Genomic DNA, 288,358 nt, shown 5'->3' on the forward strand with positions numbered 1-288,358 from the left:
AAATGTATCTCCATTTTTATCTATATATATGGGGCCCAGAAAATAAGGGTAAATATAGTGCCTGTAATGATTATTTGAAATATCCTTGAATGTTACAACTAAAGTAACATTTGGGGGAAACACAAGGATAGACGTGAAATACGTGGATTCTTGGTTGAAATAAAAGAATCATTGCTCTTATCTAAACTTATTTGGCCGAATTTTTGCATTTTATTTCTCTGTAATTCATAGGCCTTCCAGAGTTCCAGATCATAGTTTGGCAAACATTCCCTGCAAAAGGCAAATAGTAAGTATGTTAGGTAGGCTCGGTTGGTCACACGGTTGCTGTTGAAACTACAGGTGACCCTTGAACAACCTGAGGGTTAGGAGTGTCAACCCCCGAAAGTTGAAAATTTGTGTATAACTTTTGACTCCTTCAAAAATTAACTACTGTTGTCCCTGAGTATCGATGGGAAATCGAATACCAGAATCTGCAGATGCCTAAGTCCCCTACAGAGAGTGGCCTTGACCGTACACTTAGTCAGCCCTCTGGATCTGTGGACTCCCACCTGCAGAGAGAACATACTATTTTTCAATCCATAGTTGGTTGAATCTGTGAATGTTAAACCCAGAGATATGAAGAGCCAACTCTATATTTACTTTTAAAAAACTCACGTATAAATGGACCAGCATAATCCAAACCCATGTGTTCAAGGGTCAGCTGCCCTCAACTCTGCCATTGTAGTGTGTGTGAGTGTCACCATAGACAATATGTAAATGAAGGAGTGTGGCTGTGACCCAATGCAGTCTGTTTGTGGACCCGTCAGGGTGCATATAAGAGGCAACCAATCAATGTTTCTCTCTCACATTGATGTTTCTCTTTCTCTCTCCCTTCCTTCTCTCTGCAACTGTTCGAGGACATTTAAGTTTGAATCTCAGATAATTTTTATGTGTCATGAAATACATTTTTTATTTTTTTAATCATTAACAAATGTAAAATTCATTCTTAGCTTGTGAGCTTTAGATCTAATCATTTGTGGGGTTCTCTTCTCTGTATAGTAAAACGCTGCGGCCATGGGGGCTGCAAAGAGGAATTGACATGGAGTGGGTAAGCATCCGTTCCCCAGGATTCACGACTGTGGACATGGTCTCATGGAGGGCTTTGAAGTCTTCGTGGGCTCTAAAGAGTGAAACTCTAGAAACTACTCCCATTCTCATTTATTTTTACTGTCTAATTATAGAAACATCCCTATGAATGAAGCTATATTTCAGTGACTTGGAAATTTCATCAGCAGAGACAGAAATAATGAGGTCACAGATGTAGAAACTTGGGTTCTCTTTGCTCCAGCAGAGCTGGATTGGGGCACTTTGATTCGGGCCGCTTCTGAGGGGTTGGATGTAAAGAGGACTTCAAGGATGTTAGGCTCTATCTCCACTCACAAGGGCCCAGGTGAGTCCTGGAAGTGAGGTCCTGCTTGCCCTGAGACAACTGCCATTGTCGCCAGTACGTGACACAGATCTTTCAGCGGCTGAGTCAGCCTTTTATGCCTACCCCCCTACCCTTGCCCCAGTACCCCTCTGGCTCCTACTGAGCCCACGCCTCTGTTGTCTCCTTCCAGCCACCATCCAGATCATCTACCGGGACCTCATCAGCCATGATGAGATGCTCTCTATAGAGTTCTTCATGTATAAACAACTCTAATATATGTGGAGCCCACAGTGGAGAGGGGAGTAGTAGAGAAAGGTAGATGGGGACAAGATCATCGAAGATCTTCCCTATACCCTGTCAAGGAACGGATCCTGAAGCTGTGGAAAGCAGGCAGGATTTCAAGCAGGCAAGTGTGGGTTGTAATCAGAAGTGGAGGGCAGGACAGAATGGGGAGCTCTTGCATCAATTTTGGGAGGCTAATGAGGCCCAAACTACATTAGTGGCAGTGGAGGCTGAGAAGGGGGAACAGCAGAGCGACTGAGGAGGTAGACCCTGAAGAGTTTGCCTGTGAGTGGCTGAAGACAGTCTCCAATTTAGGAGCTTGGGTGCCTGGGAATCACAGTTGTGCTGATCACCGAGTTAATGATAATAAAAGAAATTAGCATTTGGGAGTTTTAGGGGGCAAAAGGTGGGCAGTGGGACCTTCGGTTAGACATGTTCACTGAGGGTTCCTGTGGGACACCCAAGTACAGATGTCTAATAATTAAAGTTTAGGAGGGTGGTCCAGGCTGGAGGCAGAGATATGAAAGGCAAGTGCAGACCAGTTGCTGCTCAAGTTGTGCTTGGAGTTAATGTCACCCAGAGAGAGGGTACAAAGAGAGGAGACTGGGGAAATGAGAACTCCCCGAAGACTATCTACAATAAGGACTCAGGGAGCCAAGAGAGATGCATATGCCTAATGTCAAGGATGGGATTTCCACAAGGAGAGAATGGGGAGAAAACCAAAGTGGATTTGTGTACAAATACGTGTCTATGGGGGCATTTATTCTGGAGTTGCATATAATATTAAAAAGTTGAAATAACTTAAATAGCCAAAGACTGGGACTAAATCATGATGTGACCCTATAATAGAATACCATGCAGCTGTTAAAATATGAACAATTTACATATATTAAAAATTGGCAGTAAATATATCAAAATATTCGAATAACAGAAAATACTATTTTGGTATCCATTAATTATTTATTTAGTCATCATTAAAATTTTTTTCCCCCTTCTTTTCCAAATTCTACGCAATGAACATGTATTACATTGGTAAGCAAACTCATCCAAGAAGCAGGACGATACTGGAGAAGTGCCTATTGGATTTGGTGACGTCATTAACCTGGTAGTGCCAAAGCTGCTTGAGACATGAATGAGAAGAGAGGTTGTTAGGAGCTGCAATTTTAGAGTCCTCTAAAAGGGGATGGCTCTAAAGGGAGACAAAAGAGGCCGTATCCAGAGTGGCTGAGGAGTTGAGGGAATTTTTTTCTCTGATGGGAGAGCCTTGACCACATTTATATGTTTAAGGAAAAAAAAAAATCCTTCTCTAGGGAGAGGGGATTATTAAAAAGGCAGGGGCTCAAGGAGAAGGAAGAGGGTCATGAACTCATTTTAGGGATGACTTGTGGGCAGGATATGGGAAAGAGGATGGGACGGAATGAAGAGAAATTCACTGATGTGTGGGGACGGGGAATGGGTCAAGGACAGGGCAAGGTGCCTATTGAAGAAGGAGTGGGGTTAGGTGAGAAAGATCAGCAGATTATTGAAGCTGGAAAATGGCGGTTCACTATATGATTCTGAATACTTTTGTCAACTTCCAAGGATTACCAAGATTTAATAAGAAAAGGCCCTGTTCTTACTTGAGGACACCACCTGAGTCTGACCTGCACCCTCTTGCCTGCAACTATGAACCCAGCTGCCTTCATTTACCTTCCCCCACACCCTAAACTAAGTAGGCAGGCTTTCCAGCTACTTTGTTCCTGCCCTAACCCCTCTCGGGAAGGGACTCAGACAAGTCCCTGCTATAAGTGGATGGCTGTTTCTGCAGCGAGGGGGTCAGTAACAAGGCTAGTCATCTAGGAAAAAAACCACATAATTTTGAAAGCAGAGCCCCTAAATAATCCTGGACCTACGGCATCAAAGTGTGCACCAGCCCTGGCTGGTGTGGCTTAGTGGATTGAGCACTGGCCCATGAACTGAGAGGTCGCCAGTTCAATTCCCATTCAGGGATCATGCCTGGATACTGGGCCGGGTCCCAGGTTAGGGGCAGATGAGAGGCAACCAGTTGCATATCAGTGATGTTTCCCTCTTTCTATTTATCCCTCCCTTCCCCTCTCTCTGAAAGTAAATACATAAAATCTTTAAAAATAAACATGCAACAGGCAGTGGTCCGTGGTGCTTCCGTCCCCTCCCCTGGCCGCTCTGTTGCCCAGAGGTTCTGTAGGCTGAGAGGTCCGTGGGCTTGAACTTGCGGTGGAACAATGATTTGAAAAGCAATATTTGAATTTGCAGGACACTCACGTGTCTGATTCTAAGCCCCAGGAGCTGGGCACCACGCTTACAGACTCTCATCTTCTCAGGTCATTCTGGTCCCCAGAATAAAAACTTTAGGTCATTTTTTTTGAGATGGCGCTTTTAAAGATTTTGGCACATGATGAACTTTCAGCAAATGCTAGATTATCACCATTGTCCCCGGACGGCCTAGGATAGAACTTTCAAACACCGTAAGTTCCAGGGCTGAAAGGACCTCAGGGCTCCTTCCCTCCATGTCACTCATTTTGTAGATGAAGAAGCTGGAGGGGCTCGAGTGACTTGTCCCAGGGCACACCGCTGTCAGTGGCAGGGTAGATGACAAACATTTCTCCTTGAACATTCCAGAGTGAGGATCTAAATCTGCCTGTAACCCTTTCAAAGCCTGGGCTCAAGCAGAGGGTGATATGGCAAAAGAAACATTGTCCAGGATCTAAAGGCGGCTTAAAAGCAGCTCAAGCCCATTGCTTAGGACAGCCGCGAGGACCCCATTCCATAAATCGCAGGACAACAATAAAACCTCTTGCCATCGCCACCACTTCCACTGTGCCTCCAACTGCCCTGGAACGTCCCTGTTCTCAGTTTGAGCTCTTTCCCAAAACTGCCTTTCCTTCCTTCCTCTCACCCATTCCTCCAGAAGAAAGGACTCCCCCGCCCCCGCCCTGTTTGGGAGGGGAGGCAGCAGGGACGTCACCTGGCAACCGCAGGCGTGGTTTGGGCAGACTGGCAGAGGAGGCGAGGCTGTGGACACTCCGTGATAATACCCTGTCACATCCTCAGAAAGGTAGCTGCGGGGCAAAAGGGTAGTAATGATGGATGGGCAACGTGCCTAAAGTGGGGCCTTTACAACAAACATTCGAGGAAGTGTATTGGCCTGAGTTCTGAGAAATGATGAAAAGATGTTGAGCGGGTGAGAGTCTGGGATACAGAGAAGATAATCAGATGGAGACGCCATGTAATTTGCTGGGCTCCTCAGCAAATGACAGATGGTCTGTGCATTTCCCACCCATGACTTAGGCCTGGGCTAAACCTCTGTACACCCTTCTAGATCCTTTTCCATCAGCTTTAGAGTCGAAGCTGCTAGATGAAGCTTTTTCCTTTCATGTGGGTGTATGGTTGGCATCTTGGCTACGCTTCCTTAGTTTCAGCTGTGGGGAGAGTCACCCTGGCGTCCTGGCTTACCTTTTTGTTGAGCTTGGGTGTTTAGTGGCCGAGGAAGGACAAATATTCAGGACATCACCTGTGGCTAATCAGGGCAGGCGCTGCCCTCCAGGGAGGTGCCTCTGGGCCCTGCAGAGGGGCGACTGACCGCGTGCTGGGCGCACGGAGTCCGCTGCAGCTCCGCCCTGACTTTCCGCAGGATCTGAATGGAGCTGGAGCCATTCAGCCTATATTCCTTTGACCCCATCTATGTGAAAGGGATATTAAAGATTAAATCATGTCTACCTTCCTAGGATATATACAAATAAATACAGAAATAAAATAAGGCCAACAAATTCTGTAGATAAATGAGCAAAACGCTTTTATCCAGTATTGTAATTAAGGATTAAAATGTTCTCTTCTCATACAAAACCTGCCATGTCTCATCAAGACTAATTATAAAGTTCATTTCCGTTATGACTAAGCTGTTGCTCCTTTTATCCGGGACAAGATGCTCACAAATCACAAGTCTCTATTCCACACAACAGGTGGGCGAGAGCAATGACTATCGCCTTACTATTTTCAGCAGGTAATCAACCTGGCATCTCACTGAGCTTGTGGTGGAGGTGACGACAGGTAGCGGGGAGGCCTTTTGTCCCCCACATGCACACACAATGAGGATGAGGCCAAGGCATGTGCAGCGAACTGAGATTGGAGCTATCATAAGGGTCCGTTGTGTGGACCATTTATGTCTTCATTCATTCAACACATATGTAATGAATTTCTGCTATGTATCAGAAATGGTTCAAGATACCCAGGATAGAGCTGGGAAGAAAACAAATTTCCTACTTCTATGGCGGGTATATTCTAATGGGAAGAGAGAGAACACAAACAAATAAGTGGCATGTTGTAGTGATAAATGATAAGGGCAAGGGAAGGAGGGAGAATGATGGAGAGATTGCTCATTTGGATGAGTGGTCCAGGAAGATCTTTCTAATGAGGTGGCAACTGAAGAGGGCAAAGAGAGGGATGAGAGCCAAGAGGTTACCTGTGGGGAGAGGCTCCAAGGGAGCACGGATGCCGCCTGAGGTGGGAGTGCATATGGTGTGTGAGCAAGCGCAAAGAGGAAGTGTGTCTGCAGCGCAGGGGTGTGGGGGAGAGAGGTGGGAGGTGGGCCCTTTAGGGCTCGACTTTGACTGAGTAAGATGGGAGCCATTCGAGGGTGTAGAGCAGAGAAGTGGCAGGATCTGACTTCAACCAGGATGGTCTGGTGGCAAATGGAGTAAGGGGGAAGCTGCGTGGCCCATAATATTCAGGTAAGAGGTGATGGTGGCCTGGACCGGGGTGGTTACGGTGGGGGCGGTGAGAAGTGGAGGAATTACGGGTAAGTTTTAAGTAGAGCTGACGGGATCTGTTCGCAGGTGGCATGTGAGGTGTGAGAGAAGGGAAGGGTGATCCTAAGACTGTTAGCTCAAACAACCGGAGGGATGGAGCTACCTCTGAGGCTCCCGGAAGGGAAAGGCCGAGGGATGACCAATGGGCTTGGCCACCGATGGCTCCTGGGAGCGAAGATAAACAACTGGAGTGTATTGGTGAATGTACCTGCTTGTGGTGGGCCCTGGGCTGAATCTGGTTTGGTTCTCACAGTATTTGTTAAACTGAATTAGTTGCATGGCATTTTATATAAAAATCTGTATTTCCTGCTTCTGTTAGAGCTGCAGATCTGGGAAGCCAGGTAGCGGCAGATGGTCCTGAACGTTGGCGTTTGAGCGGGGCGTGCCCTCTTCAGCGGACAGTCACACCCCTCCTTCCTATTGTCTCTGGGCTGCTGCTACCCTCCCTGTCCAGTCTCCTCATTTGAAAATAGGAATAACAGCAATGCCTCCTTCCTGAGGTTGTTAGGTAAAGGAACAGAAAATTTATGGGAAGTTACAAGAACAGAGTCCACTAACAACTCAAAAATATTCACTATTATTACTGTTGTTATTATCATCTGTCCATTGGTCTTGCAGGGCTTTGAGTTTGCAAGTCTTGAAATGTGGATTTCAGAAAGCTGGAAGATGATTCTTTCGAGGGCTGAGAGGTGAGTGAAGCTTCCCTTAATAAAGAATGGCACCAAACCAGAAACGATGAGGAAGGCGGCACAGCCCCCGCACACTTAGAAAATTGTGTCCGCCTGGGTAGTATCAGCGCCACAGATCAGGGTTCATTTCTCTTCTTCCGCAGAGCTGGGCACAGTGGCCTGGGTCACCCGGTGACTCATCTAATAGCCCCCCGTGTTTGCCCCAGCTTGCAGCACCGCAAATTACATTTGCAGCCTCCTTATCAGGCAAGCTAGGAAATTAAACCTAAACAGCTATGGTGTTGCTAAGTAATATGGCTGTGTACACAGACACCCGAGGCTGAGACCATCACGGCCTCATTAAAGCATCATTTCCCACTGTGGCTAATCAGGTTTGAAACCTTTAAAGGAAACCCACTGTTCTTTTTTAAGGTCAGAAAACTGTCTAACTTGGTTATAACAAGAGGTAGAATTTCCCTTCCTAAATGCTAGGGGAACGGGTGTGTATGTTTGTATGCAGGTCTACATCGGAAAGCTACGATCTCACTGCCAACATCAGCAGCAGCACAAAGTGCGGATCCCGCCCTCCTGGACCCCTCTGCTTCAGACCACGAGGGCCTGGTCAGATCCACTCTGTCCAGCACCTGGTCCCTCTTGCAGTGTTTGTTAAATGACTGTGGCTTCACTCTGCCTGGGGATGCTTCATAGGGATCGGTGGCTCTAGGTAATAGGGGCATTTCTGGGGATTTCTCTCTCAGGAAAGTTTTTTCTTCAGGGGGCTTTTCTCCTGGTACATCAGGGCCCTAGAGCCACGAGTGGGGCTCCTGACCCTGGAATGCTTGGGTAGCTGAGGTAGACTAGGAAGTGGACTTCCTTTTCCTGTTTCTCTCCAGCCACCATCACTTGCTTAGTTGAACTCGTGCATCTGGATCTATTCTGGGGTTTGGCTCCTCATGGGCCTGCCAAGCTTAGAGCGCGAGGCAAAGCTCCAGAGAGGAAGTCCATAGTTTACACAGGTAGGGACTTAGCATGTGCATCATCACCCAGTGTAGCTCTTCTGTAACCCACAGCTGTGCTGAGTGGTGAGGATAGTCACTGTGTTGGCCTTTTGTGGTCAGGGAGTGGGGCGTCTGGAGCCCAAGTATCCTCCCTAGCTCCCCTCTCTGAAAGGATTCCCCCCATCTTCCATCTTTTCTGATCTGGGCTCCTAGGAGGAGGGGTGTGTGTGGGAAGAGGGGACGCAGGAATCCCCCATCTTTAATTAGTATCTTTAATCACATATTTTCCACAATGCTGAGGATTATTTTCCAAGACTCAGTCAGTGAGGTTGTGTCTCATATCACTTCTGTCTGGTGAGAAGAGTGTGGGACAGGTAGGCCCCCTGGAGGGAGATGCCTGCAGCACGGTGGCTGTGTTTGTCCTGTGGTCAGACCTGATCTCTGTCTCTGGTAGCTCTAGACGATCAGGCCTGTCCAGTCCCGATCTTCATTAAACAAAAGAATGTGGAAGAGAATTCCTTCTGTCATTTGTTGTGTGGTATGTACCTAGAGGAGACAAAGGCTTTCAGTTTGGGGATGTTTTCAGGTCAAACTTTCCATTGAGAGTATATACTTTTCAATTTGTTGGCTCGCTGAAGGCATGGGCCCAACTCCCTGGACAAGAGCTGTGCTTCAGTAGAACCAGATTGACCTGTGGGGCCACTTGGGCTGGCCGTTGGTCTGACTATGTTTCTGAATCCCCATCTACCACCCTCACATACAGCACCAGAAAACACATGACCAAGCAAAGGTCAGGTTTTAGTCCAGCTTTTTGTTTGAACAGATAGTTGAGTTTAGATAATTGACATTTAGTCACTAACTATCAACACATCCCATTTTGAGGTGCTTTGCAAACCTTGTATAGCTGTGAGCTGTGATTTGTTTCATGTGAGCATGCCATGATTTCTGGGTCTTATTGGTTAAATATTAGGTTGGCCAAAAAATTCATTTGTTTTTTCCCCAGAAGATGGCTGTAGTAGTGCTTAGTTGTCTTTAACTTCATTTGAAACAGTTTGGTTAGATTGTATTGCGATAGCTGCCACTTCAGCATTTATTTTAAAAAACTTATCAAAATTGGTGAATTTTTGTGTAGCCATTTTAATATTGAAGTTGGAAGAAAATATACAACATTTTTGACATATTATGCTTTATTATTTCAAGGAAGGTAAAAATACAACTGAAATACAAAAAGATTTATGCAGTATATGAAGAAGATGCTGTGACTGATCGAATGTGTCAAAAGTGGCTTGGTTTGCAAAGTTGTGTGCTGGAGATTTCTCTCTGGGTGATGCTTCATGGTCGGATAGACGAGCTAAAGTTTATAGCAATCAAACCGAGTCATTAATTGAGAACAACGTTATACCAAGTGGGAGATAGTCAAAATATTCAAAACATCCAAATTGATAAAGTTATTGTTGAAAGTGAAAGATGTGTCTCTTTTTTATGGAAAAAAACTAAACAGATGTCTCTTTTTTTACAGAAAAAACTAAACAGACTTTTTGGCCAACTCAACAGAACTATGTTTGCTACGTGTTTTCACTAATTGGCTGCTTAGTAAGTTAAATCAAGAGCAGCATGATTTCTCTCCCCTCTCCCGCTTTTTCCTTTGAAGGAAATACTGGCAATATTTAAACAGTGCCCATTTCATTTCTCTGACAGGTCATCGCTTGCTTTGTTGAATATGTGCATTTTCTTGGATGGTTCCTTTATGATTCCTGTTGGTCCTGCTTCTGGAAAGGCTTCCAAAGCATGAGCTGGCACCACGCTGAGTGTCTTCATGGCCTTGCTGACCTTTGTCTGGATGACTAGTGAATGGCTAAGCACAATATCTGCATGTCTAGATACTTGCCCATTTCCAAGACTGCCAACTCCTGCTGAATTTCCTGGGCTGGTATAGGGACAAGGGAAGGGTAGGCAGAACCCTTCAGAACCGTGACATGTTAGTGGAGCAGCCTTGTGTTCTTGGGACAGTCGCACTTCATTCAGAATTGTTTCCATCTCTACCTCTGCTGAAATGTCCTGGCTGAGTCTAGGGTACCTACCCTTCTTTCCTTTCCTTCCAAGTATAGACTGGTAAGAACTCTAGAGATGGTGGTGCACCTTGAACAGTGATAGCCTTTTACAAAATTTTGATCATAAACTATTGCTGATTCATGGTGGAAAATGCTGAAAAAAGAGACAAACGCTATAAAGAAGATAAAAATCCCCCATAACCCACCATTAACCCATAGATAACCTTTGAAACATCTGTTTCAGGATTTATACACACATTTACATATTTATATATGTATAAATTTAAAAAATAAGATCATACTATTTTATTTTATTATTATTTTTTAAGATTTTATTTATTTATTTTTTAGACAGAAGGGAAGGAAGGGAGGAAGAAGGTGAGAAACATCAATGTGTAGTTGCCTCTCGCATGCCCCACCAGGGACCTGGCCCGCAACCCAGGCATGTGCCCTGATTGGGAATCGAACTGGTGACCTTTTGGTTCACAGCTGGCACTCAGTCCACTAAGCTACACCAGCCAGGGCAAGATCATAGTAATTTATAAGTTGCTTTTCCTATTTAACATGGTATTATAAACATGTTCATGTGTCATTAAATTATTCTACATCATCATTTGATTGTCTATCATTCATGAATGGACACATTCTGGTTCATTTAACCAATTCCCTATGATGTGCCCTTTAGATTGGTTCCAATATTCTCATTTTGCCATTATAATGTTCATCCTTGTAATGAACACCTATGGGGTTCCCTCTTTCTGTTAGAGTTTAGCACATTTCAAAAAGATTTGGATTGTGCCCTGGCTGGTGTGGCTCAGTGGCTTGAGCACTGGCCTGAGAACCAAAGGGTCTCTAGTTTGATTCCCAGTCCCCAGTAGGGGGCGTGCGACAGGCGACCACACATTAATGTTTCTCTCTGTCTTTTTCTCTCTCCCTTGTGTCTCTCTAAAAATGAATAAATAAAATCTTTAAAAAAATAAAAATAAAAAGACTTGGGTTGATATTGTCAAATGAGTCTCTTGATAGTTTGCACATATTTCTGACCAGCTGTATATGGATGCCTTTTATTATGATTTAAAATATATCTGTCAATTTGTTAGGTGAGAAATGAGCCTCTCTTGTTAATTTTAACACCTTGGATTATGGTTATACCTTCTCCTCGTGGCTAATTAGCTGGCAGGGCTACCTTGTGCCCCCTGCATCCAGGCAATGGAGTTTAATGTCGTTTGTTATAACTTAAGAAGATGAAATTGGGGCGTGCTGCCAGGGAGCGGAGGGGAGTTAAAGTAGTTGCTATTAGCCTTCAGAGCCTAAAGCCAATCTTCCTAAGTGTCTGTTTTCCATCATCCCTGAGTGCACATTCTAATCTGAGGGTATCTCGCTCCTCCAGGCCTCCTGCGGGGTTGAACTGGCAGGAGCAGCATCTGGGACACAAGAGGCCGCGGTGGCTTCATGCAAACAGGCGGCCTGGCTCACTCACGGACTGATATCCTCCATCTCCAGTCTTTCTCCTTTTTTTCCCCTCGTTCATGCAGATAGTCATGTATCTTTCGTTGGGTTTTGTGGTGTCTGTTCCCTTAAATGATGGGGTAACTAGAATGTTTGGTGCCAGTGTTGATACTTGGAGTCTGAGGTTGGTGGCTTATCTGCCGGGTAGGTAGTTTGGGACAGGCTGTGTCTAGGGGCCAGGCTTCCATTGTTTCCAGGCCTGCAGGCCTACAGGGCTAGGTGAGGGGAGTGGTCAGAGTTGGGGAGCCAGGTCTGGGAGGTGGTCTTTATAAGCATAAGATATGCTGCGAATTGGAATTGTACAATCTGTAATGTGTAACATGCAATGTGCTGGCAGAAGCAGCAATCCTGGGGTGCTGTGGCTGGGCTTTGAGGAAACGTTGATGATTTGTGCTCCTTTCACAATACAGAAATGACTTAGTGCAACTCATTCCAGTTCGAAGTTCTAGGGGTGGGTCTGGAAGACAAAATCCTGATGTGTTTTGCCAGTTTCAATAACTGAGTTTATGAGGCGAAAAACAATGGCCATGAAGAAGCCTGAGAGGACGCTGGCTTAAGCCACTCCTGGGAAGCCTGGGCTGGAACTGCTCCTCCATCACCCCAAACTGGCAGATGCTCCCACTAGAGCTGCCGAGGTATGAGAGAAATTGCATCGTTACCTGGGATGTGGTAAAGAGGGTAGAGGTTTAATGTATAACTTCTTGTCCTCAGAATCCAACATAGTCATAAATAAACTCAGAGAGACAACAGGCAGGAGAATTCAACATGAATGCCTATTGTTTTAGGTGTGGAAATTGAGAGGAATTCAAATTACATCTTTCACTTTGGGTTTTGACTCTGAAGAAACTTGGCCAAAGCTAACTGTAGTCAGTTGTGGGGGTCGGGGGGTGGGGCGCGGGAAAGGCCCTGCAAGGTGACATTATGCCACAGGGGTAAAGACCTTAACAATGAAAAAAGCAGTTTTGGCATAGGTAAGCTCCAAGCCCTTCTGAGGTGATAGTCCTGGACACTCCATAGCTCTTTGAGAGTTCGAGGCTAAGGTTATCAGAGCGTCGTGGCGGGGATGGACGTCAGCCCTCCTTGCTGGGAAGGGACTTGGGGTCTTTTGGTGTTGAGTGCACAGAGGTGAGGACTTGCGAGGGGTCAGTGACATGTACAGTTGGCTGCCATGGAGAGAGCGACCTCTTGAAAGAACCTGGAGACATTTATGTGGTTGAACCTAGCAGGGTACCAGCATTTATTATTAATCACAGTGAAACTGCTTTGTGTTTTTCATAGCACTTTCTTATAGACCTGATTTGATCTTCATAACATGAAATATTTTCCACAGGTTTCTTGAATTTCAATTTTTCAGTCAATATTTGAACAACGGCTCAACCTCCCAGAAGGGGCAGTTTTATAACAGGTGTGTAGAGGAAGCTAAGTTGGTTTACAAGCCACGGTAGACCATGTTTGAGGAGCTGGGTATGAAACGCAGTCCTGATGGGGGCGCAGCGTGAGCAATGGTGGGCTGCACACGGCAGAGTGAAGATCGGAGTCAGATCACAGTAGACCCCACTGGAGGCTCAGCTCCCACTCCACCTTGGAGCCATCAAGGCCTTGCTTTTTGTCCCAGGATCTAAGTGTAACTGTAGTTGGGAGTTAGATAGGCATGAGCAGAGCGGGAATCATGGACCAGGTGCAGAGGGTCACCAGGGCGGGAGAGCCCCAGGTGCCTGACTGCGGGCAAAACTGTAAGCCCTTGCATGACCGCTCCCTTAAGCATTAACCCCTGGAAGATAACATCTAGGCTTCAGCTGTGTTACAGCTCTAGGCCAGAGAAGCAGCAAGAGCAGACGGAGTGACGCCACGGCGGATATCAGGACCAGCTGCACTGACTAATGACCCTCTGGCGCCCACCAGTCAGTGGAGAGCACGAGGAGGCACACCTGAGACGCTGAGTATGTGATTGAGATCCGCCCCTGAGGCCTCAGATAAAAGCCTTCAGGACGCGGAAACCAGCTCTCTCTGTGGAAAGCACCCGCGTGTTTCCCTACTCCCTTCTTTCCCTTGGGTGCACTACGCCCTCCCACCCCCCGCCCCTGGCCCCAGCTTGCTCTCTCTCCTAAGCTCCAAAGGCCCTTCCTGGGCTATAACTTGTTTCCTGAGTCCATTTCTTCTACGGCTCACTTCTACCTCTATGACTTTCTAAAACAAGTTTCTCTTACAGTTTGAATCTTGATTCTAAATTCTTCCTTAACCAGAACTCAAGAACTGAGGTCGCTGAACCGAGGTTAACACCTCGTGCCAGTTCTCTGCTGCTGCCAATGTAACTAGAGTGGGAGACCCTTTTACTTGAGAGCTGTTGTCTTTGCTGCATGGTTTTTGGCAGGCCATTTAAGCTCTCCAGGCCTTTTCATTTGTAAAATGAAATAATAAGGGTATATATCTCAAAGAATTGTGTGAATAACTGAGTTTATACCTTTTTAAAAAGAGCATTTAGAGTAGGGAGTTAGCACTCAGTGCGTGTTAACTATTGTGATGACAACAGTAATAATGACCATGAATACTGAATCTCACAGATAGAGGCAGCCTAGGAGGATGGGACAGTTTCCCCGGCCTCCCAATAAGTTTTCAACAAATCCCCACTTTACGTCTTCATGGCTTTGCCAGAGACTTGGTCACGAGCATAAAGGGGAAGGGCTATTCTATCTACTTCTGAAAGGAGCTGATGAAAAGGTAGTCTCTGAGTTTATGAGGCAAGAGGTCAAAGTGGGGAACTTGACCTTCAGAATTTCATTACTCTCATTACACTGGAGGCTGCAGAGACGTGACTTCTCATGTGAGACCCCAAGTATTGAAAGAGTGAATGCTGTCCTCTAACTCTTGGCTTTGCCACTTATCAGCTGTGTAACATTGGGCCAGTTTCTTAACCTCTCTGAGCTTCAGTTTCTTTATTTGTAAAAAGATGTGGGGGAGGAAGAAACTTTCCTCTACCCTTAAGGTTCTTTTGCCTGGTCTAATAATCAAATAAAACATGCAGATTAGCAAGAGAAAATAACCTCATTTAATACATACATATGTATCAGAATCCCACATACAGGAGAGAGTCAGAGTCCCCACATACATGAGAGGTTCAGAGATAGAAACAGTAGGCCCAGGTATATAGAACATTCTGAGCTCAGGATGAGGTAGCACACCTTGGGGGCATCAAAGAGTCATGGCAGGATGATAAGAAGAGCAGATGTTTAGTAAATAGAAGTTTGTCTGCCCTATAGGTAGGTAAAAAAAAGTTATCTTTGATAATTTCTTATCATGGGCTAGGGCCCTGATTCAACTTCTAAGTAGTTAAAGGGAGGAGCAGAAGTTTCTCCTTAGCCTGTGGCCAAAATTGCCTTTAGCTGAAAGCAATCTGCATACTATCAAGGCACATCTTGGTGTGGCTCTTCCTGAACCCCCACAATGCGAATAATACGTTATAGGGTGGTTGGACTTACAAAATCAGGTGACCTGTAGCATTAAGTTCCTGGAACCTGGTGACGGTTCAGTAAAAACCTCTTACTCTGTCTCTTATTACGGTTATTATAAATGTTTATAATTACAAGCTACCTTACAGCTTACAATTTAAAACACAGGGAACAGATTACTTTCACAGCAGGGATTGTCCTGGGATGTTCCTCTCCCTCATTTTGAAAGTTGTTAACACTCATGGGAATCCCCCACTTTGGCTGGGCCCAACCCCCTGCGCAGGACGGTTGCCCACGTGAAGACAGGGGGTTGTCCATGTGAAGATGTTCTGGTTGCACAAGGGCTAGGTCCAGCTCATCTCCCCTCCGCATGTGTCTGCAGTCCCCGGAACAGGGAATGGCCCACGGCTCCTACTGGATGATTAGAAGGGGGTTTTTGAGGTGTCTGTACACAAATGTTCCTCATCATTGACTCCTTCCACTGGGCAAATTCCTAGGAGTAAAATGGCAGGATTATATGGTAGGTGTATGTTTAAATTTTTTAAAGAAACTACCCCCTGTTTTCCAACGTGGTTGTATTAGTTTACATTGTAACTGAGCAAAGAGTTTGTCCACGGGGCACTGCCGATAGCTGATGACGCTGACACCGGGGCACAGCGAAAGCAAGTGGCGATGTCACAAAATGGAGAGCCGGCAGCTCGTGCTGGAAAAACCCGAACTCCCGGAAGGAGTACAGACAAGAAGCTGTGTTGAGCAAAAATCGTAAGTCATCATGAGTAAGGAGTTTGAGGTCATGGATGGACCTGATGGGCTCGGATCGGGGCAGGGCAGTACATCATGATTGCCGGTCCTGAGGCCAGCTTCAGTGTCCCTCAGTCTGGTTTCCTGGCTACGTGACCAGGCGATCGTTCCACTGTAGGGCTTAGGAGCTGACACACAACTTAGGGCATGATGTTATCTTCAGCTTAACAAAACCCATACCTTGTGATCATTAGTCAGGGTCTGGTCTTGCTGCCTCCAGCAGCAACGGGATGTAAGGGAAAGGCCAGAGGCTCACAGGACAAGCTGTGAGGAAGCCAAACGGAGTGCTGGGGCTACGTGTCAAATCAAAACCACATATTAAGTCAGGACCCTCGGTTTCACCTTCTCACCAATTCCAATTGTACAATCTCCCCAGCTATATTTTTTATTCTCTGTATATCAAAGTCAGTGCCCTTCAAACTTTAAAAAATATATGTATTTTTAAAGAAGCAGAGCCTTAAAAAATAAAAATGGTCATACCTAAACCACTTCCCCTTCCTTTAAGTAAAGCATGTAGGGAGCTAGATGCTTTGGTTGAAAGGGTGGGGGAGTGTGCGGAGCCTGCAGCCTTGAGGCACTTCGGCCCACCACAGGTCCTGAGGAGTGCAGAGCGAAGTCCCTGCTCTAGATTACAGGCCTGAGTCAGGTTGAGTCAGATTTAATTTTCAGTTGACTTCTGAGCCTGCCCAAGGCGTAGTGACAGCGCCCAGGCCTAGGCCACCTGCTTTTCTGCCAGCCGCACTGACAGAATTCTGCAGGCCCATCCAATCTGACGCCAGGGTGAGCCCCTCAGAGGCCTGGCGGTGGGGACGATGTTTTTTGCTGGATGGAAAAGGTCTTTCGGGATCTGGATATTCTCTTTCTACCACTGCAGCGTGTCAGTCAAACTTACTCCATCCAAGACAAATATCAGAAGCTGTGTGACTCCAGATACCAGGAACAAAGAAACAAAGTGGGAACATTGTGCATGAAAAAGATTTTAATAAAGATTGAACTGGCTCTGTGCGGAGGTTCTGCCACTCTTCTTATTGTGATCTTGACAATGATGCAGGTCAAAAATGAAAAGGCTGAGTCTGAGGCCATTCGTATTCCTGGCGCTGATGGGCCGAGGGCAGTCTCTGTGGTAGCTGACGTCAGAAAGAGGTGCCTTTGATGCAGGGGCACCTCCCGCCCTCTGGGGGTCTCCCACCTCGCCCTCAGGGCCCTGATGCTGAGGGTTCTCAGTGAGCCTGTGGGAGCCTCCTGAAAGCAGATGCCCTAGGCCTTCCCTTCACTCAGCACCCCTGAGGGGCTGTGTTTTCACCAAGCTCCCTGGATGCTCCTTCCTCCTCCTGCCTCTGATTTTTATTATGGAAAAATTTAAACATGTACCAAGGTAGATGGAATAGTAACATGAACCTCTGTGTACCCACAGCCCAACTTCCACAGTTACCAATAGGCACAGGCTTGTTTCATCTTTACCCTCACTCACGCTCTCCATATTATTATTTTTTAAAAGGATTTTATTTATTTTTAAAGAGGGAGGAAGGGAGGGAGAGAAACAGCAATGTGAGAGAGACACAGAGATCGGTTGCCTCCTGCACCCCCCCAGCTGGGGAACCAGCCCGCACTCCGGGTGTGTGCCTCACTGGGAATCGAACAGGCGACTTTTTGGTTTGCAAGCTGGCACTGAATCCATTGAATCATACGAGCCAGGACACACCCTCCACATTATTTTGAATCAAATCTCAGACATCATATTTCCTCCATAGACAAGTCAGTGTGTATGGCTGAGATAAGGACTTTTTTATTTTAAAGACATAGCCACACTATCATGATGCCACCTAAAAAATGAGCAAAGGTTTCTGAGTGTTTCTTATGCAGAGTCAAGTGTGGGGACCACCATCTAAAGTCGTCTTGTCCAATTGGGAGGCCACTTCCCGTGGTGGCAGGAGCTACGCCTGACACGTTGGAGGAGGGTGTGCATTTTTTTATTTTTTCAATTACAGTTTACAGCCAATATTTTATATTGATTTCAGGTGCACAGCATAGTGGTTAGACAATCATATACTTTACTAAGTGTTCTTTCTGATATTTCCAGTACCCACCTGGTACCATATACAGTTATTACAATATTATTGGCAGGATTTCCTTTGCTGTATTTTATATTCCCATGACTATTTTGTAACTAACAATGTGTTTCTCAATCCCTTCACCTTTTTCACCCCTCCATCCTCCTCCCATCTGGCAATCATCAATCTGTTGACTGTATGTATGAGTCTGTTTGTTTTGTTTGTTTATATTGTTCATTAGGTTCCACATGTAAGTGAAGTCACATGATACTTGCCTTTCTCTGACTGACTTATAACTTTCTGAGAATGTGCATTTTCAAGGGAAGCTGGCAGCAGCTCTACTTTTGAAAACCCACACTCACAAGAGAAAACCAGCACAGTCTGGCTGATGAATTGTGTTGCAAAAGGGTCCCTGGGTTTAGGCCCAGGAACCTGGGAACCTGGGAATCTTGTAGCAGAAGCCTTGTATTTATTTTTCAAATGAATCTTGTATTTTAACCTAGAGGGCAGCAGGGAGCGCCGCCGCGTTCCCTAGGACCAGTCCCTGGGGCTCCCAGCATGTTGTGGGCCTGCGGGCTCCCTGCGGCTGCTCAGAACGAGTGTCCTAGTTCATTTTCTCACAAAAACAGTGTGAACCTGAATACTTTAAGTTTAAAGCTCAGGAAATCACTTGTTTTTTGAGCTTTGTATGTGTCCGTATTTTTACTGCTCCTGTTTTGCGTCCCTGTGTCAGGAAGCCCACATTCACCCACTTTTCTCACAGGTTTGTTTCCTTACGATACTGTCAGATGGACAGAAAAACAGGTGATAATGCTTTTCTGATCTAGTTATTTTTGCTGCAATAATAAACAATACTTGGTATTGGCTAATACGTGGAGACAGCATAATATTCCTTTGTAACATATAAAAAGTCTTACTTAAACTTTTCAATAAAACTCAGTAAGTCTCATAGGCTTGAAGGAAAAACCAACCAAACAACCATAGGTTTCCAATGTTCGGGAGAAAACTGGGATCCGGTTTGTGGCTCCACGGTTTAGGTGCTGTGTAGTGTCCTTGCCTGCGTTATCAAGATGACAGCCCTCGCCCCAGTCAGCTTGCAGGGTTTTGCCTGAAATGATGACAGTGGCCATGGAACCCGGAGCCCCGGGCCGGAGCCCTGAGGGGGGTGGGGATGCTGTCGCGCGCCTTCCCCACCTGGCCGTGCTCACGGCGCACCTGCGGCAGCTTTGCAGGCCCCACCGTCGCTTCCGGATCACCAGCCACGGTTTCTGCCGGGTGCTAAGCAGGAGCCAGCTGGGTGTCCCTGACGCCCAGAGCCCCGAGGCCGCTGGGCCGTGCCGGACCTGCTGGGGATCTTGTCCTACTTGCCCTTCTTCTGGGACCCTCGATGGGACATGGAGCGGGTCTCCCTGGCTGAGGGTCTTCTGTCCCTTGCTGGTAAAGGCGCGGTCGCTCACACAGGCCAGTCCCCTCAGAAGTGACACTGCTGTGGCCTTGGCTCCCCAGGTGCCCCTTGGTTCCACTGGGGGACAGGGAAGGAGGAAGGGAGCCCTGCTGGGGAGGAAGCTGCATGAGACGCAGTAAGACACCAGGCTTTTCTCTTGTTCTCTGTCTGTCGTCAGCGGTGAATGCTGCTCAGTAGTCAGTGACCAGCAAAAGGGGCTCATCCATGCAGCACCCGAGGGGCAAAGACTCAAAGGCCCCCTGAAAACAGTCTCTTCCTCTTAGGAGAGGCCAAATTGTGTTCCCCTCTCAAGGGCGGCTGGTGGCTTTGAAGGCCTGGGGACAGAGGTCCCTTCTCTGACTTCTTTTAGCTGCCTTGGGAGGCCACGGAGTGTCCCCCAAGGGCCTAGTCTGTCCAGAAGCAGCCGCTTACTGGCTGGCAGGGCCCTCTACCCCTACAGCGGGGAAGACCCCACTCCCCCACCCCGGGCCCTGTGCTCCCCCGGTGTTTGCTGGTGTGACTCCTGCAAAGGTGTTTGGTACCTGCCTGGTGACTCCTAGTCATGACTTTGGGGGTTTGCGGAGGAGGGGAAATGCCATGGGGATGATGGCCTTGGCTTTGACGTCATGAGGCCCCAGGTTCCATTCCCTGCCCATGTGGGGGTCGGGGGGTACAACCATAATAGATGGAAGTTTGATGACATCTCTCAAAACCATGAATGCCCATCCGTATCCTTTGCACAGGGGGAAGTTCTGGGTTAAAGGGGTATATGTACAAGGAGGTTCACTGCCGTGTATTTATAATAACAGGAGATTGGCAACAGCTCAGTGCCGATCAGTAGTGGGCAAGTTATTCTGTACAATACTCTTAAACAGAATGAGGCAGCTCTATGCATTCACTGCTACAGAATGATCTTCAGCGATACTGAGTGAAAAAGGCAAGATAAAGATATGTTACCTTTTGGTATGCTACTCTTTGTGCTTTTTAAAAGCCTCCTTTTATATGCATAGAATATGGATGAGCAAATTGCAAGAAACTAAAAACCAAGGGTGTCCCTGGAGTGGGGACGAGGGAGCTGGCGGTGGGAGGGAGATGTGGCTTTTCTGTAAAATCCTTTGTAAAACTTGAGTTTTGTACCCTCTGTTTTAAAAAAGTAAATTTAAATAAAGACTCTGGCATTTATGGGCTGTGTGATTTTGGGCAAGTCACCTGCTCTGAGTCTCATTTGTGAAATCAGAATCTGGATTTAAGTCAGTGTTGCAAGAAGGAGGAGAACGAATGGGTAAGAAGTGCTTTGCCCAGAATGTGGACTTAAAGGGGATTCAGCAAGAAAAGCTTCCGCGATTGTTTGTTTGTTACCCTCTGGACACCAGCAGGGAGAACAATCCGAGGCTAGAAGAGACAGTGGCTGGGGAGACCTTTAGTGATTCAAGGGCCATGATAGTTTCTTTCTCGTCTCCCCTCCAGCCATCTCCACGCCTCTCACCCCCACCCCCGCCCCAGACCTGGGCCCCCCACACACACCCCAGGCACAGCAAACTTGTGTTGATTTGAGTTGTGCTGCTCTGGACCTGCCTTCCCAGAACAATGTGCGAGTAGCTGAGATGACACTGTCCACCAGAGGGCGCCAGCTGCTGCGTTGCTTTGCCTCTCATTTCTGGAACCTCTTCTTGGGCTGACAGAAGGTGACAGGAGATTTGCCAGGGAAAATGTTTAAGGTGACCTTTTCCTCCTCACTACAGCCACTGAATACATTGTTAATGTAAAGCCTGGGGGATTCCTAGTCACCAAAGGTGCTGCAGAGGCTGGCGTAACAAGCCTGGAGATGGGTGTGTTGGTCTGTGCATATGTGCTTGCATGGGCTTGCGTGGTGGACATGTGTTCGTGTTCATGTGCTCATGCATGAGTGTGTGAGGGGGTGTGTATTCAGTGTGTGTGGCATGCATATGCATACATTAGCATTCGTGGTGTGCGTACATGTGAGTGTGTGCGGGGTCCATGTTTTGAGTTCCAGGCCAGTTAGCCTTCGCCTGGATGGTGACTCTGCCCGGAAAAGGACCGAGCTGCCCAGCCTTCTCTGTTCCCAGTGGTCAGGCTCCAGGCCCCTAACCTTTCATCTGCAGAGTGCTCTACATTCCCAAATCCTTCCATCCCACCCTGGACCACTGCCTCTCCCTGGTCTGATTTTGCCATCATTTCTCACCTCCCTGTGGCTTCATGAAGAACCTCTCCCCAGAGAAGAGCAAGAAGAAATCCCCAAGAGAATTCCATGTCCCAGGTTCAAATGCTCTCCCGGCAGGATGGCTCCCCAACCCCTCCTGGCCGGGGCACCTTGCAGATTGTGTCTGTGCCCTCTGCCTCCACCTCTCCACTCACAGCAGACACAGTGGGACCAGGGGACACTTTCTCTCAGCAGCCTCTCTGTGCCGTCATCCCAGGAGCTCACAGCTCCTGACTCCTAGATCCAGTCTTCAAGCCTAAGCATCGTCTGTGGATTCCCAGGGGGAAAGAAGAAATGACCTGTCTACAGGGCGCCTGGGCTTGCAGTGTTTCTAGGCTGGGGAGAGTGCTGGGAATTGCCCTGAGTTCTGACTTAGTAGCATATGGCTCCTGCCATTGGCTGATGAAATGAGGATGTCACTTGGGGTTTATAAAAATGATAACAGTCCTAGGTGTCAGGCGCCGTTCCAGGTGCTTTGTGTGCATCAACTCATTTAATCTTCTGGATACAGAGGATTAAATACCTCACTGGGCATTTAAGACCTCACTAAGTATTACTCCTATTTCACAGATGGGGAAACTGAGGCACAGAGAGGCAAAGTAATTTACCCAAGGACACGTAGCTGGTAAATGGCATAGCTGGCTACTGAATTCAGGAAATTGGGCTCTGAAATCTTAGGGGTTTAGAGCCTGTTTATTTAGGCTGGCACACTGCAAGGTACCTATTCGGGGAGAGACCCCGTTAAAAAAGGCAAAGGAAGCTGGATTCCAAAAATGGGCACAAAGCTTCAGACTTGACGGGCACTCTGGAGAAGACCCTAGCAAGGAAAACCCCAATCAGAATATCTGAAATGCAAAGCACCTTGACCATGTCCCCGAATTGGGATTGGGGGGCACATCTCGGGAGCAGAAGGCCTTTTCCTGCATAGGAGCCAGGGTTCCACGGGCAGTTTCTCTAAAGGTGCCTCTGAGACCACGGGGAGCAGAGGCCCCTTCGGTTCGCTGTCAGCAGGAGAGGGGCAGTAGCTCTCCCTACGGGGCCTCGCCTGGCTGCAGGGAGTGTTAGAGCTGAAGCTGCTTTGCTCAGGGGAGGTGGGTGGGAGGCCACTGCAGGCACTTCTGCTGCTCTAGCACCTGTTCCTTTTCATTTTATTGTTTGAGTTAGTCTCTCCACCGGTCAGGTTTGTAGGCTTCCTGCTGGCTCTCTACTGAACCCAGCCTTTGAATGGGAGACTGAGTCAGAGCAGTCTCAAATGTGCCCCGAAGGTGGGGACTGTTGTTCGTGAAAGTACCTTTCATGGCAGTAAATTGCCCTGCTTCTGAGGCTTTGAACCTGGAGTGATCCACAGGTTGCAGCTCAGCTGGAAATGAATGATAAAAGCAATTGGCCTGCTTAGCGTCCAGTGGGAGCTAACCGAGGAGCAGAGTCTGACAAGATGAGCCTGGGCCAGGTTCTCAGTCCCCAGCGATTCCACAGCGTGCCTGGGTAGGACGGGAAATCACCCAGCCATCCAGGATACCCCCTTGTCTGATGATGCCACTTTGAGCTCCTCCAAACTTCAAAAGTCCGAAGAGAGGCAGTGAACCCAGATAAAGTGACTAGAGCTTGTTTTGTCATGGGACAAGATTCCCCAACAGTCAGGGTGGACATTGGCCAGACAGGACCGTAGGACCTTACCCACCTGGGCACAGACAGGGTAGGGTTGCACTTCGCAGCTCCCTTTGAAGTTAGGTGTTGCTCTGTGACTTGCTCGGGCCAATGACATGTGAGATCCCTTGTGGAGGAGGCCACATCCTCACCTTCTTTCCCTGTAGTTGGTAGCAGCTGTGCCAGCCTGGGTCCCAGTGTTCTGTATGGAACAGAAGCCGTAGCTGGCCTGTGATGGACGTGCAGCCCAATGAGGAAAGAGTCTTTGTGGTTTTAAGCCAGTGAAATGTTGAGGGTGTCTCCCAATGCAGCACAGTCGAACTTATGCTGACAGACACGTGGACAATCAGATTGATGAACTCTGGCTAATGGATCACTCAGCTAATGCGTCAGGCATCCCAAGCAACAAAATTCATTAACCTAATTGAAGTACACAATTTCCAAAATGAAAGCCTTTGTGGTAGGTAATGCAAGCACCTTTGCAAGCCAGCAAGGGGAGACATTCAGGAAGTGGCTCTGAGCCTGCTGCAACCCATTGCTTATTCTGCCTGGCTTGGAGGATCCCAGGTGGTTGGTGACCCAAGGACTGTGATGGGTCAGGTGCTTGTCCTTCATTCTCTAGCGAGTTGATGGAAACAGCTGCCTGTTACCCTTGTCTGTCAAACAGGTAGAAGCGTGTCACATCAGAAACCACTTCAGTAGAAGAGAAGCAGGTCACCTTAATGTGTGGTTCTCATACTTAGATGCACATTAGAATCACCTGGGAGCTTAAAACTCCTCCCGCCCAGGCCACACCCCAGGCCATCCTGGTCAGTCTCTTGGGGTGGGGCAGCATCAGCCGCTCCTCAATCTTCCCACGTGCTCAGTGTGTAGCTGGGCTGAGAACCACAGCTATGAGGGCTCCACTAGGGACATATTTGAGCCAACATCTTGAGAAAAATTCTTTTTTTGTAGAATTCTACTGCTTGCATGTAACCTTCTTTCTCAGGCTGCAACAGATGTTGGAAAAAAAGGCCTGGAGATTCACCACAGTCCTTAGTGCAAGTGCTCATATGGGGGGTCTCAGAGCCTAAGACAGCCAGCCATGGTTGCCTCCTTGCAGGGTTTTGGGGTAGACAGACTTGGATTTGAGCCCCTGCTCCGCCCCTCCCTATAACAGTTGCTTGATATCTGTGAGCCTCAATTTCCCCATCTGCAAAGTGGGGATAATTTTAATACCAACCCTACTCGCTTAACACAGTAGTCTCTGCATCGCAGCTCTTTATTGTATTTCCCAGGTGACTTGTGTTGGATGATGATGCAGGTCAAGTAACATAATAAGCTCCATCTGTTGCCCCTACCCCTCGCCCACTCCTCCCCTGTGAATGGGACCCCAGCTCCCCTGGGAGGCATTCTGGACTCTTCAGTCTCTCCTTCATTCCCTGCATCCTATCCAACATTAATCATGATTATGTTGCTCCCTGTTCCTACTGTTACTCCCTTGAGCTGATGGATTGTCTGGACTAACGCAGTAGCCCCTGACATTTCCCCCCAGCTCCACTTTGCCTTACCCCTAATCTATTTCATGGAATGAGGACAGAGTGATCTTTCTAAAATATAAATCTCCCTGCCAGACATTAAAGCAAATTTTAAAGTTATAATAATTAAAATGGTAGGGGCGCTGGTGCACAAACAGATGAACATATCATTGGAAGGAAAGGTAGGAAGTCCAGTAATAAACCTAAATACATGGAGGAAGCTGGTATATTACAGAAATGGCATTTCAAATCAGTGGAGGAAAGATAGATTATTCAATAAATAGCATAGGCACAACTGGGTAGCCATCCTGCATAGAAATAAAATTGCATCCATACCTCACACAAGGAATATTTCAAAAATATAAAGGTAAAAAAAGAAATCCATAAAAGTATTAGAAAAACCCCTAGTGTATGTCAAAGTGAAGAGGGCTTTTTAAAATAGGATTCAAAATGCAGATGCCCAAAGAAAAGATCAGGAAATTTAATTACATTAAAAAAACAATTCTCTATGGCAAGCAACTATTACCACAGGCAAAAATCAAAAGACAAACTAGAATAAAATATTTGCAACTCATGTCACAGAACAAGAGTTAATTTCTACAATACACAAAAAGCTTCTATAAATTATCAGGAAAAGACCAACAATCCAATAGTAATATGGACAGAGTTCAAAGGAAACTATCAATGCCTATTAAGTATAAAAAATATGCTCAACTTCACTCTAATAAGGAAAAAGTAAATGAAAAGGACATGTATTATTTTTCAGTTATTAGACTGAAAAACATTTAAAGTCTTGGCCAGGTAGGTCAGTGGGTTAGAGCATTGTCCTGATATAGCAAGGTTGTGGGTCCAATCCCTAGTCAGGGCACATACAAGAATCAACCAATGAGTGTAATCAATGTTTCTTCCCACCCCCCTTTTCTCTCTAAATTCAATTAAAAAATTTAAAAAGAAGAAAAGCATTTAAAAAAATAGTGATATAGGAATTGCTGAGAGTGTAGGAAATAAACTGGTGCTGCTGGGAGCATGAATCTATGGAAGGTGACTTGGGAAATCTTGGCAAAATGACAAGTAATACTTGTGATGGTTAGTTTTCCTTGTCAACTTGCCAAGGTTGAGTACCCAGTTATTTAGCCAAACACTAATCTAAGTGTTGCTGTGAAGGTATTTGGTAGATGTGGTTAACATTTACAATCAAGTGACATTGAGTAAAACAAACCCTGGGCAATATAGGTGGGCCTCACTCAGTCAGTTGAATGGCATAAGAGCAAAACCTGAGGCTTCTGGGGGGAAGGGAGAATTCTGCCTCAAGATGGAAGCATCAACGTCTACCTGAGTTTCCAGCCTGCTGGCCTGTCCTACAGATTTCAGATTCACCAGCCCCCTCACTCCCAATAGAGTAATCCCTTAAAATATCTCGTTCACGTACAGGGGTGGGCAAAAGTAAATTGACCATCATGAGTATGTGGAACAGAGTATAGCAACTAGGCCACAAGAATATACAAATAATGAAGGTCAGCCATGTAAGCACTTATGAGATCTTACCCAAGTGCACTGCACTATTGTGATATTCTTTTGAGTTAATAACACTTATAACCACCATAACCTGCATTTTTTTAATATGAACAACTGTAAACCTCCTTTTGCCTACCCCTGCATGTGTACGTTTAACGGTGTTTCTCTGGAGAACACTACCTGTATAATACCCTTTAACCCAGCAAGCCCACCCTCCCACTGCGGACACCTTACATGCGTGTGAAGTGACCCACGTGCAGCTCATTTCATCGTAGCCTCGTTTGCGATAGAAAGAGGGCCGGTGGCCTGGTGTGTCCATCAGTACGGGGCTGTGGGAGAAGCTATGTTAAGCCACAGAGTGGAGCACTGCGTAGCTATCAAAAAAGTATGGGGCAACAACATAAAAAGTGGTCGAAAGGTGATTTAAGTGAAAAAAGAAATACCACACAATGAAGAACAATGTGCATACTATGCTCTTTTGTGGGTGAAAACACATTAGTGTTTGTAAATGTATATAATATGTCTCGATGGGAACACCAGAAACTAGCCCCGAGAGCCTCGGGGAGGGGCTCTGGGTGACTGGGGCATGGGAGAGGAGGGAGAAGACATTTCGCCCTGTGCCCTTTTGTTTCACAAAACGAAAACCACCTTACATCTGCTCACACTGCTTGCAGGCACGGGCAGCTAGAGCCCTTAAGGCAGAGCCCTTTAGGATTCCGCGGCTGCCTCCATCCATCCCCACCCCTGACCCCCACTGCTCCCCACTGTCTGCATTCTCCATTCCAGTCTTGCGATGACTCCAGCTCCTCAAAGTCACATGCTTTCTCAGGCCCCAAACCTGCAATGTCCCTGAGACCCTCTCCCGGAGCTCCTGCTTGTCTGCAGTGTTGCTCCCTATCTTCAGAGGGACTCGGGCCCCTAGGCTCTGCTGGCGAGGAGTGCAGCGGTCCCTATTCTCTTTCCCACCCTCTGTGGACACCCCGATCCCTGGGCTCCTGTCATTCAGGCTGAGCAGCTGAAAGGGTCCCGCCAGCATGTGTACTGGGGTGACTCAGTTTTCTCAGGTGGACATAGGGAAAGAGACCTCCTTGTAACTGGACTTCACCAGCCTTTTCCAGGAGAAATTCGGTTGACACTGCGTGTTGCAAGATGTCCTCTGTCTCAGACAGGGAGCGGGGCAGCATCTGGTTCTCGGGAAATCCTGTTGTATAAGGAAGACAGCGCGCCTGGGGCCTGCCCCTCGCGTCTTTTCTGGGGAGAGGGTCGGACATGGACACTTTAGAGGCACATGTGGATAAACGCAGTGAACTGCGGGTGAGTGAGAGCTTGGGTTCTGTCTTAGGAGAGTGAAGTGGAGCAGGTTAGGAGAGGAAGCAATGCGGACCCCAAGCACAGGAGTGGAGAAAGCAGGTAGGGCGTGTACTCTCTAATTTGGCAGTGGATGCAGGAAATGATGTGTCAAGCATGCATTGTATTTCTCTCATCCACAGTTTGCTGTCTTTGTACAGATTCTATCTCGGATGAGTAACAGGGTCATTGGTCAAGGCCAAAAGGGACATAGTCAGGCACAGATATGGGAAATCCATGTTTAACCTTTGCCCAGCGAACGTCAGATCTGGGAGAAGCACAAGAGAACGCAAAGTGGTGAGGTCCAGCTGGACGGACTTGATTTTGGGGGTTTGCAGATTCATCTGACTTCACTGGGAGCCTGTTAGAATTTTATGACATGGAAAACTGGAAGTCCCTCCCAAGGATATTGGTGCAAACAGGGACACCCAGGCCCCCCTGTGGTCCCCACAGCCGGGTTTAACTGGAACTTCTCAGCCGCCTCAAGTTCTAGCAGGTCTGGTTGGGGCCATTTCACTCACCAAAGCTCTGATTTTGTTTCTCCTGGATTGGACTTAAAAAAAAAAATAAAACCTCAGAAAACTGTGGAGCACACTATTTAAAAACATGCACTCTGAGTCAAGCGTAAACACAACGCTGTCTTTTTATAAAGGCTGAGCTTTATACGGTTGCCAAAATGTTTCTCGGTTGGTTTTCAAAATTGAAGTAGAAACCACTTAAGAGTGAAAAAAAAATGTTCCATGGAGGAAATTCTCAGACATTGAATTCCCAGGTTTACATCACAGAGAACTCAGTGTCTGTGCGGCAGAGCCCGGGGCCAAGGCTGGGCCAGGGAGCCGCGGAGCCAGGGTGCCGCCCGTGAGGACGCCGCGGGGGACCAGCCGCTCCCCTGCGTTCCTCAGCAGGAACCGAGATGTCAGGCTCCGGTTGTGCCGGTCTCCCGGTCACCCACATCTCCTGCTTCACGTACCTGTGTCCCGCAAGCGTAGACGGACACACACAAAGAACGCCCTCCATTCTCAGCCCCTCTGGGCTGGAAGCCGGGGGCGGGGAGCGTGAAGGCCCCGGGCCCAGGGGGGCTGTGGAAACACTGCTCTTTCGCTGGACCTGTTTCCGAAGACTTTTGGTTTGGGCTCTCCCAGGCCCATTACCCTCTGGCCCCTCTCTTCTTTCCCTTCCATCATGTCCCCTTCCTCAACTCTTCTCTTTTCATCTCTTAGGCGTGACATGTGAACAAAGCACTTGCCATTGCTGAGCCAACTTCTGGGCATCCCTCAGAGCGGCGGCCCCTTGGGCAGCACGCGGTGGGCGTTGTTGGCCTGTGAGGGGGACGAGGGCGTGAGGACTTCCACCACCTCACCCCGGGGCCCGGGGCCAGGCTGATTGTGCAGGCTGGCCCCCCACCGTAGGCAGCTGGAACTTGAGAGCAATTTGACAGAATACTTTTGTCTCTGGACTCTAAGGGGCTTCTCATTTTTTCCTTTTGTTGTGTTTTATAAAAGACCTGGACTCTGTGGATCGCCAATAAACAGCCACCGCCACAAGTGGGACTCATAGATGGTTTGGGAAGCACTGAGGGAGCTGGGGCTGCTGTTGAGGATCCAGAGGCGGGAGGGCCCAGACAAGGGGTGGTGCTCGAGGCCTGTGATGTGTGGGTGGAAAATAGAAAATGGAAGTGCTTGTGGGAGCCAGTGAACAGTACCTGAGAGAGCAGCGCTGGAGTGTGAGGTGCTAGCGCTGCCCAGCGGGGAAGGGGAAACAGACAAAGTATGGGCCACCCAGTGCTCCCGCGTGGCCCGGCCCCTCCCCGACGGCTCCCCGTCTTTCTAGGGGAGAATTAGGTTCTGGTTATGGGTGAGAGTTTCACTGTCCCCACACCTTCCTCTCAAACTCTGGGGACAATAGGTCTTGGGCTAATTGGGAGTCAGGGCCACCAGTGGATGCAGTGGTTGTGAGAGAGACCAAGCGAAAGTGCTGTCACGGGTCTGGATTCTCCTTTTTGTCATTTGGGTGGAGAGCGTGTGCGGAGGGAATCTATTGGGCTCCCTTCTGGGCTCCTGGTCAGGCCAATCGCAGCCTCTTCCAAGCCTGTAAGCCATACAGGTGCTAATCATCTCTCTTCAATGAATGGAATTCAGTCTCTTTTGGGGAGGAGGGGACTGTTCAGGCGAGTTTTAAAATCTTTACTGCATGACTCAAGTCTCTTCCCCAGGACTGAACATTCTGTTACAAAATCCGCTGGCCAAGTTACAGCTTTGCTGATAGAAATCACTGACCTACCCCCTTCCAGGCACTGTGCTGAGCCCGTTCTGTTACCTCTCCTTTACCATCATGATGTTCACATGTGCCCTCATTCCACACATTTCTCTTGTACGTCATCCCTCTTCCCCTTTAGAATAGTCCCAGTCATACGCTGAGATCTAGGTCACTTGGGTTATAAGCATTTAACGTTAGGAAGAATTTCATCTAACATCTCAGGTTGCAAGGCATTTCTTTGTGTTTCTAGGGACCGTTTTGAATTTCACATGTCTCTTCAGCAGCTCGGGCTCAGGAAGAAGGGAGCTGTCCTGTGGTCATTGTCACAATGTCCGGCTGTGACGGCCTCAGAGAATTCTCGGGTTACTAGGTTTTGATGGCAATAACCTCTATAGACTGTTTTCTTTTGCCTTTAGTTTTTTTTTTTTTTTTTTGATTAGAGGCTTAATTACATAAACCTGGAGTAAAAATAGGCCAAACAACAAACCAAACTCAAGGCTCAGAGAGGTTAAGTACCTTGTCCAACATCACGCAGCCAGAGAATGCCGAAGCCATTGTCCAAACCCAGGTTAGTCTCTCTAGCCATACGCTTAAATGACATTATTTAGAATTTATAGTGATACATCGTATATATCATACTGGGATTAGAAGTATTAAAATGAGATTCACACTCTATCTACTGTAGTTCAAACCCCAAGGTTCCTAGGAGTTGCTGTTTCTTTATGCTGTGGTTAAGGGGAGAAATATGATTTCAAAGGCATGAGGGTGGAGGGCAAGTTATAAACAGTATCATCTGCAGGGTTAGAGTTTGTATTCAGAAATGTGCCTACTCTGGGCACAGATCAAACTGTATAATCATTTTTATACCTCTCTCCTACCTTTTTGTTAAAAAAAAAAAAAGCTGTTCATAGCTGAAGACACAGTTTGTGTCGAATGGTCAGGTGGGAACATTAACAGGGATGTCATGCTTGGTCCTCCTTGCTGGCTTGTTTCTACGATTCAGTTCTCATTTTCTAATCGATCATATTGACAAAAAGAAAAACTGACACACACACACACACCAGTGTTACAAAACCTTGTATTAATCATTTCCCTTCACTTTCAATATAACGTTGATATGAAATATAGCCATGATTCTTAGTTACATGGGAGGAAATGAGTAATAAATACATTGTAGCAAGTTTAAACCACAAGGGTGTTTCACTGGTAACAACATTTGAAAACTGTACACTTGCAAAGAACAGCATCTTCAAACATTAGTATATCTGTATATCAGTAAAGCTTTTACATATAACAAACATGCTATTTCCATATATGACAAATTTAAAAAATATGCATTGCTTGGCAACATGAACTAGGCAAAAATAGTTCTTTGTTCACTAACTTTATACAGGAAAACAGGACAAAAGGCATGCATGTACAATAGGGACGCCTGCACGGGGCATGCAACAGAAGAAAGCTTTTTGAAAGTCAGCTTACATTAGGCATAAATACATGAGGGTTATATATTAATAAGGGAGGAAGTCTTCTGTTTGATGCTATTAACATTCCTGCTTTCTTCCTATTCCTCCCAGAGGAATACACATTCACCTTTAAGTAAAGATAAAGGAATTACAAAAAAATAAAACTCACTTTGCAAACATCTCAGATGACTTGTAAAAAAAAAAAAAATCAACATTAGTGTTATCACAGCCCCATGTGCAAATTATCCTTCTGCAGGTCCTTCTTGTAACAGGCACGCCCGAGCGCCTTGGCCGGGCTGCCTGCGGGCGCCCAGGTGGGGGCGGCCTGCTGCGGACACCTCCAGGAGGGCCAGGGCGCCTGGGCCCGCGCTTCCTCCCTCGCCGCCCTTCTGGTTGCTTGCCTCTGCGTTCGGCCCAGCTCAGCCCAGGCTCTGGGTGAGATCCTAGTTCTAGGTGGGAGTGCACATCTACAATCCTTGCCCCGGCAGTAGCTACAAGAGGTGCAGAAGAACAAAAGACCCAGAGAAGGCTCCCATTCTGTAAAAGGCAACCAATGACACCTCAAAAGAAAATCTTGTTTTCCTCAGTGTCTCTTCAAATGAATGGGAGGCGGCGGCCCAGCTGTCGCTCCAACCCTCAGCACCAAAACGGGATCATCAGTACCCAGGATCTGAGGGCTTGGTGCAAACAGCCGCCTTCTGCAGGCCGACCCAGCAATGTCTATTTTGCTTGCTGGCCCTCGGTTTAAAAGTGAAACTCAAAAAGCATGTGGAAAAAAAAAATCAGCAGCAATGTTTCATTTCTTGTACACAGTTCATGTGTATCTTCCTATTGTTTCCGGTAAGAAACCACTATGAATAAAAAAGCACCAATAAAACATCATACATGATAACAGTATCGTTGAATGTCACTGTCCCTGGGACAGTGTGGAGATGCCAAGTACACACTGCTTAAATCAGAACAAGGGGAGAAACGTATAGTGAAATAGATTTTACTCTGATACTTTTAATGTTTACTATTAATATAAAACAGTTGCATTGGGGGGGGGGTCCATGGGTAAATACAAAAAAAGGCACTGCTGCGTTATTACTAAATATCCAACTTCACAGCCTTATGCATGCAACTGTTTGATTCTTTTATAAATAAAGTTATTTTGCTTTAGGATTTTTAAATTGAGCTGTATACCTGCAGTCAACACAGGACTCAAAACAAGGTGGGGACAGGCTCCTAAAATTGATCAGAACACACTCAACTTAAAAAAAAATTTAAAACACTAAGAGCAAAACACAACTAAGTAGATAAATCTATACACAGTCAATGAAAAATAAGCTTTTCTTTTTTTTTTTAAAAAAAGAATTATGTTGTTATTAATAACAGACTTTATCATGGTTACCAGCCATAGCAAGTTAATAAGTAACATATCCAAAATAATATCTCTAATAATCAGATAACCATTGTTTCTATATTTCGTGAAGGAATAAATAGAAATTCAGATTTGCAAATATTTTAAGGTCTTCCTTTGAAAGGACTCATGCTAATGTGATTGTGTTCCCAATCTGTTTTCTGAACAACTGCAGTCTATGGATATTTGTGTTTTGCAGCAGATTTGAATGCTCCCTCCTTTCTCCACGAGGTGTGCACCATCGTTTTTCTCCTCTTTAACTTTCTTAGCATCCAAAAACCACTTTCACGAACCCTCTGGTCTTACCTTCAGCCTTCGACATTTTTGGCCTATTTTTCCTGCCCTACATGTGATCGTCCACCCCAACACATTCCCCCAGTAACGCGAAGCTTATTTAGAAAAGGGATGTGGAGGGTGAATGTTAATGGCACTTGGTTAAAAAAAAAAATCAGCTACGGAAATGTTGCCTCTTTCTGCACATGGATTTGCATCTTTAGAAGGTAGCCACCCAAGGAGAGCTCTTTTTCTTAATGTAATGTATGATTTTGTAGGTTCAAGCCTTCTTTTGCTTGCTAAAGGCTCTCTATGGTTAAGATGCCCTTACCCTTTTAGACCTTAAAGGGATTTTAAAAGCCTTATTACAACACCCAAGGTCACTCAAGGCCATGTTGGGAGACATTTTTAATCTTGAAAGTTAAACGAAGTTGTTTGGATTTCATTAAGGCCTTATAATCTGTATTTACTTCATTAACTATCTTTTTTAATAACCATAAGCAAATGCATTGATTTTCATGGTGTGAGCCTTTTCATTTTGACCCTGACTTCACTTAAAAAAAAAAAAAAAAAAAAAGGCACCAGATTCACCCATTTAATAAACAGGCCTCATACCATCTCCCCAGTCTCGCCTCTGGCTGAGCATTGATGCCATCGTTTACACAACCCAATTTCCCAGTGCGCAGCGCAACTCCCCTTTGATTCCCTCTCACACCCTCCCTCAAACTGATTACCGAAATGGAGTCTTTCTTGCCCTTAAGACACAGAGCTATTCCTTTGTGGTAGCATAGTGTGTTAATCTCTCATCTTGTACAGAGTGGCTTTGTCTCCCTCCTGTGTGGAGGGACAGATCAGCCAACAACACAGCAAACCCCTGATGAAGGCCATGTGAACAGAAGCGCGCTTCCACCATGCAGTTGACCTTGCCCACACCCTTCACTGCCCACCTGGGACGGTGGGGCCGGGCCGCGGCCGTACACTTCACCTCAGCTCCCTCTGCTACTTGCGGAGTGACCATTTCTACACTGTGGTTGAGCCTTGCTCTCCTCCTCCTCCTCAGTGGAGAACCAGCAAAGAGGATGCAGCCCTCAGGCTCAGGGTCCCGGGAGGAACACACTTTCTGGGACAGTTTCTGGGAGGAAGACTGTCAGTGGCATTTTTGAGCTCATTATCTGGGTATTAAGGCCTCTTGCAAGGAAAAAAATGTCCATCCTTGCCTTTTCTCCTCCAGTGGAACTGGAATCACCTGTGTGTGTGTGGCCAGTGACAGGGATGAAACCCCACGGTGGCGCGGGGAGACGTCTCTGGGTGAGAAGCAAATCCAGCACAGACGGGCTGCAGGATTCTTTCAGAACCTCCGGGTGACCTGCACACCCCAACGGATCACACGGTGCTGTCCTCCTGGCGCCCTTCCGAGTACTCTGCCTGTTCCAGCCACATCCTTGACCTTCAGACCCACCTACAGGCTCCCCCAGCCATCGGTGAGAGCCGGCCAACTCAGGCCTACGTGCCTGCAGCCGTCTCCCCGGGGAGCAGAGCGGGACAGCCATTGCAAAAGACAACCCTGCTGCTAGTACAAAAATAGAGGGGGAAAAATGAATCCATATCAACAAATCCTTTACAAAAACCATAGTATGAAGAGAAGTTCTATCCAAACTCTTTACACATTATGTACCCTTTAAAACGGTTATGTAAACAATACACAAATCAAAGTTTATCTGAAATTTTGTTGGAGGGGATCTCTCCCATCTGGCCCCGTTGCCACGTAGCCCTGTCCTGTGGCTCGATTCTAAGCAGGGACCTCAGGGGGAATCCAGCGGGCGAGGGGGACATGAAGCGCGAGCCACCATCTTGTTTTGGTCACACGTATCCATGACTTCCTCCGAGGGCCAGACTGTGACGGCAGGTGTTGCGAGAGGCTCTCGTGGTGGGACTTCTGCCTCCCTCCTGTGTCTCTTATTTCTTTCATGGCGGTGCTCTTTTTTTTTTTTTCCTCCCTTTCCATCCCCAAGCCACTTGCATTGTCTCCACCCCCCCCACCCCAGTCCCATCTTTCCCTAGAGACCACTCCCCACCCCACACACCAAGCCATCCCATGACAGAAACAAATGACAGAATAACCAATCCCAGGTCTACTGATACGTTTACAAGGATGACCTACGCTCTCACAAAATCAAAATGGGAGAGGGACCGGGGGAAAAAAGGCTGCAAAGTATCTTGGAGGATTCTGTGCAACCTGAAGATGGCTGACACTGGACCCGCAGCAGTCGATTTCATGGCCAGCGCGGTCACTCTCCTCCTCGGCTTTAGATTGTGGAGGTCCGGTCAACCCCGTCTGGAGAGGAAGTACACAATGGGCACCGGTGAGCAAAGCAGTTCCGTTCATGCCCGCCTTGTCCTGCATGGTGGGCCTCCCAGCCTCTGAGGACAGGTAAGGGCTGCATTCATTCACAGACCCACCCACTCAGCACCTGAGAAATACCTATTTTGCCAGTCACCACAGGGAGCTGGGAGCCAAGACATAAAGACCTGATTTTCACCCTCTAGGCGGTCACATCTTAGAATACCCACATGTAAACCCACAATGAGGTAGGAACGGTAGCTGCTATAATGGAGTATGTACCAGGCACAGCAGGAACATGGACGAAGGAGTGTTTAAGTCACCCTTGAAAACCAGGGACAGTTTCCCAGGGATAGCAAATGGCTTTTGTAGATGGTGCTGCAGGGGAAGAAAGGAGGAGGCAGGAGAGGATGAAGGTGGAGAGCGCATTCAGCTCACGTATAGGTGTGATGCTGGGTGGGGCTGGTGGCTGGCTGGAGGTTTAGGATGAAGGACAGGGAACAAAGGAGAGGCAGGAGAGGAGGCCAGAGAGTCAGGCAGGGGCTGCAACAGACGTGCAGGTGGACCTGGCTGACTCACATCCCTTTCTTTGGGAGCATCTTCTTCCCATCCTGAAGCTCTGCCAAATGACTGGGGATGGGGTGGTCACAGCTGAGCAGACCCATGGAGATGCATCTGACCCAAACTGATCCAGATTCTCTGTCTCAAAAATCTGACCGGGGTGGACACCATAGTTAGATGTGGTGGGCGCTGGGAACTGAAAAATCCTGTGGAAGTGGGAGAGGCTGAGGTGACACAGGAGAACTGGCAAAACTGGGCTATAGAGAAAGTGGGGGATGTGTACCCCGGAGCTGAGAAGCCATGAATGGGACTTATACATGGGATATAGGACAGTCCTCAGACTCAGATCGTAAAGGTCTTGTATACTGTGAACAGGAGCGTGGATGTCAGTGATTATGGAATCATAGGTAGTGGAGTTACCAAATCTGATTTTAGGATGGTTTTCTGGGCAAGGCTCATGGCAAGGAGATTGGTTAAGAGGCGCTGACAATGGTCCATACTAGAGCTGACAAGAGCTTATTAGTGAGTACAGAGAAAGGAGTGTTCCATGACCACTATGTTAAGGCCATAGGCGCGAGGCTAGATACCCGCCTGCCTTTGCATGTATCCAAATGTCAGCTGATGTATCCCAGTCTGAGCCGTGATATCACAAACCTGGTCTGCCAAATGGAGCATCGAGAGGCACTGGGCAGAACACAGGTGTGAGAGGGCAGTGTGCAGCTGGGACAGCTGGGGGACCTCAGCGATAGGGAGGAGTGCCGAGACCTCCTCAGGGGCGATGCCTGGCCGCGTCTCGCTAGCAGGGACTTGGAGGAGCAAGGTTTCTTAATTTGAAATTTTGATTGTGATCATTGTAAGCTCATATGCAGTTGTAAGAAATAGTACCAGGTTTCCCCTATGGTAACATTCTGCAAAACTTTAGTGTAATATCACCACCAAGATATTGACATTGACACGACTCACCCACCTTATTTAGATTTCCCCCACTTATTTGTATTTGTATTCGTGTGTGTGTGTGTGTGTGTGTGTGTGTGTGTGTGTGTGTAAAGCTCTATACAAATTTTGGAGCAATTTCTACGAAGGGAAGAAAATACCCCCTAAGGTATTGGTCATCTGTGGTATCACATCATCAATCCTAGAGGCCCCCAGATGTGAACTTATAATCAATACCCTCTCCCCACCCTCTGTGGGTGTCAGCCTCTTGCGGTGGCTCTGCGGTGGAGACTGGTCATGGGAAAACAGTAGGTGCGTGTATGTGTGCGCTTGCACGTGTGTGTTCAGGGTGGGGTGTAGCGGTCCCTCCCTTATCTGTAGAAGTGCAGTGCACACTCTTGCCAGGGCTCACTGGTCCACTCATCATTGCTAACCTGTTGAGTTGTGGAAGTGGGGAGCTGGAAACCTGAAAATCTCAACAAACTCAATCCCAGGTCACATTTTCACGGCGTTCCCATTGTAAATTGCATCTTCCAAAGGTGACTGTATTCATTGGCAGGGAAGTGACCCATAAGTCAGTCCGGACTCACCATTTACCGTTGTGCAAACTGTGCCTTGCACAACTCCAGAAGGTGCTATTCACATGCAACCATCATAGCTTTTAAGCAATTATGACAAGTTTCAAATAAAAGATAGAAGGGCATCTTGAGAAATTGGAGCCATTTTCTAACTTGCACAAAGTCGCCAAGCCCCGACAAGCGGGGCTGGAAGACCCGAGAGGGAGTAAGGAGAAACGGTGAGAAGGAACGGCAAGGGGGTCATGGGAAGCACGAACCCCAGAACATCAGAGCGAACCAGGCGTTCTTCTTTATAGCACAATTCACTATAGACTCACTCCATTCTGTTTGGAGGAGGCTGATTTTCAATATCCGTGAGTATTTCTGCCCACGTAACCCCTCCACAGGGAGAAAACAATGAGCAGGGCTGGCACTGAGACTTCCTGAATGCCATGGGCCACCAGTCAGGAACGGGCCCCACGGAGCCAGATTAAGCCTTAGAGACTCACAAACCAAGATGGCAGAATGGCCCCGCCCCAGGGTTTCTCATAGGCTCTGCGGGAGGGGCCACAGGGAGAGAAAAGAAGAGATGGAAAGGGAATGCCAGAGAGGAAAGGGGCTTAAAGACCGGCCCCAGGAGGGCAGCAGTTAGTGGCGGAGACTGAGAGAGCAGAGACATGAGCACAGGAGGGTGGGTTCCCAAGGCCTGTGGCCCACAGACCTGCCACAGGCTGGCGGCCACCCGGGGATGGGCTGTCCCAGGAACCTGGCCACCCCCGACTTCTCTGAGACAGAAGCAGAGGAACCTCTTTTAGTCTGCTTTCCTCTCCCTAGTTATTCATCTTCCTGTAAAATGACTTAAGTCATTGGAGTTCTGTCCCGAGCAAGGTCATCTCCCCTGGCACCTGGAAGGGGTCGGCCAGCAGGGAGTGCTGTCAGAGCGGGAGGGCACACCACCGCGCCCAGCCGGGCCACCCTGAGCTTAATTTGCATTCTCTGCTCAGGAAACTGCGTACAGGCTTCCCAACAGAGGATTACTGAGGGAAAAAAAAAAAAAAAGAACAGCAATAAAAAGGCTTAGGAGATTAATCCGATGAAAACATTAGCAAAAACACATCCGTTCAGAAAGGTTTCCTGTAAAAATAGAAGTATGGACTAGAAAATGAAGTCTTTTGAATAAAAGCCACCCTTTCGTAAGGAGCATGTGGCATTCTTGCTACTAATGATGATGATGTTAGTACTTAGTAGTTTGATAAGAACTTCCAACATGCCAATTATCTGAGAAATATCAAGCCCCGGGGGGATCAGGCCAGTCCTTGCCGCCTCAAAGGCAGGGAGAGTCCCCCACCAGGCCGGCTGCTGTCAGGCAGGGGGGTGGCAGGCGGCGCTCAGGCCACCTGCCCTGGGCTGAGCGTGGCCTGACGGCTCAGGGTCTGAGGGGCTTCCCTTTTTGAAAAAAATTGAGATATAATTCACATGCCACAAATGTCACCCTTTTAAAGCGTTCAGTTCAGTGGTTTTTAGTATATTGAGTTGTGCAACCATCACCGCTCTCTAATTCCAGAATATTTCTGTCACTCCTCCAAAGAGGTCTGGTGTCCATTAGCAGCCACTCCCCACTCCTACCTCCCTCTGGCCCCTGATAACCACTAGTCTACACTTTCTCTGTAGATTTGCCTATTCTGGGCATTTCATAAATTCATAAATGGAATCATATACTGTGTGGGCTTCTGTGTCTGGCTTCCTGTACTTTGCGTAACGTGCGCTGGGTTCATCCAGGTTGCAGCATGTATCAGTACTTCATTCCTTTTTAAGGCTGGACCGTATGGTTATACTACATGTTGTTCATCCATAGTCATCTGCTGATGGACCTTTGGGGTTGCTTCTCATTACTCATTAGGGGCTGTTGGTGTGCTGACCCAATCTCCTCAGTTAGCTGGGAACGGGGTACCTCATCCCAGGTGTGGACCAATGATGCTGTGAAGCGCCCAGGATCTGACTGGCTAAGGAAGAGAGCAGTGTTTGCACATGGAGTTCCTGGAACCCCGGGGAGGCCACAGAAGGCGCTGTGCCCTGAGAGGTGTTCGGCTAGCTCCCTCTGGCCCTGAGCTGAGGCTTCCTGCAGGCTGCGCACAGCCTCGTACAGGCCTCTGCTCTGCTCTACGCAAAGCATTTTTATCTGCCTTGTATTTGGTTTCAGGGTAAGACTGTGTTTGCAGAGCCTAAAAATATAAAAATCCCTGGTCAGAAGGACAGCGCGCTCAGGAGCGGTAGCTGATGGCGGCTTTTCTCCCCACCACTGCCAGGCAGCGCACATCTTGGCTCTAGGTGTGCTGCTGGCCCGTCTCCGGGGGCAGGGTGGGGGCCGGGGTGAGCGCGCCCAGAGAGAGGGCTATTGGGAAGGGTCACAGGAGGCTTCCCTGGATCTCCATGATTCAGAGCCACCCCAGACGCTGGTAGAAAGGAGTGGACATCCCTCCTCTGCCTGCCAAAGATCTCCAGGGCTGGCTGCGAGTGCGGGCTGGAGAACGGCACCCATTTAGTACCAGGAGGGCAGAGAAGGCCTCCTGGAGCTGTTGTGACAACACAGCGTTTCAGACCAAACAGGCGGTGGGTTGACCCGGCTGCTTCTAGGAGCTGTTCGCGGAGCCACAGCCCTGCACACACACCACAGGCACATCCAACTAACTAGATTGTCCCCATCACACTGCAAAGGACACCTCAAGACTGCCTGGAGCTCCAGGCATTGTGGAAGCCATTTGGAACAGGGAGATATAAAAACAAGCAGGGATTTTTGTTTCAAAAATTCTGTTTTTAGAGCAAGTTGGGATATGCTTGGACCAGACTGGGGGAATCTAGTGCTGAGAAGGAAAGACTCCAATGCTGCGGGGGATGTTCCCACTCAAAGCTGCGTCTTGTATTCCGGACTCCTCCAGCTCCCTGCATTTGGCTGGGGCCATGGCTGTGGTGAGACTCCAGTGTGCACAGCGGGGTGGAGTCCCTGGGAAAGGGGGACAGGCTCCGTCTTCAGGTCCCCCTGACTCACCTCCCAGAAGAGAAGGAGTGGGGCATTTGGGCCGCTGGGCGAGGTGTGGCTTGATGACAACCGAATAGCCCCGAGACCTCTCCCCCTCCCCTCCTCCGTCTCCTGCCTCCCCCCCCCCCACCCCGTGCTCTTCCCCATCGCCCCAGGCTGCAGCCGAGTGTAGACAGCAGATGGCCAGCAGTTCTCCCAGGCGGGCAGTGGCCTCAAGGAGGACAACACTCACCTCCCAGGGCGTGCTCGGTCATACTGAGGCACAAAGACTCCAGCCTGTTGTTGATGTCAGGTTCAGTCACGGGAAGCTGGAATTCTGCAGGGGACAAAGGGTTATGTTGGTGACAGGGATTCTAGGAACAAAGAGATAGGTTGCACAGTGCCACCTGGGGTGAGGGTCTGCTGTGCCTCCCTGGGAGGACTTGGGGGGACTGTCAGGGCGAGTGCGGAGGGCAAGTTACACTTGGGTTCAACCAACCTCTGAGGTCAGACTCACAAAGTCCACCGTGAACATGGGTGGCTGGAAGAAAGCCGGTGACTAAAAATAGCTGGTTACAGTCATAGTCTGTCAGTCCCCTGCTTAGAGCCGTCCAGAGCCTTCCCATCAAAGCCAACCCAACCGCTGCCATGGCCTGCAAGGCCCTACATGGTCTGGCTCCTTACTAGCTCCTGCCCTTGTACAGCCCTCGCCTCCTTCAGTCCACCCCAGGCCCTCCTCTGCACCAGGGCCTTTGCACTGCTGTTCCCTCTGCCCAGAATGTCGGGTCCTGGACATTCCCATGGCTCTCCCTCTCCCTGCCATGATGTCCCTGGGTCTACCATCTCCTTGGAAAGCACTTTCTGTTCATTGTGCGTGGACAGATCTTTCCTGCCATCAACCCTTTCTTCTGCTTTATTTTACTTCATAGCTGTCACAGTATCTGACATATGCATTTATTTGCTGCTTCCCTCAGTTGAAAGCTTCATTGTAACAGGACTTGGCTCTGCTCCCTGTGCCTAGACCAGGCTGGCACATTTCTATTGCATTACGAGGATCAGGAAACAGAAACCATAGCATGGAAAGCGCTTCCTCTGGGTCCAAGGCTGTGCCGACGCCCAATTCCCAAGTGGGGCTCAGAGAGGCTGCGTGACCCGTCCAGGTTAGCCAGCTGACCACGGAGCTGGGCCCAGAGCCCGCAGGGGTCTGACCCCAGAGCCGGTGCTCTCCCTGTCAACTCTCCACTTCAGGCTGGGATGTCTGCTCTGTGGGCTCCCACTGCCCAGGACAGCACTGTGTGCATTCTAACCACAAGGCCCCTCCACCATCCAGAGCCTCCCTGTCTCCCCAGGCTCCGGCCCCTCTTCCTTTGAGTGGGAGCCGCCCCCAGGGGGCTTCCTCCTCTGACCTACTAGGGCCTTCACTGGCAGCTTCTCCCTGGTCCCTTAGCCTACAGAGCTCTTGAATGTCCTTGACTAGTTTGCAAGTGCCTTGTAGACAGAGACAATGCTTTCGTAGGTCTTTGAATCTCCCATAATGCCCCAGCACGGCCTTCTGCGCACCTCGTGCATATCTACTGAGCAATGAGAAATGGAGCAAGAAAAAGAAAGCCTGACAGCGAAGAACAGAGATCCTATGGCGGGGAGGCAGAAAAAAATCAGCAGTAGGGTACAGTCTGAGTGCCCTGGAAGTCTCCACACTGTCACTGCCTCTACATGTGACCCTGGGAAGCTGTTCTCTTCTTTGGGCCTTGGCTCTTCTACCTGAGTGTCAAGGATCCCGTGTCCCAAACTTAAGGCCATGTCCCTGCTCCTTCACATCTCCACCAGGGGGCGCTCAGGGCCCGGGGCCAGGGATTACAAATGAGTTGGTGGTTTGGTGGGATAGGAAGTTGAAACCAATGGCTAAACCAAAGTATTTGTTTTCCTTGGTTAGCTGTACATTTAAATATTCTTTGCAATCTGGGTTCCCCATTACCAGCTCATTCAGAGGCAGATGTTGATTCTGTTATTTAAACTTCTCAAAGGGAAGGTTTGCAAAATGGATCAGTATAAAAAGTACTGGGGAGCAGATTGGGTTCTTTCTGACACAAGTTCCAGCATCAGTGGATGTGAAGGGCAACGGTGCCAGGTCGTGAGTGGACAGAGGCCAATCAGGCTTCCAGGGAAACTGAGAGGGAGAATGCAAGGTTCTCCCCCACCCCCACTCACTGGTTGCTCTCGGAGTGGGGTTGGGGCAATTAGGCAATCAAGAGGGAAGAGTATTTTAGTATTTTCATCCATTCATGTGAAAATCAAATGCATGCAAAAATTAGCAGCCTTCAGGGTGTGAAATCTATAAAGGAGAAACACAATTTTATATATAGCCAGTTAGCAAATATGAAAAAAAAAAAAACCCTCAGCAATTATAGCCATCCATATGCTCATTGTAAAATTTAGTTTACTCTCTAGCACTTCCCTTTAAACAAACACTGTGGAGAGATTTGGATAAATAAAGATGCTCGACATTTGGAGAGAAGTGTTTCAGCTGCAAGATGTCTTGCCAGCACGCAGCAAAATGCCATTTTCCAAGCCTGGGATCACGCGTTCCAAAAAGGGGGCTGAGAAATGTGGGGCTCTGCGCTCCAGAATCTCCAAACCTCAGTGGCTGCTCTTTTAGGCTGAAAGTGGGCGTGCTTGCTTTTTATCCTCCAGACCCCCCCCTCTGGTGCGCTGGGGAGTCCACGGCCCCGCCGCTTACAGTGGCTCTGGAAATTCTAAGTCTTGGGAGGAACACATATGTTCATACTCCTGAGTTTCCTAATAGTGTGACTTTTTAATTGCGTATTTGATAAAAACAGATCCATGGCATCTCCCCGCACATAACAAGATACAGAGAGACTGGCTAGAGGGATAGAATAGCTTCCGTCTCAAGCTGGGAGCCCTCAGCCATGGGTGGCTTGGTGGGCAGGGTTCTCAAAACCCCAGAGGGACATTTGGGCGGCTCCTGCTCCACCGGGGCACAGGAACCCCCGGGCCAAGCCTTGCCATGGCCCCTGCCATCCCTAAGGGCTCATCGCAGTTATCCTGGGCTCCCGGTTATAATGGACCAGGCAGACACAGTCTCTAGTCTTCTGGAAGGTAGAAGAGAAAGGCCCTTGGAAACCAAGTCTTCTCTGCTATTGCCCAAAGCAGGCCTGTTTCTTCAGCCCAGATGCCACCTCTGCGTACCAGGAATTCCTCTCCGCCCCATCAGATCATTCCAGTATTTAGTGAGGCTCCCCAGATCTAAGACACCCAAGGGCTAGGCTGACGGGGGATGTTTTACTTGTACTTTCTCAGAAGCCCCACAAGTACAGCGTCTAGTGCTCAGGCCCAGGGTCAAGAAGATTCTAGAAGGGAGTGGGGCTGCCCGTCTTAATGAAGTGCTGTTGCAGGGTCCACCAGGTGGAGGGGAGCAGGTGGCTTTTTCTTGACAGAAACGGGACATTCCCGCAGAGTTTCATGTCTGTGGCACCGAGGTGCAATTCTGCGTCTCTTTCAAAGCATTGAAGCTGAGATGGGAGGCCAATTTCTTTAGGGTTTTAGAATAAGGCAGGTCGGGCATTTTAGGAAAAAACCGTTAGAATCCCACTTTGCCAATGACAGCTGAGGCTGCTCTGTCGAATGACTAGGAAGGCTTTGAAAGTCTGGTTAAGTGAGAAGCAGGGTCACTGGAAGGAGAGAAATCAGGAAAGACAGGCTGAGGAGGAGGGGACAGGGGACAGCACGGGGGACCCAGACCGTTGTGATAGGTGGGGGTGGGTAAGGAAGAAAGGAAGACAAACCCAGGAACCAAGAAGAAAGGGGCAGGATGGTAATAAAGGCGAAGAGATCAGTGGGAACAGGAATTGCAGTTAGTGTGGTAATGACAGGGGGTCCTGGGGTGGCGGTGAAGGGGAACAGAGTAACAAATGAGTCGCACCCCTGAATCTGTTATGGGGACTGTGGGTTTTCTCTGGTGGCCTCATTCCTAAACCTGCAGAAGGAAGTGCTGTGCAAATCCCCTGGGACCTACAGTTTCACCAAATAATGATGAGCGGAATATGGTACAGGACCATATTGTGTCATCTTGCCTCAAGTTGGTCTCTTTGAATTTGACTCTAATGCAGGGGAGCACAGGCGCAGCTGGGTTCTTATCTGTGCTAGAACGGACTCATTTACCAACCTCCCTGAGCAGCGCTGTTGGCCTTGCTTACTAGAAGGCAGGGAACACGTATTTATTAAATGCTTGAAAGGCGTCCCTACTCTGGCCTCTGCCTCCGCATGGCAGCCCTTGCCTTCCCCTCACGGGCCCAGGGCTCTGGTGCACTCTCCTCCTCCCACTCTTTCCAAAGTCAGTTCTCTGAAAGGAACCGGGAGAACTCACAGGAAGGAGGAAGTGAATGGTAACAGCTCCCAGGTACGCAGAGCAGCATTCTAACGGGGGAAGAATCCCAAGCATAAGCTGGTGCCTAGGGGAGGGGCGCTGTGAACGGGAATATCACCCGTGAAATGCGGTTGTGGAGGGTGCTGCCTCACATCTGCGGGGTCCAGTACCAAGGGTTGTTTGCGCATGGTTTTGTGCAAGCGAAGAAATGCGCTCCCTGGAATGCAGCCCGGTGAGGGGGCTGGCCTACCCTTCCCCCTGCTTTCCCTTTGATGCCTGCTTCTGGTTCCTCTGCCCTTTCTCCCTCAGGCCGTCCAGGTGCTGAGGAGCCTCCAGCTTCCCGTGTTGTGTTCCAGGGCTGGACCCCTAGGGTGGCTGAGTCAGGTCAGCAGGAATTGCTTCCAAGATAAGATATCATCCTGCAAGCAGTTTCCAAACTGGTTTTTCAGTTGGGAAAACACCATGCTTCTCGGAGAAAGGTGACTCTCATCGGCGCCACACTTGTTCTGAGCTCAAGTCACCTCCATGGTGAGTCATCAGACCTTGTCGTCCTCACTTTGAGAGGACAAGTCCCTGGGGCCAGCAAGAGGTAGTAATCACCCGTTGTGCTCCTGGCTGGTCCTGGGAAACATCTAGAATATATCCATGTGGGAATAAAGTGAAAAACCACCCCTGATATGGCTTCCAAGGAGCTACAGACTCTAGATTCAGGAAAGAGGGACGCGTCTAGCAAATCCAAGTGAGGTGACTGATCAGCTGATACGCAGCTTGGGGATGGTTCTGTCCCCCAACCTTTACTACAGTTTTGGGAGATATTTAAAGTCTTCCATCACCTTAACAGAGTTATTTTAAATTAACAGAATAAGTAAAAGCTCCTTTAGAATGCACTGTGGTCTTCAAGGTTTGCCCAGAGGGTTTAAAGGGATGCTCTGAAGACCTCTCATTGCCAGGAAGAAACTACCACGTTGACCTGCAACACAGTTCTCTGAGTATTTGATTTTGGGTTGGTCGCATGTCTCCATTCCGTTTTCTGTTCACTCTCACTACTGCTGTGAAAACAGGGAAGTCACTTTATGCCCTCCTGATTCCCGCAGCTCTGATATGGTAGTTCTTGTAGTCTGTTTACCCCGGGCCACCACCCTTAGACGCCTGTTTAGCTACCCAGGATGTGATGCCTGGAGGAGAAAGCCCATCTGCTCAGGAGACCCAGTGCCGGGCTCAACTCTGAGATAACCGTCTCTCAGGGAGGAGGCTTTGTCCGGGCCTGGCTGTGGCTGGGAGAGGGGCGGCCCTGTGGAGGAGGAGGCCTCCTGGGGCAGAAGGAAGAGTCTGACAGTGACTTGTGGGCTGAAAACCAGCATCGGATCTGCAAAGGCAGGAATGCACTTGGGCCCTGGGCAGAGTCTGGGAGGAGCATCGCTGGGCCAGTGGCAGGAACTTTCTGCAGCCTCTGTTCGTTCCCTTCAGGGAGGAATCCCGGTCATGGCTGCGCCCTGCCTCGCCCTTCCTGACCCCGTCCTGTCCCTGTCTGTCTTTGGAAAAGCCAGGCAGCCTGGGCCAAGTGTGCTGGGCGGGATTTAGGAGCGGCCCCTGCTGAGCGCTTACCAATGTATTTGCAACGGGGAAATGCGGAGTAGTCCTGTCTGTCTGTGCGCCTTGGCCATTATCAGAAACTCTGTGGTTCCTGAGGGCCTTGCTGGAAGTGGGTTTGCAATGCTTGGGGGCAAGAGGCTAATTAAAAAAACAAAACAAAAACCCTCCAAGGGTTCCAGAATCTAAGTCCAGTATGCAAAGAACATTATTTAGGGACTTACAGGTAACTGTCAGGAAAACGGACAACAAACTGTTATCAGCAGCTGCCTCTGGGAAATGGGACTGTGGGCCGGGAGAGGGAGGTGCGGGAGACAGTTTTCCCTGCAAGCCCTTCCATATCATTTGACTCTTTAACTATTGGGAACGAGAGGCTTCATGGGAAGAGGGTGGAAAGGATCTCAGGGTCGCAGTTTCCCTGAGCATGAGTGCCAGCACCTCTGGGCAACAGGAGAGGCAAGCAAAGGTGCGCATGGAGGAGGGGCCATATCGATGGGCCTAAACGGTCCTCCTCCCAGGAAAGGCCAGCTCTTCCCAGGGTCCTGGTCGTCCCGGTTAAGCCAGGAACAAAGGGGAAAACTGAGGACTTGGAAGAGAGCTGCAGGGAAGGAGAAAGAGGTTACACACATAGAGAAGGCTTCGCGTGTACTGGGATTGGAGGAGAGCAGTCAGCTGTGCTAGGGCTCCCGTGGGGCAACCAGGTGGCTGGGCTGCAGTCCCGGGACTGAGGTCAGGGTGCGACAGCCATTCAAGGTCACAGACCTCCTCGTGCCCAGGATGCCTTCAAGTCTTGTCCAGAGTTTCTGTTATTGGGAATGGGTTAACCATAATTCTGCAGGATAACAGAGGCTGGGACTAAATAACCTAGAGAGAAGGCCATCACCACCCTTGAATTTTATCAAGTATTTCTGCCTGGGAAGAAAAATTGCTATAGGTATCAAAACAGAGAAATGGAGCTTTAAAACAAAAGTGCACAAATGGGAAGAGCTGTAGAAGTCAAGGAGCAACTTTAAATAAGCATCTGGGCCGTGTGGATGCCCCTTCCTTTCCTGACACACCTTAACCCATGGCGGCCCCACACCATCCGCATCCTCCTCCTCCTCCTCCTCCTATCACTGGGTCCCCTCTGCATCCTGCTTCCCCTTCACTCGTCCAGGCACGCTCTTGCCTGACCCCCTGCTCAACATTTTCCATAGAGTGTCCCCTGAGACCAGCCAGTCCCCGAGCTCTGTGGCCTTGGATTTAGAGTCCCCACCACTGGGCACCACCTTTCCAGCTGCCTTGGTCTACCCGCTGCTCCTTCAGCAAAGCAACTGCTTCCGGGACTCAGCGTGGCCCTCGGTACCACTGCAGTATCGCCCCTTCATTCCTTCTGCCTGCGATGACTCCCTCCTCTTTCCACCTCTCAACCTCTGTCCTCTGAAGCTCAGCTCCAATTCCAAGAAGCTTCCTTGTCTACCCAAGGCCACAGTGACATTTCCCCTCCTTAAACTGCCCTGGGACTTATTGCACTGAGTGCGTCTACTGCCCCAGGGTGGGCATTTCCTACAGGGGCATGTGTGTCCGGTTTGCCTGCCTACAGGGTCATCTAGGTAGGCACAGTGATTGCTTGTGTGGCTTTGTGTTATTCGTGGAGTCTGAGGTCACTGTCTGCATAGGGAAAGGGTGCAAGTACTGGTTGGCTGTGCATAACCCCGGCTACCGTCTTTCGGGGGCACGGTGAAAGGTGAAATGGGCTTGAATTGTACCACGTGGCTCTTTGACCAAGTAAAGGAAAGATGGCTGGTCCCACAGTTGTGTTTGCAAGGCACCCCCAAACCGGGGGTGGGTCCCTTAGCATCAACACTGCCAAGTTTTCTCTTTATCTGTCTTACTCTCTATACCGCCTGCCCCCATGACATGTGGGACCCCTTCCATACCCCCCAAAGCTCTCCAGTGGTATCTTTGGTTTAATCAACCTAGAAATATGACTACTATCAAAACTATCCCCGTCAGATTGCAATGACTCTGGGGCTCCTTGGGCTGGCATCTGGCCAACTAGCCGCTATTCATGCCGGCAAGGCACAGTTTAAAAAAGGAAAGACTGCTATAAGCTCATAAGAATGCGTGGTGACAGTCCAGGCTAAGCACTTTCCAGCTGGGTTCACCGGGGCATCTATTTTGGCGTCCTGGCCTCCTCTCTGTGTCAGGGGAGAGGAGAGTGAGCGCTCAAGCTCTGGGCCCTACCTGGCTGCTGGAACATCAGCATGTTCTGTGGCGAGGTGTGCACGGGCAGCGAGCGGGTCCTCTGGACGGAGCTGTGGGTGCGGCTTGGCATGCTGTTGCTGCCCCCGGGGTTGGCAAACCAGAGGTTCTAGTGAGAGATACAAAGGGGGAAGCGTTAGTCCAGACACCCGGGGGTGGGGAGCAGGGCCCCAGCCAGAATTCAGGAGACAAATACCCCGGGGAGAATTCTCTGCTAACTTCTGGAAAACGGCTTGCTTGCTTGCAGGCCAGCGTTGCCCATCTGCTTATTTATAGAGAGGGAATTGAGATGCCATTCATTTTATTCACACCCGCCCCCCCGCCCCCCGCCCCCAATCCCAGGCCCCTCTCTAAACCTCAGTTTAATCTGGACACCTTTCTCCCTCACTATCTCCAAACCCTTTTTTATCCCTTAAAGTTCGGGACAGCATGGATGGAACTAGAGAGCATTATGCTAAGTGAAATAAGCCAGGGGGCGAAAGGCAAATACCATATAATCTCACCTATAAGTGGAACCTAACCAACAATACAAAGATGCAAGGAAAATAAGACCTTTCATTACTTTCATTTTTCCTATCATTTATTCTTGGAAATGGTGGACAGCGGGGGGTGGGGGGTGGTCTACAAACATTTGCAATGAAGAGCACTACCTACTTCAGGGCTCTCATTTGATTTTTTTTTTTTTTTTTTTGAGATTCTTACAATTTACTACAAAACAAGGGGGAGGAAAAAAGAACCTCCCAGTTGGCAACGAACTGGCACAACTCAGCTTGTGTTAATTATTACACGGTGTCCTACCCATGACTTCCTCTTGAACTGACCTGGGGGTTGCCCACAGTGACCAGAAAGCGGGGCCTTCTCCGTCTCTGTGCTGCGCTCCCTGGGGAGTGAATCCCGCCTGTCTCGCCTGGAGCTCCCTCCCTGTTTTCAAACAGACCTGTCGCCCCTAAATTTCTCATGGCAACCAAGAACCGCAGACCCACGTGTGTCCTTCCAATCCCAGCCCCAACCTGCATGGCCTCGCAAGGCTGGGGCCAAACAGATGGCACCGGGCAGGGTGGGGGACAGGGAGAGAGGAGTGAGGAGCCGGGGACAGAGGCCGGCTCTAACCCACACACAGCAAGCGCCTGTGTGTAGCCTGGCCCTGACCGGCTAAGAGCGTCTCAGCCCTCCCTCTGACAGCTTCTCTCGGGCTCCCCTCTGCGGGCTCCCCTCTGCGGGCTCCCCATCGCAGCGGGGGCCACGACAAAGGAGCTACTTGCCCTGAACAGAAAGGCTAAGCAAGAGCCTTAGATGTTCGGGCTTCTCCGGAGCCTGCATTTGGGAGGTGGCGAGGCCTGCTGGGGCAAGCCAAGGGTCGAGGCAAATAATAAACAGGTCTTAAATTTCTTCCTTAGAGGCCACTGTGCGGGGCCCCTAAAGTTAAAGTGGTCCCAGGGGCGTCCGCAGCAGTCCTCCAGGAGGCCAGCTGTAGCCTGCGCCTCGATCTCCCTCCCAGATATCCAATGCAAACGACACTGGGTACTGCAGAGGACAGGGACAACTGTCTCTCAGTTTAGCCCTCTGTGTCCTCTCCCCTCACCTTGGGATCATCTGGGGAAACATCTCGAAGCCTCAGGCGCTGAGCATGGCTGTCCACCCTCCTCCCTGGGGCAGAACAAACCTGTCTTCCTTGTTTCATGATGGTGGGGTTGGCTGCAGTGTTGCGTTGGGTCGAGCTGACGAAGCCACTGGTGCTCAAGAGGCCAAGGCGGGCGGAAGGGACATTCCGAGACGGGATCTGGTACTGGCGGGGGTTGCGTCTGCCCATGCCGCCGCCCACAGAGCCGGCGGTCGGGAGGGAGTTGGACTGCCCAAAGCCACGACTGTGGGGGCGAACAGAGAAGAATGGAAGAAGCATGAGTCCCCCCTCAGCCCTTCTCCCCCCAAAAGCTGCCAGTGGGACACTTATGTCAAGCTAACACTTTGACAGTTAGGCGGCTTCTGGGGTACCCCGGGCTCTGAACCAGGAAAGGGCTATAATTAACATGACAGCTAACATCTGAGAGTAAATATTACGGGCATGTCATAGCACTTTTACACTGATCCTTCAAACCTCATGACAACCCTATGAAGTAGGTACTCTATCCACTTTTATTTGCAACTGGAGAAGTAGAACAGAACTTAACGGTTTCTCAAAGGCCACACAGCCAGTAGGGGGCAGTGCTGGCAGCCCAGACGTTGAACCACCACGTTCTTGGGCCTCCTTCCCAGCTGCGTCACAGGACCCAGAGCACTCATGCCTCTCTAGAGGCCACACAGCAAGAAAGTGACACAGCCGGGCTCAGGGATCCTCCCAGCATACCAGTCTTTCTGTCTGTGTGGCAGACTTGGAGAGAGTAGCCTGAGAGCCCCATAGGACGTCAGCTCCGGCAGGAAAAGGACGGTGTCTTTCCTCATCAGCATGCCCCACAACTGAATTGGCCCCTGGCACAGTAAACGCAGGCCGAATGAATGGAAGACTGAATGACCCTCTGCCATCATGATGCCTCTCCCGAGGGAGGAGCGGACCCCATGTCTGGGGCTCTGACTCCAGGTTTAGAGCAGGGATATGAGAATGGAGAAGGTCATGTCTGCAAGTGTTCTGGACCTAGGACCCTCAGGCCCTCCCCACAGAAAGACCCTGGCATCATCCTCGAACGCTGTGCTCCTGTTGCTCCTGTGACTTCATCACCAAAGAACGTGTCCTCTCTAACATGCCTCAGGTTCTGGGAGGGTGCGCAGCAGCCAGCAGGGTTTCAGGAACCAGTACATTCTTTCCAAGAAGAGTCAGCTTTAGTCATTCACTGATGTTTAGGTCGGAATGCTTTACCTCCAATGGCCACAAGATGGAACAGACTTGCTTTCCCAGCCGTGCAGGGGAGGTTTGTACCAAGCCTGCAAGGAGGAGACTCCGGGAGACAGAGCTGACGTAGTTTAACCAGTTGAGGGTAATGGGGTGGGAGTGGAGGTGGGGGGTCCTGCAAACAGTCATTTCCTGAGAGAGAGTTGTGTGTGCAAAGGAGGAGGGACATCTAAGTCCTCAGCACAGTTGATCTCAGAATATGTTTCTCTTCTCCCCAGAATTCCTATATTTTGTAGGGAGAGAAACAGAGCAGGGAAGAGAATTCCACCGGGAGCCGGCTGCAACTGACTTCTAGGCTTGTGTCTGTCCCCTTCTAGGCATTTTGGCCCAGGAAAGCATTCCAATTCTGTCACAGGCTCATTTACATGTGGGGAGGAAGGGAGTGCTCACAGGTTCTGGGTCTCTTTGTTTATCTCACCCTTTTCTTCCCTCGTTTCTTCTTTTACTAAGGTTTAAAATGTCAGATTTAAGAAAAGAAATTTGAGCTAGGGGAGGTAGGAGTAATTTCTTGTGATCCTGTGACCTCCTCTGGAGGAAGGACAATCTGACTGAGTGACAGGTGGGGAGCAAGCAGTGGTTGCTTTTTTTAAAAAAAAAACTATGAAAACTAGGCCTTTGGTTTTCGGAGTCGGAATTTTGGCCACCTGGTAGATGATTCAGTATTCTGTTAAGACTTTTCCTTTTCTAGTGCGAATGGCTTTTTTTTTTTTTTTGGCTCATCTTCCTTTCTGGTTGGATTTTTTAAAAGTTATTTCATATGCAAAATACAGTAGTCAATGAATGAGGCTAAAATAATTTGCGCTTTCGGGAAGGCGAGAATACATCTTAAGCAATATCGTGTGGGTAGAGGGTTCTGTTGTGGGACACTTAGTCACTGGAGAAATGAGGGCCAGGCACTCCTGAAGTTAGAACTCACTGGGCAGTATGTGGCCGTAAAGCCCAGAACATTTTGGGGATAGAATGGGTGGGGGAGGGGAGAGTTTGGTTAGGCCCGATTTTTACGGTGGGGCCCTACTGTGGCGTCCTTAATTGGTTATTACAAAGCCAGTCTCATTGAGGGTTGCCACTGCTGGCAACCAGAGTGAATGCTTAGGTTACTTAAGATCACTAGGCTCAATGAAATAATCATGCTTTCTGGGGAGAGAAAAAAGCGACAAAAGTAAATTTTCATTTTCCATTCTCCGGCTCTGCCCATCTGAGTCTCTTTCTCTGCCTTTCTAAATCTAACCAGCTGATTTCATTACCTTGAAATGCGTGAAAAGGCTGAATGAGAACCAATTAATCTGGGATTTGTGATAATTCACACAGGGGCTGGGCTGCAGTTACTTTAGTATTATTGGAGAAGCAGTTCTTCAAAGCAAATTAATAGCATAAAGAGATCCCAGAGGTTATACTTAGGAGAACAAATTACTTTCTAGAGCTTTAGCAACCTCCAATTGGACATCTGCAATCAATGATTGCATTCATTCTTATCTAATCAATAAAAAGAAGTCTACTTGGACTCCAATCTGGCAAACCTTGGGTTAGCCCAATACATGCTTTCCATAGTAACACTCTAGAGAGGTCACGGTTAATGGGAACTCGGATGCAAACCAAGGACAAGGCAGAGCAGACGGAGGCGGGGTATGGAAATTTTGGGAGGAGCAGCAAAGAACTTAAAAGCTCTATCTTCATCTTCCACCTCTAGATTCCTTCTTCCTTTTAGATCTCGTCTCCCAATGGGTTGGTGTTGCAAGGGGGGCCCGCAACCTCCTCCTCTTACTTGGGAGAAGTATGGCTGCCCTTACAAGAAGAGAGAGAGCCTGGGAAAGGGGCAGCCCCGGAGGAGGAGGCTGAAGAGCAGGCCCGGTCTTTCCTCTGGGCGCAGAGGTGATCCAGCCCAACCGACCAGGGAGGCCACCCCCAGGGCCCCACCAGGGCCAGGGTGTGAGAAATAGCTGCACAGGTGCCAAACGCCAGGCGGGCTGCCCGGCATCCAGAGCAGTTACCAGCACTGGCTCTGTAGCAGGCCTCGCTGGGCGGAATCCTGGACGGCACTGCCTACCAACCCCTCTGTGCAATGAGGTTAAGTAGTAGCTCCTATACCTCATATGGTTGTTGCAAGGATTCAATGTATTAATATTCTTAAAGTGCTTGGATACCATTTAGCCCATACTAAGTGCTAAGTGTTTGTTTGATAAATAGTGTTGGAATATGATAATTTAATTTTTACATAAATCTTTAATACTTTTCACAAGTCCAACTGGCCTTACCTCCTTTAAATAATAGAAAACGGTGATGTTTTAAGGCATACTTATGCAAATAAGTGTCAAAGATTTTAACAACACAGACTGAGCTTCCTATATGCACTGAGAAATGAATTCAGAACTTTTCAGGTGCAAGTGAAAAAATTATTTATTTGCTCATGTTTAAAAATATAAAAAAGGATGTTGATTTTTTTAGGATGTTTGCATCATCCTTCCCTTGCCTCTCCAAAACTCCCTGTCATTGTTCAAGGCTTAATCCACCAGACTGTCACTGTAATTCACCTTTAATATGAAATTGGATCCTTCAATTTAAAGCCAGATTAAGGTAATGGGGTCTAAAGTACAATGAGGCTTATTTTTAACTGCATCCAAGAAGCTGAAGTACTATGAAAAATCAAGAATGGTACTGCTCCACTCTTAGATTGCAGCTCAGACCAAAATAGACTAGCACTGGGCTCTTCACCCTGCCACCAACTATAATTAGCTTGTCTGCAGCTAGAAGAGAGAAAAAAATTATACTACCACTTAAGGTGCTGATAGAACAATCCATTTTTGTCCTTTCAGAGCCCCCTTTTGGGAATAAACTGCCAAGTATTCTGCTGGCATGCATTAAATCAGACCCACTCTCTGCATCTGGACTAATACTGTCATTTTGACAATGTATATTGAGTTACAAAAGATCACATTCAGCTCTTCCCCTGGGAATGCTTTCCCTCTACAGCCTTTCCCAACCCCACCTGTTTCAGGAATGCGATTTGGAACTCGCCCCAGGGCGCCCTGGTGAACAAGGAATGCCCTGCCTTGTCCTGCCCCAGGAACCCGGGCAGGCAACAAGGCACCTGGACCCACCATGCATTGCAAAGAATGAAATCCCAACATACTTTCTTTGCTGTCGATATCCTGATATGTCTAGAAGGGTTTTCCGAGGGAAAGACCGAAAGAGCTTCTGCACCTGCTGTTTCCATGACAACAATCTTTTTTTCTGCGTCTCTGTAAATGCCTGCAAAAACAAACAGGACTTTTTAATGGGTGACGCAGCCTGGCATTAGAGGAAGAAACATGCAATTAATAGGGGAAAACATTAGCGTCTCTGCAGTTGCCTTTTTCCCACCTGTTTCCAACCTGGTTCAAACTGCAGTCAGTTTTATTTGTGAGCTGCCTGTACTGAAAATTCAAATTACTTGGCATTGGAGGTGCTTGGTAAGGTACATGTATTAAGCTTTTGATAACCCTCAGTTTTGGTTGCATTTCTGGCAGATCCATACCCACCTTCCTTTTCCTCCGACTCCACCCTGGACTCAATTTATTAACCAAGAATAAATCGCAAAATTGATTGTTGATGGCGCTGGCTTTTGCAGGCCCCCTGCATTTTCATAATCAATGGAAATGCTAAACCACTCCAAAAATCAATTTGCTTGATGGTGTGTGGACACCCTGAGCGGTTAGCTGGGCTTTAGAAAATGGAGTCTATAGTCTCTGCATCTCAGGGCTTGGCTGAAACATAACCGGTTGTGGGACCCCGTGCCCTACCAAAACCCCAGTGCACTGGCCTGCCCTAAACTTTGTTTAAAGTTTAGAAAGATAGGGAGATCTGGTGATTTCTCATGTCTTTTCTAGTAAAATTGGTGTTTGGGGATGTTCTGCCTACTGCCCCGCGGTACACTGTCAGGTATGCCGTGTCTCCTGCTCTGCGCACCATGGCCCAGGAGAGGGCTTTCAGGGGTTACAGGTCTCCAAGGCAGAGACTCCCAAATCCCTGGTCTACAGACTTCCCCAAAGAGACGTTAAAATGCAGCTTCCTGGGCCCCTCCCACATACGCGGAGCCTGCCCTAACAGACCTGGAGGGGGGGTCAAGGGAGTTCGTGTTTGCAGCAAGTGTCCTGGTAATTATGCTGCAGGAAGAACTTGGACGCGGAGTGTTCTAGATGGTGAGGAACGCACATGCAATATGGGAATCCCCTGCCAAGTATCTAGAACTGTGGTCCACACGCTGTGGGAAATCCATCAGATTTGACAGATTAGCATTAACAATGATGGAGAGAACACGCCTAAGTAGTTTTGTCAATAAGGCATGAAATTTAAGTAGCAATAAACTATTACTTAGAATAACAGACTACATGACTATACTCCATGAAGGAAACATATTCCTGAAACAGAGAAAAAAAAAATGACAGCTTAATTTTCTCCCAATGACACTGCATCTTTAAGGACCTAAACACAGGAGAGCCTTGTGAACAAAAGCAAACAGATACTAGTTGTGTTGTAGAAAAGCTATTGACTTGCAAACCCTTTCCTCCTTGGTGGCCTTAGCCAGGCACCACTGAGGGTATTTATCAAGGAGGGCTACCAGCCAAGGGGCCTAGTGCAGAGCCTCCTCTAAGGTGCAGACCCCCCTCTAAGGGGAGTGGCAGATGGTCTCATGGTTAAAAGGTGAGGATGTGGCTCTCTTCCAGGGTCTCTCGCATTCGTTGGTAGTGCTTGGTGAGTGTCCGACTGCACCTGAGGACCTCTGAACCAGCAAAAGGTGAACCTTTCTGCTGGACTAATAAAGGGATGGATAGATGTTGCTTTTGATTGCCTTATTCAGCCAAATGTAAAGTGAGGACACAAGATGCAGACACTGTGGTCAAGGTGACTTGGGAAGGAGGGTCCGGCCCAGTGGGTCAGAGAAAGGCTCTGTATGCACATGGCAGGCATGAACCCCTACGCACCCTTATGCGAATCCCTCTACCCGAGACTCTGTTCCTTCCCAAAACCGAGGACATAACAACCCTCTCAAAGAGACACTGTAAGGATTAAGTGAGATAACACATGAAAAGCACTTAGATGACTTAGAACATGCCTGGCTCTTAGTAATGATTCAATACATGCTGCTCACAGATACTCTAGCCCCATCTTTTCGGTTGTACGGACCAGCCCTTCGGTGGTGGTATACGAGGGTTTGTTGCAGTTGGTATTCAACAGGCAACTTTAGCCCCAACAAATGCCTTCAAGGTCTCAAAACTCAAGTATGGGGCTGGTCTGCAGCCAGCCTGAACGACAGCCTGCGTTTCAAGGGACAAAGTTTCACTTTGTAGATGTGCATTTAAAGTGTTTCTGAGGACATCAGTTCATGCATGACATCTCCCGTGGTGGCAAAGAGCATCCTGAAAGATGGAAATGTAGACACGTCTGCAGAGAGGTCAGCTCACTCACTCAGCACCGGGGCATCAGGCTCACTCAGTTCCGGGCTGCAGACAGGAGCAAGCCCCTCAGCAGTGCTGAGTGAGTGTGGTGGCCGGTTCTTCTCCATCCTGGAAGCTGCAGCTGGGAGGCACACACAGGAGCCAGGTCATGACCAGCACAGAGGGGTCTCTGAACACTGGTTCCTGTGCATGCCTCCGCTATCACTATCAGCTGGGGTGGCCAATACTACACCTCGGCCCCTCCACCAGCAGCTCTGGGTTGGGCTGGAGGGGAAGGAAGATTCCACACTACAGATGGCCCAGACACAGCCAGTCAGCCACCACCGAATCTTCTGTCCCTGTCAGGCCCAGACCAATACATCTGTCTGGAGGAAGATGTGTCCTATGGCTTTTGTGGCTGGATTAAAAGCCTCATAAAGGGGACAAGAACTCATCTTCCTAGAACCTTCTCAAGGCGGCGAGGAGGCAAAACTCCTGGGATTATGATCCACGAGATGAAGTGATTGGTCTCAGATACAAAATTCAGGACTTTCCTGTCCTTCCTTTTACTACCCTGGGGAGTCAGCCCCTTCATCCCTGGGGAGGAAGGAAGGCACCTTGGAAGTGTCAACACGCTTTCCTTCCAGTTGGCTGTGAAAGGGAGCCCTGTCTCGCGAGCCCAGGCTAACCTCCAGCCAGGATGCAGACTGCGCCTCCACGGGCCTCACAGGGAGGGAGGGTGTGTTCTGCACACACAGAACAACCCGAGGCTGTGGAAAATGATTCAGACGTGTTTCCTCTTTCTCTCTAACTAAAATAATAAAAAGGCTTGAACAACATTTTCCCTTCCAAAGCAGAGTGTGGGCCCGTCTACTCTGACATGAGTTCAGCAAGCAGACACGGCCTGAGCCCCTTTCTGCCCGCGACTCTCATTACCGAGAGGCCCATCTATGGCAACGGGGCTTCTTGCTGACAGATGAGTCCACGCAGCACCATCTTTGCATTGAATCACTTGGGCAACTGGGGAGGAAAAGTGGGAAGAAGCAGAAAGAAGAGCCAGGATGCCAAGGGAGGGCACGGCGAGGGAGGACAGGGAGGAGACTCAGGCCACAGCTTCGGGACTGGTGCAGACCAACGAGGAAGCTGGGTGCTGTCTGGCAGAGGCAGCTGCAGGACTCACTACTTTGTCTCTTGGGGTCAGCAGACTGGAGGCGAGGGGGAGGTAACTTGCCCTCCTGTACCGTGAAAGCTCAGAGCTGAGCGTGAGTGCGGGAGAGGAAGTAGGGATCTTGTTTGCTTTTTCACAAGTTTAAAGATTCCTTTGGTCCTCCCTCTGGAAATCTACCTCGAAGGTCCTCCCCTAACAAGACACAGACTTCCCTCCCCCCCCCCCCCCACAAGTGCTGTCCTCTCTGCCTAGAGCACTCTACTGCCTCCTTCCTTAGTCTCTGCCACTAAGACTCAGTTTGCCTTTCAGGGCTACCTTAGAGGCAGTCCCTCTAGGAAAGGCTTGTTTCCGGCCCTGGTGGGTGCCCGCCACTCCTCATCTGGGCTCTAGGCACGCAAGGAGGGCCTCATCAGAGGCTTTCTCATAATGTATGTGATGACCTGTCGCACCGTAAGCTGCCTCTCCAGGGCCCAGGGACTTAATAAATATCTACGGAATGAATGAGCTCTACAGTTCGTCAATGGGCTCTTGCCTTCTCTTCTTCCTGTGGCTTTCTGCTGGTCAAAACAAGGGCAGGGTCAAGACTGGAAAGAGAAAAGGTTGAGTCGAGGGTCGGGGAGAGGCACACACAAGGAGTGACGCCACTGTGAGAGAAAATTGCCAAAAGGAAAGTGGAGGAGGTGGAAGCGGTGTGGCTGGAGTGGAAGCCCAGAGGGAGACTGGACACCTGCAGTGAGGATGGCGGGGCCAGACCTGGACGTGGGGGCCCTAGAAAACTGACCACAACAGCAGGAGGGTAGCGAGGGGCCAGTCCGCTGCATGGGGTGTCTCCCAAAACTGGGCCCACCGGACTCCCAGGGTTCTGGCTGCCACCATAGCAAAGGTGAGGAAACTTGGAGGTCTTTATCATCTTATCTTCATGTCAAAAGCCCACAGAAGGACCTCAATGCCCTAGATTTATCCAGTCCTAAGTTTCCTGAGGCCTAGACTTTGCCTCTGTAACTCACTGGAGGAGAATTGCCAAAGAAGCCATTGTGGTCATAGATTTGAGGCACAACCACCCGTCCCCAGAGGTGTCTCAGGGCAGCTGTGACCAGTACCTGCCTCGCTCGGCCGTGAAGGCTGCACTAGTTTTGCGAGTCTGGTAGGCAGGGCTCCAGCCTGCCTCAGCCATTCTTTAAGAGGACAAATGGATAAGTACAATTCCCATAAAACTTGCAAATCCCAACACAGAAGAATGGCCGTGAAACCACTCAACATAATGCACATTATTTCTTTTGCACACTCATTTTCCACCCCTCCCTCAAATTTCCTTGAGCCAAAAGACAAAATGTTTCAAAAAAACAAAAAACAAAAAAACTTTGGAAAGACTTGAAAACATTAAGGGCCAGGTGGCAGGACTGTGTTAACTGCCCCCAGGCTCGACCCCTCAGAGATTATTTCAGAGTCAGAAGTTTCTCTCAGGCATTCACCCTCACATCAGAGCTCAGTCTAGATGAATCTTTGGACACGCAAGTAATATACAAACTGTGTTTAGGTTTGAGAGCACCACTGCTGAGCTATGATGACAGCTACTCCACAGAAACAAGTTGTTGGAGACCCAAATGATCCCATCACAGAAACGCTGAGAGCCATGTCTAAGCAATGAGAAAAAACCTTTGTGAAATCTGTCACAACTCACCTCATGAATTAGACACTTGTCTATGAGCTGTAAGTAGGAACTTATATTTTCCTCATCAGGTCTGGAGACCAAGAGCTGTGTGCACACTGTGAATTAAAAAAAAAAAAGAAAAAGGAAGGTGAATTAGAAAAATGCACACCCATCCTAACCTGGCGATCTGCCTGATTTCCTTTCAGGACTAATATTTTGAGAGGTATGTGTGCCAGTGGCTTTAGGTAAGGTTCACAGAGAAGGCCAGGAGGCTCCTCATTCCACTGAAGTCAAAGGCTCGGTCACCACGGGAGCCCTCGCCTCGAGAAGCCCCTTTGATTAATTCCAGGCATACCATTCTATATTAAGCCTTCTGCAATCCTTCCTGAGACAGATACTCTGGGAGAGGAAGAACACAGCAGTGTCCTGAGCTCTATCTTTGAAAGAGGCTTCCTTTTGAGAGAGAGTTCAAAGGCATCAAAGACCATCAACGTTATCAGAGAGCAGTCTCCTTGGTTTTATGAATGAACTGCGCACCTCATTTGGAGGAATCAAGCTGGCCTGTCCATTAGGACATGAGGTGTGTGGGCACGCCCATGAGCAGGAAGCCTGCTACTCCATCATTGGAGGGTTATTTCTCAAAGTGATACACGCATTTATACATACACAGGCTCTCCTACACACTCAGGTGAGTGCTGATAGAGACAGAGCAGAGTTAGTCTGTGGGCAGGGTACACACACTGCTGGGTTCTTGTGGCCATGTTAGTTGGCCCAGTCTGCTCTCATCCTAGGTGTCTTGATGCTCTGATTTTGATGGGAATGTTTAGACGGCCACCATGGAGATGGTTGGACAAAAGACATCAATCAGATGCCTTGCACTCAGTAGCTCAAACTTGAAACCTGGGCATCATGATTTTTTTCTCTCCTGAGTTCTCTGAACCACTCTGTCCCAAGATCCCACTAACACCATGTCTTTGCATGGAGATCTTCAGTATAGTGTTGTCTGTAATAACAATGGAAACGACTTCCATGTTCATTCACTGGGGCCTTGTTAAATACGTGGTGGTTTATGCACACTGTGGAATAGTATGCAACCTTTAAAAAAGAGTGAGTTGGCATTGTTGTATTGATAGTAATAGTAAAGATATATAATATTAAAAAAGCTGCGGAAAAACAGGTAAGCAAGACCTGTTTGTACGTAAAGAGCACACTTGGGTGCTTGTATTTGATTATGAGTTACTGAGAGGATATTCCGAATCTGTTTATCGCAGTCACCTCTGGGGGGCAGCCAGCAGGGCTTGGCGGGGGAGGGCTATTTTTCACTGTCCACCACTTTGTTTAGTTCTGATTTTTTTTTATATTGAGCATAAAATTATTTTTTAATTTACTTAAAAGCATTTAAACTTTATAAAAAAAAAAAGCCATGCCCGAGGAGCGCAGGCCTCTGAAGGGCAGTGCCCCCTACAGGTCTCGCCGCAGGGAAGCGGGGTGAGGTGCTTCACACTCAGGTAACCACCCCCACATATCCCCTCATCCATGGTCGGCTCATCTACTCTGATTCCACACAGCTAAGCGCCCGCTATGGGGTGGGAAGGGCGAGAGGTGAGGGGAGGAGACCAAGGACCCACCCTTGCTATCAAGCTCCTGGCATTTCAGCTCCCAGGATGCTACAAGTATCTTCTGTGAACCAGATTTTTATGGATTTAAGTCTTTTTTTAGGACATGTACCAGGGCGAGTTTCTCAGTGCAACTATAAGACTCAGGTGTCCATATCTTTTGGTAAAAACTTAGTTCTTTAAAATGGTATGAAATATTGGACAATAAAGAAGAAAAAATAATTTGCCCTTCTCCAAAGTGAAGTACAGGCCTTCACCACATTTTTTAAATAATCGAGATTTCTTGGGACATACCCATTAAGCAGGAATTATTCTAGCATTGGACACAGAGAAGAATATGTGCGTAAGGACCTAAGCCACAGGGGAGGCGCAGGGCAGCCTGGGTAGGAAGGGTGCTCTTACCCAAAGGACCACGTGTACACTCTGTCCCGCCCTGCAGGCACGCACACGGCATGGCCGTGGTACCTGCGTGGGCCGTGGTAAGGGCTGACTTTAGCCCAGCAGTTTCCAACCAGTGGGTTGCAAGTGTTTTTAAAACATGCAACACCTGACTATTCTGTCGGGGCACTGACCTCTTTTCCCTTAGGTTGTCAAATAAAAAAGTGACAACAGCCATCATGATAATAGCCGTCTGGTGTGAATGAATCAAAATTATACCTATTGTTTTGTCGTATCAGCAAAAAACATTTTTCAGGTGTGCTACAGAATTTTAATTATTAGTTTATGTGTGTCATGAGAGGAAAAAGGTTGAAAGTTGCTTCTTTGGCCTGAGGGTCCAAGGCCCAATGAACATCCTCCCAGGAGGGCCCTGCAGCCCTGGTCTGGGGGAGGGGGAAGATCCGAGTTCATACACCTTAGCCCCTCAGAGCCACGCTTCCCTCACCTGTACGATGGGTTAATGACATGGACGGTGGCAGGCAGTTTATCCAGCACCCGGGGAAGCCCCTCGGGACTGGTTAGCACTGCTGAGAGAAGAGAAGGGGAGGTGGGGAATCAGGCTCTACCTTTCCCCATGACACGCGTGAACTGCCCGGGGAGATCCCCCTCCGGCAGGGGGGCGACAGCCATCTCTCCGTCACAGCTGCTCAGCTGGTGTGGCTGGAGCCCGCCGCTGGCTCCAGCGGAGGTGGTGGCAGTGGCCCCGCTGGCCCCAATACCGTCCTTGCAGTCGGGGCTCTGGCTCTCGGGGCCCATGAGCGAGGGCGGGTGCGGGACCTGGGGCTCCCGGTGGCGAGCCTCAGGGGTGGCGCTTGGGGAGCTGTAGGCCTTGATGGGGGTCAGGATCATCTGGTGCAGCTCCTGGAGTGGGATGCGCAGGTTGCCCCCCTCGATGATGTCCTGGAGGGTCAGAGGGAGAAGGTCTCCATTAGGGTCTAGGGCCCCCTGCCCCGAGCTATTCCCAGACGGGACTCACATCTGCTGGCCCCTTCGTCATAAAATTCTTTGGAAAAGCAACCATGTTAATTTGATCATTCTAATATTAGCCCAGGTAGAAAACCTGGAATATACAGATATGTACCCTGAGGAGAATATACCTCACCTGAAAACCCTGCTATCTAGCGATGATTACTAAAATGATTGTGGTCCATTTCCTTCCCTGGCTTCTTTTAGTGCCTTTTTATAAAATGCATTCCTATAGCGTACACTCACATATTTCAGAAGTTGTATAACAAAGTTGGGTCATATGGTGACTTCTTGTCCTGTGTATCATTAGTTTTAAATGAAGGAATCTGACCCTTCGTACCTTCGTTCAGCCCACAACACAGAAAACACAGGGCAGTGGCTAAAAGCACAGACTCTAGGGTGGATGTTGGGCTGCGAATTTTGACACTACTGTGTGACCTTGGGTAATTGACTTAACCTCTCCGTGACTCAGTTTCCCTGGGTATAAAATGAAGATATCGTACCTGCCTCACCGGATGGTTGTGATGCTATTAATATTTGTATAGTGCCGGTCAATGTCTGCTTTCATGTCATGTGCTTCTTTGTTACATTAATAAGTGTGCTCCTATGTGCCAGACACTGTGCTAGACATGGGGATATGGCGGGAACAGCCTTTAGGATTTCCTCAGAGAGTTTACATCCTACTGCTGTGCCAGAGACTGAGGTGCAGGCCCAGGATGTTGCTGCTGTGAGGGAGGCTCTCTGAGGGGAGAGCACAGGTGCGAGGATCCTGGGAAAACGTGCCCCAGGCAGAGGCCACAGTGAAGGCAAAGGCACTGAGGTGGGAGCCCGCCCAGAGTGGGAGGGAAACAGCGCGGAGGCCTGAGGCAAAGCAGGGTGGGTCGGGGAGAGGGGTGAGAAATGAGACCCAAGGAGCCGCGTGGGCCTCAGCGTGCAGGTCTGCAGGCAGAGGCAGGGATGCAAGAATTTCTTTTAAGTGAATAGGAAATCAGGGAATGTTTGTCACAGGGGCATGGCATGTTTTGGAAGGATCATTCTAGAGAGAAATACGTGTAAGATAGATGTATATTATGATGTATATAATTGCATATACTAGACACACCACTTTATAAATTGGATCCTTCTGCACATCTAATTTGATATGCTGGGCATTATTTATTAGGAAAAGGGATGAAAGTTGATTCTGACAGGTATTTACCTATGCGTCAGTTGCTCACAGGCGCAGAACAGGCTCAGACACTTGTGGGTGGAGGTTGGGGTCTGGGGGTCCTCCCTGGCATGGTGCGCGGGCCCAGCCCTCTGCCACGGTGCTGCCCAGTGCTTATGCAGCAGAGCTCGCCCTGGGGTCCCGGGAGGACACGGGCAATCAGGGCCCTCATTACTAATGAAGGTTTAATCTTCTGAGAGCCCAGAATAGAGAGGATATAATTTTTAAAAGCCTGAGTACCAATCCATTCTTGGGATCCTCTCTTACCAAGAAAAATTGCTTGATGATGTCAAGGAATACAAGCGTACGGAATGCGATCATTTCTGTACCCAGACTTTCTAATCAATCAATTAATAAGAGGAAACCTGAGGACAGCAGCCTTGCACAGATGTGTTTCAATTCTGGGCAGCAAAACACCAAGAGCCCTGCTCCCTCATTGGCGGGATCCTGCTTTGTTTAGGGAGTTGGAAACAGAGCCCGGGTTGTACCTTAGCCTACTTGGCACCCAGGGGTTCTGAGGGAAGGGAAATGCTAAGTAGCCACCAGAATTGTCTCAGTCCTGGCCAGGGTCACTGTCTGGCCATCATGAGGGGAGAAGGGTCCATTTTTCTTCATAGACCTGGCAGATATGGCCACGGGGAGACCACCGCAGCCTGCGCTGGCAAGTCTGATGCGCGAGGTGGGCGCTGCTGGCCATTCCCAGTTCCCCTGCTGCCCAGACTGCACTGGCCCTTTCCCAGAATCTGATACTGTCATGTGACTGATTCTTTGACTGTGGACTTGGTAGTCTGGTTCAGGACAGGGCACATGGAGGCAAGCTATCTGACCCATGCCAGGAGGGCACCTGCTGCCTTTTCTGACCCAACTATATGCCAACTGGACGCCTGCCTCGAGGTCCTCCAGTGACTGCCAACCTCCCAACCAGCACCTGGGGTGTGGAGGGTTCCGACCTCCTTGTCCCGCTCTGAACCAAGGGGGGAAAGGAGGAGAGAGAGAAGGGGTGACGCTTCCCCATGAGGCAGAAGGGCAGCCTATCTGGGGGACCACGTGCATCTTGCTCTGCCACCCCACACAGCACCTACCACAGAGGCGAGCAAATGAGTACTTCTAACACTGTCGACTGCCACAGTGGCAAGAAGGCTTCTGTAGTTACTCAGTGATGGGGGAGGAGATTGTGATTATACTAAGAGCCAAACTCCTTCAAACAAGAAACATATATTTACCCCAAGTTCAAATCTTATTTTATGCTACTGGGGACAACCACACCAAAAGGGAAACCATAAACATAATGAATAATGTTGAGACCTTATTAGAGACCACCAGGTCACGTTCCTGACTCTTCAAAAGGAGTTCCAGAACTCAACACCGAGTGCCCCAGCTGAGAAGAAAAGTAGGAAACCACCCAGTGAGACTCAATCCAGTGCCCCTGACTAGCTGTTGGAATTAATTCTCCATCCTGACAAAAACAGGGACTCAGCCCAAGACTCTACTGATCCTCATACTGTAAATATAATCCTATATATTAAACAAAAAGGCAAGAGTGAAGCTGAGTGTTCACTAATGTGCTGAGCTGAGGAGCTCATGTGAGAACAGGGTACAGGAAGGCTGGGCCACCACCGCATGGCCAGCAGTTGGGCAGGCACAGCTCAGGGCGGACAAGCAGGAAGAGAGCTCCTTTCGGACCGTTGCAGCCTTACATCGGGCATTTAACGAGATGCAAATCATCTGGCGGAGAACTTCAGCAGCCAGTGTAAAGTGTACATGCATATTTTATAAATATATATATTACTTATATTTATAATGCCCTGGCACTTAGGCAACCGTCCATGGCTCCATCCAGTCTCTGCATGAGAAGAACTGGACTTTCACACAATAGACAGGACTTCTGCATCTACTTAAACCCATTCTCTCTCCTTCCTTCATGCACCAAATGTCAGCTGAGCCCTACCGGGAGTCAAGTGCTGTTAGGCACTGGAGATCTAAAACCAAATACAACAGAATCCTTGCCCTAAGAAGCTTACAGTTAGTTGCTGGGACCCATAGGGTGTGAGTGCACTGCCAGGACTGGGAGCTGCGGGAACATGAAAGAGGGTGTGAGGGCGTGTGTGTGTCCTTTCTCCAGGCAGGGTTCTCAGGCTCAGAGTATGGTTCAGCTTCACAGTTTGGGAGTTAGCTGAAAAGGATGCTGAGTGAGTGAATAAAAGCACATGGAACATTTTTATTATTAAAGATAAATGTTGAAAAATCTGCCCCAGTGACCATTCTCATCTTTTTCCTTTTCCACCAAATATCTTGAGAAGTCCACACATCCTTACTCCATGGCTTCATCACCCATTCACACTCCCAGGTTCGTGGGTTCCCCTTCGGTCTCCTCCCAGCTCCTTGAAACCCTTCTCATCAATGGCTACTGGTGACCTCCCGATGGCTAGTTCCAGGGAGCAATGTTCAATCCTCATCATATGTGGCACATTCATGGCACCAGCTGAGATTCCCTCCTTCAAACTCTCTCAGACCCTCTCGGGGTCCGATATTTTATGGAGTTGTTATTTGGGTCTTCCAGGTCTCCTGCTGCTCCTCAGAGTCTGTCCTTCACTCTTAACACTCAACATGCTTCTGGGGGTACCAACTACCATTTACACCCTGATGACCCACACCTGAGTCTCTCAGATTCCTGTGAACTCTGGACTTGTTCTTCTGGCCACTGCCTTGCCATTCCTGTCTGGCTGTCCCACAGGTACCTCAGACTCAACTCATCAAACTGAACTCCACTTCTCCCACACGAGGAACTCCTCTATTTTTTGTTCCCAAATGACACGGCATCCAGGCTCAAGCCCCCTACCCATGCCTGGACTCCAGCTAAATGACCTTTCTGATCCTTCACCCTCACAGCCCCTGCCTTGGTTCAAGGGCCCACCAAGACTGGGCTCCTAATGTGCCTTCCAGCCAGCACGGGACCCTTCCTGGGCTGTCTCCTCACCACTGCAGCATGGTGTGTTCCAGTGCAGGAAGATGTCCCCACCAGCCTTGGTGATGACTGGGTCACACTAGGTTGTGAGAGTTCTGGGTACAGTCTATCTGACACAATGCAGTCCTGGGGGCCCGAGGCCAGGGACCACGTATTACTCACGATTAGCCTCCAGCGGATGGGGTAAATCTAGCCAAGGCAGCTGCCTAGCCAGAGTTCATTAACTGAGTGGAACAGCTCCGGAGGCAGAGCTCTGGACACAGAGCTTATCTACAGTGACTACTGATTGTGATCTCCTGAGAAATCTCCAGGTTCTCTGTGAGGTCAGAATGCAAAGGAGGCAAGGGCGGGGTGACAGCGTTCCCAGCAGCATCATCAGCTAAGGATGTCTGGAACGCCAGATAAATGGCTGATTTGTGTCTGCCACTGGTGGCCTAAGTGGTGAAAGGTTAAGGACAAGCCTCGCCCTTGAAGAGCTGGAGAAATCCAGGTCCCAGAGAAAAGAGAACAGAGCCAGGGGCTGAGTCCTTGGTGGGTGCTGAGGAGAGGGTCACCCCCACCCCCAGGCCATCAGCTCCTGAGGGGACGGACACACAGAAGTCTGAACCTGCGTATTCTGAAGCGAGCTCAACGTGGTGGCCTCATAGACACAAGCTTTCCTCCTTGTGGAAGTCAAACCAAACCAAATACACTATTTATTGTTTTCCTCCTCCTCACTGGCTACTCTTAGACTTTGTATTATACCTGCCATTTTTTCAACATTCCCATTCCAGTGAATCAGTGAGAAAGGGTTTTTGTGGAATCAATCTTATTGTTATAGGTGTGAAATCTGGGACACAGAAAATATCACTAACTTTATCAAACGTTAGATGGGAAGTAAGAGGCATGTCAGGGCCACCCGTGCTACTTTGGGGCTCTTGTGTGTCCACACACTGATTAGGCCCGAGACAGCAGGGAGTACAGCTTACAGCGGTTCCATCTTTCTGTCTCTTGGTTGGGGCGGGGGGGGGGGGGGGAGTGTTTTCTCAGTGACGGGATATGAATGACTTCCAGAAGGATATTCCAGAAATAAGGGGCAGGGGGTAAAATTATCCTTTCACCATAACACTTAGCAATCTAATCCTTACGCAAAATGTCTTCTGTGCTTCCTAATAGGTAAGGCGAAAACCGGCTTTTTAAATGTTCCCCACAAGAGAAGAGTTTCTTGTATTAAAAATGGCAACAATCACTCTGTTGAACAAGCTGCTTGGTGAAGCAGTTAGCGTACAATTATGAACAATAATAACCTTGAGTTCATTTGAACAGGTCACTGTCATTTGTGATAAACTAATTGTGAACAGGCCTTTCACCATGGATGTGCATGTGAGTGGCTTCTGTCTATCCATCCAGGGGTTTTAAAAGCAACTTTTCTTATAAAGTATATGTGCATATTTTAAAAATACATACTACTTTATATTTTATGTACTAGGCATTACATATAACTACATACAGCATGTAAAATTATATACGTATTTTTTAAATAAGTTAAAAAAAATCCTCCGACTGCATTAATATGTTTATGTGCTCACAAAACGTGTTTTAGCCCTACCTACCTCAACACTGTGCTCCCTTCCAAAGGCACCCTGGGGCAGCTCCAGAGGCTGCCAGTCTGGAGGCCGCAGGCAACCACAGACTCCCCGCCCCCCACTCCCACCGCCTCCCAGCAGCAGCGACCAGGGTTCCGTCTCTGGGACAGAGGCAGAACGGACTCGCTGTGTGTGGGACAAGGCTTGCACTCCTTTGGACCTTAGATGAAATCATAAAGTCACCAAGTCCTAAAAATGACATCGTTACCAGAGTGATGTCTGGATACAAAGATAGGAGGGGAATGTGTTTAGGCAGCAAACAAAGAGGGACAGTAGCAGCTGATAACTGCTTTTAACACTGGAATAAACTCTTTTTCAGCATTTGGCATTTTTGAGATGGTTCCTATCAGAGTCATGGGGACCCACTCTGTTGTTAAGTCAAAGTGTGAAATTACTCTCTGGAGAGCCAGCTATGCCCATCTGCCAAGCGATTTTGATCCCCTCTAGCGGAACCTGGAGCACACCTGTCGGTGCTAGCCTCTCTGGGGCAGCTTTTCCCAGAACCCAATCCTTCCCTGCGTGGTGAACAGGAGTGAAGTAGCTCTGCATATTCCCTGTGCTGTTTTGTCAGGATTTCAGCCTCTGATTGCGGGTTGAACCCTTCTCTAATCTCTGCATATGTACAAAAGGCAGAGAGGAGTGGACACAGAAAGAATTCATTTGCCAGCACTTCTGCAGCGCTCTGGGCTGGGCCCAGGGAATGAGGAGGTTTCACAGTCAGGTCACAGAGAAACACGAATAACCAGGGAACCTCACTTTAGAATCATTTCAGTTTTTTCTGACTTCGGTAAAGAAATAGCGTGGCACACTCCCGGGTCTGCCAATGGCACTTTTTCAGCTGTGAAGTGTCCCTGGTCCATTTTCCCATGATGAAGGCAGAAAGGTTCTCTCAGCTGGGAATAACTTACCCTTTCCAAAGACTTCAGGAGATTTTGTCTTTCTTTAAGCTTCTGAATACTGATGACAATTTTGTGTCTTGCACCTTTGGTAACATTCTGTAAGTAAATAAAAGTTATATTTAAAAATATTTTTAAGAATCAGCTTAGAGACTCTTGGAGGCTATTTAGTATTTTACTGCTTGCTTTGTTCCCACACATTTGCAGACTAAGAAATATCAGTTTGTCTCTCTCTTTAGTACCTATTGTTATAAACCTCTTCTTACTAAATAGTCTAACTCCATCTGGTTACACATGTGCCTGTGTCTTTTGCTATACACTTTAAGAGAGAGAGAGAAAGCTAGAACAGCCAATCAACCCACCCAGCATGAAATTTCTCCATTGTCTTAACAGATCATTATTTTTAAGTCATACACTTCTCTTCTTCAGGTTTTATTATCCCAGTCCCTCCCAGGCTCCCTGAAAGCTCCAACCGCATACAGATATTCACGGTTTTCCCAAATCTTTCCTATATTTCCCATCTCGAGATGCGGAATCCAGTACAGGTCTCACCTGGTGTCACAACACACAGGCAATTTTTGTCAGTTTACAGCTCCTCTTTGGTCTCCATAAAAAAAACAACACAACTTATACCTGCACTTCAGTTGTCACTTCACGTAAATGTTTAGGATTTACACACAGCACTGTCTAGCAATGATGAGCTTAAGGATTTACTTTAACACTTGTTAACTATACATACTGTAAATTTCCAAATAGAAGGGCCTTTCTGAAATCAGGTGTCTAATACAAACTTCTTGCAACTATTCATTGAATTCCTCTTAAAAAAGGAAAAGAGGAAAAGATAGCCCCAGCTTGTGTGACTCAGTGGATTGAGTGCTGGCCTGTGAACCAAAAGCTCATTGGTTCAATTCCCAGTTGGGGCACATGCCTGCATTGCAGGTCAGGTCCCTGGCTGGGGGTGTGCAAGAGGCAACCAATCAATGTATCTGTCACACATCGATGTTTCTCTCCCTCTTTCTTTCTCCCTTCTCCTCTCTCTAAAAATAAATTTTAAAAAAATATTTGTTTTAAAAAGGAAAAAATAGGAACACCAGGTACATTTCCTTTACTTAGAAAAATTAAGTCGTCAAGTGACAGCTGAACTCACTCTCAAGATGAATCACTGGGGGCATATTTCTGTTTCGCCTTGACTTTGGGTTAAAGTGAATGGAATTACTCTGAAAAGTTTGTGCTGGCCTCTGGCATTGCCCTCTGTGTCAATTATTTCTTGTTTTTTTCTCAAGTCGAACAACTGATGACTTAGACTTTTTTTCCTCAGCTATGACTCAAAGACAAAAATGCTCTCAGAATCAGTTCTCATCAGTTCCTGGAATCTCAAGGAGCAATCGAGATGAAAAAAGCAGTGGGAGAAGTGTTAGGAAGTTGACATTAGTGTGTTTCATTCTCTGAGAATGTGCAGTGACTTCGGGTTTTGTCTTGTATCTCAATGCTGGTATTCAGCCAGGCCAGCAGAGGCTAACTGAGGGTACTGAGTGTGCACTGGCAGCCCCACGATCTGCTGGGAGGTGTGTGTCCAGACCAGCTATGCCCCAAATGGTACAATATCCTCCTCTTCCTGCAGGGGAAATACTATTAGCCTGTTCAGACCATTAATTCTTTTAAATCACTGCTCAAAGGAAACCGAGGTCAATTTAAAACATGCAAATAGCATTTTAAACAAGGGCAACAAAGACATCAGTCAGATCTATTTACTCGAGCACAGCGTGGTAGGAAACATGCTTAGTTTGGGCGGATCTATTGACTGGCCTGGCCTTTGGCAGCCGCACTTGGGGCAAGGTGCCTTAGAAGGAAGGAGGAACTTTGTCTTTTATGGTACACAGAAGGGAAATGAAATCTGAGACCTGGGCTAATGCCATCTCAATAATTGTCCCGTGTTATTAAAGGTGGTTAGAGGAGAAAAAAAAATATTGTACAACTTACTCCAATCTCAACTAAGACCAGTCTGAACATGTTTTTGTACAAGTGTTGGGAAAGGTTTAAGGCCTGACCTAGTGCTTCTGCTCAGTAATCACTAGAACTGAGCTGATTTGTAACCAGACTGGGCAGCAGACAACCAATCATTCTGTCATTCCCTAAACAAGCGCTAGTCGGACAGAGGGAAGAAGGGGGAAAGGACTGCAAATACGTGACATCGGTTCTCTGAGACCTTGGTCAAATGTCCCACTTCTAGGAGATGCTGCTGATTCCTCCCATGCACCCTTGAACTTAGTGAGGGCACCTACGTTATACCTGTTTCGTAACACCCTCTCTCACTGCCATTTGCCCTGTGGTCACCTGCCTGTCTTCCATGTCCTACGGGGCCCTGAAGGCCAGAACCGAGCCTTACTCACCATGGAATGCTGGCCTGCCCCTGGCAATTCCTTAAAGCAGACAAGCAACCAGAAGGGCAGAGTATGAGTCCAAATAAGGTCTGTCTTGGACTTGAACATCAGATGCCACCTGGGGCACCTTTTCAGGGGACGATCCCATGACATACATACCTGAGCCTCCAGCTGGCACTCAGTGAGGGCCATCATCTCCTCATAGGTCATCTGGGAGAACAGGGCAGCGTACTTGTGCAGGCGGAGGCTTTTTAGCCAGGCTGGAACATCTGTGATGCAAGATGTGCAAGAGGTGGGGAAAGAAATTGAGAGGGCACGAGGAGAGATGACAACAGATGTGGGAATAGAGAAAGAAAAAGAGGATGATGGTCAGAGGGAAAAAAGAAAAAAAAAAGCTTTACGTTACTACTTGTTTGACTTTGGTAGCAAATTATGGGCTTAGAAGTCTGGGTCTAGCGCTGGCCCTCTTGGTCTGGCCCTCATTCCATTTTAGACCAGGGGGTTGTTGATGTGGGATCCATGGGCTTCAGGGCATATAGGAATTCCCTAAAATTATATCCCAATTTGTGACTATACTAGGTAGTTTTCTGGCAGAGAAACATCCATAGGTTCTGCGAGATTTCCAAAGTGGTTCATGACCCCACAAAGTGGCAAGGAACCACTGCTTTACCCAGACGACTTCATTACTGATTTGGAAAGAGTCTACGGCCATACCACCCTGAATGCCCCCGATCTCGTCTGATCTCGGAAGCTAAGCAGGGTCGGGCCTGGTTAGTACTTGGATGGAAAAGAAGTGGCTTCAAATGTTAAAACTACATATGATGAGTCTTTGTCCTCAAGATAATTTCTTTCTAGGTTCAGGACAGACCTCGACATGCTATTTCCGCCACTTCTCCAATGAAAGGGAAACCAGGCAGCTCTAGACATTCCCTTCCCAGACTCGGGTGGAATGACAGCCCAGACACAGGCTGTCATTCTTAGCCTGATCTTTCTCCTTTCTTCCTTTATTCCCGTGGAAATAGGGCATCCCGGACTCCAAAACCATCACTCCTCGGTGTGTGTCTGCTGACCATTTCTCCGAGCTATGGAATGTATCTGGATATGTCTCTGACATTTTCCTTTAATGTCAACCACATTTATATCAGGATCTGAAATGTCCAAAAATTGGCTAGATCATAGGATAATGGAAATTCCAAAATGCACTCGAAATAAGCCCCAACTTCAGGATTCTAGAGTTAGGAAAATTAAATAGTAACTGTATTGAAAATCCACAGGAGAATTATTACCTTGATAACTAAGTACAACCAAAACAAATTGAGAGGTCTCTAGACTCATCTTTGAGAAGTCTCTAGAATCATTTCCCCTACCCTTGACTTATTCTACGGACAGAAAAATTAAGTCATTAATTCTAGCTGACAAAGTATGTGGTGAAATGGGGAGTAGAACCAGGTTTCTTGAGCCCCAGCTTTTTCCTACACTGTCTCAGTGTTTTGCAAAATCAGGACCAAACAGCCCATCAGTAGGAGGGCTGAATAAACAGTGACCACAAAATACTCAGAAATATGGAAGTTTTGGTAAAGGGTATCCATGCTTCCTATAAAGTACTATCCACTACTAGCCAAGATCATTGCAAGATACTGTCTATTGCTAAATGCTTTATTCTGAGGCTCTGACAGAGACCACAAACACTCCAAAATAAGGGGAAACCTTCCAATTTTTAAAAATGTTTAAAGCAGTTAACTAGGGTTGAGTAGATAGCGGCCTGGTTACTCTGAAATCAGGCCCTGCTTCCCCTTAGGTGAGCCAAACCTAGGCTTAGGGAATGTGGGTGTGGGTTGATCTCCTGAAACTCAAAGATATAGGAGGAGACGGTGGTCTGGTGAGGTTACTTTGTGATTTCAGTAATGTGAAAGCCAAAGATGGAGCATTTCTGGAGAAACAGAATCAGATGTCCAATGGCATTTTGAGAACAGATTCAGTCATCTCCGGTGAGAAATCACTTGATTCTGTGCCTGGAACCCTTCATTCTACTGTGAAAAGTGAAGTCCCTCTGGGACCACCATTAACCACAAAGGGACAGGTCACATGGTACCAATCCCTTACATCCTCAACTCAAACTGTGCCTGGATCAAGAGTACAGGACAAGCCAGCCCAGAAGGTGCCTTCTCTCCTGCAATATCCTGGACTTATTTGACCAGACTTCATTTTCCACCCTGTTTTTGTTGCTGTTAAAGCAATGCTCACATTTCTGCAGACTGACCAGCAAATAAATACAGCTCCAGCTTTCAGGCCAATGACATGTTGCTGCTTTGTTACCATGCTTCATGTTTGCTATTTACATCATTGAAAAGCCCCAAGTCACTGCTCAGAAAACTCAATGATCATGATTCAGAGGCATCTGGGTGACCTGATGCCGCATTTGGCCACAATTTATCACAAATGAGTATGGAACAACTGCATGGGCCAAATTTTCAGCAGGTGCCCTATAGCTTAATCACGCAAAATCCACTGATGATTAAACAAACAGAATCCCAAGCTACTAAATAATGTTGCATACTGGGTGCTTTATAAGCCAAGGTGACAGGGTAGTGCTTTGAGTCAGGGAGAGTGGGGTATAAGGCTTGACTTGGCACGTCTCTGTTCAGTCCGTGCTAGTTCCTTTCTATAAAAGTATTTGACAGCCAGAATTCCCCTGGTTAGAGGAAAGGGAAAACCTGCTTCACTCATTTAGTCAACATGCAGGTCATTGGGAGTTGTCTTCCTAGAAAAGATCCCTATACAACTTCAGAGCATGGAGAATTAGGCCTTCCTGAAGCAGTATTTCATAGGTTCATGGGAAATGTAAGCTCTTCTTGGCTCTATAGTCTTGGAAGCAGGTACACATTGATTCTGCTTGGACAGCAAGCATCTCCATGCCTCATTCGGTGCTGTGTGCTTAAAGAGCTATCCCTTCCTGCAACGTGAACTGATGAACAAAGAGGAGGAAATCCCAGTTCTCAAGAACATAGCCTACTAACCTTCACGCCCTGGTTGGTGGTGAGGCACCTTCCTTTGCCAAGGATTAAAACAAAACACCATTAAAAAGGAAACAAACCAGAGAACTGAATGCCTTCCCTATTTGACTCCTCCCAAGCCAGGAATTCCAATGACTTGGATGCTAGATTCTGTAAGATGTTGGCCAGAAATGAATTCTAACTAAAAATCAGGTCCTTTCCCATGGTCCAAATGCCACATCGTTGGATGGAAAGCTGAGAATCACCTAACATAACATCCTTCCTTTTTCATTCTGCAAAGCTGTGGCTTTGCATAGACATGGCTGGTAGACACAGACAAGCAGGGGAGAAACCGAGGTGTTTCCTGGAGGAGCCGACGTGTGACTGAAGGCGCGCATGCTTCCAGGGCTCCCACGTCTGGCCGGCACACTGTCATTTAGCTTCATCTGGGCTGCCTCTGATGGACACGCCAGTGGAGATCCTAGACTAGAAAGTCACTCTCTTATGCAGTGTGAAAGATAAAGGTGTTTTGCTATATGCTGGGATGACTTCCTTGCCAGTTGTGGGCATCCTGATGTTTACTCACTCAACATTTATTGAATGCCTAGTATGGGGGCCAGGCTGTGAAGACATGGCCTTGCTCTCAAGGAAATTTTAAACTTGGAGATAAAATTATAGTATCTGCAGGACAAGTTCTAAGTCTACTCAAAGTTCTAGGGGGACATGGAACTTTGCTTGGGGAGTGAGTGATAGCTTCACAGTAGCAGAAAAACTGGAGTCACTGTGCAGACCGTACTAAGGAAGCCATTGCAAGAAATAGGAACAGCATATAAACAAAGCACACAGGCAAGGGAGCATTTGGGGTCAAGCAAACACTTGGGGGAATGGTAGAGAATGGCTAGACACAAAGTGGGGCAAATAGCCCGTGGTCAGATAACTGAGATATGTAATGCTGAAAAAAGGAGATAGACTTCATCTAGTGGATGATGAGAAGATGGTGAAATCTGAGCAGCGGAGGCTCAATCCGATGAGCCTGTTAGAAGGACGATGACTGTCATGGAAAGGCTGGCCTGGAGGATGGCGAGAGCGGAGGCAGGGGGTGAATCCAAGTCCTTGGAGGTGGCTTGGGAGGGCGGTGACAGAGGAGAAAGGATGGAAGGAAGCTGGCAGTGCTTGAAGAGCAGGGGAGAACACGGAGGAGGATGAGAGAGAGAAAAGGGCCCACCTGAGCAGGGTGGCTCCTCTGATTCAGGTTTGGAGAGAAAGAAAATACAGGGGAGACAGAACTCAGGGGAGCAGCTGGTGTGGGCTGAGAAGAGAGGACTGGTGAGCTCCACTTTAGATCAGCTGAGTGTCATTGCCTTTGGGTTATCCAGGTGGAGAAGTCACCTGCTCAAGATCTCGGAAGAGAGGTCGGTGTCACAGAACCATTTTTCTTGTCAGGAGCACAAGGCAGATATTTTAGCCATGAAAGCGGGTGAGACCACTAACGGAAAGAACATGAAGTGAGAATGGAGGGGAGCCGGGGGAGCCCTGGGGGTGCCGGTATTTAGGGGCAGGTGTGGGAAGAGGCGCCTGTGAAGGAAGCTGAGAAGGTAAGGTCAAAGGGCAGGAGGTTTCTGGGAGAAAGCACCGCCATTCATGTGCAGACACCCAGTCCCCATGCCTCAGTGTCGATCCTTTATGAAGCTTCTTCTAGATCTTTCCATAATGGTTTGCCTTCTCATGGCTATTTTTGGTAACTGCTATACTCATCTTTTATATGCTCTGCATTTACCTGCTGGTCTTTACCAATGGGATCAAGTTTCCAGTTATGCCAACTTCTATTTCTCTTTTCGAATTTGGTTCAATCAGCCACACAGAGGCTTTGTGGTGCATGTGAGAGCTCACTCAGAAGCTGGGCTCCAGTTAGAACTCGGGTTGCCTTCCTCACGTGCCTGCTGTGGGAGGGGCTGCAAATACCAACCAGGTCAACGGGCCACACAGCACCTGCCCGTCCAACAAGGAGGCCCCACAAGAGAGAAGGATGGGATGGGTATTGCTGAAAGGCCCAATATGGGGAGCAATGTAAAGGGCAAGGGGTAAGGCAACCCTGGAAGAGAGAAACATGAGTAGCCTTGTTTTCCGCAAGGAGCCTCACCTGTGGTGGCCCTGGCACCTGCAGACGGAAGAGAAACTCCCGTTAGCCAAAGAGAGCCAGGCTAGTCTTGGACAGCTCTCCTCCAAGGTAGGACTGCTGCAGCCTTGGCATTTGAGGGAGAGAAGAAGAGAGCCAAACTAAGGGATGAGAAAGGACTAACTCTTCAGTGTTGAAAACATTCCTTTCTAAAATGAACAGCAGAAGTCTGGCAACATCATCAAGGTTACTGAAGACTGTCTCTAGTTTTGGCCAGAGCAGAATGAGGAGCCCAATTCTGTCCCAGCCTCTGAGCAAAGGAAATGAGACGCCTTCATCTCTGGTCCCTGTGGGGTTGTGAGCATGCTCCTTGATCTTGGAACACGTCTCTGGGGCCTCCAGGAGGGGTTGCATGCTCGTGGCGAGCATGTGTAGGTCCTGGAAGGCACACAGATGGCCTATTTTGGAATAAAATACCCACTGACAGGGGTAGGTACAGACAGAGGGACTAAATCTCTCCTCGCAGCTTCCATGAACTATGACATTCATAAGTGATGTTCTATATGCGGCCTGCTTTGCATCGTTAAATTGAGGTTGGGTTCCACGTCAAAAGCTGCCCTCTGTGTACAAGCATGGTCCTTATAGCATGTCACATACCTAGTAAGGAATGCTGCCTAAGAGTCTCAGGACCTTCAGAATGTGGGGAAATCTTGGGGATTTGCGTTTCAAAGACGTCAGGGCTCTCAGCCTATCTGAGCAGAGGTAGCATAAGTCTGAGTCCATTAGGACCTATCCATGCAGGTCATATATTGGCATTTGAGAATAAAGAAAGCAAATTTACTAAATCTTGGTCTCTAAGTTACATGAATTCAAACCAGTGCCTACAAAGACAACATTCAGAAAATAGTGACTCGTTCCCATGACAGCCATGCTGAAATGTGTCCCAGCCGCATGCTGTGACACCCCTACTCCGTCACTCCCCTTTAGGACCCTCAGAAAAGATGTAATCACAACCTTCTCACAAAGGCTCCTGACGGTTTCCTTTTTCTTAAAAAAAGATCACACTTCTCAGTAACTTTCCTAATCTTATTCTGAGACAGGCAGAGGTTCAAAGGTCTACAACTGAGAAACAACTCAAAACCCCGAAATGGCTATTTCAGAATAGGCAATACATTTCCTTTGCTATGATGAAAACAAAGTTTACATAAGTTTCATCTCAAAAAGACTCCTTAGGAAAGGCAAACATATGAAAATATGAGCATTTTTTCAGTCACCGGTCCCTTTCACTCTTAATTGCTATGTTTCTATCCAGGTTACTGGAGCCAAAGGTTTCTTTTTCACTTTTACCATGTCTGAATACAAACCATGTGACAATTTCAGTTACACCTATATTTTTATACTAACATAATACGACACATCAAGGTACACCCAGCTAATATTAGTTTATAATGGTGAGGCTGAAGCTCTTATCAAGAGAAACAGACCACCCACCCCAGTCTCTACCCCTCTCATACTGACAACTGCAATGAGAAAGCCTCACTCTTCAGAGCCCAAAGTGATGGGCTTCACTAGCTGGAATCTGGAACGAAGCCCTCCCAGATTAAGTTCACCACAGATAAGCATAGCATTTAAACTGCGCAGGTGAGGAGAGAAGCCAGGGCTCTTAAAAAGGCTGGGCCAGCGAAGAGCTTGGTCCGCTGGGGTCCTGGCTGGTACCCCTCCCCTGGAATGTCCCACACTGTCCCCTCAAACTCTTTCTTTTCCTATATACTCTTTGCTATAGATGACACCATGGGCTATGCAGATGTCCCAGGCAGAAACCTGGGCATCATACTGGTTCCTCTCACTCCGTCACTGTCTATAGTCCATTTGTGAACATTCATTTCACCAAGATCCTGTGAACACACTCCTTTGTCTGCATTCTCCCTGCCAGTTGCCTGGGCACAATCTCATTTTCCTCCTCAGTTACTGAAATATCTGTCACCTTTCAGTTGGCCTCCAAATCCAGAATCCCCTGTCCCTTTCCATCTCACTTTGATTTATCCTCCACACGACTGCGAGGGTCCTGTTTCTAGCATGGAAATATAAGCACGTCATTCTGCCGCTGAGATTCCTTCAATAGCTTCTACCAACCTCAAGATACAAGCTAGAACCCTTCCTGAAGCCTGGCATCTGGCTCTTCCTTCTCCAGACCCTTTCCCCATGTGTCCTTACTGCTCAAGCCCTAAGACCTACACAGCCACACTGTCTCATGCTCTCAACACTTGCTGTTCCCTTTGCACAGAATGCCGTTTCCTCACCTTCTACATGTGGCTCACTTGTAATCATGCTCTGGGACTCAGCCCCAGGCCTCTCCTCCTCCAGGAACTTTCCTTGACTTCTTTCCACTTGACGTGGTGCCTACCGTGGTACCTGCCCAGACCCAGGGCAAATCTCCAAGACAAGACGTACCTGTTAGTTTCTCAAGTGACAGTAGATCCCTTGAGGCAGGAACAATCCCTTTCACCTCTGTCTTCCCAACATCTAGTACAAAACCTCTCTCAAGTGCTCAAAAAAAAAAATCAACTGACTTGAATGAGGACAACAATGAAACCTGTTAAGCTTCCTTCCCTTCTCTTTGTTCCCACATAACATGGCCACGTAGCTCATCAACAGTCCTGGCCCTTCGATAAATCTTTAGTTGTTGGGTTTCTATATTTCTAAGGACACAATGTTAATACAAGGGCAAACGTGTTCATTCTACCAATGGGCTTCTCTTTCATATTTTCCCTTCTTTCTAGGGAATTATGGAAATGTCTTTATTATCCCCTCTTGGCCATCTGAAGGCTTCGCACGAGAGAAGAGGTAAGAGAGAAGGCTCTACTCATCTGAGGCTGAGGGAAAGGAGACTATTATAATTGGGTACTGACTCAGAATCTAGAATTTGTTCCCCTGGGATAAGCCACAGTGAAGTTTTTGCAATGAACAAGGACAACTGAATTTAGAAACCACAGCCAGCATAGTTAGTCCAAACATGTATAAGCAGTAGCCTCCACAGGGAATGTTAAAGGGGGAAACTTTCATATTCCCATTCAGGACTTCACTTCTGTCCCTTAATTTCCAGTTAAGTAGCCGATCCCACTCTTCCCATGGCCTGAAATATTCGTCTGAGGTCCCTGCCCCAAGGGCCAGCTGATCTGTGCTTTGGAGCTGACTTAAAACTTTCAGGATGGCTATTTACTATAAAAGGAAAAACAAATCAAAGCAGGCAGATGATGTTAATCCTCTGAGAGCAGGAGTTGGTCTACTTGGGAGAGAACTTAGTGAGAATCCCTGGCAGGGAGTGCTGACGCGGAGACAAAAAAAGGGCAAGATCGATGTTTGCGAAAAAATAAAAAGAGCAAGAATGCTGGGCCGTGAGCTTTATTTCACACTTCTGACCCGAGAGGCACATTCCTGAGGGACAATTCATAGCCAAATCTAGCTACTCTGTCTAGATGAAAAGGAAGAAATGGATGAACACAGTGTTTTAGCAAGGTATGCACAGCTGTTGGCAAGAGCGATGAATTCACACTAAATTAAACTCAATTATGGTGACTTTTTATTCTTTTCCCAAGGTGCGGGGTGAGGGCTGACATGCATCCCCTGGAGATCTGGAACACCTCCAAATTCTACTATGGATTCCTTGTTGTTCTCGTAAACGGGGCGTTTATAAGTTAGAAAAATAGCAATCCGATGATGGCGTCCCGAGGTGCACCAGCACATCACGTAAAAGGGCTGCCACTGCTGCCAAAGGGCCTGGTCACGAGAAAGAAAGAGATGTGGATCCGAGAGGAAGTGCTGGCTCTTTTTAAAAGCACTTCCTTGGATTTCATATTTCATTTCTCAGAAAGTATGAATTAATTTGGAAATTCAAACCAGCATCTGCTCTTGGACATGGGACTCAAATGACACACTCCTGGGAGAGGCTTGTTAAGGCTGCTCCTCCAACACCCTCCTGGGGGGCTGTTGTGAGTGGTGGCCACCCCGTGAAGACAAACATGTCCAGGCAGGGTGGGGGGAGGGGTCCTCTGGCGTCACAAACACTGGTCCCTGACTCTGGAATGCTGCTGTTCCCAGGTGTGGATGTTTCTACTGCATGGCCTATCAGCTGAGCTGCAAGTATACTTCTCTCACAAATAGAATCCTTCATTGTCTCTCTCGTTCCTTCTTTCCAACATGTTTTGCCCTTTAGTTTGCTAAGGGCTTTATACTTTAAATCCCAGTCCCATTCTTTGGGAGGAGAAGAGTTCAGTGGGTCAGCAGAAGGTGGGCACACACAGAAGAGAGTCATCCAGTCACCAAACTGCCTGTTTTCTGGACACACCCCTCAGGCTGATGGATTGCGTATGTAAGATCTTGTCTGTGTCATTTTCTAATTGCATAAGCTCCGGGGAGACAGTTCTCAGCAATTCTAAAGAAAGGAATCAAAGAAGCTCATCCCATATACAGGATATTCCTTGAACTTTAGAATATTTTGGCTTGTATTCTAAAAGGGGGATGGGATATTTATTCAACTTTTCTTTCATTTATTTCTCTTTAAAACTGTGCTCTCTCTACTCATTTCTCACCTCAAAGTGCCAACACGCCATGTGCACACCTTTGCCTACTTGAGAGAATGTCTAAGATGTGTAGAGGCTTCAAAAAAAGAACAAGGAAGGAAAAACAAAAAAGAAGAGGAAGTAAAAGGAAGAAAGGAAAAGAAGAAAACAAACCTCCCACAGCCAGAGCAGCAGAACCAGCATTCCTCCCTGGGAGAGGTCTGGATCCTGGTGAACGGCCTTCTTGGTGGACCTTCCTTGCCCTCAATACAAAGGCCAAGGCCTCCTTCCCACAGTTACCAAGAGAACCACACATACGACTTCCTGGAAACATGCTACTCAAACACCCCACTTTGCCTGGAAAGGAGCCTGTCTGGAGCAGTAGCTGACTCTGCCTCCCTTGGTCCCTCAGGTACTTGCCTGCCCCAGGGACAGATGCCCTGCTGGCTTACCTAAAGCACGGCTGAGCCTCACCTGCTACCCGTCACCTGGGGCTCAGCTGCTTGAGCACATAACCATGTTGCATGAACTCAGAAATGGGTTTTGCTAAGTCTCCAAAATTATGACACATTTCCCCAAAAACTGTAGGAGAGAAAGAACACACACATCCCCTTCATGCCAAAACAAGCCATTGTTTTTGTTGCCTGTAAACACCTTTAAAGACCCATTGGTATCACCAGAGGAGAACATTGGGACACATCCCACTTGCTCTGGGCACCCAGAACAGGACCCACGGGGGATGGGGTGGGACGGGAAGGCCGCAGGCCTGAGCAGCTTGAGAGGGAAGCGGCTGCACGTCAGCTTCATTCCATTTTCAGCCTGGTGCTCTCTTACGACCGGCACCTTTCTGGGCAGTGTGGGTGTCCTTCTGTGCCAGGCTTCCGTGGCCGGGAGGGGACTTGGTACGGAGCCTCCTATGCAAACAGTGACCCTTTTCAAGGGAAAGATCAGAAACAGCAGGACCTCAGGACTATTAATGCCAGCAAAGAGTGCTGTCAGAGCCTCCCCCAGCATCGGAGTCCCAGAAACATGGCTAGTTATTGTTTTTTCCTCTCAAATTGTTATTAGTGTGTCTCTGATGAGCATCTTTCCCTAAGGACTTCCCAGCCTTTGAATAACTGGCGTCTAAAAATACAGAACACATGAATCCTCTTTGAATCTATCATGGGTAATTTGGAAATCTCTATCTCCTGATGAGTATCTTTAGAACAGGGTAGATTTACAGGGCGATGTAGGAACATTTATTTATGCGGCACAAAAGGCCTTTATCATCTGTATGCAAACCTGTTATCAGGCTTAAAACACTGTCAGATATTCCCAGTGGTATTTTCATATCCCTTCAACAGATGCAGAGAAAAGGGTTGAAAGGTTTCTTTGGATATCAAAGGAAAAGGGAGAGAGAGAGGAAGCACTACTACAGTTCTGCATTAAGAAAGGTTTAAAAAAAGATCCTGTGGTTTGTTTTGCTAAGTTATTGACGGTTCCCTGGCCACGGCAACACATGGCCAATGGGGTAGAAGGCTGGAGCCGCTCAGCATCTTACAAACAGGGCAGACTGCGGAGCATACGTGCAAACAGTAGAATCTGTCAGCGCTGGCTGTGACTCATTTGACTGTCTCAAGTCACTGCATTAAAAAAATAAATTAATTAAACAGGGCGCTGACCTCTCCTGCTCTGGTTCTTGCTTCCCAGGTTTTGGCAAGAAGCCCTGGAAGGGGAATCCAAGTCCCTTCCTCCGTGGTCAACCCGGGAGCTCCACAGCGGACAGGTCCAGCGCAGGGGCCTGGGGAGGGGCGTGGGCTCCTTCTCTCTTGCTGACTCCCTCTCTTTTTACCCTTCTGACTACAAATAAAGGGAGGGACTCTGTTCCCAGTGGTTTCTCATCCGGTCACTCACCTTTCATACCACTACCTTCTTCTTGGAATGTGTTACGAGCAGTGGTTTGATCTTCTAAGTGTTCACTCCCACCACTTCCTGAAGAGGCTACACTGCTTTGTGGAGACAGGGGGGCATGATCGGATGGGAGGCACTGGGGTCCTCTAGCTCGCAAGTCCTCATGAGACATCCATCCATGTCCTAGAGGCTGGTTTGGCACATTCATGGGTGGGGTAAGGGACACAGATCGTTTCAAAGGGCTGTGGTGTGCCTGGCCTGAGAGAACTGGAAAAAAAAAATAAAATGAAACAGGTTATTCCCCCCCCTTTAGCCTGGGCCACAGAAGAACCCACAATACCCGAGAGATGCCACTAGCTGTCTTGCAATTCCATCAGTGGTCACAGAGGGCGACTACAGGCCTGGACCGGTCCTTCCCTTTGGGGTGGATTAAAAGGGTCCTGTCTGGACCCTTTGGTGGGTTCGGTCTCTCCAAGGAGGCTACGCCTACAGCACCCACATACGTGACCTTAGCCTTTGTGGGTTGGGATCTGCTTTTAGTCCTAACGCTAGAAATCAGGATTCGTAGCAGCAGGCCCATAAATCAGGAGAGACTTGACAGCCTGGCAAAGTGGCCATCTGCCAAGGGTGAAAAAAACGTGCTGGGCAATTTTTTTAAACACACAAAAACTGCCATTACCCACATCATTAAGGTGGACTTCCTGACCAGTAGGGATCTCTGCTGGGCTGAACTGGCAGAGGCTGGACTAGTCCTTCCAACCAGGAATCGGGGGACTATCACCTCTGAAGGGGGTGCAGGCTCAGCGAGGGTCCCAACTCTAACACGGATCTTGGGGAATGGAACACTGGCAGCTGTGTGTGAAAGGGTCGATTCTTCCCCGTGGCTCTGCAGGTTAATGCCAAACTTTATATTGAAAACACTTCCAGGTAACAAGGCTTTCATTCAGAAGCCGGTGGGGTGCTCGCGGTAAGCTGGGAATGGTTTTCAGCAGCATGTTCAACCCTTCCGCACAGTGGGCAACATCTGCGTGGCCCCCTCTTTTAATTTCTTTTCCAGAAAACTAGGAAAAAAGCAACAAAACTCACATAACTAGCCAAATTAAATTGAGGTCATTCAAGGGAGGGATTTAACCAAAATCAACGCCGAGGGAGCCGATGTTACCCTTGGTTGGTTTTTCTGGGTGTGTAAAAGTGACAACTTTACAAAAGAAGTCTATTCATAATATTCTCTCAGCACTGGTTCCTGACAGCTCCAGTTTATTTTGACTGCTGCAGTACTAACATGGAATTGAGCCACATGCGTTTTTAAACATTTTTCAGGGAAGCCATTAAGTTCCATCTCAGGCTCTATCTGCTCCAATGAGGTGTTTGCTCTCCCAAGTCTGGACTAGCACCTCTGCACTGGTGGGAATCTTTCTGTGGTTTTTGGGAGGTAAACCTGACATTCCCATGTAGGAAGTTCTGCTTTTTGTTAAACTGCATTTCTGGTGGGGCAGTACCCCCACAAACAGATCACCTTGCCCCACTTAAAAAGATGAACACCAGAGCCAAAAAAAAGGCTGGGTGTTTTCAAAAAGTGTGTTTGGGGCAGTAGTGGTGTGGGTTGGCTGCTCGTGATCAGCTGACATTAACCAGGCCCTGCGAGCAATGGGCTCACACGTCCATTGTCAATGTTTCCATTTGGCTTCGTGTGGCCAGAAGGGCAGCCTTGTGTATGAAAGGGGCACGAGCAGAAGAGCTAGAAACTTCTTTATTAACAAAGAGAAAGGGGGAGGGGAAAAAAGGAGCTGCCAAGTTTAATGTCTGTAATCTGAAAAATTTCTAATTTGGGTAGAGTCTATCAAAGGCAGGGAATTATCATCTAACTTAAAAATATGCAAAGGGAACATTAAAAAAATTTTTTTTGACTCTAACAGGCTGAAACAGCTTGTATTTCCACTAAACAAACTAGGGAAGAAACCATTTTAAAAGGCTCCCTGGAAAATGCATTGCTACTTGGTTGGATCAGAATTAGCAAGAGAAAAAGCGCGGGGAAAGCAGGAAAAGAAAAAAAAAAAATAAAAAGGAAGCAGCAGCAAAAGTGAAGAGAGAAGCCAATAGGAAGAAAAGCCAGACATCCAGAAAATCCATTTCATGCCTGTCTAAGTATTTATATAAAGTCGGGTAGACTTTTTTAGGGCTACCCAAGTGCTGGAACATTTCAGCTGAGACGTCTTTGCTTTCTGCTACCCCTGCAGCCATTGAGAATTTCTGGTGAATGCTCCGGACGGTGCCAGCCAGGTGTGCCCCAAGCGGCCATGGGGGCTCCTCTTCACAGCCAGGACTGGAGTGAGCCCGAAGCCATCGAAATGGGCCTTGCCAGAGAGAGAGATGCAGCTGGGAGCTGGTGGAACCCTTCGCACTAGTCTGGTTAGAAGCGTGACTGAATCCTTAGCCGTGGGTGGCAACCCTGCTAAGATCCTTGGATGCTATGCACAATACCACATGTATGTAGTAACTGAATTCTATTATTGGATGGAGCGAATTTGCTTCTTTCCACCTAAAGTTTTATTAAGGTCCTTGTTGCCTCCCCACTGATGGACATCCTAGGGGAAGCTGTGAATATTCAAGGAATCCACTGACTTCTGAGAATTGGACTAAATAGTTACCTAACTTAATGGGACTTACAGGGGTTTATTCATTGAAATCTACACCCATTTCCTTATACACTCCCAAGCTTGACCAATGTCACCGCGGGTATGGTATGAACTTGGTCTCTGCCTCTAATAAAAGATCAATTATCCCTCAGGTGCCAGGGCCTTCCCCCAATCACTTTCTACTAAAGGTCCCCCTCCCTGTGTAAATCATAAAGACCCCCACAGCTTGCACCAAGCTCCGAAATGTCCCCTCAGGATCAACCTGCCATAGCAACCAAACAAACTGTCTCACACTAAACTTGTGATCTTCAGAGAGGGCCATGGATTTAAAGCCAGGCTGGACCCTGCACCTAAATCAAAGCATCATGCTGGGCAAATACCTGATCTGATTTCTTTAAAGAGAACTGAGGCCCTGAGGCAATCCAGGCTTGTCTACCTGTGGGAAGGAAACTGAAGCAGGTGACAGGTGACCTGCCAACAGGCCCACTTTGGGGTGAAGATAAATCTTCAGCTAGAGGTAACAGTGACCTCAAAGCCAATTTCAATGTGACTTTGCATGCTGGAGTACTTTGTTTGGCATAAAGTGGCAGAGAGGACACTAAATACCACGGCAGGAAGATTGCGAGAAAGCAGGCCACGCGGTTGTGGAATTACAGAGGTGGCCTTCGGCACAGGCTCGATGGTTACCCCATGGCTCCACATTTTTTTTTTTTTTTTAATGAAAGAACTCATCTGAAGGGCTGATAATAGAGGGCGAATTGATAGTCAGGCAAAAATAAATAAACAAATTCCCTTTCCTAAGAGAAGGGAGGAGGGAGAGTGAAGAGACCCTTCTGCGCAGCTTCTCAGCACAGGTCGGCTGGCTCAGAGTGACTCCAGCTGGGGGCGGGCCTTTCCAACGTTCTCGCTTGCTGACTGCCCTGCGGCTGACAACAGCGAAGCTCCATTACGATTTAAGCTGCCCCAAAGTCACAGTCCAACCAGCAGAATTAAGTCCACCTTGGGAAAAAAAAAATCTCAATGTAGACTAGTAATCGGCAAGTTCCAGCAGAACTGAGGTCCTAAGTTCACATTGCCTTTGGGACTTTACAGCGGTAAGAGTGAAGGGCCAGCGTGTTTTAGGGTAGATTCATCATATTGAAAACCATACTAAAAATCACTCTGGCAAACAAAATAAAATGCCTCTCTTGCTCTGGAGAAACTGAAGCTAAAACTTAATATTGTGTACAGTATAGATTCAGTATTGCTTGTAGCTTTTGAAATCTCTACAAGAAATTTCAGGTATGTGTAAATGCATGTACACATATGCATGTACATGTATATATGCCCGTAGAACATTGTAATTTTGGAGACACTTATAAATTCAAATGAACCAAAAATAAATAATAAACCTAAGTTAAATACGAAAAAGCAGCTAAAAATAACTTGTGATGTGAATACAGAGAGTCTTACAATCTGGCAATAAGGTCTGTCACACAGTCAGGGCCAGCCAACTTCTCTGGCCTCATCAAAACTCATGATTTCTCTTTTATCTTCAAGCATCTTTAATGTGACTTCTTTTAATGCCCTTTTAGGGGAAAATCTGATACCTGGCTCTGGGTTCTGTTCTTTTAAGTATTTTTCTCGAGAGCCTGGAAATCTATTTATTTCCCATTTTCTTTGACCAACTTTAACGTCTGTCTCAATTTGTAATTAGTGAAGTAAGATTTAGGAAACAGTTTTTCAGGATTTCTAGTGTCTTTTAAGGAAATTAGGCATTACTACATTTTTCTGCCTTCTAAGATGACAAATAACAGGGTTTGTGGAAAGAGAAAGGCTTGGGAAAGTGGCCCAACTATCTCCTTGGTTCACTATCAGGTTAAGTATTATACCTCACTGTCAAGGAGGGACGTGACCCTCATAAGCAAATAGTCCAGATAACTGACGCTTGACTCTTACACCAAGCTCTATCCTAACAAACTTTAATGGAGATATTTTAAAGACACGTTACATATTTTTCTGCTCTCTTTAAATCCCTACGTTGAATGCAACTTATGCCTTGATAATTACTGTTACGAGAATAGATTCATAACATTTTAGAGACAGAAGGCCCCTGAAAGACAACACCTCAGTCATGCCCAAGTTGTGAGCTGTGGGCCCTGGGGCTGTGAAAGAGCTGAGAACCCCTATGTCCACCCAGCCTCGTTAGGAGATAAAATACTGTGCTCTCAATGGTTTTTACATGTATGTAAAAACTATTAGCATTAATAAAATATAAACTTAAGGCTGCTAAATGTATACCTCTTTTTGTCATTTTTAACCAGCAGACTCAGAGTACAATCACTGTGTTATGAAGACTACAGTTGTTTTATTTGTTAAAAACTGAGTATTGAACTCAATAAACACATAGAGACTACTGCTGTTCTCTGCTGTCCCTGCTGAGTGAGGCTTCCATAGGCAACACTGGTGCTCCCAGGACCTTGCAGGCTTAAAGTTCTCTGTAGGCCTTTCATGGTTATTCTGTCTCCTCAAATGCAGCCAACCTTTACTTCTTATTGCTACCACTGTGTGTTTCCATCTATTTCCACATTTAACATTTTGTTCTAGAGTCTAGAACCCAGACTGTTGAAGCTGACTTTTTTCTTTTTTTTAAATAAGGACATTAAGTATTCCCATACTTCTAATTTCCTCCTCTGTCATCAAACCAAAATAACCTGCCTTCTCAACCCAAGCTTGGGCTCTGCACCCTCATGAGGACCTTATGAACTCAGCCTCATAGACATAATTCAAAATTTTAATCTTTTTCTTCCTCAACTAGTCTCCCCATTTCTAATTTGACAAGCTGTTCTTAGAGAAGAACTTGTGCTTTGTTAATTTTTTTCAAATTCTAGGTGTTCAGGCGATAGAAGTCAATCCAATTGCTAGCACAACTAACCTTTTCAAAAAGAAATTCTACTTTAGAGATTCTAGAACGTAGCAATGGTATATGATTTTAAAATATGACCTTAGAATTTCTTTCTGAATTAAAAGGTCCTGGCCAACTCCCTACTCCGGTGATATATGTTCTGTGTGTGCAAACATACTAAGAAAACACACAGGGAATATTCTATTTGTTTGTTGCTAATGGTGAATTTTAACAATATTTTGTAGACCTACTCCCTAAAGACATTCAGAAGTACCAGCAGGACCTTTGCTGAGTACACCAAACTGAGGGTTCACAACATCTAATTCGTAAGTTTTGCTGTGGGATATGGTTTGATACTTGTCACATGTAAAGGAGAAAAACCTCAATCCACTGCCAGCTGCAAAACAGCAGCTATTGTTTCGCGGTTACCGAGGGAGTGTTTCTGCTCTGTCCTTATGTTCGGGCCTGCTCATCAAGCACCTTTCAGGTGTCATCCCAAGAATTCTTCTGAGGGCACTGATGTCAGAGCATCGAAGGGACTGCTACTAAAGGCTTTGCATGTTCAAAGAGTGGAGTTCTGCTAACACCACTTGTATGAATATTCCAGGCATTTGCTTTAAAAAAAAAAAAAAGAAGCTGACATTTTAGCAAGGCTCAGTGGTGGAAGGACATTAGACCCTGATTCCTCTTCTTTAGTCGGTTTTGTGGTACCACAACCAGTAATCTGAGGCCCTGTGGTAGGAATCTTTGGGGAAGAAAAGATTAATAGGAGTGCAAGAATACATTTAAAAAGAAAACAAAACCAGAGTATTTGATCAGTGACATCATGCAATAAAAGACAAAATAACACCAGTCACATTTATGGCCAAGTACAGATTTGTGTAAGGGAGGGAAGAAGAGTATTAATTACTAAGGTTAAAATTAACATGCTCTGCCCTCATTGCTTCAGGGAATAGATTAAAAGCAAATCTGGAAGGTTATATGCCTCAACTCCACATGCTCGCTCTCTGCTTCTTGTCCAAAGGTTTGGAAAACCAGTGCTCACAACATCTGGACACCAGAAGATGATTTCCCCCACACAGCTTTAGACTCCACCTCATTCTGGGGGAAGAAGAGAGAACATGCTACAAAGCCAAGATGTGGTCGGTGGACTGGGTGTTCCCGACAAGCCCAAGAGGAAGCCACACACTCTCTGGGAAGAGAAAGTGTACACTTGCTTGTGCAACAAAGCAAAACAAATGAAGACTCTGGAAGAGAAGAAAGCTGCAAAGGACATCACAGCAAGGTTGACAAATACACAGAGCTTCCCCCATTACATCTCATCTCCATAAGTACTGAAGTGAAAGCCTTCTGGTGCCGGGAAAAGTACCCAAGAGGCTTTTCCAATAACCTGAATCCCTGTCACTGGTGTCAGCTCTTATTGCTCCACAGACAGCTCAGCCTTTGGGCAGAGCAAAGATGTATGCTTCTGACTTCACATTATCACTGAAACATTTGGGCTTTTAAGAAGCAAATTAGAATGTTTCTGGCAGACTTTTATAGCTGCATTAATCTTCGGTACATTTCATTTGTCCTCTCTTGTCAGTTTCTATAATGGCAAAACTGGGTGTCATCCTGTAGAAAACCTATTTTAGATAACTGCTGTTTAATGTCATTATTTATAAATAAGTTAGACAAGAAGCCAATATATATACATTTTATAGAAAATAGCAGAATTTAACTCACAGATTTAACTTCAAATCAAGCAGTCCTAAAAGGAAACTGCCCAAATCCTCTCATTCCATTCTATCAAAACCAATGACATCAACTATGGAAGTAATTTGACACCACTGAAGCAGATGTTTAAGCCAATCCAAGGAACTGGGGGATCAATCACGCCATTTCTACAGTTCCTGTATATTGGGTAAACCTCTACTTTCCTGCATCATGTTTCTTTTTGTGTGTATAGTTATATCTATACGTACTTAACTCTTAGGTTTGTCCATGGAATTTCTAGCCACATAGAGAGTGAACAGATATCCAGAAATGAGCTTAGACAAAGCTGCAGAATTGGAATCATTTTGGTTATAACACCAAGTCAAGAAAATAATTGAATTAAGCAAGTGGCCAGGAGTAGATTTAAGTGTACAGTTCCTTTGTTGTTTTCCAACTTATCTGTAAAAATGCTCCAGTCACTGTGTTTAAGGAAGAGAGCTGGTGGAGAAACTCAGTAAGACAGGCGTTTGATGACAAAACTTCCCTCCTACCCCTTTCTAAAAAGATAACTCTCAAATTGTTACTTGTGACCTTAGCTCACATGCTTGCCCAGGAAGTGCTTTTTAGGTTTACAAAATGCAATGCCCACCCTGCATTTAACAACACCCAGGCTGCTAACTGAGCATGCATACCAGCAAAGCAATCCAAGTATGCAACTGCACAAGAGTCAGGGTTTCATGACTGAGCAACCAAGCCCAGCCCAGAGCATCGGTCTCAAGACCACAGCTAGAGCCACTGAACAAATCATCAGTGCATTTCTTACATTTTGACACCACTAGAAACTCTTGTCCAGAGAAGTGGACCGACCAATCACTTGAAAGGGGCTAAAAAAGAATAGTTTAAAACTTTGTCTACTAACTCCCATCTTGAGCTGAAATCCAGGCCAAGTCTTCACAGACTCTGGGCCTTAAAGGTTCCCCGATAAGAGGGCAAAGTGGCTCTTAGAGGCAATGGCACTGAGTGGGCAAGAACCAGCATCATTAGAAGATGCATGAATCCTACCGCCATCAGAGTCTCAACTTAGCACCCGCCGAATGCATAACTGGTGCTGGGATTTCTCAGAGCGTGAAACTCTGAACCTTTGCTTTGATCAAGCAACATTCTTTTTTTCTTTCTAGTGTTAAGAAAGGGTTATAACTAATTGGAAATGTATTATGTCGTCCTGACTAATTCTTAACTTCGTTCCTTGATAGAAGAATGAGAACTGGAGATTCTCAGCACTGTGGCTAGCAGGCCAATTTACTGATTAGCGAATTGATTCTTGTTTTCATTAAAGCATTCGATCTAAATGTCAACTCTAACAATACACATTAATGACCATTCAAAAAAAAAAAAAAAAAAACAACCCATAACTTGAGCTTACATTGCTAATTAGATGATTTTTTTTTGTTGTTGTTAATTAAGAGATACTGGATGGTGTAGGGTCTCCCGGCTTTTTAATTATATTTGATTGAATCACTGTGTGATTCAAGACAAGCTATTGAGGCTTCACACACCCCAATTCCTGCTTTCACTTCAACTTCAGCCTCTTCTCAAATTCTAAACTGTCACAACCTGACCCCGTGGGTGTTGGAACACAGTGAGATTGGTCTGTGTTTGTAAAATTGATTTACTATGGTCTGTAATTACACATAACGATTTGAATGTTTGACTTGGCACTGTATTTTTCATTTAAACCATACTGTTCTTCTCTACCCCAGAGAAACAGCATTTACGTAATTGCTCTCAACTCATCTACTTGGGTATTATAAATCAGTCCTGGAATAAAATACTTCCAGAGACACTGCAAGCACGAGGTTCCTGGCACAATTCAGCCCCCAGGACGGGTCTAGTTTAAGAACAGGCTCAAACAGCATGAATTTCTTACTGGATTTGAGGTGGCAGGGCCATCAGGAGCCTTTGGATTCTAGCAGCAAAGAGAACAGGCTGTTGCACTATCAGGAAGGCTGGGCTGAGCTCACAAGGCCAGCTCCGATCCACAGGTCAGCACCCGCTGCTCTTCGTCTACTTCTGGACCCTGCTTCACATGTCATACAAGCTGTAGAGTGTGTGTGTGTTCCTCTGTCACACGTCTTACATACCCTTGATCCTCATTATTCACAGTCTGTATTTGCAAATTCTCCTCTTTGCTACAATGTATTTGTAACCTCAAAATCAATACTTGTAGCATTGTCACAGTCATTCATGGACATACTCAGAGTGACAAAAAATTTGAGTCCCTGATGCACATGTTCCTCGCCGAGGTCAAACAGACATTGGCCTGCCTTCCTGTTTTAGCTCTCACGCTATAAACAAGTGTCCTTTTTGAGGTCTTTTTAGTGCCCCGTATGTCTAACTTTAGTGTTTTTTGTTGGTGATTTGGCTGCTGGCATAGTGTTGCCCTGACCGGTGCAGCCTAATTGGTTGGGTGTCATTCCACAAAGTGCCGGTTTGATTCCTGATCAGGGCATGTGCGTGGGTTGCGGGTTCAGTCCCCAGTTGGGGTGGCAACTGATCGATGATTTCTCCAACATTGATGTTTCTCTCCTTCTCTTTATTCCTCCCTTCCCCTCTCTTTAAAAATAATAAATAAAATCTTTAAAAAAAAATGGCACAGTGCTGAGGTGCTGGCTAGCATTCCTAAGTGTAAGGAGGCTGTGATGTGCTTTACAGAGAAAATGGATGTGTGAGATTAGCTTTGTTCACGCATGAGTTATAGTGCCATTGGCTCTGAGTTCAATGTTGATGAATCCAACTATATATATGTGTATATATATAAAAATTATCTTTAAACAGAAACACACATAAAACAAAGTTATGTATTACTCAGTTGATGAAAACGTTGAGTCTTGCAGGAACCTAACCCTGTATTTCCCATTGAAGCAATGATTCAGTATTTGCAAATTTAGTGTTCAAAGTAACTTTATAGAACATAACTATTGCAAATAATGGGAACTGACCAGATAGATAGATACGAACTCTACATTCCGCGTCCTATTCTGTGACTTTTTTTTTTTCCACATTTGCCATATTTTTGTCTTAGGGTAGTGGTTCTTAAACTTGACTGTGTGTTCAACATCCTTGGAGGCTTTAAAAAATCCTGATGCCCAGGCTTCCTACTAGACCAAGTAATTGGAAATCCCTTAGTGGGGTTGAGCATCCATAATTTAAGCTGCACCTGGGTGGCTTTAATGGCTAGCCAGGGCTGAGAACCGTCTTAGGCTATCTTCTTGCCTCGGTGTTCCTCCAAACTCTGTCCCACATCCTGGACATCTCAAACCTCCCCAGGTTGGCAGCTGCTTCTTCCTGGTCTTAATAACATGCCCCCGAAGATTAGAGGCATCTTATTTACTTTTCAAGCAGGTTTTAATAGGCAACATGCAAACCGCTGCTTCTCCCACCAGTATGTAGTTTGCTTTGGGTTCACATGCAGAATTCTGCCCAGACTCTGCAGTCCAGGATTTTATCATTCTTGCCCTGATCTCCTGGGAAAAATAAATGATATTTTGGTCCCAGAATTCCAACCCACACAATACCTAGGCAGAAATTTCTAAAGATTCTCTTAGACAAATGTTTGGACTTCTGGGAAATGGTGTCTAACCTCTTGCTGCAGCTATTCACTCTTGCTAAGTGGGAAGAGTGAGTCAGGGGTCGGCCCAGGCCTGCCATCACCGTGAGTCAGCTTCAGAAAGCTCCGAGCACATTTTCTCTTAGTCTGGAGACTCAGTTGAAGAAAGCATAACCAATTTACAAACAGCAAAAACTTGGGCTCTAGATCCATGGACCAGCAGCATTGTCATCATCTGGGAACTTGTTTGAAAAGCTGGACTCTCAGTCCTCACGCCCAATCTACTGAGTCAGGATCTGCATTTTAAGATCCCAGGAAATTTGCATGCACATTCAAGGTTAAGAGCACCAGCCACACACTCAGCTCTGACTTGCTGGCTGGACACTTGTTCTCCTGATGTTGGGATAGGCATCAACCACAACAAAAGCAGCCTACTGAAGTGAGAAGAATTGGGATTTGGGTTGGAAGTCACATAACCTTTTAGTGCCTCAATTGCCCCCATTAGTAGATATCGAAGGCTACAGCATGCGCTTTGGGGAAAATATCAAATTCTTTAATGTACGTGAAAATGTCTTGTAAACTGTAAAGGGTTATAGAAATATTAGTCATTGGTTGTCAGAGTAAGAATAATAACCCCATATAAACCAATACTGCTAATGGAAAAATCAACTTGAAGTACTAGCCAATCTAAAGATATTCATGGAGCATTTTCAGCATATTATGTGTGGTGTGAAAAAAATCTCGGTTTACCTGATAGTGTATCCCAGATTTACAAGATATGAATTTTCCACTGTGGTCTGTCACACCAAGTCAGTGTCTTCCATGCTCTATCAGGGTCCTTATCCACACTGACTAACTTTCCTCTGCCCCATCAGAGTAATCTTCCTTCGATTCAGACTCAACATGGTCTTTCCTTCCCACTATTTTAAGTGCTCACATTGCATTTCTATTTTCTGAAGGGTCAGGGCATGCAAATTGTCTTCTTTTCCATTAAATTTCAGTGTTCAGGAACATCTCATGAGAACTTCTCTTTGTCCTGACATTGGTAGGCAATGCTGACAGCCCAAAGTCCTTACTAAAGATTCTAAGTACCTCCATTATAATTAGAAATTTAACTTAAGAACCAATTATGGGTGACATTGGGTTCTTCACATGGAAAGCAAGGAGTTGGAATAGATAAATTCATTCATTCATCCATCCATCCATTCATTCATTCATCAGACATTTGTTGAGTGCCCATCATGTGTCAAGCTCTAAAAGCTGAGGGCACAATGTTAAAAAAGCCATTACAGCCCAGTGGATGATCTCTCAGCCCCTCCTTGAGCCAATCTTCTGTAATATTATTTATTAGCATCTTTATGCAGTGCCATTCTCATTTGGACAAGATATTTCCCCACATTATTTATTTCTCCATATTTTTAAGAGTCTGCCTTGTAACACCAGTAGAACAGCCAGCCCGGGTGTCAGGGTGAAGGAGCTGCCAGCTGCTCACCGCAGGCACTAAAGGGAAGGCACTAAATTAGATCATTCCTCCCTCTTCCTGGCTCAGCCCAGTGCTCTCATTTCTCCTGCACATTTTAGGCTCTCATGAAAGTGTGACTGAATGACTGAATGCTCTGTCTCTTTATTCTGTTTCCTTCTTGAACTGCCTGGGGTTGGGGATACTATTCTGTCATTTCCCCAAATGCAACACAAAAGACCCATCCTTAAGGACCACCTTTCTTGGTCCTTCATCCTCTGAAGAGGAGGCCATATGAGACTAAGCACAACATCCCCAGCTACCATCTGCCAATATCAGGTACTAGGCCAAATATAAGTGCATGTTGCTCCATGTAATTCTCAGCTAGTGCCTTCTAAGGTAGAGTCTCTTGTTATTCTCCCCTCCCCGCAACATTTCACAGATAGGAGGCTGAGGTGCAGAGAGTAAGGGACTTGTCAAAGATCAGACAGCTAGGAAGGGACAAGAGAGAGCCAGGCTCAAAGTCTATGGTTCTTTGACTTTCAAGCCTGTGTTCTTACCCAAAATCACGTGGCTTTTTGTGACAGAAAGAACTCTGGGCCCTGATACTGAACTCTCAATATCCAAAACCCTGAGCAAGTCTATTGGCTACTCAGGGTCTCAGTGTACTTGTCTGGAAAACAGATAAAACAACAGTAGTACCTCTTTTGTCTACCGCTCAGGGTTGCTGTGGGTCACATGCTGCCTGCGTCATGCATCCATCCATCCAATTTTGCTAAGCATTGCCCTCTTCTGGGTATATTCTGGGCACTAGCAAAGTTATTGAAGGCTCACTAAGATGATGTATGAAAGATACTCTTGAAATGAAAAAATGTGAGTTGTTATCTTCATAGAGAAAGAGTTTAGGCTAACCTCTTTATTCATTCCCTCAGTCAACAATGAGCATTTCTATGCACAGGGCATTGTGCTAGTCACTAGGGCTACAGGTGCCAAAAAGAATATAATAAAAGACAGGACTGCGCAGATGTGAACAGTATCTCCCATCATTTATTAAGCCATCACCTTGTATCACTTAGAAACACACAGCAGCTGGGAGATGTAAGGCAGTGTTAAAATTCTAAGTAGCACTTTGCATGAAGGTGAAGAATTGCTGAAGGAAGTAAAAATTTTAGGTGATTTCAATTTCACAACTAATTTGCCACAGTATCTCAAGGACTAATAAGAGCTTTTGAGGAGGTGGTAATGCACCAGGACCAAGAGGTCTCTCTGAATCCTGGCCCTCCATGTTAGGATGACAGTATCAGGGGAAACACATGAAAATCTAAAAAGCTCTTCTCTCTTGCTTCTATGTTGAATACACATGTTGCTTCCTTGCAAGTTGGCTATGCCATGCAATAATTTAAATCCATGGCTCTGGGTAGCATGAAGATTCTCTATAACTGTATTTGAAATCACCTGCTCAACCACAACCACATGGAAAGCATCTCTTTTCCATTTGGGCTTCCCCCAGATGGCTCCCAAAGCTGATGGTTTCAGTCCTGTGTGGGTGTTCTGAGGGCAGAATCAGGCAAGCATCTGCATAAAAAGCCAAATCAGAATCTCTTCATTTTAAATTAAATGCTGGAGGAGCAGTAGACTTAAGAGAAACAATCAGCTTTTTTTTTTTCCCATCAAAAATGTAAGATAATCATTTGATGTTTCCCTAAATGAGAAGCTGTGCTTCAAGGATGGTTCCTCCTGAAATGAGCACTGACTCACCAGGTGCTCAGTGGGTTGGGCATTGAGCTTTACATTCCTGAGTTGACCCCTCAAGAGAATTGGCAGAGAGCAATGCCAATGTTTTTCTGAGAAGTACATGGATGTTGCTGTTGTGTAGGTGCCCACTAATGCTGGTCCTGATGGAATTTTAATGATGGTGCCACATTCTTGGGCTCTGCCTCCAAAAATATTATTTGCAGAAGACTGGAAGGTGTAACACTGCAATTTGTTTCCCTCATTTACTTACTCCCTAATTATCTCAGAGTTCCAGAATTTTAAAGCTGGAAGAGACTTTAAAAAAAATATGATTTAGGAATCAAACATCTAATCCTCGCACCTTGCCATTTTATCAGTTAAGGAATGAGAGACCTAGAGACATACAGCAATTGCCAAAGGTCACTCAGTGAAATTGATACTGAAGCTAAGACTACAACCTCAATGTTTCTGGTCTTCATAATTCATATTATATCAATGGTCACTAGTCTTCATATCAACATCATGGACAGAGAGGGGTAAAATTATAGATCTGTGATAATATAAAACTGATAAAACCATAAAATGAGATAATCCTTCATTTAACACCAGAATAATACACTGCAGGACCTAAATGTTGAGGCCTATAGGTTTGTACAACAGTGTGAACAGTGTGGCTGTCAGGGAAAGTCCCATCTTGAAGAGGGGTTTGTAGGGGAGGTAAAGATATTTCAGACACTTCCCATTCCAGATGTTAGTTTAAGAGACAGATTTATCCCCAGTTAACATCAATGGCTATCAGAGGCATAATGTTTCATTTCACTACCTAATCCTCAAAGATTGAAATAATTAAGATGAGATAGTTATTTATCAGGCTATAGACTTTGTACAAAGAGACCTACATTACATGTCATTCATTCATTTATTCACTCAACAAGTATTTATTCAACATCTAACAATACGCTAGGCAGCATTTTGGACAACAGGAAGATTGCAGTGAACAAAACTACATTCTTGACCTCTTGGAATTTATATTCAAGCGGGGAAGTAGATAATAAAAAAGCAAATAAAAAAAGACTTCCAATTTATGCATATGTTACTCTGTTCCTTCAAGAAACTCACTAAAATGACAGCAAAGACATAAACCCATAAGGAAAAGGATGCAGGGAAGAGATGACAGGAGGTGAGAGTGGGTATCAGCAGACCACTGAAATCAAAAAAATCTTGGAAACTGGGAAGCAGAAGGACAGAGGATAACTAAGTAGACCAAAGAAAGGTAACATATCTGTCCACAGCAAGGGAAATCATGACAGTCCGCAGTGCAGAATTCCCAAGAAGTTCAGGACCCAGAGACCAGGTACCTCTGAAGGCAGAAGTACAGAGTGACCCCAAAATAGGAGGCTAGGTAGGAAGTATGTCTAAGATACAGAGAGACCCTTAGATGCTCCCTCCTACTCCATAAAACCGGGTGAGTCTCATCTTATCACCTTTCTCATAAGCCCTTAGAACCCTGGCCTGTATCTTCCAGGAGGAGACAAGGATTCCTCTAGGGGAAATGAACAATCCATGAAAAAAGAATTAGAGCTAGTGATATGTGTGAGTCCCCAACCAAGAGCCAGGCCTGGTCCCTACCTAATCTCTCTGTGATGAAATTCACACACACAAGGTTCTAGTGCCTTTCTCTTAAATAAAAGAACTCTTGCTTGAAAGGGAGGGCCCAAAACAGGGGGGGAAAAAAAACCCCAAAGAAGGAAGCAGAAAAAGATTCCAAAAATCAACTGTAATGTCTTCAGAGACATTAGAAAAAATACTTCACCCATGAAACAAGAACAGAATGCACTATAAAAAGGATCATTCAAAGAATAAGAAAAAACTCTTGCAATTAGAAAATATCATAGCAGAGATTAAAAATTATATAGTAAGTTTGGAAGACAAAGTTATATAGAAATCACCCATGAAGTAGAATAAAGAGACTGAAAGGAGAGAAAAAATTAAGTAAATTAGAGGATCAATAGAGAAGAGTTATTATATAATTAAAAGGAGTTCCTGGAAGAGAAAAGACAGAAAACAAAATGTGTGGAAATTATGACTAAAATTTGAGAAAATCACCTAGAACTGAAGGAATACATGTTTTTGAATAGGAGGGCTAGCCTAAGGGTAACAGGAGCAAACAGAAGTAGAAAGATAGGATACAGGAAAATGTCTTCAAGAAAAGATCATACTTAGATCCAGAGAGGACTTTCACAGTCAATCATGGATGGTGATTATTACTCCCTTTTAATATGAGGAACTCAAGTTAGGGCATTTCTCCACACTCATACAGCTAGTAATCAGCGGGACTCAAACCTAGGTGGGTATAACTCCAGAGCATGTATTGTGAACGGCAATGTGGTGTTTACCTGAGACCCTTCTAGACTGATTCTGCCATCAACTGGATTAGTGACTCTGCCAGATCTGTGTTACCAGCACATGTTCTTGAATTAGCCAGAGCACAACAAGGGAGCGAGTGTCAGAGTGTGGGGTCAATCACACAACTCTCCCTTCAATCCAAGAAACCAGGCCACGCCCATTGCTAGATTTGAGAGGTGGATTGGAGTTGGTGTAATTCTGGGAAGTCAGACATATGTTTGGACTACAGAACTTAAGGAAAAGTAAACATCTCCAGCACCAAAGGCTCCAACTCCACTCTGATGGACTTAGAGACACCCAGCGGATTCCTCGTGACCATCACAGACTTGTTTGAGAAAGAAATTTCACTAAAGTTCCAACTGGATAGATTTGGCATGGGGACTCTGTAGAGTTGTTATATTGAAGATAAATCTAGGTATTAAGCAGGTTTCTTTGCCAGTGTGGATGATTCCGAAGGGCTGAGTCTAAGCTGATTGATTAAAAAGAGAGAGAGGCAGAGGGGAAAATACTCTTCAGCATCCTTCTTTCCCAAAGTTTGGATTCTTAAGTGAACTATACTATCAAATGCTTCCTTTCTCTCGGTCCATACGATTGAGGGTGGCACGGTGGTCTCACAGGGCCAACATCTCTGGAAGCAAACCATTTACACAGAAATGATAAAATGCCGGCAAAAGCAACCTCCGTGGGTCAAGGAATTTCAGCAGCCTTTTTTTGCGTGAGTCATGCTAGTTTGAGAGTTTGACCCCATGTGTAAAAACTTCTTGCTCCTAAGTCATTACAGGGGCAGCCAAAAGTGAAAAGCCTTGGTTGAGGACAGGAATATATCTTTTTTCTTGGCCACTTTGTGGCTACTTTTCAGTGTGAAGACCCAAGAAGTAAACATAAAATTTTCTACTTGCTCTGTCCTTTAAGAAAAAACACTTACTTCTTGTGTTGACCTTTCTAAAAAATTTGTTCATGCAACTGCAAAAGATTGGAAGGCAGCACGCGTGCAGATGCAGATGTGTAGACGTGAATGAGGAGGTGGCCACGAGTGTGACCCTGGCGCTGAGCGATCCCAGTCGAGCGTTAAAGAGCTTTTCTCTGAGCAACTGCTTCTCCAACACCCCATAATTAGCCTTCTCGCTGGACTGCATGCTGATGGAGTGGCTGGGGAAGCGGGGCAAGAGAATAACTCTAGAAGGAAAAATTATGCAGCTGTCTAGCAAAGAGAGGGAAGATCACCAACAGAAAATTAGGAAAAGAAATGGGACCATACGAGGCTTTAAATTCTTTTTCACAAATCTCATAGGGTTGAAGAGAAAGCCTCAAGCAACACATCATTTGCTTGCAAGACATCTGTCTTCTCTGAGTACTGGCAACACTCATTCCTGAACAGCAGTGAGCTATGCAGCAAGGCTTACCTTGAACTTAGGACCTGCAGCTCAAATCCAGATTTAGGGACTGGCTGGTCTCAATCACATTGCTGGCCTCAGAACTAAAGCAGAGGGACTCTTGGGAATCAAAAACTCTCAGACTTTGAAGTGAAGAAAACAATGCTTTGAGATTCCAGGTGAATTTGGGGCTCCATTGCCAAAAGTAAACAGAAATACAAATGTGTACATTTTCACCCAAAGATGCCATTATTGCACTTGTCAGTGAGTTCTGGCGTTTACAATAATAAACGCTGAGTTGCGATGTTAAGATTATCCTGTTAAACCCAGTAGAGTTAATAACAACATCACGGGCACAGAATAATTTCTTGGATAATGATGAACACTTGTGAATAACTCCCTTTCTCACAACCTATCTCCCTGAGGCTTAATGACTACTCCAAAATTCTTCCAAGTTTCCAAGCAGGCTGCAGTCTTGAGTGTTCTCCCAAAACACCCAGTGGATGCAGACTCAGGCGCTATTTTAGCCAAGCCCTCACGTCAACATCTCTTCTCAGCAAGCTCTCTCTCTAGCTCCTGAAAGTATCCAGGAAAACTCCCCTCTGTATTTACAAACTCAGCCTGAGGTGGGAATTAGAGCTACCACCTGCCTTGCCCATCCAAAGCCATGTAAATGTGACCTGTTAAAAACAGCAAACCAAAACCAAGGAAGTCACCTAAAGAATTCCAATTTCCCAATCAGAGAATTATTATACATATGGCAAAATAAAATCATCTGATGAAATCCTTTCAATATTTGCTATTTTAAAATACTTCATAGATTACCTTTGAGAGAGAATCTCAGGAGCTGAGGCCCTTAACCTGATTTTAAGAGTTACTGCCAATGAAGATTGTTTAAAAACCAAGACTATTTATACCCCAAATTATAGTTTCAGTCAATGGAAAAATTTGATTCAAAAAAGGTCATTTTATTTTTTCTTTAAAAAATTTTTTTCTATTTAATCTTTATTGTGTTTTTCCCCATTACCATTTAGCCCCCTTATGCCCCATCCCTCCAGCAATCGCCAGACTGTTTTCCACGCCCACGAGTAAAAAAGGAGGCTTGTATTAGTCTATGTTCTCTTCCAGATGCTCACAACTTGACCCTAGTGATAGAGTAGGAGAGTGTGCTCAGTCCTCAGTGCCTGCCCCGTCACCCCCTTTCCACTGAGAAAGCTGGGTGCATTCGCCCTCCACTGATGCCCCTCAGAGACCACCTCTCGGGAAACTGGGACTAACATACACATCTCACTTTATTTTAACTTGGGTATAGCAAGAGTCATCGTTGTTGTGGGTGTGTGTTTTTTAACCCAACATGGATAGTAACTTTTGAAACAGAACCCCAAAGCTGCAGGTCCAGGTTCCCACTGTGGACATGTTTGACTCAGTGATATGGAAAGAAGACCAGTAATATGCCGAATGTTTATTAGATCTCTTAAAACAAAGAACCTTCAGCCCTGGCTGGTGTTGCTCAGTTGGTTGGAGCATCATTTCATAGACTGAATGGTCGTGGGTTCAATTCCTGGTCAGGGCACATACCTAGGTTGTGAGTTCGATTCCCTGGTCATGGTGAGTAGAGGAAGCAACCGATCAATGTCTCTCCGCCCCCAACCCCGCAACTGCCACTTCCTCTCTCTCTAAAAGCAATGAAAAAATATCCCCAGGTGAGGATTAAAAAACAAACAAAGAACCTTCAAACAGCCCTCTTTTCTTCCAAAAGAATCCCATCATGCTGATGTGGCAATCACAGAGCAAGAGTGGCTTTCCAGGGGCCTGTGGTCTAGGCACCAGGCCACTGAACCTGGTGATCCCCCATTTTTTTCTATCTTTAAGCTCAGAAAGGATAAAAAATCCACATTTGGATTCCACATGCCCTGGAGTTTCAGCCTCATCAAGACCTTTACCTATAATATTTGCCAGTTTTCTTTTTTTCCTATATGGCACAGACCAAGGAACTCATGAGAGTACCCTTCCCATTGATGCTACTCTAGTCTATACCACCCTGTGTTTTCTTTTGGAATATTTTATCTCTTTTTCTTTGCTAACATCTTCCTATCTTTTTAATATATTATTTTTAATAGGTAATATATAGCACTAACATGGTACTCACTTGAAAAGAGAGAGTGGAAAGTAATTCCCCCCAATCTCTGCCTGCCAGACTTCCCAGATCCACGTTACTGGCATTTGCATTCTTTAAAAAATTGGGGGGACCAAAATCATATCATATTTTTACTGAGTGTGTGGTTAATGCTGGATATAGCAGGAGAATCTCCTGGCTTTGGCAGGTGCCAACTCTCTTAGACTAGCCTGGCACAAAATTCTTGGCATTTCATTTTCCCCCTCCCGCTCACCCCAATATAACAGCACTGAATACTCGTTACTAGCGCACGATGAGTTGGAGACTTTTCTACCTTGGAAGCATAGAATGAAAGGCCTGAAAAGGGTTCTTAGGGGTCCTGCAACGTCATGCTTCTGTAAACAAATAGCAGTCCTTGGGAGTGTAAGATCACACACTGAGTCAGAGGGAGGTGGGGTGACTTTCCTAATCCCCTGATCTTTTCACTGCAGCACCAACACTCGGCGCCCTTGGACTGGCCACATGTCCCTGGCCTGTATCCATGTCTCATTTCTCTGCATCAAATCCTGTTCTGTTACTTAAGGATCATTTTTATAAATTCAAATAAGATCCTTACATTTATTTCTAATTTAAAACATTATTCCTGTTAGCAATGGGTCCCAAAGAAGCAACATCAACAATTATCTTATCCTTTACTCTTTCTTTTTTTTTTCTTTCTGGTTCTTTTAAAGGTACTTAGTAAGATGTATCACTGAAACAATCCTTAAGGGGATACTGGTATTTGTGGAAGGCTGGTTTTTCAGCTCTTTGTAGAGCTGAGTAGAGTATCTTCATTTCAGAAGTTCAGTGTATTGGAAGACCTTTGTCAGAGGGCCGCCTCAGGGAGCCCATTACACCCTAGTTTACTACAGAGCCTGGGCCAATGGAAGAAGCACCCCTTGTTGTATCAGCATTAACAACCAGTGCAAAAATAATAATGAGGGCTATCAGTTGTTGAGCATCTTCCTCCTGGCAAGTGCTTCATACACATTTCTCATTTAATCATCACGATAACCCTTAGAATTAGCTTTCTTTACTCATCTTCATTTAAGCAACTTGCTGGACCAACCAGGACTCTCCATTCCCTTTAGACTACTTACTGGTGCCCACGGCTCATTGACTCTTCAAGGGCTGTAATTTACTTGTGTGCTTCTGCCCCCACCAGCTGACTTGTAGGTGTACCAAGAGTTAGTTGGATTTGTTTCCAAACCTGCTTATGCCAGTGCACTTATTATGGTGAATATGTAATATTAAAAAGGATAACAGCAACAATGACATATGAATTATAAAAAACTTAATTGCACAAAACTTCATTATATGCTTTAGAAATATTCATTGTTTTGCTTAAAAATTCACTGTTGAATTTAGTGTGATAGAACTATAAGCTAAACTATAAAAAGAAAAAGAAAAACAGGATCTAGAAAGATTCTGTACTCTGTTTTTTGCAAATGTCTTCAAATTGTGGCTCCATTTTAAAGAAATCACAGACAATGATGTATCGAGGATGTGATTTACACAGTAAAGACAAAGAACAGCCACAGTTAGGAGTCCAAAGAAAGGGTCATACTCAATACAGAGGACAGCACATTAAGGTGTATATTTATGCTTTAAATTAAAATAATATAAAGTCTTATGCCATTTTAATAATTCCCTTCTCGAAATGGCTGTTGTAATTAACACATCAACTACCCATCCTTATCAAGTCAATTAAGAGGTCTATGGAAATTAATTCTAATTTTATAGATGAAGAAAGGAGGTTTAGATGTCAAGCGATTTGTCCATCATCACACACCTAGGTATAGGTGAAGTTGGAATTTAAAACCAAGCCATGTTCTTGATCTTGACCAAGACTGCCTCATCATTTATACCTCAAACTTGAATATCTAAAATGCCACTTAGAGACTCAGAATTCCCTTTGCATTGCAGTGTCTTACTGTGCAAAGGAGAAAACTAAAGTACAAAATAATGTGTTATAAATCTTCGCTCCATATGGGTTTTGCTGGGCTTTTCAAAAAGGATGCATCTCAGCAAGGTTGGCTGTGAAACAAATCTCTAAAGCAAACCCTGTGCTCTCATGGCTCCACTCTCTAATTCTAGCCACGGAATTTGTCTATGGAAACAATCCAAATTTTTGGCAAAGAATGATTACCCCAGAGTATGTTGGGAATTTTAGCCTTTCTCCAATCCACAAAAATCCTTCATAGCATTTTCCAGATTTTGGAACCCCCTGCCTACCTTGCTTCCACAGCTCCGTATGCTTCTCTTCCTTGAATTATACCTGAGGTTTTCTAATACTGTATTTTACCTAACAGAATGTTGAGGACTGGGGTGGTGATAGGGGAACAGCAAAAATGATATTTCCAGTGCTTAGGTATGTCCGAAATTGGTAGTAATTGCTGCCACTAAGATTCACCCTCATCTGAAACCATGAAATTTAGGGTTTAATTTGCTTGCTATTAAAGAGATATATATATACCTATATATATCTATATATAAATATATATATCTATATATAGATATATATTATAGATATGCACTACATTCATAATACAACTTTTCTCAGTATAACCTGAGTTTGTCCCTGAAAATCTTAAAAGTGAGACAAGTAAAAAGGAAGTAAATGCAAGATTAAATGATTCCTTGTCTAGTTGTTTATGGAGCAGGCACTGCGGGAGTGACACTAAACTTATGAAATAACAGAAATCATTCAGTGTGGAGAGTGACACTAAATTTTATGAAATAGAAGAAATCATGAGACTACAGGGCTCAAAGCCTTGAAGAAGCCACCCTGCCCATCCCCTTGCTCTTCCCCTCCTCCAGGCTAGTCCAATTTAAGCATTTATTCCAGCCAGAATCTATTCAATTTTTGAAGTACAGTGGAGAATTGGAAACCCTACTGCCTTCCTCTGTAGATCATCTAGTGTTTAATAACCCTTGCTGTCATTAGAGTCTAAAAAAACACTCCTGGATCGGAGACGGATGGCGCAGCCTTGTGACCCAAAACGCACGCAGCTCATGCGGGCCTATGACTTTTCCCAAGCAGTTGGAATCTCCAACTCACGATAAACCAGCAGACTTCTTGCTTACTGGTGTGTTTTTTTGATCTTCCCTAAGTCCCAGAAAACAAACACTAGACATGGCGAGGAAAACCACAGTCCTGTAAAACCGCTGGACTCTTGGAAATGGGAGAAGGATTAGGCAGTGGCAATACTGGGTCCTCCAAGACACCACTGAGCCATCTTCACAATGTGGTGTCAGGAAGGCCAGCAGCAGACTTAAAAAAAGTTTACCCCAAAGGGGAAGGAAGCTGAAGCTAAAAATACATCATGCCAGCTGTTATAAATGCTTTTCAAAGGAAGCAAGGCAACTAGAGTTACCTCCTTGAAGAGCAAATGAGGGGTTAAGGAAATAATGGAATTTTTCGGTTACATGCCAGGTTGACTAGAATTTGGGGAGGAAGAAATTTTCCACTGAAAAGTCTGTTGGTAAAAGACAAAAATAATTCCATGAAAATGTAAAAGGACGGGGATGACCTGCAGCCTGCAAGACAGAATCAGAGTCTCAACACGTGCCCTTCCTGTTCAGTTTCCAAGAGGCCATTCGCAAAGACGTCTTTTCTTCTCGGGCCTGCCTAAAGCTGTATGGCCCCTCTCCTTCCCTTGAATCTGTGTTCTGGTGGGGTTTTTTTTTGTTATTGTCTGTTGTTGTTTTTTGTTTGTTTGTTTGTTTGTTTGCAGCCTGACTAGAACGAGTCTGAAGTGGCTGGTGGCCTTGAAAAAAATGTGAAGGGCAGAGAAAAAATGAAGGCCTTCTTGAGCCAAACAGGTATCTCTGAAAGAGTTGGCCCTGGCTGCCTAAGGGGATGATCGATGGACTTGGAGGGGCTTCTCCAGTTGCACATCAGGGGTTCCCAAAGGAGCCACTTTCCCTGAGATCCACGTGGCCCCCACTGCTCACCTTGCCTGCTGAAGGAGTATAGTTTCAGCTGTTGGCTCCCTGACGCTGAGCAGCCATCTTTCCCATAAATGGACAGACCTCCCAGCCCCGGAGAGGCCAAGAAACAAGGACCAAAGCTCAAGAGATAACCCCCAGGCTCTGGATGCCCCAGTAATTTTGTTTTATAACTTTTAAGTTTGAAAAGAATTATAGATTTATAAGGAATTGCAAAATACAACATAGAGAGGTCTCATGTACTCATCCCCCAGCCTCCCCCAAGGTGACATTTTACATAATTATAGTGTAAAAACCTGATATCAAAACCAGGACATTGAGCTTAACACAATATGATTAAGCAAGGTGATAGACCTTTCTCAGATCTCAGCAGTTTTTGTATCCATTAATTTTTTTAGTATGAATTCATGTATAACTTCATGGGCATTTTATCACACGTATAAATTCATGTAACTACCTCCACAATCAAGATCATAGTATGTATTTGTTAGTATTGAGATTGAGTTGGTAAAATAAGTCACAAAAGAGCAAGAATAACAATAAACGTCACTGTAAGGATTATGACAGAAGGCTAAATGACCGATTTTATCACTAAATATTTAGTAAATTCCAAAAGACATTTTTTCTCATTTATTTTGGAAATTCATTTACGTCATGAACATCTGCCTAGTGAGCTCTGGAATTTATTAAGTCCCTACCATTCAGCAAACATATATGGCAGGGTGGGCAGACGGGCTTTGGCTCACACACCATCTCTTATTGAATTACAGTGATTGCCTCAAGGGGCATATTAAAGAGGATTTGGAGGCCACATCTGGGCTTAGCAAGAGTCAGATGTTATCTACCAGAGACGCTCTACCACAGGAGAGTGGCAGCTGAATGCATGCCAGGCATTTGACATCTCCCAAATTTCTGTGACATTTTGAGCACACAGTGTTCTAGGTGATGGGGAGAAAGGAGACACATCCTGTCCCCTAAGGAATTTGTAATCAGGAAAGGGAGGTGAACATGTGGACCAAAAACTGTGACAAAGAAGGCTAAGGCCAGACACGGAGGTAGGTGGGTCAGTGCAGAGCGCCTCCTGTGGGAACAGCTCCTCTTCTTCAGGGAGCCGCACAGAGGCAGTCGTGGGGCCGGGTCTTAGATCTGTGTGCTGTGGAGAACACTGATGCTGGAGCGGGGCTGGCCTATATGGGGGCAAGTTTGGGGTCAGAGACAAACAAAGGTCTACTAGCAACTCATGGAATCAATCTCTAAGGATGGGTTTGGGAGGGAGGGGCACGAAACCTTGAATTCAGAGTCAGACCTGACTGCCTGGGTTCAAGCCCCAGTTCATCCACTTTGTTAATCTGTCAAGTTACTTTGCTGCTCTGTGCCTCAGTTTGCTCATCTGTCAAATGGGGTAACAATAATATCCATATCATGGGGTTATAAGGATTAAATGAGTCAATGTTTATGTAAAGGGTTTTGAACAGCACCCAGCATGTAGTAAACACTATGTAGTTGTATGCTATCACTGTTAATTTACTTTTTTATGATCTATGGTACCAATTAATTTAGTGTACCATTTTTATTGTCAGAAAAATCAACTGAGATTAATAAAAGAAGTACTACAGTTCCAAGATGTACCATAAGACTGTAGAAGGTAGCAGTTCAAATGGAGCATTTTGGAAATAATTTTGGTTACTCAAGGTTTCCGAGTTCTTGTTTCCCATTAGGCTAACAAAGGTCAGCATCCACATATTTTCAAATCCAGAGGTAAAGAATGCTAACCAAAAAAATCTAATATTGCAAGGATTTGAATAGAAACAAGTTTCTTTCCAGGTCTTAGTCTGCCAGCGAAGAGTAGAAGATGGTTAGAAAGGCAGTCTGGGACAAGGAAGGCGGCACTAACCTCCACGCCAGGGAATGCCGTGGGCCCTGAGGGAAACCAGGAGAGACTTGTTCTTTTCCTGAATGGTTTACTTTTTCAGTAGCAGACCAGACAGGAAGCAAATCTAGAGATGCTTAGCCAGGTTCTATGCACCTTATGTCTGGAATTGCTTGTGATGACTGAGACAAAGTTGACCAAGACTTGTGTTTGGTTTGTGACAGCCAGTATTTGGGTCCTTTCTGGTCTCACAGGCTTGTGTTGAGCAATCTGCACATTTTTGCTCTCAGTCATTAGACTCCTGAATAGCCTTACAAGAAGAACAAGGAACATACACTCTTCCCTCTCTTCTGATGCTATTCAATATGTTGTTTAATGGACTTCTCCATCTGTCCCAGACCATTCTTCTCTTATCTCATGGAAGAAATGTCCAGCTCGAAGGTCCTAATAGATCTCACTTGCTTTAACTTCTGTCTAAATAGATGAAAACAGGTTGATCCTTGTTATATTAGGGCTTAGTTTTTGCCCCTTACTCTTAACCTTATCCTAACCCCTTCCTTAAAAAGCTCTGTGTGGCTCCATCATCTCTTTCTAATGCCTTCTAATCATTTTTCTCCACCTCAATGTTCCAGCACATAGTAAACCCAGCATATCGTAAACATGTAGTTGTATGCTATCCCTGTTAATTTACTTTTTTACGATCTATGATACCAAGTGATTGAACATATTTTTATCATCAGAAAAATCAACTGAAATTAATAAAAGAAATACTATAATTTGATACCATCTCAAATGTACTAATGTTGTCAAGACCCAACCCTGAATGTGTAAGTCAGTAGAGACAGAAATGTGGTGACCCAAGGCTACTTCAAAGACACGTGATGTAAAACTCAACCCCTTAGAATACAAAAGACCAAGTTTTGAGAGGGCAAGTGGCTCAGAGCCTGAATCTCTCCCAGCTATCAACTAGTTCTATAGCAGTTACTAGATTCTGTCGCCGACTCAGGAAACTTGGGCCAAGAAGCCCGGTCACCCTAGCTTGCACTGTCTGCTCTAATCTCCCTGCCCTTATTCCTTATCACTCAGAGGTTGGTGGGACCATTCCCTGGATTACTAGTCTGTGAAAAAGACTGTCACCAGAACCTCTTACCTAATAAATTAATGATGCAATTATCACCCAGTTCTCAAAATGTGCAAGTTATTGATATCTAAATGTAAATATAAGAAAAAGAATTTTTTTTGAGAATTTTTATGAGTTTATTTGGGCCAAACTGATAACAATTGCTAGGAAGCAAAATCTCAACGTATTGGGAAAATGCTCTGGAAGAAGAATTTAAAATCTCACCTTGTAGCATTAGCAATGCAGTATCTTAAGTATTTCCTTGGTTATTCCACTACGGTCCCATTTCAATTAATGTAGTTATAATTCAACTCTCCTTCAGTGTTAGAGAAAGCCATTTTCAAAGGCCCATTAGCCAAAAGATCCAAGTGCAGGTAGAGACCAAGAAGCCGTCATTGCCGACTCTTAACACTCTCCTTTCTTTTCACTGGGGGTTTCTGCATGTTGACAGGCACATAGTCTAACCACAAAAAGCTTTCCCCTGAGAAAGTTATCTCAGCACTGACTCTGTATTGACAGACACATGCTAACTAGCATCAGAGAATTCTGTTTAATGATGGCCCACTCTCCCCAGCTGCTATTTTACAGAAGCACCAATGGCGTTTTGAGAAGACTCTAACCCTTGTCCCAGCTGCGGGCAGGGCACTTTGCTTTTGTGGTCAAAAGAGCAGGAGGCTGTCCTCTGCTCTCCCCTCCTGCAAAGCGGGTCCTGACCCGCGTCTCCTAAGGGGTTAGACTGAGCGAGAAAAGGACACCGCATCCACACCAAGCCACAGCACAGAGCAGCATTCTCAGTTAGCAAACCTGCTCCCCATCAGGAGGAAAAGTGCCCCCCAACAATTGGGGATAAAACCAGGAAATGCAAGGGAGGGAACATTCCAGGGTGAAATTTAAAAAAAAAATAGAAAAAGAAAGGAAAAAAAAAAAAACAAAAGAAAAAGGGGAAAAAAGAGAAAATGCACAAAGCCCATGAGGCTGTCTGGTTAACCATGGGTTAGAAGGAGGTTTGGAAAACCACATGTAACAGCATCTCTGCAGATCCAAAGACCCCAGGGCGAAAGACATGTGGGTGAAAGGCATTTCACCACTTATGCTCTCTTAGTTTTAATTTTTAAAAATCTATTGTAACCCAAATTTGGACCACCAATCATTTTCACCTGTCCAGCATTTTCATCTTTCCAGAGTCAAAAGAGCAACAAAGGTGTCCGAAGATCCCTTTCCCACAGCCAATTCCACTCAGCCCTCTATCCCTGGGTTATAGGTGCTCAGAGCAGACACTGCAGCGGGATATGCCACACACAGCCAGTCACCAAACCACACTGCACTAAAAGGGCTTCTGGGGGACTTACTTGTACTTGTGCTGGTTCCAATTGTATTGATTGTAGTAGGGACGGATGAGGAGGAGTAGAGGGGCACATGGCCATTCTCACACCCCAGACTTTTGTCCTGCCAGTTGGAGGCGTTGATGCAAATCCCAGAATCCCGAGAGTTCTGCCACCCATTGAGCTTGTCGTCGGAGTTCTGTCTTTGGTGATAGTAGTGTGTCTGCCCATAATCCACAGAGTCTGAGCGGCCCCGATTCTGGCCACCGAAGCTGGTTGACGTGCGGTCCTCCAAGTGATTCAGCCACATGGCTAAAGCACTGCGGTCTTCCAGCGAGGTGGCTGGGTGTATCAACGCGTAGGACAGCAGCTGCCTGCTCTCTTCGATGTGCTGGTTGTGTTCAATAGAGTGCGCCAGGATTTTGGGCAGCAGTTTCATATACTCTACTTTTGCGTCAAGGTTTCCTGGCTTCAGCAAAGGCAGGTGAGTTAACAGGAGGGAAATCACTTTATCCTTGGATTCCTGTTGCCATTGGTTAATGATTCCTGGAAAGGAAAATATACGGGGCAAATAAGTAAATACAGCCATAGCGATACAAAATTCCACACTGTAAAGAGAATGCTGGTGGATTAGCACCCCAATCTATGGACCCTGGCTAATTTTTCTCAAAACAGCCAATGCATTGGATTGGATAACTGACCTCAGGTTGCCAGGGGGCAGTGACTTCAGTGACATATGGAACCAATGTTCTTAGTCTCATTCTCATTTAGCTCTCCAAAGAGGCTACAAGTACTTTGGTACAACCAAACAGAATTACAACCATGTTTTTCGTTTTTCCTTAGAAAAGTCTAGCCAACCTCAGATAGGGGAGGAGGAGGTAAGGAATAAGAAAATCTCTATTAAAAAGCAAGTATAATCAAGGGTCCATATACCGGAGTCCTCGGGGATAAGGCTGCTTCCCACCCCCCACCCCCACCTCCAGGCATCTGTGGAAAAGTGGTTTAAACTCTGGTAAAGGCATTTGTGTGAAGTTGGTAAAACTTCTTAGATGGAGAAATCTGTCAAGAAAGAAAACAAAGGACACCCCTTGCCCTCATGAAGCAAACCTACACCTTGCTCACGGGAAGCTGACTCAGAAAACGTGAGTTCAAATCTCAAATGAGCAACAGACTCCAAGCTTCAGGAGCACCTCTGACCACAGAGATAAGCAAATTTTTCTCTATGAATATAGATCTATTTGGTTATTTTTATTGTGGTAAAATATATATAGCATCGTATTGCCCATTTTAACAATGTTTCAGCATACAGTTCAGTGGCATTAAGTCCCCTCACACTGTTGTGCAACCATGACCACCGTTCATGTCCAGATCTTTTTCATCTTCCCAAACCAAAACCCTGTGCGCATGAAACAGTAATGCCCCATTCCCTCCTCGCCCCCTCGCCTGCCAACCACCATTCCCCTTTCTGTCTCTGTGCCTTTGACTACTATAGGTATCTCATATAAGTGGAATCACAGAGTATCTATCCTTTTGTGACTGGTTTATTTCACTTTGCATAATGTTGTCATGATCCTCCATGTGAAGATCTGTTTTTAACTCATTCAGAGGGATCCCTCTTATCCTCTTCTGATCAAAACACAAACTGGTCACCTTTAGGTAACTATGGGTAAACAGTGCGCTTCGCCTTGATTGGCCTTTGAGAAGTAGCTTGTTCTAGGGACTGAACAATTGTCCACAGTTATCCACAGGACCTTGGGTCACAGGAAAGAAAGCTCCCTTCTAGCAAAGTCATTCCTGACTGCTGAAGACCTCAACTTTGGCCCACTGATGACCCTTCAAGGACAGGCAGTCCTGCTGACTTTCACACAGTACCTCCAGGGTTGAAAAAGAGTTTCTGGAATTTAGCAGAAGGTCTTTGCTATTCTGGCAGGACACAGACGTATCAGAATAAGCTCAAAAGGCTTCACTGACTGTAAGTTGCAAACGCATCAGCCATGTACTCTAAGGCCTCTCAGGACTACAGGGGTATATTCGAAGAAAAGGATCAGGCAAGGTATATAATGAAAAAATGTGGGCTTTGGAGTCAGGCAAATCTGGGCATGAATCCCAGATCTGCCACTTAATTTGCAGTGGAACTTTGGTCAATTACTTAACCTCTCTGAGCCTCAACCCCCTCATCAATCACGTGTTACCAAGAGCATCCGCCAAGAGCATCTGCCCTCCTTGTGTTATAGGATTAAATGAAGTAATATATCAAAAACCCATTCAAGTACTTGATGGTGGAAATAATTCCTTCTACTTGTCTCTGCATTAGTCGGGCCCACAGTAGAGCAATATTCGGTGGTTTTGTTTACCAAGGCTTAAAAATACTAGACCAGAGTTGACCCTGGGAAGGTCATTAAACATCATCAGAGCTGGAAAAGGGGACTAAAGTCAAAAGGTGAAAGAAAATGGGGTTATTGAGCTTCCAATTGAACAATATGAAAAGATGCTTGACTCCTTCCCAGTGGAGATCTAATAAGGAGATGAACAATCAACTATTTGAAGTGGACATCTTCAAATTGAAGCAAAAGCAGTTAAGATGAGATGTGGAGAAGAACCAAGTGCCAGAATGACAAAAGACCCAGAGGAGTCACCAAGAAAGGCTCTACAGTCTGTCCTGAGGGTACAAAAAATAGAACTGGATGGTCTACAGAAGCACATAGAAATATACATTTCATATAATGGACTATGGGATTTAACAAAGAATTTTAAATTTTCTAGGGTTAAAAGTGAAAAGAGGTGAAATTAATTTTAATCTCTTATTTAATCCAATATATTAAAATATCATTATTTCAGCTTAAAATTAACCTAAAATTACTAATGGAATATTTCCCATTCTTTGCTTTGTATTAAGTCTTTGAAATCCAGGGTACATTTTACTGTGGACAGCACATCTCAGTGTGGACAAGTCACAGCTGAAGTGCTCAGACGCCGCGTGTGGCCAGAGGCCCTGACTGGCCCGGCCAGCACAGGCCTAGAGACATTCAGACGGGGAGGCATGTGGGAGGGCACAGATGACCTCGGCAGGTCCCTCCCAGCTCCCTGCCTCTATATTTAGCTAACTGCCACCTGACACAAGACAACCCTCGTGCGTTCCACTAGGTATAACCTCCCTTTTTTCAAGAAGCTCCGGGGGATGAAAAAAGCACCAATTCTAACTTTCTCATCAATACGTTTTCAGCAAACACCCGGCCTGTTATAAATCATGAATATGCTTGGGATGAAGACAGGGATCTATTCATTAAGCCCGAGGAGCTCAAGAGGCACTGGCAAGAAGCAAAAGGGCCTGAGAGGAAGATGAATCCATGTCCGACGCCAACACCGATCAGATGTGGTTAGCGTACACCCTGGAAAAATGTATGTTTAAAAATAAAATTTGGGAACAACCTTGAATAAAGATTCACAAGGCAGAGGAACTCCCTGGATTTCTGCTAGGTCACTTCCCTGTTTGGATACTCTACCTTTCCTCAAAGGTCAGTCTAAAAAAAAAGTCAGGAACAAAAACAAAACGTAAATAGGACTCAGAGTACAAACTAAACAGGTTACCTCCGTGCAAGCCCTCTCTACCAGATAGTAACCAGGATTCCTGAGGAGGGGCAAACATAGCAAAGAGGAGAGGGAAACAAGAGGCCACTGGCCCAAGTCCCTCCCGGCCTGAAATGGTTCTTTCGCTAACCTCGGGGACAGGAACAGGGCTTGGACGGAGTGGGGCTCTGACATGGCCAGGAAGACAGCTATGACTTTTGTTTACTGCCACTGGGAACATGGGCACAAGGCTGCCTTCTGAGGGCTCGCTACCTCGACTGGTCAAACTGTTTCTGCCACTATACAGCTGCCAGGCTGACAGCGAGCGGCACTGAAAGTTTTCTGTGCCAGGCTCTCTTCTAAGTGCTGTTGTATAAGTTACTCATTTCATCCTCTCTAGAAGCGTATGAGGTAGGCCCTGTTACAGACTCATTTTACAGACGAGGACACACAGAGGCACAGAGAGGTCAAGTAACTTGTCCCAGGTCCCCAGGCTAGTGAGGTGGCAGGATAGGAGTATGAAAATAAACATAAAGATGCATAATCATTATCATGCTAGAAGAGCCTGGACATAAGCTAAATACATTAGTATTTATATTATATAATATATAATCATATAATACATGAGATATATAATTATATAAATATATAATTGCATATAAAATTAGTATATGTGTATTACACTTATACATATAATAAGTATATTAGTAAAGTACACGGATCAGAAGAGTTGGTCAGCTATGAAAGTGTAGAGAAAAACAAATTACAGAGACAATGTAGATGATACCTATTGTGGTTTTTATTTTATTTTACCCTCAAGCAAGGACATTTTTTCATTACTTATTTTAAAGAGAGGGGAAGGGAAAAGGGAGAGAGAAAAATACCTGTATCCTCCCTCTTGCATGTGCCCTTACCAGGGATCAAACCCACAGTGTAAGTATGTGCCCTGATCAGGAATTGAACCCGCAATCCTTTGACTACAGGATTACGCTCCAACAAACTGAGCCACACCAACCCGGGCCCCTATTGTGGTTTTAAAACTTGTCCACAATTTCCTTGACACCCCTTTCTGAAATGTGGAGCCTAATTAACACTCTTCCCTTTGAGTGGAGGCTGGACCTTGTGAGTCACTCCCAGCAAACAGAGAGTGGCATGACAGCGTGTGACTTCATGAACCAGGTAATAAAAGACAATGCAGCTCTTGCCTTGCTCTCTCTTGGGTCGCTCGCTTGGGGGAAGCCAGCTGCGATGTTGTGTGGACACTGAAACAACCCAACAGGGTGGGAGCTCTTGGTGGGGAGGAACGGAGATCTCCTGCCAGCCGCCAGCACCAATTGGCCTGCCACATGAGGGGACCACCTCAGAAGCAGAACCCGCGGCATGAGTTATGCTTCAGATGACTGCGTTCCAGACAACATATTGAAGGACACTGAGCCAGAACCACTCATACTCCCGATCCACGCATGCCTGTTGTTGTTAAGCTGCTAAGTTCTGGGTACTTTTTTATAGGGCCAAAGATAACAAATACACCTACCCCAAGTGCCCCTCAAGGAAAAAGAAAGTTTTAGGCATTTGGCTGGCTTAGAGTTGTTCAGTCTTTCAGGCCACGTCATTCCCACTCTGAGACGAACGCATGAAGCTAACCGGTTGCCACTTAGCCTCCCTCATCCTGATTAGCCACTCACCAAACAACTCTGGACTTTGATTTAGCTTCCCAGGTTCCTTCAGGGAGAAAATGAACTGATCATACAAGACTCGAGGTATTTCTAGATTCTGTGATGATGACTTTTCAGGGCAACTTACTAAATGGTTGCTGATTATGATTTGGCTTCCTGTGGTGGCCTTGCTGTGCTGATTATATGGACTTTGAGTACATCTGGTCCCTCTGATGATGATGACTCCCCCTGGCAAATTAATAAGCCAGCACTGCAGGCTCTTCTTCCTTGCTTCCTACTTGGTACTGAATCAGTTTCTCAGGGTGAGCATCCCCAGGGCACTAGTGAGAGGGAGCATCTCCATCTTCAAAGAGAATCCAGGCCCTACCGGCTGGTCCTCTTAGTGGCTCAGTCCTGCCCAGCTGCCCACTGGCCTCCTCTGTGGCGTCCATACCACCTTCCGGACAGGAAAGAGCTTTTACTGAGATGCGCACTCAAGGGATTCTCCCTACCGGAGAAGGCCAAGGAATCCTCAAAATTCTCAATTAATTGATCGCTTTTGTGAGGCAGTTTCTATTATTATTCACTGCAACATCTTTCTATTCAGTAGACAGTCTAGAAAAATGGAAGTCCAAGAACAGCAAGGTTCAGCGATGCCAACTCACCTCTATTACTTTCTCTGAATACTTGATTAATTCTCTGGATAAAGAACAGAGACGTAAGAGTTTGCTGGATGTCTTATAAGGGTAAAAGTTAGTGATTTATAGTTTATGAACCAGTGACATAGTAACTAAAAACATCTTAGTAAAAGAGCTCTAATTAAAGACCATGAAAGCTGTCTCAATGATTGTTGGTGTGACGAAGAGCGTCTTTAAATTCCAAGGCTGGTATTATTACTACACAATGGTACTACACAATGTATGTCAATGTTTCAGGGCTCCAGTTATTAGTAAATTACCCTTGAATTGCTATTTTATTATACCTTTGTTCTCAGTTTAATAACATTTACCATCTCACAAGTGTATTTAGGCAATATGCTCATGTGACAAATGTCTGGAAATTAAGTACACACACACAAGAAGTATATATTAAATAAATGTGCTTAAGAATACTAGTGGGCATTAAATGGTCAAGTTTTCCTTGGGAGAATTTATATTAAAACTCAATCCTAGACGTATCATGTAATAAAGGCTTCTAAACATAGAACAACTTTGCACAACTCAAGGACAGCCCGGCCAGTGGTAACATCTCATGCCATGTATTTATTGAACTGACAGGGCACCTGAAAAAAAAAAATCAGGGGGAAAATTGGCAAATAGTGGGAATCTTGTGTTGGCACCTGCACTTGCCTGTTGTCTCCCAAGGTACTCTCTTGAGCTAGAGATGACTAGAGAAACAGCCCCATAATTTGGTGGAACCCTGGAAGAGATGTGGATTAGGCCAGTTGTGATGGGGGACCCAGAAAATATGGCGGGACAGAGCTCCTACAGCTGCAAGTGGTGCTTAGAGCAGATACGGGTGATTGAGAAGATAGAAACCTTCTCTCTACTCTCAAGGTGGGTGATTGCTGGCTTCCACAGCAGCCCCCTGGTATTCATGCCCTTTTGTGTTCTCCTCCTACAATGAATCTGAGCAGGTCCGCACGATCAGTAGATCGTGGTGGTGGTGTTCTGAGATTAGGTCCTAAAAGGCACTGCAACTTCCACCTCACTCTCTTGGTTTGCTTGCTCTGGGGAAAGCTAGCCATAACAATTATGAAGACAGGCAGCCCTGGCAGAGGTCCTTGTGGGGAGGAACTCAGGCTTGCTAATAGCAGCCAATACCACCTCCTAGCCATGTGAGTGATTCACCCAGAAGTGGGTTCTCCAACTCTAGTCAATACTTCGTAAAAGACATTAAGCCAGAACTACCCAGCTGGGCTGTCCCACATTTTTGACCCTCAGGAAACTAAGATAAATGTTATTACGTGAAGCCATTAAGTTTTAGGGGTAACCTGTCACATAGCAATAGTTAATGTGGTAAAAAATCACTCAAAATGCTACTGCCCCTTGAATTCACTAGAGAAGACAGGGATCTATATGTAGTAGATTCCATGGCCTATTATAACCACTGGAGCTTTCTCTGAGAACATGAAGGTCATTAGGTTTTGGTCACTCACAGGCACCTGACCATCCTCAAGGGGCTTAAGAACCAGGCAACACTGCTCCCAACAGATACCTGTCACCCACTTACTGCTCCAGAGTGATCTGGTCATCTCTTCAATAAGGACTTCGCATCTCAGTCACTTTTTTTTCCTGGGTAGTACTGGCATGGCTGAGTGCTCAAAGTGGGGAGGCTGCTTTGCTCCTAAAGACCCCAGGCCAACAGTGAACTAGCCCTGAGATCTCAGCAAACAGCTCAAGTTAGGGTTGGGATTCACCTTCAGGCTTCTAACCTTCTCCTGGTTATGACCAGCTCTTACCTGTCTGAAGCTGCCCATCCCCAGCGGGCACATAAAACAGGCCAGCTTCTGAAAGCACATGTCTCAGTTCTGACCTGTGACCTTGCCTCCCACATTTGCACCTCTAGTCCAGATCTCCTTCTAAGCCTCAGACTCTCATATCCCAACTGCATCCTCTACATCTCTACTCAGGTGATCGCAAAGTTAACCTGTCCAAAACTGAACTCATGTTCTTATTCACTAGATCTGCCCCTTTGTTGTTGTTCCCTATCTAAGCAAATAACTTTTCTATCTCTTTAGTAGCTCAGGTCAAAACCTTGGAGTATCCTTGACAATCCTTTCTTTCACATCCCTTATTTAACCTGTCAGCAAATCCTGTCTGTCCAGTCTCCAAAATACATGCAGACTCTGTCTACCTCTCACCAAACTTCTGCATTCCACCCACCCCCGACAGTCTATTATCAATGTAACAACCAGATGATCTTTTCATACTAGAACAGAGATTTTTAACCAGTGTGCCATGGCATAGTTGCATGCCGCAACGGGCGTACTGGTGTGCTGTGAGAATTTTTAAAACATGCAACACCTGATTATTTAGTTGGGACACTGACCTCTTTTCCCTTAGATCGTTAAATAAAAAAAAAAAAAAAAAAAATGACAACAGCCAACATAACAATAACTGTCCAGAGGGAATGAATCAAAATTATACCTATTTTTTTCAGGTCAGCAAAAAACATATTTTTTGGTATACTGCAGAATTTTAGTAATTAGTTTATGTGCACCATGAGAGGAAAAAGGTTTAAAACTGCTGTACTAGAAGATGTCATGTCATTTCTCTGACCAAACATTCCAATGGTTTCCCATCTTACATCAAGTAGGAGCCATACAATGGCCTATCAGCCCCTCTTTGATGTAGGCCCCCTCCCTGCTATGTCCCTCATTCGCATCAGGCCATCGTGGCTTTCTCGATGTTCCTTTAACGTGCCAGACATGTGCCTACTTCCCAGCCTTTGCATTTGCTGTTTCCTCTGGCTGGGCTGCTTTTCCCCAAGACCCACAGTCAGCTCCCCTCAGTTCTGCCTGCACAAATGTTACCTTTCCGGTGAGACCTCCTCTCTCCACACTCCTTTAAATCGCCCACATCTTCCCTTCACCCTGCGCTCCTTTACCCCCCACCGCCCTGCTTTATTTTTCTCCATAGCATTCATCACAGGACCTGCTGTGGGTCATTTATTTTCTGTCTTTCTCTACTAGACTATAAACTCTACGAGGGTAGTGGAATTGTCTCCATTTTTCCATGCATTAACATTTCCTTATTAATCACATTTTTGACTACATAAAATTGTGTCGAGGCATTTTGTTTAACAGTGGACTTCTTACTTCGAATCGCAAGCACTTCCTAGAAATTTCCTTTACATAAAGACTGATGGACTGGGTGACCTGCTAACGACAGTGGGTACCAACTGTCACCTAAAACTGTTCAGTTACCCCTTTCTCATTTAACTCTGCAGAATTGACTACTTTTTGCTTTAATGTCAAATAAAAACAAGAACATATAAAGGAGGAAAATAAAGCGATTAGCTCAATTTTCAAAGTCTTTCCTATATTCCCCTTCTCAATATTCTATTTAGGATGGAAACTTTCCCTGCGTGCTAGAAAACAAAAGCATAATGGGCACTTATCCTGATTGTGACTGACACCAATTAAAGTAATCTACATGATAAAGATTTGAGAGGCTGAGACAGCAGAATTAAATGTACTTAATATACTCTTTTGCAAACATCTGTTGAAGAAAGGAAACCAATGCCAATAGGATTGTACATACAAGTGTTCTTAGCCATAAGTGATTATGTTCTAATAAAACCTCAGAGGAATAGGTCTTCTAAGGGTCATATAAATTAGAGATGAAGAGAAGGTTACATTACTCCTGACAAATGCAAGACAAATCCTTGCAAACCACATTCGGCTACTTTTTTTATATCAACAACCCCTCTGAGAAGAGGCTATAAACGTTCTAAAAGCAGGAAGCCTTCGCACTCGCTAATCTTCAGTGCCACTCCCGCACTCCCAGAACACCACCGACAAAACCCCGCAGACCACAAAATGACTCTCCAATAGCGTTTCAAAATAATGAATTAGCAATCCTCTTGCCAACCTTACAAAGGAGAAAAACATGCTTTGTATTCCTACAGTAAGTCCTCCTGTAACGTCATCGTCAGGTTCTTGGAAACTGCAATTTTAATTGAAACAAAGTATCATGAAACCAACTTTACCATAGGCTAATCGATATAAACAAAGGTTAAGTTTCTAGAGCATATTTCTGGTCACAAATATATCATGAAACTTCCAAATTAAGACCCAAAATGCTTGTCATATTACACACACGGCAATAAGTGTGAGCTATACATATGTTTAAGATGAATGAACACAAGATCATTCCTTTCCTAACTGCTTATTCCAGTTCAGGGTCACGGTTGGCTGGAACCTATCCCAGCAGCTCAGGGTGCAAAGCGAGCACTGACCCTGGCCAGGGTGCCCGTCCATCAGAGAGCCACTCACACTCATACCCACACTCACTCATACTGGGGCAATGCAGACACACCAGTTCACCTCACATGCACACCACTGGGACATGGAAGGAAACCGGAGTACCCAGAGCAAGCCCACGTGGTCATGCGGAGACTATGCAAACTCCACACACACAGCGACCCCAGCCAGGAATTGATTTTTTTTTTTTTTCTCAATAACATTCTAACGAAACAGTGTTGAACAAAGTGATGTTATTCGAGGACCTGTAGTACACTCCGATGCAGGCCTTGTTCCACGAGAAGCACTCAAAATGAGCGCCTTGAAAGAAGCCCACCAAGGTCCACGTGGCCCCATTGCAATGATATTTCTTAGCCAACTCCAAGACCAAAATCCTTGGCCGTGTCCAGACAGAGTCAACAAAGGAGTGTCTTGGGAGGAATTTAAACAGCTCAAATCACAAAAGAATAGTTTGTTGTCAATCCAATTGACCAAGAGGAACAACAGCCACTTCACACAATGGTATTACACACCTCCCAGAGTCTGGGAAGGGCCGTTGTGAACAAGTGTTACCTCTGACAACAGGGAGCCAGTCTATGTCTTTAAATGAGTCTAGGCTGTTAAGTCACTGAGTCCCACACTTTTGAAAACAATGAGGAAGTTGCTCAACAATGCACAGACAAGATTTCCCATCTTGAGGGATAAGCATCTAAGGTATAAATGTGACTGTAAGAGCCCTGTGATGTGTGTAACTAGGTAAGTATTGTCACAAAGGAACAGCACATAGATATTTCCAAAACATACATGTTAGAAAAGTTGATAGTATAATTCATGTATCACTCATTCATCTATGAAATCTGAAACCCGTGTACAAGTTATTCTACACAGGGGGAATGAACGGATCTGTGGAGGCAGGATATTCAAATTCAGGGTCACAAATGAACGGTTACTGTCTCTGAAAACAAGGCCCTAGTCCACTGTACAGGGACAGCGCTGGGTGACCTGCCCGAGGGACACGGCCAGTCCCGCTCTCCCCTCGCCCTCAGGGTCAGCCCTGCAGAGGGCGTCAGAGGCACACCTCCCTTTCTGGTTCTCCTGAGCCCCCAGCCAACTCCAGGAGCTTGTGCAAAGGGAAACAGAAAAGCAGCTTATTGTCACCTGTTACTTGTGCACTGAACTCATTTTCAGGTTAGTAGGTCTGTGAGCGCCATCAGAATGGGATTTTCCAGATTTTTTGAGAAGAGGAGCTACTTTTCAGTACCTGAAGTCCTCTGGGGCAGTGGGAGAAAAATGAGGAAAGTTAGAAAGGACGATGGTAAAGGATAAAGTTCTCTAATCTGGAACGAGAATGCCTGAGGTCATTTCCCTCCTTCTGGGCATCGCACCGTGAAATTAAATAGACCTCAAGGTCAGTGGCTGGACCAGAATCAGGGCTAAGCAGATGAGGACCCTCTGCTTCAGCAGACTTTGTGGGAATGTTGCAGGGGAAGACGAGAGCTTGCAGCTGTTAAGCCTCCCATGCATCTTTCCCAAGTCTCAAACACACCAGCTAGAATTCTAAGCCAAAGACAGACACAAAAGCAGCGTGAGGACTTAGGCCACACTGGTCCCGAGCTGGGAGTGGTGGCAGTGACCTGTTTGGTTTTAATCTAGCATTATACTGCCACCTTTGGAGGTGGATATATTCATTCGTCCGTTAGGTATTTATCCTTGGTCCTTTCTCAGTGCATATGGCTAGGACCTGTCCTTTTTGTTGGGGTGTGCTGAGTAAGAAATAGCCATGGGAAAGGTTTTGTGCCCCACAGAAGTGTCTGCCATACAAAGAATCTAGAGGTAATCAAACCAGAGGGATAGAGAAATACGAGTACTTTTAACAAGGTCTCCCCATTTGTACAACCAACAGGAAGTTCTGTAAGGAGCAGAATCTATTCTCTGAAGTAACCCCAGAACCTACAGGATATCTCCAGCCAGCAACCAACCCATTATATAAAAACCCCCCACAAAGAGCTGAATCGATTATCACTACATAAATGAAGACTTAACCTTCGGCTGCTTAAATCTTAAGAGAGATCATTATTTATCATTAAATATTCTCTGTGAGAGATATACCCCATATACACCTGAACCCTCTCTCCCCCACCCCGACCCCATTCCCCATGACGTGGTTTAGGAATCTACCTCCCTCCTAAGATCCTGTGGATCTACTCGGGCCCTCGTTGCCTTCTCTCTACCATACAGGTTAGCTCAGTGATGCGACACTTTTTCCCCAAGCAGACCCCACTTTAAGGGTAGGGACAGTGTCTGCACGCATGTGTGTCCCTGACTCACTTTCCCCACCACGTGCTAATGTTGGCCTGTCGGCAGCGGAAACTTTGGACCGAGGCAGAATGGGGAGGGGCACTGACAGAAAGCGGGCGCCAGCCTCTCTCCACAGGGAAATGCTCCCCAGTGCCTTCACCTCAGCCTCCCGCTCAGCCCTCCCAAGGCCGTCCGCTCACCTCCACTCATGCACACACAGGTGGGGAGCCCAGCTGCCTGGAGACTTGGACCCCAGCATGCAGGTTATAAGTACCTAAAATGGGCTCGGTTGTCTTGGGCCTCCTTTCTGAGATATTCACTTCCAAGAACCATAGGAGTATCAGGTGCTTTAAGTGATGTGAGGGAAAGGAAAAGAAATATAATAAAGCACTGTGACTGAGGGCGTTGATTCCAGCTGCACTGTCTGGGGTTGAACCCAATCCTCCATTTAGTTAGCTTTGTGTCCTTAGGCAATTCAGTTAACCATTCCATAGACTTCGGTTTCCTCACCTGGAAAATGAGATGCTTCCTAGGATTGCTGTGCTATTTGGATTATTTGATCTGTATAAAGCATGGGGACCACTGCCTCGTCCATGGTGAACACTAAAGAGTTTGTGGCAGGTACCATCTTCTCAGGGATTGGGATGACACTCCACGGGACCTCTCTTACAGGCAGAGGAAAGGGGAGGAACCGGAGAGCCACGAAGGCCTAAGGCACTGGTTCTCAAAGTAGAGGGGGTCATATACCTGGGAACCTGTTAGAAAAGCAAATCTGGGGAGCCCATCCTAGATTTCCTGAATCAGAAACTGTTTAGAACCCCTTCAGGTGATTCAGGTCCAGACTTAAATTTGAGAACCAGTGGTCCAAGGAACAGAGAAAATCATGGTCTCCAATTTCCAGCTTTTGAATGAACAGTAGGTTACGCCAGATGTGAAAAACAAGTGGGAAAAATGAATTTCTACCAAGAGAAGGGTTAAGAGAAGTTCATTCAATGAGTGGTAGGGATCTATTTTTAAGAGGAAGTTATTGCGTTTAAAAAAATAACCAACACAAAAGCAAGAAAATATCATAATATTTCTAGGACAGGACTGATCTGTCCAGTTTCCGAATAATAGGAATGTTAAAAGGAGGGAGAACACCTTCTAAGTCTAGATGGGGGCAGGGCCCCACAACTTGGCCGATGGGGTTTTAGGGGTCCATTAGGACAATTAAATCTGACCAAGCCGGAGGTAGCTGAGTAAAAAAGTGAAGGTGAGACTTTCCGTCTTAAAGCATCGTTACCGTAGAATCACACCCTCTCCCGCCACCGCTCCATGGGCCCTGGAGCACTCTGCTGCCCTGAGGAGGAGGGCGGAGATGGGTCTGCAGGAGGCCAAGAGGAGCCTGGACTACAGAGCCAGAGTATTACCTCTGAATGGGTGCTCTGGAGAGCCGTTCGCTGAAGTATCAACTCACGGGTCTGACGATGAACCACGGGGACAGGCAGCAAGAGGACCAAAATTCTCTCTATTGGAGGACCGTAATATTTTGCTGCGTTTAGTGGGGAGGTCACAGACGCTGAACAGGTTATATGGAGCTGAACACATTACAGTTGAACCAGATGTTAGGTGAAAAAGTTGTGAGTGGATGGAATTATCACATAAGGGATTGCTCCATCTCCTCCCTCTCCACTTTCTCCTCCTCTTCTTCCCTGCTCTGGTGTCCACTGGCCACGGCTCGTCATTATTGAGTGTCCATCTGGGTATTGTGATGTCAGAGGCATCACCCACAGTGGACAATGCCTGAGGAGAGACTAGCAACCCAGCCCAGTTTGGAGACACGTGGGGCCCTGGTTTGAATTTCCACAATACCACACTCCACTTACCTGGTAGCATCTCACATCTCATACATCTCTGGAGGCCCTTATCCTCCCCTCCCAAAACCAATATGATACTTCAGGGAAACTGAGGCACAGAGAAACTCACTGAAGGTCATATGGCAATACCTTGGTACGACCGTGAACAGTGCCAGAGCTTCCTGACCACTTGTCCACACCAGTCCAGGGGACCTGGCTGCCTTTTATAGAAAGTTTCCACACACCTTCTATTCCTAACCTCAATCACAAGCATCGCCGGCCCAGCAGAATTCTCTGTGCCACAGACTTAGTAACGTGCCCCATTTAGGCCATGAGTACAACTTGTTTGTACTGGACACTGAATTCTAGATATTCTTTTTGAGCTGTTTTGTTTTTATTTCAAACACAGCTACCGAATCAAGTCTTTATACATCAACAAAGCTGACGTTGATTCTCCAAGAAAAATCAGCAGCTTACCATACACAACCCTTCCCAAGTCCTCCCCAAGACGCCAAGAACGTCAAGAATCTGCAGTTTGGGGGTGGGAAGAAGACTTTGTTCCTGGTTGCCCATGGTGGGGCAGGACTGATCTCCTTTTGTTTTCATTTTGCAGGCTTACAGGAGCAGGGCTGAGATCATGAAAGATAACCTAATAAATTGAGATCATCACTTTCTAATATATACTTAGATATGTAATAGATATTTAGTTTGAAAGTAATCAGAATATCTTGACCTTGAGATCCAAAATGGGTAGAGCCTTTGGAGATAAAGGGAAGCAGCTCCTCAGAATAAGATCTGAAGGTGAAGGTGAAGAACAGATATATAACCTTTAGCACCTGGCTTGCTCCACCGATCACTGAACAGATTCCAGTACCTAAATAAAGCCCCGGAAAGCACACATCTCGGAAGAACTGGCTCATTTATAAAACAACCGATGGGTGAAGGCAGGGAGAGCTCACCAGCCAATAAGCTGCCTTGGTTTCTCAACACGACAGCCATACATTTCAACTGTGTAGTAAATAAGGTAAAACTTCATTGTAAAAGAGCCCCAACTGCCCCCCATGTGATCCGCCTTTGCTGCCTCCTCATGTGACTGGCCTCCCAATTTAGAGCGTAACCAACTCCCAATGACCTGTAATAACACCATTCCCAAATTAGAGCTCTCAATTTGACTTGGCCTCAGTCCCTCCCTCCAAGCAAAATAAAGCATCCGTTTTCTTTTTTTCACATTCATAATACTCTCCTTTTTGAGTTGCCAACTCAAACCCTGCTCCAGTCAGATCGAGCCCTTCCTCTTTTTTTTTTCTGGTTAGCCAAAGAGCCCGATGGAAAAACACCAAGAGACAAAAACAAAAACAAAATCAGACGAAAATTCCAAGTAAGTGACATTCAGCTGGAAAAGCTATGATTCACATGCAAATAAAAATCTCCCCGAATTCACTGTTACATGACGAAAGCCCCTGGCTTCGACATAAAAAGGGCAGAATGAAATCACCCACAATTAAACTCACCCTGGAATACTGGAATTCTCTGGCTAGGCCTCCCCAGCTCATGATAAGAAAACCCCCAACTGTAACAGAATGAAGCTAGTTGTGTTGGGTCCCAGGGCATCCCCGCCTCAGCCAGCCTTCACTCCTCAACACGCCCCACGCCAGCCTTCTCCACCTTCCTTCGCTCCTCACCTGGACTCGGCATGACTTATACCGACACGGGGCACACACAGTCCCCCAGACAGCAGCCCTCCTTTATGCGCAGACGTGAGGGGGCTGTGAGGGGGACCCTGGACCTCACTCCCACACCCCCACACCCCCATCACAGGATGCCGGTATGCAAGGAGGCTTTCTAAGGAACTCTGGGAAGATCCCCCCAAGACCAGATGGAGCTTTTGTATCAGCTTAACAGCATCATCGGCCTCTGATCTCAAGTCCAGGCCAGAGGTGGTTTAGCAAGTCGCCTCTCCTGACTGGTAGGTAATTTACCATCCCGCTTCTGCTTTTTCTGCTCAGGGGAAAGTTAATCAGACACCATTTTCTTTTTCTCCAGATGGTTCCCTTAGGAAGCACAATCCACCTGTCAGAGAATCACAGAATCTTGCAGGTGGAAGGGCCCTCAGAGGTGTGCTGGCCCCTCCTTCCAGTTGTGGGTCTCCCCCACACAATTCCCCCTCGATGGCCACCTGCGCCGCACTGCCCCCAGCCCGGGGAGCCCACTCCCACGGCCAAGGAGAGCGACGGTTACTGAAGGCGAAATCGGCCTCTCTGGAACTTCTTCCCATGCAATGACGATCGGCTTTTCTGAAACCACAAGGAACAAATCTACAAATACTTGCACACCCGCGTTCATAGCAACATCATTCACAAAAACCAAAAGGAACCCCAATGTCCATCGATGGATGAATGACTAAACAAAATGTGGTAAATACATACAATGAAATATTATTCAGCCCATTAAAAGGAATGAAATTCTGACACATGTCATAACATGAATGAACTGTGAAACATGCTAAGCGAAGGAAGCCAGACACAGAAAGACAAATATTATATAATTCCATATATATACATATTCATATTCATATTCATATTCTAGATGAGGCAAATTCATAGAGGCAGAAAGTAGATTAGAAGTTACCAGGGGCTGAGAGGATGGGGGAAGTTACTGTTTAACATATAAAGAGTTTCTGTTTGGGATAATTAAAAGGTTCTGAAAATCAAGAGGAAATACGGTAGCACAGCATTGACTGTAATTAATGTAAAAGAGCTGTACACTTAAAAATGATCAAAATGGCCAATTTTATGTATATTTTCCTACAATTAAAAATTACCAAAACATCTATTCCCTCTTTCACAAGATAGCTGTCCCCCTAATTTTTATTTTTAAGGCTAAAGATCTCCAGTTCCTTTGACTAATATTTAGATAGGATGACTTCTAGACCCCCACAGCTTCCTGGCCACCCTCCTCTGGGTCCGCTCTTTGAAAACCTGATGCCCAGAACTGAACAGCAGACCGCACTCGGCCACCTCCTCCCTGGTGCCTCCCTCTGTGGCCCCCAGCTGAGCCCCCCGCTCCGCCCCCATCGAAAGCCGCGCAGAGTGGGCCCACTGCCTGCCTGTTTTGACTACCAGGGCAAAAAGGTCCAGGTTCAAAAACATACCATATTCCACTCCCACCCCCCACTGCTGCTTCCTTGGGCCCAGATCCATTTCCCAGACAGCTGTGGGCAGCTGCAGCAGAGAAGTAAAACCAGCAGAGGCAACTGCGGAGGGGGGAGTGGGGAGGGGGGCAGCATCTCAGCTAAGCACCCTCAGGCCTGTCCACAGATTCCCCTGGTTTCTCGTGGGTGTTCGACAAACGCAAACGGAGCAGGCGTGGGATGCATCTCCCTATGGGCACGCGGGGATGCCTTTTATCAGTCACCCACCGCAGCCTGAGGCCACCATCACGGTGCTTGGTCAGGCAGGCTGGGCTGGCCTGGCTGGGCTTGACCCTCTCACTCACTCCTCTTGGTCCATCTGGAAAGGGTTTGAAAGTTTGAGGCAGGAAAGTTCCCTTTTGCATTTTAAAGTATGTTGAAACTGAGCAGCCTGGGTGTTGGTCTGATTCCACAAGTACGTAATCCATTTCCTGAAAGTAAACTGCTCACCCTTTGGAAGTGGACCAGCAATTTCGGGGTATCGTTTGAAGTGTCACTAACTTGGGTAAATATTTACTGGCACAAGCCATGGCGCTTTTCTAGGAATGTCAGTTAATTTGCTAAATTAGTGACCCTTAAGGTGGCACCCTAAAAACAATTAGTCTCTAACAGGTGGGCAATTTATGTCTCAGATGGGGTATTGGGGGAGAGGTGCTTCTCTTACTAGTTATAATAACCACATATAAATTAAAACCAGGAATGAATTTAACACCTCTACCATCTAACTTTTCTTGACTTCTGATTTTCTATTAATATCTGAGGCAATAATGGGTTGACATTGGAAAACTCCATTGTCTATGCCAATATTTTGCCTGGAATTTGAAATGACAAGATTTGAAAAACCCCTCCTCTGTGAGCCTCAGGGATTCCATACAGAAGATCTCATCTACCCGCCTCTTACTGAAAGACCATGCCCACTTGGATATACCTGAGGACATGCCTCCCGTTCTCCTGTGTGGAACGATTTAGACTTCAACCAGCTGGCTTGAAAAAGCCTTTTGTTTTGAAGAATAAAAAGGTGATTTCTTTTCAGCTCAAATGATCACTTAAACAATCCTCTCAAAAAGATTCCTGTGCCATCTTCTCCTCCTCCTTCATGAAATCGGCAATCTGCAGGAAGTAATCTAAATTTTCTGATTAAAAATATGTAGACAGATGAGTTTTCAGAGCTCTGGTGGGAGGAAAATAAGTGTGTGTGGCGGGCTCTGGTGTAGGAATAAATCAAGCTGAGAAGTGACTATCAGTAGAAGAATCGTAGAAGTGTCTGTATTTGATAGAGAAGAGATCCTTCTGGATTCCCAATCTCATGCGCAGCTTCCCTCCAACCCTCTTCTCAACCTCTCTAGGATAGAGAACTTGGGTGACGTTCACTTAGAGCACATGTGACTGCGTTGGGCTCAGGCATCACCACCACTCACGTGGGTCTTCTGAGACAGAAATGGGAGTTTCCTTAACTTTCCCTGCATGGTCGGTTCTGTGCCTCGGACTCTGTCCTACCTCCCAAACAGTAGTGCCTGGGTTGCAGGCTAACCCTGTGAACTATCCTGGAATCAGATGCCACCCACCGGCTAGACCATCCCCATCAGAGGTGTCCCAGAAGGAAGGTGACTCTGTCACTCGGAGAAATGACCGCCCTCTCACAGTGTCCTGGAGCCTGACCCTGTGAAGGCCAGAACATCCACACCACCTCCGTCCCTCGAGAACTGGGCGGAGTGCTCACTGGGTCCACAGCTTTTCTGGGGAGGGCTCACCTTTAATAGGACTGCACAGAGGCTAACAATGTAAGAAAACAATATGCTTGCTGCCAAGAACGCAAGGCTGGTTATCCAGGTAGCCAGCAACTTTGAAAACAGTGTTTTTCCTTCTTCATTTCCTTCCTTTCCAACAGACCTACATATAAGGCAGCATTGCTTAAGCAGAAGTCACCGAATGCCTGAAAAACAGGGCTGGCCTATGTTGTTAGTAGAGTGGGAGTTTTGTCTTGGTGTAATTCCTTTTATGCTTTAATTTGGCACGTGTTTATTCTCCACTGCATTATCTTTTCTGTTTATCATTTGAAGAATTCAGCCATAGTCAGAGTATAGGCCCAGAGCAAAACATCTAGGGAAGTTGATGATGTGCTGAGAGAGTGCATCTTAAATACTTTTTGGGATAAGAATAAATGCTTAGAATATAGCCAATGAGCAGTAAGCATTAATATGAACACGGTTGCCAGGAACTGGGAAGTGTCAGATTCACAAGATGAGCCTTCAATGGGATGTGTGCTGGGAGGGGTACAGTTGAGAGTTAGGGACCCAGATATGGGGTATATTTGTCCCTTGGCTATCATCGGTACCAGCACTCACCAGCCCCCTGGGAAACCACCTTATTTACTTTTCTGTGAGTCCTACTGGCCCAGGCCTGGCCTGGGGAGGTAGAGCAGCCATGGAGAACAGCAAATGGAATGAAAGAGTAGAGACAGGAGGCCAACATGGAACGGAGCAAGCCCCCGCTACTTCTGCTGTACAACTTACAGACATTTCCTGTACAAACTCACACCTCAAGATTCTTCTATGCATGCGGCAGACTCCCCGTGACTCTGGACGTTAAAGGCCATATTGTGGGATAACAGGGCTCCTTCTTCATGCAGGGCTTCCTGACCCACACAGCTCTCTAATGGGCTACTACCTCAGGGGCATTCATTGTCCTCCCCCCAGTGGTCCCTGTAAGGTCAGGCCTGTAACCCCACATTGAATGTTAGGACGGCTGTCTTCGCCAGCTCTGCATTTCTTCTTAAGGCAGGACATTGCATCAGCCATTAATCTTTCCATCATCTGGAGAGGTAGTCTGACCCAGCTTACTTCTACTGCTTGTCTTTTGGGAGAGTTCCAATTCTCACTTTGTTTAAACTCCACAAAACTGCTGAACTGGTCTCCCTGCATATTTTTCACTCGGGGCCCCATCAAGAAGGGACTAAAAGCTCTTCCAGGTGTCCCCTATACATAATGATGGATACATACATATAATTACCTTTACCTACTTAAGCTCTGGTTTGGTTTCTAACTTATTACTACTTAACATCTGTGAAGTACTTTTTTAAAAAGTTTGCAAAAATCTCTTGCTAAACATTACCACATCTCCTGTTGAAAACAGGCATGACTGGGCAGATGGTGAGGAAACTGAGGCTGGCGGAGGTGAAGGGCGTGCTCAGGCGCTCCGGGCAGCGCTTCCTCCCACTCCCCAGCCCGGCGCTGGGCCTGCAGGCCCCTCGCTGCGAGGCTAAGCTAAGGCCCCTGGAAGAAAATTCTGCATACCATGGTCTGACCGGTTCACTTATGTTTTCTTGGTTCTTCTTACGAATGAATTTAAACCTGGATGGACATTAGAAATTTAATAATAGTTTAGGAGCAAATCCCAGCATGTCTCTAAAGCAATAGAGAATCAAATTCTGAAAGCAAATAAGGCATTGCTTTATTCTTCTTTCTCTGGCCCTGCTGGCAGGGTGTGAGGGAGTTGGGTGTGTCGGGTGAGGGGAGAAGAGCCTCCAGAACATACCATTATGATTATCTAACAATAATAACACTCTTACTGGCAATGTCAACTGAAAAGATTAAAAGCATGAGGTTTCTTTACTCTTCATGGCAACAAGCTTCTAAAATAAAAAATTAAAAATATAAACTGCTTCATTAGGTTCTCAGCGATACTGGTTACTTTACATTTTCTTTAAACCATAACATTATAAACTGAAGAATGTGCTGAAATGGAGGTTTCTGGATCTTGTTTCAATTAAGTCATCTTTTCATCTTTCAATATTCCAGAAATAAAAATTTAACAAATGGGGCCAAATTTAAGTAACTTAAGTTTAGTTAACTTTCCCTTCAAATAACTACATCAAAAGGTAATCACACATAAAAAGGCCCCAATACCAACATTACAACCCTAAACATCATCTCTGCTCAAGCCCAGAGACATTCACAATCCTGGTCCCTCAGCCACAGATCTGAAAATCAGGCCCCTTCACAAGAACACAAAAAATAGGTGGCAATTATTTAATGCCCAATTTAATCGCCAGGCATTGCCTTATTTTTATTTCCTGAGAAATGAATTTTTTCTCAAACAGAAAACCTGGCGGTTGTGTTAAGACCAATACTATTAGTTTTCCCTTGCACAGTTCTTATTGCACAGCTACATGAAGCCTAGGAAAAGATTTCTGTAGCAAGAAATACATAGTGACCTCAGACATGCTTGCGAGATTTTTCAGCAGACACAGCACAGGAATGAATGATGGTGGAAGGCCGGGCATGAGCCACCCACATTAGGGAATGTGGCCCCAGTGGGACTTGGAACATACATTCTCTATCTTCTCTGGACACACACACACACACACACACACACACACACACACACACACACACACCCTGTTCCACCATCATTTTGCCTCCAAGTTCTCCAGGTCACTATCCCTTCCTGTCCTTTCTCTCTCAGGTCCAAGAAAAGATCCTCTCGTCTAATCGGGAAGGCTGTCAAACAGAAGTATTTCCCTTCACTGACTCTGAGAGGTTGGCTGGGAAGCATACGCATGGGGAATAGTTACCACATGGGAATGAACAATGCAAAAATGGGTTGGCTCAGAGCTGTCCCCCAACTACAAACAGGGCTTCAGAAGCACACCACTGGGTTCTCAGTATAGGAATGTAAGTCTCATGCCTCAGTTTCTCCATAAAAAATATAAACATGATACTTTCCCATGACCAGCCATTTCCAAAAAAGGACATGGAGAACAATGGTTTGCATATCTAAAGGCTCAGCACTAGTAAAACGATGAGGCTTCACTTTGAATGTCCTTGTCTAAAGATGTTTACTCCTATAAGCTAAAACCTCTACTCATGCCCAGACCTCAGGGTGTCTTCTGAAACCCAATCTTTGCCTCCAAGAATCTTGCATCATCTGAAAAGCAAAGAAAGTTTAAACATTCTTGGTTGCAGATTGGTATTTTTAGCACTTTTAGAAAAGATTAGACTGTTTTTCATGTAATTCATTTCTCAAAATATTAGCACTTGTGTTTTAAGAGCACGTAGCAGGGAGCTATTGTTACAGAAGACAGGATCAGAACAAAGTGGCTGAGTGATAAGGTATATTGCTTATTCTCTTCTTTTGCTGAAAATATCTTCTAAATTGTCAACTTTCCAATTGGCGGTTCAAAAATATCCCTGGGCCAATGGACTATAGAATAAGAATCACCAAAAACCAACTTTAAATATTTGGTCTTCTACCCCAATCTCCAAGAATGATGGGAAACAGAGTTTCCACAAAATCCTACCAGTCTGTCAGACAAAATTCAAACCCAAGTCAATAAAAAAAATAAGTGTTTGAAATATCTGTCGTCTTTGTTTCCCCAACTTCTTCCTGCTATTTCTTGGCTGTTTTCCTACAGCTCACATAGTACAAAGAAAAGGAAATGACACTTGAAAGAAGTTGGGGACAAGGTCAGGTCAAGCAGAAGGTGAAATAAAAGGTTGGGATTATCGTGTGTGTGTGTGTGTGTGTGTGTGTGTGTGTGTGTGTGTGTGGTGTGTACTCACATGCACACAATTATAGACAGGTAGGCAGGTAGAGAGGCAGAGAGAGAAAACAAATGAATGAGAATTGGCTGCAGGTCATTAGAGACTATTTAAAAAGCATTCAGATACTAGTATAAACCCCAGGAGACTAATTCAGTAGACAAAAATGCCCTTTTAACCAAACAGTTCCAACATATGCGAGAACTTCCTCCTTTCACTAAAGCCAAATATTTTACTGTGCTTTAAAAGACTAATTAAAACAATATTGTGGTATTCAAGCATGCGTGGGTTATGACTTCATAAGCAGACACTGGATCTATGGTGAGAGTTATGCAGGGCTGTGGAGACTGTGCTTTGTTTCATTAATATTCACATATCCACTTGGTAAGAACTGCAGCTTGGAGCTATGAGATTTCCATTACAAAGTCCCTGAAATGCCAGGAATGAGTCATGGCATTGTGCCTGGGCACTGCGCTGGTTTTCTCCATTAACCAGGCATCCACGCTGACAACTTCCAGGAGAAAAGCTGAATGAGTCAGTTTCAGGAATAAACCACATTAGAATACTATGTGCGTGGAGGAGGTAGAGTAATAGGAATTGGGGTTTTCCTTGTTATTGTTTTGTCCTCTTTAAATAGAAACAGTCATAAAATTCATTTCTCCAAAGATAGCAAAAAGCATAGATCCATCCAATTATAAAAGTTCTACCACCATGACCAAGTGTGTTACCCAAGCACTTCACAGTGTTGTGAAACTGCCAGGGTCAGAGTCGGCGTTTCAAGGACCGGTCCCCTATTAACCCCCAGACCACTTCCAGACACCTTTCCACATCCTGGCTCCTCCTCAGGTGTCCCCCACTGGCTGGCTTGCTCAGAGGAACGGGGAACCACCAGTAGGTAACAGAATGAGGTAAATGTGTGGCCAGCATGCAGGCAGAGCACGGCCAAGTTGACGATATAAATGGGTCTCTGGCTCCAGTGGGGAGCAAAATGCGCAACACGAAGGCTGTAGGCTGTGGGGACCTCCTTTGCTTCCTGCCGTGTCCCCTTTTGCCATTCTTGTTATGGAAATTGGAGTCCAAATCGCTTTAGCCCACTTCTAAACACAGAATTGCTTCCTATGTTTAAGAGATGAAGGCCTAGAACAGTGGCACCTTGGCCATTGATTTAAAAAATTTTATTTTAAGCCCATTTGGGGAACCCTGGCAAGGTGGAAATATTGAAAGTATTGGGATGGCAGAAAAAAAATCTATTTAGTATTTTTTTCTGTAAAATAAAAGACATATTTTTCATTTTCACCAATAACTTTATTGATTTGGATATTTTGAGGATGTCAGCCGTCTCCTGCTATGGGACTCTACTGAGTAGAGGCCAGGGGTGCTGCTAAACATCTTCCAATGCATAAGACAGCCCCGCAGCAAAGAGTTATTTGGCCAAAATGTCAATAAATACCAAGAAACTTTGCAAACCACTTTTGACATGTTGGAGTAGTCGTAGCACATTCTCTACACACTGCACAAATCTTTCTTTTGCATTTCAGTTGTGTTTTTACCTTTTTTAAAAATAATAAAGCACAGTACCCCCAAAATGTTGCTTATTTTCTTTCACCTTCAATATTAAAATGGCTACACAAAAATTCACCGAGTTTCGTTTTTTAAAAAGTGCACGCTGATATGACAGCTTTCACAATACAATATCATAAAATTGTTTCAAGTGGCATTAAAGACAACTAAGCACTACTAGAGCCATCATATGGAAAAAACTAAACAAACTTTTTGGCCAATCCAATACTAAAAAAAAAAAAAAAATCAATGGCTGATACCTTTTCAGAACTTCTGATCTTACCAGAAGTTTGGAACCTGGACCATAAGATGGTATGAACACTGAGAAGAATCACGACAAATGGAGAAATCTGAATATGCCAAAGACACTTGTAAAGCCAAAATATGATGTTAATTAATGAGAATGATTACGATGCGCCAGCATCTCTCTCTCCTACCAGGGACGTAAGCGGTTGTCAGTGGCTCCTCTGCCCAGACTTATACTCAGTTGTTCCACATCTTTCCTAGGGCTGAGCCACAGGCTTGCTTTGTCTTTTTTTGGATTTGGCTTCCAATATTTCGGCACGAGGCAGCACACACAGATGAATAGATTAACTGAGCTCATTTAAAGAAGCCCTGCCATGGAAGGGTTGTTTTTTAGCTCTCTATATTTAGGTTAAGGTTTGTACCCACACAAGATACTAAAGAACTGAGTTTTCTAAACCTTGCAACTGAGGAATTTCTACCATGAGATCTTGCCCCTAACAAGCTGCTTACTGGTTCACTGGGGCTCTGATGTCTGCATAGTGGCAGAGTATTAAAATAGGCCAATTAAGGTGACCTCATTTACATTACAGGGTGACTCCAGCCTCACTTGCATAAATGCAGCAAGCACACAGAGCACATTAGTTGGGAAGAAGGCTGGTGAATATCCCTATCAGACAAAACTTGATAAAATTTAATTTGATAAGACAACTCAATTGAATTGCTACCTGAAGCAATCACTTTGGTTAAATCACAGAGTTCCTAAAACTTACATTTAGTAACAAACGCTACTAAGCTCTCCACTGCTTGCTGAAACATTGATTCTCATGTTCTTACATTGTTGCTTAATCAGACCTAATATGTGGCTAAGGAATAAGTTTAAAGTTTTAGTCCTCAAGGAAAAATTTCAGAAAGATTCCATGGCTTCCTGGCTGTGAAATAAGCTGCTCTCCATGGTAGGTAGGGGATTCTCAGCTTTCTTTCAAAATCTCTCCCCATCCCATTGATAGGAGTATCACGTGGGACATGGCTACTTCGTTAGATTGACAAGAGTATCAGTGGATTTCCACCTCATGATTTTGACTTTTAAAGACAACTGCAGAAAGGTAGCTCCCATCTGTGTCCTGCTGGCAGGGACTAAGCACTTCTCTGGTAGAAAACAGCCAGGGTCCACTCATCAGGAGGGGCCTTTGGAGAACAGAATCAATCACCCATTGCGTTCTCCTTTGTTTCTCAAATTCTTGGGCACGCGGAAGAGGTCAAGCTGCTGTTTTGTTCTTGCATTAGAGACCTTCATGCAGAGATGTATATCCAAAAAGCAACTTAAAGGAGCAGCAAAACTCCTGCCCGTCTGTCCCTACAATTGGAATAAGTTTACTTGGCAAAAATCTTTACTGCCACTGAATATATTTGCTTCTTAAATGAGACAAACCTCTGGCCAGGCTGCTTGTCCGCTCTGCAGAAACCAGTCCTTCGTATAGCCTCTCTTCCCATTGAAAAGAACGAGAATGCCATGCTTTAATATTCTGGCACTTCTTGTTTGATGCAAGTGGGATACTAAAATGGGTTTACGTCCCAAGAGGAGAAGAAAATGGGTTTCCTTCACTCCCCACCCCCCTTAATTGTATGTGCCCAAGAATGGCTTTTTAAGACTCAGAAAGTAGGCTGCAGGCTCAGACAGAGGCATCAGAGGTTGCAGAAAGCAAAGAGTGGCCCCCCGAGTTAAGGTCTGAAGAAGAAACCAGTCCAGATCTGTGGGCTGAGGTTTGAAGTTTAAGACTAATGGCTGTGACTGTTTACACAGACAGAAGACAGTTATTTAAGGGTGAAATTTGATCTACCTTTCGCTCAGCCAAATGATGATCCGAGAGAAGTGTTATGCTATTTCTTCTGAGACTCAGCTGCTGAAGGGCTCTGCAGAGCAGTGGGGCTGCCAGTAGGGGCCCACTGCCCTCCTCCCCCACCCCTGCCCCAAGGGCTGCGGAGCCCCCACCCCCACCCCGGGGCCCCGGGCAGACCTTTTCCCCAAGGATGCCTGGGCATCCTGACAGCAGGTGGGGGATTCAGTGGGCTTCCAAATGGTTCCTTCTAAGCTGGCTGAGAGGGTGAAAGAAACCAGTCCAAACTTCAAGTGCTAAAAGCAGCCGGCTGCCTGCTGCCCTGACGCGGTCACAAAGCCCATGGAGGAGAACAAGGCGGCCATTATTTCTTCCCTGATCCCGAGAGAGCGTCCACTGCCTGTATTGTTTTCTAACTTTGGAAGCACCAAATAAGGACGACTTTTGGTTCAAGGTAGGAGCCATGACTGTTTATATGACCTCACTCTTTCTTACATAATCTATTAAACAGGCCCTTTAAGCCTAAGTTTGAAAGAGCCAAATTCTGCCTCTGGACAAACATGTGCTGCTCCCATTGAAGGTGGTGTGACTTGGCTGTCAGACAGATGGGGACCAACTCCACTCTCCAGCAAGGATGTAAAGGATAAGTAATAGTTTCCAAGACCAGTTATGATGCTCTGAGCAGAGCCACTGGAGAAGTATGGAAAAAGTGCCTCCGAAGCTGAAGTCGGCATGTACTTTCCATTATTTACAAATGTGCTTGTCTGCCCTCAGAGCCGGTAAGGTAGCCTTTGAGAAAGGGCCCCAGGCACCTGCCTGGGGATATTCAAGACGTCTTCAGGTGAGCCTCTGCTGCTGGCAAAATGCAGCCTGGGCCAGAAGATCCCTCTTCCAGTTGTTAATAAGGTGATATTTCACTCTCAGCCCCTCCATGGGAAGATGCATAGTAAGTTTCAGAGCAACAAATTACTTTATAGTTGCACTTGATCACTTCATTGTTCTCATGTTTCAGATAGACATTTTATGACAATTGGTCTTGATTCGGTGCATACTTAGATTTATTGTATACTACCTTGTTCCAAAACGGATTTTAAATGGCTAACATGAGATCTTAGGAACCACCCCCTCATCGCCGTAACACTTATACAACAATATTGTCCTCTCATAATAACTTGGATGATTTTTTTAAAATCAAAGGTAGCCTTCACACAGCTAGAGTTGAAAGCATATTAAGCCTAAGGCGTTCCAACCCTCCGATTTTTCTTATAAAAACCGAAGCCACGCTGATGGGTGTCCTCCCATCAGGGCCCTGTGACCTACGGGCAGCCCTTCCTGAGGTCCTGCTGAACCCAGCTGAGAGGTGTGGAGGGGAGGGGGCGCGAGCAGGGTCCACATACCAGCAAAGTGCCGTCTGCAGACGACAGTTCGCTGTGATGGGTTTTAGTCATCCCCACAGCCCCTCGAGGTTAGCGCAGACAGTAAAGATGACTAAATGCATTGCAAGGCTCAAGATAAATAAACCAAAACCCAAACCAAACAGCTGACTATACCCTAAGGGAAAAAAAAATCTGTCACCTGAAAAGGAAGCAGTAGATGGGTATAATTGCGCGATGTTCCCTCCCTCCCACCCCCCACCAAATCTCTGCACCTCCCCTCCCTTTACTCCCCCTGCCCCCCAGTTTAACTTCCTGCAAGGGCCCTGCTGTACATCTTCCCTGAGGTGTCAGCTCAGGCCTCTGTGTTGAGCCCTGATAATCCGAGCTTCGATTTCATGCCCGCGGGCATCTGGGTCATTGCCACGCCCACTGGGACTGAGACGCGGAGACCTGCAACAGATTCAGATTCCGGCTTCACACACCGGGAGTGGAGTCTGAGACTCCTGGCCTGACGCTGCAGACCCCCCGCAGTCTCATCAGGCACTGCCTTTCCCTCCTCTCTCACCCTCCCCAGCCCTGCGCCTCAGTGCAGATTCTGACTTGGCAGGCGCTACCCTCCACCTGGAAGGACACTGCCCGCCTTGCTCGATGGGGAAATCCACACCCGCAGTTGGGCAAATTCATCTAATACTCACACAACACTCACTGCGTGCCAGGCGCTTTTCTAAGCATTTACATGTCTTACTTAATCTTTACAACAACTCTGAGAGGTAGGCACAATTATTATCCCCATTTTAAGGATGAAGAAGCAGAGGCACAGGGATGGGACCCCACCTGCTCAAGGAGCCACATGTTAAGTAGCAAGGCCAAGGGTCACACTTGGTGGTCCAATCCCAGAATCTGTGCTCTGTTTTTAAAATCCTTGCCCCAAGGATACATTTACTGATTTGAGAGAAAGAGAGACATCGATTGGTAAACATCCCCCCACCCCAAGGCACCCCAACGTGCCCCAACCAGGGACTGAAACCTACCACCTAACTATGTGCCCTGACCAGGACTCAAACCTGCGACTTTTCAGTGCATGGGGCAATGCTTCTACCAACCAAGCCACACTGGCCAGGGCCAGATTCTGTACTCTTGATTATGCTGGGCTGGCTGTTTCATCAAACCTGCCTGTCCCAATTCCAGCTTAAATTCCTCCTAATTCCATAGTCCTTTAGTGGTCTCTCTCTTATGGTCCTATCATTTTATACCTAACTTCAAGATGTTTATGGGCATCTCCTCTTTGTTGGTAGATGGTAAGGTCCTTGAGGACAGAACCCACATCTCTTCACCCTTGGCCCTTATAACTCACCCCTGAACCCTGCATGTGCTCACTGGGTGCCTGTCAATATTTACAGGTAGAAGGAAGCAAACAAGGAAGGAAGAAGGAACCTACTCCACTAAGGGATCCCCTGCTGGAGTGAGGAAACTTCATTCTTTGTTTTTACCCCTATGTGGTTGCAATTTTTATGTTTACTTTTATTGTTTTAGGAGCAATTTCAGCTGCTATAGTAAGAAAGGCAGGTAGTCTTAAAGATTAAAGCTCTGTCCTATGGGCGTGGGGGGCCAACAGCAGCGAAGTTGCCCTTTGTTCTTCCCATATCCCAGAGCTACCTGGACAAGAAGTGGTAATGACAGTGACAATAACAGCAGTAACAACAACAACAACTAGTCTCAATTACTACATACCGGTGTTAGGCACTTTATACCCAGTGTTTGCAATCCTTACAGTAACCCTGCAAGGTAGGCCTTATCATCCTTATTTTACAGATGAGAACTGAGAGTCAGAAAGCCTAATTCATTTGGCCAAGCTCACAAGTTGGTAAAACGTGGCATGGCGGGGAGAAGCCGACGGTGCTTTGCCCAGCGCCTGTCTGGGCTCCATCCATCCACTACACTAGCAGAGCCTACAGTCCCGAAGGGTTAAGGAAAGCAAGTCACCTCAGCCATTCACTCCTTGCTTCCTGGGCTCTCTCTGTGGTTTAGTCTTTTACGTGAGAAGATACTCTCGTGCACGGTTCTTCCAAGAAACCAGATGAAGAGTAACCTATTTTCACATTGTTCAGAGTCCTTAATTCCTCGGAACACACGGGGCAGCGACACAAAAATGTACCATGAGATCTACAAGAGGGTGGTGCACTTGCGGGTGGAAGGCAAGGGATGGGGCGAGACAGATTTGTTTGGGTTCCAAGAGGCAGAGGCAGAGCTAAATGTTCCGTTTATTAGAAAGAATAAATCACTTTTCATTAATCTAGAGAGTTGTGTTAGTTGTGCCACAACAAACGCTCAATGCATTCACAATGTCACCACAAAGACATTTTAGTGGTTGGGGTGTAATCAATGGTTTTTCTTTGCACAGGAAGAGCAATGCAAAGCAATGAGACTCAGGTCACCAGTCAAGAAGCAGGGCGGGGCACAGAGGGAATCCCTCAAAATGCAGCACACACTTAAATATGATTCAGCTCTGATTCATCGAATCTGGAATCATATTCTATTTACTCTAGGATTCTTGGTGCAAAGTGTTCCCTAAATGCAGGCAAAATCAACTTTCCCTGCTCCTAAATGAGAGACCACTTCCTCTAACATGCTCTAAACTCACAATACGCTTAAGATAGGTTTTTTGCGTGGGAGAGAAAAGTGGCGCTAACATAAGCAGAAATACCAGTAGCTACTCTGGGCCAAGTTAAAAACCAACCACATTAACAGTAGACGAAATGAGAGTCGGGCTTCTAAAGAGAAATACGCCCATTAAATATTCTTTATCAGCTCGTTGCAGCCAAACCTGACACATTTGCTACTGCTTTCTAGACCTGCTGATTTCAAGTCCATGACTTTTTCCTTTAAGGCAGCAAGCAGTCCATAGAAAGCACATGTTCTAAGACAGGCTTCCAAGGGGAAAGCTACAACCTTCTCTTCTCTAGGGGACTCTGAGTTGGAGGCATGTGGACTCTTTAGCAGTCTCCTACAGTGAACAGAATATAAGGAAGGAAACGTGGGCACGGCATTCAGGAAGTTTCACGGTAATCAATGTCTGACAGTAATCCAGGCAGTCATCACAAACTCAGCAACCAGCTGCTGCTCCGGCTGATCAGTGGTACTTCTCCTCAATTTAAATTAAAAGAAGACAAAACATGGCAGCCTAAGCTAAATGTACTCTGCTCTGCCGCCTTGGGCACTGATTTGAGGTTCGTCCTTTTTCTTTATCTTTCCCTGTCTGTCCTTCCTTCCTGACCCTGCAGCAGGACATGGCAGAAGAAGAGCACAGACTAGGGAGCCAGACTGTCACTTACTGGCTCTGTGACCTTGGGCAAGTCACTTAACCTCTCTTGCCTCAGTCTCCACACCTGTAAAATGGGACTGAAAATCATAGTACGTATCTCATAGGGATGCCATAGGAAGCAAACTAGCAAGGGCATTAGGTTAAGACAGAAATGCCATAAAAGTGTTAGCTCTTAGTATTATTAACATTATTACTTACTCCTTCCTATATTTTTTGCTTTCTTTCAACAAATATTTGTAGAATATACCCACTAGACCCAAGGCTTTACACTGGATGCTTATGTGAACTTCAAATATAGACAGGATAGAGTCCTTGCCTTCCAAGGAAGGACAGAAAGTAAACAGCAATAGTAAATATGTACAAATATCAAATCATCACAGTGTACACCTGAACCTAATATACTGTTATGTCAATTTTTCCTCAACTTAAAAAAAATTTTGAGGAAAAAATAATAGAAGAATGGCGGTATGGGAAGGTACATCTGGTGGTGGCCTGCAGGAGGGATCAGGGCGGGGGAGAACAGTTGGGAGACAACTGCACAAGGAAGACACAGAGCAGGAGGGAGGGAGGCGGGCCCTCCACGGAGCAGCTGTCCAGTCCGGGTGCCCTCTCTCACCCGCCGCTCTCTCAAGCTAACAGGGGGATCACGCAGCAGAGTGGGAGCACAGTGCCTGACACACAGTAAGGACTCTAAGCAAACATCACCTAGAAAATAAAGTCACAGGAGTGAAAGCAACGTTGTGAATGAAGACTTACTACTCATCTGGGAGTCAGTTGGTGGTGAAACAAATATCAGGAGACAGGAAGAGCAAGGGGACATGGAGACTTCCGGCCCTTGGGGCAGGTTGTGAAATGAAGAAGTGTGAGTTCAGGGGAATTTCAGGATGTGGAGGAATGGCGTGCACCTCTCCTCGACTGCTCAGTCAGAATGACCTGGGGTAATGGGACAGCATAGTTGCTGGGTTTAACAGAGGTGTAAACCAGGGAGAGAATAAAGCCAGCGCCATCCCTGGATAGAGCCCCAAGGAAGACGGGTGAGGCTATTCCTTCAGAGTCTCAGCTCCAAGCTGCCAATGGTGCTGATTGTAGAAATCACTGCCTCCCACAAAGACAGTCAGCATTATCGTTTCCATTTTTAAGGTGAGGAAACTGGGCTGAGGTCACTCGGTGAGTTGGTAACAGCTGAACCCGGAGCCTGGGACTTTGTCTCACTCTTGAAAACCTGTTCCTCTCCCAGCTGTCTCTCAAGGCTGTTTTCACCCCAACCAGCCTTCACAAATGGATCTCAAACTGAGCTGCAAATACAAGAGCGTGAAATCGGAAATAAAATAGGTGCTTCTACATCTATTTTAATCCCATTTATTTTTAATAACTACTAAGGTTAGGCTTTACATGAAAGCTGAGAAGTTGGTTTAAATCTTGATTTAGCTCTTGGTTGATTAGTAAAATATTGTCATTCTGCTCAAGTGAAGAAAAGGGCCATTGAAAATGTCACATTTATTTAGCTTTTCTTTAAACTAAGTGTACACCTCCTGGGCACTTTCTTCCAGGGTCTTAAACACCTGTGATTTACCAGTTTTTGGTTTACTGGTATGCGCCATTCCTCCAACATGTGGCACATATGTGTCTGTGGGCCTATGGCAACTGGAAGGGTAATGCTCACTGTCAATAACACATAAATTCTCATCTTAAGTGGGAATCATTTGTCCTCTTGGTTGAGCGTCTCCCACAATATGTGCTATTTATAAGCCAAAGGCATCTGGCTCAGAATGTGGGGGGGGAGGGGCTAATACAATTACAGTAAATATATTAATAATATGAATTCGTTAGAGAAAGCATCTCTAGCATGAGCACAAACAGTTATGTCAATAAGCCTACCCTAACGTGGGAGTAAATGAGACTCTCAGGTCATCAGTCTAGAAGCACACGGGCATTGTTTTAATGAAAGCCACAAAGCATGGCTGTCCTCAGTTCTTCCCATGGGTCCCTCCTTTCATTGATTTCTGGCATCCCCTCTTCACCTCAGTGGCCTGGAATGATGCTTCTGGGTTTCCCACAATCATCTGCTGCTTCTTATGCCCCTAAGTGTCAGTCTTGCTTAGCCATGGTGGTTCTGAGTTCCCCCATCAGGCTTAATCTAAGAACCAAAGTCTCTTTTTTGCTAGGTTTTACCTGAACAACAACGGAAGCAATTTGTCTCTTATACTCACTCCTTGCACTTTAGAGTACACACCCTGCCCAGCTATGTCTCCTTATTACTAGGAAACGAAATCCATTATTACTAAGAGTAAGGAAAAGATCTCAGGTTGAGGCAGCTTATTTCTTTCGTAAGTCTGAAATTCCAGGCGAGTAGTTGTTTCGATCTGTTCAGAGTTCAGTTGGCACATTTTGGTTATTCTAGATTCAGAAAATCCTCAGACATCAGGATTCATTAAGAAGGGTCAGAGAGATGCACATGGATAATGACCAACGAAGAATTAATGAGGATTGAGGAAATCTAACCGATTTCATTGGGGAATCTCTGTGGTCATCCATCTTTCCTGCCATCAGCTCCAAATTTGGACCAAGACCCTGAGAAGCAAAAGACAAATCCATCCATCTTCAACGTCCACTCAGGTGAAATGCCATTATATTGTGTTATTGTCCAGAACTGCAGAGAGCAACATTTTTTTTCTAGTTAATCTGTCAGCCATCAGTTGTTCCCCATTAACTTGAGAGAAGCATCTGGTTTATGCTCTAGAATAAAATACCTTGCAATTTATCAAAATAAAACCCCTAAGAGCTATTATACTGAAATGAAGAATGGTTTGTTATTTGTTGGAGGTGGGTGGATTCATGCTTTCCCATGAAGTTCATGTTCTGGCATTCTTATCTTCAGGGTCTGCATTCTCTGGATGAATTGGAACCTAATAATCATACCTTTTTTATGATTTTAAGCATTCCCATTAGCACAAATTAAAGCACATTCATATGGCTTTTATTACTAAAGACAACAATCACCTCACTGTATAGTAAAATACTATTCTTCCTGAGAGTTCTCAAATCCATCTGTTAACATGTCCCAGTATCCATAGACATTCTCACGTTTTTCCTGCAGTTGTTTGTGCTCTCATATAGAGTCCAGACACAGCACAGAAGGAGAGAAAGATCTTTCCAGAATGTTTTTAAACCAAAGAGAATAGAAATATGATTTTAAGACACTTCAAGTAAGTTTCATTTCACTAAATCCTGATCTCACTTGATGAGAAATAGGTATGTTCCTAAATTACCTGATGTAAAGTCACATTTTAATAAATCAAAGCTCATTAAAGGGATATATATTCCCTCTCTCTCCCTCTTTCCCCCATCTCTCTCTCTCTCTCTGTCTCTCTCTTTCTCTCTCTCTCTCTGTTGGGGCTACATAAATAAACATATATTTCAAACATTTTAGAGCCAAAGATCATATCTTTCTTGGAACAAGTACCTTGAAATATACTGTTGTTAACTCCAAATGGTTTCTCCCTTATTTCAGAGTTCCCTGAACTAAGCAACATTGCTTAGGGAGTGAGAAGGAAGGAGAGGTAGAGAGAGAGGTGGGAGAGAGGGGAAGAGGAAGAGCGGGAGAAAGGATGAGAGGAAAACAACGTATGCTCTCAGGAGAGCTTGCGCACATGGTCTGCCCGCAGTGTCTCTGAACCAGCCTGTGTCCTTGATGAACACGATAAGGGACATGCGGGCCTGCTCTCTCTGCAGCCTGGCTCAGTTCTGTTGTAACTTGCATAGTGTAGGCGTCTTGTCATGCTCAGTAAACATGTATATTTTACACAACATGCTGTCACTACAAAACAAAACAACTCTAATTGAAGACGATTGCATTGACAGTTGGTTAATCTTAAAGGAAACAGGTTAAAGCATGAAGTCATTACAGTGGTACACTCATTATATATTAGTTGATATTTATTACATATATTCATAGATATTTAAATATATGAGTGTACACTTATTCACAAGCTTGGTACAGGACCCATGCCTTGTTTCTAAACAAGGATCCATAGTCTAGAATCCCTAACTGTCTTGCTTGTAAAACTAGAAATCTGCTATGATTTTCAGGGTCTGTTTTGTTAACGAAGAGGAAAAACCCCCCAAGTGGCTGAAAATCCATTTGACCATGGACTCTGCCTAGATTTTTATGAATTCCCCACACAATCTTTTAGCATTATCGTGTTTATACTTAACTTAGCCACAATTTTTGTTTAAGCAAATTTGTCATTGATAAGTCTTTCCAAGAAAACAGTGTAGTTTTCATAAAAACACGTTTCTTTTTCACACCCATATCAACTGCTTACATAATATTTAGTTACATGTCTTAAGTGAAAAAAGTACAAGTGGCATAAACAGGTTGGGAACAAACTCACAATTGGCTCCCAAATGAAGTGATTGGAGAAGTGGTGGGGGGGACAGGGGGTGGCACTAGGGAGCAGTACATCATAGACATCTGGTATGTTTGCCCAAGAGAACAGGGCCCCGCTTGATCAATCAGCAGATCCCATGAGCTCCTCAGCACCTCATCTGAGACTCAACCAAAGAAATTGCTAATGATCTATTCCAGTGCTGGAGGGGGAAAAACAACCAGGTTGGACCTAGTGAGGGACTATAGGTTGGTCTCTACCCTGACACCTTTCTGAGGCTTTGAAGGTTAATTTTGTCTGCTCAATTTTTACCTTACAGACTACTGGATATATCTCCTAGATGCAGTAAGTAGCACTGCTGTAGGCTAGACTGAAAGAAAAAGCAGTCATGCTTTTCGTTAAACAGAGTAAAAAACTAAAAGGCAGAATATAAGCATATATTATAAATGTGTTTGCACGAAATATATTCATTACATAAAATTAAATATATTGCACACTTATATATGTTTTATATAACATATTCTGCCTTTTAGTTATATGTGTGTATATACATGCACATATATATAAGTATATATACACGTGTCTATGGTCTATATATATGTGTGTACGTATACTTGGCTGATGGTGCTTCATGAGATGTGGAGGTTCACAATGTAGTTTAAGATTCTTTGACTAAAAATTTTATTCCCCAAAATTCCAGCTAGATTGAAAAATCGGCTTAGCTGCCTTGGTTCAGTACTTCAGAGCTCAGTCCATCATTTTACTCATCATGGCTAGTATATGGGGTTTAGATGAAAATATTTTGGATGAAAAGTATCTGAAGCTGAATACAGTCTTAGTGTCAAGGAGTGAATACCTATAATCATATGCACTGGCTGGTTCTACTTTGCGGTACCGGCAGCTGTGAGGGATGGTATATTTGAAGGGCCTTTATTTAGCTCTTGAGTGTTATTTATTTATGATTTATTATTTACACCCTGCCGACTTCCATGAAGGATTTGAGGCAGCTTAGCTCTTCAGTTAAGCCCATTTTTAATCAGGTTCAGTCACTTCTCCCTCTTCCTGCTACATCCAACTTCAATGAAGTCGTTTTCCCAGTGTGATCAATTAACGCGGACTCCTGTGGTCAGGCATTCCTGAGCAACAGGGGCGGTGCGTTTGCAGAGACTGTGACCTTTGGTTCGCTGTCCAGTGCAGGGAGCTACCCCAGCAGCACCGGAAATCCTGGCAGAACTTCCCAGGGCATCCCCTTTGGTGTCCAAGACCTCTCCAGGGGACGGCGTGGGTGTGGAGACCCACAGGGTCACCTGCAGTTGTGCACCCTGTGCCACGGGAGCTGAATTGTGAGTGTTCTCAAGGTCCTTCCCTGGTGACGATGTAGAGCATCCACAAGTGTCCCATCCAGTAGGGGTCTCCACCAATATGTTCAATAATCACATGCTCACTCTTCAGTGTGAAACAAGAGAAAGGGCAAAGCTTTGACCTCAGCGCCTATAGCTCTCCACACCTGACAAGTTGCTAACTAATGAAGCAAAGTATCCACTGGTGTGTTTTCAGGCTGCCATTGACCCCTCCGGGCCAAATAGATCACTGAACTTTACTATGTGTGGTTTTTCCATCTGTACCAGCGATTTTCAACCTGTTTCATTTCATGACACATGTAAACTAATTACTAAAATTCTGTGGCACACAAAAATATATTTTTTGCCAGTCTGACAAAAAATAGGTATAATTCGGATTCGTTCACGTCCGATGGCTATCATTGTATTGGCTGCTGTCATATTTTTATTAGACAATCTAAGGGGAAAGAGGTCAGTGCCTGTGACTAGTCAGGTATTGAATGTTTTATGAAATTTCCCGGCACCCTGGTCGAAAATCGCTGACCTACACCACAGCGATGAAAGCGCCTGTCAGAGGCAAGCTTGACGGACCTCAAGGTGAGGGCTGCCGCGTGTGGTTGCCGTAAAGCCCCTGAGGTCCTCGTGCCTCAGAGTCGAGTCGCTGCTATGGGCTGAATCTGACCGCCTTCCTGTGCTCCCAACCCCTTGCTCCTAGCTTTTCCCTGTGGGAATCATGGTCGCCTATCAATGACTCACAGAATGAGAAAGAACTTTCTCCTTTTCTTTGCAAACAGAGGACACTTACAGCAAAGCTTGTGCTGGGGAAAATGTACCTAGAGAGAAATGAATGAGCAAGCGAGCAAGTCGGGGCTTATGTCCCTGGCCCGTCACTTCTTGGAACAAGTTACCATCTTCTCAGAAGACTCTTCTTGCTCCATTAAAATATGGGGAAAACAAAAATGCTGTCTATTTCCTATGTTCCCATGAAGATTAAAGGAAATGAGGTGATTTGAGAACCACACAGCACTGTCCAAAGAAGAGTTTAGATATCAGTGAATTCAGGGAAATTAGATTCACCAAGATCCTGGGGCAAGGGGAGGGAGACTGACAGGGGACCTCTAGAGTGGGCCTGGCTCACTCCCCTGGTCCTTCCTCCCAGCCCCAGGCACAGCGGCGATGGCCCTAGCCCACCTAAGCTGCCCCCGTGTGCTCTGCTCTACAGGGCTCTAAGGTAGTCCAAAGCGTAGTCCCAGGCAGTGACACAGCCCAGGTTGTTTCCAAAGGAAATTGCCAGAGTCCAGAGTCAGCCAACACTCTAAAATCCAGGGTCCCTGGCTGTTGGTTTTGAGGTGTCATGTTCTGCCTCATGACCCCTAGATCCTGAGGTTTGGCAGGGCAGATGTCCATCCATCTTTCTTTCCCCAAAGCACCAAGTACAGCACCCCCAAGAACAAGGATAGTGATTAGTCATGGTCCAGATAAAGGGAGGGCTACAAAAGAGTAAATGTCCCCTCCTGATAAGAACAGACAACACCAGGGAAGATGGCAGGGCTCCTGTGAACTGTGAGACCGAGTTCCCAACCATGACACGTCCTGAATGTATCACAGGCCCGTGGAGATACTGATATCCTCGAGCAGCTGAGCATGAGCCAGGGTAGCTGGGTGACCCCACGGTGCTGAACAAATGTTAGTGCTTCCTCCATGCACCCAGGATGTAAGGGACAGAGAAAGAGCCGTAGAAATGTGGAACTGCAATCTGAACATCTCCTACATTATGGAGATCCAGAGATAAAACGGATACTTGGATCCCAAGTGTTATCTATTTCCTTGCCTGGTTCCTCATGCATGACAGCAAGCCCTCACCAGCATCCTGTGAGCAAGGCAGACAGGCAAGCAAAGTGAGCAGAGAACACCACACAGCTCTGACAGCAGGCCGTAACACTCTCAGCAGAAAACCTTGACTACGAAGTTAGAAATAGTCCTTCCACGCAGCCTCTCCTTTTCTTCTCCGAAAACCTAGCATCTCTCTGCTTTCTTGACTGGCAATGAACAAGCGAGTCTGATCATACTGTTAATTCTAGCTGCCTTGAAAAGTGAAAAGGAGTCAGGGATAAAAATCTGCACTTAAAAGAATGAGATTGCAACAGAGCAGCAAGGAAAAGTCTTTAATATATGAATGGATAGTGCTACTTACAGAAGGAAAGTTTTAGCTGATGATCCGTTTCAGTCCCTCATTACACCACAGATAGGCGACGGGTCAATTAATTTGCTTCAGTAGCCAATATACACAGAATATTTCATAGTAAAATATTATAATGGCCAATAGTAACTGTAATTCATCACTGTAACTTTAGTGAGGAAACTGAAAAAATGATCACCCTGCAGGTGTTGGACATGTCTATAGATTGGATGGAATGCATACTGTCCCCTGAAAGGCATCCTGAGCACCAATTCCGCATTGGCTCCCACTGGGACATTGTTGTTACGTTTCTCCAGGGGATGGAGAAATGGAAAAAATCAGGTTCTTGTTACTTGTCCTCTGGGCTTGGCAGCATAGGAGAAAGCACATAAAAAGCTAGTCAAAGAATCAGCTTTACTATTATATTAAAGGACACCTGTATAAGTATCCCAGCGTCTGTCTATATCTTAGTAGCCAGATTCATGTTTGGTATGTCAAGAGCTAGGGGACTTCTCTTACCTCCACCAAGTAAGTCAAGTCCAAGGTCAAAGGGGAAAAGTCCAAGAAGAGGTGACCTAGGGAAGAGGCCTTGACAGCATCCACCACAACAGAAACAGAAGCCCCTCCAAAGGTGCACATAAGAAAGAAAGCCTTTGACAGCCTTTCGCATCAAAGTATCTCTCCATATGTCAACAGGGAAGAGTCAACCAAAAGTGTAATCAATGGAAACAATCTAGACAGAGTGACATTATATGAAAATATACTGAGAGAAATGATGAGGAGTAAAAATAGAAACCAGAGTTTATGGAAAAGCTGAATTCTACAGTAAGGACAGTTAACCAATTCTTCCCATCTGATTTTTATTCATTTTTCATGTCTATAACAAAACTAGCTTCCTCCATAATATTTTGACTTTATTTTTCAATTACAGTTGACAGTCAATATTATTTTATATTAGTTCCAGATATATCTCCGTATTAATACTAGTAAATATTTGCTGATCATTTATTATATACCAAACTCTTGTAAGCACTTTACACATATCAACTCCTTCCCTTATTAAAACAAACCTCTGTGGCAAATTCTATTACTGTCTCCATTTTACAGATGATAGCAGTGAAACACAGAGAGGGCAAATAAATTGCCCAGGGTCACACACCTCGTAAAAGGTAGAGCCCGCATTCACACCTGGACATTGTCTCTAGAGCCTCTACTCTTAAGCACTAGGCTTTACTGTCTCAATAAAAAGGAAAGTCTGAAGAGAGAAAACAATGCCAGTGAAATGAAATGGGCTCTACCTTAAGCCTGCTGGAATAAATTCAGTCAATCAATCCCTAGTACTTTCATCCCGTGTTCCCCAAGCAAAGTGCACATCGTGATTGCTACCCCAGCCTCCATCCCACCTCTCCCCACTGTGGAGAGGACATGCTATTTGGGCAGACCGATCCATGGACATAGTCTCTGAAAAAGCCTATCTTCTCTCTGCATTAAAATGAACTGCATTTTTGTTAATGGTTAGCATCCTGTGAGCTTGGAAGTATAAGTACTTCCAGACCAAGCCTCAGATCTGCAAAGCTGAAGATCAGGTCCTAGTCTACAATGAAAAAAAGCCAAAGAAGAACAGTGTCCCTTGAAGTGCAACCTGGAACAGTCATCCAGCCTATTGACTCTTCCAAGAGAGAATAAAAATGAACATCATTTCCTGGACACTTCCTACGTATGCCCCAGGCTGCGGTGAGCTGCTTTCCTTGCCCTCTTCCTCATGCATCCTCCGTGCTCCCCTGGAGACAGGGGTGGGGGCTCACCAGCCATGGAGTGAGGGCCGGTAGTTCCCCAATGCCACAGATTGACACTGCTTCTGGGGCAAAATTTATGTTGGCCTGTGGCTACACAAGGAAAATCTGGACAAGACAATATGAGTTCTTCTGGAAGCAATAGGTGGTTCCCCAGAGTCACAGATCAACACACTGCTTTTGAGACAAAATTTATGTTGGTCCGTGGCTACATAAAGAAAATCTGGACAAGACAATGAGTTCTTCTGGAAGCAATATGTGTATGGTATAGAGGACTATGTTCTGAGATTACATTCTTCCTATTTTGGGTGTTGAAATGTCTTTTCTCTTATTGAAAGGATTGCAACATCACATGACAATTTTATTATTGCTGTTTTTAATATCTTTACGTCTCAAGATAAAAGCTAACAACTCTATGTTGAGCATCCTCAATTAAAAGAAAAAATGTTGTTACATCATAAAATCCCCAAGTGTAGAGTCACCGGCCCAGGGGGCTGATGTTCTGGGTTCTGCCTGACTCAACCATAAAGAGAATTTAGAAAGCAAAAAGTCAGTCTCATTGGCTGAAATATACCCTGTGCTGCTGGTATCTTCCTTGCTAAGCTCCTATCTGACTTCCAGTTACTCCCTTAGTCCCCAGTGGCTGCTACCAGTAGGAATTCCCTGTCCTTCCTGGCCAAGCTGACACGCTGGGCAGAGTTCAGGACACAGCTTTAAATGTGGTTTCCTGATTAACAGAGAGACTCCAGTTAGGCAGGAAGGAGTTTGCACTTGCATACTATATGTCATAGTCATCTACCGGTTCTTTGGAGTGAACACATCAACAGAAATGACCTAGGGCAACCTACCAATCCTGAGAAAACCCCCGACAACTTACCTGGAGACTCCTGTCGCTGTGCTTCAACCTCTGTGCTTTCAACCTCTGCACACTTAAGACTCAGTTATTCTAAAACACATTTAAACAAAACAACCTTTGAGAAGGCTAATGGTGATCGAGAGAAATGAGTGCTGAAAGGAACCAGACTCATCTCCATGACATCCTGGCTACGAAAGAGGGTGATGAGAAAAGAGCCCCAAAACAGGTGTCAGGAGATGGGGTAACTGACTTAGTTCTGGGGCAATTGTGCCTCGGGATCTTAGGAGAAATCATTCTCAAGCTTTCTACTTCCTCGCCTGCAAAATAAGAGGGCCGATCCCTCTAAATCTTAACATTCTCTGATTCTGATTTCTTGAAGAACGGACAAGATATCTTTATGTGCTAAGAAGAACAGTGAGAAATAATATTGCAAGAAAGCCTTGAAGGAAAAGTGGAAAGCCCCTCAGGGATCTCGAGGCCCTGATCAGATGCTGAGGAAGCATGAGCTGGGGAAGACGGCCCTAGGAACACCTCTGGGGCTCCTTCCCGGAGGGAGCGTCCAGCCTGAGTGACGGAGAAGTGGGCCTACCTTGCTGAGAGCAAGAAAGAGAGGTAAGGGAGAGAACAGTAGGGAAAGAATGCACAGAAAATGGAATCCTGTGAGAATCAAAATGAATGCGCACAGCTCTGTAAGATTGACAGCCTCCACGAGAGGGGCGGGGAGGAAAGAAGAGAAAGCTGAGAAGAGGGCAAGGGCAGAAGAGCAAAAAAAGGAGGGGGACAAAAGAGAATCAAGACCTTTAAAATACGTTTTAAATAGAAATAGAATTTCTTAATTCTCCCACCATCCATTCACCAAAAAAGTCACCAGATGTGAGGTCCCATGGCACCCTGCCAAATTAAACAGAGAAAAGCCGCACTCTTGGAGAGAACAATACAGTACCATTTTCTATAACATAGTGAACACAGACACCATCCATCTGTATGCAGATATGGAAGAAAAAAAAAAACACTCCACAAAGGGTCCATAACCTTTTTTTAAAAAAAGATTCTGGGCTAAGCCATCCAGAAATAGAACATTTTGATTACAAAATAAAAACTAGGTCAATAAGATAATGGACATGATTTAAATGAAAATCACAGTATTTGTAATGGGCTAAAAATGGTATCAATATTACTGCAGAGAAGGAATATAATTAAATGTATTTTTAAACAGCAGCTCCCCACCCCAGCCCTACAAATCCCAGCGCGGCCACCAGTATTCCTCCACCTCATCGGAGAGGAATGTGCTGGCATGCCACGAGCTGGTCTGAAGAATGCAGAGTTTCCGTACTACTTTAGAAGATCCCAAATGACACTGGTTAGCTACATTCTTTCACTTGTAGATCACTGTTATTCAATTATAAAGCAAAGAAATGGAAAGGTTTGGGATCTGACCACTTCATTCTTTTACCATTTGTACTATACGGCCAGGAAGCATGCAAACGGGGGTATAACGGCCACCGTTCTCTTCGGTCCATTGAAACAAGAATTCAGGACCGTCATATGAGGTGGATATAGACCCAAAGGTGTTTAGCACAGGCTACAAATTAAGATACAAGGCAGGAGTGCAAATTCCTGGTTTTCTTTCTACAACTTGTGGTGTGACCTTGTGGAGAAACTCTAACTCTTGGGTGTAATGTATCTTCTAAAGCCTCACAAAGAAAAGGGAGACAAAGAGGAACAAGATGAATTAGGTCTAAGAAATCATGTTCTGGATGGTGAATACAATTACCACAGTGAGCATGCAAAGGGTACTGCGGCATTTCCTTGGATGTCTATGTAAGAGCTAGGTCTGGGAGTCTATTTAAGAGGAAATATCAATGGCTCTCCCAAACGTGGGATGCCTTTAGGAGTCAAAGAAAGATTAAGCAGAATTACTCCATGGTAAATATATAACCACTTTAGAATACACACAAACACAGTATTCCTTATTAAAGGAGATTATACCCATATTTATATGCTGGAAATCTCAGAATAATATATCAGCATGACTACATATACGTATTAATCATTCAGAAGAGATGATTCTAAAAATTTTATTGTGGATAGTACACATTTACTAGTAAGTTTTTAAAAAATAACTCTTTAATATGTATGCTTGAATTCCAACATACTAGTTGCAAGGCATTCATTCATCCTTGGAAACCATAAGCTTACCTCCCATGAAGAAAATCTGCTAAATGACAACTGAACTTGTCAAAAGAATTATACTTAGTCATGTTATGTTACACTTCACATAATGCTGAACTCCCTAAGTGCACCTGTGTTTGTAAATTGTCATTACATTAGTACCCATTTTACCCCCTCTTTACTATAATAAAAGGTATTTCAATATGCAGCAAGTTGACAGACACCATAGCCATGAGTCCTTTCTGTAGTGACTAAAGGAGCTCCAAACCCCTGGTGTTCTGAGTCAAGTGAAATAAGTCACTATAATAGGTCTTGAGGAATTCTAAACCAAGAGAAAGGCCAAAAAGTTAAGGATCATCTGAGCTCATCTTATCACTCTCGGGGTTGTTCTTATTTATAGTTCCTTCCTATCACCAGGGCCTCTAAATCTTGAAATGAAAATAGAGAAGCAAAAGTGTGGCAAGGGTCAATGTGACCAGGGTAAAACTTCTGCAAATATCCAGAAAGCACGGTGTTCGGTTTTCCGCTGGAAAGTATTCACTCAATATTGCTTTTAACTCTGACCTTCCATGACCTCAGTTTGGAGACCCCGATAGGGATAAAAGAAAAGAACTGAAGGGTGAAGCAAGTGAAAAACACTGAAAGAATGCTCAGCACAGGCATATGACTGGGGCACGCCTCTGTTCTGTGAGTCTAGTGGGGGGAAAAATGGATTATTTATAGGAGAAGGGAAGCAAGATGACAAAATAAGCTCTTGACAAAGGAGATAAAAGCTTATGTTGGAAAAAGCTTGGGGGAAGGAAAAGGCATCAGAGTCATTTGCACTGTCACAGAATGAACTTGCTCTAGCAGTGACTTTGGCATATTTTGGCTTCTCAGCAGGGGGAAACCAGCTGGGGGCTGGGGAAACTGGTGTTTGGGGAGAAAGAGAAACAGCTGCTTGAACACGAGTGTCGTCGGAAGGAAGTCCTCTTCCCTGCTGCCAACCCACAAGACATTACTATAACATGGTCTCAGGAGCCACTATAATGAGACAAAGGGGGACAAGGCTGAGTCGCTGTCAATTAATGTCCCAAGTTCTTTTGACAATGGGACTATTCCAACAAATCCAAGAAGGGAAAAAGCACTAGCCTATAACATGGGGATCCTCCTCTATAAATAGGACTCGTGGAAGGAATTTCAACTTTATTTGTTTAAGTAACTATTAATTACTTACTCAGGTTCAGGAACAGGATGGACTGCTGAATCAATAAATGACGGAAAGGTTATCTATAAATAATATGTAAATCCTCTGTTCCGAGTCTTGTCTCTGATAAAATGTGTGAGTCTGATCAATTTAATTGATGTTCAATCCCCTTCTCTCTGTCCATTTGTCAGCTGAGGTAAGTGGAAAGACAAGAGGCTTCCCTCTGGAATAATCCCAAGAAAGAGTTCTCAATAACCTCTTCCATTGCCCTATCGGTATGTTACAATACAGTAGCTATAATAGAAACTCTTGTGGGGGGGTGGTTTTATAGTAAACACTCTAATGGCTGGAAGCCTAAACAGACTGGAAATGAATACTGAATATGTCAAGACTGGCCATTTAAATGGGAAAAAATATAAAACACTATTTTCATGTAAATGGAAATCCTATATTTGTAAAAGCAAGTAAGATGAGTATGTTGGACAGACACTCACAGGAAAATGAGAAAAAGAAGAAAAAAGATTCCCCTTCTAAAATAAACTAATTTTTTCTCAGCATACAATTCTCCTAAATCCTGACATACATGCTTGCTTAAAAAAAAAGATAATGATTTAAGTCAACACTTTCCACTCCGTTATCCAACCCAGAGGCATAAAAATTTGATTAAATACCTTAAAAGTACTTTTGCACGCAAGGAGCAGGCAACAGCTGACCTACCCTGACGAAGTCATGCTGTGGCTGGACTCCCACCCGGTTGCTGTGTTGGCCCCTACCACACCTCAGTCCACGCGTCCCACTCTTCCTCTCCCCGCCTTCTCCCTTCTGGGAGAGCTACACGATAGGCTCCCGGTGTGGGCTGTCCCGCAGTGATCACCACCACGCCACGTTAGCCTGCTCAGAAAACACCATTTCTGTTCCGATGACACCATAACCAGAAAGGCGTGTTCCTCCCCTGGGTCAATGCCTCCATTCCAAAACAGGATCCTGCGACTTCCCACTTCCCCAGGCCTCCGTCCCATTCTTCAATACTCTTGTCCCTCAGCTTCTCTTTCTCTTCTGGCTCTTCCCTGCCCCTAAAAACCTTAATAAACCACAACTCATCAAATCATGTCCAACTGCCTACTCGAGAGCTCCTGCAGGATGACAGCCTAATATGTCAGTAAACGATACCACTCAATCATCCCTGATTCCTCTCTACCTCTCATACCGCACATCTCGGCCAACAACCAATTCTGTTGGCTCTGCTGTGAAAATGTATCCCTGGGATCCAACCTCTTGTCTCTACAACCACCATTGCTGTGCTGGTCCAAGCCATCCCCATCCCTCACCTGGAATACTGAAGTAGCCTAACAGCTCTGGCTTCCACTCTTACTCTTTCACTAAAGTCTATTGTCTGTACTGCATTCGGAGTCGTTCTTTACAAAGTCCAGAGAAACTCCATTCTCTTTCCCAAACTTTCCAAAGGCCTCCCATCACACTTAAAGTATAAACCAAAGTTTTACATGGACTGTAGAGCTCCTGGTAGCCCCAGAGTCTACAAGGCTACCTCTCCAATGTCCTTTCCTACCACACTGTGTCTTGCTTACCCCACTTCAGTCACACTGACTTTGCTACTATTTTTTTAAACACACCATACCTGATTATCTACATACATGGATGAAATGTTTATGCAAATGTTAAATGTATTTATCTACCTACCAACCTGCTTCTCTGATACAGCCTCAGGATACACACTCTATCAATAAGGCATCTCAAGTTAGATGTCCCTATGCCAACACAAATTAGACATTGCACAAAAGAGCTGTTTTCCCATCACCAGGCTGGATGCCTTGAAGTAGCTGCCAACCTGCACTGTACTTCAACCCACAATCAGTGAGCTGCCAGCTCCTGCCACGTTCGCCACCACAGAGGTCTCCGATTGTCCTTTCCTCTTTTTCCCTCTATTCAGTCTTGTGTCTGTCCTGCCCATGTCATGTCTGAAATCCCATACCTCCTCCAGTTGTCCCCTAGCTTCCTCATGTTGCTGTGACAAGTGTCCTTCCAGAGGGCTGACAAGGGCTTCTTTCTACACTAAAGTTCAGGTCCACACATCAGCCAGCATTCCCGCCTCCTACTTCTTAGTCTTTCGACTGCCTTCAACTGTCCCTATGCTATCTAATATGATAGCCATTAGCCACGTGTGGCTATTTCAGTGTCAGTTAATTGAAACATAATAAAAATAAAAATTCCATTCCCCAAGCACACAAGCCATGTCTCAAGTACTCACTGGCCACATGTGATAGGGGGTGCCCTCCTGAAGAGCACAGCTCTAGAACAGTCCCATCATCACAGAAAGTTCTACTGGGTGGTGCTGGAACCTATCCTCTCCGGAAACTTTACTCAACTCTCACAACAAAATCTTCTGTTAGAATAAATTCTATACCCAAAAAGGCCTTCCATCCCAATCTTTACCAAGACCTCACAACTTAATATCAGGGCGCTCCTGAAACATCCTTTCCTGAGATCCACCCTCATTTTAAGGGGAAGAAAAATTTCATACTGTTCACCCTAACACACATAAACATATCTTCCTTTCATAAAACTTATTTTCTATTCAGAGTAAATATTTACACATTAATATTCAATTTATATCTTTTTCAATGCTTGCTCAGCTGTTAGGCCTTTACTATCTTGCTCAATAAGGTAAACTATTTTAGGCTGAATGCTCTTGGGGGTAGGGCCAATATCTAATGATGCCAAGCATAGAAAGCTATTTAGTAAATATGTTTTAATAAGGGAGATAGAATAGTGGGAAAGCATTACGTTTTGAAATTACCTTACATCTGAATCCAGTTCTGTTACTTTCTAGCCAGGGACCTTAAGCAAGTTATTTAATCCTTCATCATTCTCAGTTTAAGCATCTGTAAAACCAGGAAAATGATAACTGTCTTCCTCGTAAGGTTGTTGTGATAATTAAATGAGATCAAACCTGTAAATCTCTTAGCAATAATTGATACGTAATGGCCACTCATTAATGTCAGCTGATGATGATATATATTATTTTAAATAGTTGTCAACAACATAAATTTAAATAATACTTGAGGAAGTTACAAGCAGGACAAAAAAGAAATCCAGAACACAACTGCTTGTCTTACAGAGTCAGATGAATATCTTTAGATACGATGTGAGGATATTACTTAAATATCAAATTGTGGAAAATATGTATCAGAATAACATAAATTTGAACATTTCCATTCTGCTTCTTGTATAAAAGCTGCATAGAGTCTCCAATTCTTTGGAAAATTTACTTCAGGGACGGTGGAACCTTGCTTGGCAAGTTGAACAACTTTCCATTAGTTGAATGCAAGAAGGATGATTTCATTTAAAAGTGAAATGTGGAAAATGGTTAAATGGGTAAGATCTAACTAATCATACTAGTCGTTTTTGAAAAATCTGAAAAACAAAACAATTCAAAGCACATGTGGCCATTATTTTGCATTGAGTGCTTAAAGGTCCATCATCCTAGTGAACAAATAAGGCGGGGCACACACATTCCACACCTTCAGAGCATGAGCTCTCTCTCCCAGCCGTCAGGAGCTGAAATTCGGAGGTAGCTGTGTGTCCTCAGTAACCAAATTTTGCCAAACCAGTCATCCAGGCTTCTCTTGCAATGGCTTCTGAAGCTGATAGGCCAGTGATTTTTAAAGTGTGCCCCTGGGACCAGTAGCAGCAGCATCACCTGGGGCCTTGCAAATTCGCGGGCCCCATCCTGGACCTACTGCATCAGAAACGCTAGGGTTGGAGCCCACCCATGTGTGTCTGAACAAGCCCTCCAGATGTTCGTAGAGCCAAAGTCTGGTAAGTACACCTGGGCTGCACCTGGGCCCTCTGTTTGGAGTAGCTCCAGCAGAGAAGACATTAGGCCTCCTCTTGGACAGGTACTGTCGAAAATGTCTTTAACTGGCTCTCATGTCTCTGGACATATCATATTGATTCTGCCTCCCTCACTAAGACTTGGTTCCCCGATGTAAAAAGTAATGAATCGTTAATAACTTGCTAACCAGAGCCCAGGAAGAAGGGACCCCTGTGGCTCCAAGATACCAACAAGCGGGGTCATGTGGAACAAACTCACCCTGGAACCACTTATTTTTTCTATCATGTACAATGGAGTCCAGATCATATGGCCCAAAATCATACAGCTGAATTTACGGGGTCTTTAGAGGAGAGTCCCTGGTCTGCAATGAGCTATGGAGTAACAGCACAAAGGACAGAGCACTGCAGCGAGTTTAGGAAAGCCCCTAATGCTTCTTGTTTAAATTCATTTTGGAAAACAAAAGAATCACGGAATTATATAACAAAACCCCAGCAACTATATGAAAAACAAACAAAATGAAGGATACAGGAAACCCTCTCCAGAGGTTTTTCAAAACATAACACTTCTCAACAGTCCAAACTCATTTACAGGGAAATGAAGAAGTATTCTGGATCTCAAAACTTGAATCACCATGTGAAAGTACTTTTAAGCAACAATGCCTTAAATGGCTTTTGTTGTCATTTTTAAAAGATCTAAAGCAAAAAAATGAAAGCTTATTTCAGTGCTTTGATGCTTCCATAATGTTGACAGTTATATTTTCACAATGCAAATACATTCTCCGGCAGAGCACCTTACTCATTTTTCAGTGGCAGGAAATAAAATTCAATATGCATAAATTTAAAGTCTTGTGCATTTTTAAAAACCAGTTTTGTTTGAACATTTTTTACAAGATGTACCTAGCCACGTACTGTTTTTGTCATTAAGATAATTTAAAGAAACTAGCAGTCTTTCATAAGTCCATAGAAAAGATATATTGCATAGCTGTACATGTATAACCAGTTTCTAAAAAGAGAAACTTAACAGTAGTTCTGTCTGGGCAGTGGGACTGGGGGAGAGACAGAGCAACAAGACTTTTACTTTTTCCTTGATTCCTATTCAGATTTATTTTTGTACATATTTTGTATACATCTTTTAACTGTACTAGTTAGAAATATAATAAGTTAACTTAAAAATAATAAACCCATAATATTGGACCATTGACCTTTGGTACCCATTTCATTGAATGACCCTGAACAACTTAGATAGCAGTGTCAGTAACTTTCCCTACAATTGGAGTATACTATCACCAGGTGACAGTAGGTCAAACTGCACATGAAGAGGCTGAAGCCCAGGGATGGGAAAGAATCTGCCCATGCCGTCACACTTACTGATACTGAAGGCAAAGCTCACCTTCCGTTCTTGAGCTCCCTGGTTTATGCCTTTTCACAAAAGCAATCGTATCACATTGCCCATCAAATGTTCTACAACACCACTCATGTGTTACTATAAGATATGAACCATAATCAAGAAGTTACTACAGTGTTACAAAAACATAGCTCCCTTAGAACTAAAGTTGATCACTCTAGGTAAACCCCGTGCTTAACGATGGTTCTTGCAAAGGACCTACTAATATGGAAGCAGAACGATGGGAGGGCTTAAGATCAGGATCCAGCAGTTTTCTTTCTGAATTTGAGTCCTCCACTTACCACTGTGTGACTAATTGCATGTAATCTCTTTCCACAATACCTTCTTTTTCTCATCTGTAATATCACAATTAAAAGCAATATATCTACTTAATAGAACTGTGAGGGTTAAGTGAAATAATATGTGTCAAGTACATAGCCAAATGCCTACCTAGTACATAGTAAGTGGTCAATAAAAGCTAGCTACTATTGATCAAAATTTAAATTAAAAACTAGATACAATTCAAAACCTCCCTCACTCATTCCTGGCTGATTTTAATCTATTATAAGCATGGTCTCCTCTGCAAAATCTGATTATAAATGCTTGTTTTTGAGAAGATCTGATCTGCATTTACCACAAGTCAGTAACTTAAAAAAAAAACCCATCTCCTTGCTTCATTCCCCTCAGCAGTAAGGGCCAAAAAGCTGATTACATAAATGTGTGTGAAAACACTGTGGAATGGCAAAGTTTCCTAAACAAAAGATATACTTTGTTTTTAGCTTACCCTGAATCATGGCTAGTAGTCACTTGTCCTCAAATCTCCAATCACCTAAATGACCTTTGACTCTTTCCCCAGCCGGCTGCCCTCAGTGAGAACTTGTTCTCATGGGCCCCTGGGCCCGCCCACCTTCCCAGCCCAGGGGAAGCCCTTCCCCAGGCCGGCCCCTCCGCGGGAGCCCCTCTTCTCGCCTTTCCACCTATGGAGAGGCCTCTTCTCCAAACCAAGAGTAGAAAAACAAAACAAAAACAAAAACAAAATCAAAAACCTGTGACTAGTTTCTTTTCAAATCTGAAGAAGGTAGTTTTCCACTCTTCTCTTCAGCAAAGAAGTCAGTCAAATCCCTGTGACCTCCTTAACAAAAACATTCTTTGAAGGCACAACAGAATAAGCAATAACTGACAATTTAAACATACCTGAAATGCTTCCCCACACATATTTCTAGAGCGTCTTATGACACCACAAAGCTTCAAGCAGCATACCAACCCCTGCATACCGGCTTAAATGGAAATCAAGTGATCTAAGCCCATTGTCAAGGCATTTCGAGGATATTTTCAAATGCTTACTGGAAATGATAGCAACAATCTATTGAAAGCTCAGGCTGTAAAGCTTTGGACCTAGGAGACTTCGTAGCTCAAGGCTGGTACTTCCATAAAAGGGCAGACATTGGTCTGGTTTAGTGACAAAGTCAAAAGAACAGCTTTGGATTTTGAAACCAAATGATCAAAAGTGTGAGGCCTGCACTTGCTGTTCCCCACAATGGGATTGAGAAGGTTCGCAGTCAATTAATTTGCATGGAGTCAGACCCACAGTGAGCTTACTCGGTGAGTTTCACAACTAGGGCAAACAATTCTGAAGAGTATATTCCTTTTTTCCCTTTCCTATAGTTCTTCTTTTTCAAAATTGGATCTGCTGAAGGGGAGCAGAAGTAAAGTGAGAAGAATGGAGGATGGGGTTCTTTTTTTAAGAAACTGAGATATAATGGACATATAACATTTAAGTAGTTTTAGGTGTACAACATGATTTGATATACGTATATACTGTTATCACCACAATAGATTCAGTTAACATCCCTCACTACCACATACATTTTTTTTCTTGTTTTGAGAACTTTTAAGATCTATTCTTTTAGCGTCTTTCCAATACACAATACAGTTTTGTTAACTAAGTCACTGTGGCATACATTACATCCCCATTAAGTTTATAATAAAAACTTATTTATCTTCTAATAAAGTTTATACTTTTTGATCACCTTCACCCATTTCACCTACTTCCCTCCCCCCCCAACTCTGGCAACCACCAGTCTGTTCTCCGTGTCTATGTGTTCAGGTTTTTTTTAGGTTCCGCATATAACTGAGATCGTACAGTATTTGTCCGACTTATTTCACACAGCGTAAGGTCCTCAAGTTCCATCCATGTTGTCACAAAGGGCAGGATTTCCTTTCTTATGGCAGAAACACATTTATATCTACCACATCTTTAAGAGATGGAGTTTTTGGATTGGGGTTCTAACTCCCCTGTTCTTGTCTATTACCCTGATAATTTTTCCCAAGCTCCTTGCTGATTCATTGTTTTATTCTTCCTAAACATCTGCCTTCCTATTCAGATATTAAAGAAACTGAAGATGCAATTGAGTCAATTAATCACCTTGAGACCTTGGAAGAAAGGGAGTTATTTTCCTTTACAGTCCAGGGCTTTCCAACCACCTGTGGGGCTCACTGCTGGGCTCTCCATCATTCATAGGTTCTGGCAGGCCAGTGCCACTGTGCAATCCATCTCCTCACATCCATTAATGCTCACAGGCTTATGGCACCATGTTAAAAAACGCAGGGGTTGTAGGTTTGGTTAAAGCAGACTTGCTTCCCTTTGATTCAGAATGCTTTTCTCTTCATCTGACTCTCCTACTGTTGTCCATTTCTCTCCCTCCTCCCGCATCCCCCAACCAGGAACCAGGAAGCTGGAATCCACCAGGATCTTCCATCCGAGTTACTTCAGTGACTAACACAGCACCAGGGGCACAGTTGGTACTGAGTGTCTGCTGAAAGAATGAATGAATGGATGAATAAACAAACAAATGAGTGAACAAATCTGATGCCCATTGCTACTCCACCCAGGTAGATTGACTGGTTTTGGTTCCAGAGTCAGGGCCAGATGGAGCCAAAAGGATTCTTTTACAGACAGGCAGTGCTAGACTGATTTGCAGGCAGCAGTTTCATGTCAGGTTTGCAAAATTAGTTCTTGCTTTTATGCCTTCTCTACCCACCACAAATTCCCAAGGTACACCTGAGCCCCTTCGTGTTGTACTCCCTCGGGACTACTTTTCCGGCTTAGACAAAGCTGCATCCACGTTCTCGTGTCCTTAGTCCCCTGCCCTCAGTGAATGCCAGAAAAGAAACCTGGTAAATGAGATCAAGCCATAGTGCTGGGAGAAGATGAGATAGGTGCACTTAAGAGACAGACTTAGAACTAATGTCTATCCTCCAAGGACTTTAAACGTACTGACTTCTTGTTAAGAGCCTAGATAGAAAATTAAAAGTTGTTGCTCCTCCAGACACACACAAAAATGGCTCGACAGGGAAACTACACTGGACTTGGAGTCAGAAGACTTGGGTTTAAGTCCAGTCTGCCTCTTATTGGCTGGTTATCGTAAGCCAAACATATACTCTCTCTGATCTGAAAAGTTACCATCTGTAAAACAGAGAGCATAATGCCCCCGGTCTCATGCCGTTACAGGGATTAAATAAAATGACATTTGTAATTCTGCTTTGTCAATTCTAATGTAGTAAATGAAGGAATGTAGTGTAACAGTGCAGAAAAGAAGGGCCAAGAAGATTATTTCTTGAAAATCCAGAATATAAGATAGAAAGGGCAATTGGTACCACATGAAATAAGTTTAGAAGAGACTTGGGTAGTGATCTGTAGAATCTAACACATAATCATAGCATCAAAAGGAAAAGCGGTCTCTGCTAGCGGACTCAGTGTATTCCTCGAGTGCTGGCGATGAAGGAGATGATGATGACGATGATGTCTTTACTGAGTGATGACCATACACCTGACACTATTCTGAGCACTTTGTACGTTTTATCTTATTCAACCTGACAATAACCCGATGAGGTAAATACTACTACTCTCCTCGACAAACTAAGGTGCAGAGAGCTTAATTTATCATTAAGTACAATTCTCTCCCAATGCCTTCCTTTCAATAAACTGTTGAATAAGAGGATAAAAGCATCAGGAAGTAAAAGCCAAGCTTTTATTCCGCAGGACTAAAAGGGTGAAGCCAAAAGGGGTGAACCTCAAGCACAGGGGTGGGATGAAAGCATTGACACTGAGAAGAGACCTGCAAGAACCCTAGGGGGAAAGACCAAAAGGACAACACAATGGAGCACAAAACGCAGTCTGTGTGTATGGGGATGGCCAGCAGGAAGCAAGGAGAGTGTGATTGTTGGGAAATCAGCAGAGATCATCCCATGGCATTTTCCTCACAGCCTGCCCAGTGCATCAGCCACTCTAATCAGCAATGTTCTCGTTCTCAGAGGGACGACCTGCTGCTGTGACAATTGAGGGCTGGGGTGAGAGCGTGCCGATGAAGCTGCTGCCATCCCCAAAGCCTCGTGCCACCTCTGAGCATGCAGCACCATTCCTGCGAGCAATGACAGGAGGAAACAGCTAAAGCTAGCTGTCACCACCCGACTACTAATGAAAACCAGAAAGTCTGCGAACAAAACTGCCAGCTTCTTCACAATTAAACGACCACCCAGAATAGCGTAAGTTCAAAAAGGGAGCCCCTTCCACTGCAAGCAGGTTTCCTCGGTGGTGAGTCCCAGAAGAAGCTTGTTTTAGAGACGCTCACCCGAAATGAGATATATAAAACCTGACAATGTCTTTGCCGTTCTGTATTTTTCTTCTTCTAAATCAATAAATAATTGATTCTGAGTCCACGGGGACCTCTTGATAAGAGATTTCAGAGATTAGCTACAGATCTTTATGGTCATGAAACAAATTTACAAAACCAAAGGAAAACACAGAAATCCCATGGCACAAAAACTGCCAGGTACTGTTATAAAAAAGAGAGATGGAAAGACACCCAGAGAGGCACAGAGGTAGACAGAGAGGAATGGAGAAAGAGGCAGAGGGAAAGGGAAACATTTCCAAGTTAAAGGTAAAAGCAGTGGTATGTTTGTTTTGTTTAATTGGGGGAAAGGCCAACAGGAGTCACTCTCTTCCTCAACTTGCTTGGGTAACAGGTTTGTATATGGCGCTTTGAAGGCACATGGAAAACAGAACACCAAAGTTATTATTATTTTTTTTATCAAACACAAGTATTTTCCTTTTACTGGCCAATTCACGCAGATTTTTTTGGCCAAACGGATCCTATTAAAAATAAACAGAATTGCAAGGATTCGCCATTTTAAAAGAAAGCAGTTTGTCAATAGCAGAATTTTAGGCCTCTTTATATCCTCATCAATGAGCCATACATGTTAGAACTACCTAGTAACTGGTAGCATGGAAGTGTGTGTATGTGTGTGTTTTATTCAACACCAACTTGACCTTCAAAGCGTCTAGGCAAATAGCAGGCACCACTAGCATCCAGAGCAAATGGAAGCAGTGTGATATGATTGACCTGTTTGAAACCCGACACAAAAGGCAGAACCACCTGATAAGCCCTTAAACATGGGGAAGCATGTCTGCATTGAAGTGCTGAGACACTTTGGACACGAGAGGAGCTGTGGAGGGACGGGAAGCACAGATCCCACCCTAATGGCCACCATGGCGGCCCTGCTTCACACGGCCTGACTGGTGGTGGGCGTGAGGCATGGCTCCCGCAGGTGAGGCTGGGTACCCCCTGCCTCCTCGCCCCCAACTCTGGTGCCGCAGCTGAAACAGAAGGCAGGGTTAGATGAGGGCAAGATGTTTTAGATGTGTTGCAAGGGTGCAACACATAGTGAGAAGCAAAGATGCCCAGATATCTCACCAAGGCTCAAGTGCCATGTTTCTTTTCTTTTGTAATCCTCACTTGAAAGCATGTTTATTGATTTTTGGAGAGAGAGGATGGGGGGGAGAGAGAAAGAGAGAGGGATGTGAGAAACATCTATTGGATGCCGCCCATATGCACTCTGCCCAGGAATTGAACCTGCAACTTTCTGGTGTAAGGGACAATGCTCCAACTGAGCCACCTGGCCAGGGCACCAGGTTTCTTTTCTTATATCTTCAAGACTGCTGTCTGGAGGGGATCGGAGCAGCAATAGCAACAATAACTGCTGCCACTAATTCCATGCCCCCATGCATCCTTATGCTACGAATTTTACATACTATATACTATTTAATTTAATTTTCATGATAACTCTGTGATGCATGTTATTTCCCCCATAATAGTGATGAAGAAACAGAGGCTTGGAGAGATTAACTCGCTGAGGCCAATAAGTACTGAGTGGCGTGGTCCACAGATCTGCTAAACCATGTCCCGTCCCTCTAGCAAGCCAACCGTGTTCAACTATCAAGAGACAAATGGGATTCTGTGCCCTAAGGTTAATACACCTAAACTTCATCTGGTTTTAAAAAATAAATGCCGAAAGGCTAAATCAACCTTGTTTAGTTTAGGGAAGGATATTTTTTCAGCAACAGCATTTAAAATAGAACTGTCACATGTTCGTCCTCCTAGAACATCAGGAAACACTAGATCCAGATATAAAACTAGCTTTTTGATTCCCAACCTGGGTAGAAATTATTATAAATACTTTCCATGACAGTAGGAATTAATTTCAGGATTCACTTGTTGTATTATTTTAGGAGCGATTATACTCTAAGTGACTGGCTTAATCTCCTAGAGAAATCTCCCTTGTTGCTCAAACAATAGTAACAAGAATGGTTTTACTTATCGAGAAATCTGCTTTTAACAAGGACTTACAGATGAACATGACTTTTAATCAGGGAATTTAACAAACAGCCTTGTTGGTAATTTATTATAACTCCTCTTTTTCTTTCACATTTATTCTGGTTAAGACAGAGAATATCTATAATACTAAAAGTTTATAATACCCATCGCTAAATATTCACCCTCAAAATGCCAATATTTTAGAATTCTATTCCCTTAGTTCAAGGTAAAAGACTAACGTACACAGAGATTTGTATAGGATTATCAGAGCCAACTCAGTTTGACAAATGGGGCAAATTCCACACACAACATTATGGGGAAACATCAGGTTAGAATGGTCCTAGGGCCAGCTGCAACTCCCCGGTACACTCCCCCTGAGTCACAATGATTCACAGCTGCCCTAAGCCTGAGGCATTCACCAAGTGGCTTGATTAAGCAAAGACAAGACTTTTCTTCTGCTCCTAGACAGTGAAGACTCCATGTGTTGTGCTATAATCTCCTTCTAGCAAAAGTAGTCTTGGGGATTTATGTCACTGCCAGGAAGGAAGGATGTATGGATGGAGACCATTTGGCAAAAGCTACCAAATTTGGGTTTTGGTGCAATAACTGACCAGTTTTTTGCCTGAGACTTTCCTTAAGCATAACAGCAATGTGTTACCAAGAGGCTATGGAATCAAGGTATTGTTTGTAGGTGCATGAGGAATTCTTTAAAAAGATTTCAAAAATTCAAGAGATCTTGAGTGGTACATAAAATAAAAGGGATAGAAATTTCATTTGTTGGGGATCAAAAGGCCATTTGAACCAATCAAACAGAATCAGTGTGAAAAAAGAGTCAAGAAGTACATTAGCGGGTCACATACAAAGATCCCTTCCACCCCTGCTCATTTCCCTCCCTCTTGAGAAGCCAGAACCGATGGAGGAGGATGCTTGCCTTCCGAGGAGGCAGCTGACAGCTCTGCACCCTCCTGGCCTCTTCTGCACTGCTCCTCCATGCTGACACCCTGCGTGCTGAGTGCTACATCTCTTCTCCGCATGAGGGGAGGGAAGACTCTTACTTGGCCTATCACCGGCTTTGCACAATGTTCATTCTTTTCTCCTCCTGATGCTCCTCGAGTCCTCTTCACTTGGCTCCAAGGGCACCATGCTCTCCTGGCCTTCGGCCAACCTCACTGGTGGCTCCTATTCATCGCCTTTTGCTAGTTCCTAGGCTTCTGGACTCTCGCTGCTGAAATGACTCAGCTCTTAGCCTTGTCTCTTCTCTATCTACCTCCGTGGTGATCTCATGCAGTCTCATGCGGTATAGGTGGTATTTAAAGCAAACAACTCCCAAATGCATATCCCCACCATTGATCACTCTCTTGAAGTCTAGACTTGTGCATCCAACTGCTTATTTGATATTGGACTTGGAGGTATACTAAACATTTCAAATTTGATGTGTTCCAAACTGAAAGCATTTTACATATATTAAGTCATTCATAACCACTAAATGAGAACGGTGAGATTACTCTCCTCATTTTACAAAGGACAATGAAGCACAGGGAGTTGAGGTTATTGCCCAAGGTTACACTTCTAGTGAGTGACAAAACCCAGAGGGCTCCGCTATCCTTGAGTCCTCCCTCTCCCAGTCTTTCCTTCTCGCCCACCCTGCCATCAGCAGGCCCCACCTCCTCAATTTCTACTACTACTCCGGGCACCCAAGCACCATGCTCTCTCTCACGAGGGCTGGCTCCTAACTAATCTCTCTGCCTCCTTCCACTTGCCCATGACTGTCTACTCTCTAACCCATCACCAGCGTGATCTTGTAAAACCAACCTATAGATCCTCTAATGGTTTCCATTGTTTAGAACACGCTCCTAAGTAGTGTCTATAGGAACTCTGTCTTCCTGCCAACTCAGGGCCAGGCACCGTCCTCCTTACCCACCAGTCTGCAGCCACGCTGGTCTGCCTTCAGGGCCTGTAACACACCAGGGCCAATTCTGCCTGTAGCTTAGCCCAGCTGCTGTGACCCCAGATCCTTCTGGCTGACTTACGTTTCACTACATACTCTTTGTTGCTTTTTTAATTTTGTTGTGTATGCACAAACATATACATGCTGCCTAATCAAAGAACTAAGTAATTAAAAACAGATTGCTAGGTTGATATTTTTCCAAAAGAAAAAAAAACATTTCAAATTCGATGTGTTCCAAACTGTCAGTCTTTATAATATTACCTGTTGTACTTTCTTCATATATCTTATACATGATTTATTTATTAATTCATGGTTATCTTATGAGCTAAAATTACTTGCTTTTCCTTTGCAATGGGGTGGGGGAGGGGCAGTGAATGTTTACTGTACTAGGCATATAAGTTCACTAGACCCCATTAGAATGTAAGCTCCATGAAGGCAGGGACTGTGCATTTACAGAGCCCCAAATTTTAGCATCCTGCCTCATGTATATAAGTCTGAATGAATGAATGAATGATCATGAGCGCCCAAGAGTCTAGGACTTAGATAATCAGAGTCAAAACCTTCTTTACCAAAAATGCACAGAAGTTTTTAATGCTTTTAGATCAGCACGTAACATTCTCAGGATGAAGTACATTGAGAGACAAAGAATCTTCCATACTATTAACCCTCAACATAGAGATTCTAAATAAGCAATACTCATAAAGTCCTAGTTCTCATGGGATTTCACTGGGGCTCACGCAGAGTGAGAAGCTACTAACAATGAGCAAGAAGTGATAAGGTTATGAAAGAAAAAGAAAATAGCTCAAACCTTTGAAAACATGAACAATTTAGAAAAGCCACCCATATATCTACAATGATTCAGTCATTATTTAAGCAACTGTAGGTCACAAAAATTATAGTTGATTCAATAAAATGAAAACTCCAAGAGTTTTTGAAACTGCACAATGCCAGGGAGAACATCTGCCCTAGAAACAGCCTCCAGGGCTCCTTCAGAAAGGGCCTGTCTGGTTATGGCTTCACATGCAAAGGAATGAGCTCAGTAAGAGACCCAAACCACAAACCTACAGGAAAATTATGATCCTGAGACTGTTCTTCATTTTCAAACTAATTAACAAGGCAGAGGTGGAGAGGATCATTTATTAGTGCTGAGAGGTGGTTAATTGGCCAAACATTATTGTGAGTGGCCTGGGAAGGTGTTTCTGGACGAGATTAACATTTAAATCAACTGAGTGAAGCAGATTGCTTTTCCTAATGTGGGTGGGCCTCGTCCAATCAGTTAAAGGCCTGAATAGAACAAAAAACGCTGACTGATCTTCCCTAACCAGAGGAGAATTCCTCCTGCCTGGCTGCTTTCAAGCTGGGACAACAGCTTTTTTCTGCCTTTAGGCTCAAACTAAAGCATAAGCTCTTCTGGTTCTCAGGCTTTTGGCCTTGGACTAGAACTGTATCATTAGGGCTCTCTTGGATCTCAAACTTGTCAGCTCACCCTGCAGATAGTGGGACTTGTTAACCTCCAGTATCATGTGAACCAGTACTTTATAATAAATATTACATTATGATATTTTGTGTTTGTATGTTGTTTCTGGGGAATCCTGACTAATACATACTGCTTCCTCTGTTTGAAACTTGCCAGAAAGAAATACGCCTTACTTAGCACCACCATTACTAGTAGTTTGAGATGGGAATATAATGTTCCCCACCACCCTCCCCCCCGACACAGCCCATTCATGAGGATGCGTGAGCACATTCTCAGCTGGTGGACAGAGAATCAATAGTCTAAAAGCTAAAGAATTATATACATATACCTGACATGGAATTGATATCAAGAATATATAAAGAACTACTACAATTCAACAACAAAACAGAACAAAACAAAAAGACACAAACCAATTACAAAAATGGGCAAAGGACTTGAACAGACATTTCTCCAAAGAAGATATACAAGTGGCTAATAAAATAAGCACAGGAAAATATGCTCAACATCGTTCATGACTGGGGAAATGCAAATCAAAACCACAATGAAATATCATCTCGTATCCATTAAGATGGCAAGGATGTAGAGAGACTGGAATCCTTGTAGACTCCTGATGGGAATGCAAAATGATGCAGCTGCAATGGAAAACAGCATGGCAAGCCCTCAAAAAGTTAAAAATAGAATTACCATATAAACTAGCAATTCCACTTCTGCATATATACACAAAAGAATTGGAAGCAGGACCTCGTAGCGGTATTTGTACACCCATGTTTATAGCAGTATTAGTCATAGTAGCCAAAAGTTGGAAGCAACCCATGTCCATTGACAGATGAATAAATAAACAAAATGTAGTACACACATACAATGGGATATTACTCAGCCTTAAAAAGGAAGGAAATTCTGATACATGTTACACCATAGATAAACCTTGAGGACATGCTAAGTGAAATACGCCAGACACAGAGGGACAAATGCCATATGATTCCACTTATATGAAGTACCTCAAGTAGTTGAATTCATAGAGACAGGATTCAAAATGGTAGTTGCCAAGAGCTAGGGGAGGGGAGAGTGGGAAGTTTGGGAATTTTGTTTACTAAATAAGAAGTTTCGGTTTTATAAGATAAAAAGAGTTCTGCAGGTGGATGTTGGTTATGCTTACACAATATGAATATATTTAATACTACTGAACTGTAAAATTAAAAATGGTTAAGATGGTAAATTTCATGCTACATGTAACTCACAATTTAAAAACAAAGCTGAAGACTTAGAGATCTCCAAGGGACATAAGTAAGCTTTTAAAAAAAAGTTGCAACAAAATGCAAGTAACATAGGCCCCTTATGCAAAAAGGAATGTAAATATGTACGCACAGAAAGGAGACAAATTGTCATTAGCAGTTACCAATAAGATAGGAAAGAGGAGATAAAGCAGAATGGGAACGCTCATATATCACACTGTGTGCCTCTGTATTGACTGAACCTGGTACAATAAGAACATATTTGTATTTGCTTCTAAAGGCAGCCGTAACTAAGTACCAATGACCGAGTGGCTTAAACAATAAAAACTTATTCTCTCCCAGTTCTGGAGAATGGAGGTCTGAAATCAAGGTGACAGTGGGGCCGCAGCCCCTTGAGACTCTGGGAGGGATCCTCCCTGGCTTCCAAGGCTGGCAGACAACCCTCACTTGGTGTTTCTTGGTTTGCAGCTGCACCTCTCCAATCTCTGCCTCGGCCACCACGTCTCTCTTCACTTGGCATTTTCTTCTTCTTGCAAGGACGCCAGTCACATTCGATTAGGGCCCTCCTTCACGACCTCATCTTAACTTGATTACATCTGCAAAGATCTTATTTCCAAATAAGGTCACATTCATAGCCTCCAGTGGCTAGGACTTCAACCTATTTGAGGGGATGCAATATAACCCATAGCAATGTTCGTATTTTAAAAAGCTACATTTAAGGTTCATTGAACACTCTACTTACAAGCCCCCAAGAGGAAAAAGTAAATATCCTTTAGAGGCAGTATTGTGAGAATTAAGAACCTGGATTTAGAAGCCATATTACAAATGCTTGAATCCCAGTCAGCTACTTACAGTCTACATAACCTTGGGAAGTCCATTAACTTCTCCTTGCCTCAGTTTCTTTATCTTTCAAATAACAACTCCTAGCTCAAAGGAGGAGAATTAAAATATTATGAGTTACAAAATGCTTAGCATGTAGTACGTGCTCAATCAACACAAGCAATTGTGTTATGATTATTGCCATTTACAAGATCCTGAAGACTCCTCTAACAAAGCATTCTTGGGGACAGAGAGCCTTTATTTTTGCAGCGCCTACTCAATGCCTTTCTCATGCTTGACTTCAGAGCACCAGCAATTCCATTTGATATGGGGTTGCACCGCTGCACTAAATATTCTTTATCCATGCAGCTATCCAACCACCTCCTGGGTGCAGTCCCATCCTCAGCGTGGCAGTCCGTCTCCTGATGGCTGGCAAGTCTCAGAGCAGTGCCGCCGAAACCGTCAGGGCAAACGGCCCCAACTCACGTGCAGCCCACAGGGGGACGCAGAGCAGTCCTCGGCCTCAGACCTCCCACTTTCTGTGATCCGCACCCTAAATTTGGATTTTAATCTTGGTCTTACTTGCTGCTATATCTGTATCCAGTTAATCTTACAGAGTTGTGGGGGAGGAGTCATGCTGCTATGACAACCTAACAACTCCGGGTAAAAAGACAGAAGAAATGGAATTTCAGGATCGAGACCACCAAAGGACTCAGAAACTCCCATTTCTGCCTTTGTTTCACGGAAACAAATCTTGATAAGCTACAATATGCAAACAGACCCTTCTTCTCTTTTTCACAAGTTTCTAGCTATTGACAAAAATAAAGGCCTGCTTATACAAGTATTCTATTCACATGTCATTTCCTAACAGGATAGAAACTAAAACTCGCACTTCATTCAGCAAGTCAGGAAGTCAGCTGATTTCCTTTAAAGCTCTCTCTCTGCATGAAACAAGCAATTGTCCAGTCTGGATTTTATACATAATATTACTTTTTGACCTGCAGTTTACAAATAAACTCACAGGGGATGCGAAAAGCACTTCGGCCCTCTCATCTCCTGGTGGCTTCGAGGAGCCGGAGGAGGGCCGAGAAGAGGAAAAGAACTGCCTTGGTCACCAAGGACGTCACCTTCGCCTGGGGCTGTCCCCTGCGCACACCATCCGGGAGCTGCTCCTACACAGCACACTTTGTCTTCCTGTCTACATTCTGGTGGGGCTTCCAAGGAATAGCAAATTACCTAAAAGGTACATGACCATCAAACCAACACACGAACACAAACCATGGATGAAGAGTGTGTACCAGATAGGCAGGCACTAAATAATCTAAAATGAATCAAAGAAAATTCTGGTAGGCTTGCTGCCCCAGGATAGGATCAGCCAGGGGGCAGCGAGTGTAACCGACCGGCTTCATCTTTGAAAACCTCCTCCAGGTCAAACTGAGAACTGGCATCTTAGGGAAAGAGTTGAAATTTCTTTTTAAAGAAAAAAGTCAGAAGTACCCTGAGCATGAGCCTCTTGACTTTCTGGACTTTTAACCTCTTTTTCTCAGAGATAGTTTTTCTGAGCTTGAATGAAGACAGTAAGTACTGAAAGAAGAATTCGTTAACTCAAGTGCCTGGGGGTAGGGGAGTAAAAAGGTGATGAGTTAGTTGGATTATAATTGGGTAATTTTTCTGACATTGTAAGAGAATAGCAATTGCTTAGAATTACACAGTAAGAATATAAACTGGATCTGGTTAAACAGACCAGAGAAGTGTGATGTGATCAGGGAAAAACAACTCTGGAACAAGAGTCAGAAGGTTCAAGCCCTTGGCTTGGCTCCACCACTTCACCTGCCACCTGGTCACAGGCAAGCTATTTAAACTCCCTAAACTCTGGTCATTTCACCTGTAAAGTGGGTATAATAATACCTGCCCTGACTCAATTACTGTGCTTATATGAAGTCACATACATGAAACCCTTTTATAAACTAGTAAGTACTACTTTGTGATATTGCTAATTCTATGAAAACCTAGATTTGCTGGACATAGGGAATGGATGTTTTCCTGCTTTGTATATCCTTCAGCCTCCACAGGCGTTCCTTACACCCAGTAGAAAAAAATGCAATTGAAAACAAAAATTGCTAACCCAATATGCATATGGGTTTTTAGACCAACTTCCCAAAAGCAGATTTAAGGGTGAGCTAGCTATCTGACTTGGAGAATCAAAAACAATTGGCCCTCACCAAGGTATCTGTGATGCCTCCGCAAGGTACAGAACACCTATAGGCATGGCAGCTCTTCTTCCTAAATTGCACCTCCATAATGAAATCACTCACTGTTGTGCAAGAGATAAAAAGTTTTAGTTCATAAAATTTTAGTTGGTAGCATGCCATGTCAATTAGCTTCTTACTCTACGTTCAGTGCATTAGCACTAAATTAGAACTAATTACCCTCTCAATTGACGATTTAGAGGCTGTTAAAATATAGATTAGCATGAAAGAAATACAGTATCCTGGGGAAACTGAAATTCTGATGGAAAGGAGATAAACTCTAACATCTAACATTTCGTGTGGTAATGATCCTGTATCAGGTGCTGAAATAGAACGTTAGCATGGAGCTACTACCTTTCCTGACCTCCTGGGACTGAAAAGGACAAAAGACCTCAAACACGCACAAGCACACATGCACGTGCGCACACCTAACAGTAGAGCCGCTATCCAGTATAACACACAGTCGATACCAAACCTTGGTCAGGTGTGAAACACAGACTTCGCTTAGCATGAAGTCAAAGAGAAATCAAGTTTTAGCGGGATCATTTAGGGGAACACTGCATGGAGGGATGAAGCAGGGAACAAACTAGGGAAACTAAGGTAAAGGAGACCGTTAGTCATGAGCTCAATGGGACTAATAAACAAAGCTGTACCAGGCAATTCAGAAAATTGAATTTAAAAAAAATTGTTGTGTTACAAAGTTCTGTTCCTTAGGTACTTCTTGCAACTGCTTGCCTGTGGGGACACTTTCTCCAAGGAGACTTGCAGTTATAAGAACAGATTTTGAGGGAGGTGTGAAGGAATTTCACATCTCTTTGTGTAAACATTGCCTGGTGATCAGAAGAGTAACAGTTTGTCAATAAACAAGCCCCACCTGGGTTCACAAACAAATCCAAACAAGCTTTTCCAGGTTCTGGAAGGGAATGGCTTTTCTTGCCATTTTCACTGCTGAAGTTTGGGGCCGCCAATTTCAGAATGGCAACGTTTCCCTTATGTTCCCCACAACCTCACACCTAGCGGGGAAGACTAATGACAGTGTTGTGAGGCGGGCAGAATCGTGGGGGTAATTGCGGCGCCAGTTGGAGCACTCGCAGCCCGGATGTATGCAACAGCGGGGAAGCCCGTTACTCCAACTGCTGAAATTATGTCTCAGTGGAGTCAAGTTTACAGAAATATTTATAGAATTAACAAAACACTATCACCGGCAGTTTCTTTGGGTTGCCTAATTTCCTGAAAGCCTTTAAGCCTTTTTTGGGGGGGCGGGGGTGAGGGGGAAGGTCAGAGTTGGGACGGAGGAAAAAGGGAAACCAGTCACCAAAAAATGCTAAGTGTGGAAAAAGAAATGATTGGGCTTTTTGCTGTGGTAGTGTAGTATTTAGAGAAAGCATGGGAAACCACACTTATGTCATAATTAACCCTAAAAAAGAAACAGACTGTCTATTGCTGTCAACTTCAGGTATGTGATCCAAGAACTTCGATTAGCCATCAAAATCCTTATATTTGGAAGGCACCCTGGAAGGTTGTATTTATTTTTCTGGTACTCTAAAAAAAGAAAAATCACTGCATATCTTTGCTATATCCTTCATGTTTTAGTCATTTATGGTCACTTCCCCACTCCCCCTCCCCAAACAATCTCTTTCCCAGGTTGCCCTTTATATTACAAAGTACTTGTGCTCATCAACAGAGCTTATTGAGAATAACTGTATTGTCATATAAATGAAACTATTTGCTTTCTTGGCAGTTCTGTCTGTTCTCAGTCTATTAAAAGTCACAAGTGACTCAGAGGAAGAGGGCATTTACTTTCTAGGTCTCAACTGTAGGCTTTTTACCAAAGATTGGTTATCACATCATTTGCACTCAGTTAAATTGGTTGTTTCTGAAATTTCCTGCTAGCACTGAAATCGATGTCAAAACAGGTGGCGTCCAAAAGGTCTTAGATCAGTAATGCTTGGGCTCCCTGGCTCAGTGAAGGTTTGTTTAATGAGTCAATGGACATGGGTCCAGAAAAGAAGTACAGTACATTCAGTAATATTTGATGTCCTTTTCCCTCCCACATCGCACAGTGACATGTAAGTTAGCATGTGATTGGAGAGGACACGGCAGACATTAAATAGGAGTGAATGAAATCAAACCAGTTCCTTGCAATATCATCATTTAGACTGTCTTCTCACAGCAAGTTCTTTTGAAAACTTGGTGATTATGAAATAACCTTCTCGTTTTCTTCCTGGTTGTTACGTTAGAGAAGGAGGCCACCAGGGCAGCCATAATCCACTTCCTTCCAATGTTTCAGGGATAGTAGAAAGAACAAGAACATTCCAGGTCAAGAGATTCTAAAGGAGGTTTAGCACTAATAACAAAGACCTCCCATGTTGTTACCCCCCGACTACATTCACTACATTTCCACATTGATGCCCACCCTTATCCTAAATTCAGCTAGTGCAAATCAATCTCAACCTTCCCCTTCCCCTTCCCCAAAATAGATCCCCACTTCGGTTTCTCTATTTCCATCAATGGAATTATCCATCATTTTGCTTCTGGCCAAGGATTAATACTTTGACATCATCTTTACACATATGCTCCTTTTTCACCAACACCCAAGGCTATTTCTTAGGGTAGTTGTCATCATAGTCATCGATTATATCAACAGATTCGGGTCTCCTACCCCTGCTCCAAAATTCACTGACACGAACTAGAGTTAGCTGTGAGTATAAATGCTCTCCCACCGACTCGGGGGCCTTTCAAAAATGAAAGTGGGCTTGCTTTTCGATATTAAAAACAGTTTGGAAAGTCTACAAGGAATGCATTGAGGTCATGCTAAGAAGCTGGAAAGAGGAAAAGTGAGAAGGCCTTCTGAGAGCAAAAACACAGAAGCGATACCTGGGATAGGTGAGCAGACCAGCAATGATGTGGACTCAGGCTACAGAACAACCAGGCCCTCAGAAGGAAAGAAGCTGACCCACCATGGGGACCTCGAGCAAGACAAGTCACCAGGTGAAAAATGGGCAGAAGCCACGCACATGCAAGAAGAGCAGTGAACAGAGCAGTTGGCTCCCAAACAGTGCTGACAGTCAGGTGGAGGAGACAGAGAGCAACCCACCCTAGAGTTTAACTCCTTCCATTCACCCGTCTGCCCTTGTTCTGATCCCATGCTCACCAAGAATGTTCTGGTTATGATTCTCCTTTTCAGCTGGGTCTTCTTGCAGGGAGAGAAAGCACTGCCCTGTGGCAGTCATTTTCTCACTGGAAATTCTCCATGGTTTGTTTTACACTCGGAGCCCTCGTTGAAATCAGCGCTCGGGTGCCGTTGTGCCGGGGTAGGGCCTGAAACTCTGGCTGGTTTCAGGCTCCCAGGTGATGTAGGTGCTCCTGACCCATGGAACACACTTTGAGGAGCAAACATGTCAATCCCTGAGAGCTCATAGGAAGGCATGCCAGACCGATGGAACCCGAGTCTCGGAGACTGAGACCAGGAACCAGGAATGCGTCAAGCTCTGGAAGATCCCATGGCCGCCGAGGCTGAGACCCACTGGATGTTTCTTAAGGCCCAAGCACCTTCCCTCAGCCTGAATCTCTGCTGTGCTCTCAGGCGCAGGCCAACAAAGCCCTGTCTGCAGAGGCTGGGCTACTTCCATTTTTTTAAGTTCCTCACTGCCAAGACAGAATCACCCAAATTGTGGCAGATTTCAAGTGTTTACATTGAACAAGCCAATGCCTTGAACACATAGTCCAACTTTACATATAAGTTCATTTCAAGATAATATCACACATGCATATCTGAGGCCCATCATAATCCTACAGCCCACCTCCCTTGATGGGTGCTGAACAGTGTCTCCACTAACTGCTGGGTTATTTGAAATTTATTTTTCTCTAAGAACTAGATAATGAGAATGCAAGAGGAAGAGACATGGCAACTATTGCTTTCTCAGTAAAACATCAAAATTGATGGACCAAAATAAACCCTAGGTGATTAATTTCAAATTCAAACAAAAACAGTACAATATTAATATAAAGAAAAATGCTTTCCTTCCCTGTTAACAAGCTGTATCCTCATGTCACCATCACGACACTATTCCCATTCAAAAAAATTAACCTTCTTAAGTCAAAATCACAAAGATTGTGCATAAGTGGCACATTTTTACACATGGAAAAAAAGTCAATGAAGTATCTCCTCCTCCAGAGGAAAAATTATTATAAGAGAATTAATATTCATTATTCTATTCCTAAATTGCATACATTATAAGTAACACACACATACACAAAACAAATGAATAAAAATCATTTTTAAAAGATTAATTGCACCCTGGCCAGGCGGCTCAGTTGGAACATCATCCCATGCACCAAGAGGCAGCAGTTTCAATTCCTGATCAGGGCACATGGCTGTGTTGCAGGTTCCATACCCTGTTGGGACGTGTGTGGGAGGCAGCCAGTCAATGAATGTCTGTCTTTCTGTCTCTCTCTTCCCCAACCCCTTCCCTTCCTCTCTCTTTAAAATCTGTAAGTGTATCTTCAGAGGAAGATTAAAAAAAAAAAAAAGAAAAGATTAACTGCTTCTCCCCACAAAAACTGTTCTCCTCTGCTCAAGTGGCATATCAGAAATGGGTCTACTTGACACTTTCAAAATCAGAAGGTTTCCCTTTTTTCTTAGACAATACATTAGAAAGTATCAATGTCCTGTACATTTTAGGGGGGCGGGGTTTCCTTTGGGTAGAGAAGGCTAGAAAGAAAGGATTTGGTCTAGAATCTAAGAACGCTCTGTACTTCACAGGGCATACTGAGCATAAACACAGACTGAACAGTCATCAGGCATTTTGAACAGTGTGGGTCTTGCTTCAGGACGGCCTTCTTGGGCTCCCGGTGCTCGTGCTGGCAAGGAAAGACTATTTCGTGATTGTGCTACTCGAGTTCAAGAGCTGCTATTCTAAAAATTCAAACAGAAAATCTGGGAGCTGAAACACACCAAACCTTGGCCTGGAGGTCACGCCTTCAAATGAGCTCTCAGGTGTCAGCTCTTTCTTTCTCCTTTTGTCACCTGATTGATCTAATATGAAACTTCAGCTGCACATAAGGAAAAAGAAATGGAGCAATGGTTTTTTTTTTCTAGTTCAATTTTAAAATTTTACCTAAGTTTGCTCAGAAAAAAACCATAGCTTTGGCACATATACACTCCTTAAGATGGCTTTCCTACGTGGTTTAATTCCAGCCTAGAGAAAAAGAGCTCAGACCTAAAATCAGTCAAAAATCACTGTCTTATACTGAGAGAAGCTGTTTCTATACTGGAAGGTAGGGCCAGCGCCATATACATCTGCCCCATTTATCATCGAGTGCCTGCCTCACTGGGGAATCCTCTGGGCAGGCCATAGCCACATGAAGGGGAGGGGGTGTCCCTACTATTCTCTTCACCTGGCATTTTAGGCAGGGCTCTTTGCAATGATTTGGAGATCAGACTAGGGATGATGATGGTGGTGGTGGTGATGACGATGATGGAGTCAGCTAAGCCGTACCCAGCGCCTATTTTTGTTTCAGGCACTGTTCTACGCAGTTTCCATGTGCTAATTCTTTCACTCCTCAGAACAACCCTATGGAACAGGTTAGGTCCCTTTGCAAATGAGTTTAGGCACTTCAGCTGCTACCTGTGAGACCTGGGGCAAGTTAGTTAAACTCCCACACCCTTCATTTCAAGATCTGAAAAATAAGGATTATGCTAATGCCAACCTCATAAGATGATACAGCAAGGCTCTCCACACAGCCTGGCACGTATGTAGTGCCCACCAAAGGGTAGCTGGCAGTATCAGCTGAATGCCTGGTGCAAGAGGTGCTCGCCACATTCTCAACTGCTAAGTATCACCTCACATCACAGATGACGCTGAATTAGGGAGATGCTGGCAGTGGTGACTGTGGCTAACTCTGAAATCATTCAAATGATAGGAGTTCTCCACAGATCAATGAAAAAAGAAAACTATCTCCCAAGTCCAAAGGAGAACAATATTTTAAAAAATTAATTCGCTATTCCTTCTTTATTTTAGTCTTCCCACTAGAACAAAAAGGTTACCCCTAGCCACAAACACAATCCCCTTCCTGATTTCTTAACATGTTCTATATTAAACCTGTTCTAGTCATTTTTCCAAGTATATGTTACATAGAGAAAGAACACCTGTTATGTAAAAAACTTGTTATGTTACGAGTGCTGAGAATAATCTTCTAGATGTAGCCAGAAAAGAAAAATGTAAATGAGGTGGCAGGGGCTCAAGATTGCCCCTCCTGCCCCCTAAGAGATCAAACAATTTTTAATACAATTTATGATATGGTGATAAGAAACTTATCATTTTCAAAATCTTGATAACAACTATATCTGAATACCAGAAACTGATCTTCATTATTAATATTTTGACTTAAAATAACTACCTATTAATTACACCAATAAATGGAGTCTCATTCTTAGCAATATTTTCATTTATAATTCATTCTATTTTAAATCATTGTTAAAAACTTATTTGAAGGAGTAGTATTCATGTTGTAAATGATTCTACAAATCTACTCTTGAAACACATTTAAAGAGATATAGTGCTCCATAAAGGTGCTCTTTCTTATCTTTCTATATAAAAACTATACATTTTTTCAAAGACATGACTTTTTTATAGGATTCCAGCCTTATTATATGGTTAGCTATAGGAAAAAGTACTTTGTTTTATGGAGATCCAATAAATAGTGAAGTAAAACACTTTTCTTTCCCGCCTAAGATATCTTTAAGTAATTTTTCAAAGGACAAGTGTTAGCTTAATAAAATAAACAAAAGGTGGGGAGGAAAGAAAAGCACCTTAACAGCGATTGGCCAGCTTCTCTGAGTACCCGGCAAGGCTAGCATCTCTGAGGAAACGTACCTAGTAACTGTAGCTGGCTCTCTCCAAATTGGAAAAAGACCTGCCCCCAGAAGGTTCTTTTAAGTCAAACAAACATTCAAAAACATATTGGGAGATATATTTCTCTACTGGGACCTGGGCTCAAAGTCTCTTGTTTATTTTCAGGTGTGAAGGGAGGTAAGTTTGATAAATGCTGTAGTGGAGGTAGTTTGGCTAACCCTGGAATTTCTCAGCGTCCATAGCCTCACCTGATATTTCTCTAGTGATGTAACCCCAGTAGATCTCAAAACTGCAGCAGTCACAAAATATTCACGGGCATATAAGGTACAACATAGGGAATATAGTTAACAATATTTCAACAGCTATGTATGGTACCAGGTGGGTACTAGACTTACTGAGGGGATCACTTTGTAAGTTATAAAAATGTCTAACCATTATGCTGTACACTTGAAACTAATATTGAATGTCAATTGTAATCGAAAAAACTTTTAAATTTAAAAAAATCTCAAACTGCAAGTTTAGCACTTCTTAGCTTGGAAGCACCAGTGTGTTGGTACATGCATTAACAAGTGGTTCTCAGGGAGCAGACAAGGTGTGGAGGGGAGGGTTTGTAACATGTGCCAATTTCCTTGGTGTAAATATATCCAACATGGCTGACTTCAGGCTACCCAGGTGACATCACTGAAAGTGTAGCTGGAATGAGCTGCGCCCACTTGGAGCTGGTATAAGCTGGCTCCAGCACATCACTGGAAATAAAGTCCTACATCAACAATATCATATAGCTGTAGGCCAGTTTCAGTCTGAGTTGCACCAGAAACCACCTCATCCAAGTTGAAAGCATTTCATTTTTTATTCTTACAATGTCTGTCAGCAAAGGCTAGTAATACTGGGGCACCATCAGGTGCAAACCCCTTGAAGGAAAAAAAACAAGGTAACAAATGGATGGCTCCTTAAGAAACAAATCCTATCCTACTAATCTCCAAAACCTTGGGGCCAGGCCTAAAAAGTATCATCCACCTTGATGTCAGGGAGGTTTTGAGTCTTTCCCACACAATACCATCATTAAAAAACTTGGGCAACATAGTGTATATGGTTATTAAAATAAGGTACCCAACTTCAAAGAAATTTAGAAAGTAGGCATAGTTTTGAGCTGCAGAGAAAAGAAGTGTCCTCGATACACTTGTTGAACAGTTATCCGGGTCGTTTCAAGTTGTCATCAGTAGGGCCTGACTATGAATTCTGTAGATAGAGTGTGGGTAGTGGTGATCAGCTCTGATAGAAAAAGAGGTTGGATGACTTCTTAAAATTAATCATGAAATCTAATGACTCATCAAAATGACTACATGCAGTTACAGTATATGGAATAACAGACGTTCGTACATTTTCTCAGCTTTAAAGAAGACAAAAATGTGAAGCCACTAGGGAACCAGCTAAACCTACAGTATCTTCCTATGCTACTTCCCTCTGAATTGTCAGGTTCTCCCTCACATAATCTTAATAAACCATTTGAATGAAGAAGAAGGTTTAGAACTTTCAAGGAAATTACAGACATACTAATTCATGTTTGCATGTTCTTGTACTATAACTTATTAATCATGTACAACAGCACAGTTGTATTTCTTTGTTGAAAGAGCCCATTGAGTTGGGGGGGTGGGAGGTGCACCACTATGTTCTCACTTGCAGTTGAGAAGGAAATACCCTATACATTCCGTTGAATATATTATCTCAAAAAAAAAAAATGAATGACCCTTTCATCTCCCCTTCCTTATTCTCACAGAGTTTTAAAGAATAGTAACATATCTAAATATCTCCACATTTATTAAACATTTAATTTCAATATCTTTATGAATCCTTTGGTTTGTAAATACTTGCTATTCATCGGGGTCTTCAAAAAATTGTTTGACACATAAGTAAAACAAGGAAAAATTTTACTCAAAGGTGAATTGACTGAAAACAAATTCTAGTTCTGGCTTCAGCATTCACAGTTCACATTCAAAATTCTCCTTTTGCAATTAAAGGACATTATTTCTCTATTGCTACCTTATAAAATGAAATTTTACTTTTTTTTTTGAAAATTCAGAATTCTTGAAATACGTATTGTTACTTCAGAAAACATGGCCAACGGCAACGTTGGTGACAGAAGACGCATTTAAAGCCTCTGAATTTGTCAAAACAAAATAATTACATCAATTTAGCAATAATAAATTGATAGTTTAATCCCATAAAAGCTTGACCAAAGGAAATCACAACAGTCAAGTTTCATATTATTAAAATCTGGAATGAGCTAATAAAAGAGATTCATGTTGACTATATCTGGTTATCTAAAGACAGAGCAATTTGTTTTGGATGGTTTGGGGTATCACCTTGCCAGGAGCTTGGGGCCTCAATGAGGAGGGAGCCTTCTCCTGTTCAGATCTTACGCTTGCAAGAGTATTGACACAGGCACTAAGTCATACGCAGCTTCACACAATGATACGAAGCCCCAACGGGCAGGAAAAGCCTCTAATGTAATAAGAAAAGCAAATAAAAGTGATATATTAGTATGTGATCTTTTTTGCGGATGTGCCTGTTCATAAAGACTTAAGAAGCTTTAAAGAATCAGAAAGAAAAAATAGGCATTGTCACATAATTCAATAGAGAGTTATGGAAATGCTTTTTCCCCAGAATATTAGGGAGCACGGAGTAATGGAATAGTTTTAAAGAAAATAATAAAGACATACATAAAATGTGCATGAGCAGAGGGATCAAGGCAATTTATAATCTTTCCTGTGGGAAGGTTTATATTTTCATTCTCTATATGGGATACACTTAAACAGAAGCAGCTCTTAGCCTGTAGTTATCTTCTCTAGAAACAGTGTGTGGTTGTATACAGTCATGTGGGATATACCACAAATTGTACAGCCACTAATAAATACCAGTAAATTTCATTTAAAAAGAGTATGGAGTACAACAAAATTTTATCTTTATAGAGGACATTTTTCATGAGCAAATTTTTGCCCTCACTTCTATTATATGATTAAATCTGCCATTTGTGGGGCCTGGGGAGGATTCCTCTATGTAATAAAATAACGAAGGAAAGCTTTCTAAACTATTATAATTTTAAAACTATCACTTTCAGATAAAATATTCTCACTTATTAGTAATAACATATTATGATTCCAAATAAGTCATAAAATAAAAATGATAAACATTAAAATAGAGTACAGACAGTACCCAGCTACAGAATGTTTTGTGTTCTGAAAGCTCATTTATAATTAGAACACTTTTTCAAGTAACAATGCTATAAGAGATGACTAGGGGGCCTAGGTCAGCCTACGGATATCTATTTAGCCCACAATGTTCCTGAAACGTAGTACTTGGAGTATTTGGTCCTGAAGGACCTTGGCAGAGATTGTATATTGTAGGAAAAGAAAGAGAATTAAGTATCATCACTCACTAATCATGTAATCTAAGGTATTTCCTTAACTGCAAAACAGAAGTATGACACCTGCCCTTGTTACTTCAAAGTTTGCTCTGAACATTAAATACAGTACAGAGACAGAGTACAAATAAATTCCATTGTAAACGACAAAGGTGCCTCCCATCTCTCTAGGTGAGTTAATCTTCCGTTGACAGATGATGCAGAAGCAATGGGAAAGTTTAGTGACTCGTCCAAGGTTGCAATGTGAACTCATGAGAAGCCAAGAGAAGCACCCAGGGCCCTTGACTTCCAGTCCCTCTCCCTCCACACGAGATGTGGTTATCTAACATACCCTTTAGGTAGTTAATCTTTATTGAACACACACTGGGCAGAGTACCAAAGAAAGGCGACGGTCATAATGGTACATTTACAGATGACTAAGCTGAACTCCAGAGAACAAGGTCCCAACCCGGACCTCACCTCTGACTCTAGGACTTTATTAGACAATCACACCGTCACTTTCCATTTCACAAGCTTTCTCTCTCTTTAAATTGGGAGAAGTCCTGTGACTTCTCCTGTCTTCCTCTTAGGAGGCCATTCTTTGGCTTTTATTTTAACGAATAAATAATGGACAATCAATGAAATCAGCTGTAAAGCTCGGTGTCCCTTAGGCAAAAAGGGCAAAACTGTTTGCTTTTATTAAAGTGTTATTGGCAACTTGAAACATTTTATGAAAAGAAAAATAGTAACTAAATGCTTCCCACATATTTATATGAGGTTTACATTAGGTTTTACATTTATGGGTAGTCAACTAGTATGGAAGCGGAAGAAAGAAAAGAAAAATGTCCTGACCACTGACCATGAAGACAGGACAGACCCAGACCAAATGCTTTTTAAAAGTCACCTTTGTTATCAGTACCTGACATTATGGTATACATCCATGTCATTAAACAACGGCATTTTTTTATTATCCAAACAAATGCTTACTTTATTTTGTTTTTACTCATTTTTATTGTATTTCCCCATTACCATTTAGTCCTCTTATACCCTCCCCACCCCCGCAGTCACCACACGGTGGCCCACGTCCATGAGTCCTTTCTCCTTTTCACTCAGTCCCTCCACCCCCCACGCCCCCCACCCCAAAGCTGTGGTTCTCAAACTTTTTAGTCTTAGGATCCATTCCATTCTTAAAAATTACTGAGAACCCCAAAGAATTTTTATGTGGAGTATATCTATCCAGATTAACTGCATTACACATTAAAGACATTTTTAAATATTTATTCATTAATTTATTTTTAAATAACAATAAATCTATTATATGTTAACATAAATAATATACTTTTGTGAAAAATGACTTCTCCAGAAAAAAACTTTAGTGAGGAGAACCACAGTTTTCACATTTTTGCAAATCTCTTTAAACTGTCTTCCTGTCAGTTGAGGTCAGCTACATCCTCATTTCTCCTTCTGCATTCAATCTGTTGTGATACATTCTTTTAGTTAAAATATAGGAAGAAAATCTAGCTTCACAGAAATGAAGTTGGAAAAGGAAGGAGTATTTTTTTTAATCCTCACCCGAGGACACGCTTACTGATGTTAGAGAGGGGAATGGAGAGAGAAAGAGAAACATCGACGCCAGACAGCAACATGGAGCAACGGCCTCTTGTACACCCCAGCACCCCAGGACCAAAACCACAACATAGGCATGTTCCTTGACTGAAAATCGAACCTGAGATCTTTTGCTTCACAGGAAGATGGTCCAACCTTCTGAGCCATGCTGACCAGGGCAGGAAGGAGTATTTTAATAGCTTTTCCAGATAATTACAATATTCTTTGATATACACTAAAACTCAACAACTGGTTGTTTCTTTAAAGGTTACTTACAGCATAGAATCTGAATCCTTGTTAACAAACTTGCACCCTAAATACTGATGACATAATGTGAACCAAAAGAGACAAATAATCTCTTAGTGTTACTGTGCAAATACGTTTGACCTTGCAGACCCCCGGAAAGGGTCTTAGGAAACGTTAGGTTGCCCAGAACACACTTTGAGAACCTTTGCTTTAAGGATACAAACATCTTATGATGTACAATTGGTAGAGTGAGGGAGATACCATGTAAAACTTAAGGAACAGGGTGAAGCAACCTTACAAAGGAGTGGAAGAAAGATCAGGTGTGAACAAACTATTCACCCCCTGGTCCATCATTTGGCCACGGAGCAGGAAACCAGGCAGCACAGAGAAATGGCCCCACCTGGACCCTGCCTGGCAAGAGCAGTTGCAACATAATGACCCAAATATCTCAGGGTGACTTTTTCAACAATATGCATAAACTACTGGGTACCTTGTAAAGACATTGCTGTATTGCATCATGACTGTAACGACCAACCCGAGCCCTCTAAACCAACCTAGCATGTGCACACATTGAACCTACCTACCAGCAGAGGCGATGAGGAACACCCAGGTTTGGTTGTGGTAGCGGCTGCTCCCTGCTTCATTTCATCCCACTTTGCTCCCACCTCCCTGGGCTCTCCTCCCACCTCCTAACACAGATCTTCTGTGCTTGTGTGCATCCCCGCTCCTGCTGTTAGAATTGGTGAGCATATTGACTTTCCTTGGCGTTTACTCTTTCTGCTACTGCTGACCTCAGGTTGCCGCCGCCGCCCCCACCCCCGACACACACACACACTCCGCCCTCTGCACCAGTTTTAGCCCCTCACACTCAGGCCCTGACACCCAGTACATGAGGGTGCGTACAGCTCGCTTGAATGGGGCATTGGAGGAAACTGATTATTTTTCAATCTTCTTGTACAAATTTTTCTTTTTGTCTGTTTTGTAGCATAGCACGACAGAGAACATGGAAATAAGTCATTTTCATGCTATTAGCACATTTAGGAAACAGGCTCCCACAGTAATTAAACTAATGAAGATGCCCCTAGACTGAAGAAACAGCAATTAGAGTTGACTATTGAATAGGCATTAGGGGGAAATGAAGACATTCACATTCAAAGCAAGATAAGAATTTTAAATAAGAGGTAAAAATAAATAGCAGCCCAAACTCTACTGAGCAGGAAAGCGCTTCTAATGACTCAAAGAAGACTTAGAGACATGCAGATTAGTCCGTCATATTGAAGTAAATACAAAAACAATGGTACCCTATCACGAAAATATGAACATTAAGTGACAGGCTAAAAGAAGTGGAAAAATTAGAAGAAACAGGCTAACCATATGCAAGCTAAACATATAAAATATTTTTTTCCAGCTAAATTTTAGCTGTTATTTTCCAAACATAAATAACCCACTTTTAAAGTAATAATTTAAATCCTGTGTCATTCAGAAATACAATCTGAAACCAATCGAAACCCTGCCCAGGTGGTACAAGGTACCCACCACCACCCACCCAGCGAGCCTCAGGAGAGGCGTCTGCACATCAGGGGCAACCAAGGGAGGCGCCCGTCCCAGGATTTCTATCTGCAGATGGAGTAGATCTGTCTATACTCTCATTACCAATGACAACAGCTATTGCAGGTTTATTTCCCATCAGCCTGCCTCTTTTTAAACTCAGAGGAACCCAGAGGTCAAAACCAGAGGGAAAAAGGTCAGCATAAGGACGGGTTTCTTCAAATGCCTTCTCTAAAGCTATAATTTTCTACGTAAAGGTTGGTCAAGTGGCTTGCTGGGGCCTGGGGCTGCCCAGGGAATTGCTGCCCAGTCTGGCAGGCAACTGGCAGTCTGAGCATTGCTCACTTGCCACGCAGAATGGAGAGCTCTGAGAAATCTTTAAGGCCGCTTGTAGGGTAAAGGAGGAATATGCTCATTATTCTTGATGCTATAACTAATAAATGGGGCTCTATGGATAAAAAGGGAAGTGAGCTATGACATTATTAACTCTTCTTCATTTATTCTTCTTTGAACTTTTTAGTTTTTTTTCTCTTTAAGACCTCTATGCCCAGCCTAGATTCAAAGGCTTTTTTTTAATGAACTGAAGCACACTATATTTCTAAGCCATTATTATATATAGCCTTGAGTAATCATAATTAATAAGATTTTTAATGCACAAATTAAATGTGCTATAAATTATAATTATCATCATGCTGGTTTTTGATCATTATTATTAGGTGAAACATTAGAAAAAATTAAACCTATCATGGACCTTAACAGATTCTTATTTTAATTCTATAGTTGGAGGCATATCTACAGTTGAGAGAGTAAGAAGGAGAGAGGGGGAGGGATGTGTGTATTTGTTTGGGAAGGGGGGGAGAGAGAGAGAGAGAGAGAGGAAAATAATATGCCAAAATTTCTCTTTTTCCATCAAGCTACAAAAGTGCTTGTAATAGCTTATTTTTTCCACACTCACCCCTAAAAAATGCACTAGAGCTGAGCTATTGTGAGACTGTCAGAGTCAAACTATTATATCACTGACTATCAGCTATTTCACAGGAGAACTGAACTGTCTGACTTTTCTAAAAAATCAGAATGGACTTTTATAGTAGTTAAGACATTATCAACATTGACTGAGTGTTACGTACAACTTGGCTCAAAAATTGAAAGCTTCAGAAATTAACATTATCACAGAAAACATTTAGCTGTAAGCAATATCCAGCTGTAGAAACACAGAGCCAAAGATTAGAAAAGTGTGCTAAAAAATAAATACTTTTCAGACACGTAGTAGAAAGAATAGTAAGAGCTGGTGTCAGCCTGCTGCAGTGCCAGGCCGAGCTAGCTGGTAAGTTCTCCGGTAAAGAAAACGCTTTTCTGGAATGACTATAATGGGTACTCTGTGAGCTCTGGGGCCCGGACTTGCTTTTCTATAGATGACTTTGTTCCTTCTTTACATTGTAAAGTTCAGTTTATATTTTTGTAGAAATACATTCTCGTCATTTCAAATGAAGATGCTGATTCAGCCACATTACTGTTTCATACTAATTTGAAGAAATGCGCCCTAGCTTGTTTGGAAGAGAAAATGCTACAAAATCTTGTTTCCTTTTGAAATCCTTATTAAATATTCAGAACAAAATGAAAGTGATCTAGTTCTGGAAGAGATGGGTCATGCTTACAGTTAAAAACAGAAACCAGGTTGCAGAAAGATCAAAAGACAAAAGGAATTCACTAACTAGTTTAAAGTTAGAAACATAGCACACATAGTCATATCACCATTGGAGATACTCCAACCTAATATCAGCAGTCCCAACAAAAGGAGAACCTTTCAAAGGTCATAACAGGCTCTCATTTCTCTGAGAGCAAATAAATTCCTTACTGGGAAAAGAAAACCACAAAATGATGGTAATTTTACTTTTATTTCAAAGACTAAGTAATGTCTTAAAATCCTTCAAGCAAGTTTAAACACTCCAGCAAGATATTCTGAATGATTTTGCTCACTACTGCTGCCAGTCTGACTCAGGAAGGACTGAAGTAACTTCTCTTTCTTTGATAATCTTCACTTAAAATAATCATGTGGCAGAGACAAAAAGTGCAGTGTGGCCAAGAGGAACCTGTAATGAGGTACTAATTAATTACAGCTACTTCTTTGAAACCTGTGTCCTTCTAAATTTATCTGCCTCTCCAGATGCATAAACTAGCCCTCCACAAAAGCATTCAGATGCCAAAAAGCACATTATTCTCCAGGAGTTAACCATCAGGAGCAGAGAGAGGGCGCGAGCCTACCTTTGGTGGCCATGCTGCAACTGTATTAGTTTCCTGTAGGCTGCTGTAACAAATTACCATAAACTGGGTGATTTAAAACAACACGCATTTACTATTTTATAGCTCTGGAAGTCAAAGTCTGAAATGGGTTCCACTGGGCCAAAATCAAGGTGTCAGTAGGGCTGCATTGCTTCTGGGGGTTCTGGGGGCCAATCTCCTTCCATGCCTTTTCCAGCTTCTAGAGGCTGCCTGCATTCCTTGTGGGATCTCCGCTGGCCAGGCTCCACCTGGTGCTCCCAGCCCACGTCTGCCTCCTTGCCAGGCAGGAAGGTTTACACAGCCCAGAGAGGAATTTCCTTCTAAAGTAGACTCAGGTCCTTTGTCTTCTTGGCTAGAACCAAAGACTGTGTCGGCAAATAGGTGAAGGTGTGCTCACCACCCATACACTTTCCACAGCATTTCAGCAGTGAAGAAATTGGCCAAGCCACAGATTCCCTTCAGCCACCAAACTGAAGGACTTACCGAGGTGGGGGGTGGGGGAGGAGGGTATGGTGCCAAATACCATGCTGCTTGCTGAATTAAGACCTTTTTGAGTCACTGAATCTCCCAGACTTTGGAAACTAAACTTTTATAACAGACCTTATAAAAAAAACATTTCACAGAAAACTCCAAAGAAATGTGCTGAGTGAATGCTGACAGTCTAGTGATGATTTCTGGAACATGGAAACCAAACAGGGCCTGTGCCCTTCATCTTTCGAGGTTACTGTGCCTGCCTCAGAGAAGCAGCCTCACGCCTGGGCCGACAGTGCAGGGCACACACCCTCCTCTGGCTCAGCCCTTCCTCCCACAAAGAGACGTGTTAGGAGCAGGCACATGCCGCAGATTAAGCAGCACCAAGCAACATTTGACAAACAGCTCGTAAACATGAATGTCATGCAAATCTCTGATGGCCAACCAGCACGGCAAGGTGCTCTCCAATCTTAAATTCTCACTGTTGGAAACCAGTGAAGAGAGCCCAGGGCATGGAAGCACCAAAAGCATTCACGAACACACACACACACGGACACACACCATGCACACATGCACACATGCACCAGAATTAAGGCATCATAGAGGTCTGAGCTCCTTTCCTTATAGCAGACAAGGACGTGCTTCATATTCCCTGAAATGGTGTACTGGTCCTTAGACTTATTTTTACAACTTCCTCACCCTTTTAGTACTTAGAACAGGCCTAAGGTAAACATGGGCACCTAATAAATAACTATTGAAATTAGTTCATTATTGTCTTATTCTAAGTTAAGCTCTGGTCCTTCTCTACCAGAGTAGTCAGAGGAACGAGGATAATTTGCTTTTAACTATTTAACAAGGCTGTTGAAAGGACATGGATTCTTTTAAAAGTCAGTCAAAACGGAAAGTGATAGTCCTGTAAAAAAGTTTTTTAAAGTTATATGTGTGTGTGTGCTCAATGTCCCAACCTATTGTAAGAAGGTATAGCTTACTCCCAAAGATGTTTATGAAAACATTAATTATAATAGTCAAATACCAAACAATGGAGCAATACAGAAATTTTTAGAGCCATTAAATGATATTTATGAAGATATTAAAATGGTAATGCTCATATAATCATTACATTATCATTTTAAGTGCAAAAGGATGCAAAACTGTGTAGTATGATGATGAGCACAATGATATTAAAAACAGCACAGAAAAAAACAAAACAAAATATTAATAGAAATTATTTTTGGAGAACGGGATATAAAGTTTTTTCCTGTTTTATTTCTATATATTTTCTAACTGCTTTATCACGAAAATTATTGCTTTTATAAAAAGTAAAATATTTTCTAATATATTAAAATATTTAAGTAGTTCCCAACTTAAAGAAATGCTCAGCACTGACTCCCCTTTCTACCAATTAGCTAGACTTTCCTGAGCATTTATTATATGCCAGGCACTGGACCAAGTATTTGACGGTCATTACTTTTTAATCCTAAGCACCACCCTAAGAGGAAGGAAATGCTATTATCCATGTTTTACGGATGAGGAAACAGGCACACGGAGGTTAAGTAAACTTGCCCAAGATCACAAAGCTAGTAAATAACTGAGTCGTAACGTGAACCCAAATGGTCTGCCCCAGAGCTCATCCTCTTAACCACTGCACAATGCTCTTTCTACAAGACTCTAGCTCAGATGCTGATTAAAGAATGCAACCCTGGCAGGTGCCAGTGCTTCTGTGGGCCTCAGTTTCCTCATTTATAATAGTACCTACCCAATGGAGTTATTGTGAGATGATACATGTAAACAAAGTGCCTAACACAATGCCTGGCACGTGGTGAGCATGCAGTGTCAGATCTGGTCATTACTGAAAGAGAACCAGCACCTTCTGGCCATGAGCCCAAGCTTGCAGCAGGAAGGGCATGCCACGGGCCTCCTGGGATTGCCAGAGTAGGCGTCTGTATCCCTGTGAGGTTCTCTGTCCATTTTTAAAAGATGCAATTTAGTGGCGACCCAGTGTCCTTCGCTCTCACTTCTTTAAAACACTGATTTCCACCAAAGCACATACTTTTTAAATGTATGCATCCATGCTTGGCTCTTTGGAATTGTAGATGGCAACAAAAAAAATCCACATCAGAAATGCCTCTATCATGCACCGAGGAAAAATCACCACCTTATCTGGATGTAATGTTGATGATTTAAAGATAGCTTCCATTAGTTATGCTCTGCTGGTCTTTCACTTTCTCCAGAGCCTGGGTGGATTTTCAGCTTACAGGCAGCTTGCCTGCTCCATAGCGGGAGCTCAAGTGACCGATACTCAGCCTGCGCTCCGGGAAGCTACCCCTGCTGTAATTGTCATGTGAACAGGAAAATCAAAATCATGAACAATGCTATTATTTTTAAGCAGGATAATTAGTTTGTTAAAGATGAGTTTCTAAGTGGAAAATTGAACTGTTCTGAAGTCCAATATTAGGCAGATTGGAAATCTAAAAAGAGTTCAGACACAAGATAAAAACAGTTGAGCCACTCTCACTTGATGCTCACTGATATTAGTGCTCCCAAATAGAACACCGTGGTACACAAATCTAATCTAAAACAGGCTGAAAACGCACAGTAATGGAGACAGCTTCAGGGACACTGGTAATGTTCTATTTCTTAGGCTGGGTGGTAGGCACAGAGGTGTTTATCCTATTAATCTTTAACGGTACATAAAATGTGATATGCTCTTTTGTATGTGTAATAGATTTCATAACTTAAAAAAAAGATCAGAAGTGCTATGGGAACTCAAACTTTAAAGGTACAGATAAGATAGAACATAAATTTAAACCAGGGAGCCCTTTTTCTCCTCATTTAGGATTTATAAACAATATTTATAAGAGTTCATGAAATTTTAGACTACAAAAGACTGAAGACCATCAAATCTCATGGATATCCAATGAAGTCCCAGAAATAAAACTGCATCTTGTACAGACAACCATTAACTCCTTATTCAGAACTGGGAGTTTTCTTAGCACTGGAAGTTCACTTTGAACATGATGAGAGTGGCCCTAGGTCTCTGTGTTTGACATCACCCCTGGGTCTCCCTTTCCTTCTTGGTTCAAGAGCCTCTTTCCCACACCTGAATTGCTTCAACAGAAATGCAGATTTGTGTGTCTTCAATAAATTCAGAGAGAAATGTACAGTGTGCTTTAAAGAGATGCATTCTGTCTAAAAGGCATGTGTTCACTGAAAAAAATCAAAAACACTAATTCAAAAATATATACACACCCCTATGTTCATTGCAGCTTTATTTACAATACCCAAGCTGTGGGAAAAATGTAGGTGTCCATCAACAGATGGATGGATTAAGAAGATATGGTATACACACGGCACACAATGGAATATTACTCAGCAATAAAAAAGAAAGAAATCTTGCTATTTGTGACATGGACCGAGAGGAGATTATGCTACGTGAAATAAGTCAGAGGAAGGCAAGTACCACATGATTTCTCTTTCACGTAGAATCTAAAAATATAAAACAAATGAACAAACAAAACAAAACAAAAACAGACTCATAGAAACAGAGGACAAACTGATGATTGCCAGAGGGGAGGGAGTAGGAGGATGGGTGAAAAGGGTGAAGAGGTACAAACTTCCAGTTACAAAATAAGCCACGGAGATGTGGTGTACAGCACAGGGAATAAAGTCAGTGGTATTGTCATCACTTGGCATGGTGGCAGATGGTATTAGCCTTAGTGTGGTGATCACCTCGTAAGGTATATAAATGTCAAATTACTATGTTGTACACCTGAAACTAGTGCACTATTGTATGCCAACTATAATTAAAAAATTAAATAGATAAAAGGCTTTGTGGAAATCCATCACTCTTGCTGGAACAGTCACTAAGCACGGATAAATCAGCACCTTGAAATACCAAAAGCTGGAACAGCCAGGCAAAGAGCAAGTGGCTAATCTTACTTTAAACAACAATGGTTAGCCAGGGCCAGCTCAGAAATGAAGCTCTGTGGGGGCTGGTGTATATGGGAAATCTTTGTACCTTCCCCTCAATTTCCCCTCAGATTTCCTGTGATCTTAAACTGCTCTAAAAATTGTCATAATAAAAAATAAAAATTAATTTTTAAAAAGTAAAACAAATAATTCTTTAACTAAAATAAAGTAATGAAAGTAGACAAGTCCCCGCTTTTTAGAAAGTGCCTTCTAGGATGTAGAATGGACCAAGCTGTAAAAGAACCATTAAGTGTCCCCGGGAATGACTAATCCACACACACCAGTCCTTGAATGGTCTCACTGCTTACTCACAGAGCTGTACTGCAAACAGGGCTCCCTTGCTCAATCATGCAGTTGGCTACAGGCCAAATGCCTGTACAACCATTAAAAACAAATCAATTTCACAGGCTAATGGGCATGATGGGAGCCAGAGCTATGGCACACTGGACTCCAGACGGAGTTGGGGCACCACAAACACTGTAAAGGCTAGCGCTGATCAGTTTCTGCTTGAAGCAAGAGGTAGCTATTGTTAAATCACCAGGGAGCTCATTCATGTCAGAGTTAAAAACTCATGTTCATACAATTGCCTAAATGGTACATATTCTGCAGTGTTTCCTGGTTTAATTATGTCTGGGCTAGTGAAAAGTATGATACAAATAGAACATTGACATTTTAAAGTAGTAATGACACTTCTTCAGATAAATGTTTAAGAGTGGGCTTGGTGGGTCATGTGATAGTCCTATTTTTAATTTTCAGAGGAGCCTCCGTACTGTTTTCCACAGTGGCTGTACCAGGCAGCATTCCCACCAACCATGCACAGGGTTCCCTTTTCTCTCCATCCTCCATGACATTTGTTTGTTGATTTACTGATCAGAGTCACCCTGACAGGTGTGAGGTGATATCTCACTGTGGTTTTAATTTGCATTTCTCTGATGATTAGTGACATTGAGCATTTTTTCATATGTCTACTAGCCTTCTGTATATCGTCCTGGGAAAAAATATCTACTCAGGCCCTCTGCCCATTTTTTTTAATTGAATTGTTTGGGTATTTTGCTGTTAAGTTGTATGAATTCTTTATAAATTTTGGATATTAACCCCTTACCAGATGTATCAGTGTTGATTATTTTCTCCTATTCAGTAGGTTGTATTTTCATTTTGCTGATGTTTTCCTTCACTGTGCAAAACCTTTTCGAAAAGATATGTGCCTCCCTATGTTCATTGCAGCATTATTTACAATGGCCAAGATATGGAAGCAACCTAAGTGTTCACTGATAGACAAGTAGATAAAGAAGATGTGGTACATATATACAATGGAATATTACTTGACCATAGAAAATTGAAATCATGTCATTTGCAACAACATGGATGACTCTAGAGGATATTATGTTAAGTGAAATAAGTCAGACAGAAAAAGACAAATACTGTAAGATTTCACTTATATGGGGAATCTAAAAAACAAACAAACAAGCAAAACAGAAACAATTCATAGATACAGAGAACAAACCGATGGTTGCCAGATGGAAGGGGGTGGGAGCATGGGTAAAAAAGGTGAAGGGATTAAGATGTGCAAATTGGCAGCTGCAAAATAGTCACGAGGCTGTAAAGTACGGCATAGAGAGTACAGTCAATAATACTGTAATAACTACATATGGTGCCAGGTGGGTATGAGACTTATCGGGTGGTTTACTTTGTAAGTTTTATGAATGTCTAGCCACTATGCTGTACACCTGAAACTAATATGATATTGCATATCAATTTTAAATAAAAACACTTTAAAAAATTTAAAGGTGGCATAATGGAAAAAATAATAAAATAATAATGGCACTATTACCAATTTCATTCATTTTTAAATCAATTTTCAGTAAATTGGTAAATCAAAGTTGACTTCCCTATCAACTTTGTCTTACCAGTCGGGAGCCTCCACAGCCCGGACAGAACTGTGGCAAGTGAAAGGAAAGCGCGGCAGTCCTGGGCACTACAGAAGGCGTGTCTGGCCTGGCCCCACAGCTCCCTGCTTGGCACACTGTCCTACCCACCCCCTCCTCCAACATGATGACAGTGGAGGAGACACCTGAGTGAGGGGAACATCTCCATAAGTAGCCAGGGACCCACACTAGTGTCCCTCAAACTCTAATGTGCAAACAAATCACCTGGGGGTCTTTTTAAAATGCAGATTCGGGTAGGGGAACATAGCTGTGCTTCTGCATTTCCAAGGAGATCAAAGGTGATGTCCAAGCTGCTGGTCCCCAGTGTGCACTGGAAATAACAAGGACCTAGACACGTAGCCTGACAGACGCGATGAACTGAGGAAACGCAAAAAAGTGCCTGCCTTGACGCCCCAACCTGTCGCCATTCTAGCTCCTCAAAGGCTGAGAAGGTTCCTGTCCATGGGAACCTTCTGTCACTCCACAAGAACTTATTTGTGTACGTGCAGTAAACCCCCATTCCCTCAAGCTAGCTGTGCTGGTTTCTGTGCCGTACAACCAGAGGAGGCGCACCTAGAACAGACACAAAGGGAAGTATCTTCATCTCTAAAAGCCACTGTCCATGCCATTCTGGTTTAAAGCGGGAGGGGTCTTCCAGCAATAAAGAAATGCATTATTCTAGGTTTAAAATAAAGCAGCCACAAATAGATGTGCTCCCCCTCTGAACAACGATTTTCCACTTAATCCTAAAAGAATGGTCCACCCTTGGATAAATGGTCCAAGTAAAGAGGCCACTGGTCCCATGATTCCCTAAGCTATGGCCACCAGGCCCACACTCTTCTAAACCACAAGCCCTCTCTGAGTCCAGCTGAGACTCAGTGAGAGAAGACAGGAAGCTGCTGGGACCCCCTGGATCCCAGTGCGGGGTACCAGTGTAAAAAGGTAAACATTTTGAACTTTTTATTTTTTAAAATGTACTCTCATACACAGTTCACCAAGATTCAACAATTCTTAACCTTTGTCCCCTTATATATAACCATTTGAGAATAAGGTGCAGACATCATATCTCTTCACCCCAAAAGACTTCGGTATGCATTTCTTAATAATAAGGATATTTTCTGATGTGACCAAGGTGTAAATATAATATTAAGGAAATTTAAAATTGTTATATTATCCCCATAATGGACATAGTCCACGTTTAACTTTCACCAATTGCCCCAGTGCTGCCAATGTTTTTTCCCAATCCAGGATCCAATCTGGAAGCCCAGGCTGCATTAAGTTGTCACCTCTGTAGCTCCCTTTGCTCTGGGACAGTTCCTCAGCTAACGTGGTCACTGCAGTCCAGTGCGCTAAATGCTGAGCCGGCGACATGCAGGGGCGGCGTGGGAGCACCAGCGATGGTGAGGCACCTCCTTCTTTGTCTTCTCTCCACACACTGAACATCAGCTGAGGAACACCACTCACCATTTTAGCCCTTGAGATGTCTCTGTCTTGCTTTCCCATTTGTTTCTACATCGTTTTCCTTGATGGTTTCTCCACCATTATTGCCAGATGCCTTTGCAGTTTTCTTGTGATCCAGAATCATCATCTTACCCCTAAAGTCTTTCAGTCAGTGCAGCCAGACTGTGGCTTTACAACCCCAGTATCCATTATCAGTTCTTATCAATATTGACATAAGAGTGTCTGAGAGGTCAGCATCTTTTCTCCAAGTCAGCCTTGATTTCTGCCTGAAGCAGCAACTCCACACCCAGACAGGAGATTCAACTACAAAGCACATTATCAATTCTAACACTGCTGCCTCCAGGGGAGCCCTGGGCTGCGAAGTCTAATATTTAACCCCAATCGAGTCCACTAACCAATTACCTTAACTCTTTCTTACAGTGGGTCTAAGACAAGTGATGTCTCTTCGATTTACAAGAAAATATAAATAGTTGTACAGTAGGCTCTATGACTTTATACTTATAAACTATAAAAATGCTGTCAGGTTTCTATTAAGGATCATATTCCTTTTCTGCTCATATTCCTGTTTTTCATTCCCATCCAAATATGAATGAATCAAAAAAGATAAAGAAGTTCAGAGGGAAGCAGGAGACTAACACCAAAGATAAATCAATAATGTGACTGTGACAATAATACAAGCAATACCATCTTATTTAAAATCGGAGTCTATCTACTTCCATAAAGGATTTAAAATGGCTTAAAATAAACACATGTACAGGATCATGGAAATAAAGAAAAGAAGGGCTGATCCACAGGGAAGAAAGGGGAGATAACCACCAGGAAAGAAAGATGAAAGTTATTGTAACAAAGCACTAATTTTGGCACTGAGCTTAGGAAATATGATAGGTTACAAATTCTCAATTTTGTAAATGTGGAAGCAGGTGGATTTGTCAAAAGAGACGGTCCATATTCTACCACTGAGCTCAAAGAGGAATTTATGGCATAATCCCTTCATAAAATAAACTGAGATATAAGAAATGGAGATTTCAGCTGAAGCCAGGTGGCCATTTCTTCCTTCAACTGTTGGTAGGCGGCAAAGCCCAGATGCTGAAATGCAGCTCAGAAAAGGCGTATCTGTGCATAGCTGAGTTAACGTAGTCTAAGCAAGCTGTTTTCTGGTGCTACTATGATAAAGGGGGTAACTCTTGGAGAACTGGTGACTTGCCTGCCCTGCCAAATGTCTTCCTCAGGAAGAATTAAGGTTGCTGATGGGCATTTTCAGCCCTGCGTGAAGGTAGTGGTGGCTGATATTCTATTAGCAAAACAAAGGACCCTGCCTTGAAATCTTACCAGGAAAAGGGCTCTACAATAGCTCCTACCGGCAAGCCTCCTATTTTTCAGTAGCAAGCTTTTAATAAGCTTTACATACTGAACAGTTACTCCAGAGATACTGACCCAAAGTTCTGGACAATGGAGAGAAACCATTTTAGTCTAGAAAGTTAAGGGCAGGGGTTATCTGGTGGCTAACTCCAGCACAAAAACACCACAGCAGGGTTCAATTGAATAACACATTTTGAGAGAGAAATTATATCCTGTTGACAGTCCACCAGAGTCCAACCAGCTGGGTCAATGGAAGTATTGGATAAACTTTAATAAAGATCTTTTAGGAACAAAAACATAAAAAGAAAAATAAAACCAGTAACAACCATAAAACCCTGGAAAATGTCTTCCAAAGATTCTAATTTTAGGTGTGGGGCATTTAATGCTGAAATATCATTTCATAAGTAGCTGCCTTGCCGGACTGCCCAGGTTTCTGACAGCGATGCGCACAAATGTGGGGCCTGGCTTCCCTTTGGTCTGGCAGAGACCAGGCATCTAGCTTGCCTAAAAACAGAAAAGAGATTTCTAGCTATAATTTTAAAAGAAGAAAAAGCCAGGACACAGCTCTGCTTCCTGGATTTTAATTTTGAAATTTGATCTGCCAAAAGGTTATTAGTCACTCCAGTCTGGCATCAGGAAATGATGTGGTACAAGGTTTGGAGTAGAATAAAAAGTAGGATTAATGATCTGGGAGCCTGCAGGAATATGTCTCTTCTCTCCAAGTACATAAATTCTCCTGAAATTTCGACAGAGGACTCCCAGTGTTTTAGGAAGAAAAAAGGCACAGAGTATTATGGAGATTTCCACCCGAATAATTGATCTGTAATTCGAGGAGTGGTCAGAAGGAACTATTCCTGCAAAATTTAGGAAAAGTATTACTATTGTTACTAATGCTAGCACATTTGTATATTGCTTTGTCCTTAACAGGTACTCTATTTTCACAGTATAATTCAACATTTGTATACTCTATTGGGTGCCCACCACAAAAAATCGTGTTTCCTTCCATTACCATATACTTGATCCCTTTCCCCGATTCAGCCTTCTCCCATCCGCCTTTCCCTGTTGTAACCACAGTTCCAGTGTCTGTATCCATAAGCCAGTTTTTGTTTGTTTTGTTTGTTCATCTTTTGCTTTTTGTTTTATATCCCCCATATGAGTGGAATCATACAGTTTTTGTCCTTTTCCATCTGACTTATTTCCCTTTGTATAATTCCCTCAAGATTCATCCACGTTGTTGCAAATGGCAGTATTTCATGTTTTTATGGCTAAGTAGAATTCCACTGTGTGTTCACATCTTCGTTACCTATTCATCCACCAATGGAGACTTAGATTGTTTCCCTATCCTGACTATGGTACATAAGGCTGCAGTGAACACAGGGGTGCATGTGTCTTTTTGAATTAGTGTTTTTGTGCTCTTTGGGTAAATATCCAGGAGAGGAATTGCCGAAATCAGATGATGGCTCTATTCTTAACTTTTTAAGGAAACTACATACTGCTTTCCATAATGTGTATACCAATTTACAATCCCACCAACAGTGCTCAAGGGCTCTTTTCCCCCACAGCCTTTCCAACTCTGGTTATTTCTTTCCATCTTTTGATAATAGCTATTCTAACAGGTGTGTGGCTGTCTCATTTAATTCTTACAATAATACTGTGAGTCAATTATGCTATTTTCCCCAACGAATAGAGGAGAAGATTAGGACAAGCCACGTAACCTGTCCTAGATAATAAATACAAAGAAACACCTAGGACAGAATTAGAACTCAGTGCTTCTAACTCTAAATCTTTTTTCATAGAGATTAGAGCCCATTTCTCTTGACACAGTCCAAGTTGTAGCTTGTTTTCTTAAAATTTTCTCATAGTGCAGAGGAAAAAAATTTTTCATGCAAGATTTGTTGCCTCCAACTGTCCTACCTATAATTAATAAAACAACTTATGGTGCTTAGATTATATTCACTGGATAGCAGATAAAAACGGAGTCTCTTTCTGTCATAAATGTCTAACAAGTTGTCTTTATGTTAAGTTAGAAATGTCTCTATTTCAGTCCTCCCTTTTTTGAACAGCAGCTATTACTCCAGATATTTAGGGCAATTTGACAACAGGAATTAAAGATCTTAAAAACAAGCATACTATTTGAGAATGCCTATCAAAGATGTAAATGTGCACTGCAATTCCTTTTCTAGAAATTTATGCTAAAGGAATCAGGACAACTGCACAAAAACCTAATTAACAGGATGTTCCTGATAGTGTTGTTTATATTAATAAATTAGAGGTTGTCTACTTTCTGCTCTACTTTGTCTTTGTTTGTTTTGCCATGAGCCAGTGCTGCTTTTAAAATTACAAAAACAAAGCAATTTTTAATAAAGAGAATGAGAGAAAGAATTTATTCTGACACAGCAAATCTATTTTGCCTAAAGACTCAGATGAGTGTTTTAAAAATGGGTATCTAAGAGGTATAACAGTATTTTATAATAGAGAAAAACTGGGTAAAACTGGGAAATTTTTTCTATCATTACAATATCTAACAATTATGTTATCTTCATAAGATTGACCACTTCACAGTTATTAAAACTGTTGATACTTTTACTACTGAATAAAGAAAGGCAATTATAAAATAGGATGTATGTAGCATTACCTCATTGTGTATATACAGGGTCCAGCAGAGGTAACGCCTGCTTGAATGTGGTTAGTAGGGTAATAATATGGGTATAATAATTGATAGTTTTAATTTAAACATTTTACCTAAAATGCTATACTGTGTGCTTGTGAGTGATATTGTTATGTTACAGAATTACATGCTTATGATTTTGTAAAAGATTTTGTAATAAAAAAAGGGGTGTTATTTGTGCTGGACCCATACAAAAGAGCTTTAGAAAGCCATGGCTATAATGGAATTAGCCTTGGTGAACAGAATAACACAGAGTTGTATTAGGCCAGGACTCTGAAACCAGACTACCTGAGTTCAAATCCTGACTGTGGCATTTTCCAGCTATATAATCTTAAGCATTTTAACCTTGTTTGTGCCTCACTTTTCTCATTTGTAATGAGAACAATAGAGCCTGCCTCGTAGGGTCGTTATGAGGTATAAGCATGTAAACGTGTAACACACTTAGCAGAGTCGCCGGCATGCAGGGAGGGCCTCACGCACGCTGTTGTCATCCTCATCGCCCTTGCTGCTAGGGCCATCCATGGCTTGCTGGTTTGTTTTTAATCTGTATCTTCCAAGTTTTCTACAGTTTGTGTGGGATTACTTATGTAAAATTTAAAATAACTGATAGCAAAGACTTGAACAGATATTTGCATACCTGTGTTCATAGCAGCATTATTCTCAATTGCCAAAAGGTGGAAGCAACCCAAATGTCTGAAAGATGAATGAACAAACTGGTACATGCATACAATGGAATATTTATTCAATCTTTAAAAGGAAGGAAACCCTGATACATGCTACGACACGCATACACCTTGAGAACATTATGCCAGATAAAATAAGCCAGACACAAAAGAACAAATGTTGCATGATTCCACTTATAGGAGGCACGTTGAGTGGTCAGATTCACAGAGGCAGAAAGTAGAAAGCTGGTTGCCGAGGCCAGGGGTACAGAGGGATGGGAAGTAAGTGTCTGCTGCACACAGAGTTTCAGTTTGGGAAGATGAAGAGACTTCTGGAAATGAGTGGCAGTGGAGGCTGTACAACCAGGTGAATATACTTATTGCCACTGAACTATACACTTGAACAGGGTAAAATGGTACATTTTATATTATGTATATTACCACAATTTTAAAAAATAGCACAGCTGGACAAGTTTTATGCTTAAGGACAGGAGAATTCTGAGGCTATTCACTCAGGCCTCAGCTCTCGTGAAGGGATGAGGCAGCAATTTAGAGAGTGCCCTCTCTCTCATTAGAGAGAGAGGGGGCCAAGAATGACAGGTCTGCTCTCCCCACTGGCAGAGTCTCCTCATCTCCCCTCAAAGTACCCCCTGACCCACTTCAGCCTTTCCCTTTCCCTAGCATGCCCTTGCGCTGAAATAAGGACTACGCTGGGAACGTAGGCCATTCAGCAATCTTTGTTCTGTGGAAAAGAATTAAAAGTTTAAAGGTAAACTTACAGACCAACCTAAAGAATCAAACTGAATGTCCTTTATCTACACACAACTTCCTCGTAGCTAGTGTAACAAACACTCAGGCTGTGTCCCCAGGGACCAGGTTAGCCTCCCTGTCTCTTTATTCCCTTTGTGGAGATGTACATCCTCCAAAAAGAAACTCATTCTCTTTCTAGATTAAGTATGACTCATCTGTCCTTCCTCCTTTTAAAGTGCTTTGTTGAGGCCACAAACTCCAATATCGTAAGCATTGGAGGCAGAAGCAAGGTGGGTTTAAGACCACAATAGGGAGTAGTGGTGAATGAGGCAAAGTGAAGAGTTCCTACCTATCTAAAGGGGAAGCTCCTACTAAGCTGAGCAGGTTGTTCCCATGTAGTAGCACATGTTCAGTGCTACCAATTTTCATTTGTCAAAAGAGGTAGGAAACTCAGATTTTGATGTGAACCTCCCAAAGAAAATATAGGTATTTTTTTGTTGGTGGTTAGTTGGTTAAAAAAAAAAATGCTGTGTGAGCCAAACAAAGCACTTCCGCATGGGGCTTCCTTTCATGACATCTGACCCATGGGTCAGTCTGCAAACAATAAAATCCTAACAAATGAGGCCCACCAGTTAGCCCCTCAATGAACACCGTAATACTGTGGACGGGGAGGCTGCTTTTCGTAACTTGAAGATTTCCCTTTCTGGTTGGACATTCTTCACTTGCCCCTCCAGATCCACTCTCTCCCCTCCTCACCCAGCTTTGTATCTCAGGAGGCTCTGTACCTCAGGAGGCTCCCCTCCTCAAACTACATTTCTTGGTTCCCTGCCCTTGAGGTTCACGGGGGTCATCCAATGAGACGGCCTGCAAAAAACTAAGGGGAGGGAAGAGAGAAAGGTTGGGATATTAACCCCCTTGGCTCCTGCCCTGCCAGGATCCCCTGGCAGGTGACTGCAATACTCCCTCAAAGATCACAGCTCCCATCAGGTGGCCCTTTCCTACAAGGTTCCAGTTCTCCCTTTCCTTGTCTCCTTAGGACTAAGGAGCGTTAATGGCTTCCTGTTAACCCTAGGATGCTTTGCCAATTGCCCTCACGCCTGCCTGCTTACATCTTTGTTAGCAGTCCTTATATTTCCTCCATGACACCATCTCTTTCCTGCCAGGACCTGACTGATACGTTTTCCCACATCACATACCGAGATCCTGACATGATATCAAAAGGGCAAGGGCAAGATCCCTCCCTTCCAGTCCTGGGAGTTTAATTCCACAGAGGAAAGAGATCCACTAGGTGAGGCTACCTTGACCCTATTTTTTCTAGGTTGAAAAGATACTATTTCTTGAACCTTACATGAACTCTTAATTTCTAAATGACGGTTGTGAATGACTAAAACCCTCAGATTTGCAGTCCCACTCTGGAACAGTTAACATGGAAGGCAAAAATTGTGTCCTCCACTTAAAATACAACCTGGAAATCATGTAGGCTTCATGGGGCAAAAGTCTTTTTCATATATTTTCCTGAAATGTCCATGTAGGACAGTTAACAATGTTTTAATAATTTTGAATGAGATATGTCATTAAAATGTTATATTGAAGCTTTTCCTCCCATTTAACCCCATTAAACACTTTTAGGTGCCCTGCTTAATCCAATTATCTAAATATCCAATTATTGGACACTGACAGTCTACATTAAGAGGGACATTACACTGTCCCTGAACTCCTCTTAAGACCGTTCTTGACGCCTTGTGTTGTAGTCAGAAATGTAAAGATTTTAGTCACCATTACTAGATTTGTTAGATCACAGAATCATTTATTCAACAAATGTATATCTATATATCTATATCTCTCTAAATATTTGGTACCAACTATGTACCCATTTTGACTCTGGAGCTATATATGGGGACCCTGACATCAAGGAACTTGAGGTCTATGTTATTGTGAACGTACAAACCAACGAGATTAACGCTTTAGTGGAGATGTGCTCAAATGTGAGGAGCACATCAATGAGGGATCTGCTGTTAGTCTACAGAGCTAAAAAGGTGACTTTTGCATTTGGGACATGAAAGATGAGAGACATGTTTTCAGATAGAAGAGAGGAAGATACGCCAGACAGATGGAAAAGCACGTGCAAAGCACCAAAGAGAAGAAATGAGAAGTTTGAGTCCCTAGCAGTGAGTATAACACATGCCACAGAGTAGGTGTTTTTAAGGAACAGTGGATTTCACATGCAAAAATTCTACTGTCTTCTTATTTAAACACCTGTTAGAGTAAGCAATACAATTAATCATTCATGGTCAGCCCTAACTGGAAATAGACCTTGTAGATTGCATTATTTGTAGTGTCCTCAAAATTAAAAGAAAAAAGTCCTAATGTTAGCAATACACACTCCTATCACTTAAATTCCATTGCAAAAATTAAGCTCCAACAAGTTTCTGATATGTTAGTATGGCTGAGACTTGTTTAATATTTTAAATTCATTCATGATTTAGTCATCTTGTCATACGACTATTTTAATGTGTTCCCAAGGGGAAAAGTACAACCACCAATTAAATCTGACTCAGTGATAAAAATCACCTCTGAATAATACACATTTGGGCTCCTACTCCTCCCTTTCCTCAAGCTTTCCCTTCCACAGTTTTCCAAACCTAACCCGTTCTGTCCTGTTATTGGAACTTACCATTTTACCTTTAACCAGGAGAAACTGTATGTGGTCTTTCTACTTCAATAGTCTGAACATCACTGATTATGCTGGCATTTTAAAAGGTACTATTTTTGCTCTGTACATTATGCAGACAACATATGCTAATATGGGCACAGAGAAAACACACGTGAGCCTATACAGCACTGCCAATAGTGGTCACCTAGTGGGGAGGGTGTGGGTTAGAGGAGACTTTCACCTTCAGTGTCATGAATCTCTATTATAAAATCTCTGAAAATCTTTTTTTTTTTTACAGCAACCATATTTTTACTTTTTAAGAGAAGAAACAAAGACATATTCTTAGAGTAGGTAGGCACATGAGTCATCTTCCTGTATAGGATCTGGTCTAGAATCTTCAGCAGACACTGCAGAAGAAACCCCGATGGAAGCAGAGCAGCAGTAACCCTTACTTCGTTTCCACAGGGGACACGCAAGTCCACCGCCCGTCTGCATCTCCCTCCCTCGCTCAGCCTCCCATGGCTCACAACGGGCCGCATCGGAGGGAGCGATCTCTCTCTATTGCTTGAGATTCCTCTTTAAGACAGAAGCTGCAGGCAGGGACTCTTGCATTTAAAGATGCTGGGTTTTCTCTTTAAACATCAAATAGTTAAAATATAAACGCAAATCAGCTGGGGAAAAACACGTACATATTGGTGGTTCAACTAGACCGTAATGTAGATGGTCACTATTTCAGCCTTTAAGAAGAGGCTATTTTTCAATCAAAATTAAGCATTTGTAAAATAGTTTTCCATTGGGCAAAGATTATAATTTACCAGGTATTGTTTCTCCTGAAACCATTTTCTCTTTCCTTCTTGTGCTTGCCCCTTAAATTATCTAGAAAGTAAACACCATCCTCTTACATTGCCAGTTTTCAGGGGTTGGTTATTTTCTCTACAGAGTAAATGAATAGAAAAGCATGACTTGTTACTGTAACTTATGTGAGACCCATTCTGTCTGATACAAGAAATATTTAATTAATGGAGAAAACAGAACCAGTCTCAGATATGAAGTACAATAAAAAACACCAGAATATAAAAGTAATAATCAGAATTACTTAATCATGAAGAAATTAATTAGGTTCTCCAGGAAGCAAGAATAATAATTATGACCAGAAGGGCAAAAGCATAAGCATCTATAATTATAGAAAACTAGAAATCACCTGAATTTTCAATAACAGAAAAATGGTTACATAAATTAGGTATCATCCAAAGAGAATGGCATGCATCCACTACAAACCACATATTCAGAATGGCAGAAGACTGATAATTATTAAAGTTAAATGTTGAGTATCTAGGAGTTAATTATATTATCCTATTTTTTATGTCTAAAATTTTTCATAAAACATGTTTTACATAAATATGTTTCCTAAAACTTTATTAACAAAGGGAAATGCTCATGGTAACATTAAATGAACTATGGTGGGAGGGCAAAGTACAAAGTATAATAAGTATATGATTCTGATTTTCTTAACAACACACATATACACAGAAAAGACAGCCTAGAAGGAAATGTTTTAAAATGGTAAGCAATGAGTGGCTCTGGGTGGCAGATCAATGATGATTATTACTTTCTACTTTTACTTTTCTGTACCTAAAGATGTCTTAACAATAAATATGTTTTACTTTTGTAATTAGCAACATGATAGGCAGGAAAGGATTCCTATCTGCGAAAGGAAAGACAATGACCGACTAACACATGAGAAAGAGCTGGAAGTACGTAAAGTATTCCCAGCCACCGCATGGGGGGAAGAAGACTAAATCAAGCTGACCATCTGAAAGGAGCTTACAAGCTATTTGAGGAGATAACTTTAACACACAAAAAAATCTAATGCTACCAGACTATAGACAAGTGTTGAATGAGGGGTTCTTACAAGCGCTACTGTAGTTGGAAGAAGGGAGGGAGGGAGGGAGGGAGGGAGGAAGGGAGGATGGATAAAGAAAAGGCACAGAGCTGCGGTAGTGGAGGCACAATTACAAAGCTGCCAGGGGAACTGGGCTCCGAAGGGTGAGTGGGATTTGTAGAGGTGGAGGAGGAAAGGACCTTGGGGGACGAGGGGTAGTTTGAGTTTAAGGCGCACTTGGAGGACAAGAAAATGCAAGACACAGAGAAAATCACTTTGGTTGAAAGAGAGTTCAGAGTTCAGGTAGGAAATTGGTGAGAAATATGTCTGTCAAGTGAGGTTAGGGAGAAGGCTGGCAACCTCATCAGGCTCCATGCCCCCTTTACAATCCTGTAATGGAAGTCACAGATAATATAACCTAATCTATGTATAATGGTATTAAAGCAATGTTATGACCTAGCTGGGATATAAAGGAGGAATGAAAGGAAAATAATTTATAATGATGTAATATATATTATAATGTGTACATCTTCAGGCATGAGACCTGCAGAAGACAAGGAGTTGGTCCGATCCTTGCCCCATCCTGCAATCCCTATGAATGTAACAGGTACGCATACAGACTGATCCGTCAGTTACAAACCACAAGTAGTGGTGCCAATGCGGGCAGCCACTTCAGATCAAATCTTGAAGAAAACAAAATACTTACCTCCATTCATTTAAACTGCAAAAAGACCTTTTGCTTAGAGAGCTGGGTGTAGGCTCTGATAACTCTCAATGGGGTTTTTCACTTCTGTTGCCTGGTAGACATTTGAAAGTCAAGTGGGATATGGAGCAACTCTCCATGGTGGGCAACTGCAGGACTTGGAGCATCTGTGGCCCCGCCCACTAAATGCCAGTAGCAAACCACCCCTTAACATTGTGAAACCGGCAACATCCCACAAATTTCCAAAGTACCCTCTAGAGGCCACGAACGACTAGGATAGAATCAGCATTTATGTCTGGGCGCACCACTGACATTCTGGGCAGGACAATTTATCTTGGGCACAACCGTTTCTCCTGAGCTGCAGGATGTTGGGTACCCCTATCAGCAGGTGCTAAAGTCCAGTCATGGTGATAACCACCAACAGCCCCTCATCCATCCTCTTTGGGAGCTACCACTCCACCTTTGAGAGACACTGACCAAGATCTTGGAAGTTTTGAATCTCAAGCCACTGAAGCAACTGAGGGAAAGAGAAGGTCTAACATAAAGAAATCCAACTTTTAAAACCTTTTCATCTGTCTGTGATGCATCTCTCAAAGAACTGAAGCTCAGGAGCATGTGATTATTGAAGCAGAAAATGAAAACTATAATAAAAGGACCCTTGAACACTCAACTAACCTTTGACTATGTCTCAAACGCTATGGCTGCCTTTGGGTACCTCTGGAAGGAGCAAGCTGCTGCAAAGCATGTTACCTGGGAGTCTGGGAAATACACAACTCAAGAATTGACCACATCTGGGGTTCCATGCCACTCAAGTGGTAAGGTCAATGTGGAGTAAGGCATGAAGAGAATGTAACGTCACCCCTTAGAAAGACTCAGCACAACTGACAGAGTGGCTATGACGCAGCATGGCTAGGAGAGGAGAGGGAAGGGCTCAAAGACACTCAGGAGGGAAAAAGGGAAGATAAGACTGCCCAGTCAGGGTCTTCCCACCTGTTATAGACCAGGCCCTTTGAGGACGGACATTTTTGAGAACTCTCTGTCTCCTTAACCTGCCTCAATTTCCTTCACAGCACTTATCACCTACAGCGCCAGCCACATCACAGGCATGCCAATGCCCAATGAATTAAATCATTCAACAAATACTTATTGCACTCCTGCTAAACTCCACATTCTGTTTCATGGAGTGGGGAGCAATCCACAAAACTAGCATCACCCGTTTTTCATGGACCTTACATTCTAGTGAGGGGGTTCGAATGACAGCTACATGACATAATATGCCATTCACTGATGAACACAATGAAGAAAACAAAATAAATCAGGACCAGGGGTTCAGAGAGGGTGGCTGGGAAGGCTTCTCTGAGAAACAGATGTATGCGCTGAGACCTGAAGTATGTGAACAAGTGAGCCACACAGACATTGAGAGAAAGAACAATCAGAGGGAATTCTTGCCTTATTTGAAAATTAAAGTTAAGACATCCTAATTAAAACAAATCAAAGCAATGAACATTGCTTTCAGATTAAGGAAGGGGCTATGTCTTGGGAACAGCTGGGTCTTCATCTTCTAACATGGTATGTGCCCCTTCCTTCAAGAAACAGTTCTGAATAGGCACCAAAAAATATTTTGTGAATGAATGGATGGCACAAGCCATCTTATTACTTCCTGGGAGGATATGTATTCCCCCCATATTGAGAATCGCTGGCTCCAACTGATGTTAACATTGCTTGGCTTCTTAAATAGCTTTGCAAGAGCTGAGTCTTGCTACTTACTTTGGTAACATAAATTCAGTGCAGAATGGACCAGAAAAACATCAACATGGAAAATCCAACCAAACTATCCATACCACATATGGCTATAAAATTTCAACACACAGGAGTGAAAATATGAGGCTTTTTGACCCAGTAGGTGTCTATGAATCAGTAAACCATGAGCTTTAATAGACCTATAGCGGTCATTGCTTCCATCCCCACCTCTAGGCATTCCTCGTAGATGAGTATGTAAATTACTCCGTCTCCAAAAAATCTCACACATAATGAATCATTTATCCATTTTAACTCTTGTTCCACCTCTAATGTGTCACAGTATAAAATAGACCAAACTCCAAAATGAACACTTTCTAGGATAAAAGTACTAATTTGCGCTCTTTGACATACTATTCTTAATACATAAGTTGTATAAGTTTTAATAACTTAAGACTCTTCTGAGATGATTAAATATAGCTGAGCAGCAACCTCTCCCTTCCTCTGGAACATTAAATGTTCCCCCACAGGGGGAGAAAAGAAGTCTTTGACAGAAATAACACTTGCTTTCAAAAATCCTTTTCCTACCAATAGAATCGAAATTTAAAACTTCCAGATACCTAATCATACCATACAAAAATGGAAATTAAAAAAGATATGATAAAGAGTGCTCATAAATTAGTAAGTAAAAACAAATGCCCAAATGGAAAAGCAGACAGAAGAAAAGAATAAAAACTACAGCAGGCCCATAAATATAGCAAAAAGTATCATCAAAGAAATGCACCTGAAAATAATTAGAACCTACTGAACAAAGGTTTCTTTTGTTTGTTATTAATGTCCAATGTAGAAAAGGGTGTACAAAAAGTAACATAGTTATGTGCATAGGATCATTCACTGGCCCAGCCTTTAAGGACCTTATGGTTAACATACTTGCTGCAAAGTTTTAAGGATGTGTAACCCAGAGATTGCACTTACAGGCATAGATCCCAAAGTAATAACCATGCTTTAAAGGATGTTTATCACAGCATTGCAACAAACTGGAAATAATCTACATGACCAAGTGTAACCGTTTGGTTTAATAAATTACAGCACATGCCATAAATGTGATACAGTCATTAAAAACACTGTTGTAAAAGAAATAATGGTGCTGCATTGAAATATGAATGACATTAAGTTTAAAAAGGCAGTTTAAATATATTTTTCACAAAACTGCATATAAACACATATGGTCCTAATTTTGTGTATTTGGATAAAAAAATTATTTGTGTATTTATGTTAGGAAAGACGACTCTAAATATATTCAGTAAAATGAGAAATAGGATTACAGATATGACTTATGTGATTTTCTCTGTTTTTCCATTTTTCTACAATAGAAATGTAATTCTTCTTATAAAAATGTTTTCTTTTAAAAAAACTCTTTTACCCAATTTTGCTAGGACCTGATTTGCACAATTTGATAAATCTTTTCAGGCACAGGAGAAAGAATGTTTAATAAAACAGACTTCTCAGAAATAGCTTTTGTGTCAAATTCTATTTCATCCATTTAATGCTCCTAATTCTTTATATTATAATCTTATCAAGTGTAAACTTAGCTTGGAACATTTATTTTAATCAGAAAACATGTTAACAGTTGTGTTGCCAAGCAATTGGGTAAAGGGCAGTAACTAAAAGATCTTCTCTTTTAACTAATTAAATCATATTAAAAGTGAGATAATGATCCAAACCCATGATTATCATGTTCATTCCACTTAACAAACTTTACTTTGAGTGCCTACTATGTGCTAAGCACTGTACTAATAATTAATTTGCTGGAGTCCTCTTCAATGCTTTGGACTTGAGGTAAAAGAAAAAATTCAAGTCTAAAGAGCTAATCTGCACAGTTGCCCCCAAATCTAAAGCCCAGGAGAACGACAGATCCTCTGGTAAAAATTCCTCTGCCACACAGAGATAACCCTGGATGTTTTATCCTTCAGCTGCTCCATCTTATCTGTAAGCTCTTCAACTCATGTATGTGCAGTAGACTCCACCCTAAAGCCAAACCTCAACACCGAAATACAATTCCAAAAATGAAGTCAGTCTAGCACACAATCACAATTCCAATGGTAAAAATAACGCAATGCTTTATTTGCATCAATTTCAGTGAAAGCAGGCCAACCGGAACCACCTGTTACTTGCATAGCAGCTCGACAACAAATTAGTATAAATATTCATTCTTTATGATACTGCTCAAAGGTCACTTTTAAAGGGAAGGTTATCAATGGGACAGCTGGCGCAGACTAGCTGTATTTAAAGATTCTACACCTGCATTTTAAAAGGCATTGGTAACTGCAATGTACTATTACTATTTACATTGGTGAGGAAAATTAATGGAAAATATTACTAAGTGTATAATCTCTAAGAGCATTTTATTTGATAATTTCACTGTGAACACCGAAACCATTTAAATTCTATAAAATACTATTTGACAGAACAGTGTGCACATCTTTTCAAAAGGTTCACTGAATAATACCAGTGTTACACATAACCTCTTTAACCTGCTGTCGCAACAGTGTAGATTTTCAACAGCTGTCAAAATAGATTCCAGTATCCATTTTACTCAAGTGTGTTAGAAGAAGATCTTAAAATTGTCAGGAGTGTCAAGATGCGGTAACTTAGTATAAAATGCAACCCAGCTGACTCCACCAACTACAGAGAAATGGAGAAAGCTGGAATCAGCTCAGAGAAAAGATCAATCAAAGGAAGAAGGGCATAGAGAAAATAACGCCCAAGGGCAGGTAAGTTCCAGCTCCAAGCTCTGAGCAATGGGCTTTATCTAGTCAGAGCTACAGAATAGAATTCTGGAAAGCTTCGCGTCATTCACTCCCAGTACAAAGGAATACCTCCAAGGTGTTTGTTACTCAGTCTGCTGGTACTAGGGGCACTTGCTGGTTCCGGGCAGGGTTGCCCAATACAGAAAATAAAAATATACTGAGCCCCACCCTGGCCTGGTGGGTCAGTTGGTTGGAACATTGTTCCATAACCAGAAAACTGTGGTTTTGATCCCCATCAGGGCAATACCAAGGTTTCAGGTTCAATCCCCGGTCAGGGCGTGTACAGGAAGCAACCAATCAGTGTTTCTCTCACATTGATGTTTCTCTCCGCCTCCCCCCCCCACATTCCTCTCTCTCTAAAATCAATAAACATATCCTTGGATGAGGATTTTAAAAAATACAGAACTCCCAGTTAACTCTGATTGCCAATATATCACACACAGTTCCTTTAGTATAAGTGATACTAGTATGCCCCATGATTCACAGTGTATCTGCAATTCAAAGTTACCTGCATGTCCTGTATTTTATCTAGCAACTTGCCTACCACAAGGTTGATCAAACACAGGCCCTTCCCTCCCAGAGCTAAGGTTCTAGTGCAGGATATCAGTGTAAAAAGGTAAACACTTTGAACTTTTTATTTTTAAAAATGTATTCTCATATATGCATTTCACCAAGATTCGCCAATTCTTAATCTTTGTCACCTTACATGTAACCATTTGAGAATGAGTTGCAGACATCATATCCCTTCACCCCAAAAGACTTGATTGTGCATCTCTTAATAATAAGGATATTTTCTTATTATTAAGAAAAAGGTAACTTCATAAAAGTTGAAAAGAGGAATGTGGTGGGGGGGAGGCCAGCTCAATTGGTTGGAGCATCATCCTGTACACGAAAAGATTGTGGGTTCAATTGCCAGTTTGGCACATATGTAGGTTATGGGTTTGATCCCCAGTTGGGGCACATATCGGAGGCAACCCATCAATGTTTCTCCCCCCCGCCACTCCTCATCTCTCTCTCTATAATCAATTAAAAATAACATATCTCCAGGTAAGGATTAAAATAATAATAATAATTTCTGATGTGACCAAGGTGTAATTATAATATTAAGGAAGTTTAAAATTGTTATATTATCCCCATAATGGACATAGTCCACGTTTAACTTTCACCAATTGCCCCAGTGCTGCCAATGTTTTTTCCCAATCCAGGATCCAATCTGGAAGCCCAGGCTGCATTAAGTTGTCACCTCTGTAGCTCCCTTTGCTCTGGGACAGTTCCTCAGCTAACGTGGTCACTGCAGTCCAGTGCGCTAAATGCTGAGCCGGCGACATGCAGGGGCGGCGTGGGAGCACCAGCGATGGTGAGGCACCTCCTTCTTTGTCTTCTCTCCACACACTGAACATCAGCTGAGGAACACCACTCACCATTTTAGCCCTTGAGATGTTCAACAGAATACCCAAGCATTTCCTCTTTTAATTCTGGGAATATTTCCCCCTCTCAATGAGAAGGGGGGAAAGTCTTAAAGGAAACTAGCAGCAGTGATTCTATCCTAATTATTCCTCTCTAAAATACTGCAAACTAAACAGACACACACTACAATTATTTCTGTGTAACCTACCAGAAGCTTAATATCAGAATCACACGCAAAGTTCAAATCTGACCTTACAGCTCACACTTTCAACATTGTAAAACTGTGCTCAGATCACCTGCAGATACTAAAATAATCTGAAAATTTTGCTAACACTGCTCATTCTGCCACACAAAGAAAATGTGAGAACAGGGAGGTTTTGTTAAAAACAAACAAACAAGAACAATGACAAGAAACCATTCTCCTTTTCCAACTAACACATGTTCAGTGAAAGGTAAAGGTGGAAATAATATTAAAGAGTAAAAAGCAAAGCATAATTATTTTCTTTTTTAGCTGAGGCATGCAGAAATACTCAAAGGTTCCCCAGTGAATGGCTTCAAGTGGATAATAACTTTTATGAAGTTACCTTTTTAATAATAAAACTTAAAAAACTTAATTATCACAAATTCGTGAAGAACCCAGGCCAGCCAGTTGATGCCCAGGGGTCCCATTGGCGTGCTTCCATGGGCTTCAAAGCACTCACACTAGACCATCTGCAGGCAGGGTACAGTGGTCACAACATAGAATTTTGTGGAACTTTCCCCAGAGGAATTCCTTAGCACTGACATCTGAGTCCTTCATACTCAAAGAAAGTGCACTCAGTGATCTAATCAATTAAAAGGGATGAAAGTGGACACAAAATGAACTTTGACAGATTACAGCCAGGCCAGCCTGTGGGGACTCCGGGCCACACAGCTGCAAGTCCGGGTTGACTCACCAGATCCAGGCCTTGGGCCAGGCCCAGAAGTGGCTGGCGTTCACCAAGAGAACCATGTGCTTATTGAAGCTCTTGCTAATAAGCAAAAGCTCTGAAAAAGAACCCATGGTTATCTTTTCCTGGACCTTTTAAACAGCCACATCCCTAAATTTTTTTATCCCACTCTTTCCGTTGGTCATTTGAGAACCATGTCATCCTGCATTTATATAACATGATGTGGTTTACAAAGTACTTCACACGCATATAATCCCACTTCATCCTGGTAATAGCTCTATGACTTCCGTAGGGGTGACTCCATTTCACAAATGAGGAAATTGAGGCTATGAGTGTTTAAATAATTTTTACAAGGTGACACAGTTCTAAGTGAGGATGCCAAGACCCCAATCCAGGTTTTCTATTAGGCACCGAAGGTAAGAGCATCTATTGCTCATATCTGGCCTTTATCTTGTACCTCCTGGTAACAGAACTAGGATCATCATCTTGTCCTATTCTGTTGTTAAATCTTTATACACTTAGGTTTTTCTCAAAACCAAGATATAAACCCCTCGTGGATTAGGACTATGAATTAAATTTCTCTGTATTCCTTCATCCATTCATTCAACAAAAACATGGTGAGACCACCTATGTGCCAGGCACAATATCAGGCTCTGGAGGACAAAAGTGAGGAAGACACAGGCTAGTATACAAGGTGAACGATGACAATGCCCAGCACTGCGACTGTACCTGCAGGGTGCCATCGATCTCCGAAGGGTCAGGACACCCTCGGGAGGAGTTGCGTTGGTCCGCCACACCATGCACAGGAACACCCAGGAAGGAACTGCTTCACCAGCCAGTGAGTGAAATCCCTCCCCCTTCCCCCCAGCAGTGGGGCAGCAGTTCCCTGCTGGGATTTAGGGTAACTCCAGAGTGGCTGAGTCAGAGTCCGCATAAATCAAGAGGACATTACTGGAACTGTGATTAAAACATGCCAAAATAAAGTCAAACCTTCCTACACTGAACGGCAGTTTCAAAATAGGAGCAGTAATCGTCTTCCAATAAAAACAAATTGGTGCTTTATTGTAAGTGAAGAAACACACAAAAAGGAAGGGGGTGGTCTGGAAACCGCTGCAAGGAGCTCATCCTGATAAACGCTGCCGTTGACATTCAGGAAAGGGGAGCACCGCTCACGCCCAGCACACATTCTCATTCAGCGCGGTGGCCGTGCTCGCCAAGCCAACCACGGGAAAGTTAGCTAGTCTGGGTCGGCGGCCCTGCCCGACGGGCAGGTACCCTAGCTGGCCCGTCTTCTCAAATCTTCACCGGAGGGGCTGGAACCGGCACAGTCTCTCCCAACTCCTTAATCTCATGCTGCTAGAAAATGAAATCAGAAGAATTCACTCCTACACCGGCTGAAACATGCCTTCCTAAACCAATCTTCAGAAATTTCCCCCCATTTACACACCACGGAAAGGCTTGTTTTCACTTACAGCTCTCAAGTTGGTGTTTTGCCCAATTCTAGATCCTAAGGAGATCCTGACCCAGCTCATCAACTGCTAGTGTGTCAATGTCAAGGATGCCACGAGCTATTAGGTAACACATGGCTCATTATTTCCTCTCCGCAGTTCGCAGGGCCTGTCTCCTTCCCCAAGCCCTGTCTGTTCATGCAGAGGCAACAGAAGCCTCCGTTTCCTGAGTCTCCCTCATAGGAAGGGAAATGTTTGAATCGATGCCTTCACTTAATTAAAAAAAAAAAAAAAAAAGCCAGTGTGGAAAAAAAAACCAAACCAGGCCATATCAAGCACCATAGGCTTAAAATCGGATAAATAAGACACACATTAAAAAGGAGAACCTGAAAAGAACTCTTCCAAGATCAATTTATAAAATGCTAGAGTGAAACATATTAAACTACCATTAAATATCCCCAGGCACTTTTCTTTTAAATGCCAACATTTTTATTTACCTAAGAACTGGAAGCAATCTGCAGCACTCACATAGTGGTGAGGATGCAACTCAGGCTTCCGATCAGAAACACCTTGGTGAGCTAGGCACACTTTCAACCACTCTCACCCTAAGTCTGCTCATCGGTAAAATGGAGATAATAACTACTTTGTGGAATTTATATAATTTAGAAGCCAGCTATTAAGCATTTATTATGTGCAAGAATCTGGGTAGTAATAAGCACAGTATTTAATTATTGCAATATGCTGTATTTAATTTTCACAACCATTAGTTCTGCTTCTTTGTATCATTCCCCTATTCAATAATTGTAGGTAACAGTTATGTGTATGTGCAGGTATCAGCACAGTGCCTGATACTGCGAAGGAAAGAGAAGGAAGGAAGGACGGACGGGAGGGAGAAAAGAAGGAAAGGAGGGAGGGAGAAAGGGAGGGAGGGGAAGGGGAGGCAAGGCAACTACTACCATACAAAGAATATCTCATGGTTACTTTTAGAACTACACAGAGAGAACAAAAAGGTTCAAGTGATATAGACTAATTATGAGTTATCTTTGCTAATAAATGACTGACACTCAGGGCTTATCAGTGCTGCTGGGTGACTCGAAAGCAGCAATATTCAATTTAGTTCATTACATCTTTTCTTAAATGCAGTGGCACTGCTCATCATGGTCACTTAGCCCCACTTCAATGCCTACTTCATAAAAAGAACAAAAAAATCACACTGAAGTGTATTTCTTAAACAAAAGCCACAAACCTGTGGTCCAAACAGGCCAAAAAGTGTAAGAGGAATACACCGAAAATAATTTGAAGACTTTTAAGACTACCCTTACTCATTCACTCATACTGTCTCTCTTTTTCTTCTCTGCTCCTGAAAGTTTTGTTTTCTTATCTTTATTCCTGTTTTACAGAAGTCATAGAGTCTTAAGGTGAGGAGGTACTTTGGGGGTCATCCAAGAGGTCACAGCTTCTTTTCTAAAGAAACTCACACTGAGTTCCTCCAGTGGAGAGGGTGGAGCGGTTCGGAAGTGAGGCCACTTGTTTCATCCCTGATCAGAGGAATAATGACAGTCCCCACCTAATCTCATAGGGTGGTTGGGGTGAATAAATGGGATAATGCATGCAAAGAATTGACTAAGGTGTCTGGCACAAAGAAGGCATTCAACGAATAGGAACCAGACTTATTCAGAAGTATTGTTCTGTGTCCTTCACAATGCTAAGTGCTTGTCCACCTCTGGCAAAACCCAAGCTGCTGCCTCCAAAACGTCTTCAGCCATTGTTTGGGAACTCTCATCATTAAAGTTTTTCCTTACCTTGAGCTAAATGAAGTGCAGCTTCCACACACTGCCTTTTACAAGGATACAGACCTGAACCCCCCAATTCCAAGCCAACCTTTCAAAGAACCAATGACAGTTGTCATGTTCTTTGCTCATCTTTTTCTCCAGCCTAAATGTCTCCCTGGTTCTCAAGTGTGCCACCATGCTCTTTCCTCTGGCCACATCCTGACTTGTCCGTCTTCCTCAAAGTGTGTACCCAGACTCAAAGGACAGTCTGGCCAGACCTTGTATTGTATTGTTATTTGGAACAGAATACTTGTTCTGAATACAATATTATTATATATTGTATTATAAAGGTTCAGTGGCTTTGGGGGCAACCACACTGTGGCATTATTCATACTAAGCTCTAAGTCTACCAAATGCCAGAAGTCCGATTCATGCACGCAACTAATGAACCATGCCTCCTCTAGGTTACATCTAGGAGCTGCAAATAGTGGTAGCTCCTTAATAGTTATCTTGTTCTATTCAAATACTATTTTGGATCATGATTCTGTCTGTCATCAAGTCCTCGGCTACACTTTCTCAGCCCAGACACATGGCAGCCCTTGCCGTGACCCCCAGCTTCATGTAGGTATAACCTGACGGCATTCTGCCTCAGTTGTCCCACGTCTTTCTCCCTTTCTCCCTTGGGGCTTCTCGGACCCCCAAGGAAAGGCTCAGCTTTGCAAACATGGAAGAGCAGGAGCTTAGCATGCTGGGAAACCCTTGACCAAGGTGACAGGGAAGCCTGTAGATAAATGCCTACCTCATCTGTCCCTTGATCCCTTCTGAGGGAAAGGCCCCCTTTCCTGTTCCCTGAGGTCAGTGCCCAAAATAAACAACCTCCACGCCAGCCCTTGCCTCAAATTCTGCTTTCTTGGAGACCCGAGGCTAAGTCACACGTCCACATAACAACATAGAACATGTGAGCCCTGGGGCACTGCATCAAAGACCTTCCTTGAGACTGACAGTCACCAAAGCCAGCCTGTCAGTCACTGAAACCACTCTAACATCATAGAACTAGACTCTCATCCAGCCCTCCAGGTCTCCATTTTGTTCATCAGGAAATAAGGCACTTTGTCAAAGGCGATACTGAAACAGACATGGGATGCCTCTTGGAATTCCTGTGATCTGCCCACAACACAGAAATCTCCCTGTGAATGCTGTCTCCCTTTCCATTGTGCCATCGACAAAGAAATGACGTTATTTAGTTCTCCATTACCCATTTTTCCCATTCTTCCCATTCTTTGGAAAACCAGGCCACTTCCTATTTCCTCATCCAAACACGAGCAAGTCAAGTTTTAAATAATCTAGTATTTTACACAGGATTACTGTTAACTTCCCAGATCCCTACTAGGTACAGATGCTACTTTTGTCCTCCTTTTTTTTTTTTTTCCTTCAAACTGAGACATTATTTAGGGAAGCTTCAGATGACGTCCCTATTCTTTTATGACTCTTCAGAAATTCAGAAGTGGTTCAGCAACGCCATTTTAATCACACATTTAGTGCATATACTCACATAGATAAGTGTGCACAAGAAAAGTCAACGTTCTATGTGTATCTGTACTGCACATACAAACACCTGAGTTCCACTGAAAGATGTGAAGATAAACCGCTTCAGAAATTCCAGTGATTGTGCTTTACGGGAGTGCGCTGGGGAAGTATGAAGAGATCGCTCCCATCCGGTCTCTGGAATTAACATTCCTGCTCTTTCCAGCTCAACTTTACAGTCCATAGCATCGGGGCGGGGTGGGGGGAGAATTTTCCTGGAGCCTGATTTTCCATGGGACGCTGATCATTAGAAGGCCTGGAAATTCCAGCAGGGGCATGTTCAAAAAGCTCAGGGAAATGCTGCAACAGAAGCCAGCTCTGCCTTCCTAACCCAGACTCCGTTCAGGCTCGGGGGGTGGGGGGTGCTACCATCCACTTTGTATGAGCTTTCATGTAAGTTAAAACTTGAAAAATAATGCACCAATTACCTCTAAGTTACCCTCTACCTCTAATAGTCTATGATCTTTCTACTCAAAGTGTGGTCCACAGAATGGCAGCAGCATGATCACCTGGGAGTTGATTAGAATGCAGGCGCTCAGGCCTTCCCCACCCAGACCTCCTCTATAATAAGAGTTTTAGGTTTAACAAGATCCCAAGTGTCTCATGTGTACATTTAATGTTGAAAACTTTTATCTTTTCCTATAAGGGCTTTAGATCGTTCTGCTTAATGCTAGTCTAATACAAAAGTATTCTACTGTGATGAGTCAAGAGAATTAAGTATCATAATTTTACAGATACTTAGGCAGGATGGAAATACTGGGTAAGCAGATACTTTGCTTTCCTATCTTTAAATATGTTAGAAATCAGAGGAACGTTTAAGTTGTTCCTTCTTCCATGCATGGACAACATGCATCAGGCTCCCCACGTCTGGGAAGCCTGACCCTAACACGGTCCATCCACCAAACCCCCTCTTATGTGTGGTTTCCTTAATTAAACTAGCATTAAAAATACTAAAAAGGCAAGAACTTGCAAGCTACAGAGCATTATTTCAAATGACACACTCAAGTTTACTTCTCCCATTCATTACTTCTTGGACTATTCAACCTATCCTGTTCTCTTTCACTCACTCCAGTATTTAGCAACTACATATGGTCTAATTATTTTATACACATTTATGTCATATGTTTGTTTTACCTACACAACTCAAGTGTAAGCTCCTTGAAAAGAATCATACACCAGCTTTACCTTTTGACCCAACACCCAGCTCTCTCCCAGGGTACTTGGTGAATATGTACTGAGGAACTTGGTCCCATAGTTTTCTTACTAAATACTCTTCACCAGGCATAATTTACTGGTATGTATTATCTATAGTGTAAAAGAGACCATTGAATTAGTTGATTGATATTTTTTCCCTAGTAAACCAAGACAAGGGACATTGTATTAAAATGTTGATACAACCCTGGCCAGTGCGGCTTGGTCGATTGGAGCATCATCCTGTATACTGAAGGGCTGTGGGTTCAATTTCCCGGCCGGGGCACATACCTAAGTTGTGGGTTTGGTCCCGGGTCAGGGAACCTGGGGGAGCCAATTGGTCAATCAATGTTTCTCTGTTACATCGATGTTGATGTTTCTCTCTCCTTCTCTTTTACCCTCCCTGCCTTCCTCTCTCTCTAAGAGCAATGAAAAAATGTCCTCGGGTAAGGATAAAAAATAAAAATTTAAAAATTTAAAAAATATATTGATACATAGAGTGGGAACAAACCCCTACGACTAGCTTATGAGTCCTAAGGAAAGACATGCTCCTACAGAAAAGCAGGCTAGTTCTTCAGAACTCCAAGCTGGCTCTTGGGGTGCAGCCTTCACAGGAAGGCCCACGTCTGGACTAACTAAATTAAAGAGAAAGCTTGACTCCTGTTCTGAGAGTTCTGCTTTCTTTGGGAGATTCCTGCCTCAGACAGCTTCCTCGGAAGCAAAAAATAGCTCAGAGGAGACATCTAATTCTGCATCTTAATCTATGTGAATTGGATGAACTCAGTAAGGCCTTGGAATGATTACAAGGGATGGAAAGAAAGGAACAGGATAGAAACTTAAAGTAGTAATTATATTTCAAAAAGAAAAAAAGATTTATACGAGCACCACACCTTTCATAGAAAATGAGTTATACAAGGCAAAGGCTCAGGGATGAAAACCTACCAATTTCTCCACGTCAAGGAGGAGCAGCAGTTTTTCTTCTCTAGTGTTATCAATTCTTTTTAGTTATACTTCTAGGGGAAATTTGGGGTAGTTTTCAGTTATTTCTCAGCCTTTCCAACTCTTATTTCACCCTTGTTTGTTTGTTTAAACATAAGCAATACAATTTGACTGATAAGTTTGTCTGCCTTTTACTTGTTTTGATGGGACCTGTTTATAACACATACTCAGCTGCTGAAGCCCTTGAGTGCCGAAGCTAAACAATCAAATCCAAGTTATTCACAACAAAGAATATAGATGTGTATGACCAACCCAAATAAAATTACTACCCCCTAAGTAAGAAGGGGTTCAGATACAAAATCCCAGTATATCTCATTCAACAAAATGGTTTCTGCTTTTCATTTTCGCCAACTGAAGGAAAAAAAATGTTGACATGACATCTGGGAAACTGGGTCAGTGCTGCATTTTTTTTTTAGGACCCAACATGATAGAGAACGACAAAGCTACATGTAGAAGGTGGAGCAAAGTAGGCTCATATCTATTCGGAGCTCCAAGTCCTCTCCAATCTCTCCTTGATAATCCTTTATATAAAGAGATTCCCTACTACGTAAGCAAACATTTTAATATAAATTCTATATTAATTAGAGGTAAATTTAGACCTGGGGAAAAGAATAGGCCATCATTTGATTATTAATAAGGAAATTTTGGACAAAAATAGATTTGATTAGCTCCTTTTTAGAGGTAAGAAAAGAGGCTCAGATATTGACTGACTGATTCAAAATATACACTCTAAGAATCTTCTAGGACATATGCCCTCCCGTGGATATAAATAAATGGCCACCTGGACAATACCTTCTTTTCCTCTCCACCTCAGTCCTTTCTTCTCCCCCCACACACCAATGCTGACAGTAACAAAGCTACCCTGAGCTGATGATGCCACCAGGTGGCCAAAATGGAAACTGTCTGAACCAAACTGCCTTCTCTCATCTTTGCCTCTCAGGGGATCACGCATATACAGGAAAGCTCTTTTCCAAAAAGTGTACACACACACACCTTTCATCCTTCAACTCATTTCCAAAAAGTTTCCTTGGGTTTCCTATCACTTCTGCAGGGTTAAGTCCAAATACCTTAGCTGACGACATCCTGCACACCCACAGCTTCTGTTTTCACGTCAGCCTTTTTTGAGTTCAATATTCTACACTCTTCTAGCCATTCCGAACTCCCTACTTCCTGCACACCACTGAGCCTTTTCATAAGGCGATATTTTTATAAATATGATCTTTTCTGCTCAGAAAACACCTTCATGTCTGGTCTCTACAATCCTTTTTACATATTGAACCAACTCTCATTCACCCTTCAAAGCTCAACTCAAACATCTCTCTCCTTCAGTGAAGTCTTCCCTGACTCCTCCAGGCAATTAGCGTCTAGGTTCACAATGTGTCCAGAACCCCTGCCCCCACCCATATCTATGCTTGAGCACCCGTGATATTGTGTTAGTCATTTACTCAACACAGTGTCTATGAATCATATACTGAACCATACAGTAAGTTACCCTTGTTATTCCCACTTGGTAACATAGGGCCAGGAAAATAGTAGGTAGTCAGAAAATGTATGTGGCATGAATAAGTAAAAGAAAGAACCATAAATAAGATCTTATCGAGTATCATCAGGGAAATATTCTTCTGCTCTCCTTTTACTCCATTTGTGACTTTAAAAAGCAACTCAGGGTATGGCATACCTATACTATGAAAACTAAAAACCATATTAAGTCATAGAGCTGACATTTGTACCCTTTAATGTGGGTAAATACACCCAGAATTCCTTTGTAATTTTCACAATTGGTTTTGTCTCAAGCACCACCATTTTAGATTAATACTTTTTCCTGAATTTAATTGTAAGTAAAGCATCCAACTTTTTGCTATTTATTCACTGCAAACATATGCAATTTCTCAAAAAAAAAAAATGCATTCTTTTGTGAGTTAATAAGTCACCATGGATTCACTTGCAAAACTCCATCTATTACACTATTTCCATCAGAAAAATATATTTCAAGTCGAAATGCCAAAAGTCATAAATAAACAATGCCACACAACCTATTTTTCTTTGAGGAACTGCAGGTATAGTCAGTGGGTTACATTTTTGCCATTTTTAGGTACTGAATGAACTGTCAGCTCCAGAAACAATTATCTATGAACAGAGACTGTCTAGAAGTCTCAGTGTTAACCTGGCCTGGTGGCTGAAGGGTACTTACCTAAGGCTATGAGGCTTCTGAAAACAAACCTCAACTTAAAGAGTCAATCATGACCTAAACCTACCCAGCAAATCTGGAGTCTCTCACACACAAATAACCACAGAAACTGACTCAACCATTTATTTTTGATCTCAGATGACCATGAACCTGAGGCAAAGGATGAGCCAGTGAAGCACTAGATTCTCAATAACTGCTAAATTTAAAAGAATGAAAAGTTAGTATAAAAATACATCCCACAGATTTCAAATAAACCAGGTCTAATGTGAAAGACTGTCTCTATTTAAAGTCAGTTCTGAAGAAAAGAGAGCCAAGTTCAAACTATTATTAATTTTTTTTATTATACTGAGAACAAGCCCCAGATATGAATTTGGTACCCATTCACCAAATATTAAAAGCTCTCAATACCAGAAGGAATATGTGTGCTTACTGAATTGATGATTACAAAATAAAGTAAGCGATACATGATGATTTTGGTACAGGAAACCTCAGCCAGCCAATGAATGAGTCATTATACGCAGCCTAGTTTTCTGAATGGGTAAGAGCTTTACAGACTGAGACAGCTTGGGAGGTCAATTATCCTGAGTGTCAATATTTCCAAAGTTTATGGCCTATTTCCCTCTCTTCTCAAAGAGTGCATTTAAAAATGTATCCCTTGGGTAGTTCACTCTCATTAATGGTAAACATCAATTACTGATTTATGTTACTTCAGAGTAGTGCCTACGGGGTCAATTGAGGATTCCTACCTGAATTTTTGCCCTGAATTTTTCTGTCTCTTCCCTGGCTGTCAAGCTGTCAGGGATCATTTTTCACTCCTTACAGCAGCCGATCACTCTGTTCTAAATGTGCTAATAACCATAATATGCAATGGATTATTGTTCAATTTTTTTTTTAATGTTAAGGTCATTGTCTAAAATAAGAGTAATTATGTTCCCAGAGAGGGTCTGAAGTATTCACCCGGACATCAGGCCATCTATTCTTGTTGTTAAGTGGGCATTTCTGCCCCTTTCTTCTCTCTTAGCTATGTTCCAATGTCAGTAAGAGAGCCGCACTCCAGGCTCAGGTATGTATGACGCAACTTGATGCTCTTTGTGGTCCCCACGGTGCAGAAGTAAAGCAAAGCATCACACAACTAAGGAATTTCTGTCCTGGTCACAGAGCAAAACTAGTGCAAAGGATTCCAAGGAAGCAATATGTCCAGATTGAAAGATTAATCCAGAAACTGGAAAATGGTCCATATCTTACATACTGGTTATAGATGACGTATATCTAGCTTTAAGCAGCACGAATAGGCAGGTGTCTTACACAATAAGTATGGGGGAAAATTTGGGGGGGGTTGGATTATGAAATAACAAAACACCTCACAGAAGTTCAACATTTTCTTGGCTTATTAAATTACCATATTTTTAAAGTAAGCAACTTCTTTTTAATACCATACGTTAATGCCTCACGTACTAAACTGCTGCTCTGTTGGAAAAAGTCTTCTTTACTCAGAAGGAAAAAAATGTTGCTCTAACATCTGAGTAACCAAAAAGATTAATTATCATCATTTTAAACTGTCCCCACAAGCACTGAAGTCAAGCATTCAACATAAACGACGGTACTTCGGTCCTGTGCATTCCACAAAATGCAAAAGTTTATATAACCTTGTTTGTCAAACCTGAGGAAGCAAAAATCAAGCAGGTGAGCGACAAGGCTACCCTGTCACATTAAGGATGGAAATAAAGAGAGGGGACATCATTTATCCTAGTTATGCTTCCACACCCTTATAAAGGAGGCTGGCCTTTGAGCTATTTATAAATGTGGGGCTGAAGGGACCCTGCCACCACCACCCCGTGAGGAACAGGGTGGGCTGTCAGGCTCTGGCAAGTCCCAGGGGGCCTGTGGGATCTCCCTCAGTCTGCTCTTCCCAATACTTGGCAGCACACGATCCTCTGGGTGCAGTCCTGTCTGCTCAGGAAAAGGACTGTGAGGATTTCCAGCGGTCACTTCCAGCCTTTGATTCTATATATGGAAACATCCCATCCTGGTGTTTTCAGCATCATGAGCACCACATCAGGGAGGAGGAGTAAGGAGGAGGCCAGCTCCACGCTTGCTGCCCTGACAACACACTCACTTTAGTGTCTCCCAGGCCCCACTGCCCTGGACTGGACCTTGTCATCAAATGGCAGCCCAGACCTCTGCTGAGCCTTGTAGGCTAACAGCTCTAACATGGAACAGCTGGAAGAGGACCCTGCATTCTTTCCTCTGCATAAACACTGGGGGCTCTGTTCACCCTCCTGCTGCAGTATGAACTGAAGAATTTCCCCTATCCAAAATTACAGCCAACAGACCTTTGCTCCATCCCCCATCCTCACTCACTCCCCTCCACCCCGGGGTATAATGCCAGTCTGTCACCACCCATGCCAGCAAATAGCAAACTGCAGGACCTTTTGCGTATATTCACTTTCTATACTAGTTGAGGTGTCTGTAAATATGAGCAGGGTAATAGGAAACAATTTTGCTGTATTCAGTAAAGTTTCCTAACAAAACGCAGCAAGGAGTCTGATCTATGCCTGCTGCCGGTGGGACCCTTTCTACAACATCCACATCCGTATGAACATTGTCATATGATAGAGGTGCATATCCAAACAGTACATGAGCTGCAAATATTTTAATACTCTGTAGCATCACCTACATATTATTCAGAATACGGAGCTCTAACTGTAATCCCCGTGGGGAAAAATTAAGAATAAAATTGGATTTTCATGTATTGCTCACACAGCCTAATCAAAGCTTGGCTTCCGAAAAGCAGTCCCAGGTTTCCTCATGTGTTGCTGAAACCCACAGAGCCACGTTGCCCAAACGAAGAAGAAAAAAAGCCCAGAAAATCCAGACTCTACGTGACCTGACTTACTTATTTCCCAGGAAACTGCATGAGAGAAAAATCAATCATTCATGCTACCGTAGCTACCACACGGAATGGAGTTGACAGTGGGCAAAAACCCCCAAAGCGGCCAGCGGAGGTAAGTGGGCGGCAGGGGCGGGGATGAGGAAGGGGTTGCGAGGCCAAGGGCCCCAGGGACAGCCGGTCCGTGTCCCCGCGGAACCGCGGCCGGGGGCGGAGCCTGGGCGCGAGGCTGCGAATGGGAGGGTGGGGGGACCCGGCGCGACAGCGGCGGCTGCAGCACACTTACCGGGGCTGTTGGCCTCGCCTTCGAGGACGTGCAGCTCCGCGCAGTCGGCCAGCGAGTGCTCCAGGCAGAGCTGGAGGAAGCGGGCCTGGGTCTGGCTCACGCGCTTCAGCAGCGACAGCAGCGCAACAGTCTGCTCGCACTCGTTCCAGCCCTTAAACCAGCCCGCCAGCACCCCGACCTGGTCGCGAAACATCATGGTTAGGGGGCGGCCCTCGGTCTACAAAGGCCCCTTGGAGCCCCGGCCCGGCCCGCCCGCCCCAAAGTTTGGCGGAGCCGCAGCCCCGCGGCTGCCGGCGATGCGTTCGGGTTCCAAGGTGGCTCGGGCGCCCGGACGCTGCAGGTATTGCCTCGGCTCCTGCCTCTCGTCTGGTTTCAGTTACGTTCCGGTGGTTCTGGCTGATTTCCCCAGAGATGATGACAGACAGTAGCACGGAAATGTTTCTTTTTTAAAAAAAAATAATAATAACGATTTAAAAAAAAAATCCGCACAAGGCACACAAACTGAATGAAGAATGCTCTCTTTCCCCCTTCCTTCTCTCAGCTTCGGGATGGTAATTTTCGGCGTCCCGGGGTCTCTTTCCCACTGGGCAGCAGCTCGGACCCTTCACACCCGCATTCCCGAGGCGATCACCACTGAAAGGAGAGAAAGGGCTGCAGTGAGACCTCAGCCAGCGAGGGAGCGCGCCCAGGAAACGAGTGCATCAGAGGGGATGGGGGGCGCCCCGCGGGGTCTTGGTCCCCCAAATTCCGGTGGCCCCCTCCACACCCGAATGCGGGAAACGAGCTTCTCCCACTCTGGGAATGGCCCGAAGCCTCTCCCCAGGTGCGGGAGGAGACCCCACAGCTTCCTGTTGCTGCCGCTGCGAACGGCTGGTGCTCCCCACACACCCCACCCGGAGTGGCCTCGGGGGCTGTGCCTGCGAACGCCAGCACCAGCAACAGATTTTCCTCGCGTAGAAAACTTGCAATGCGGCTGCGAGGGGCGCGGGGGTGTGGGTGGGGGCTAATGCAAAGCAGAGGCGGAGGCAGCAGCAGCAGCCCGAGTTCCTTCTTCCTCCTCCTCCTCCTCCTCCTCCTCCTGCCGGAGAAGCAGCCGAGCGGCTGCAGCTCCATCTACAGCAACAGCCAGCATCTCCACCACCAGGCGCCCCTCTGGATTTAGGCCGTGAGCAGCCAAGGCAGCAGCTCGAGACAAAAATAAACTCTCCCCACCCAAAGCTCCTCGCCCAGCGGGCGGAGGCGCAGCCGGAGCCCCGGCTCCCCCGCGCCTCGCTGCTCCAGGCCACCCGGGAGGTCTCCAGGGCCTGCTTCGCCCTGAGCGATCAGATGTGTGCGTGCCTGTGCGTATTTGTGTAAGTGTGTACGCGCGTGTGAGCTTTAGGCATCCTGCCCCCGCTGCCGCCTCCTACGGGCGGGTCTGTCCAGCCCAGCGCCTCGTCCGGCGTCCCAGGCCGAAGGCGGCACAGCCCCGAGCGCACGCCGAGCGCGGAGACAGCCGGGGCCACAGCACTACTTCCCCCAGCGGGCAGGGCGGCTTCGCCTCGACTGCGGCTCCGCGCCTCGGGCACACGCCCCCCAAGGACCTCAAAGAAAGTTCGGCTTCAGTGGCTCCCCGACTCCTATCCCTGCCACCACCAGCAAAGAAGGGAACCCAGAGACTCAACCCTCGATGGGGCGGCTTGCTCCCAGCATCTCGCTTCCCCGCTCCCAGAACTTCTCGAGCGGAGAGGGAAGTCCCTCGGAAAGGGACCCAGTGGCTGGAGAGTCCCCTGCCGGGGGCGGAAGAAAAGGGGCGCTCACCTCGGCGAGGCTCATAGCGGCGGTTCGGGGCCCCACGCGCGGGTCCGGGCCTGCGGCGGCTGTCAGCGAGGTTGGGGGTGCCCGGAGCGCGGGCTTCGGGCCATGCCGTCGGCGCGGGCGGCGCTAAGAGAGTGCGGCGCTGCGAGTCCGAGCCGCCGCCACCGTCGCTGCCTCCAGTGTCGGCTCGCGGAGGACTGAGCCGCTCGAGCCGGAGCTCCCCACATGCTACTGATTAACATACACCATTACATCATGGGCTTGGCAGGGAGCGCCCGAGCGGGGGGAGAGGAACCCGGGCGGCGGCAAGGGGGGGGGAGTGGGGGGAGGATCCCGGACCCGGCCTGCGGCAGGGGTGGGGGGGAGCAGATTCCTAAGTGGGGGCCAGAAAAGGGGAGGGGAGCGGAGTGGGAGGAGCCAGATGCGCAGAGGGGTCGGGTTGGACGAACCGCCGGGCGGAGGGAAGAAGTTTGGGGAAGGGGAGGGGTCTGGGTGAATTCCTCCCAGCGGCTGCCTGCGGGCTGTGGAGGGGCTGAGGCGCTCGAGTCCCCGGAGCGCGGGCAGGAGGGGACCCCGAGGGCTCTAGAGCAGGGGCGGTGCTGCCACCGGCTGCCCGTCCTTGGGAATGTGATTTCGCCAGTCGAGTGACCCCTCGGCCTGACTTGGGTCCCAGGGTAGCAGAGCGGCTTGTCCTGCAAGCGGCAGAGACCTGAGGCCACTGCCGCTGGGGGCGTGGACGGGTTTGGGAGGTCGCAGAAGCTAAGGGCGGAGGAGGCCGGGAGGCAGTACGCAGAGCTGGACGTGTCTGGGCGCCAGGCTCCGTGGGCCCTTGTCGGAGGAGCGCGAGGAATCCCTGGTCCGATCACCCCTCGCCCGGGTCGGGCTTGGATGCCCTTTGCTCCTACCCGCGGCCCTCGCTCTTCCCTGGGAAAGCCGCCTACTTCTTCGACTCGCCAGAGAGCTTTGCGCCTGGGGCGCGGGCTGCGGCTGCGGGTCTGGGGCAGAGACGAGCGTCGCCCTAGGTAGCAGCGAGGCAGGCGACGCCACCTGTCAGCGCGTCGGAGTCGCTGGGCTGGGCCGCCTTCACCTGGCCCTGGAAAGTGCGCGAGGCCAGGCAGGGGCTCTGGAGGTGCCGGCGGTGCGGGAGAGGGGGGGCAAGCACCACGCTGGGGCCGAGCAACACGAGGTGGCTAGTCACGAAAGTAAAGAATTGTTTAAAAATACCCAAAAACCTAAAAATCGATGTACCTTCCAATATTAGTTGAATATTCACAGATCTTGATGACCAAATTCGAACTATCTCCTATTTCCAGAGAAAGCACTAAACCCTTGAACATTTTCTCCAACAATTTTATTAAAAAGCACTTATGAAAAATCAGTGAAACGCATATTCTCTGTTCTTCCTAATATAGTATTTTTGGAGATAAACTATCTGAGATATCATTCCACTACTTAACACTTCCGTCTTTCAACTCCACCATATGTCCCAGGAGTTTCAATCCTTTCTTTCTTTCTTCTTCAAATCTAATTTCTGCATCTTTTAGTTCTTGTCGGAGATGTGAAAACACCTAACCCTCTGTTGGGTATTCCAATGGCTTGTGGAGCTGCAAAAATTTAGGTGTTACCATTCCAATAGGGGGTGTGAATAATTTTTAAAAGTTCATTATTAACCAACCAGGAAAGATGTCTGCATAATTTAATATTTTTCCCTAAAAATGAGAAGTCTAGAGTCAATGTTTTATTTTTGTTTCGTTTTATGCTTATAGAGGCAGAGAAGCTTGACATGTTTTCTCCAAGACATTACTCTGAATTAGCCAGTCCTTAGTAGTGAGTCCTACCAGGAAATGTGGCTGAGGGTGAGAGCACTGCCTGCCTCGGTGTATTACCTTCCTGTCTACTGTAGTCAAAGCATAAATTCTCCATCTCAGGCTTTTGGAAACCCCCAAGACTGATTTTTTTAAAGAAAAGGAAAGAAACGTAAGCTTTATTAATTTATTGTCACCTGCAGTTTACTAAACGAATAGTAAAACTAAAAACAAAAATACAACACGAGGCAAATCTTCAAGAATTCTACTTATGCTGAAGAAAGAAAATAGCGCCACCTCCTGGAAAAATATAGTTCTTACAGTAGCCTCTGACAAAAAATCTTGAGCTCATTTTTAAGAGATTCCTGAGACATACAAATTTGAGCCTGACCTGAGTTACCAGACCCCCCTGTTTTACGGGTTTGTAATACTGGTAATGTTCCTTGCTGCTTGGCTTTCTCCCTGATAAGAAAGGGAGTGGAGATAAAATGCGGTGATGCTGCTTCTCTATTTCTCACAAAAAGTGAAGTCAGGACTCTGAAGGAAGGAAATACTATCAGCTAAATATATGCTTTTGTATTGAACGTGGATTTCCTTATGAGAACATGTACCCAAATTTTATGGATAATTATTAAGTGGTTCACAGATGCTACATATCCACATCACTTGGAAAATGAGTGAAAATATGTGAAAAAGGAGATTAGTAATAGGTCTATGTTCACTACAGTCCTAATTAGTCATTTCAAAATGCCTACAGTTCTTTATATTTTCTAATTTTTCTATCCAAAATAAAGTTAAAACACTGCATGAGCTCAGGACCACTGACTAAAGTTAACTTTAGAAAGTATCCTAAAGAAAGTACACTGTAAAACTTAGATCTTTGACTCCCAAGAACTGCGTATGACTCCATCTTGCTCCCTGCCTGGGTCTTGTCCTTGCCTCATCACCATGTCTCCCAGCTCCGACCTTCCTGCAGTTTCTGACTCGACATTAAATACATTCCAGGCTCTTTGGCCTGAATTACAAACAGTTCATCACATAGCCACTCTCTGCTGCTCTGGACTTCTCTCACACACCCATTTCATTCACTAATTCATTCAACAAGAAATGTTTGTTGAGTACAAATCACTGGGCTAGGCAAATAAGTGATACAAAGGTAGAAGAGGAGGCATTGTCTTTTCAACCTTTAGTTGAGAGTACAAAGTACGCTTGTCACACGCACACGCACACACACACACACACACACACACACTTCACTGCAATGTGCAATAATCAGTGGGTCAAGGGGGAGGCCACATGCAATGTTGAGGAAGACTAGAGGAGGCAAAACTTCTGCAAGAAAATTCAGAATGATACTACTATACATCTGGTGCCTTTTGAGTTGGTACTCATTAGATGCGTCGTTTCAACAGAGATGAGCGAAATTTTAAACATAGACAACATTCAGGAGGCCAGGATGTTTGTACCAACTCAATAAAGCATCCTGAGAACTCCATGTTTGTATTTTTCAATCCATATTTCTTCTAGCAGTAGTAAGATAAAACAGGAGAAGAAATACAGGCCTTCCCAGATTTTGATGGTGGCAATAAACTAGTGGAAAGGGATCCAATTGTCTCTACTAAATTAGGTATAGCTTTTAAGCTGGTAATTCCATTTTTAGGAATCTAAACTACTGAAGTAAAAGCATCATTACTATAAAGTTTACTAAAGTGTGAGTATAAATACAAGAATGTAAATTTCAGCCTTGTTTGTAATAGCAAAACACTAGAACACTTATCTGTGGAGGACCGCATGAATTATGAAAACTTCATACTATAAATCTTATACACCTATTTTTAAAAATTAGCTATACTTGGAAAAATTCATCCACATATGATAGACTGATGGATGGGTATATAGCTAAAGTAATATGTGGTAAAGTACAGCAAAATGTTAATGTAGAATCTAGATGGTGAGTAGGTTTTCACTATTTAATTCTTCCAACTTTCTGTATGCTGATATTTATAACGCATTGTTGGCAATAAAAGGGATGAGACAAATTTATATATGTTAGCCTAGAAATTAAGGTTTTTTAAAGATGTAGAATAATGTCTAGTTCATGATTCCATTTTTGTGGTTAAGAAAGCCCGCTCCTGCATCTTGGAGCCCAGCCCCATCACTTACTAGCCCTTTGACCTTTTACAAGTTACTTCCCACTCTGTGCTGCAGTTTCACTAGTAGCAAACATACCTCATTGTTGTTATGAGGAGTAAGTAAGTTAATATATTTACATTTCTTAAAACAGTGCCAGGCATATAATGTGCTCAATAAGTGTTATTATTAACTATGATTGTTTGAGAGGGAAAAAGTTATGTGGATGATAGCCTTGGCAGGACAGCGTCGTCCCAATAAGCCAAGGTTGCAGATTCAATCTCTGGTCAGGGCACACAAAAGAATCAACCAATGAGTTTCCAGTCAAGATGGCGACGTAGGCAGACATGGCTTGCCTCTTTGCAAAACCACATCAAAATTACAACTAAACTATAGAACAACCATCACTCAAGAATGTCAGAAATTGAGTTGAATGAAAGTCTGACAATTATGGAATTGAAGTAACCACATCCATCCAGGTTGGTAGGAGGGTCGCGGACGCAGAATGAGCTAGTCCCGCACCCATGCGGCCAAAAATTCAGGAAGGAGAGCTGGGGGGCAAGCCCCAGCCCCACACCGTGCTCCCCATCCCAGGGCTCCACAACTTCTGGTAGTGAAAACCAGGGGAGACTGAGTGGGTGGAGGAGACTGCTGGAGCCCTAAGCAGTTCCTCTTGAGGAATCACCTACACATGGACTCACCTACTCAGACTCGCTCCCTCTGATCTCCAGCACCACAGTGACAGCTTGAAGCACACCAGTGGTATAAAGAGAGAGACTGAATTGCATGGCATCAGGGCAAATAGAGGCTGCTCTCCCTTTGCTGAGCCCTCCCCCGACAGAGTCGGTAGGCTGGCACCATATCTGAGATTCCATCAGCTTGGCTAACACTATGTGACCCATCTTAGAGACCCACAGAGGTCTACCCCACTCAACTTACAGGCCCACCCAAGCTGCTTTTCCGAAAGAATGGCTGGTCTTGGCTCCTAAGTCCTATGAAACAAGCAACATCTGGCTTCAGTGAGCCAGGGCAGCAGCCGGATTAGAATCACAGCTTGGCTTCACCTGGAAATCTCCAAGCCCAGCACAAGGAACAGCCATCTCAGATTGCTTTACAGCTCAGGCAGGGTTCCCTGGGGAAAACACAGGTGGGTTCTGACCTTGCCCTGCACCAGTGAACAGCTACAGACTCCATCAAAGCACTACCACCCCGCCTCTACACAGCTGATTCTCCACGAAGGGCAGAGGTGGGTGGTCAGTGGTCGCAGCCAGTCCTCACAGCTGACTGGCCTGCGTAAATCCCTGCCATTGACCCGCCAATAGCAATCAAGGCTCAACTACAAGAGGAGGGTATACTCAGCCCACACAAAGGGTGCACCTCAAGTACCCAGCTTGGGTCATAGGGGAGGCTGTGCCACTGGACCCTACAGGACACCTACTATATTAGGCCACACTACCAAGACACAGAGTCAAAGCATCTCTACCTGATACATAGAAACAAACAGAGGGAGGCTTCCAAAATGAGAAGACAAACATGGCCCAATTGAAAGAACAGACCAAAACTCCAGAAAAAGAAATAAAGAAAACGGAGATAAGCAATCTATCAGACAGGAATTTCAAAACATTCTAAGGATGCTCAAGGAACTTAGTGAGGACCTCAGCAACATAAAAAAGACCTAGTCAGAAATGAAGGATACACTCATTGAAATAAAGAACAATTTACAGGGAAACAGCAGTAGAATGGATGAAACTGAGAATCAAATCAATGATTTGGAACATAAGGAAACAAAACACAACCACGCACAACAACAATAAAAAAAGGAATCTAAAAGAATGAAAATGGTATAAACAGCCTCTGGGACAACTTTAAGAGGTCCAACACTTGCCTCATAGAGGTGCCAGAAGGAGAAGAGGAAGAGAAAGAAATTGGAAATCTATCTGAAAAAATAGTGAAAGAAAATTTCCCTAATTTGGTGAAGAAAATGGACGTGCAAGTCCAAGAAGCACAGAGAGTCCCAACCATGATGGATGCAAAGACGACCACTCCAAGATATATCATTATTAAAAGGCTAAAGGTTAAAGAAAAGAGAGACTCTTAAAAGCAAGAGAAGAGAACTTAGTTATTGCAAGTTTGCCAAATGGGAGGAGGGTGGGGAGAATTGGTGAAGAGGTGAGGGGATTAAGAAGTATAAATAAGTAGTTACAGAATAACCATGGGGATGTAAATTATAGTCTAGGAAATGGAGTAGCCAAAGAACTTAGACGCATGACCCATGAACATGAACAATGGTGGGGGGATTGCCTGAGGCACTGGGTGAAGGGGCAGAGGGGGGAAAGTCAGGACAATTATAATAACATAATCAATAAAATATAATAATAAAAAAACCCTAGGGGAAAAGGAGTCAACCAATGAATGCACAAATAAATAGATCAACAAATCTCTATCTCTACCTCTATCTTTCCCCCTTTCCTCTCTCTAAAAATCAATAAATAAGTATAAAAACTATTTTTAAACGTTATGTGAATGAGAGAGAGCAAACAAATCAGTGTCTCTATAAATATACTATAAATACAAATATATATATGTGTGTGGGAATGTTTGTTTGAATGTTTAGTATAACCCCATCAGGAAACACTCAAACACTTCCAGAAAGAGGGACATTCTCCAAGACAACTAGCCTGGAAAAAAAGATGGAAAGACTTCTAGATTAAAAGAGACAAAAAGACACATAGCAACCATATGCAATGTGTTATACTTGATTGCATCCAGGTTTGAAAAAATAGCTATAAAGGACATTTGGGGTTAATTGGGGACATTTTGAACATAGACTGAAAATTAGCTGATATTATACAACATTAGGTAGTAAATAATTAGGTAACAGGAGAGCACCCATGCAATGCCCATGCAAGCTCTCTCTAGCTGAAAGAGAGCACCGTTCTCTTCTTGGTGGCACTCAGGTACATCTCTAAGTGTCCTCTTCTGGAGAATCTGATTGGAAGATGTCTTCCCACATGGAGTACCTACAGATGAAAATGTGTTGGCAGGATGTGCAGGGTTTTGGTGCTTTGGAAGTTAGAGTTTTCACTGTAAATTAATACTCTGACAAGCTTGCTGAATATATGTCAAGCCCTGAATGATGGACCAATTCTGTTATTTTTTAAATTTTTTTATTTTATTATTTTATTTTTTTAGCCTACAGAAAGGAGAGCCCTGGTGAATTTGCTAAGGTTAGGATGTCCCTTTGGATGTGTGAGAGGAAATACTCAGGCATCCTTAGGCAAAGAGGAGTATCTGTTACTGAAATAAGGTTTTTGTAGTGCAATAGTGGACCGTCAGCTGGACACTCTGGAAGAATGCCCTGCCTGACCTCGGCTGCTGTCCCTCCCTGCCTCATTAAGCAAGCTGTAGCCCCCCGTGGCTTGCATTCGGTTTCTCAAATGTGCCAACCTCATTCCCTTCTCGAAGGGTTTACACTTACTATTCCTGGAGAATTACGTCTTTCCGGCTCCTCATCTCCTGCTCCAAAAGGCTGACTCCTCCCTCAGGTCTTAGCTCAAATGTCACCTTCTTAGAGATGCCTGATTAGACCACACTATCTAAAGTAGAGGCCCTTTCCTTAAGGTAGCACTTATCACAAAACAGAAATTGTATTGCTTGTTCATTTGTTTATCTCTTAATTATCTATCTCCCTTCACACGATTTTAAGCTTCACAAGTGCAGGGGTCAGATCTGTGTAATTAACCGTCAATATCTTCATAGGACCTACCACACAGAAGTACACGGTAAATATTTGTAAGTTGAATGAATGAGTCTTAGGATGGGAAGGTACTTCAGAAGACCCCAGATCCAATGTCCCATCCTGTACAATGTTTTAAGATCCACTCCATGAACTGTGCGTTTTTACCTAAACTGCAGCAAAAGAAGACCAGCAAGAACAATGTTTTTTTGTTGTTCTAAATTTGTTCAACTTAAAGGACTTCACTCTGAGCTTATGCTCTTCCTATTTGAGGGTATTAAAGTATCTATATTAAATGATGGTGATATAAGTGACATTAGACTATTGATATCCCTATTTAAAAAAATAAAAATTAAAACTAGGCCATGTTAGTTGGTTTCCTGATATTTCCTGTCCATGAAATTCAAAAGTCTGGAAGTCGCAAGTCACATCCATGCCTCTGAGTGGCTGTTTAGATGTGCTGAGTTGGCCATTGCATCCCTGGTTGGCACATATGATTAAAACATGCTTTCGTTGAAAAGGCTTTGGTCTGTCTCTTTATGATTCCCACCCATGGCAGCCATGGGGGTATACCAATTAGCTCTCCTTCAAGAGTCTGCTGCAATGTGGCATTGCCAACTCCAGCTACTGCCTCTTTACTCAGGGATACTTCATCCACTTAGTAGAGAGAGAGATGGTCTCCAAACTGTGCTCAGGTCCTAGGCTCTTCCTACCCAATCCTTCTTCCCTCTCTGCTTTCACAGTCCCAGACTGAAGGCTCTCCCTGCCTGGTTCTGCTCCCTTCCTATTTATCCTTCAAAGGTTTTTCCCCTAATATATGGCTTGCACATCTAATCTTGTCTTGCTATCCGTTCTTAAAGGAACTTCTTGGACAGGCATACTACCCACTGTCTTAAAGTGACCCTGGGACTTGGACAAGGGATTCCAAATGTTATTGAAGCAACTATGCCACCAGGGATAGGTTGCGTAATCTATTTCACCATCTATAAAATGGAGATACTACTACTCATCTCATAGGGTTGTGTGAGACTTGAGGGAATGATATCTGAAAGTGCCTTACAGTGCCTGATACTCAATAAATGGTAATAATCTGTCTCCCATACATCACCATTGTGAGAAAGCTGATGTGTCTGTTCAAAAGCTGTTCTGACCTATTATTTAAAAAAACAAACTCGATAGGTTCAAGGAAAAAGTAAACAAAAGCATAGATATTTTGAAAGTTGCGTAGTGTAGAGGACCTGAAGGTCTCCTAGGGTTATCAATGTATAATATCAGACATTCTAATGTAAAATGAGCTTCAGTGCATAGTCTAACTTCCAAAGAGCAGATGATTAGGCAGTAAGCTGGGAGAAATAGGACTGAGGTGTTACAGACATGGCTGGCAGACAGGGAAACCATTTCTTGGCTGAAGGAGACCCACCCAGGTGGTTCTCTGCACTACATACTCAGGGAAGGTGTAGAATCACCGGCGTGCATGCAGAGGGATGAGTGTAGGCTATTCAGGTCAAGTTGTAGAAGGAACGGACTATTAAAAGATTAGACTTGGGTGACTGAACAGAAGTGTCCAGGATTGAAGAAATGTGAAGACTGATTTAAAATGAGCCAAGTTGGCATCTGCATCAGATAGAACTCTATATTTGCCACTAGGATCTAGTGTGCTTCCTGAAGAGTAGGCACAGCTATGGGAAAGTAGCCTCTGGATTAAAAATATTATTTAAAAATAATTGTAATGCTGGTTCTCATATACTTGTTAGGTGGTCTGAAAATAACTGACACATTACCTGGCACATAGTAGAAACTTGATAAATATTCACTTTCCTTCTTTTTATGCACAGATAAGAGTGTGTTAATTTGACTAATTTACATGTTGGGTCTGCCCCACATAGAAACATGCCTTATACACTCTTCAAAGACGTGCTTTCTCAAAAGCCTTTTCATGAGGCCTAGGACAGGATTGCCAGGGCTTGAATCAGGATTCGAGGGGATGAAGGCAGAGATGCGGAGGAAGGAACTGCAGAACTGGTGACAGATGGAATGCAGGAAGGCTAAATCAGGAGTCAGGTCTGCTAAGATAGCAACTGTGAAAGGCAAGCTGGGTAAGGCCCAGGAGCCATGGCTTATAGAGACTAAACTTGAGTTCAGATTTCATTAGAAGCAGCTCAGAAATATCTGTGTTGGCAGGGGCACACATTCAGATAAAAAGCCGGTGTTCTGTTAGCCAGGGCAGAGTAGTAATTGCCTGGCCAATGTCCTCTGTCCCTAGCACATTTTTACATCGATGGAATCACAGCCGAATCTCAACCAAAGCTGGTGCAGGGTCAACCACCAGGGCAAGTGCTGGGGGTGGAACAGGACTCTTGAGGACTCTGCTCTCACTTTTCATTAAAGTTCTTACCACACTCAGGATAGCGTTTCCATTTTCTTCAGTTCCTCAGTTTAGGGACTTCTTTCAGAAAAAAAGACTTCTTAAGCCCAGTGTTAGGTAAATAGAATGCCACTACCCAAACGCCATGAGCACTTAAGATTCTTCTTCAGGAGTCACACTGGAACGTCAAATGGACAAGGGTGTGGAATCCATGAAGACAATGTTTGTTTTAATTGTGGTAAGATATAGACAATTAACATTAAATTTACCCTTCAACCATTCTTAAGTGCAAAACTCAGCGGGGTTAAGTACAGACACATTGTTTGTGCAACCCTGAGCACTAACCATTTCCAGAACTTTTCATCATCCCAAACTGAAACTCGGTACCCATTAAACTGTGACTCCCCATTTTCCCTGCCCTCAGCCTCTGCTAACCACTATTCTACTCTGTCTCTAGGATTCGCCTATTCTCACTACCTTATCTGTGGAACCATACAATATTGTCCTTCTGTGTCTGGCTTCTTAACAAACTTAACAAAACACTTAAAATGTTTTCAAAGTTCATCCATGTTGTGGCATGTACTGGAATTTCCTTTATTTTTTGAGGATGAATATTCCATGAAGAAAACTTCTGACCAAACTTTCTCTAGAATGGAGTTAGATAAGAAGGGTTAACTCTAGTTTTTAGAACACTTAGTCGGGTACACTGTATTTTTAACTGATTTCTAAACAGTAGAATCCAAACCAATTAACCAGTACAGTTATTTAAATATAATACACACACCAGCAAATGAACCACAATTTCAAACACAAATGCAGATGGGTTCACACATCTTAGAAATAAATGTTTTAGGTATTAATTAATAGATTTTTTACAGTAAAACATAAGTGTCATAGATAAAAGTTCAAATAAATCCAGAGACGTTTAAATGTAAGCATCACAAAACTACTTCTAGTTACAAGATTTATGTGAGTTAGGATTACGGAAGTGGTACCTTAGGACTTTGGAGGGATAACTCATCCCAGATTGGCATGAGAGAAAAAAAAGTATAACTGACTTGTTCTAGAAGACATCAAATCTTTATTCTGATTTTGGTTACTGATTCAAGAATTACCAATATCTTTTTCAACTGAAAGTGCAATTGAAATGTGTCCACAGGTTTGCACAATTGAAATTTTTAAGTGTACAAATCTAAGATAAAAATTCAGTAACCTAACCATGATCAGAATTGCCTTCCCCAATATTGTTTAAAGCCACCTCTACATGACAGGAGTCTCCCACAATTGCTGGCACTGACATTTATATCCTAAGTAGGCACCACTGTTGCACAGGGTACTTTAGATTAGATATTGATCTAATTAAGCCCACATTTTACACATCCTTGGAATGTTCCCAGACAAAAATTCATAAAAAGCTGTCTGGTTACATATTTAAATTTTATTGCAAAATTTCTCAGAGAGCCTTTATTATGCTAACATTCATTGTGCCTTTCTTGGAGAGTACAGTATATGGTAGGTTCTCAACAGGTCTTGGAATATATATACTGTTGTCTAGGATATGTTTTGAGAAATGCTGGCTCTGCTAATAGGCTTGAGAGAAGCAATACAAATGGTGAATTTTTACATTGTACCTGGAGTTTAATGTTGAAAAACCGTGTGTTCTTCTGTAGGAAGGTGACTAGTGATTAAGAAGAGCACAGGCTTCAGGCAAAACAAAGCAAAATTGGATTCAAATCCCAGTTCTACCCCCTAATAGCCATCTAATACAGGTTATTTAACCTCAGTTGGTCTGTTTTCTGTCTACCTTAGTAAATTGAGCCAGGATTACAGAATATAATATCTAATTGTGTCCATTTAGGGTAGCCAGGAGACTAAAAAGACAACAAATATTTTATCAGAGATATTAATATAAAACATCATTAACTGTAAGGTGTTAAGAGGAACATCAGGGTATCTCAGAGGCAGCAACGCAGAAAGCAACTACCACTGACAGGGCTGGGGAAACAAAGAAGTTGAAAGTATAAAAATTTAGAAGTTTGGAAGAGGGGCCCCGCAGAGTTGAAACGCTGAGAGCTCTGAGGATGGGCTGCTGCTGCGCCGGGGCTGGTGTCCTGCGGTGGGTGGGGGTGAGGAAGCAGGTTGCAATCTGGATTCAACTGCTGCTCCTGGACTCAACCGCCACTGCCAAGGTGAAGTAGCGAGATCGGGTGGTGCTCGCAGGAACTGAAAAGCCACAGGAGACAGGAAGGAGCGAATCCCTTCTTCCTCCTATATTCCTGTCTCCTTCTGTGGCTCTCATTTGCAAAGCCTCACAGGGAGTCAGCTGGCAAAGCATTAAGTGGGGTTTGCAGAGTCCTAACCCTGCACCACCAAGCAGAGCATAGAAGGATAGAGCTGAAAGACAATAGCTTAATCGCTGGCACAAATACAAAGCATTTACAGCTTGGAAAGTGTATGATGGCTAGTGCTCCTCAGCCTAGCCTGACTGACTCAGTCCTGTACCTGGTATAGATTTGCAGAATTTCTGTAGGACCTAGCTATGAAAGGGACAGATGAGGCTGCAGGTCTGGAAGTTCAACTAACTAAATAAAACAAACAAGGTAGGCTTAACATCTCATCTCGAACTTAACAATGTCTAAAACTGAAACTCTTATAACCAGTGTTCACAGCAGCATTATTCCAATGGCCAAAAAGTAGACAACTGCCTATCAACTGATGAATGGGGAACACACGTGGTGTATCTATACAATAGAACATTATTGGGCAATAAAAAATAAAATATTGACTCATGCTTAAGCATGGATGAACCTTAAAAACATTAAGTGATATTTGTGATCAGTCACAAAAGGCCACATACTGTGTAATCCCATTTGTGATTCTACATGTGATTTCATTCCATGAAATGTCCAGAACAGGAAAATCTATGGAGACAGAGAGTAGATCAGTGGTTGCCTGCGGTTGAGGACTACGGTGCAGATTGCGAGTAACCACTCATGTGCACAAAATGTCTTTTTAAGGGCAATTGAAATATTCTCAAGTTGACTACCATGGTGGCTGAAAAATTTCTGAGTACATTAAAACTCCTGAAGGTACATTCTGAACAGGAAATTGTATGGTATGTAAACTGTATGTCCAGTAAGGTATTAAAAAGAAAAAAGACAAAACAAAAAAGGCCATGCAGATTTTGCCTTGTTCACTGGGACACTTGCTCTTGGAATCCTGAGCCCACATTTAAGAAACTGATCATCCCGAGACCACCAGGCTGTGACAAAGACCAAGCCACATGGAGAAGACACATGTTGTCCTAGCTCAGCCCAGCTTTTAAGTCATTCCAGCCCATGTACCAAATACATGAGTGAAGAAGCTTTCAGGATTTTTGCCCTCTGGCCTTTGAGTCAATTCCAGTAATTCAAGTGTTCCCAGCCTTATAAGGTCCCAGGGAGGCCCCACCCTGCCATATCCTGCCTCATTATCTGACCGCAGAATCTGTGAGCATTCTAAAGTGGCGGTTGTTTTATACCACTCTCTTTTGGGATGGTTTGCAAAAACCACTCTTCTGGTTTTCTTCCTACCTCAGTCTTCTCGGTCTACGGGTTTCCCCTCGAATCTCCCTGAATGTTGGAGCCTCCCGGCAGTCTGGGGACCGCTCCTATTCCTGTGCTCACTCCCTTGGTGACCTCACAGACTTAGGGCTTGAAGAACCACATTGATGACTCAAAATTTATAACTTCAGCCAGACCTCTCCCAGAACTTCAGATTACTGTATTCACCTGTTTCTTTGACAGCCCTACTTGGATTGTTGAAAAGTAGCAACTAATCTAGATAAATCAGATATTTTATCTAATATTCCATTCAAATGAAAATGTCACTATTGACTACTTATGGAAAATTCTGACCTAAGCCTCTCAGAGTCAGTTTACTTGTTTTTACTTGATTACCTACCAAATTCCTCATATTTATTATTACTGAGAGCGGAAAAAACAATTCCTCCAACTGTAGGTTGAGGAGCTAAGGGCAAATCATCTTTAAAAATTATGAAAACAATGGGTGAGTAGATAAACAAAACGCAGTATATGCATATAAAATGAAATACTATTCAGCCTCAGAAAGGAAGGAAATCCTGATACACACTACAGCATAAACCTCGAAAACATCATACTCAATGAAGTAAGCCAGGCACGAAAAGACAAATACTATGAGATTCCTTGTAAATGAGGTACCTAGAATAGGCAAGTTCATAAACACAGAACGTATAATGGTGGTTATCAGGGACTGAAGAAAGGGGGAATGGGGAGTTATTGTTTGATGGGTAGAGTTTCAGCTTGGGCTGATGAAAAAGTTCTGAAGACGGATACTGGTGATGGTTGTACAACAATGTAAATGTACTTAATGCCATTCAACTGTACACTTAAGAATGGTTAGAATGGTAAATTTTATGTTATGCATATTTTACTACAATAAAAAAAAGTTCTGAAAATGGAGTAAGATTACAGGTGGAATCAGAGAATGCGCCCAGGACCGTTCAGGTACTAGCCGATCTCTAAGGGAAGCAGGACGGCTAGAATGGCAGAAATGGTCTCTGAATATTCTCCACTTCATACCTCACAGGGAGGTCCTGCAACGAACGGTTAAAATGGGAGCTGACCACAGCAGGGCCTGCGGCTTCAGACTGTCCTGCTTCCAGGACCAGGGTTAGAACAGGGCCTTAGGAATTTCTGGGCAGTGGGGGTGGCTGTGTTTTAATAAGCTACCAATGCTCCTTTTAGGCACAAATACTTTGAGGCCAGGAGCCTATTCTGATTCTTTGCAGCCCAGACTCCCAAAGGGTACCTGGCACCTAGAAGGTATTTCTTACATAGTACTGAATGTAGCTATTCAGAGTTTGATTTGGTTTATAAGATGAAGAATAGGTAATGCTTTTTTGAGAGTGCTATATTTAATTAGAATGAAATGATATAATGTAAAAACACTGATACAAAGACATTATTCTTAATACAAGCAAGACCAAAAAAGCTTGAAAATCTCCCTGAATGTCACAATCTACTACGATCTAATTTCTTTGTGAGTGGAAGGTGATTTCCACCGAAGACACAGGACACTGATTTACCTTTTCCTTCGGGATGCAGCCTTTTGCCCATTAGGTCCCTCAACTCTCACGAGGCTATAACAAGGAATAAACACAGTAATTTACCACTCAGGAGGATATGGGGGTTTATTTAAAATAAAAACACACTAGAAAAAATAATTAGTTTCTTTTAGTGATTTTTCTGGCTCTTAAGTCCTTCCAGTTTTAGATGGATTTGCTGTGCAGGAGGAAATCTAAGGTAAGGCATTAAGATCTTCCCTGGTAGATCACAGTCTGCTAATCTAATCATATTTGACAGTAAATTTAATTATCCAAGAAATTTTATTATTCTTGTTTTATATATCTGCTTCCTATAAATGAGTATCATTCAAATCTATGATACACTAGTAACAATCAAGAACTGTATCTTACATTTATCATTTAAGAACCTATATTTAAAAATTAAGACTTGTGTATTATGTGACTATGATTATAAGGAAATTAGAAAACCAACAGGTGGATATTTATAAAAACTGGTATTTCAGGAAAGGACATAGAGTTAGAAGCCCTTTCCAACTCCTTTGTAAAGTGGGGAACATACAATTACGTAAAGAAGAATTCAGTTTTTTCCCATTTGCACTCTAGATTATGGCAAAAGGAAAAACATTCAGAAATCTTTAGACTTTTACTTCCTCAAATTTTAGATGGATTGCTTTTTGGAATTTTTCTAATTGATATTAGCTGATAAAAGGCCAAACATTTACATTCTTCTCAAGAGCTGAATACATTTTTATGTATTAGCACAGATGGTATTCCAGTATTTGCCATATGGAATAGGAAGGGATAATTAAATTTCATCATCCAGGTACCGTACAAATATGAAGTTAAAATAGGATTTTCACTAACAGTCAACACTGTAGATTCCATGTTATGACCGATTCCAAGAACACAAATTTCTGCATCTTCAGTAGAAATTACACTCTTCAGCTGTAAAAATATCTTCAAAGAGTTTTCAGTTTGTCTTTATCTTGCTCCTTACGACTGCAAAGTGCAAAAGATTCCTGAACAAACTGCCTGCACATAGGGCACTGCTGAAAGTACTTCACGCAGCCGTCACACAGGCACGTGTGTCTGCACGGCAGGAGCACCCAGTTCACAGTCCCGTTCTGGCAAACAACACAGTCCTTGATATTCTCCTCGGGAGGGTCTACTTCACTTTCAGAGAGTCCAGCCTTTTCCAACAAACTTTGGTCTGTGCCTTTTTCTTCGGGAGAGGAATTGCTGGAAGGAGTGGCATTGTTATTTGCAGACATGAAAAGTTGCTGAAAAATCAAAGAAACAAGTTTAAAGATAATTACAAATGACAATTACTCTTTAACCCTGGGGGTCAAAAGAGCTGCTCGAAATTTATGAGCTAGCAAATCCAACAGCAAACTTCCATGATAACTAACTGAAAAACATTATCCATTTATAAATGGTCATTCTTTGAAACTGCAAACAAAAGAGACAAAGATAAGACCACAGGGTACAACTTACCTTAAGATCATAAAATTGACCTTGAGGCAGGAGTAAATATTGATATAATATTCTACAGGATAGTTTATAAGTTTTATCAGGAATATGAATTATTGACACCATGGAAATCTAAAATAAAAATTGAATACCAGTCAGTACTTAGCCTCTTTAAATTATCTCACAGATACATGAAAATGTGTCTCAAATAAAAATAAGTTAATAAGTTATAAAACTTACAATAATTTACTTAAATTAGTCACTACAGAGGAACCAGTTATTGACATATTTTTGCCACAATTATTTTAATTATACTTATTTACAAATTTAATGTGACCCCCAACAAAAACACCATTAGGCTTTTTTATACATGAGTTGACTCTAAAATTCTCATGTGGGAAAAAAAAACATAAGAATAGATAGAAAAATACTGAAAGGAAGGCTATGGTAGGGGGATTAGCCCAGTCAGATATTAAAACAAACTACCGAGACTCTAAAATTAGAGCAGTGTGGTACTAGCACATGTATAGACAAATGGCTGAAACAGAATCAACAGTCCAGAAACAGACCCAATTATATATACAAATATGATAAAGGTGGCATCTCAAATCCCTGGGCAAAGAGAATCTTTTTAATGAAAGTATTAGGACAACTGAATAGTTACTTGGAAAAACAAAAAATTAGATTTATTCCTCATACTATACACAAAAATAAACTCCAAAAGCATAAGAAATCTAATTGTAAAAAATAAAACTATACAAGTAGTAGAAGAAAAAGTGTGCATTCCTTTTTAGTCTCAGTGCAGGGAAAGGCTTTCTAACTATAACTCACAACCAGAAGCAGATAAATTTGACTACATAAAAATTAAAAACTTGCATGACAAAAAGCACCATAAGCAAAGTTAAAAGATACATGGCAAACTGGAATAAAATATTCACAATGCATATCACAGACTGAGGGTTAATATTCCTAATTGATGAGCAACTTTTAAAAATTGAAGAAAAAGTGACCACATATCCCCTAGAAAAATGGGCAAAATACATGAATAGACAATTCACAAAAGATATAAACATGGTCTCAGACATATTAAGAGATATTCACTTTTACACACATGATAAATGCAAATCAAAAATTCACTGAGAAAAATTCATTTCTCACTCATCAGATTAACAAAAATTCAAAAGCCTATCAATACATTCTATGAAGTCATAATCATTCTCATGTTGCTGGTGGAAATGTGTACAAAGAAAAAAAAGAAGGTTCAACTCCAAAGGCACAACCCCAATAGAAGAGAATTTGGCAATTCGAAACAGATGACATGCACTTACCCTTCAACCATACAACCTCAACAATATTAAGGTACATATGCACAGGTTGTTGTAAAAAGATTATTTGTTAGTGCAGAAACTACCTGAATGTTCAAACACAGGAGATTAAATAAACGGTATGCGTACCCTACATACAATGGAGTGCTATGCAGCTTAAGACAAGACCAAACCAATGTGAGGAAGATCTCTATGAACTGGTCTAGGCTGATTTCTACGAGATACTGTGAAGTGAGAAAAGCAAGAATCTATATAGTATATACAGTATGCTGCCTTCAGTGTAGAAAAGAAGGGAAAATAAGAAAAAGAAAATATATCATCATTACAGTAAGAAACATAGGAAGGAGAAACCAGAAAATAATGAAAACAATGACCTTGGCTATCTACAGGGGTGGGGGTGTAAGAATGAGGGGAGGGGGGACAGGAAACAGCAACATCTGAGTGTGCAACTGAACGTAGTTTTTTGACTTTTGAGAGAAGTCATTCAAATAACTTATGAACACAGTATTTTACTATAAACCTTCAGTTTTGGGGAGGAGATGACAGTTTGAACACAGTATTAATTAAAATCAGCAATTAAACCACTAGGAAACATATAAACAAAAAATAAATGGTAGGTCTCTAACTTATAAACTTCTGAGGGCTGACTGGAGGGCAAAAATTGGAAAATAATCACTTTGCAACCAGCATAGTAAAGATAAAATCTGGTAAGAATCACCCATGGAAGTTCAATACAGGGGGAAATGTCGGTGAAGAGTGGGACGGACATACTTGCATGGTCTTAAAGTGCCTCCCTACAGACTGCCTATGATCTGCAAAGGAAGGAAAAAGGAAACAGTGGAGCAATCAGAGAGCACCTTGACTGAGAGATCAAAATTCATATCACCAGTGACAGAAAAGAACCTCGCCTGCCTCTGAAGGTGATGTTCTGTAAACGTACATCATCCATCACTTTGCGGGATACTGGCTGAAACTGCAGAGCTGCAATGTAATCATGATGAACTATCAAGAAAACAAAATAAGTGTGTTCTATTTTACAAGAAGGATGTGTGTGTGTGTGTGACTGTATTCTTCAAAAAATGCTAATGTCATAAAAGACCAAGAAAAGCTATGGAAATATTACAGATGAATGGAGGCTAATGAATGATACATGACAAATACAGTATCTAGACTAGAATCTGTACTGGAGGGGAAATGTTGTCAAGAATACTGTCAGATCAACTAATAAACTGGAATACGGGTAAAGATTGTATAAAATAAAATATTATATCAATGTTAGATTTATTAAGTTGATAATTATATTGTTATATATATATATATATATATATATATATGAGAACATCTCTGTTTTTAAGAACTACACATTGAAATATTTAGGAGTAAAAAATCATCATGCGTACAACTTACTTTTAACTCATTCACTTAAAAATGTATCTATACACACACACACACACACACACACACACATACCTACATATAAAGAAAATAATAATGAAAATGCACAATGTTAACAATTAGCAACAGGAGATCAAGGTAAAGGATGCATGGGTGTTCTTTTTTTTAAGTTTTGCAAGTTTTTGAAATTATGTCCAAATAAGTTTTTTTAAAAAACCCTACTATAGTTATAAACATACAATATTCTTTAAAGTTTTATAAGAATTTATTAATTTGGCAATGGTTTCAAAGGCTTTTATTACTAAATCAACTTTGTATTACTAATTGGTAAAAGATAGTAATGTTACCACCTCATACTAACAATCTTGTCACTTGATTTAATAGTAAAAGACTCTGAAGCTACTATAATGCTAGTTACAAACATATATGTAGTTGTAGATATATATTTTATATGGAAATGTTAATAATATAATAGTAAATGAAAGTGGGTTACAAAGAAATAGTGTGTACAAGTTGATCCCATTTTTGTTTAAAAGCTACATATACAAAGGTCTGGAAAGATACAGACAAATATTTAAAGTGGTTACCTTTGGATGATAGAATAAAAGTGATTATGCTTTTTTTCCTTATGGCTTATCTAGATTTTTTAATATTATTTCTGCCATAAACATGTATTGTTTGAGTAATACAAAAACAAAATAATATAATCATGTAAAAACGAAAACAATTTTCAAGTCAAAATCTTGCAGTAACAGTCCCTGCTTTCCTTTATCTACCTATAATAGCAAACTGGTTTCTAACTACACTATTTTAATGTATTTTTTTACTGTTACAATAGGAATGGCAGAGTTTAATTAGTTTGTTTTAGATTTAGAGTCTCTGACTCCAGATAAAATACTAAAAATTCCCATATGAAAAAGAATTATGAACTGCTCAATTTGCTTTTAAAATTAAGGACAGAGAACATTATTATAAAATATACTAATGATTATGCTTTAGTTCTGACGTTAGGCCCAATCTGAGAGATAAGAGACAAAGAAACAAGATTTAACAGGAAAAATGGGGGGAGGCTGCCGATAAAAGCCACAGAGAAGGATAAAGGCAGGGCGACACAGACAAAGAAAATGACTGTTGCCGCCTGAGAGCCAGGGACCAGGCCCCCCGGCGGGAGTAGGCCTCTCACAGCTACCGCAGGGCCCTGGGTCTCCGCTCCGGTTGGATTGGGGACCTGGTCGGCAACTCCTTCCCTATTTATGATGCCACTGAATTGCGGTACACTGAAAAGTGGTTAAAATGGTCCATTTTATGTTATATACATTTTACTATGCACATACCAAATCCTTCTCTGTTTATATGGAGGAAGAAAAGTTAGAAAACAAAGACCATCAGTATCTCAAGTGGACAGAAAGCACCAACCCAGTGAGGGGAAGCTGGGAAGGTGACTGAGAGCTGACCCTTTTGTCTGGAATAAAGGAAAGAAGTAGGGGAGCTCAGAAGAGATGGGGAACACATTGGTGAGAGAAGGGTTGCCTTGCCCAGGGCAGTACGGGTGTGAAATACCAACCTAAGGTTGGGGAGCAACCAGAAGATCTCATACCTACTTCCTCATGCACGTGCAACTAAGGAGCTTCGCTGTCGAGTTCTATGAGGCTCACTAATATTGCTTAGTATGACTGATTAAGTTTATTGAGTACCTACTGTGTTTCAGGCACTGTACTAGATTCTGAAAATACACTACTCTTGGTGCGTCTTTTATTGGGGGGGGGGGGGACAAGCTGACTTCCATTCAGTGGAACTTCAATTTGATAAGACTAAAAACTCTAAAATCTAGATTGACTTAACCACATATGAGCAGGGTCTGGATTTCCCAATAAGGGTCTCCATCTTCCAAAGCTCAATGCATGCTTGTTTTCAGGGAGATATTCCTGTTAAAAAAAAAAAGGGTGGGGGGTAATGGTACAGAACTACACAGGTTCATGGTCAAGCCCATCTCTTATTTCCTGAACGACTGAGACTTTATAAGAAGGATATTTGCTCTAATACACAGGGTTGTTGGAAGGGATAAATAAGTTAATGTTAGCGAATGCACTTTGTATGTTACAAAGTATCATAAAGATGTTATCATACCTTTATTAATAAACATATCTATATCATGCACTTCAGAAAAGTAGTAAATTGTGTACAAGGGCATTCTGCCATGATAGGATTTCACCAAAAGTTCATTTCCTGTATAAGCTTCTACATACTTGCTTGTCAGGGCTCAGGTCCTCTTAGATCTCTAAGATGCTTTTATCTTCCTAATTGGGATAAAATATCAGACTAAAGAAATAATTGGCATATAATGAGAAAAGTAATTATCACTATAATTACTGAAAACACAGAGACTAAACATGTATAAGATGCAGGTGCAACAGAAACTATGAGGGAAACAAGATGACTGTAAACATAAAAAAAAAAAAGAGTGGATACTGTTCTAACATTTTATATCACTATACCACTATAGATCTACTATTATACTATAGTATACTATACTACTACTATACTATACAGATGGTTTTAACGTAATTCAAATACAGAGGTAGGCAAAACTAGGTTTACAGTTGTGAGTCCATGAAAACAGAGTTTATACTTGTACTATTATCTATAAATTAATGTATTATTTACTTGTATTCAACTGTAAAACTACTTTTGACCCCACCATATAATGCAGCTTTTATTTTCTAAATATTCTAATAACCCATATTAAAACAAAGTCATACTCTGAAGGAGCTGTTACAGGTATAAAAAATCATACAGGTACACTTCCCAGGTATTCATCTTTTAAAAAAAATGTGTCCAGGCCAAATGTTTATCCTTAGAAATTAAATAAAACTTGTTCTATATCATCAAATAATTAAGAACCATTATCCAAGTCACTTAGCAGTAATGCTTCCAAAACTTTAAAATTACTTACAATATCATAAATTTCTCGGTCATCCTCATCAGCTAAGGTCAACAGTGCTACCAATGGATAGCGCGATCGGGGCACTGTGCCAAAGTCTTCAATTTTTGTATCTTTTGGTAACTGGCAATATATTTCTTCTTTGCTTTCCTTTTTAATACTTTTTGAAAATGTAAAGGTAAATTGTCACTATAGCCAGAAATGCAATAATATACCAACGGTGATTTGTAGCAACTTAGCAACACTTAACTTTATCCATAAAAAGTCTAACATCTAAAATTTTCATGTGCTACTGGATGTAAGATAAAAGGATACAAATATTGTTCTTGATAGAGATATTCGCTATATAAAGCATCTTCCAATGCTTGGGGAGTGCTTATTTGGAAGCAATAAATGTGCTTCTGCAGAGCCTCATATAATTTTTGAACACTGCACCCCCAATAGCATGTAAGGAGGCTATCTTCAAGGCAATCTGTTGTCAAAGTTATGCCAGCTGTAGAAAACAAACAAGAAGACAAAGAGAAGAAAATTACCTAATGTAATTTCTAATACAATTATACACAGTGAATAACAAAAGCTTCTTTTTGGATGTTGGCCAGGCTGCTGGCAGTTAAAGGAACTCATTAAAGGGTATGTGCTTATAAATGAAGGAACTGGTCTCTAAAACAGGAGATATAAAAACTTTAATGTCTACACAATTTTGAAGCACTACCAGTAAACTTTATTATTTATACATTTATGCTTGGCAATGATCAATTTAAATTTGGGGGTGACTTCAATGCTTTTCCCACATAGATTTTAAAAACAGAACTACAGTTCACTGTTGTTAACGTATGATTCTGTTAGTGTCTATAATCCTAACTGCAGGAAACAGTAGAGCTACTTCCAAAAGTAAATACCCTGTAACTACAAAACAGAACAGAGCTGTCTTAGAAAGTGGATACACACCACCCACGGGGCAACAAGAAATTCACTGGAGTAGGAAAAATATTTAAAAGAAACTGAACTTTACTAATATTAATATACATACTGACAACATTAATATACATTCTTGACAACTTTAACATACAGTCTTGTCACACAGTTAATGTCCCATGTAATATGCAAAACATCCTGAGGAAAGAGTGGGGATGCCGAAACAGGGAGGGTTTAATAGCGCTGTCCTCATTCACTCGCTTGCTTTCAGAGGAGTAAGATATTATAATTTGGGTGGAGCCGATTAAGCGGTTATATAAATTATAAGTAGACAAATTATATTATATAGTTTTACCTACTTATTTACACCTTGACTAGGTGCCCCCTATATGATGTTTGCCCCTTACTTGTGGCAGTTGTAGCGGCATCAAGCTCAAGGGGAGAAACATCCAGCGTCCCCCTGCCGCTGGCAGCGCAAGCCACAAGTGGCAGTGGTGTACTTGCTAAACCAGAAAGAAATGTTGTTGGTTATTGTGAGGCAGGACAGTAAGAAGCTAGGAAAATTCTTTCCCAGTGAAATGAGGGAAACTGAGACAAGATAGCTAAACAAGGCCGAGCAATTAGCAGCCTGCTAATTAATCGCAAGATCTTATCTTCCCTAACCAAAGACAGGAGCAGATGGTTTATACCTCTCCTCCCCAACCAGAGAGTGAGTAGCCTAAATCATTCTAGTCAGGAAAAGAGAGGACAGAGACCTAGTTGGTGCTATTAGTGCCAGCCAAACCGCAGAATGGATAAAATCAGGGGAATGAATAATAAAAAACCCAATTAGAGCCAGACAAATCCAAGATAAAAGTAAAGCAGTGAGGCTGACCAGAGAATGATCCCAAACTCCCCTATACACTCATTTTGATGCATCAGCACATTAAAGGACATACCTGGAGAGCTGCTGAATATTCTGTTGAGACCCTCTCTGAGACCTTGCCTAAAATTCCTGCCTTCAGAATACAGGTAAAACCCCTTAAGATAGAGGATCCAGTGTGTGCTCTTGCTTGAGCACGGCTATACCCACCTTTCCTCAGGCTTGTACTTTTACTTTTTCCTAAGTTCTAACAGTTTCCAGTAGACTTGCAACCAGGGGAGCAGCAGGCAGTGGTGACTCGTCTTGGGACAACCTCCTGAACCTGTCTCCAAGGGCCCTCCTTCCGCCTCTGTGACTTCCTTTCCTGAGTTCCACCCAACCCAGTGTGGCTCCCGTCTGTTACAGTAACTTGCTTCCTGAAGCCACACAGCCCAGTGTGGCTTGCTGTGACTTCCTTCCCTGAGTCTAGGCAGCCCAGTCCAGGCTTACTCCTGTTGCTGCGATCTTGACTCTTCCATCTTAAGCCTTTCCTTTGTTTCACTGTGCCCAGCTTTAATAAACATATTCTCAAAATCACTTGCATTCAAATCATGAAATATCTCCTACACAAAGTCAAGAATCCACACATTCCAGACTGTGCTAGGGCAGACCCACCTCGGTCCCGGCCCCTTTCCCGTGACGACTGTTCCTGGCTGAACAGCCTTGGTTTCTGATTCTGGCTTTCCAAACCTATTGGCAAGTCTGTAAGCAAACAGCTTTTTTACTGAAGTCATTTCTATTTCCTGCAAATAGATATTTCTGATTAATACATTACCTATTTTTTTCAAAGGTGATCAAGAGAATGTGTTGGAAGCAGGTACACAAACATAACCAGATGATCTACAGGATACCAAATATTGTACTATGTACAAATTCTCAGATTCTGCATATGGATAATAGCAGTGACATAAAACAGTTTCTCATCATAGTTAAGCAAAAATTTTAATTGACAGGAACTTTGCATTCATAATTGATAAAAATTTGATTTCACATTTTTATGACTCCAATCATCAGGTATTAATTTAAGAATGGAGAATTAGCTATTTTTTTCAATTAGCTGTTAAATAGCTGCAGAAAAACACTCCATTAATACAAATTTTAAAAATATAAATATTAAAAATCACACATACTTTTCTCTATGTCACTTTAGAACTACACATGAGGCAAGAAAAAAATTGGAAGTAAATGAGAAAGGGAAAAAAATTTAAAGCATACAAAAAAGTGAGAAAAGAAAAAAAGAACCCAGAAAATGATTACTTAATATTACTGTCAAAAAAATACATATGTATTAGGCTATTCATTGTAGCACTAGTTATATCAAAATGCTGGACTCCACACCTAAATGTCCATCAATAGGGGATTAACTTAATACAATAAGGAAATTTCTCCAATGAGTAAGTACCATGAAGCTCTTAAAAAAACTGAGACCTACCAAAATATAGTACTATACTTCAGAATGTACCTTAAATGAAAAAAGCAAGGTGTAGGAAAGTATACAGGGTGAGGCAAAAGTAGGTTTACAGTTGTGAGATATAAAACAGAGTTTATTCTTTTCTTTTTTTTTTTTGAAGATTTTACTTATTTATTTTTAGAGAGGGAAAGAGAGGGAGAGAAACATCAATGTGTGGTTGCATTTCATGCACCCCCTGCTGGGGACCTGGCCTGCAACCCAGGCATGTGCCCTACACTGGGAATCAAACCGGCGACCCTTTGGTTCGCAGGCCCGCGCTCAATCCACTGAGCCACACCAGCCAGGACGATTCTTGTATTGTTATTAATTATTGCATTCTTTTTCCATACAAACAACCGTAAACCTGCTTTTGCCCCACCTTGTACATAGTATGCTACTGTTTATCTCACAGGAGATTATATCCAAATATATGTGTTTGTTTACACTAGAAAAGAGCAATGGAAGGATAAGTCTTAAGAAAAATAAACTCAACTTACAGAACATATATAACTACCAGTCTATCTGTGTTGTAAAAAGAGTGAGAGTTCCAGAGATTCAGAGCTAAATAAAACTTGTTCACGGACTTTGTATACTTGACTAAAATGGTGAGTGTCAGCGACTACTAAAAACTGGGTATTAATCAGATTTTAATATAATGTCTCTGATATTAATATGATAAATGAAAAAACTAAAGAATCTATAAAACTCTGCTCTTCACAATCTTTCATAATCTGTTACATAGACAAAGAATATATTGATTTACACTAACTGATAATAGTTTAAATACCCCTCGGCAAAATGATTCTCCCTTGAGTTTTTATCACTTCTGCAAAGATCCTTATGCTCAATTCTCATTCTTATATTTTTTTAGTCTTCTAAAATTCAGTGTACATGCAATGACACCTTAGATCAACAACATTAACAGAACTGGAATATAAACATAACTCAGAAAACTCACAATTCAAATGAAGTGACACAGCATGGGTATGATTTCTCTCAACCTGCCCTTACCTGCTTACCTGTACCAGCCAAATAAAGTGTAAGAGACAGCCTAGCAAAAAACTGAAAAAAAAGGGACTATAGTCAAATGAGTTGAGCCATTAAAAAAAAAAAAGAGAACAATGAGGCAGAAAAGTTACAAACCTTCTTACAAAAAAAAAATTTCTGTGAGAGAAGTAATATACATGGAGACCATGCATGGGAATAGTAAAACCAGAATATTGGGAGATGAAAACCTTAAGCTGTAATGAATAGAGGTTCAAATCCCTCCGAAAATGCGGTGTGCCATTTTGCGTAACGCTTCTGTTCATGTTAGCTTTTCCCAGGGTGAATAAGTCTAAATACAAGGAAGCTGTTCACAGAAGGACAGCAGAATTCCTGACCTGAATTAATACAACTCAACTAATCCACTTTCATTTCATTAAAACCTACATCGGGGACATGGAAACATCATAAATCTGAACACAGTCTCATTACATAACAACAAAAATCCCCCAAACCCACCCCTAGTAAACAGAACTAAATGACAAAGATTAAAATTGATTTTCCGGTTTATTTTCAAGTAAATTAGGCTCTAGATAGAAGTTCTTCTTCCCTCCTTATGTGGCAGGCAGCTTGGATAGAACAATTTAAAAAAAACACAAACCAAAAACCTGAATTTTAACACTATCTATACATCAAATGAAATATGTTTTTAAAATGTCACAATTATTGCTCAGAGTATCATTTCAATATTCTGGGTAGACATCTTTATACCCACTGTTCCACAGTTTAAACAAATGAATTTTATTCTGCTGAGTACAATTCCCACCAAAATCCTTATTTCCCCATAAAAGACAGATAACGAATGATGATATGCATTTGGTATTTAAAAATTAAAATACTTCAATAAGCACACTATAAGTCCACACATTTACAATTTTTTTCATGTACTTCAGTAATGCTACTGTTGGTTAGCATCTAGGGTGTTGGGCATAGCTGCAAAGTCTTCTACTTAGTGGGTATCTTTTCATTTGCTTCTAACATTTACAGGGCAGGCTCTATTTAAACTATTTCTGTCTTAAAAGCAGATTAATGGATTTCCTGACACTTTCTAGCTGACAAATGACCTGTGTTTGTTTGCTCACAATGCATCAGTTCTTAATTTCTTCAGTGGCTCTAGGCCTGTGGGCCTGGGTTATATACTAAGAACCACTTTGTGCTAGTGGAATTTTTTTTTTAAGACAAGAGAGGAAGGGTGGGGGGCAAAGAGAGAAACACTGATTTGTTGTACCACTTATTTACGCATTACTGGTTGATTCTTGTATGTGCCCTGCCAGAGGACTGAACCTACAACCTTGGAGTATTGGGATGACCCTCTAACCAGCTGAGCTACCTACCAGGGCCTGAACTAGTGGAATTTTTTACTGGCAGTCCTGTTCAAGAGCCAGATGTACTATAGCAGGTCCAAGTGCATGGCCACAAAGGTCAGAGGTAACACAATCACCACTATTCTGTACCACTATTCTGTACCTTTTATTCAACATGTTTTCTAAATAAATTAGTTTTCCCTGTCATATCGCAAAATTTGATTTTCCAAATTTTTGGTAAAAAATATGATGGAATGAACTCCTTATCTACCATTAGGGGAAAAAAAGGTCCTTTGTTCAATTCATAGAGGTTTTGTGTATGTGTGTGTGTGTGTGTGTATATATACACATACATATATACATATATACATGCAAACACAGTATAGTATTTATAGTTAAGAAGATTAAGAAATTTTCTATTTTTTTCATTGTCAGTCAACTTAAGGTTGATAATCCTTATTGACTAGTACACTCATTTTTGACAACTGACTCTGGAAGTTAGAGGCAGGGAGATGACAAGAAAGTTCACAGAGGATAAGGGAGCAGGATGTCAAGAAGAAAGGACTGGGTAACTGTTAAACACTGCAGAGAGAGCACTAACTCGGACCTGGAAAGAGTCCAGTAAACTTTATGACTGCTGGGGGCCGGAGGTGTGGGGCAGACGTGCTAATTAGTGACCTTGGAGAAAGCCACTTCAATGGAGGGATACGAGGTCTTTCTGGAAAAAGTCCCACCACTGTCAATATAATGAGAATGGTTTGTGCGACATTAATGTAACCTGGGAGCCAAGGAGAGTGGGCTGGAATGTGCATGTTTGAACAATGAAAACTTCATTGTACTAGTCAGTAGGGATGGTAGACACCATTGAGTGACCAGGTGCATTCTGTGGAGGTCATTCAAAATGACTGAACGAGTAGAGCAATGAATCTGCATTAAAATTTGCATTAAGCTTCAACACTCCTCTGCATAAATTATTCAGATGATTCAGAAGGCCATGGCTATGGGCAACTGGTGACTGGCAGCTTCATCACAACCACGCACCTGCCCATGTATCATGTCTCGTGCAGCGTTTTTTGGCAAAACATCAAATCACCCAGGTGACTCAGCCCCACTACAGCCCAGATTTGGTGCCCGTAACCTCTGGCTTTTCCCAAAACTAAAATCACCTTTGAAAGGGAAGACATTTCAGACCATTGAAGAGATTCAGGAAAATACAACAGGGCAGCTGATGGCAATTGAGAGAACTGTGTGAGGCCCCAAGGTGCCTACTTTGAATGGAAGTGAGGCATCATTGTCCTATGTAATGTTTCTTGGATCTTGTTTAATAAATGTCTGTTTTTCATAAAGCATGGCTGGATACTTTCTGGACAGACCTCGTATAGGTAAAAATCAGATTACACTGCTTTCAGGAGTAAAAGGAAAGCAGACTAAGAGAAGAAGGCAAATGCAAACCACTTTTAAGAAATCTGGCTTTGAAGAGAGAAAGAGAAATAGGAGAGTAGCTAGAATAAGAAGAAAAGTTGAGAAAGCTTTGGGTTGTTTGTTTTTAGATACCAAAAATGTGAGCAAGTATAAAAGGTGATAGAATCTCAGCCAAGAAAACCTTGTAGAGCTAAAGAATAGTATCTAGAACTACCCATTCTTCTTTTTCTTAGTTTTCCTTTCTGATAGTTCGTTATTGATGTATAAAATACCATTGATTTCTGGATATTAATTTTTGTATCCTGCTACTTTACTGAATTCATTTATCAGTTGTAGTAGTTTTTGGTGGAATCTTTAGGGGTCTCTATATACAGTAAAATGTCATCTGCAAATAAAGAAAATTTTACTTTTTCCTTACCAATTAGATGTCTTTTATTTCTTCTTCTTATCTGATTGTTGTGGCTAGTATTTCCAGTACTATGTTGAATAAGAGTGGTGAAAGCACACATCCCTGTCTTGTTCACAATTTTAGGAGAAATACTTTTTTGTCCATTGAGTATGACATTGGCTGCGGGTTTGTCATATATGGCCTTTATTACATTGAGGTACGTTTTCTCTATTCCCACTTTGTGGAGAGTTTTTATCATAATTGAGAGCAGGATTTTATCAAATGCTTTTTCTGCATCTATTGATGTGATCATGTGATTTTTATCCTTCATTTTTTTACTATGGTATACCATGTATATTGATTTGCAGATACTGTACTACCCTTGCATCTCAGAATAAATCCCACTTGATCATGGTGTAAGATCTTTTTGATGCATTGCTGGATCCAGTTTGCTAATATTTTGTTGAGGATTTTAGCATCTATGTTTATCAAGTATATTGGCCTATAATTTTCTTTGTAGTATCTTTATCTAGTTTTGTAATTAGGATAATGCTGTCCTTATCAAGTGAGTTTGGGAATCTTCCCTTACTCTTGAATTTTTTTGGAATAGTTTGGAAAGGATAGGTGTCAGTTCTTTGAATGTTTGGTAAAGTTCACCTGTGAAGCCATTACATAAAGAACTTTGTTGGGAATTCTTTGATTACTGCTTCAATTTCATTAGTTGTAATCTGTCTATTCATATTTTCTTATGGTTCCTGAATCAGTTTTGAAAGACTGCATGTTTCTAGGAATTTATCCATATTGTCCAGATTGTCCAGTTTTTTTTGCCATAGTTGTTCCTAATATTTTCTTACAATGCTTTGTACTTCTTTTCTTTTATTCTCTTTTGCATATTGTTTTAAATTTCTTTTTATTGTTCAAATACATTTGTCTCCATTTTCCCTCCACCACTTTCCCCTGTCTAGAACTACCTATTCTCTATCTCTACTGAACTGCCACAAAAGCATTTACAAGTCCAAAAGTTCCAAACTGAATTCATTACCTTCCTTCCAAAACCTGCTGTTCCTCCTATTTCCTTATCTCTGTAAAAGGACCTGCCTATGAAGGACCCAAGCAAAGAATTTGAGTGATCCTCGACTTTTCTATCTTACCTGTTCCTAGCCCTGGCCCTTCTCTTTCATTCCACTGATTCCTAGATAGTCTTGCAAACAATTTATTTCCAAGTACAGAAACAACTACGATCTATTACTACCATCTACTAAGATAATTTTATACCAAAATACCAAAATTTCAGATTTTAAGACAGCTGTTCTCCAGGCTAGCCACCTTACATTAACTGTATTTACATCACACCATTATTACACTGAAGACCAATGGAAATGGCACAGTGCGTTAACAAACTTTTCTTATTAACACCTGAGATACTTTATTTTTCTCAAATGCCTCTGCTTGCTAGTTGGTAAGTTCCTTAGGAGCAAAGACTGTGAATTATTAATCTTTGTATCTGAGTATTTAGTACAGCTCCTGGAACAAAACAGGTACTCAATAAATGTATGTTATGGCTAATGAAGAGAAAGCAATAGAGAAAGAAAATTAAAAGGCTAAAAAGGGGGATAGAAAAATCTTTAGAAAACAGCCACCAACTTGTAATTGAAGCTGAAGATGGGTTAGAGATCTCTAAGCCAAAAGGATTCTTGACTTGTCTCATTTGCTTTTTGAAAACTCTTGTGTTGAACTGGGTCTCTTCTGAATTTCTGAGAATTACTGGAACATCCCAACCAAACCTGAAGAAAGGTAAAAATAAATTAATATATAATCTTAACAAATGCTGAAATTTTGTTGTATGTAGAATATGTGCTTCATTAGTTAATCCTTTTAATGTAAGTATCAGAAAAAGAGATTAAGTTACTCAATATACATTTTATATTAGAGAATTAATCCGGAAATAAGAGAGATTAGAGGTCCCATAGAATTGCAATATATTGTTCAGTTGGCTGAATCAACATACTCTTGAAACAACGTTCTACTGTTAACACAAAAGAGTATACTGGTTATAAATTGTACCTATTGTAACAGCAAAAACATGACAGAATTGTTAAATTTTTATAATGATATAAAAAATATATATTTAATATGCAGACTATTTGATATTATTTATAGGACAAGATAACTTTTAAACACCAAATATAGCTCTTCATTTATATTGCATTTCTTTTACATTTCATGTAAAAATGTGATAATGCATACTGAACAGACTTAGAAGGAAAAATAAAAGGGACTAAATTCAATTCTTTTAAAAATATTTTATTTATTGATTTTAGAAAGAGAGACAGGGAGAGAGAGAGAAACAGAAATTTGTTGTGCCACTTATTTATGCATTAAATGTTTGGTTCTTGTATGTGTCCCGACTGGGGATCAAAACAGCAACCTTAGAGTATCGGGACAACACTCTTAACCAACTGCGCTATCTGACCAGGGCTCACTAAATTCAATTCCTTATAAAATAAGAAAGCAGCTAGGTTTACTCAATTTAAATAAAATAACTGAAAGTGAATATACATTAATTTACCCAAGGGACTTTGGGTTAAGCTGGCAGTTAGATTCGTATTTGGATGTACTCTCTTCTCTCCAAACACTTACTAGTGAGAGATAAAAATAAAAAGACGAATCAAAAAAGACCCACTGAGCCCTGAATGGCATGGCTCTCAGTTGGTTTGGCGCCCTCCCACAAAGCATAGGTCACAGGTTCGATTGCCAGTCAGGGCATATGCCGGGGTTATGGGCCTGGTTCCCAGTTGGGGCACATGTGAGAGGCAACCAATTGATGTTTCTCTCTCACAGTGACGTTTCTCTCTCTCTCTTTCTCCCTCCCTTCCCCGCTCTTTAAATAAAATCTTAAAAAAGAAGATCCTGCTGAAATGAGTAAACAAACTGTGGTGTATGTAAACAAAGGAATGGAAGAAAACAGCTATGAAAAGGAAGAAATTATTGCTACAACCACATGGTTAAATCTCAAAAACAACGTGCTGTGCAGAAGAAACCTGACACAAATGAGTACATGCTGGTTCCATAATATGAAACTTGAGAGCAGGCAAAAGTCATCTACAGTCAAAATAAAAAGCAGAACAATGGTTCCTTCTGGGGCATAGAGTATAGACCGACTGGGAAAGGGCATATGGGAACTTTCTCTGGGGATGGTAATATTCTATATCTTCCTAGGGTTTGAGCTGTATAGATGATATGTTTGATAACACTTAAGATTTGTACACTACATTGTATGTAAATTATACTTCAAAAGAAATACTATAAACAAAAACAAATACTGAACTCTATGCAATGCTTTTGGGTAAGGAATACAAGTTACTTTGAAATGATCAACAAAAAAGATGGACTGGTGGGTAGCTGAAAGGATGGATGGATCAGGACAAATATGTAATAAAGACATTATAACAAAAACGATTATATAGAACCTAAGTGATAGGCACGTGTGTATTTACTGTATAATTCTTTCATTGTACGTATGGTATGTTTGAAAAATTTAATACTAAAATGTTGGAAAGAAGAGACATAGTTGGGCTCAAAGACATCTTTATGAATCTGAAAAAGGTAAAACATATAAAGTAACGCATAAGGCTTACATTATAACTTGACAGGTTCTGAATCTGGCAGTAGCCAGTGGCAATAAGCTTTCACACAGTAAGAAAGCCTTAGGGGTTGTCCACTCAAGACAAGGGCCAGGGCCAGGTTCATAACTCGAATCCAGGAGCTGGGTTAGGCCAATATCAATGTGGGACAGAACTGTCACTATAAGCCCTGGTCCTTGACCAGGGAGCAGGGGGTTGTCTAGAAATCTGGGTGGAGGCAACTGCAAAATGGTTAAAAAGCAAGGAGGGGAACAAAGGGAGGGGGAAAACTTCCACTAAAATTTAGTCTGCAAACTAAAATTTCAAAACAACATGAACAAATTGAATGCAAGAAAAAGCCAATAAAATTAACAAATGGAATAAGATTTCACTCTAGGTTAATTTAATTTAATAGAACAGTTGGATAAGACTGTTATGGTTCTACCTAAAAAAGCTGAAAAGCAAACCTCTAACAGATCAAACTATTTCCAAGTATGTTAACTGCATCCCAAAACAAACCTCAAGAATATTTATATGAATACAAAACATCCAGCACTAGATAAAGGAAAATTTACAATGTTTAGCATTCAATAAAAAATTACCAAGCATGCAAAGAAACAGAAAAATATGACCCACAATAAGAGGAGAAACTAATCAATAGAAATAGACCCCAGAAATGATATGATACAGATAAAAGAATTAGTAGACAAAGACATCAAAATAATTGTTGTAACTACACTTTTCAAAGAAGATAAAGATTGAGCATATTATACAGAGATATGAAAGATTAAAAAAGACCCAAATCCATTGCTGAAGGTGAAAAATACAATGTTTGAGATGAAAAACACATTGAATGGGATTAACAGCAAGTTAGACATTACAACTCAAAATATTAGTGAATTTGAAGACCTAGCAACAGAAAGTATCCAAAAGGAAACACAGAGGAAAAAGGCTGAACAAGAGAACAGTGAGCTGAGGGCCAACCTCAGTCAGTCTAACATACACGTAAGGGAAGTCTGCAGAGGAGGAACAGGGACAGTACAAGAAAACTACAGGCTAACATCACTCAGAAACATAGATGCAAAAATTCTTAGCAAATTAAATCCAACAATATATAAAAAGATTAATACATCATGACCTAGTGAGGTTTATCTCACGAATGAAAGGTTGGCTTGGCATAACATTAAAACTTTAACGTAATTCACCATATTAATGGAGTTAAAAAAAACCAATATGATCATCTCAATACATGCAGAAAAAGCACTAGCTAAAATCTAATGTCTATTCCTGATAAAATCCATCAGCAAACTAGGAATGTAAAGGAACGTCACCTGATAAAGGGCAGCAAAAGCAATAAAAAATGTACAGTTCACATCATACTTGAAAAGCTGCTTTCCTCCTAAAATTGGGAATAAGACACAACAGCCATGTGTCCCTAAGCAATCACTCCACCTCTGTGGAACTGTTACCCCACCTGTAAAAGTTTTTAACAGGGCTTGGCACTACACAAGAGCTAGCAATGATAATGATGATGGAGGAGACTTAGGAGTTGGTCGAAGAGCTAGGGAGAAAACAGAAAAATAAACAACCCAGTAACTTCTCCTTTTTTATTTTCAGAATCAAGCACGCCCCAGGTTCTGGCTCCACTGCTCACCACTGCCCCTTTTGAAGGTTCGGTCAGGCATGTGGAGTGGTAGGACACAAGACATAACCTTCCTATGACAGCCGTGAGACCATGCCTTCCCCTTCCTTCCTTCAACCCTTGGAGTGAAAAGAACAAATGAGGAGAAAGCACTCTATACATACTCATTACATTCCCTGGCCCCTTCCTCATAATTTTAATTCTCCCTACCTTCCCCCACCCTTTTTTCCTTCACCCCCTCTGCCCAGCTCCTTATTCCCACACCACCAACAGTAAAAGCTAGGATTCAGATCTCACGGAGTTCATTTCTACAGTAGGTTCAAGCACTGTATTTCAGGTACTCAATCGTGTTGCACCTAAAAATTTCAATTAAAGAATTCTTAAAGATACAGGAGCCAGAAACTTCAAAAGGCAAGGCTTTGGGGAAATAACTGGAAGCAGCCTGTTGTGAACATGAAATTCCTTTGTAATATGCTTTATAGTCTCCATGATATATCTGGTTTTAATATAAAAATATTTCTTCAAGTCTTTATGTAAAATCAATATTGTAGAAAGATATACCATATCTGTTCTCTGGCTTTGTATATACTACAGAATGAAACAACTTGAGATGTAAAGTGGTGCTTTTCTTTAAGCATGGTTATCCAAGGCTGCTTGGTCCAGCATCACATCAAGAATTGACAAAGCACAGCTATTATTAAAATAAATTCACCTCTCTGGGTTTTTTATTTCTCTTCCTGATGCATAATCTTGTGTCTATATTTCCTAATATCCTAACAGCCTTGATTTAGCTCATATACTCTTTTAAAATTGATACTATGAATCTTGCTTAATCTTTGGCCTATTTTATCTCATGTAAACTTTTTATGGTGGAGGATAACATATACTGAAAAGTACACAAAACATTGTTGAGTGAATTACATAGTAACTGTTATTCAGGTTAAAAATCAAAACAATGTTTCCTTGTGTTGATGCCCAAGCTATCCTTTCCCGCTCCACTAGACTGACTTCAGTAACTATAACTTAGTTTTGGAATTTTATATAAGAGGAAGTATGCCATGTATACTTTTATTTCCTATTTTATAACATTTTGCTTGAATATTCAACCATATAGCTACACTTAGTGCATTTTTGTGGACGTATAGTATTCTGTTGTGTAAACATACCATAATTTGCTTATTCATTCTACTCTTAATGGACATTTAAGTGGCTCTTGCATTTTGGCCATTATAAATAATGCATGTGTGAACATTTTCATACAAGACTCTCAGTGCACATACATGTATTTGTTAGGTGTACACTGGGAAGGGGATTTCTCAGCCATGAGGTCTGTGCTTCTTCAACTTTAGTGGAAAATGCACACACCTGTTCTAGGTGGTGGTGTCCATTTACACGCCCACAGGCAATGAATGAATGCTCCCCTTGCTCCATATCCTTGCCAAAACATTATTAGTCATCGTGGTAGGTGTGTGGTGGTATTGCATTTGGTTTCAATTTCTATTCCCCTGATGACTAGTGAGGTTGAACACTTTTTATGTTTATTGCTACTTGAATATCTTCTTCTGTGAAAGCCCTTGTCCAGTTCTTCCCTGTTTTTCTACTGGTCTGTCTTTAATTTTCTTATTGATAGGAATTCTTCTGATGTCCTGAATATGAACCCTTTTTTGGATTTATCTTCATCCCTTCTACATCTTGTCTTTTCATGTTCATAACGGTATCTTTTGATGAACAGAGTTCTTAATTTTAACACAAAGTATTAAGCTTTTCCTTTAAGGTTAATGGATTTGCTCTTTGGCTTTTCGTTCCTGCCTGATCTGAATTATGTCCTAACACTGTACATTTCTCAATTACAATGTCAGACATTTTAGTATTCCTGTCCTCTTAAAGGAGTTAGCCAAGCATGGCTAGAGCAGCCAGCACTTAGTCAAGGTCCATACTCAACTTTGCCAGCCCTGTTCCCGACATCCTCGTGCTCTGGGAGAAGAGGGGGGTGGTGCACGGGGTGGAATTCACTGTGTGACACAGTGACACCGTAGTCTGACCACGTCTCTTATTCTAAAGTCGTGTAATCTAATGTATCTAAGGTCATGTAAGCTGTTTTTTGGGACAGCCGATACACTGATGACTCAGGATGACCTTTCAGCTTAGTATCATCATAAACCTTTTCACAGGCCTGACCCAGCGTGAACATGCTTATTTTTGTACAAAAGTCTGCAACTTTCACAATTTCAACTTGTTTGATGTGGACCAATATTTCCATCTTCAATGTATTATTCAAAAGCCAATGTGCATAAATGCTGTGGAATAAGGTTAAAAATTGGAGATTGGTTAAATAGCAATCCAAAATGAGTGCTGACAAATGGTTCTGTGAAATACTGGAAAGTAGAGCCAGTGATGTGTCTCTGGCCACCATCCTTACATCTGGCCTTTTCCACATTTTTAATAAAAAACTTGAATAAAGATATTTATGTCTTGTGTATCAGATCATGGCTGGTATGATATTAGAAATAAAATGGTAAAATAGAAAGTTGATTTCCTTTTCAATCAATTCCATCATTATCTTTTTTCCCCACTAAAAGTCATTTTGGTAACTTTTAGTAATGAAATACCAGCTAAATAAATATTTCTTAACATTCATTACCTTGCCTTTTATATAAACTGAGACCTCCTTCTTTTCCACAAAGAGAATTTTCCACTCTCTTTCCTTTGCTGTTATAATTTTATACTTAATCCTCCCAGATTTTTTTTTTTATAATTCTGGGGTTTTTTTCCATTTCTAAATTGTTTGTTGTACTTGTTCATAATGTTTCAACTTCCAGTACAACAGTTACCTGTGGGCTTCTAATTCTGTCCACATTTTTTCATATTGCACGTAAAATACCTTACCCTGCACACACTTCCTAAGCTTCTTTTCGGTAGCTAAAGCAGAAATGACCTCCTTTCTTTGTGTCTAAAGTCTCATGGAGTCCCTCATGAATAAAGGTTACTTTGAGGCTGAAGTTTCAAGCTCAGCGGTAGACAATTTTTATCACCCTTTCAGCTTGTGGAAAACACAGAGGCAGTTTGCAGGGCCTCCTCTCTTGCCCAGTCTCCCAAAAGTGGTCCCACTTGGCTAGCTCAATACTGAGACTGGATCAGCACACTGAAAACCATTCCTGAAGATATCCCTGGTAGAGGGGGAGGGCTAATCGGAGGGAACTGCTGTGCAATGATATAACTTTGAAAAAAATAACTCAATCTCTAAAATTCAGAACCCTTAATTAGAAAAAAGAAGGGTTAGAATAAGAGCTCTTATGGCCCTACTGTTTGAAATGCCATTTCTAGAGCTTTGGGTTTTCTTCTAAAATGTTCCAAGAAAATTCTTGCCAATGCATCATATATTTTGCACCCTAAGCAAATACAAAGTCAAATCATATCCTTTTCCTAGGGAGAAATCTGTCCCTCATCACCAGCCTCATCACACACAAACAACCTAATGCATTTGCCAAGTGAGATGAAAAAGGAGTCAAGGCCAGCGTTTCAGGCAGGGCTGCCAGAAGGCAGACACCATCCTGGCATGAAGCAGTTATCATGTCCCCTAGGGCTGGGGACACAGAAAAGTGGGGATTACGACAAGTTAGAAACTTGGAGACGGGATCCCCAGGAGCTGGGACCCAGGTCTTTTCGGTAGGAGCTCTGGCCAGCCGCTGTTGATGTCTTTGAAGGAGTGCCGTGAGGCTGGTCCTAGGGGAGAGGGGAAATCATAAACTAAAAGAAGCTGCTGTGATGTGGGCCGACTGTCGCTGCCCGGGTGGAGGCCAATGGTGCCGAAACATAGACCAGGAAAAGGGAGCAAACTTTTAAGAAAGAGACTAGAGGGCTGGAGGAGGAAGAAGTTGAGGAGGAAAAGGGAAGAAGACAGCAAACTAGCACAAAGAGAAATGTGGTTTGCGAAGTCCCAGCCAGCCCTGGTATCAAAAAGCAGAGTACAGAAGAGTATGTTTATAGCTGAGAGACAACAGCCTTTGAGAAAGGTCTGGAGGATGATTTACAGTGTGCCCTTGCGGCAGTACTGAAGGGTAACAGGCTGCTTCCCCAAGGGGACCTGACCTCCCCTTCAGTCAGAAGCTCCCCGTCTATGGATGGGCCTCCACCTGGAAACTGGTGAAAGGTCATAACTCTCCATTGTTGTGACTCAAGTTAGGTTTCTGGCTCCAGACTTGGAATTTTACCTTCTATGCAGTTCATGTAACGTTTTGTAGGCCACCCGTCTACTTTATCCCCAGGGACACTGTAATCCATGAGGCAGTGCCAAAGATCCCAGCAAGCCAAAACATTCTCTGCTATGTCTTCCACTACCCATAATGGAACATATGCCCACCTTGCCTCCTGTGGTTACGTGCTGCCACTAGACTTTAAGTCAGGAAGCCTACCCTAAGGGTAGCATCTCTCACCATCATAAACAGTCTAGACAAGGCAGGTGCCAGAGATTCTCAAGGATATGTCTCCTCTCAGTGATATACTTCTCAGTGCCTTCATGAAAAGTGTATCTTCTGTGCCCCCTTGAAGAATGCAATAGAGGGGCGGGTGTGCATATTGCACATAATACATCCAGTCCGATATTCCTATCTTCCTAAGCCTTCAGATTTCTTCCTCAATATGTGAGGAAAGTTCCAGCAACTCAATCTTATGAAATATAAGGCTACCTCTGAGTCCAAGTTTCAGCCAACTAGGTAGGAATTTAACACTTCAGATTCAGAATTTCTTGAGAATACACCCAGATCAAAAAATCTGGTCTGATCGGATCTAGTGTTACATTCTGTCCTCCTTAGCCTAACCTATTTACAATCCATTCTCACATATATTTCCAAAGTTCTCAAATGATACACATTAGCAAAATGTTATAATTCTTTTAGAGGCTAGGCTATTTCTAACCAGGTCAGATTTTTGTCCCTGAGCCTCCAAGCAAAACATAACAGAGGCAGGTCTTGAGTATAGATGCCCTTTGCAAAGCAAGTGCCCTAGACAGGGTTATAACAAAATCTTTGAGAAAGTCAGTTTTCTCCAACATGGAAAGCAGGCTGCTTGGATTAACAAGAAAGGCTCAGAATGACCTGGGGTTTTAAGATTCTCAGCTTTGTCCAAGTCTATTGAGATGTTCCCATTTCAAGTTTCAGGGGTCCACTTCTTTCTAATCAGTGTCCTAAATGAGACATCTACAAGGCTGTGTAATTCTATTATCAGCACAATTAAAACTGTGTTCAATTTTTAGTTTTGTGGCTACAGGAAATAAAGTGCTTTAGAACCCTGTATAGAAACTCTCTGATTCTCTAAGACTTATCTGAGAGAGGACCTGAGTTTGTCAGTTTTGTTCTTAAACTACCCCAGTGACCTCAAAAGCAACCACCCCACCCACCCCTCAGTCCTGCAGTCATGATTACTGCCATATGGTCAAGTGCATTAGCCGCCTGGTCCCCCAAGGCACTTGCTTCAGAAATCATTTTAGCACAATCACCCAAAAGTGGTGAGTGATTTTGACTAACAGTGACGCCAATGTATGCAATGTATTACTAGAAGCATATTTCCCATTGGCAAGGGGCTGAAGAAATGACCAGACCAATCTCCCAACACAATCTTTGAAGATTTTCTCCTAGGATCCCACTCTTAGTAATAATTTCTTCATTGATATCTTTGTCAGTCCAGTCAAGAGACCAAAACCACATCAGTTATTTTAACAGAAATCATTTAATATAAAAAAATGTTAACCAGATGTTAAAGAATTGAAAAAGCAAAAATGGGATACTGAGTATCAAAGAAGTAGTGACAGTAAGAAGCAACTACCATTCCTAGGACAAGAAATAGAGGAAAAAGAGTTACTAGAGCCTAGAAGTTTGGAAGAAGGACCCCCATGGAGCTGGGACGCAGATCTGAGGAGAGGGTATTGGTATCTTTGAAGGGGTGCAATGAGGCTGCTTCTAAGAGAGTAGGAAACTATAAAATGAAAAAACTGGCACCAACTGTTAGTATCAGAGTGAGGCACTATTGCTGTGGTGAGACAGGCAAGAAAAATAATCAAAGAGGAAGCAGTCTTGTTCTCTAGCCTTACACTCTCCCTCCCCTACAGCAAAGCCTCATGGGCTGCCAGCTAGCAAAGAAGAAATGTGACTTAGGGGTTCTGCCTCAGATTCACAAACCACAATATATAACAGTGGTATGAAGCTGAGAGACAATAGCTTAATAATCTGTAGTCAAGAAGAAGCAGGGAGTAGCTGCAGAGTCAGGGTCTCTGATTATCTGAAACTATTTAAAAAAAAAATGTATATGGCTTGTTGGTCTCCTTTCAGCACAGTGCCCAGCAAACAACAGGAGTTTAATAAATGTGAGCTGCTAGGGCTCACAGAAACCACCATGTAGTTAAACAGAAATACCATACTTCTAGCTGCATAATTCTTCACTATTGCTACTGGGGTTCCTATGATCAGAAATTCTTGTTCTTTCTCCACTCCCACACAGTGCAGCGGGACAAGGAGAACAGTGAAAAGAAGAAATGGGAAGGAAACTCAGAACTGAACTGAGGTTAAGAACCATGAGAGAGAAGACAGAGGACAACTAGGAATTATACTTTGGAAAGTTAAAAAAGAAATAACAAGGGTGAAGAGTACAGTGGATTAATGGATTTGCCTTCAGCCTAGGGTACTATTAGAAAGTTGTTTTAAGGAGAGCTAGATGGTTTTCATTGTTTCTACTCAATCAATCTGTGACCTTGGCTTAGGTTAGCAAATAAATGCTAGTAAAAAGTTTATCTACATGGATAGAGCTAACCCAGATGGAGAGAATAGTTGGGTGAGGCTCAAGATAAGTGGTTCAACCCAAATCAGGATGAAAGTGACTAGCACTGACATGGTCTTGCAGCCTCAGAAATGTTTAGCCCAGAATTCCAGAAGTTCTACAATTACCTAGGCTTCTGCCCTTCGAAAAGCCATACCTAAATGTAGTATCAGTAAGTCTTCAAACAAGTCTCAAACCTGGCTGAGCCAGGATTTGAACCTAGGTCTGTCTGCTACCAAAGTCTGTGTCTTAACCACTGTAAACATGATGTTTCTGGCCACCCTTCACACACAGATGCTGCCGTCATTATCGACATGGCCTTCACTCATCTAATTAGTTGGCCCACTGGAAAATTAAAATTAAGGATATAATGCAATTATCAACTAATTACTTATTTCCCTTAGTAGAGAAAAATTGTATTTCTTTAAGAGAATAACATTAACATTACAGTTACTTAAAAATCTTGTGTTAAGACTACTTTTCTCAACTGGGCAACAACTTCCTAATTCCAATTACATTCTTGAAGAACAACAACAATAAAGTCTGATGGGCCAAGAATAACAAATTGTGTAAAGTTGGTCTTAATCTTTTCCCATACACAAACAAGGAATTTTATGGTCTTCTGCTTACAGTGAGGGGAACAGTGAAAAATGTTAAAGCTTTCCTAAGTTCCTAAAGATGGCATATGATGTCACAAAATGACAAGGGTTTGTGTCCTTTCTTTAATCACTTATACTGTGATCAAAGGGTATTTTTAAAATCGTTTTACACAGCCTGCTTTATTCACTAACATGTCTCTGCTCATGTTGCATTCTCTGAAATGCTCTATTCCCCACCACACACGCAGTACTCCATTTATTTTTTAAAACACTTATTCTTCACAATTTAGCTCATGTCTCTTTCTTTAACGGATGGACTAGTAAAATGATTTCAACTAGCTCTATCTATAAGGCTTCTCTAAACACGATACAATGGAGTTCTATTACAAGTGCCGCTGAGGCCAAGTGCTCAGTCCAGAAGTACAACAATCAAACTTGTTTACTGTCCATGTCTGTGCACTGTACCGCAGCTCACTGGACACTTTGAGCACATAGTAGGCCCCAATCCGGGACAGAAACCTTTTGAACAAGCACTCACTCCCAACACCAAGGCCAGGCACTTACCCCCTGGCACCTTTCTTATTACCCAGAAACAAAGCTGGGTAAATAAAAGACCTCAATCCGGCACCAACCCCCTTTGCCAGCAGCGACCGGGATCGTCCACGGGCAGTAATGCGCGGCAGTGATGCAGGTGTGGTGTCCACCTTGTTTTCCTCGCCGAGACAGTTGGAACCCTCCGCACCGGCTCCGCGACAGCCCCAGGTACTCCAGCGCCGCAGCGTCCCCACTGGGATGCCCCCAGCAGCTCACCGCGACCCTACTACCTAGCTGTCTGCCCCTCCGTCTCTTGCCACTAGCTCTGGGGCACTTACCATCCCAATACCAAGCAGGCGGTCACGATGAAGCAGGTAAAGACCACCGCGATGTAGAAATGCGGCGAGTACTCATAGAGCGTTACTAGAAACACCGCAGCCATCTGGGTCTCCTAAGCTGAACTGGGCTTCGGCGCCCAGCCCAACTCAGCCCGCTCCGCCAGGGTAAAAGCCACTACGGTGCCCCGCAGCGGACAAACTTCGTACCTCCGCCCTAGCCTGCGGTCCTGATAAACTGGACGTCGGGGCAGCCTCGCAGGCTGACGGAGGAGACGTGCCTACCACCACGTCATATGCGGGGCTCGCCCCGCCGTCCCGAGTTATTGGCGTCCCCGAGGGGCGGGACCCTGATTTGCTCCGCCCCAACTCATGGGATTGGTTCCCAGCGAGCGTCTTCTCCGCCCGTCTGTTTCTCCGCCCGCCTGTTCCAGCCCCCGCTTTTCTGCGGCAAATTCTAAGGATCTATAGACTTGGGGTCAGCTCTGTCCAATACTCAGCTAAGGTTTTCTGATGACAGAGAGAGGAAGCACAATCCAAAATTCACGTAACAGAGCTTAAGTCCTGAATCCCTACAGATTAAAGCCGAGGCCAATTTTGGAGGAGGGGGAAGGCCGTCATCTTGGGTTCTACAAAGTGAAATAACCCCGTATCTGCTCTTGTTTTATTTAGAAAACTTAGAACAAGCGCTGTACGAGAGGAGCCTCACATGCAATTTAGACGAGCCTTGTCAGCCTCTTCAAGTTGGATTTAATGGTAGAGGAAAATTAGCATCGCGTATCACGATGCTCATAGAAATAAATTAGCTGTCCTCTCACATCCCCTTCTTTTTTTTTCTTCCCCCAACATCTATCAAACTAGAATTAGATATTTGAACTTTCTGTGTTAATTTTCACTTTAATACTAATTAAATATGTGTCGTGTGTATGTATGTATTCATACTTTTTTTTAGCTTGAGCGGAAGTTTTTAAGTACATCGTTTTTCTTCATTCCCGTTCAATCCACTCCATTATGTTAGCCTCCCTGGAAGTCTCTCACAACACTCCCACTGACATTTTATTAGTTTGCATTTAGTCCTAAGGCCACACATAGCTACCACAGAGACTGGGAAATGTAGTCTGCTATTCTGAGCAGCTACATCCCTGCTACAAATTTGGGTGGGGCTGGGGGTGGGGTTACCAAGGAAGGAAGGGACGAAGGACCTTGAGATAGATAACTAGTGGTCACTCCACACTTCCAAATCACCAGTAAAATTAGTGCTGGAGGAAAATGGGGTAAATTTGTTCTGTGGCTTCAATATCCTTTGGCAAATACTATGTATTGGGTATTCTCTGGAGTAGGACTGTGTGAGAAGCTTGGTTTAACAACATTTTTAATGACTACATACATGATTTCTGAAAGTATATAGTTTATCAGCCCCCAATTGTCAGACAATCTTTAAAGTATAAATAACACTGTAATGAACATTCTTAAAGCTAAATCATTTCTTTGGAATAAATTCCCAGAGGAGGATCCTTTGGTTCAAAAAGTATGTACATTTTAAGCCTTTAGAAAAACACTGCCCTCCAGAAATATATCAATTTATGCTACCACCCTTTCATCCTTAGTTTTGCCATCACTTGACAGTGTCACTTAACAAAAATTTTGGCCAATATGAAAGGCAATTTTATTGCCATAAATAATAAAGAATTTTTATAATGAAAACAAAAACAGGGAGTTCCAAGTTAAAGTGGTTTTATTAACTATATACCTATAATATGTATCTCTCCCAAAATTCTTCTAAAACTATTGTAAAGGGATTTTAAAAAATAACTAAAAAAGGAAGAACAGGAAATAAAATAATAGCAGCAACATATTGAAAGATGAAAAACAGATGAACAAGGATAATTCACAAATCAGGCCATGAAAGTCAAATTCCAAACCAGCAGTGGGGAAAACTTGAGACCAAACCTGATTAACACTGAAGAATTCACAAAAAGAGCAGGTGCTAACACAAATTTAACTCAAGTTCTTATTATTTCCCACTTAATATCTGCTAAGACCATTGAAACTTGTTACTTTATTTCCAACATAGATTCATTTAAAGACAGATCTTATTTTACTCCATTACCAGAAATCCATGATTGTCATGTTATATATGCTTGAGAATTAAATCCCAAGTTCCTTGTTTGGCATATTCACCTCTACATGACCCGATTCCCACTTACCTCTTACTCATTCAAAAACTGTTTCTTTTTCTTTTTTTCATCCTTACCTGAGGACATTTTTTTTAAGATTTTTAATTTATTTTTTTGGGGGGGGAAAGGGAGGGAGACAGGGAGAGATACATCGATGTGTGAAGGGAGGGAAACATCCATTGGTTGCTCCTTAAATGCCCTCAGCTGGGGCCCTGGCCTTCAACCAGGCGCGTGCCCTGACCGGGAATCGAACCAGCAAGGTTTCAGTTTGCGGGCGAGCACTCAATCCACTGAGTCATACCAGCCAGGGCACCTGAGAACATTTTCTTCATTGCTTTTAGAGAGGAAGGAAGAGAGAAACAGCAATGTGAGAGAGAAACATCAATCAGCTGCCTCCCATATCTACTGGGACCAGGGATTGAACCTGCAACCCTTTGGATATGGGACCACACATCAACCAACTGAGCCACACTGGCTAGGACCAGAAACTGTTTCTTGAGTGTCAGATATGTTCCAGATACTGTAGAAGACATTAGGATACAAAGTAAGCCAAAAATTACATACCTCTGCTCTTGTTTATCATCTAATGGAAAGGACAAACATTAGCCAAAAAATCTTGAACAAAAGATAAATCAAAATTATGATAAGTGCTATTAAAAAGAGCTACATGAAGCTATGAAAGCATATAATGGGGGAATGGGGAAATATATGGTTGACCAAGGAAGGCTTCCCTGAAGAACAGATTATTAAGCTGAGTGCTGATGGAGAGAAGTCTACCAAGCAAAGGAACAGGAGGGGAGAAGGAGCATGTAGGACAGAAGCTACAGCATGTGCGGGGGGACCCCAAGGTGGGAGAAATCATAACATACCTGAGAAAATGAAAGACCAGTGTGACTAAAACATGGAGAGTGGGGAAGAACATGCTATGAGATGAAAATGGGGATACGCAGGGCCCAGGTCATATGGGAGTCTTGTCATTTTAACTATTCAGCTCTAAGAGTGGTGAGAGGCCATGGATATGACTGAAGAAGGGGAGTGTTATGGACTGAATTGTGTCCCCCAAAATTCATATTTTGAAGCTTCAGCCCCCAACGTTGCTGTACTTGGAGATGGGGCCTTTAAGTGAAGTCATAAGGGTGAGGTCCTAATCCAATTGGACTGGTGTCCTTATGAAAAAAAAAAAAAAGGAAGAGTCATTGTTCTCCATGTACGCTCATACAGAGAAAAGGCCACGTGAAGACACCGCGAGAAGACGGCTATCTGCAACTCAAGGAAGCCTGCTGGCACCTTGATGTTGGACTCTTGGACTTCTAGACTCCACAACTGTGAGAAAATTATTTTTGTTTTTGCCACACGGTTTGTGTTAGTCTATTATGGCAGCCTAGGCAGGAATGACATTCAGTTTGCATTATGAATCAGTTATTTTGGCTCTTGTATACAAAAGTCATAGATAGGAGGCTGCCATGGATATGAGTAAATATGAGGATATCGATTAACAGCTTCTTCTAAAATTCCAGCCAAGAAATATTGGTAACTCTCATAGTGATGAAGTCTTACAGGGAAATTGATTATTAGTAGGAAATTATTTGAGTGACAAAAATATAATAACAGTATCTTACTTGAGATACATTATTTCAGTTTTAAGTGAAAGTCTGGAGATAGGTAATGCAGGACTGATACAGTACTCCACAGCACAAGGGACCCAGGCTTCTATTTTGCTTTATGTAGCTCCATTTCCCAAGGTCACCTCATGGTCCAATATGTCTGCTGCAGCTCCAGCCATCATGTTCATATTCCTGCCAGCAAAAGGGAGGAAACATAGGGGAAGAATGAGACTCCACTTCAATTTAAGGAAGCTAAGGATACAGCACAGATTCGATTGTCCAAAACTAATCCTCATGTCCCCATTTAACTGCAAGGGAGGCTGGGAAATTGTCTTTGTTCAGAGTATCTGGCTAAAAGTAGAGGTTTCTATTACTTATAGAAGGAGAAAACAATAGTTTGAAGGAGAACTAGGAGTCTCTATCGTAAAAGTATTGATGGTGGATCGGATTGGGGCATGAGAGAGGGACAGGAGTTGAAGTTTCTGGCTTCTTCCTCCAGATGAATGGATGTAGCTGTCATTCACTGAAATTAGATCCTAAATCTCTAATATCTCACTACTCATCCCTGTCCCTCTTCCCTTATCCCCTGTAAATACTAATCACCAACCTACTGAATTAATCTTCTAAAAATACATTAGATACATTAGAGATGGATGTGGGTATGTAGAGCCTGAAGCACATACCACTTAGGGGACCCATTCTAAGAGATTAAACACAAAATTACAAATACAAACTAAATATAAGGGCCTGGAAGGGCCCCAAGCAAGTGAAGTTCCCCAAAATGTAAACATCATTCATTTTAGGGTGCTTTAAGCCCCACCTTTATCACCCAGAACAAAATTGTAAGATGACATGGATTGTTAGATGCATCCTGATTTCAGAGAAATTAAAATGTGGGGAGAAATGAATCTCAAAGTCAGTGAAATAAGCTATTTTCACATCTCAGAATTGGCCATTGTATTAGGGTTCTCCAGAGGAAGGGGTGAGGACAGAGATATGTAGGTAGATATAAATATTGGGAGAGAGATTGATTAATTTATTGCAGGGAATTGTCCTACATGATTATACAGGCTGAGAAGCCCCACAGGCTGCCATCTACGAGCTGGAGATCCAGGAAAGCAGTGGTGTAACTCCAATTCAAGTCTAAAGGCCTGAGAACCAGGGAAATCAGTAATATAAATCCCAGTCCAAAGGCAGGAGAAGACCAATCTTTCAGCACAAGCAGGCAGGCAGGAAGAAAAAGCAAGGCGGGCGGGGTTGGGGGAAGACAAATTCCTTCTTCCTCTTCATTTGTTCTATTCAGGCCCTCATCTGGTTGGACAATGTTCATACACATTGGGGATAGTAATCCATTAAGTTGACCAAAATGTTTATTTGTTTTTTTTCCCCATAAGATGGCTCTGTTAGTGCTTCGTTGTCTTTAACTTCATTCAAAACACTTTTGTTAGATTGTAGTGTGACAGCTGTCCTATCAGCGTGCTTTTTAAAAAAAAGTGTCAAAATTGATGAATTTTTCTGTAGCCATTTTAACATTGAAGATGGAAAAAATATGCAACATTTTCAGCATATTATGCTTTATTATTTCAAGAAAGGTAAAAATGCAACTGAAACTCAAGAAAAAATTGTGCAGTATATGGAAAAGATGCTGTGACTGATCTAACATGTCAAAAGTGGTTTGCAAAGTTTCGTGTGGGAGATTTCTCACTGGATGATGCTCCATAGTTGGGAAGACCAGTTGAAGTTGATAGAGATCAAATCTAAACATTAATTTGGAACAATCAACATTATACTATGTGGGAGACAGCCAACATTCTCAAAATACCCAAATCAATAAAGTTATTGGCGAAAGTGAAAAATGTGTCTTTCATTTTATGGAAAATATTAAATGAACTTTCTAGCCAACCCAATACTTTGCCAAGTACACTGATTCAATGCTAATCCCATCCAGAAACACCCTCATAGACACACTCTAAAATCCTATTTAATCTGAACACCCCATAGAGCAATCAGGGTGACAAATAAAATGAATCATTACAGCTTTGAGCATATGCTCTTTCCTTTGACTGAAAAGCCCTTCTTTCCTCCTCCTTCTGGCAAACATCTAGGTATCCATAAGGCTCATCTCTGAAGCTCCGTTCTTTGAGAAGCCTTTCTGAACACTTCCCAACCCTTGGGGAGAGACCTCTCTAATAACACCCAGAGTGGATCTGTGTGGAGGTTCCTTGACTGTGGTAGAAGCATTTGCCCCCTAGTCTATGTAGCTTACTAGGTCCCCAGCTCCCTGAGCGCAGGAATGACACCTAGTTGATGTGTGAGCCAAAAGTACCTGACATACGTCTTGTAGCATCTCAATACATGTTTATGGAAAAAAGGGAGAAAAAGAAGGAAGGGAGGGAGGGAAGAAAGGGATAGAAAGAGGGAAGTTCTTTTCCATGAGATACCTTGGCAGCCCAAAGGATCTATATTGGGCTAAAAAATGTGTAACTCTCAGATGAACAGAAAGAATGGCTCTTTTTTATTATCCATAACTGATTTAGTTTTGCTCATGAAACCTCACACCACTGAGTAGTGGGAGGGAGGAAAAAAGAGAGGATAATGGAGGGCTAGTAAGCCTAAATTTATCAATTAAAATTATCCTAGTCTCCCTGACTTTAACTGCCTCTTTGTGTAGCTGGTCTCTTTCAGGGAAATTCTTAGTCTCTCATTCCTCCCTATTCTCTTGCTTCTCCCTAAGATGGTACTTTAGGGATACCTTCTGTACTGGGTATTCACATGATCTCATGGTAGGGTTGGGAAAATGAGGCCTCAGCTCTGCACAGCATTTGTGAGTCCTCAATGTGGTAACGCAGGTTTCCTTTGGCCTTTTGGGGCACCAGATGGCAACTACTCCTGAGACCAAGAGTTCCAGTCATTTACCTCTGGTTGTAAAGCCTTAATACACTATGACCTATTAGCTCTGCCAGTTTACCAGGTTGTTCTTCATCTCCAATTTTACTTCCTGAGGGAATTGTGAATATGTAAATTCTCCTACATGTCACCTGCAGGCCACTGAGAATCAGCAATTATCTCAGGATACGAAACTGGGCCATCTTTGTCACTGAACACTGTTGTTCCTGAGTCATGTTCAAGGGGGTACAGAGCCAAATGCAATGCCTCTCCTCCTTTCTCAGAGGGGCAGACTACCAATTCTCTGGAGATTCTCCAATACCGCATTGTGCTTTTCTACAATCTCCCATTGCCCCCCATTCTGAGACTTCAGTCAGAACAGGTTGGGTATGACTGCGTGCTGTCCTTATTCACCAGACCAGAGTGGAAAGACTGTCCCTCCTTCTCATCCAACAGGAAGTCCCCTTATGTCATAGCTTCCATTTTCTCTACCATATGGCATGTACTAAATGACACTTTTAATTGTGCCAAGGTTTGGATTTTGAAATGTTAATAGAACTTCAAAGCTTTATAAAATCTTTCGCTCTTAGTACTGTCTGGCTTTTCCAAGAGTACTGTGTTTCTTGGGACCCAAAATCCTATTTTGGTAGTCAAAAGCTGCTTCCCCGCCCCTGCCCCGGGGCCCCCGCATTCCCAGCATTACAGCTACGTTTCTCCTTTGAGTCTGATAGATGCTTCTGGCCAACCAATGAGAGGGTTTCATAAGGGAAATTCAAAATTTATTAACATGTTTTCAAAAATTATCATCACATTATATTTTTCTTGCAGCTGCCAATCTTATTCATTCATTTTATATGGCCTTTCTATGTCTCACATGATTGCCTGGAGGGCAAATTTATCTCTATTTTGGAGACACCAATAGGAATATAATAAGCACCATAACTTTAAGTTTCAAACTTTGAGGAACTGCACAATGGAATTGAATGAATGTGTCATTTGACTATGATCCTGTGGATGACAGGAATTGTGAAAAATCTTACAGTACCTAAGCAGAACCTAACCCTTTGAACCCGTTGAACTTCCAAGTCCCTCTAATAAAAAAATTCTCATGGTCTTAGATGTTGGGCTTCTGTCATCTATATACACTAAATGGCAGGGAGCTACCTGAAGGCTGCTCCAACTGAGCTGACACAGGTGATTAATATGGCACTTAGCCTGTGGCCCTAAGCTTAGTACATTCATTTATAACAGTGGCTCTCAATTGGGGATGATTTCCCACCCCTGCCTCCTGGCAACATGTGACAATCTCTGCTCACATTCTTGGTTGTCGTAAATAGGGAGGTGCTACTGGCCTCAAGTGGGTAGAGGCCAGGGATGCTGCTAAACACCTTACGATGCACAACACAGTCCACCCACAAAGAAGTATTATTGGACTCAAATGTCAAGATGCTGAAGTTGAAAAACCCTGTTACAGAAAATACTATTGAACTGAACCAAATTCTATTGATCTTGAATTTTGAGACGGCATTTCGGCACGGTTGCCCAGTCCCCGTCAGGCAGGAGCGTATAGGCGACCGAGTTCCGGCTAATTTTGAGCCGCGCCTCCCACCGTCCGCGGTCACGTGTCTGCCCGCCACGGTCGCGTTGATCAGTGGGGGTGGCTCTGCCAAGCGCCGGGGCTGGAAGGGAGGCGGCTGAGGTGCTATTCTTAAAGGGGCCCGAGGGAAGGCTAGAGGCTGCTGGCTGCCGGAAGGAAAATGGTGAGTTGCCGCCGGGGAGGGTGGGGGCCGGAGGGCTGGGCCAGCCCGCTGGGCTTTCCTGTTTGCCGGAGCCGGTCTCGACGGGCAGCGCCCAGGGTGGGCCGCCGGTCGCTTCCGCCCGGCTGCTGGCTGGTGCCCACAGCCAGAGGCTTGGCCTCTCCTTGTCCCCGCTGCTGCAGCCCCGCCTAGGGGCAACCTCCTTCAGCCAGCAGTCTCCTCCAGCCGGGCCCCGGGTAGACCACCCCCCCCGCCCTAGCGGGCTCTGGGACTGAAGTGCTATCCGTAGGGGTGGGCCATCCTCGCCAGGTCCTTCTGGATGGAGGGTTCCAGGTCCTGAACTGAAGTACTGGAGAGGCCAGGGGTCTGGCCCAGCGGAGGGATCCTCCAAACGCGGGTTTCACTACCGGGGACCGGCAGATGCCAAGCACCTTGCGCCCCGAGGCCTTTGCCAGGAGAGCTCGCTCGGGTGTTCCCATTTTATTCGGCCTCGCCGTAGCTTGTCTTCTTCCCTCAGTTTGCTTCTAAGTATCGTTGCTTTCTTCGAGTTACAGCAGTTGGAAACCTTTGACCCGAAAGTTTGGCCCTTGGTATTAAAGTGACTGTAAAGATCTTTAGTTTTACTGGGCCTATGGGGCTCCGGCTTCCTTTGGACCCTATGCTGAAAAATAAGTGGAAAATTAAGTCAGTTGCCCAAAAAGCGTCCTCTGGGTCTTTCCTATCAGGTTTTTAAATATGTAGGTCTTTAGAGACAAACAAAAGAGAAATCTCACTGACCTATCTCTGACCTCCCACTCATTTCTCAACCCACTTCCATCCAATACATGTTGTTATGGTTACTAAATCCAAGGGACTCTTCAATTCTTATCTTTCCTGACCTCTCAGCTACATTCCAGGGTGTTGACCACTCTCCTTTTTGAGACTTTCTGTTCCCTCCTGACTTCTGGGATACAGAATTCCTGTTGGCTCCCCCCTCCCCCACCTTCTTGCTTCTGATGGTACATTTTTGTCCTGTGCAGACTGTTCTCCTTCCCCGGAGCATCACATGTAGGAGTCTTAGTTTCTATCCCAATGCTTCATTTTCCATTATGTATGCTTTCTCCACCCCTTCCTACCTACAGTCACAGCTTCAATTCCTACCTATATGCACATAACTTGTGAAATTGTATCTCAGATTTTGCTTCTGAGATCTAGTCCAAATCTGTGTATCCCACTATTTAGTTAACATCCCCTGAGAAGCTTTTTTCCCTGCTGAGGTTCCTCAAAGCCACCTCAGTTTGTCCAGAATAGAACTCATTCTCTTTTCCCTCAAACCTTAATTTAGTGAAAGGTAGCACTACTTAGTCCGTTACACAAGTGAGAAATTTAGGAATCCTCTAGGTAACCCTTTGTCCTAACCCACCCCTCCCAATATGCAGTCGGTCCCTAGGTCCTTTGTAGTGATTAAAAGAGTGAGTAGGCTGGAGGTCAGGCTGCCTGGGATGATTCCTGGCTGCACTAACTAATTACACAACTTTGGGGAAGATGCTTAACTTCTCTAAACCTTGGCTTCTTGCAAAATGGTGATAATACCTCTCTCACAGGATTGTTTTGAGCATAAAGGGAGATCTACATGAAGGCCATAACACAATGTTTTTCTCACAGTGTTTAACACCTATTAACTATTATTAGCAGTACTCACCTACTTCTCTTTATCCTCATCAGCCTAAGCTGCTTTTCATCTTTCACCTGACCTAGTCTTGTCAGTTAACAAGTCTTGCTCTATTCATTCCAGCTCTCTGTCTGTCTGTTGCTTGCAAATCTGATGGTGTTCTCTTACACACCACTCCCGCCCCCACCCTTGCTTAAACACCTTAGTAGCTTTCCTTTGCTCAGAGGCTAGAAACCAAAATACTTAATGTGACCCACTGGGCCCTATATGGTCCGGCTCCTACCACCCCGTTTTGTGCCATGCTTCTGCTCCTTTGTGCTTGAGTCACATTGGCCTTTCATTATCTTTGATGTGCCGTGCTCACTTTAATCAAGGGGTCTTTGCCTAGGTAGTTTTTGTTCTTCGGGTGCTTTTTCAGGCATGCTGTTTTTCACTAGTCATAAGTTCTCATTATCCTGTGTCTCTTCTTCCCAGCTCTTATCACAGGTATAAACACGTATACTTCTTTTTTTTTTCCCCCTGATTCTTTTGATGTAGGTCTGTTCTCTACTGGACTATACTACAAGCTCCTTAGTAGTAGGTCTGTATTTTTTATTTACAGCCAGTATGCCACTTAACAAGAGGGATACATCCTGAGAAATGCGTTAGGTGATTTCATCATTGTATGAACATCATAGCATACACTTACACAAACCTAGATAGTACAGCCTACTACACATCTAGGCTATATGGTGTAACCAGCCTATGGCTCTAGGATACAAACCTATACAGCACATTACTATACTGAATACTGTAGGCAGTTGTAACACAATGGTAAGTAGTTGTGTATCTAAATATAGAAAAGGTACAGTAAAATTATGGCATAAAATAAAATGAGCTCCTCCCATAAGTGGCGTGAAAGGACCTCTGAAAATGATTCGCTGTTCACTTAACCCAGAAAACCCCGCAAATCAAGAGGTTCAAATCTTTGTGTTTACTTTAAGGACACTCATGAAACTGCCCAGGCCATCAAGGCATGCATAGCTGCAAAGCCACCAAGTATCTGAAGGATGTCACTTTGCAGAAGCAATCTGTGTTACTCCATGATTACGGTGGTGGAGTTGGTAGGTGTGCCCAGGCCAAACAGTAGGGCTGGACTCAGGGTTAGTGACCCAAAGAGAGTGCTGAATTTTTGCTGCACATGCTTAAAATGCAGAGAGTAATGCTGAGCTCAAGGATTTAGATATAGACTCACTGGTCACTGAGGACATCCAGGTGAACAAAGCTCCCAAGATGCAGTGCAGAACTTGCAGAGCTTATCAGTGGATTAACCCACAAATGAGCTCTCCCTGCTACACAGAGATGATCCTTACTGAAAAAGCAGATGATTCCTAAACCAGAAGAGGAGTTGCACAGAAGAAAAAGATATCCCAGAAGAAACCGAAGAAAAAATCTTAGAGCATGGGCATAAATTCAGAATAAAATAAATGCTAATAAAAGAAAAAAAAAAGATACAGTAGTACATCTGTATAGGGCACTTACCATGAATGGCGCTTGCAAGGACTGGGTGTTGCTTTGGGTGAGTCAGTGAGTGAGTGGTAAATGAATGTGAAGGCCTAGAATACTACTATACACTACTGTGGACTTGATAAACACTATACAGTTGGGGTCTACAAAATTTTTAAAACAACATGAAATTAAATCAAGCACAAGGGAAAATGATGCAGTCAAGAGATGCTATAAACATGAGATGTATGAAGCTGCTGCCAGCGTAAAACGGCATGCTGTTTTACAGCAAACTTATTTATGTAAGTGGAAAGAGTACACTCTAAAATGACACGGAAACTAGTAACATAGCCACTGATTATCATTATCAAGTATAATGTACTATATATAACTATGCTATGCTTGTATACAACTGGTAGTACAGTAAATTTGTTTACACTCGTATTACCAGAAGCATGTGAATAATGTGTTCTGCTATGGCTAAAACAGCACTAGGTGATAGGCGTTTTTCAGCTCCAAGATAATCTTATAGGATCACTGTTTTATATGTGGTAAGTTGTTAATTGAAATATATGTGGTGTATGATTATATATTTTATATTATTGTATCCCTCGAATTTAGCATAGTGCTGGCACTCATTAAATGTTCATTGTATGGATAAACCAATAAAGGCACACTTGGGCTCAGTTCTCCACTTAACTTTGTGTGTTAATTTATCATATAAAGTTGTTTTCAGTGTGTTACACTCAAATGCTTCTGCCAACTGTAAGCAATTAGAGCTGGTTGAGCCTGAGTCCTTTTACTGGTAGGAAAAAATTTAAGGCCTTATCGCTCTGGCCGGTGGTTCAGTTTGTTGGAGCATTGTCCCATAACCAAAAGGTTGTGGGTTTGATTCCCAGTCAGGGCACAAACCTGACTGGGTTCAGTCCCTGGGCCGGGTGCCTAGAACCCCCCCACCCCCGAAGTGCGCACGGGAGGCCACCAATCAATGCTTTTCTCTTGCATCGATGTTTCTCCCTTCCTCTCCTTCTCCCTCCCTAAAAAAATAATGAAAAAATATATCCTTGGGTGAGGATAAAATATAAGACTTAAAGAATGTTTTGGCTTTATGGTATTAAGGAGTGCAAACACAAAAAAAAGGAAAAAAAGAAAACGCAATATAAATCAAATCATATATTTTTTTCCCCACTGGGTTTCTGACCCTTAGAATGTCAGTATTACACAATCAGCTGTGGGTATCAGAGCTGGAAGATAAGAGTTTCATTATAAATTGGTCCTTGCCTAAACAAAAATCTAAAATATTTATTAGTTTCACTAGTAGGTTCTACCTTTGGTTGAGAAAAGAATGGACATTGTCATTGTCTGACTTTTATATCTTTTTTGGAAGGTAGGAGAAAAATACACTAGGGTTGAATTCTGCTTTCAGGAATCTAGCT

General features: G+C 43.5%; 3 protein-coding genes across 4 annotated transcripts in view; 1 reads left to right on the plus strand and 2 right to left on the minus strand.

Annotated features, from left to right (window-relative positions):
• Window positions 1-30,969: 30,969 nt before the first annotated feature.
• SAMD4A (sterile alpha motif domain containing 4A) lies at window positions 30,970-232,345 on the minus strand. Of its 2 annotated transcripts, XM_054567542.1 has the most exons (13): window positions 232,128-232,345; window positions 230,328-230,960; window positions 111,757-112,275; window positions 83,521-83,784; window positions 72,116-72,225; window positions 69,588-69,674; window positions 62,483-62,816; window positions 59,893-59,978; window positions 54,760-54,878; window positions 50,412-50,613; window positions 48,731-48,857; window positions 40,784-40,867; window positions 30,970-35,457 (listed from the first exon to the last, which is right to left on the minus strand). In XM_054567542.1, the coding sequence occupies exons 2-13, from the start codon at window positions 230,521-230,523 to the stop codon at window positions 35,429-35,431; spliced, it is 2,157 nt and encodes a 718-aa protein (XP_054423517.1). In that variant the 5' UTR covers window positions 230,524-230,960; window positions 232,128-232,345; the 3' UTR covers window positions 30,970-35,428. The 2 variants fall into 2 exon arrangements, with proteins under 2 accessions (XP_054423517.1, XP_054423518.1); XM_054567543.1 differs by lacking the exon at window positions 83,521-83,784.
• A 14,502-nt stretch (window positions 232,346-246,847) lies between these two features.
• Window positions 246,848-275,634, minus strand: CGRRF1 (cell growth regulator with ring finger domain 1). The gene is made up of 6 exons (XM_054567544.1): window positions 275,366-275,634; window positions 263,467-263,606; window positions 254,714-254,891; window positions 254,411-254,558; window positions 248,762-248,869; window positions 246,848-248,547 (listed from the first exon to the last, which is right to left on the minus strand). Exons 1-6 carry the CDS (start codon window positions 275,467-275,469, stop codon window positions 248,227-248,229), a joined length of 999 nt encoding a protein of 332 aa, XP_054423519.1. The 5' UTR covers window positions 275,470-275,634; the 3' UTR covers window positions 246,848-248,226.
• Window positions 275,635-283,665: 8,031 nt separating this feature from the next.
• Window positions 283,666-288,358, plus strand: part of GMFB (glia maturation factor beta) — a 14,138-nt gene continuing 9,445 nt past the window's right edge. The window contains exon 1 of the mRNA XM_054567545.1: window positions 283,666-283,789. Coding sequence (XP_054423520.1) covers window positions 283,787-283,789 — 3 coding nt within the window. The 5' untranslated portion in view covers window positions 283,666-283,786. The remainder of the gene's footprint in view (window positions 283,790-288,358) is intronic.

This window comes from Pteronotus mesoamericanus, unplaced genomic scaffold (genome assembly GCF_021234165.1).
Source record: "Pteronotus mesoamericanus isolate MK-2021 breed Mesoamerican mustached bat unplaced genomic scaffold, CSHL_Meso_final contig_182, whole genome shotgun sequence".
Lineage (NCBI taxonomy): Eukaryota > Metazoa > Chordata > Mammalia > Chiroptera > Mormoopidae > Pteronotus > Pteronotus mesoamericanus.

Bases quoted from the DNA above. Each gene is read 5' to 3' on its own strand.
- SAMD4A (XM_054567542.1), bottom strand. From the start codon at position 230,523: ATGATGTTTCGCGACCAGGTCGGGGTGCTGGCGGGCTGGTTTAAGGGC. The intron at 83,785-111,756 runs GTAAGTCCCCCA...TTTTTTTTCCAG, and splicing joins TGGAACCAGCACAAGTACAA to TTCTCTCAGGCCAGGCACAC. The intron at 48,858-50,411 runs GTTTGTTCTGCC...ATCTCTCACTAG, and splicing joins TCATGAAACAAGGAAGACAG to AACCTCTGGTTTGCCAACCC.
- CGRRF1 (XM_054567544.1), bottom strand. From the start codon at position 275,469: ATGGCTGCGGTGTTTCTAGTAACGCTCTATGAGTACTCGCCGCATTTC. The intron at 263,607-275,365 runs GTAAGTGCCCCA...ACCTTTCTTCAG, and splicing joins GCCTGCTTGGTATTGGGATG to GTTTGGTTGGGATGTTCCAG. The intron at 248,870-254,410 runs GTAAGTAATTTT...TTTTTATTTTAG, and splicing joins ACCGAGAAATTTATGATATT to ATTTCCATGGTGTCAATAAT.